The sequence below is a fragment of the Scyliorhinus torazame genome, chromosome 8 (genome assembly GCF_047496885.1).
Source record: "Scyliorhinus torazame isolate Kashiwa2021f chromosome 8, sScyTor2.1, whole genome shotgun sequence".
NCBI classification, from domain to species: domain Eukaryota; kingdom Metazoa; phylum Chordata; class Chondrichthyes; order Carcharhiniformes; family Scyliorhinidae; genus Scyliorhinus; species Scyliorhinus torazame.
The window spans coordinates 151549624-151814811 of record NC_092714.1 but is presented as its reverse complement, the minus strand read 5'-3'; the positions used below and the strand labels follow the sequence as shown (position 1 = coordinate 151814811).

Here is a 265188-nt window from a genome sequence, read left to right as displayed (position 1 = left end):
CACCACGACGATCGGCATCAACGACCACGTGATGTCATGCCTCATCGACTCCGGGAGCACGGAGAGTTTCGTCCACCCCGACACGGTAAGGCGCTGTTCTCTGGTCACCTACCCCACCCAACAAAGGATCTCCCTGGCCTCCGGGTCACACGCGGTGCAGATAAAAGGGTTCTGCCTCGCGAACCTCACCGTCCAAGGCAGGGAATTCCGCAATTTCCGCCTATACGTGCTGCCGCACCTCTGCGCAGCCACCCTTCTGGGACTGGATTTCCAGTGCCACCTAAAAAGCCTTACTTTTAAATTCGGCGGCCCTATACCCCCCCTTACTGTTTGCGGCCTCACGACCCTTAAGGTCGACCAGCCATCCCTGTTTGCGAACCTCACCCCGGATTGCAAACCCATCGCCACCAAGAGCAGACGGTACAGCGCCCAGGACCGGACCTTCATCAGGTCCGAGGTCCAAAGGCTGCTGAAGGAAGGGGTCATCGAAGCGAGCAACAGCCCCTGGCGGGCTCAAGTAGTGGTGGTAAAGACCGGGGAGAAGCATAGGATGGTCATAGACTATAGCCAGACCATCAACCGGTTTACGCAACTGGACACGTACCCCCTCCCCCGTATAGCCGACCTGGTGAACAGGATCGCGCAATACAAAGTCTTCTCCACGGTGGATCTCAAGTCTGCCTACCACCAGCTACCCCTCCGTACTAGTGACCGCCAGTACACTGCCTTCGAAGCAGATGGGCGGCTCTACCACTTTTTAAGGGTTCCCTTCGGTGTCACAAACGGGGCCTCGGTCTTCCAGCGTGAGATGGACCGAATGGTTGACCGGTGCGACTTACACGCAAAGTTCCCGTATCTTGACAACGTCACCATCTGCGGCCATGACCAGCAGAACCACGACACCAACCTCCGTAAATTTCTCCAGACCGCGCACCTCCTGAATCTGACCTACAAAAAGGAGAAGTCCGTGTTTAGCACCGACCGTCTAGCCATCCTAGGCTACGTAGTGCGAAATGGAGTCAAGGCCCCGACCCCGAACGCATGCGCCCCCTTATGGAGTTCCCACTCCCTCACTGCCCCAAGGCCCCACTGGCAAGAAGTCCTCCCAGTGGCCCTGCACTCCATTCGGTCACTGCTATGTACTACCACGAACCAGACACCTCATGAACGTCTCCTTGTTTTCCCCAGAAAGTCCTCCTCGGGGACCTCGCTCCCAACCTGGCTAGCAACACCTGGAACGGTTCTGCTGCGGAAACTTGCGAGGGCGCACAAGTCGGACCCACTGGTTAAAGGGTCCACCTGCTGTATGCCAACCCCCAGTACGCCTACATAGCATTCCCCGACGGACGCCAAGATACGGCCTCACTCCGGACCTGGCGCCCGCCGGAGCACCACGCGCGCCCGAGCCACTCCTTCCCCCCCCCCCCCCCCCCCCCCCCCCCCCCCCCCCCCCGTACCTGACCGGAGGGTCAGTACTGCCGCCAGAACCCCGATCCGGAGCCGAGCAGGCACCGACGCCCCATTCAGGCACCCCTTCCTTCTGCCCATCTTTCGACCTTACAGCGCCGCCTAGGGGTGACGAAACTGCCTGGGAGGAAGACACCACGTTCCCGGAGTCACTACTGCCGGGGCCCTCACCAGGATCGCCGCCGAAACTTAGACGCTCCAGTACGACGACCAGGCCGCCCGATCGTCTGATTGCAGCACCATGAAGAAGAATTAACTACGCAAGATCTTTCTCTGCAACCCTCGATAGCATAGTACCTGCAATACCTGGTCCTACCAGAAAAAAAAGGCGACAGCAATACAGGCCATCACCCCGCTGGCTCTTTTTTTAACAGGGGGTGAATGTGGTAATACCAGGTATTGCGGTACCAGAGAGAGGAATAACCATTGGCTAGACCGCGGGGTCTACCATTGGGCAATGTACATAGCCCCGCCCTGAGAGGCAGGGTATAAGAACCAGTGCCGTCCCCAGCAGCCTTCACTTCTGTAACTTCGCTGCTGGGTACAGTTCTATCTGATTAAAGCTGAATCGACATGACTCCGTGGACTCCGTGCATCACTCTGCTTATTCACCTTTGCTCCAGAGTGCCCGATAACCCAGCTTATCTCACAAATACCTGACATTCATGCAATGTTCAATTGATTGCCTCCATCCCCAGAGCTTTTTGGGGAGCGAGTTGTATATTTCGCCGAGATATAGTTCAATGTGGGAAAGTGGGAGATGGTCCACTTTGGACCGAAGACAGCTAGGTCAGGGCATTTTCTAAATGATCAGAAACCATGGGCTACTGAGGAGCAGCAAGGTTTAGGAGTCCATGTGCAGACATCAACAAAACCTAACGGACATGATCAAAATAATGAAAAAGGTAATGGAACCTTGGCCTTTATCTCAAAGTGGTGGAAATGGGGGGGCGCGATTCTCAGGCCTCATTGCGCTCTCGCTCGAACGAAACGAGGCCAGTGAATAGTAGAAGAGGCCAAAAACGAGAACCATGCCAGGCGGCAAACAGTTTGCGATGCAACTGGCCCGCTCCCGTAGGTGAAATTGGGATTCCGCTTCCAATTATCACCACTTAAACCCTATTCCCGTACAATTAACGGAGCGACCCCAAATCCATCGGCCTCTTGTGATTCATTGGCTTCCCCAGCAAGTGGTCACACTGGTGCCGATTAGTACTTGTTTTTGAAACTAGTCCAGAGACTCAGGATAATGCTCTGGGTCCTGAGTTCGAATCCCACCACAGCAGATGGTGCAATCTGAATTCAATAAAAGGTCTGTAATTAAAAGTCGAATGATGACTATGAAACCATTGCCGATTGTCATAAAAACCCATCTGGTTCACTAATGTCCTTCATGGAAGGAGATCTGCCCTTCTTACCCAGTCTGGCCGACATGTTACTCCAGACACAGACTCTTAACTGCACCGCTCCGAAAATGGCCTAGCAAGCCACTCAGTTCAAGGGCAATTAGGGATGGGCAACAAATGCTGGTCAGCGACCCCCCCCCCCACATCCCAAGATCAAAAAAAAAAAATCTACGCACCACCTCTTCACCCCCCTCACCCCTTCCCCCGATGCCCTCAGTGTCCTCAACGTGCTTAACCTTCCTAGCTCTACCGCTACATCTAGATGTCTCCCCGAGATGCACATCTGAGGTGGAGGCAGCCAGCTGCTTACCCTCGTCCTGTGCTCTTTGATGCACCTGGTGGGGCCCCTCTGAGGCTGGAGAGCCCCCGGCACACATGTCAACGGCACCATGCATAGCCGTGCCACCCTGGCCCGTGTGCTGACCTCGAGATGCGGTCTCATAAGAGGGGTGGAACTCTGGGATCTTGTGGCCACCATCCCCCACTCCATGGGACGTGACCAGGTTGGAGCCCAGTGCCCCCTTCTCCCACCCATAAGGCTCTGGGGTTTCACCTCGAGACAGAGGGTCAGCGGGTTTGAGCCCCGGCTGCCCCTGCATCGTCTGGCTCTGCCAGCCCTGGCAGCTCCCCATGGTCCGCACCATAGTGTCGATGCCCTCGGTGATGCTGCTCAGTGATTGGGCCATGCTCTGCAGTGCCTTCGCAATGCCCACCTGCAACTGGGGAGCAGCTCCGCAGCACCTCGGCCATTCCCATCTGAGAGAGGGACATGTTCCGCAGAACCTCATCAACATCAGCCTGGGTACTAGGTAACATCCCCCATCGATTCTGCCAAGACCCCCCAGCCATGTTCGTCACCGACTGCGCAACGCCTTGGACACCTTCATTCATGCTGCCGATGTCGTGCACCAGGCTCTCCACTGCGGTCGCCACCCTAGCAGTGTTGGCCTCGGTGCCACGCATTGTTGGCGACATCTCCTGTGCCCATACCCTCTGGGACTCCTCTGGTTGGCTATGGACTTGCTGGAGAATCGCTGACATCCCCCTCACCCTAACGCCTCCATAAGCTCCGGGGTAACCCTGTACCAGAGGCTCAGCATCAGGCTGGGACCCAGCTGGGTCCTGGGATCCAGCAGACAGATGTCTCGTCTTGGGGTCCCAGCTTCCACCTGATGTGCATCAGTAGCTGTGTGGTGCTCACCAGTTTGTGGCCCTGAAGCCTGACCACTAATCTTTACCACCTAGGTGTGTGTCTGCGCTGGCGGAGGATGGGGGATGGCAGCTGTGATGTATCGATCATGTCTTCCTTGGAGCTCTCCTCCGAGGTGTTCCCCCGGGAGGCAGGAGAGAGGGGTCATCCGGGATGGGCCGGTGTCGTCGGTTGGAGGGCCTGCGGGATAATGGACATGTGGTCATGGGTCCGTCAGAATGGCAATAAGCACTCTCGTGCCTCAGGTCCCTCCAGATGGGGCTCGGTGGGGTCTTCATCTCTGCGGCTTCCGCCAACCTCCACGTTGGTGACCGCTCTGTCCTCAACTACCCCCGTCACCTCCAGTGCCCGTACTCAAAGGTGAGGATCCATATGTTTAGCCACACCTCCAACAGTCCAGGCCCCCTCGGCGATTGTTGAGTGCTTCTCCTGCAGAGACACAGAGAGGGCATCATTAGTCACACGCGCTGTTCACAGTAGTGGGAGGGGGTTTGTGAAGGGAAGGGTTGGGGAGGGTGATGGGGAGGGTATGGGGCCGCATGGAGGGTTGGGCGGGGGGGGGGGGTGGCTGCCCACGTGGGGGCGGAATGGTCACGCGGGGGGGTGGGGGGGCGGGTGCTGGTTGGTGTCAGCTGACCTGTGCTGCTCAGTGTAGGTTCTTTGACCTTCTTGAGACACTGGAGGCCTGTCCTCCTGGTCATACTCCCCGAGCTTACGGCCACTGCCACCTCGTTCCAGGCAGCACTGTTTGCCCTGTAGCTCACCATCTGGGACCCTTGGGGGAACAGGACATCCCTCCTGGCCTCCACCGGTGTCGAGGAGCCTCCCACATCTGCATTGCCAAATCTTGGAGCCTTTCTTCTCGGCCTCCGTTCACGTCAGGAAGAATAAATTGGCCTTTTAAGTGGGTGCTGCACAGATTCGCCAGATTGATATTAGAGCTGAATGATCTCAATTATGAGGATGGTATACATAGACTATGGTGGCACTGTGGCTAGCACTGCTGCCTCACTGTGCCAGGGACATTGGTTTGATTCCAGCCTTGGGTGACTGTGTGGAGTTTGCATGTCCTCCCTGTGTCTGTGTGGCTTTCCTCCGGGTGCTCCGGTTTCCTCCCAGAGTCCAAAGATATGCAGGTTAGGTAGATTGGCCATGATCAATGTGTGGGGTTACATTGATAGGTCAGGGGAGTGGGCTTGGGTGGGCTCTTTCAGTGCAGACTCGATGGGTGAATGGCCTCCTTCTGGACTGCAGGAATTCAATGATACCGCTATGATGATGCCTCTTTATGTTACCATCAGTGTGGAAGATATGAAGTAACCTAAAGGGGTTTAGATGGTGGAGGTATTTGATAGATGCAAAAAATGCTGAAAATACTCAGCGGGCCAATGTTTCCGGCATGTTCTGTTTTTATTTCAGATATCCAGCTTTTGAACTTTTGTAAAAGGAGTTGGTAGGATAGATGGAGAGAAACTACTTCCTCTGATTGAAGAATCAAGATAAAGAGGCACACCCTTAAAATTGGAGTTAGATCATTTGGGGTAATATCATAAAGCACTCTTTCACATAAAGGTTATACCCAAAAGCACAAGACGGGTAGCATCTACCCCCAAAACTCTGAGGTTTAATTGAAGCTGAGCTTGCTAGATTTTTCTTGAGCAAGGGTATTATGGGTTATGGCACCAAGGCAGGGTAAATGGAGCTCACACACTGATCAGTTATAATCTAATTCAATAGAGGAGGAAGCTCAAAAGAGCTGAATGACATGCGTGTTTTGGGGGAGGCTACTGCGTACAGAGATAGGCTGGTCTTGTGGCCTGTCTCAGGCTTTGGCACTGTGTCCATATATTTTTGAAAAAAGAATAAAACTTGAACCATCTTTCTAGCTCTCACGGCCCCCCCCCCCCCAAATCCCCCCCCCCCCCCCCACCACCACCACCACCACCACCACCACACACACACATGTTCCATCCATGCCACCTCATGTCTCGTACCCCCAGAACCACTCATGCCAACCTATGCCCCTTTAACCACCCCTTGGCCCCTCAAACACTACATACCAACCTATGTCCCTGTACACACCCCCCATGGCCTTAGTTCCTATGCCCACTGACTGCTGACTCATGCCCCCAACCACCTTTGCCCTTACATCTACCAAGATGTAGATAAAGCCTTATAACGACAAGCATTTCATTTAAGTGCACAATCCCTTTTAATAAGCATTGAAATTCATAGTCCAATGAAACTGACATAGAAGGCACCCTACTGTGATAATAGATGGTTGTGAAATCAGACAATTAGCAGTAATCCAGAAATGGAAGCCCTCAGGTTCATATCAATAGAGTGAAATATCAAGCAATAATTGTTGTTAATACACCAGACATAATGCTGTAACAGCTTGACAGCTCCTTTAGGCAGGGTTTTGACAGTCTTGACAGTTGATATTGACAGGTCTGTTGGTAGTTCCAATAAGGTTGACCATTATTGAGTTCATGCAATTTTTACACTCATGAATGCCTATTTTTAACAGTTCTGAGGGCATCAACCTCCCCTAAAGGACACCAAAGGTGTTGCCTGGGTCCAGATACATAAAGGTACTTTACCTCTGCAAAGGTACCCTGGCTTATCAAACAAATGCAACAAGTTTGCACCTTATCTGGTCTAATGTGCACATTTTGAGCTTCACACCCCTGGGCTAAAAATCCAACTTTAGTGGAGGCAGCTGATGATTTAAATAGCACTCCACCATCATGGAAATTGTGGCCTCGCAGTCCAACATTGGGTTTCCAGGTTTTAAATAAGGACACATACGATAACAAGGCTTTGAAATGGATCATGAGTGGTGCCGGTTTACATCTGGACTACCAGCACAAGTGCAGAGCGCCAAGCAGATTATTTATGATCAGCTGAAATGGTTCAATGTAAAAAAAACACAAACCATTAATTGGGAATGAGACCCAAATAAAAGAAAGATCTACAAGAAATGGGGTGACAACTCAAAATCCTTTGAGCTAAGTAGTATTTAAAGCATTCTGTTACCAAGTAGTTTTCATAAGGTCACTTATAGCCAATGTTGTTCCTCTGTTTAAGAAGGGTAGCAAGGATAATCCAGGGAACTACAGGCCGGTGAGCCTTACTTCAGTGGTAGGGAAATTACTGGAGAGAATTCTTCGAGACAGGATCTACTCCCATTTGGAAGCAAATGGACGTATTAGTGAGAGGCAGCATGGTTTTGTGAAGGAGAGGTCGTGTCTCACTAACTTGATAGAGTTTTTCGAGGAGGTCACCAAGATGATTGATGCAGGTAGGGCAGTGGATGTTGTCTATATGGACTTCAGTAAGGCCTTGGACAGGGTCCCTCATGGTAGACTAGTACAAAAGGTGAAGTCACACGGGATCAGGGGTGAGCTGGCAAGGTGGATACAGAACTGGCTAGGTCATAGAAGGCAGAGAGTAGCAATGGAAGGATGCTTTTCTAAGTGGAGGGCTGTGACCAGTGGTGTTCCACAGGGATCAGTGCTGGGACCTTTGCTCTTTGTAGTATATATAAATGATTTGGAGGAAAATGTAACTGGTCTGATTAGTAAGTTTGCAGACGACACAAAGGTTGGTGGAATTGCGGATAGCGATGAGGACTGTCAGAGGATACAGCAGGATTTAGATTGTTTGGAGACTTGGGCGGAGAGATGGCAGATGGAGTTTCATCCGGACAAATGTGAGGTAATGCATTTTGGAAGGTCTAATGCAGGTAGGGAATATACAGTGAATGGTAGAACCCTCAAGAGTATTGAAAGTCAAAGAAATCTAGGAGTAGAGGACCACAGGTCATTGAAAGGGGCAACACAGGTGGAGAAGGTAGTCAAGAAGGCATTCGGCATGCTTGCCTTCATTGGCCGGGGCATTGAGTATAACAATTGGCAAGTCATGTTGCAGGTGTATAGAACCTTAGTTAGGCCACACTTGGAGTATAGTGTTCAATTCTGGTCGCCACACTACCAGAAGGATGTGAAGGCTTTAGAGAGGGTGCAGAAGAGATTTACCAGAATGTTGTCTGGTATGGAGGGCATTAGCTATGAGGAGCGGTTGAATAAACTCGGTTTGTTCTCACTGGAACGAAGGAGGTTGAGGGGAGACCTGATAGAGGTATACAAAATTATGAGGGGCATAGACAGAGTGGATAGTCAGAGGCTTTTCCCCAGGGTAGAGGGGTCAATTACTAGGGGGCATAGGTTTAAGGTGAGAGGGGCAAGGTTTAGAGTAGATGTACGAGGCAAGTTTTTTACGCAGAGGGTAGTGGGTGCCTGGAACTCGCTACCAGAGGAGGTTGTGGAAGCAGGGACGATAGTGACATTTAAGGGACATCTTGACAAATACATGAATAGGATGGGAATAGAGGGATACGGACCCAGGAAGTGTAGAAGATTGTAGTTTAGTCGGGCAGCATGGTCGGCACGGGCTTGGAGGGCCGAAGGGCCTGTTCCTGTGCTGTACATTTCTTTGTTCTTTGTTTTGTTCACAAGAAACAGACTAGAAGTTGGCCATTCAGCCCCTTGAACCCACTTTGTTATTTTATAGGATTATGGCTGATCTGATTGTGGCCTGAACTCCACTTTCCTTCCAATATCCAAACCTCTCGCCCTCCACACCCCGGCCCCCAGTAACCCTTGACTTGCTTGTAGATCAAAAATCTGTCTAGCTCATCCTTGTATATATTCAATGACCCAGACTCCACTGCTCGCTGTGAAAGGGAATTCCAAAGATGAAAGACAATCTGAGCGAATACATTTTTCCTCATCTCTGTCTTAAATTGGAGATCCCATATTTTTACACTGTGTCCCCTAAATTTAGGGAGACATCCTCTCAGCATCTACCCAGTCATGCCCCAAGATTCATAAGGCAACCTCTTCATTCCAGGAATCAGCCTAGTGAACCACCTCTGGACTGCTTCCAATGCAAGTCTATTCCTCCTCAAGTAAGGAGACCAAAACTGTACACACTGCTCCAGGCCGTGTCTCACCGCTGTTCTGCACAGTTGTAACAAGTCTTGCCTAATTTTATACTCTATTCCCTTGCAATGAAAGCCAACATTCCATTTGCCTTCCGAGTTACTTGCTGTGCCTGCATGCTAATTTTTTTAGTGATTGATGTATAAGATCACCCAGATCCCTCTGGATTGCAGCATTCTGCAATCTCTCACCATTTAAGTAATATTCTGCTTTTCTATTCTTCCTGCCAATATAGGCAACCTCACATTTTTCCACATTATACTCCATTTGCCAAAATTTAGCCCACATACTTCACCTATCTATAGCCCTGTGCCCTCCTCACTTGTTTTCCTGGCTATCTTTGTATCATCAGTAAACTTGGCAACAATATAGTCTGTCCCTTAATCAAAGTCATTAATAACGATGGTAAATTGTTGAGACCCCAGTGCTTCTCTCTCTGGCACTCCATTAGTTATAGATTGCTAATCCTGAAAATGGTCTATGTATCCCAACTCTCGATTTCCTGTTCATGAGCCAATCCTCTGTCCGTGCTAATATATCAACTCCCCCCCCCAAACTCCATGAACTCTTGAGTATCACCCTTTTGTGGCACCAAATTGAATGAATGCCTTTTAGAAATCCATCTACCGGTTTCCCTTTATCCACCCTGCTTGTTACATCTTCAAAGAACTCTAATAAATTTGTCACGCACAATTTTCTTTGCACAAAACCATGTTGACTCTGCCTCATCGTGTTATGATTTACTAAATGTCCTGCTACTATCTTCTTAATAATGAATTTGAGCATTTTCCCAATGTCAGATGTTAGGATAACTGCTTTAGTTAGTTTGCTGTTTTCTGTCTCCCTCCATTCTTGAATAGTGGTGTTACATTTGCCGGTTTCCAGTCTAAGTTCCTAGATCCAGTTTTGGAAGATTACAACTAACACTTCCACTGTCTCTGCAGCCACGTCTTTTAAGACCTGAGGATGCAGGCCATCTGGTCCAGGAGACTTGTCCATTAGTATTCCCATTGCTTTAAGGTCCTCCCTCCATTATGCAACTGATTTTTTCCTATTCTTGGGATGCTTTTTGCGTCGTCTACTGTGAAGACCAATATAAAATAGTTGCAGTTTCCTCATTTCCCATTGTTAATTCCCTCATCTCTCCTTCTAAGGGACTAATGCTCACTTTAGCTACTCCTTTCCATTTTCCTGTCTTTTATTGTCTGTTTTCATATTGTTAGTTTTCTCTCCTGTTCCAATTTTCTCGCTCTTTATATTTTTAGTCATCCTTTGTTGGTTTCTGGAACTTTGCCAATTTTGTGGTCTGCCACTAATCTTCTTGGCATTGTATGCTTTTTCTTTCAATTAGTTCCCACCCATAACTTTCTTAGTTAGTCACAGAATCCTTCAAAAAGAGCCTTTCTTACTCAGTGGAATCTATTTTTGTTGAGAGTTATGAACTATCTCCTTAAATATCTGCTACTGCTTCTCTACCACCTTACCGTTAACCTATTTACCCAGTTCACTTTCGCCAAATTTGTTGCCATACCCTTATAATTGCCCTTTGACCCTTTCTATCTTCTTGACCCTGTCTTTCTTCTTGCTCCACCTATATAACTTGTGTCTCCTTACAGGGCGGCACGGTAGTACAGTGGTTAGCACAGTTGCTTCACAGCTCCAGGGTCCCAGGTTCGATTCCCGGCTTGGGTCGCTGTCTGTGCATGGTCTGCACGTTCTCACCGTGTCTGTGTGGGTTTCCTCTGGGTGCTCCGGTTTCCTCCCAGTCAAACGATGTGCAGGCTAGGTGGATTGACCATGATAAATTGCCCTTAGTGTCCAAAAAAAGGTTAGGTTGGGGTACAGGGATATGGTGGAGGTGTGGGCTCAGATAGAGTGCTCTTTCCAAGGACAGGTGCAGACTCAATGGGCCGAATGGTTTCCTTCTGCACTGTAAATTCAATGATTCTATGATACTTCATGCCACTTGGAGATGCAACTCTTTGGCCGGAATTTTCCGGCCGTTCACCGCAGCGCATCTTCCGGTCTTCCCACTGCCGGTTTCCCAGCGGTGTGTGGTTCATTCAACCGGGAAACCTCATTGACAATGGCAAACCAGAAGATCCCACCACTGGCCAATGGTGGGTTGCCTCTGCCTCAAAAGACACGATGGATTGTGTGGAAAATCCTGCCCTCTATTTCTTAATTCAAATTATCACTGTTTGTGAAAAGTTGAGACTGCAGTATAGATCCTTGTGGGACACCAATTGTCAGGACCCGCCAATCAGAGAATGAACCATGTATCACTACTCTGTGCCTTCTACTTCCCGAGCATAATGACCCCATTTCACAAGGTTACCTCCAATTTTGTGCACTCTCATTTTTGATAGTCTCTTGTGCAAAATCTCACTACAAATGCCTTTGCTCATAACCAGTTGTAGCCATCAATCTTTTTGAAGACTTAATTATTTGAGCACTGTTGTTATTCAGGACAGCCAAGGCTGGGAGATCCTGCCCCAGTAGTTCGGCAGTCACAAATGAGCTGAGTTCAGACCTTGCATCCTTTCAGGCCTTTCCCTGTATGCTAAGATAGAATAGTCCTCTTGCAACTTTCAAATCATGTTCCTTTTGGTTTTCTCTGCTCAGCAAAATTGCACAGGAGGGCCAAAGTCTGATTCTCCTCCATCAGCCATTTCTCTCTGACTATAAATAAGGCCGTGGTTTCTCACCCTAACAGTAATGCTGGCCTCCTTTTTGTATATTTTGTTACCTTTTGCAGTGTCATGTCCATGAATAATTCCTTTCTTCCAATCTCTTGTGCATTTGCAGGAGTCTGTTAAACTGCAGGACCTTTGGGTTAGTTCAGTTTTTAAACATAGGATCTCACTTTCAAGCGTCTCATAGCCCATTTAGCGCTTCCTGGGATTGGAATTTTTTTAAAATTCAGTTTTAAAAGCTATCCATTGTTAGTAATCCTTCGAAGTTCACAGCATTTTTGAGTCAAATGCACACATGTCAATGCACTCACCAATCCACATTTTTTCACGATCAGTGTGATTTCAGATCCACCCTCACTCGCATTTAAACATGCTACAATTTCATCATGAAGCAGATTTTCAAGGAAAGGCTCCTGCAGGGAACCCTGATTATACAGGAGCAGAGTTCAGGGATTTGGGCTCATAACTTCATTCCAGGGCCAGCTCTGTGACCATCTAGAAAGGCCTGTCTGACCAAATATCTATTTTTTAAAATGTTTCCCATGGTGAGTGCTCAATTGAGCTGGCGTCTACAGAGCACGGGAGGAGCGACTGAAAATAAGCCTTAAATTGCAGCTTTAACAGGCGTGACATTGTCAGTTATAACAAATGTTCTCTGGCCTTGAGAGGTGCAAGGATGTCCAGTGCTCAAAGGGTTAATACAATAACAATTGTTTGCATGGAAAAGCTACCTGGTAATGGGCTAGATGAATGTAACTGTTATTGTCCTCACCCTCTTTGCCAGCACTGCTACCCCCTCTGCTCTTCCCCACTCTTGCTTACCCTTTGCTTATGAAGCATGAAAGAATTAAGGGGCTTTTGCTCTTGACTTTGGTAGTTCAAAAATGGGGCACAGATGAAGTTGCTTCTTGGCTGGAGCTGCTCAGCTTGGGAGAATACAAAGAACGCTTCATTCGTCATGACATCCGAGGCTCTGAGTTATTGCACCTGGAAAGGCGTGATCTGAAGGTACTTCCTTTAAAGACCTTTTTTCCCTTGCATTTGTCCCCTACCTCATCCCCTGCCACCCCCTCCTGTTTTCTGCTGTGCTTTGGCTTGGCTTGCTATATGTGATTGTATGATGAAGCTTAATTACTATCTGTCAAACCGTCAATGTTGTTGGATACGTGCATGTTTAGCAGTTGAAAACGGCCTCTCCACAAGGCATTTTGACATTGTATCTGAAAATACTTTTATTTTCACTCCATTATATGTATGAGGAGATACACAAAATACTCTGTTGGTCAGGGCAGGGCAGAACTGGATTTCAGAGAAGAGAAAATGTCTCCTTTTGTGCACCTATTTCTGCTTTCTGTTTTGTATGTTGTCTGTACTTCTCCCACCTTTTACCCACCTTGTATTTTATAGTTTCTCATCTCTGACTGTCTCCACGGGGCTTGCTATGTCTGGATGAATGGTCAGGAGTCGTTGATGCAGTTCCAGGTCTGAGCTATCAGGATACAATTTCCCACAGTGAGATCGATAGTGTAACTATTATTGCCTCTCGTACAATCGGCCACTATTCCTGCCGTTGGTCAAAGACTTAACAGTCACCATCATTCAATTTGAGCTATCTGATGAACCCCCCCTCCAAGTCCACAGACATAGAATTGGTTTGAATTTACAACACGGATACAGGCTATTTAGCGTAGTAGGTTTATTTTTTCAGAAAATCCCTACAATGCAGAAGGAGGCCATTTGGCCCATTGAGTCTACAACGACCTCCCAACGGAGCACCCTACCTAAGCCCACTCCCGTGCCGATCCCCAGAATCCGGTAACCCCACCTAACCTTTGGATACTAAAGGGCAATTTAGCATGGTGAATCTACCTAACCGACACATCTTTGAACTGTGGGAGGAAACCGGAGCACCCGGAGGAAACCCCCATGTACACGGGGAGAATGTGCAGACTCCGCACAGACAGTGACCCAAGGCCGGAGTCGAACCCGGGTCCCTAGCGCTGTGAGGCAGCAGTGCTAGCCCCTATGTCGTCATGCCGCTGACGTTTATTCCACCACTTAAGTCTCTTCCCACCTCACTTCATCTCATCCTAACAGCATATCCTTATATTCCTCCCACCTTCACAGGGTGGTCCAACGTCCTATTTAATAGATCAACTATTCACCTCAAGCACTCGTCATGTAACAAGTTCCATATTCTCACCACTCTGAGTAAATAAGTTTCTCTCAAATTACTTGCTGGAATTATGAGTGGCTACTTACATTTATAACCACCTGTTTTGCACTCATTTTGAAACATCTTCTCTACATCTACATTTCTTCATCATTTTAAAGATCCATGTTGTGCCTTTTTTTTTAGAGAAAAAGGCCTCAGTCTGTCTTTCTTGGTAGTTATGTTCTAGAGCCCTCCTTGTAAATATTTTTGGATTCCTCTCCATACTTTTATATCCTTTTTGCAATATGGAAACCAGAACTCTGCACAGTACTCAATGTGGTTGACGAGACTGAAGGAATGATCCCCAGTACAAAGCTAAGTTGCAGGTTCAGGATGGCCTCGTGATTGTGGGCGACAGAATCTCAGGGCAGTGGAGGTTTCAAATTTCTTAATGGGAGCCGCTCCTGTTCCTGCTGGCCCCACAGTGAAAGCAGAGGGTAAAAGTAAAAATTATTTACCTTTCGGATTTCCTTTGGAACTATAATCACTTCCCATGAGGCTGACCTGATGAAAAAGCCGCCACAGTTTCCCCAGTGCAGGCCTGTGGTCAAGAGAGCAGTGGGGCCCTAATAGCATCATCAGAGCTTGAATATATTTACGGAAAGACTCCACCAGTGACTGTACCAAATGCTTCTCAAGGGGGGGGTTAAAATCAAAACCTGGAAAATCCGCTTGCTGCACTAGCCATTGAGTGCCATCCGATACTAGATTTTCATATTGTCCAGAGATAAAATTGCCCCTGTATGGATTCCTGTCCATCAGCTAGCTTTCTATCCATACTGCTATATTCCCACTTGTATCATTTGGTTGAACCTCTTTAGCCAACCTCTTGTTCACCATATACCTGCTGAAAATTAATCAACATATTTATTCCAAAATTGCGCCGCATGGTGGTTCGCACTGCTGTCTCACAGCGTCAGGGACCCAGGTCCAATTCTGACCTTGGGTGACTGTCTGTGTGGAGTCTGCACGTTCTCCCCGTGTCTGCATGGGTTTCCTCCGGGCGCTCTGGTTTCTCCCACCGTCCAAAGATATGCAAGTTAGGTGGATTGGCCATGCTAAATTGCCCCTTAGTGACCAAAGGTTAGGTGGAGTTACTGGGATAGGGCGGGGGTGTGGGCGGAGATAGGGTGCTCTTTCAGAGGGTCGGTGCAGACTCGATGGGCCAAATGGCCTTCTGCACTGGAGGGAATCTATGATTCTATGAAGACGTTTATCATCTAAAAGAGCTCTTCAAATCTTCAAACGTAACTAGCTTTTAACCAATCTCTGCTGGCTGTTTGTGCATGGCAAATGCATTTTAAATGCCTTAAATTTTTGACTTTTACAGTTGAGTAGCTGGTGTACTTACCCAACTCTCCGATCTCAAACAAAGGTTACCTACTCCATCATACTGTCTTACCATTTGACTTTATAAGGAAGATTGAAAAAAAGTTGAAATAATTGACCGTGACGATGGGCAGGAGCTGAGGCCTGAAGCTAAACGCAGGAATTAACAGGACACTTCAGCAGCTCACCATCTAATTGAACATGAGTGAGCAGCTAGCAAGGGAGGGGTAATCGCCGCATGGAGTCATAATCAGGAGTACAGAGTTTTTAAAAAACCAAAGAGTTAGATTCCATGCTCTGGAAGTCTTTTTTTAAAACATCTTCTTTGTTACCACTCTTCTCTACCTCAAAAGCCTTCAGTCATGTACTTTGTCACCTCCCTTTATCTTATATTGAACACATTAAAGACTTTTGACAAATAGATAAGCAAGTAAAGTCATCATAGTCCCAGATGACCATAGGCCGCTTTTCCCTTTGACGGGGAGAGATGACTGGTGGTGATTTAACCTGCAAATGACCACACCTCAGGCGAGGGGCAAGGTTGAGAAGGTGGGGCCTTCATGAATAACCTCAGCTGGTACGGGAATTGATCTTGTGCTGTTGGCGTCGCTCTGCACCACGAACCATCCAACCAAACTAAAACGGCCCCGATTAAATAGATAACACTGTGGTGTCTCATACCTGATAGGAACGTGGCTGGCACCGTCAAAACTTCTTTAGTATCAGCCTTATAGCGAACAGAGTATAAATCTCCAGATTCCAAAGGTGAAACGGAAGTTTACTACCTCACAACATCAACCATACCCGTTGCTGTTTATTCTTAGATTTGTCCCTCACTGTATGAATCCCAGCTTCCTTTGCAGGAGCCAATTGCCACCAAACACACACTTTCTATGCGGTACATTGTCTTTTGTCTCCGCCATTTCCACTGAGACCACACCTTTTCAACAGCGCAATGTATTTAATGCCAGTTTCTGGTTCCTGACTCTGCTGAACAACAGACTTAGAATGGGTAGAATTTCACTGAGGAAAGCAGGATATTGAAACAAAAGTTGGGCACAGGGTCAAATCTATCACAGGGATAGTAAATGCCCCTTGTACATGGGAAAATATCTCAAAGTACTGTATAATAATACCATGACCACAGAGAAGAGGGAGGAATTTGAGAGGCTCGGAGGAACAATGGAAGGCTGAGCCAAAAGGGGAGAGTCTGAAGGAGGTGTCAAGATGGCAAAGCAAAGGGAAGAACTGGAAAAATAAACATTCACGGTGGCAGGAGCATGTGGCAACCACCAGATCCAGGATGGAGAGAGCAAAAGTCTAGCCAATGAGAAACAGGAGGTGCATCGGGGATCAAACAGCAGGATGTCACAAAAGGAGGATATATAGGAGTCGGCCAATCGTGCCACAAGGCTGCTCTGGCATTCGATTAGATCATGGCTGATTTATATACCAACTTCATTCACAGCAATGTGGTTTACTCTTAAATGCCCTCTGAAATGGCCACTCGGTTGTATAAAAAACCTTTACAAAGTCAATAAAAAAGGAAAGAAACCGGACAGACCACCTGGCATTGATCTAGGCACTGGAAATGACAATGGCAAACACAGCCCTATCGACCCTGCAAAGTCCTCCTTACTAGCATCTGGGGGGGTGTTCCAAAGTTGGGAGAGCTGTCTCACAGACTAGTCAAGCAACAGCCTGACAGTCATAATCATGGAATCATACCTTACAGACAATGTCGCAGACACCACTATTACCATCCCTGGGTATGTCCTTTCCCAGTGACAGGACAGACCCAGCAGAGGTGGCGGCACAGTGGTATACAGTCGGGAGGGGGTTGCCCTGGGAGTCATCAACATCGACTCTGGACTCCATGAAGTCTCATGGCTTCAGGTCAAACATGGGCAAGGAAGCCTGTTGATTATCACATACCGTCCACCCTCAGCTGATGAATCAGTGCTCCTCCATGTTGAACACTACTTGAAGGAAGCACCGAGGGTGGCAAGAGCACAGAATAGACTCTGGGTAGGGGACTTCAATGTCTATCACCAATCATCACTACTGACTGAGCTGGCCGAGTCCTAAAGGATATAACCGCTAGACTGGGACTGCAGCAGGTGGTGAGGGAACCAACAAGAGAGAAACACATATTCAATCTCATCCTCACCAACCTGCCTGCTACAGATGCATCTGTCCATGACCGTATCGGTAGGAGTCACCACTGCACAGTCCTTGTGGTGACGAAGTGCCGTCTTCACGGTGAGGATACCATCCATTGTGTTGTGTGGCATTCCATCGTGCTAAATAGGATAGATTTGGAACAGATCTGGCAAATAAAGACTGCACATCTATGAAGCGCTGTGGGCCATCAGCAGCAGCAGAATTATACTCAGCCGCAATCTGTAACATCATGACCCAACAGGGCCCTCACTCTACCATTACCACCAAGTGCAGGAGAGCATGCCAGGAGCAGCACCAGGCAGACCGAAAAATGAGGTATGAATCTGGTGAAGCTACAACACAGGACTACTTGTGTGCCAAACAACATAAGCAGCAAGTAATAGCAGAACTAAGCAATGCCACAACCAATGGATCAGATCTAAGTAAGCTCTGCAGTCCTGCCAAGTTCAGTCGTGAATGGTGGCGGACAATTAAACAACTCACTGGAGGTGGTGGCTCTACAAGTATCCCCATCCTCAATGACTGAGGAGCCAAGCATATCTGTTCAAAAGATAAGGCTGAAGCATTTGCAACAATCTTCATCCAGAGCTGCCGAGTGCATGATCCATCTTGGTCTTCTCCAGAGGTCCCCAGCATCACCGATGCCTGTCTCAGTCATTCTGTTGACCCCATGTGATATCAAGGAACGGCTGACTGCACTGGATACTGCAACAGAACTTGCCGCGCCCCTAGCCAAGCTGTTCCAGTACAGTTACAACACTGGCATCTACGCAGCAATGTGGAAAATTGTGCAGACAAAAAAGTAGGACCAACCAACCCAGCCAATCACTGCCCCATCAGCCTACTCTCCATCATCCGTGAAGTGATGGAAGGAGTCATCAACAGTGCTATCAAGCGGCACTTACTCAGCAATAACTTGCTCACTGATGCTCTGTTTGGGTTCCGCCAGGGTCACTGAGCTCCTGACCTCATTCCAGCCTTTTATTCAAACATGGACAAAAGAGCTGGACTCCAGAGGTGAGGTGAGAGTGACTGCCCTTAACATCAAGGCAGCATTTGACCGAGTATGGTATCAGGAGCCTTAACAAAACTTGATTCAATGGGAATTGAGGGGGAAACCCTCCGCTGGTTAGAGTCATACCTGGCAAAAGTCCCAGGACATCACTGCAGGAGTTCCTCAGGGTAGTGTCCGAGGCCTAACCATCTTCAGCTGCTTCTTCAATGACCTTCCTTCTAACATAAAGTCAGATGTGGGGATGTTCGCTGATGACTACACAATGTTCAGCACCATTCATGACTCCTCAGACAATGAAGCAGTCCATGTGCAAATGCAGCAAGACCTGGACAATACCCAGGCTTGGGCTGACATGTGGCAAGTAACATTCACGCCACACAAATGGCAGGCAATGATCATCTCCTACAAGAGAGGATCTAACCACCGCTCCTTGACGTTCAATGGCATTACCATTGCTGAAATCCCCACAATTAACATCCTGGGGGTTACCATTGATCAGAAACTGAACTGGACTAGCCATATATGTAATATGGCTACAAGATCAGGTCAGAGGCAGGAACCCTGCAGCGAGTAACATCTCCTGACTCCCCAAAGTCTGTCCCCAACCTACAAGGCACAAGTCAGGAGTGTGATGTAATATTCTCCACTTACCTGGATGAGTGTAGCTCCAACAACACTCAAGAAACTTGACCTGATCCAGGACAAAGCCCACTTGATTGGCAACCCTTCCACAAACATTCACTCCCTCCACCGCCACCGCACAGCAGCAGCAGTGTGTACCATGTACAAAGTGCACTGCAGGAACTCACCAAGGCTCCTTATGCAGTGACTTCCAAACCCACGACCACTACCATCTAGAAGGACCTGGGCGCAGATTCATGGGAAACACCACAAGCTGGAAGTCATTCACGACCTTCTCGAGGGGCAATTAGGGATGAGCAACAAATGCTGGCCAAGCCAGCGAGTCCCACACCCGTAAAAATGAATTTAAATTAAAGGTAGAAGACAGAAGTAGTGTTAAGAGAATGAATGTTAGGGCAGCACGGTGGCGCAGTGGTAGCACTGCAGTCTCACGGCACCGAGGTCCCAGGTTCGATCCCGGCTCTGGGTCACTGCCTGTGTGGAGTTTGCACATTCTCCCCGTGTTTGTGTAGGTTTCGCCCCCACAACCCAAAGATGTGCAGGGTAGGTGGATTGGCCACGCTAAATTGCCCCTTAATTGGAAAAAATGAATTGGGTACTCTAAATTTAAAAAAAAAAAAGAGAGAGTGAATGTTGGAGAGAAGGCTGAGTGAGATGACAAGGTTCTGCCTGAATTTGAGATGTCAATTAAGGAGGTTGATGTAATTGAGGCCAGAGGTGTTGCAGCGTCAGGTCTCTCCCAGATGTTGAAGAGCCTGGTCACATTCTTGCTGAGATTCACTTGGGGTTAGCTTTCTTTCATAATATTCTATGGATTTATTAATGGGGCATGGAGTGCACGAGCAAGAAAGTTATGCTTAACTTGTACAAGACAGTAGGTAAATTTTTGTGTTCCAGTCATTGAAAGTACGCATGCAGGTGCAGCAGGCGGTGAAGAAGGCAAATGGTATGTTGGCCTTCATAGTGAGAGAATTTGAGTACGGGAGCAGAAGTGTCTTGCTGCAATTATACAGGGCCTTGGTGAGGCCATATCTGGAATATTGAGTGCAGTTTTGGTTGTCTTATCTGAGGAGGGATGTTCTTCTATGTAGGGAGTGCAGAGAAGGTTTACCAGACTGATTCCTGGGATGGCGGAACTGAAGCATGAGGAGGGATTGATCAGTTAGAATTATATTCACTGGGGTTTAGAAGAATGAGGGGGGAGGATCTCATAGAAACCCAGAAAAAATTCTAACAGGTCTAGACAAGGTAGATATGGGAACGATGTTTCCGATGGCAGGGGAGTCCTGAACCAACGGCCACAGACTTGAGGATGCGGGGTGGACCATTTAGGACTGAGATGAGGAGAAAGTGGTGAGCCTGTGGAATTTGCTACCACAGAAACAGTTACGGCTAGAACATTGTGTGTTTTCAAGAATAGGTATAGCACTTGGGGCTAAAGGGATCAAAGGATATGGGGAAAGCAGGAACAGATTACTGAGTTGGATGTTCAGCCATGATATTGAATGGCGGAGCAGGCTTCAAGGGCCGAATGGCCTCTTCCTGCTCCTATTGTTTTCCATATACACTATAGGAAGAATGTGAACGCATCAGTGATTTAAACATTTTAAAAAAAAATTTAGAGTACCCAATTCATTTTTTCCAATTAAGGGGCAATTTTAGAGTGACCAATCCACCTACCCTGCACATCTTTGGGTTGTGGGGGCAAAACCCACGCAAACACGGGGAGAATATGCAAACTCCACACGGACAGTGACCCAGAGCCGGGATCGAACCTGGGACCTCGGCGCTGTGAGGCAGCAGTGCTAACCACTGTGCCGCCGTGCTGCCCTGTGAACGCATCAGAGATGACCTGGAAGAGGTTTACATGGACTTTAACCTGGTGTTGTAAGACTTCTTACCGTGCTCACCCCAGTCCAATGCCGGCATCTCCACATTAAGAGGAGATTTGACAGAGATGTTCAAAATCATGAAGGGGCTGGACAGAGCCGATAAGGGGAAACTGTTCCTGCTCATAGATGGATCAAGAATGAGAGGGCACAGATTTAAAGTGATTTTCAAAAGAAGCAAATGTGATCTGAGAAACAATGGGCTGGATTCTCCGCACCCCGATGCCAAAATCGCGGCCAGAGAATCCATTTCCCCAAACGGAATCGGGACCGCCGCCGGTTCCCCGATTCTGCAGGCCCCAAAAAGCATGGAATCGGGACCGCCGCCTAGCACCTACCTGGGGCCACTGCTGGAGGCCCTCTCTGCCATTCTTCGCCCCCGACCGGCCGAAGTCCCGACGGCGTGGATCTAATGTGATCCTGATGGTCGGGGTAGGGGCTTGGCGGTTGCGGACAGGCCGTTCAGAGGGCAAGGAGGGCCTTCAACATGGCCGGGTAATGTTTGGGCAGGCGGTCAGGGTTGCGCGCTCGACCAATCAGGGGCTCTATTTACAGTGTCCAGCTCCGCAGTCTTGAGTCCGCCATGGAGCATGGCCCGGCCGCTGGAGGCTGCTGCCATGCATATGCGCGGCCTCTGACCCAGACGTGCGGGGGACCGTATCTGGAGCATTCTCTAAATTTAGAAAATTCTCAAAAAAAATTTTTTAAAAAGGAAGCAGCTTATGCTAAGTCAAGAGCATAACAAAACAACCCACCCACCCCCGCCCATGTGGATTGTCACCCCCACACACAGGGGATTTGCCGCACACACCCCCTTGGCATTCCGTTATGGGGTAACTGAGGGCCCCATCCTCCATCCTCCTTTCATGGGCTCAGGCCCTGAACCTTGGCAGTGCCACGATGGCACTGGCACCCTGGAGTGCTCCTGCTGAATTTAAAGTGCCATCCGGGCACCCTGGCAGTGCAAGGGTAGCGGTGACAGTGCCAAGGTGCCCATGTTCGAAGGCCTATCCCTGACCACTTAGGCCTTCGATGGCCCAGGAGGCCACTCCCCCCCCCCCCGCCCACCCCCACACACACACACACACTGGTGCCATAAAGCCTGATACACATTTATGTGGATCAGTACTAATCGGCACCTAGTAACCGCTCACTCGAGAGCCAATTAGATAATGGTAGGCCTTTAGATAACGTGTTAATGGGATGGAGATTGGCCTTAATTGATGATTATTGGTTTCTCGCCATGTTGCGACGGGATCAGAAACTCGTCAACAGGAGCAGGCCGGATAAGCAGTGGCGCCCCATGTCCTTCCTTATGTTTGCGTAGGTGATAGAGTCTTGGCCATTACACTGAGGAGCTTGGAGTTGTGGAAGGGGATAGTGAGGGAGAAGCAGTGGGACACAGGGACCGGAATTCTCCGACCCCCCGCCGGGTCGGAGAATCCCCGGGGGGAGGCGCAAATCCAGTCCCGACGCCGGCCACCCTATTCTCTGGCATGGATTTTTGGGCGGCGTCAGATTTCCCGTTACGCCATCGGGGGCCGTTGGCAGCAGCCCCCCCCCCCCCCCCCCACGGCGATTCTCCAGGCCCCGATGGGCCGAGCGGCCGCCAGTCCCGCCGGTGTGAATTACGCACCTCACACATGGCGGGACCTGGCAGATGAATGTGTGGGGGCGGTCCTCTGGTGGGGGGGGGATCTGACCCCTACCAAGGGGGGGCCCCCACGATGGCCTGGCCCGTGATTGGGGCTTACCGATCTGTGGGCGGGCTTGTTCCGTGGGAGGAGAGAGGGGGATTAGAGAGATGAAGGATCTGTTTCTGGAGGGCAGTTTGCGAGCCTGGAGGTGTTGAATGAGAAGTTTGGGTTGCCACGGGAGGAGAGTTTCCAGTACATGCAGCTGCAGGACTTTGTGAGGAAGGATAACACCTGCCTCCTCCTTGCTGGAGGAAGTGCTGTCGGGGTGGGGTGGGATCGTCTCGGCAATCTACAGGAGGGTTTTGTAGGAGGATTAAGGTGTCCATGGAGGGGATTAAGGCTAAGTGGGAGGAGGAGTTGGGGTGGTGTTGGAGGAGGGATTGTGGTGTGAGGTGATGCGGAGGATGAATGCCTCGACTTCATATGCGAGGCTGGGGCTGATGTAGTTGAAGGTGGTGTACAGAGCGCACATGATGAAATCAAGGATGAGCCGGTTGTTTGAGGGGGTGGAGGACATTAGTGAGCAGTGTGGGAGGGATCCTGCTAATCGTGCATATGTTCTGGTCCTGCCCGAAGTTGGAAGGTTTTGGAGGGCAGTTTTCAACACCATTTGTGGGGTTTTGTATGTAGATGTGGAGCCTGGTCTCCTGGGGGCCGTATTCAGGGTGTCGGATCGGTCAGAGTTGCGGATTGATGTGGGGGCAGATGTCTTAGTCTTAGCCTCGCAGGTGGGTCCTGTTGGGGTGGAGGTCAGCTTCTCCACCTGTGCCTCGGTGTGGTGGGGTGACCTGCTGGAGTTCTTAGTCCTGGAGAAGGTGAAATTTGCCCTCACTGGGACGAGTGATGGGTTCCACAAGAGTTGGGGTTTGTTGATTTTGCATTTTAGAGAGTGGGTTACCGTTGACTGTTGGATTGGGGGGGGGGGGCAGCACAATATAACTGGGTCGCTCAGATTCACCGGTAATGTGGGAGAAGCTTACAAATTACAATCACATAAATGACGAGTTAATCTCTCTCTAGCTGAATCTAATCTCTCTCCACTGGAGAACTCCCTGCTCTTTTTTTTTAAAAATAACACCATTGAATCTTTGACACTCATCTCAACAAGCACCTAAGCCTTGATTTATCTGAAATAATGCACCTCCGCCCATTCACTGCTCCCAAAGAGCTGCACAGGAAAGCGGCCTTGGGCTGTCTGCTTTGAACTTGCAAAAGAGTTTGAACTCTCTGGCTTAGAGGCAAAGGGGCTACAACTGAACCAATCTGACTCTATCCAAGCTGCTAAGAAACTACTTGATAAGCAGGGTCTGGGAATTTTCCAAACCCTTCCCTAAGTTTGGTTCCAAAAGGCATGCCCAATTGAACTTTTAGATTTATGCACTACCCTTCCAATGGATCCAAATAATCTGTGAACACTGCTGGGAAAGGAAGACCAGCAGTGGTCTGGAGACATCAGCTCGCACCTTTAACATTTGTTTACCATTACTGCCTGCTAAAGTGGGAAATCCCATCCAGTAGTTTTCTGAGAAATGTAGCAATTGATTTGTTATGTTCTAGGTGTAACATAAGCGGCTTCCTTGTGGTGCACTTGACAAAGGAAGGTTTAGACGTGGAGATAACTTCAACGCGTTTATTAAACTATTTACACTTCTATTACTCGGGTTCGACACGACTGCTAATCCTACTGTAGCTACCCAGACTGACTAACCAGTTGCTGCAATCCACGTGGTGGGTGTAATATTGAATCAACCCTGTGTCTGTACTCACTGACTGTCTCCACTGGAAAGAGGCAAATCATGTGTGTGATGTCCTTTATATATGGGTTGGCGTAATGCCCTCCTGTGGTTGTGTCGCCTCTGTGTGTACCGTGAATGTCCATTGGTCATGTCCTACCTAACTGATCTATTGGTTGAGTGTGTGTGTAATGTTTCTGGTGCTCCCTCTAGTGCCTAGCTAGTCTACATGCATTTACATTGATGCACATCACCACATCCCCCCTTTTTTATATGTTCCATATTTTCTGTACACTTTGAGAAAATTGAACAAAAAACAGGTAGATAGGTTAAGGTATATACAAGTCATGGGAACAGTGATTAAACAATAAGTCCAAATCATTTGTGTGAGTCCATAAACCATCAATCATCATGGTCAAATGTCACTCTTGGTTATGAACACCATCAAAGTGCCACAGGAACCAGGAAGTAGTCAAATCACTTCGCTGTCTGATTTGGAGTCCCATTCTTTTTCGATGTTTGTGATGGTGCTGTCGGATGGCATCTTGTAGCTGATAAGGTGTTGACGTTGAAGAGGTACCATCAACAGTATCATTCAAGGTCATGGATGTGCCATATGTTGAAGTTGGATAAGACTGTACATACTGGCTCTGGCCACATGCTGTGCAGGAAGGGTGATCCTGCTGAGAACTGTTGAAGCTTGTCGAATTGGAAACAGAATTGCTGCTCACATAAATACCTGGTGATGATGTGAAACTAGAACCTTGCATCTGATAGGAATATGCCGTCTGGCCAGACTGGGGCGCAGCAAATCCTGGGCTGTAACTAAGGCATCCAGTCTGTAGTGCAGATTACGCTTGCGGTAGTCCTCCTTCGGTCTTGATTCCATTAGTGGGCAATCCATGGTGCTGGCCTATTTGAGAATATGCTGCATAGACTGCTTGCTGCTGCATGCCTGAATACTGGGTTTGTCCAGCATGAGCTGTCATTGGCTGCACTGCTGGTGTGGAAAAAATGTGTGGATATAGCTGTGGTGAATATTGGTGTATTCCTCTTGGACTGTAGCCACTGCTTGTTATTACTGACCCAGTGTAATTGTTAAGTGATCCATCTCCTGTCGTTGTGGCATCTGCTGTCACCCTGAGCGTGCCATCACTGAGGTTGCGGCACTCCCTGTCTGGAGTAAAGTCCGGCTTATGTGAATCAGAGTCGGCATTTGGTTGCTCCCCATCTGGAGTCTGGTCTGTTTTAACTGGGTCAGTGTTGGTTTGTTGATGCTCCCCGTCCGGAGTCTTAGCAGGTTCATTGGAGTCAGCTGAGATTTCTTGAAGCTGCACGTCTGGAGTCAGAACATGCAGGAATGCATTGACTTGTGGAGAGGTTTGAGCGAATGAGGGTGGAAGTATTGTGGTGTCACCGGAGTCACCAGTGGTCTTACAGTGATCATCGAGTGCCTCTGTACACACTAGCTGAGGTCTGTCACTTTGCACGTCTTGCATGGGAAGTGGGATGCTGTCGTCACTCATCTCACATACCGTGGGTCGATCCTCAGTAGCTGCTTGTTGTTCACTTGGGTTGGGTAAATTGTCAGAGTCTTCATCTTATGGCGCAAACAATGTGGGAGGACTGTCATTGTCTTGCTGTTGTCCTTCATTTGGGCTTGGACTGTCATCGTCGCTTTGTTCTTCACTGTAGCATGATAGACCGTCATGGTCGCCCTGCTGTGCACTGGAGAGTGGTAGACTGTCAAAGTCTTCTTGCTGTTTACTTGAGCATGGCAGACTTGCATCGTCTGCCGCAGTTGGTCAGAGGAGGTTGCTAGACCTTCATGGTCTTGTTCCTGCAAGGACTGTGCGTCGGAGTCTTCCATTGCTTCTATCGTGGAGTCTGTCCATGAGCTCGCTGTGGAGGCTTGTGACACTGGAGTCACTTCTTGTTCGTGCAAGGACTGCGCTCTGGAGTCTTGCGTTTCTGCAATTGTGGAGTCTGTCCATGAGCTCGCTGTGGAGGCTTGTGACACTGGAGTCACTTCTTGTTCATGCAAGGACAGCGGTGTGGAGTCTTGCGTGTCTTCTTTCGTAGAGTCGGGAACCCTGCGCGGTGCGTGGACCACGCTCTGTGTGGCAGCAGGCCGCTCTCTGGGGGCTTGTACCGCTCTCTGTCTCTTGGTTTCAGGCCGCAGCATAATCCTGCACTCACGAGTCAGGATGTCATATCTGCTGGGCTGAAGATCCTCAAATCCGAAGAACTCGTCGTCGGGGTCGTCAATGTGCAACACGTCTAGTTGCAGTTCGGATATGGTACTGGGGTAGCCTCCCAAGGTGAAAGGTTCGTCTGAGTCGTTGTCTTCTAGGACCATATCATCACTGTTTGCGTCGGAGCTGGCATTGGGCTCGCGAGGGCCAGAGAAAATGTAAAAAGTATTCAAGGTCGGAATCATCGGTTTGGCCGTAGGTAACTGCTTGTTGCAGGGTTCTTCGGAGGTTAATTTCATTTCCTGGTTCAATTTGAGGCATTGTGCTGTCATTCCAGGTGAAGGAAGGTTGCTTTACGGCTTTAAAAGATTTTTTCTTTGATTTGGGACGTTTCCCCTTTAAATGGGCATGGTCCATTGTTCATGGTCATGACTCATGTGACATCATACGTAGGAAGCGTTTGCGCATGCGCAAATCGCTGTTCCTGTACCGGGGGCCATTTTCGTGATTGCGCATGGGCGGCATCTCGCAACTGCGCAAGTGTAGTCCCTTTGGAAAGGGGGCCACCAATTAAAATTGTTCTCTGCTCCGGGATCTCAGCCTCGTGGTGAGTACTGGCGCTTCTCTTACCTTTTCTTGCTGGTTGGAGTGTGTTTTCCTCACATTATTTGCCGAATTTGTCCAGGACTGCCTGGAAGTCGCTCCTGTTTTGCCCCTTGGAGAACTTTAATTTTTAAAAGATTTCTTCTGCTCTGGCACCGGCGATGGTGAGGAGAAGCTCTGTCTTTTCAGCATCGGCCACGTCTTCTAGTTCGGCTGCTACCAGGAAGATTTCAAACATTTGCCGGAATACCTGCCAGTTTCCACGGAGATCGCCGTGGCACTGGAGCTGCTGCGGAACCCGGATCTTGAACATCTTGCCTGGGTATCGTTGCTGGTTGTCACTGTACGCTGAGGTATGGCTATATGGATTGAAACAGTTCAGTCCTGGTACCATGATTTGTTATGTTGTAGGTGTAACATAAGCGGCTTCCTTGTGGTGCACTTGACAAAGGAAGGTTCAGATGTGGAGATAACTTCAACACGTTTATTAAACTATTTACACTTCTATTACTCTGGTTCGACACTACTGCTAATCCTACTATAGCTACCCAGACTGACTAACCAGTTGCTGCAATCCACGTGGTGGGTGTAATATTGAATCAACCCGGTGACTGTACTCACTGACTGTCTCCACTGGAAAGAGGCAGATCATGTGTGTGGTGTCCTTTATATATGGGTTGGTGTAATGCCCTCCTGTGGTTGTGTCGCCTCTGTGTGTATCGTGAATGTCCATTGGTCGCGTCCTATCTAACTGATCTATTGGTTGAGTTTGTGTGATGTTTCTGGTGCTCCCTCTAGTGTCTAGCTAGCCTATATGTATTTACATTGATGCACATCACCACAGCAATCTTGCTCTCTAGCTGGGAACTTCACTCAAAAGGGGGCACAGAGTAGGATCAGCAAATGAGCGCCAATTCCCCAGCCTGTGCTCCTTTCATTAAGGCTGCCTGCTGCTGTTGTGAGCTCAGTCAATTGACCTTGTTGTTAGTTTGTGAAGTGACAGGATGATGGTGTTAACTGGTCTATAGAATCCTTATTGTGCATTGAGTCTACACCGACCCTCTGAAAGGGCACGCTTCCTCGGCCCACTCCCCCACCCTATTCCTGTACCCCACCTAACCTGCACATCTTTGGGCACTGAGGGGTAATTTTTAGCATGTTCGGTGGGAGGAAACCGGAGCGCCCAAAGGAAACCCACATAGACAGTCACCCCATGCCAGAATTAAACCCGGGTCCCTGGCGCTGTGAGGCAGCAATGCTAACCACTGTCCCACCAATTCTTAGTGATCGATTCTCACTTCTAAATTAGGAATGTAAACATTAAAATCCCACTGCAGACAATTTAGCACTAATTGCTAGGCTGACACACCAGTACAAAGAGCATGTCCTTGGTAATATTTATCCTTTTATTAACATCACAAAAACAGATTATGTAGCCATTATCACATTGCAGTTCATAGGATCTAGCTGTATGCAAAGTGGCTACTGCATTTCCTGAATTTCAGCAGTAGTTGCACTTCAACTGTTCTCCGATGGTTCGAAAGCACTTTGAACTAGCCTGATGTTGTGACTGTGGCGCTGTGGATATTTCTTCTTTCGTACACTCTCAGGATTCTGGTGGTGGAAGGGATGGTCACTTTCGAACAGGCCAATGAATAGTTGGGACTAAATGTGCAGGAAATATTGCCAATCCAGGAACCTAAAGGCTCCAAGGCCAAGGTTTTGTAGTCCCCAGAAGAATTCTGAACCGTCCAGGATTTCGAGGTCTTAGAAGGAGACCAAACCAATTGCACGTGGAAGGTGAACATGTCTGAGAGAGAGTTGAAGAACAGCAGGTCATTTTGATACTGTTCCTCAGTTCAAAGCCCTTGTTATGATCTACAATACTAATATTTTGATCTAACCGTCACAGATATGTTTCCTCATTATTGCATGGCATCAGTGTTGATTTAGGTTTATGATGGAAGAGCTAATTTCCATAAAGCTGGAATGCAAACATGTGTTTATTTCTCTTTGCTCCTTCAGGATCTGGGGATAACAAAAGTGGGCCACATGAAGCGAATTCTCCAGGGAATTAAGGACCTCGGCAAGAACACTTCCATGCCAGAAGTGTAGCGTTCTGGTGCTATCTCAGAAAATAGCGGAACATTGTTTAGACCTCCCCCATGAGTCTGGTGCCATTGGGTAGGATTTGTGACCTCGTTGCCGTCACAGGGTGCAATGTTCAGGTGTTTGCTTCAGTTAATATGTTCTTTTTCTAACCTTAAACTGTCTTGCGTTTTACTGAGGGATTTGTGCCAACCACAGTTAAACCCTCAGCAGCCATTTTAGATTCTGTTAACGTGACAAGTCCTAATATGCATCAGTAAACATGGGTTTACATTGAACTGCGTAACCCTCCTGGAAACAAGGATGCTGCAAAATGGTAAATACAGGTGCACAATATTTCAGGACTTCCTTCAGCGAGGGCTGTGGATCCAAAAATGTCTTGTTTTATCATAATTACATATCAATTTAATGCAGATTATTGCCTTTAATGCTTTAGAAGGCGGAATTGGTTTGTATCCTATACAATATTTGGAGTGGACCCATCATCAGTGTTTCGTGACCTATGAATACGGTCAGCAGAACAGATCACTCAGTGACCAAGGAATCTAATTCAGACCGATGTAGGAAGCACTACAGAGTAGCATGCATGCAGATTATACCGCATGGTGTGCCTGCTTGAACTCTTTCTAGGATTGCATGACTTATGCCTAATGCTTTTTTTAAACAAAAAACACTTGAACAAGTTTTATATCTGTTTAATCGAGGGTAACTTATTACTGCTGAATTGTTTGCTCGTGAAACATTGTTTCTGCTCCTCTTGTGTTAATTTTGCATGAGCACATTTATTTGACAAGGCCTGGTTCACAGGAGACACTGGTTCGTCCGACCCAATCCAGAGAGGTGCAGCCTACCCAGCTCGATTGAGGGCAATTTAATGGCTGTTTGGTTATTCAGAAACAGGAGGGTTCACGACAGGATAGCACTCACCATGAGGATCTCCATGATGGATGTGTGTTTTATATAAAATATGATTATGTGTGTCTGTGCATGTGTGTTGCACATGCGCACAAATTTGCTGGCAACACATGATTTTTGAATATAATAGGCAGGAAAAGCAAATATTGCATGTTTGACCACAGCAACTGATAACACAGAGAGAGCATATCTTCTACCCCCCCCCCCAACTGGAGTGTTTTTGTCCTGAAATCTGGTTGGTGAAGGAAGAAGCCACTTGTGATGGATTTATTTGCAGAGTGCAACATTACAGGTATATACCTCCCAGTTTGATTCACACCCTGCGTCAGCAAGTGTCTCTTTATATGTGTTCAAGTAACCATCCAAATCAGTGCCCTTCACCTGTATATACTTAACCTCAATTGATACAATTAACAAAAGGAGGACTGATTCTCCCAGTGCAGATTTTCAGTTCGAATCATATAAAATCATACCACTTCCTGTCCCCACTGAAAAAGCTATCCAATTAGTTTGTGCTCTTTCCCATAGCCCTGTAAGATGTTCTTTTTTATGTATATATCCAATTCCCTTTTGAAGGTTGCTATTGTACTGCTTCCACCTATCCCTACAATGCAACCCAGATCTTAGTTGGCTGAGTCAAAAAATAATTCTCCTCATCACCGCCCCTTGATTTTTTGCCAATGATCATAAATATTTTTATCTTAAATATTTTAAGTGTTTTAGATTGTCCCACTGGAACTACCTATTTTCAAGATTATTCATTATTCATAATTTATTATTGCATTTGTCAGCACTTTTATCTTCGTAACTTCACCCATATCTGCTGTGAACACAGCTGTAGAATGCTGCTGATGCCCAGCTCTACCAACGTCTTTCACAAAGCGTCCACTCCCTCTGTACTGTCCAACGTCCAATGTAGAACGGGTTGTGACTACTTTCTGATAGATATTAGGACAGCTGAAGCCATTGCCTTCATTGCTGTACCCTTACCGTTGATTCTACCCCTCTGCCTTGCTCCCCGTCTCCACCTCAGCCCCTACCACACATCTTCTGCTGAAACCTTATCACATCCAGATCTGACTACTGTTCCCCTGAGTGACCTCCCATCCTTCCCCCTTCATCAACTTCAGCTTATTCAAAATTCTGCTTCCCATAATAAATTTGACATCAAGTTTCACCAGGCTAACTCAATGTCTAAAATTTAAAATTTCCACCCTTTTGTTTAAATCCTACCATCTGCCCCCTCCCTTTTTCCTATTTCTGTAACCTCTTCCAGCCCTGCGATATATTGATTCCAATTCAGTTATATTGATTCCAGCCTTTTGCTTATCTCCCACCTTTCCCCCACCCGATTTCTCCCTTCAACCTACCTTCCCTCCCCATATCCCTCCATTTCTTTTCCCGTAAGTCTCTCCATAAAATCAAAGTCTGTGACCGAGTTAATTGGCCATGCCTCCTAAAATCTCCTCCTTTAGACCATTTTTCTTGTGCATCTTTTCAAAGCACCTTGGGTATTTTTCTGTCGCAATAATACAAGTGTTATTGCTGCTGCTTTTCACATTTTGGCAAATGTACAGTTGTACGGTCATCATGCAATATAGGCTTTGAGATTTCACTGAATTTCAATAAGGGCAGCAATTCGAGCTAGGCCTCCTGGTTCTGGGCCTGTAAGAGTCGCAGACATGGACCATGACGGCAGGTTCCAGTTTCTGGCTACCCTTGAGTCTTCAATGTGAACCTGCCCGGAGAGTGGACACTTCTTTGCAACAAGAATGACAAATGCTTATTATGATATTTGTTGATGTTTTCAGAAAGCTTGATTGCATTGTGCTATAACTTTTAAGATATGCAGTTGACCTGCATCACTATATTTAATTATATATATGTGCTGCTTTCTTGGATTGGTGTTGTATTGATAAATTTATATACAAAGGACATTAGGAAATGGAATTGGGATGAATGTTGGTCTGAATATTGAGTCATGTATCCCCATTTAAAGGCTATGTGCAAAATCTGTGGCCAACATTTAAGGGGCATCTTGACAAATACATGAATGGGATGGGAATAGAGGGATACGGACCCAGGAAGTGTAGAAGATTGTAGTTTAGTCGGACAGTATGGTCGGCATGGGCTTGGAGAAAACATGTGTCTGTCTCTCTTTCGATTCCCCAATCCACTTAAAGAACCACTTGGTCCTTGCATTCTCGTTACAACCAGCAGGCCCCTTCAGGTGCCACGGTGACGATCTTGAAATTATGTTGGGTTATCCAGCCCCAGTGGAAACTGCCCCCCCCCCCCCCCCCCCCAAATAGCTGATGAAATAGTTACGTGAAGATTTGGCCATACTTGGTGTGGTGCTGAAACTTACAGGCAGGAAGAGACCCTTTTTACAGTGCAGCCAGAGAGGTGGGGGGTGGGGATGGTTCCGTTTTTACAATAAGCCTCAGTGCCCTGTGTGGCGTGGAAATCATGTTGCCGCTTAACGAGGCAAGAGGTGTGCACGTAGGTATATAGGGTGTCTATATACTAAGGCTGCCATGGCCTCTGGTCTCAAAGCCCTACCAATATCTACAGTCTAGGTTGGCATAAATGTATGGCCTCTTGGGTAAGTTACTGGAGGCCCACAGCCATTTCTGGGGCAGTTTTTAAAGTTTGAGTTGCTGCCTTCAGGAGAGAAGGGATATGAAGGAAAACGCAATACAACAAACATGTCTGTCAAATTGCCTCTGTTGAAAGAGCTCAAGAATCTACACTTGCCTATAGAAGATATTTCTGAAATAGGATAGAGTACCTAACCTTGAAATGCATTCTACCAGGTACCTAACCCCATACAGTTAGAGCAGAACTATTTAATCAACAGCAAGAATTTAAATTTCTATAGAGAACCCGCATGAGAAGGAATGTTAGGGGCGTTTTGAGGAGGGTACGGTGAAAACTGGAATATGTTTTGACCAAGTGGGGCTTCCCACAGGAAGGCCATTTCTTCCAAAATGAAGGACATCAAAAAGATTTTGACTCACCTTTTGTAGGCATCATGATCAATTCCAGCGTTAATAAATGATCTCCAGCCGTTTATCAATATGGGCAATGTAGAATGAAACAGCACCTAGCACTCTATGATAGCAAACACCAGTGACAATTTTGGTCGTTAAAGAAATGGTTGAAAAGCTGTCATAGAAAATACAGTGGTGCCATTCACTCCCCTCTCCTTGGCAATTTCTCAATTCAAAGACCTATTCCTGACTTGGACAATAGTTGCAACAAGTGTACAGCATATTTGCGAAGAAAGAGACTCGGCAACTGAAAGGTTTTTGGAACCAAAATCGTATGAAACCTTCCAGGCCGTGAGGTTATCTTTCCAAAGTATGGAAGTGAGAAGAACTGAGCAGACAATGAGATCTAATATCCCACCTCCATCAGTCACTGGGACCTTTAGAGCTGGTGAGCTCACATGGTGTTATGTGCTTTTTCTCTCGGGAATGCGATCGAGATTAAACATGTGGTCAAAGAGCTGTGCCCATTACCTTGGATCATTATACTTAAGCTGTTATTTTATAATCATCAAGAAGTGAGGAGTTCCTGACCAATAACATATTAAAACAGGTCAAATACAGCAACAAGAATATTTAATTGTAATTCAGGCTGTGTCCAGGTTGCAGAACATTTCCATATCTCCTTAAACTGATTGAATTCCTGCTCCATACACTAAAGACAAGAGGCGGGATTCGGGAACGGCAATCGGGCGGAGGATGGCTCCCGACGCCGATTCAGGGAGGCGCCGTTTTGATGCCGGGTCGCAATGCTCCGCACCCTCCAAATCGGTGTCATTGGGACGCGCACTGCTTGCAGTAGCGACACCTTTGGTACGTCATCAGCTGGCCCACCCGCGATGTTCTGGCTCCAATGGGCCGAGTTCACGACGGCGCGGGCCACGTGTGGTCCGAGTAGTCAGGAGCCTGACATGCTGGCTGCGGGGAGAGAGAGGGCGTGCGGACAGTGCCTAGCGCTGCCACACTCGGCCGAGATCCATGCCGCTGGCCTGGCGACTTCTGCTAGGGCTGGGGGGAATGGTGGGGGGTGGCCAGGAGGTGGGCTGTGGGTTTGGGGTGGGCGAGTACATAGTCCAGCATGACTGGTGCCATTTCTTCCGGTGCGACCGGCGGTTGTGTAGGCGTGTGCGGCTGCAGCTTGTCAGCTCTGTGCATGTGCAGCACGGGACCCGCCGATTCTCTGCGCGTTCCGTGGGTGTTTGACGCGGTGCTGGTGCCAGCCCCTCACTGGTACCATCGTGAAACACCACGGATCTTCCGTTGGCAATGGCACTTAGCCTCAGGAATGGAGAATCCAGCCCAAGGTATTCAAACAGCTCAGAAATGGAGAAGTCCCCAGGTTTGGATGTGATGCATCCTCGGTGATTGAAAGAAATGGCTTTGTCCACAATATTCCAATTCTCCTTGGATATGAAAGCAATGTCAAAGGACTTGAGTATTGTAAAGACTCAAAAACTGGTAACTTGTATGGGCGGCACAGTGGTTAGCACTGCTGCCTCACAGCTCCAAGGTCCCGGGTTCAATTCCGGCCTCGGGTGACTGTGTATGTGGAGTTTGCACTTTCTCTCCATGCTTGCATGGGTTTCCTCCGGGTACTCCGGTTTCCTCCCAAAAATGTGCAGGTTAGGTAGATTGGCTATGCTAAATTGCCCCTAAGTGTCCAAAAGGTAAGGTGGGGTTACTGGGATAAGATGAAGGTGTGCGCTTAAGTAGGGTGCTCTTTCCAAGGGCTGGTGCAGAGTCAATGGGCCGAATGGCCTCCTTCTGCACTGTAAATTCTAACTACAGGCCTAATGCCATTACTAACTAAAAATAAACGTCCAATAAATGACAGCTAAAATAGATTTGTTGAAGTCAAACAGTGTCTGACAAAAAGAAAGAGTTAATGAGGGCCATGCATTTACTGTTGTGTATGTAGACTCTCCAAAGGAACTTGATGAAGTGCCACATCATAGTGTGGAATATGGGTGCAAAGTGCGCCAAGTCAGCCAAACGTACGTTAATTTCAGCAGAACCAGACAATCCCGCCATCGGACACTTGTTATTGAAATTGAAACCCATACAATTGAAGGGGTTGTGAAAGTGTAGAAACCAAACCAGCCAAAAGAAAGAAGTAGAGGGTGAACAGTTGGTTTTTAGACTGCAGGTAAGCACAGAGCATTGTCCCAGAGGTCGGTTTTAGGACCAGTCTCTTCATTAACGACCTGGACTCATCACAGTTTGCAAATATCTCAAACATTGTAAATGTAGGGTACAGTCCTGCATCATCCCCATGGTGCGTTTGGTGGTGGGGAGGCATATAATCAGGCGGGGAGGCTGGCAGGTTGGGACCCCTAGTTAAGTCTGTGGTGGGATGGCCCATGGACTGCCTTCCTGCCCCAATGCCAGTTGAGGCCCTAAAGGAGCTAACTGATGCTCACTCAAGAAACTTATCCCGCCACCACTTGGATTAACCCAACAGCTGGTGGGGAGGTGGGGAGGGGCAATTGATAGAGGCTAGCAGCTCTCTCGGCTGGCAGTGACCCCGGGAGAAAGCAAGTGCCTAATTGACACATGATGTCTTCCTGAAAAAAGGTGACACAGGACTGATTTGAAATAGAATAAAATTGGAAACCGATTCAGTAGAAACTTTCAAAAGGGATCAGATGTATAGTTAAAAAGGACACATTTGCAGGGCTGTGGGAAAAGTACAAGGAATGAAGCTAAGGGGATCCCTCATCCATAAATATGCCATGGGCTAAATTACCCCCTTCTGTGCTGTATGTGTGTGTTTTATGTGCATATATGTCTGTGTGTGTTTGTGTTGTGTGTGTATATGTGTGGGTGCGTGTTGTGTGTATTTTTTAAAAATATATTTTTATTCTCTTTTTTCACATGTTCTACGTGTTGTGTATATGTGTGTGTGTGTATGTGTGGGTGCATGTTGCATGTGTGTATATGTGTGGGTGCGTGTTGTGTGTATTTGTGTGGGTGCGTGTTGTGTGGGTGCGTAGTGTTTGTACATGTGTGGGTGTATGGTGTGTGTATATATGTAGGTGCGTGGTGTGTGTATATGTGTGGGTGTATGGTGTGTGTATATGTGTGGGTGCGTGGTGTGTGTATATGTGTGGTAGCGTGGTGTGTGTGTATATGTGTGGGTGCGTGGTGTGTGTATATGTGTGGGTGCGTGGTGTGTGGGTGCGTATTGTGTGTGTGTGTGTGTGTGCATATGTGTGGGTGCGTGTGATGTGTATATGTGTGTGCGTAGATTTCAATCATGTCTCCCCTCAGTCTCCTCTGCTCCAAGGAAAACAATCCAAGTCCATCCAATCTCTCTTCATAACTAACACTCTCCAACCCAGGCAATATCCTGGTAAATCCCCTCTGCACCCTTTCCAGTGCTATCACATCCCTCCTATAATGCAGGTTCCAGAACTGTACACAATACTCTAACTGTGTCCTAACCAACGTTTTATGTAGTTCCAGTATAACCTCCCTGCTCTTAAACTCTATGCCTCGGCTAATAAAGGCAAGCATCCCATATATCTTCTTAACCACTGTATCTACCTGCCCTGCTACCTTAAGAGACTGGTGTACATACACACCAAGGTGCCTCTGATTGTTGGTGTTTCCCAGGGTTCTGCCATTCATCATGTATTCGCTTGCCTGTTTGACTTGCCCAAATGCATCACTTTCCACTTTCTGGATTGAGTTCCATTTGCCATTGATTAGCTCATCTAACCAGCCTGTCTATATCCTGTAATCTAAGCTATTCTCCTCACTATTTACCACCCCACCAATTTAGTATCATTTGCGAATTTACCGGTCAACCCTCCTATGTCCAATCTAAATCGTTTATTTATTTAGAGTTTCCGATTTTTTTTTTCCCAGTGAAGGGCCAATTTAGCGTGGCCAATCCACCTACATCTTTTGGGTTTTGGGGTGAGACCCACGCAGACATGGGGAGAATGTGCAAACTCCACAGAGAGTGATCCAGGGCCAGGATCGAACCTGGGACCTCGGCGCTGTGAGGCAGCAGTGTACCACTGTGCCACCGTGCCACTGTCCAAATCATTTATATAAACCACAAACAGCAGGGGCCCCAATACTGATCCCTGCAGGTCCCCAATGGACACAGGATTCCAGTCAGAAAAACACCCCTCAACCATCACCCTCTGCTTCCTGCCACTCAGCCAATTCTGCATCCAATTTGCCAAATTTCCTTGGATCCCATGGACTCTTACTGTCGCTATCAGTCTCCCATATGGGACCTTATCAAAAGTCTTGCTAAAGTCCAAGTAGACTAAGTCAAATGCATTGCCCTCATCTACACACCTGGTCACCTCTTTTTAAAAATTCAATCAAGTTGGTCAGACATGTGGGATGTGTGTATATGTGTTTTGTGTGTGTGGATTGTGTATGTATGGATGCGTGTGTGGTGTGTAATATGTGTGTGGTGTGTATATGGGTGCGCACGAGGGTCTGTGCAGGGGTTCTTCAGGCGGTGGCAACCGTTCCTCGACTATCTCGCAGAGTGCTAGGAGGAGGTCAGCAGCAACAGCAACCCCGGCAGTGGGGCGGGGGGGGGGGGGGGGGAGGTGTCTCTTTCGGGGGGATATTTGGGTGGGGATATATGGGGGGGTTAATATATGTGGGAGAAACCCAATGTATAAGTAGTTTATTATTTTTGAATGTGGGGTTTGTGTTCTTTCTTTCTTTTGTTATGGGGGGGGGTTTGTTTGTTATAAAAATTTTGTTTGAAAAATTTGAATAAGCATTTTTTAATAACATGTATATGGGTGCGCACGAATATGCATGGTGCGTATATGGGTGTGCGTATTTGCGCATGGTGTGTACGTTATCCCAGTTTTTTACACTGTTGTGGAGGACGATGTTGTGAGATATGGTCGGAAAGTTCCTGTGAATGCTACACATTCACTTCCAATTGCCCTTTTCTAAAGTATTCTTGATCCAATTTAAAGACAAGGGTTAATACCGGAATTTAGCAGCAGTGATCTGAGAATGTTTAAGTGTACGTACATTAAGACTGACCATAGGTTTCAATCTTGGAGTGTACAAGAAAAATTGGAAAGAAACATGACTCCTTTCATGATCCCAGGAAGTCTCAAATCATTTCACAGCCGATGATGTACTTTTTGATAAAAGCAAAATGCTGGTATCTGAAACAAAAATAGAAAATGCTGGAAACCGTTCTGCAACATCTGTGGAGAGAGAAACAGAATTAACATTTTGAGTCCATATGACTTTTCTGCAGAGGTTTTTGAAATGTTGTTCACGGTTTTAATGTGGAAAATGTGACTGTCAGTTTGGCACAGCAAGCTCCCCCAAACAGCAATGTGAAAATGTCCAAATAATGGCCCGGATCTTCCAAGGAGCAGCAATCACTGTTGGATTGCTACTATACTGTTATTTGTCTGCATTTTTATTTCTGACCTGATCTTCCGATCCTGGCTTCTTCAGGAATGCAGAACTGTCTTCCATTGAACTGCTTCCTCATAATGCTGCATCCTCAGGGGGAAGACAATCCATGCCCCTTTTCACGGCGCGAGCTGCCATATTTTGGTAAGTGTTCACCAATATGCTGAAAAGCTTTGAGACATTTAAGCAGCTTTTCAGTGTAGGGGTGAACGAATGGGTGAATATATAGGTATGTACGTTGCTAGGGTGAATGAGGTACGTGTGCCAGGTGGGTAGGTGAATCTGGAGGTGGTCAGGAGAAGTGTCAGGTTGGGAGCTAGTGTGTAGTTGCCAGGAGTTGAACTAGGATTTTTCAGTCAAACATTTCCTGGGTAACCATTCAGGTAAGTAGATCATAACTGTCCGAAATGAGTAGGAGACCTCTTCAAAGGGGTCTATGGAGCAGGAGAACTGTTCTTTGGAAGTTCAGACTTCTTGGAAAATTCCCATGGAGTCAGTATGTTGGAACTTCTGTGGGGGTCTGAGGTGCCTTATAAGGGGTGAGGTGGGGTATGTCAGGTCTCTGACTGCCCTAAATCTGGAAGGTCCGGGCCAATACGTTTTAGTGATGTTGTTTAAATGTTAAATATTGACAAGGACACTGTCTAGATCTCCCTTGCTCGTTAAAATGAAACCGTGGGATCTTTAATACCTTCTTGAGAGAAGACAGGGCCTCGATTTAATGTCTGATCTGAAAGACCGCACCTGAGCCAGTGCAGTGCTCACTCAGTCCTGCATTGAGAGCAATAGATAATCCTTTGAATTTTTTGGAGAATAGTTTGCAAAGCACTGCTATGCCATTTTTTCCAGGACAGTAAGAAGTCTTACAACACTTACAGCAGGTTAAAGTCCAACAGGTTTGTTTCAAACACTAGCTTTCGGAGCACTGCTCCCTCACCCCAGTCCAACGCCGGCATCTCCACATGATTTTTTCCAGGGGTGGGGAGTGCCGTGGGCCGTTAGCTGGGTAACCCACACAACATTCTTCACTGATATCATAAAAGGGGAGCTTTGAATTTCACTCTCAAGTCCCAGGTTGCTAAATGTTACTCAAGGCACCAGAGCCTTCCAGACCAGCTCCCTGGAGCAAACGTGATAAATCGCTTTCCTACCTAGCTTTACTTTGGCAGCAGAATCAGATGTCTCCATTAAATCTTCTTCCTGAACAGCAAGTGGTTAAACTATTATCTGAAAGGCAATTGAATCAAAGTTGCACTTATACATGCCAATGAACTGCAATTGTTTTTTTTTTACTCTTCTATGCAGTCACTTTGAAGAATAAAGCCTTATCACTAAAACAGTTTTTACCTGGTTCTTGAGGGGCACAGTAGCAACTTTTTTGCCTCTTCAGAAAGAAATGAACAACAACAATCGATCCTTAAGTACGTTTAAACTAATCAGAAGCCACTGTACCTTTGTAGGGTGCCAAGCCAGTGCTGCAAAGATTGGGAACTGGGAACACTAAATGAAATAAGGTTTTATCATGAGGAGTTGATCATTCACTGGGGACAAACATGTTTGCAGATATTCAGAAGAGCAGTGATGATTTTTTTCCCCCTAGTGGCCAGTGTGTTGTGTCTTTGCAACATCTCGTGGCAAATAATTGACACAGCTTCTTTTCACAGTGTGTTTACAAGCAAAGTGCGCATGTAAATCAAAAGTTTTGCTTATGATCTTTAATGGGCTACATTGCACTAATGCAGTTTAACACTGTAATGACTACACATATCTGTAATTGTACCTCGAGTATTATTCTCCTGCCTGGGATGTATTTTATACAGTTTGGATTATCTATTGTGCAGTCCCCTTTGATATTTGTAAATGTATTGACGTTGTGCTGGTATTTGCGGTAGATAGCGTAACAAATTGTGAATTAGCTATTTTCTAAGACAAACAGTTTTCTAGTTCTATTTATGATTGTCCTGAAATCAAGTTTATAAGCTATCTTGCTGTTTACTTGCTAAATCATTGCTTACTTCTGCAGCAAAAGCAGCCCTACACTTCCAAGCCTCACCGTGTGAGACGGTTGTTTTATATATCACTGAACAATGTCTTTCTTATCTTGTGAAATGGTGGCAATAGAATTTTTAAAGAGGCACCTCCACAATCCTAAATGTCAAAAGGAACAGCAGAGTGAGGCTGTGACGTTGATGTAAAACATGAAAACAAATGTGTAAAAAGTGATCCGGATAGGTTGTAAAGTAACTTTAATATTCTTAGCCTGTACCCTTAGTTCCTGCCTGATCTCCCAAGCATTTGAGTTAACTACCTGATGGGAAATTTATGCAAACTTTATATAATTCCCACTTTATCAGCTTTATGAAAAAATTCCTTACTTTGCTTTGTTCAGTGGTATCTTCTTTGCCTTGGTGCTACCCTCCACCAACTATTCAACCTGGCAATGCCCTTTACAATGCCCAGGGGAAAGTACATACCATATCTGAACAAGCAGAAGGCTGCCTGTGTAAACTGCTTTGTAGCCTGGTTAGCCAGCTCTTTGATGGGTTTCCATGTGGTTCAGAAGCCTGGGTGACCAAGATAAATATTTTGCGTGAATTGTTATACCATCTATATCCTGATCGCCACACTTAGCTTCTTGCAGTTCTTTGATATTCTGATTTTCCTCAATGGTTTACTCCTTACATATCAAATCAATTTATGTGATACCAAATTTGAGGACGAATTTTGCTTCAGAAATGAGTATAGCTTTAAACTGCCTATACCCTTCCAATGTCATTTAAAAATCAACCCATAGATGACAGATTTGTCTTTATGTATTCTGATAAAGATAAGGCAAAAGTGAAACGTGTTTGTTTACATAATGTTTACAACAGCACAGTTTTATTTTTAATAAACAAAATATGGAGTATTTATTGCATACTGTTTGGGAAAAAAAGATGTTTTATGTGTTTTCACCCTTTGAATATAATGTTACATTTACTTATAGATATTTGGGTGATTTATTTATGTAGTTGATAATTCTATGACTACTAGAATGGAATTTGTTTTTTCTGTGCCTTTTCTGTTTAAACGCATGGTTGAATATTTATTGTTTAGGAAGTTACTCAGATGTGTATTTTTGTATATTGCTGGATTTGGTGGTTCATTTTTGTTGCACATTATGAGCTGCCTTGGAGAAAGGCAGTCTGTTAAGATCTTCCTAACATGCTGAAATACTTAATAAATACAAATGCATTCACTGTTCAATAGCATATTCATTTATATTAATCTCTCGTGCCCATCAGATTCCTTATTCTCATGGGAATCTTGCTGAAATAAGGACATCGCTTCTTTCATTTACAATTCACTTTCTCAGTTTTATTGATTTACAGAGTGAGTACTGACGAGTTAGGACGTGGGGGAAACAAAATTTATTTTACAGCAATGGTGTCTGTTTTACTTGGGGTGATAATTCTTGCATTAGGTTGGGTGCGAGGTACTGGGGAAGAGGCTAGGGAGGAGGACTGGAGAGGAGCAATGGGGGGGGTGCAGGAAAGAGGGGAAGTGGGTAGAAAGGTGGTGACGGTGGAACTCTGTTAGGACCTTCAGGTGGAAGTCACCATGCTAGCAAAAAATGACAGTGCACGGAAGTGAAGTTGGGGGGGGGGGTGCTGCAGTGGTTCGCAAGTTGGGAGGGGGAAGAGAGTTTGGGTGGGGGCAGTAGGGGGAGAGGAGGTGGCGTGGCAGACATGCAGGGTGAGTTTGGGCATGGATGGGGCGGGGAGCCATCATGGGTGGGCCAGATTCAGAGTGGGGATGGGGGCGGAGCCCAAGGATGATGATGGCAGACTCTAGGGGTGACATGGACTGTCCGCGGGCTGAATTGGCCGGTTAAGCGGTCCCGAGTTCGTGCACTTGAAAAGTTTGAGAGCAGAGGTGATATTCCTGCAGGAGATGTATATCTGGGGGAAAGAGGTTGGATTTGGGGCTTTTGTCAGTCAAGGAAATCTGTGGGGTGGTGACGGTGGGGATTAAGAATCATGTTGAGCTCAATCAGAATGGGGAGGTGGCGGCAGCAATGATTTGTGAGGCCTTGAAAGCAGTGGTCCGGGGGGAAATTGTCTCGTCCATGCCCAAACTGTACCCATAAGGATGGGATGGGCAGGGAGGAGAAGCGGTGATAGTTGGACAAGATAGTTGAGATAGATAGGAGGTATTCTGACCCCCAAGAAGATGATCCTGGGGGGGAGAAAGAGGCCGCAGGGCCAGTTTGACCAGTTGACGACGGGAAGGGCGGTGGGTCAGCTGTGGCAGGCGTGGGGGTGCAGAATGTGTATGGGGAGAAGGCAAACCGGATGTTGGCCCACCAGCTGTGACAACGGGCAGTGTTGAGGGAAATCCTACAGGTGAAGGTGGAAGGGAGGGAAGTGGCGTCCGATCCAGAGAGAATAAATGAGGTGTTCAAGGCCTTCTGTGAGGTGCTGTGTAGACCAAACCAGGGGTGGAGGTGAGGAGGCTGATATGGGTCACTTCCTGAGTGGGCTGGACTTCCTGAGTTGGAGGAGGGGAAGAGGCAGGCGCTGGCGGAACCATTAGGGCTAAAGGAGATGATGAAGTGTATTGGCATGAAGCAGCCGTGCAAGGCACTGGGGCCGAATGGCTTTCCGGCGGAATTTTACAAGCAGTTCATGACTGAGTTGGCGCCCCACCTTTTGTGCATGTTTAATGAAGCGGTGGAGAAGGGGGAGCTGCTGGCTACGCTGTCTCCGGTGTTGATTTTGCAGATCCTGAAAAAGGAGAAGGATCCATTGGAGTGCGGATCCCATAGGCCCACTTCGCTGCTGAATACGGATGTGAAGTATTGGCGAGTAGTTTGGAGGTGTGCGTGCCAGAGGTAGTCTCGGAGGACCAAACGGGGTTTGTGAAGGGGAGGCATCTTCCTGGTAACATTGGAAGGGTGCTAAACGTAATTATGACTCCTTCGGGGGTCAAGTGCCGGAGGTGATTGTGTCAATGGACGCGGAGAAGGCCTAGAGTAGAGGTATTTGTTTGAAATCCTGGGGAGATTTAGGTTTGGACTGAGGTTTGTGGCCTGGGTCCGGTTACTGTATGTATCCCCCATGGCAAGTGTATGAACGAATAAGACAAACACGGGGTATTTTGGGCACAGGGGAACGTGGCAGGAGTGTCCACTGTCCCCGCTGCTGTTCGCACTGGCAATTGAGCCCTTGCCGATGCCACTTTGTGCCTTGGCTGAGTGGTGGGGGATTGAGAAGGGGGCAGGGACCACTGGGTGTCATTGTATGCTGATGACCTGTTGTGTTTGTGATGGACCAGTTAGAAAGCATGAGCTGAACCATGGGCTTGCTGGAGAGGTTTGGGGCCTTTCCGGGCTTTAAATTGAATGTGGACAAAAGCGAGTTGTTCCCAGTGAACTCTTCGGGATGGGGGGCGAACCTGGGGGGGCTCTGCCATTTAAGATGGCAAGGGCGAGGTTCCGGAATGTGGGGATTCAGATAACGCATGAGTGGGCCACGATGCATAGGTGGAATTTGACAGAGTTGGTGGAGGAGGTTAAGGTGGACCTTAAATAGTGGGATACTCTGCACCTGACATTGGCAGGGAGGGTACAGCTGGTAAAGATGAACATCATGGGCGAAATTCTCCGGTATCGGAGCGATGTCTGCCGACCGGCACCAAAAACGGCGCAAATCAGTCCAACATCGCACCGCCCCAAAGGTGCGGAATCCTCCGCATCTTGGGGGGCCGTGCCCTAACCTTGAGGGGCTAGGCCCGCGCCGGACTGATTTCCGCCCCGCCAGCTGGCGGAAAAGGCCTTTGGTGACCCGCCAGCTGGCGCGGAAATGACATTGCCGAATGGCGCATGCGTGGGAGCATCAGCGGCCGCTCACGGCATCCCCGCGCATGCGCTGTGGAGGGAGTCTCTTCCGCCTCCGCCAAGGCGGAAGGAAAAGAGTGCCCCCCCGGCACAGGCCCGCCCGCGGATCGGTGGGCCCCGATCGCGAGCCAGGCCACCGTGGGGGCACCCCCCGGGGCCAGATCGCCCCACGATCCCCCCAGGACCCCGGAGCCCGCCCGCGCCGCCTTGTCCCGCCGGTAAGAGAGGTGGTTTAATCCACGCCGGCGGGACAGGCATTTTAGCGGCGGGACTTCGGCCCATCCGGGCCGGAGAATCGCGGGGGGGGGGGCCCGCCAACCGGCGCGGCGCGTTTCCCGCCCCCGCCGAATCTCTGGTGCCGGAGAATTCGGCAACCGGCGGGGGCGGGATTCACGCCAGCCCCCGGCGATTCTCCGACCCGGCGGGGGGGGTCTGAGAATCTCGCCCCTTGTTTCTGATTCAGTCCCTCCCGATTTTCCTCCCCAAGGCCATTTTTCAGAAGGTAGATGCATTAATCTCAGAGTTTGAGTGGACAGGGAGGGTGCTGAGGATTAATAGGACTCTGTTGGAAAGGCAGAGGCGCGAAGTGGGGTTGACGCTCCCAAATGTGTTGCAGTGTTATTGGGCAACAAATGTGGAAAAGGTGAGACGATGGTGGGGGTGTGTTGGAGGGGATTGCAAATTGGGTCAGGTCAGAGGAGGAGTCTTGTGAGGGGACAAGCCTGAGGGCTCTGGTGACGGCCCCGCTGCTGCCCACCCCGAGGACATACAGTGGTGGAGTCGTCCATAAAAATTTGGAACCAGCTGAAGAGACACTTTAAACTGGGGCACATGTCGGTGATGATTCCACTGTGTGGGAATCATAGGTTTGCGCCGGGGTGGATAGATGGGATGTACAGGAGATGGAGGGAGGAAGGGCTAGTCCGGGTCAGGGACCTGTTTGTGGAGAGCAAGTTTGCCGGGATAGAGGAATTGTGGGAGAAGTTTGAGCTACCGCGGGGGGGGGAGCTCAGATACTGGCAAGTGCAGGACTTTTTTTTAATTGAAAATAATTTTTATGAAAGGTTTTCATAAAATATCAATAACAAAATGAGAAAGAAAAAAGAACCCAACAGGGTTAAGTACAAAACACAATCTAAAAATGCAACCTCCCAAACCCCTACCCCGTACATAAATAATAAATTAACATTAACACCCTGACTTAACACAACAGGTGTATACACCCCCTCAGACCTTCCAGTGTAAATAACATAAACAAAAATAAAGTACCCCCCCGAGCTGCGGCTGCCATTGACCAATGTCTATCGTTCTGCCAGAAAGTCTAAGAACGGTTGCCACCGCCTAAAGAACCCTTGTACCGACCCTCTCAAGGCAAATTTCACCCTCTCCAATTTAATAAACCCCGCCATATCGCTGATCCAGGATTCCACGCTTGGGGGCCTCGCATCTTTCCACTGAAGGAGAATCCTTCGCCGGGCTACCAGGGATGAAAAGGCCAGAATTCCGGCCTCTTTCGCCTCCTGCACTCCCGGCTCCTCTGCCACCCCAAATATTGCGAGCCCCCAGCCCGGTCTGACCCTGGATCCTACCATCCTCAACACCGTCCCCGCTACGCCCTTCCAAAATTCCTCCAGCGCTGGGCATGCCCAGAACATATGGGTGTGATTTGCTGGGCTCCCTGAGCACCTAACACACCTGTCCTCACCCCCAAAGAACCGGCTCATCCTTGTCCCGGTCGTGTGTGCCCTGTGCAGCACCTTAAACTGTATGAGGCACTTCAGGGACTTCTGCGAGGAATTGTACCGATCCGAGCCCCCACGGGAGGAAGGAGGGATGGGCCGTTTCCTGGACCAATTGAGGTTTCCAAAGGTGGAAGAGGGACTGGTGGCGGGACTGGGGGCCCCGATTGGGCTGGAGGAGCTGATCAAAGGGATGGGAAGCATGCAGGCGGGGAAGGCACCGGGGCCAGACGGTTTCCCGGTCGAGTTCTATAAAAAATATATGGACCTGTTGGGCCCTCTGTTAGTTAGGACCTTCAATGAGGCAAGGGAGGGGGGGCTTTACCCCCGACGATGTCCCGGGCACTGATCTCCTTGATCCTGAAGCGGGACAAGGATCCCCTGCAATGTGGGTCTTACAGACCGATTTCCTTGCTAAATGTAGATGCCAAGGTGCTGGCGAAGGTCTTAGCCACGAGGATTGAGGATTGTGTGCCGCAGATCATCCATGAAGACCAGACGGGGTTTGTGAAGGGGAGACGGTTGAACCCGAATGTGCGGAGGCTTTTGAACGTTATCATGATGCCGGCGAGGGAGGGGGAGGCGGGGATAGTGGTGGCGATGGACGCTGAGAAAGCCTTCGATAGGGTAGAGTGGGGATACCTGTGGGAGGTCCTGAAGAGGTTCAGGTTTGGGGTGGGGTTTGTCAGATGGGTTAGGCTGTTGTATGAGGTCCCGATGGCGAGTGTGGCCACAAATAGGAGGAGGTCCGAGTACTTTCAGTTGCACCGAGGGATGAGACAGGGATGTCCCCTGTCCCCCCTGCTCTTCGCACTGGCGATTGAACCCCTGGCTATGGCACTGAGAGAGTCGAGGAACTGGAGGGGGTAGGTGCGGGGTGGGGAGGAGCATAGGGTGTCGCTTTATGCGGACGACCCGCTGCTGTATGTGGCGGACCCGGTGGGAGGAATGCCAGAGGTAATGAGGATCCTTGGGGAAATCGGGGACTTTTCGGGGTACAAGCTCAATATGGGGAAGAGCGAGCTGTTCGTAGTTCAGCTAGGGGACCAGGAGAGGGGGATTGGCGAGATCCCACTAAAAAGGGCGGAGCGGAGCTTCAGATATTTGGGGATCCAGGTGGCAGGAGCTGGGGGGCCCTGCATAGGCTTAACTTTACAAGGCTGGTGGAGCAAATGGAGTAGGAATTCAAGAGGTGGGACGCGTTGCCGCTGTCCCTGGCGGGTAGGGTGCAGTCAATCAAAAATGACGGTGCTCCCAAGGGTTTTGTTCCTGTTCCAGTGCCTCCCCGTGTTTATCCCGAAGGCTTTTTTCAGGCGGGTTAACAGGAGTATAATGGGGTTTGTGTGGGTGCGAGGGACTCCGAGGGTGAGAAGGGTGTTCCTGGAGCGGAGTAGAGATAGGGGGGGGCTGGCGCTGCCCAACCTCTGGGGTACTACTGGGCCACCATGCGACAATGGTGCGCAAGTGGGTGATGGAAGGGGAGGGGGCTGCATGGAAGAGGCTGGAGACGGCATCCTGTGTGGGTACGAGTCTGGGGGCGCTGGCAACGGCGCCGCTGCCGCTCCCTCCAAGGAGTATACCACGAGCCCGGTGGTGGTGGTGGCCCTCAAAATTTGGGGGCAGTGGAGGCGGCATAGGGGGGATGTTAGGGCCTCGGCGTGGACCCCATTACGGGGGAACCACCGGTTCGCCCCAGGAAGAACAGGTGGAGGGTTTTCGGGGTGACACAGGGCAGGGGTACGAAAGTTGGGGGACCTGTTTGTGGACGGGAAGTTCCCGAGCTTGGGTGAGCTGGAGGAGAAGTATGGGCTCCCCCCGGGAACACCTTCAGGTACTTACAGGTAAGGGCGTTTGCCAGACGGCAGGTGGTGGAATTCCCGCGGCTACTGCCACACACAGTACAGGACAGGGTGCTCTCGGGGGGGGGGGGGGTGGGGGGGGGTGGGAGTGGGGAAGATCTCGGAAACTTACCAGGTGATGCAGGAGGAGGAGGAGGCCTCGTGTGGTGGAGTTGAAAGGTAAGTGGGAGGAGGAGTTGGGAGAGGAGATCGAAGAGGGGACGTGGGCAGATGCCCTAGGGAGGGTGAACTCTTCCTCTTCATGCGCGAGGCTCAGCCTCATACAGTTTAAGGTGCTGCACAGGGCACACATGACCGGGACAAGGATGAGCAGGTTCTTTGGGGGTGAGGACAGGTGTGTTAGGTGCTCAGGGAGCCCAGCAAATCACACCCATATGTTCTGGGCATGCCCAGCGCTGGAGGAATTTTGGAAGGGCGTAGCGAGGACGTGTCGAGGGTGGTAGGATTCAGGGTGAAACCGGGCTGGGGGCTCGCAATATTTGGGGTGGCAGAGGAGCCGGGAGTGCAGGAGGCGAAAGAGGCTGGAATTCTGGCCTTTGCATCCTTGGTAGCCCGGCGAAGGATTCTCCTTCAGTGGAAAGATACGAGGCCCCCAAGCGTGGAATCCTGGATCAGCGATATGGCAGGGCTCATTAAATTGGAGAGGGTGAAATTTGCCTTGAGAGGGTCGGTACAAGGGTTCTTTAGGCGGTGGCAACCATTCTTAGACTTCCTGGCAGAACAATAGACATTGGTCAATGGCAGCAGGCAGCTCGGTGGGGTGGGGGGGAGTTACTTTATTTTTGTTTATGTTATTGACACTGGAAGGGTCTGAGGGGGTGTATCCACCTGTTGTCTTAAGTCGGGGTGTTAATGTTAATTTATTATTTAGGCACGGGGGGGAGGGGTTTGGGGGGTTGCTATTTTAGATTGTGTTTTGTACTTAACCCTGTAGGGTTCTTTTTTCTTTCTCATTTTGTTATTGATATTTTATGAAAACCTTTAATAAAATTGTTTTTGTATGAGGCTGAGCCTCGCGCACGAAGAGGAAGAATACACCCTCCCTAGGGCACCTGCCCACGTCCCCTCTTCGATCTCCTCTCCCAACTCCTCCTCCCACTTACCTTTCAATTCCACCACCGAGCCTCCTCCTCCTCCTGCATCACCTGGTAAGTTTCCGAGATCTTCCCCACTCCCACCCACCCCCCCGAGAGCACCCTGTCCTGTACTGGTGTGTGGCAGTAGCTGCGGGAATTCCACCACATGCCGTCTGGCAAACGCCCTTACCTGTAAGTACCTGAAGGTGTTCCGCGGGGGGGAGCCCGTACTTCTCCTCCAGCTCACCCAAGCTCGCGAACATCCCGTCCACAAACGGGTCCACCAACTTTCGTATCCCTGCCCTGTGCCACCCTGAAAACCCTCCACCTGTTCTTCCTGTGGCGAACCGGTGGTTCCCCCATAATGGGGTCCACGCCGAGGCCCCAACTTCCCCCCTATGCCCGCCTCCACTGCCCCCAAACTTTGAGGGCCGCCACCACCACACGGGGAGCACTGGAACAGGAACCAAAACCTTGGGAGCACGTCATTTGATTGACTGAACCCCTACCCGCCAGGGAGAGCGGCAACGCGTCCCACCTCTTGAACTCCTCCTCCATTTGCTCCACCAGCCTTGTAAAGCTAAGCTATGCAGGGCCCCCCAGCTCCTGGCCACCTGGACCCCCAAATATCTGAAGCTCCTCTCCGCCCTTTTTAGTGGGAGCTCGCCAATCCCCCTCCCTGGTCCCCTAGCTGAACTACGAACAGCTCGCTCTTCCCCATATTGAGCTTGTACCCCGAAAAGTCCCCGAATTCCCTAAGGATCCTCATTACCTCTGGCATTCCTCCCACCGGGTCCGCCACATACAGCAGCAGGTCGTCCGCATAAAGCAGCACCCTATGCTCCTCCCCACCCCACACCAACCCCTCCAGTTCCTCGACTCTCTCAGTGCCATAGCCAGGGGTTCAATTGCCAGTGCGAAGAGCAGGGGGGACAGGGGACACCCTGTCTCGTCCCTCGGTGCAACCGAAAGTACTCGGACCTCCTCCTATTTGTGGCCACACTCGCCATCGAGGACCTCATACAACAGCCTAACCCACCTGACAAACCCTCCCCAAACCCGAACCTCTTCAGCACCTCCCACAGGTACCCCCACTCTACCCTATCGAAGCTTTCTCAGCGTCCATCGCCACCACTGTCTCCGCCTCCCCCTCCCTCGCCGCATCATGATAACGTTCAAAAGCCTCCGCACATTCGCATTCATCTGCCTCCCCTTCACAAACCCCGTCTGGTCTTCATGGATGATCTGCAGCACACAATCCTCAATCCTCGTGGCTCAGACCTTCGCCAGCACCTTGGCATCTACATTTAGCAAGGAAATCGGTCTGTCAGACCCACACTGCAGGGGATCCTTGGCCAGCTTCAGGATCAAGGAGATCAGTGCCCGGGATATCGTCGGGGGCAACTCCCTTGCCTCATTAAAGATCCTAACGAATAGCGGGCCCAACAGGTCCATATATTTCTTATAGAACTCGACCGGAAACCGTCCGGCCCCGGTGCCTTCCCCACCTGCATGCTTCCTATCCCTTTGATCAGCTCCTCCAGCCCAATCGGGGCCTCCAGTCCCGCCACCAGTCCCTCTTCTACCTTTGAGAAACCTCTATTGGTCCAGGAAACGGCCCATCCCTCCCTCCTCCCGTGGGGGCTCGGATCGGTACAATTCCTCGTAAAAGTCCCTGAAGACCCCATTGATGCCAACCCCACTCCGCACCGCGCTCCCTCCCCTGTCCTTAACTCCCCCGATCTCCCTAGCTGTGTCCCGCTTCCGAAGCTGATGCGCCAGCATCCGGCTTGCCTTTTCCCCATACTCGTAGACCGCCCCCTGGGCCTTCCTGGTGGTCACCAGGTCGAATTCAGCCTGGAGGCTGCGCCTCTTCCTCAACAATCCTTCCTCGGGCACCTCCGCATACCTCCTGTCTACCCTCACCATCTCCCCAACAGCCCCTCCCTCTCCCCCCGCTCCCTCCGCTCCTTGTGGGCCCTAATGGAGATCAGCTCTCCCCTCACCACCGCCTTCAGTGCCTCCCCTACCATCCTCACTCGGACCTCCCCGTTGTCATTGGTCTCCAAGTACCTCTCTATACTTCCTCGGACCCGCTCGCTCACCTCCTCGTCCACCAACTGCCCCACCTCCGAGCGCCTGTTTTCCAGTTTTTTTTCCAAAAGTGACGTCAGAGGGAAGCTGTGATCTGATTGGTTGATAGCAAATCTGCCCCAAATTAAAAAAAAACACAGCTAAACTCGTAAACTTAAATTAAACTAATTAATTAATTAGTGATGGCTGGTCAGGTGATGTGCTTGAGCTGCTTGATGTGGGAGCTGGCAAATCCCATTGCGAGCTGCAGCGACCACATCTGCAGTAAGTGTTGGCTGCTCGAAGAGCTCCGGCTCAGAGTTGATGAGCTGGAGTCTGAGCTTCAAACACTGAGGCACATCCGGGAGGGGGAGACTTACCTGGACACTGTGTTTCAGGAGGCAGTCACACCTGTCAGAGTAAGTAGTTTAAATCCTGCCAGTGACCAGGGCCAGCAGGGTGTGACTGCAAGTCAGGCAGGTAAAGGGAACCAGCAGTCAGGAACTCAGGAGCCTCAGCCCTGTCCAACAGGTATGAGGCACTTGCTCCCTGTGGATGGCGAACAGGGCTGCAGGAAGGATGAGTCAGCTGACCAAGGCACCATGGTTCAGCAGGCCATTCAAGGGAAGGGAGTAAATAGGCAAATTGTAGTTGTAGGGGATTCTATTATCAGGGGAATAGATAGTATCCTTTGTGAGCAGGATAAAGAGTCCCGCATGGTATGTTGCCTGCCTGGTGCGAGGGTGCGGGACACCTCTGACCGGCTTGAAAGGATACTGGAGAGGGAGGGAGAGGATCCAGTTGTTGTGGTCCATGTCGGTACCAACAACATAGGCAAGTCTAGGAAAGAGGACATGTTTAGAGATTATAAAGAGCTAGGATTCAAATTAAAAAACAGGTCCTCAAGGGTCATAATCTCCGGATTACTGCCTGAGCCACGTGCAAATTGGCATAGGGAGGCACGAATAAGGGAAGTTAACATGTGGCTGAAAGAGTGGTGTGGGAAAGAGGGGTTCCTTTTCATGGGACACTGGCATCAGTTTTGGGACCGTTGGGATGGTCTCCACCTGAACCGAGCTGGGACCAGTGTTCTGGTGAAAAGAATAAATAGGGTGGTCAATAGGACTTTAAACTAAAGATTGGGGGGGAAGGGAAAGTCAGGGAACCAAGAGGTGAAGTAATCAGTGGGAAGCGTAGCTGCTTAGGAATACAAAAAAGCACGAAAAGACAGAACTCAGGAGAGGTTACGATAGTCCCCATCTCACAAAATATGACACAGTGTATGGAAAGGCTCAGTAAACCAAGGTCCACCACACTAAGAAAACAAAAAGGGACGGTCAATAGAGAATTAAAGGTGCTATATTTAAATGCGCGCAGTGTACGGAACAAGGTAGATGAGCTTGTGGCCCAGATTGTGACTGGCAGGTATGATGTGGGAGGCATCACAGAGACGTGGTTGCAGGGGGTTCAGGACTGTCATTTAAACATCCAGGGATTCACAACCTATCGAAAAGACAGAGAGGTGGGCTGAGGGGGCGGGGTTGCCTTGTTAATTAGGAATTAAATCAATGGCACTAAACGACATAGGGTCAGATGATGTGGAGTCTGTGTGGGTAGAGTTGAGGAACCACAAAGGCAAAAAAAACATAATGGGAGTTATGTACAGGCCTCCTAACAGTGGTCAGGACCAGGGGCACAAAATGCACCACGAAATAGAAAGTGCATGTCAGAAAGGCAAGGTCACGGTGATCATGGGGGACTTCAATATGCGGGTGGACTGGGTAAATAATGCTGCCAGTGGACCCAAGGAAAGGGAATTTATTGAATGTTTACAGGAGGGCTTTTTGGAACAGCTTGTGATGGAGCCCACGAGGGGACAGGCCATTCTGGACTTAGTGTTATGTAATGAGCCAGACTTGATTAAAGATCTTAAAGTAAGGGAACACTTAGGAGGCAGTGATCATAATATGGTAGAATTCAATCTCCAATTTGAAAGAAAGAAGGTAGAATCAGATGTAAAGGTGTTACAGTTAAATAAAGGTAACTACAGGGGCATGAGAGAGGAACTGACAAAAATCGACTGGGAGCAGAGCCTAGTGGGAAAGACAGCAGAACAGCAATGGCAGGAGTTTCTGGGAGTAATTGAGGACACAGTACAGAGGTTCATCCCAAAGAAAAGAAAGGTTATCAGAGGGGGGATTAGGCAGCCATGGCTTACAAAGGAAGTTAGGGAATGCATCAAAGCAAAAGAGAAAGCCTATAATGTGGCAAAGAGTAGTGGGAAGTCAGAAGATTGGGAAGGCTACAAAAACAGAGGATAACAAAGAGAGAAATAAGGAAAGAGAGGATCAATTATGAAGGTAGGTTAGCCAGTAACATTAGGAATGATCGTAAAAGTTTCTTTAAATACATTAAAAACAAACGGGAGGCAAAAGTAGACATTGGGCCGTTCCAAAATGACGCTGGTAATCTAGTGATGGGAGACAAGGAAATAACTGAGGAACTAAATAAGTACTTTGCGTCAGTCTTCACAGGAGAAGACATGAGTAATATCCCAACAATTCAGGAGAGTCAGGGGGCAGAGTTGAATATGGTAGCCATCACAAAGGAGAAAGTGCTAGAGAAACTAAGAGGTCTAAAAATTGATAAATCTCCGGGCCCAGATGGGCTACATCCTAGAGTTCTAAAGGAGATAGCTGAAGAAATACTGGAGGCGTTAGTCACTGGAGTCAGGGAAAGTCCCAGAGGATTGGAAAATCGCTGTTGTAACTCCCCTGTTCAAGAAGGGAACAAGGAAAATGATGGAAAATTATAGGCCAATTAGCCTAACCTCGGTTGTTGGCAAGATTCTAGAATCCGTTGTTAAGGATGAGATTTCTAAATTCTTGGAAGTGCAGGGTCTCCCAGATGAAGGGGGGGTGGTAGTATTGGGTACATATATGGGTAATTGGGAGAGCAGGGCACGATCTTAATGAAAAGGATTAAGCAGAATTGGGAGAAGGTGTTGGGGAGGGAGATTAGATGGGGGCTTTGGTGTGAAGTAATGCTCCGAGTGAACTCAACCTCCTTCCGTGCAAGAATGAGTTTTACATAGTTTAAGGTGGTGCACAGGGTCCACATGACTCGGGGCCCAGATGAGTAGGATTTTCCCGGAGGTTGAAAACTGGTGCGCGATATGTGGGTGGGGTCCAGCGAACCATTCCCATATGTTCTGGGGGTGTGAGGAGTTGGAGAGCCTTTGGGAGGTGGTGTTTAGGAACCTATCGAAGATTGTAGGGTCTGAGATGAAGCCAGACCCTTTGGTGGCGATCTTTGGGGTGCCACTGGAAGGGAAGGGGGTCGATGTCGTGACCTTTGCCTCTCTGATTGCCTGGCGACGGATACTTTTGATTTGGAGGTCGCTACCCTGCTGGAGGTCGCGGCATGGTTGGGAGACTTGTACAAGTTTCTCAGGTTGGAGAAAATCAAATTCGCCCTCAGATGGTCGAAGGATGGCTTTGAGGTATGGTGGAGGCTTTTCATGATTATATTTGAGGAGCTATTGTCACGGGAGGGGGGTAGCAAATGGGGAAAATGTACAACCTGTGTACTCTGTTGGATGTTAAGGTTGTGTTATTATGTTGAACATGTTTGGAATAAAATACTTTTTTTTTTTAAATGGTGTCTGTTTTCCAGGAGCAACTGTTTTTCTATTTAAACAGTCACAACAGCAAATAGAAGATGTACCTCCCAGTAAAAGCAGGATTTTTTTCCCATGTGAGAATGTAGTGAATCCTTTTTCCAATGGTTTCTAGATCCCCTGCATGGTAATGCCCTTCCCAATGGTGTCTAGTTTATTCCTCCATTGCCTCCCTGATGTGGGCAGCACGGTAACATAGTGGTTAGCATAATTGCTTCATAGCTCCAGGGTCCCAGGCTCGATTCCTGGCTTGGGTCACTGTCTGTGCGGAGTCGGCACGTTCTCCCCATGTGTGCGTGGGTTTCCTCTGGGTGCTCCGGTTTCCTCCCACAGTCCAAAGATGTGCAGGTTAGGTGGATTGGCCATGTTAAATTGCCCTTAGTGTCCAAAATTGCCCTTAGTGTTGGGTGGGGTTACTGGGTTATGGGGATAGGGTGGAGGTGTGGCCTTGGGTAGGATGCTCTTTCCAAGAGCCGGTGCAGACTCGATGGGCTGAATGGCCTCCTTCTGCACTGTAAATACTATGATTCTATGTCTGACACCCTTAACCCACAGGGGTGTCGAGACTCCCCTCCTTGCCACACCTGGGGGCTTGTTTAGCACAGTGGACTAAACAGCTGGCTTGTAATGAAGAACAATGCCAGCAGCGCAGGTTCTATTCCCGTACCGGCCTCCCCGAACAGACGCCGGAATGTGGCAACTAGGGGCTTTTCACAGTAACTTCATTGAAGCCTAGTTGTGACAAGCGATTATTATTATTCACATACTTTGCAATACCTGTTTAAGGCTGAATACACCATAAATTCTTCCCTTGTGTGTCACTCTCTGCCTTTTTGCCCTCTTTCCTGGTTCTTCTATTTCTTGGTGCCCACCAACCACCCCCACCCCCACCACTCTCCCTGTTCCCAAACAGTTCCCACAAAAACCTTTGTTGCATTTTCAAAGGCTTTTTGAAACTTCCTGGGCTGGATTCTCCGCTGTCGGGATTTTCCGTTGCGCTGGAAGCCCGGAGATGAGACGGAGAATCCCGAGGGGGTGCCGCACCAGTGCAGCAGGATGGATAATCCCACCCTCTACCTCTGCTTCTCTCCTCTATCCTGCAATTTCCTCAGGAGAAACTGGCAGAACCCGAAGGTTATCACATCACAAAGGCTCTAGGTGTTTGAGATTTTATTCAAGAGACTGTTCATTTTTTTTTTAATGTATTTTATTACAAATATTTATCTAAACAGGTTACAAAAAATAACCACCCGGGAAACATACATCGCAGAAATCAACTATACAGTCTGTACAAATGTTTTCCCCTTGTTCACCTCACTCTCTCCCTCCCCCCCCCCCCCCCCCCCCCCCCCCCCCCCGCCCCTGACCGCGACAAACAGCTTTTCAAACACGATCACAAACATCCCCCACCTTTTCTCAAACACCTCTGCAGAGCCCCTGAACTCATACTTTATCTTGTCCAACCGCAGGAAGTCGTATAGGTCACCCAACCATGCTGCTACCCCCGGTGGCGATGCCGACCGCCACGCCAGCAAAATTCGCCACCGTGCAATCAAAGAGGCGAAGGTCAAGACATCGGCCTTCCTCGTCTTATGAGCTCCGGCTTCTCTGAAAGCCTAAATATCGCCTACAAAGGGTCCAGGTCCACCTCCTCCGTCATTATCCTGGCTAAGACCGCGAACACTCCCGCCCAAAATCTTCCCAGTTTTTTGCACACCCAAAACATGTGCGTGTGATTTATTGGCTCCCACCCACACCTCTCACACTCATCTGCTACCCCTGAAAGAACCCACTCATTCTAGCCCAAGTCATATGCATCCTGTGCACCACCTTAAACTGTATCAGGCTCATCCTTGCACAAGAGGAGGTCCTGTTTACCCTACGCAGTGCCTCACTCCATACTCACCAATTGATCTCCCCTTCCCATTTCTCCTTGATCTTCATCACCCGCTCGCCTCCCTGCTTCCCCAGTCACTTGCATATATCCCCAGTTCTTCCCTCCCCTTACACACCCAGAAGCAGTAATCACTCCAGCAGGGTGTATCCTAGCAACCTAGGGAACCCCCTCCAGACCTTTCGTGCAAAGTCCATTAACACCAACATCCCCTCCACCCTAAAATGCCTCCTCAACTGATTCAATATCTTCACCGTGGATTGCACCACTGGGCTTCCTGAATACTTACTCGGAGCCATTGGCAATGCTGCCGTCACCATAGCCCTAAATCTGGACCCCTTACAAGATTCCTCCTCTATCCTAACCCACTCTACCCCTTCTGCTTTCCACCATCACCGCACCTTATCCACATTTGCTGCCCGGCAATAATGAAGCAGGTTCGGCAACGCCACCCCCCTCCCCTCCCCCTGCTGCCTCTGCCTCTGTAGCAGGTTCTCCCCACACTCGGCACCTTCCCCGTCCATATAAAGTCAGAAATGATCGTGTCCAATTTCCGAAAAAGGCCTTTGGTATAAAGATCGGGAGAGCCTGAAAGATAAACAAGAACTTTGGCAGAATATTCGTTTTCACCACTTGGACCCTCCCCGCCAACGTCAACGACAGTGTGTCCCACCTCCTGAGATCACCCCTGGCTTCCTCAACCAGCTTGGTTGAGTTCCACTTATGGAGCCCAGTCCATTTCCTCGCTACCTGAATCCCCAAATACCTAAACCTATCCCTGTTACCATTACCTAAACCTGTCCCTCGCTACGTACGGTTCATTTTCTTAGTAGTTCAGTGATGCAGTTCATTATGTAAATGCCACCATGACTCACCTTAATAGCCACAATGGACCCACGGCCATGAAAATGGTCGCAATAAAATACCGAATGAACAGAAAATGCTGCTCAATACAACAAAAGAAGAGCTATATGTGTCAACACTTGAAAAATAGTCCACTTTGAGGATAGAACTCCACTCGGTTGCAACCTTTGGCCAGAAACTTGATCTACGAGTCGCAGCCTCAGGATAAAGGGTCGGCCATTTTGGACATTTGAAAAAGAAATTTCTTCACATAGGATGCGGATCTTTGAATTCTTTACCCCAGAGAGCTATGCGCTCCGTTAATGAAAATCTACCTTCACAACAAGAAAGGAGTACAGTAAGAAGTCTTACAACACCAGGTTAAAGTCCAACAGGTTTGTTTCGATGTCACTAGCTTTCGGAGCGCTGCTCCTTCCTCAGGTGAATGAAGAGGTATGTTCTAGAAACATATATATAGACAGATTCAAAGATGCCAGACAATGCTTGCAATACGAGCATTAGCAGGTGATTAAATCTTTACAGATCCAGAAATGGGGTAACCCCAGGTTAAAGAGGCGTGAATTGTGTCAAGCCAGGACAGTTGGTAGGATTTCGCACGCCAGATGGTGGGGGATGAATGTAATGCGACATGAATCCCAGGTCCCGGTTGAGGCCGCACTAATGTGTGCGGAACTTGGCTATAAGTTTCTGCTCGGCGATTCTGCGTTGTCGCGCATCCTGAAGGCCGCCTTGGAGAACGCTTACCCGGAGATCAGAGGCTGAATACCCTTGACTGCTGAAGTACCACCCACCAGGTACGCGGTACATATTCATGCGACTCGGCCAACGTTGTCTACCTCATACGCTGCAGGAAAGGATGTCCCTGACCATGCAGACGCTGCGACAACGAATGAACGGACATCGCGCGACAATCACCAGGCAGGAATGTTCCCTTCCAGTCGAGGAACACTTCAGCAGTCAAGGGCATTCAGCCTCTGATCTCCGGGTAAGCGTTCTCCAAGGCGGCCTTCAGGACACGCGACAACGCAGAATCGCCGAGCAGAAACTTATAGCCAAGTTCCGCACACATGAGTGCGGCCTCAACCGGGACCTGGGATTCATGTCGCATTACATTCATCCCCCACCATCTGGCCTGCGAAATCCTACCAACTGTCCTGGCTTGGTACAATTCACACCTCTTTAACCTGGGGTTACCCCATCTCTGGATCTGTAAAGATTTAATCACCTGCTAATGCTCGTATTGCAAGCATTGTCTGGCATCTTTGAATCTGTCTATATATATGTTTCTGGAACAGACCTCTTCATTCACCTGAGGAAGGAGCAGTGCTCCGAAAGCTAGTGATTTGAAACAAACATGTTGGACTTTAACCTGGTGTTGTAAGACTTCTTACTGTGCTCACCCCAGTCCAACGCCGGCATCTCCACAACAAGAAAGGAGGAAGAGCTTTCTGGATGAGTAAATCAGGTAGGTAAATGTGAAGTTATTTGTTTTAAAGAAACAAAGGCTGTTCACCTCACTTTAATTCAGGCTTTCAATAAACTTGTGGATCGCGAGACTGTCCCAGGTTTCCACGTGGGCAGGAAATGTCTGCCTTCAGTCATTGAGCTAGAGTGTGAGTTACAGACACAAGGAAGAGGGAGAAACCTCTGGACTTGTTCATCCAGAACAATCATACCCCAAAGGAAACTTAGGAAAGGTTGAGAGGGAGACTCCACAAACACCAGCACAGTGGATAGGACAGTTGCCTCACAGCGTCAGAGATCCGGGTTCAATTTAGGTCTTGGTTCACTGTCTGTGTGAAGTTTTCACTCCACCCCCCCCCACCCCACCCACCCCCCCCCCCTCCCCCCCGCCCCGCCCCGCCCCCCCAGGTGCTCTGATTTCCTCCCACAGTCCAAAGATGGTTAGGTGGATTGGCTGTGCTAAATTGCCCCATAGTGTCCAGAGATGTGCAGGTTAGATGGGTTTACAGGGATAGGGCGGGGGAGTGGGCCTCAGTAGAGTGCTCTTTCAGAGGGTCGGTGCAGACTCGATGGGAAGAGTGGCCTCCTTCTGCATTGTAGGGATTCTATGGTTCAACAGGTATAATATATCCGTGAGGAAAGAAGAAATACTCCAGGGAGGATACTAATTAGGAGTCAGTTACAGACCACCTAATGAAAGGGATGTGGAGGAAAAATTTACAGACTGTGGTAAAGGACCACGGGGGATCACTATTTGATGTCCCCGGGGCTTTGTATAATACGAGTTCCCGTGGTGAGCGGGCGGAGGCCCATCCAGCTGGGTATCGTTAGCGGGACCTTTAAATGTAGCTCCCAGACCTGGGCAGGCAGTTCCTGATAGTCCTGGGCTGGGATGTTTGTTTTGTATGCCATGATAACGGCTTTATTTTCAGTTTAAAATAAACCAGTGTGGCCTTTTACTCCACGCCTCCTGGAATTATTACATTGGTGATGAGGATCAAACTTAGGATTCTGAACAGCCTTTTCAAAACTCCCCGGCAACTCCTTTAAGAAACAAAAGAAAAGAAAAACCCAGAAATGCCCTTGTTTGGGAAGCTCAAGCCTTATGATGCAGACTAGGGGACTGGTTTAGCACAGTGGGCTAAACAGCTGGCTTGTAATGCAGAATAAAGCCAGCAGCACAGGTTCAATTCCCGTACCGGCCTCCCCGAACAAGCGCTGGAATGTGACAACTAGGGGCTTTTCACAGTAATTTCAATGAAGCCTACTTGTGACAATATACGATTATTATTATTATGTGGAGGACTGGCCCCCCCGTATGCCAAACACATTCACTACTTCTTCCATGCCAACAGCAAAGGGAATGATAGCCATAAAGTGGTCCTTTTCACAGCATGTGGATCCCAGAAGTTCAGCAATAAGGGTTTAACTTATCCTGCATCTCCTGACACCAAAACATTCGACCAGCTTGAGGATTGAGTAAAGAACCATTACAACTCAAAGCCGTCCGTAATCATCCAGTGTTAATGATTCAGCACAGCTGGGAGAACCCCTGGGGAGCCTGTGACAGAATTCCTGGCTAGATTAAGGAAGCTGGCCGAATACTGCGAGTTTGGCCCGTCACTGACCGAGATGCTACGTGACCATCTAGTGTGTGGGATCAATAATGTCACAATACAAAACACATTGTTGGCAGAACCCATCCGACACCTCAAAAGGGCTATAGAATTAGCATATCCTTGGAGAATGCTGCGAAAGGGGCCCAAGAATTCCAAGGGATAACACTCTTGGTCAGCGGCTATTCCCGAGAAATTAAGGTGGATATGGGAGCTGCCACCTTCATTGTCAGGGAACAGACCTTCCAGCGTCTCTGGATGGACATCGTTCTCTAGACTTACAAGACACCAGGGCCAGGTTAGCCACAAATACAAGGGAACCTTTGAAGGTTATGGGACCACTCTGACCCTGGTTACCTCTGAGTAGCAGATGGCCTGACTCCTGCTCATTGTATTAGGACCAGGACCCTGCCTCTTGAGCAGACTGGCTACAAATTTTTTAATTAGAAACCGGTGGATTGTATGAGGTCATTGGCAAAAACTCTGAGGTATTCCAAGAAAGCCTTGAAAGAATAAAGTGAGTAAGGGCAAAGATTCACGTGTTCACTGACGCCCTACCCAAATATTTTGGGGCACTGCCAGTCCCATACGCTTCAGTTACAAAAGTAGAGACCGAACTTGATCAGTTAGAGGCCGCGGTATAATACGACCAGTGCAGTTTGCAGAATGAACTGCACCAATCGACCCCATCCTCAAGCCCGGCAAGTCGGTCCGCCTTTCCGGGGACTATAATAACGGTTAATAAAGCCTCACGTTTAGATGGGTACCTCACACCACGCTTGGAAGATTTATATACCAAACTGGTAGGAGTCAAACCTTCACCAAACTATATATGAGCCATGCCTATCTCCGGTTGGAACTCGATGAGTCAGCCAGGAAGTACATGACGATTAACACCTATGAGGGTTTATCTGAATATGCACGCCTGCCCTTCAGAGTCTTGTCGGCAAGCGCCATTTTTCAACATGTGATGGAGAACATTCTCCAAGGGCTACTGAAGGTGGCAGTATCTTAGACAATGTACTAATCACAGGAGCCACTCAAAAATGAGCACCTGGCAAACCTGGAGGAGATTTAGAAACAATTTTCTGATGGAGGTGTCCATCTCAAACGAGAAAAATGTGAGCTCCAGTCAGATGAAGTGATGTACCTAGAGTAACGAGTCGTTAAAATAGGCCTACACCCTGTGGAGGATAAAGTTAAATCCATCAAAGAGGTACCAACCCTGTGAAATACGATAGAATTAAAATCTTTCCTAGGCCTCATAAACTATTATGGGAAATGTATCCCAAACTTGCCCACGTTCTTGTCACCCCTGCACACATTGTTTAAAAAAAACACCAAAAGTGGTCTTGGCTGGGGCTGCAGGATGAAGCCTTCGTGAGGGTGAAGCAGCAGTTACTATCGTCAAACATCCTGGCTCAGTACAACACCAAGATACCTCTCCATATGGGGTCGGGGCAGTCCTTGCCCATCGATGGGACGATGGGGTAGAGAGATCAATAGCATAAGCATCCAGAAAATTGGCAGACACGGAAAGATGCTATTCTTCGATCGAAAAGGAAGAATTGGCTGTTATTTTAGGGGTGAACAAATTCCACCCATCTGTCCACAGCTGATATTTCACATTCACAACAGACCATTAACCTCTGCTGAGCCTTTTCAAAAAGGATAAAGTGATTTCCCCCATCGCCTCAACTCGGATCCAACATTGGCCATTATTATTAGCAGCCTACACATACTCAAGGAACACATATTTCCAATGTGGAAACCCTGAGTCACCTCCCGCTGCCCACAAGCTTGGCCCCTCTGCCAGCATTGGAAGAAGTCATCGTGGCCTTCAAGTTCCTTGCCAATATCTGCGAAGAAGATTCAAGCCTGAACAAAGAACAAAGAACAATACAGCACAGGAATAGGCCCTTCGGCCCTCCAAGCATGTACCATTCATGATTCCACCCTTGGCCAAAACCCTCAGCACTTCCTAGTGCATATCCCTCTATACCCATCCTTTTCATAGTAACTTGAGTGTTGATGTAAGCCTACTTGTGATACTAAAAATTAAGATTATTATTTGTCGAGATGCCTTTTAAATGCCGTTAATGTATCTGCTTCCACAACCTCCCATGGCAACGCGTTCCAGACACTTGCCACCCTCTGTGTAAAAAAACCTGCCTCGCACAGCTCCTCTAAACTTTGCCCCATGAACCTTAAATTTATGCCCCCTGACCCCTCCACCCTGGGAAAGAGTGCCTGCCCGTCCACTCTATCCATACCCTCATAATCTTGTAGACCTCCATCAGGTCACCCCTCAACCTCCGTTGTTCTAATGAAACAGCCCAAGTCTGTTCAGCCTCTCCGCATGGCTAACACCCTCCAGGCCAGGAAGCATCCTGGTCAACCTCCACCGCACCCTCTCCAAAGCCTCCAGCGAAAACAGCGCCGGAGGAGAGAGCCGGGAGATTTTAAAAGCGCGGGAGGAGAGAGCCGGGACAGTGAAAACAGCGCCGGAGGAGAGAGCCGGGAGATTTTAAAAGCGCGGGAGGAGAGAGCCGGGACAGCGAAAACAGCGCCGGAGGAGAGAGCCGGGAGACTTAAAAAGCGCGGGAGGAGAGAGTCGGGACAGCGAAAACAGCGCCAGAGGAGAGAGCCGGGAGATTTAAAAAGCGCGGGAGGAGAGAGCCGGGACAGCGAAAACAGCGCCAGAGGAGAGAGCCGGGAGATTTAAAAAGCGCGGGAGGAGAGAGCCGGGACAGCGAAAACAGCGCCAGAGGAGAGAGCCGGGAGATTTAAAAAGCGCGGGAGGAGAGAGCCGGGACAGTGCTGGGAGAGATGAGTGCACAAAAGGTGTGGCAGGAGTGCCTTTAGACACGGAGTGCTGATTGGAACAGAGTGCATCTGAGTTTAGGTGAATGACTGAGTTCGGGCGAGTGGCGAGAGAGGGCTGTGTTTTTGTTGGTGTTCGGGTTTATCCTTGAGGTTCTATAAAGAAATTTTTTTAAAAAAAATATTTAAATTAATTAACTAGTTGAATATGGCTGGACAGGTGATGTGCTGTTGCTGTATGATGATGGAACTGGTGGATCCCATTGAGACCGTCAGTGACCACATCTGCAGCAAGTGTTGGCTGCTCGAGGAATTTCGGCTCAGAATTGATGAGCTGGAGACCGAGCTGCACACACTGCGGCATATCAGGGAGGGGGAACATTACCTGGACGCTTTGTTTCAGGAGGCAGTCACACCCGGTAGAATAAGTTCTGTTAATTCGGACAATGGTCAGGGACAGAGTGGTGTGACTGCAAGGGAGGCAGGTAGGGGGATCCTGAGTTTAGGAGTTGAGGAGCCTCATCCCTTGACCTTGTCCAACAGGTATGAGGTACTTGCTCCCTGTGTGGATGAGGAAGAGGGCTGTAGGGAGGATGCGTTGACTGACCACTGCACCGTGGTACAGGAAGCCATTCAAGAGGGGGGAGCAAAAAGACAAGTGGTAGTTGTAGGGGGTTCTATAATTAGGGGGATTGATGGCATCCTTTGTAAGCCAGATCGAGAGTCCCGCATGGTATGTTGCCTGCCCGGTGCCAGGGTGAGGGACATCTCTGATCGGCTTGAAAGGATTTTGGAGAGGGAGGGGGAGGATCCAGTTGTTGTGGTCCACGTTGGGACTAACAACATAGGTAAGACTAGGAAAGAGGACCTGTTTGGGGATTATCAAACACTAGGGACTAAATTAAAGAGCAGGTCCTCCAGGGTTATAATCTCTGGATTACTACCCGAGCCACGTGCCAATTGGCATAGGGTTGAGAAAATTAGGGAAGTTAACACGTGGCTAAAGGAGTGGTGCGGGAAAGAGGGATTCCATTTCATGGGGCATTGGCATCAGTACTGGGGCAGGAGGGACCTGTACCGTTGGGACAGTCTTCACCTGAACCATTCTGCGACCAGTGTTCTAGCGAACAGGATAAATAGGTTGGTCACAAGGACTTTAAACTAGCAAGTTGGGGGGAAGGGAAGTGTAAAGCTATGGACAGTATAATGGTTAATGGAGATCAAGGCAGCAGGTTACGTGACAGGTTATTATGTAGAGATATGGGTTCAAAGACAAGGAAAATTAGGAGAAAGGGTAAGAGGAAAAATAAATTGTGAAAAGTTATTGATCAAGGTGTTAGGATTCATAACAAAGACATAAAAAACAGCATAAGTGTACTTTACCTGAATGCTCGTAGTGTACAAAATAAGGTAAATGAGTTGATGGCGCAAATCATCGTGAATGACTATGATTTAGTGGCCATTACTGAAACATGGTTAAAAGATGGTCACGACTGGGAGTTAAATATCCAAGGGTATCAGACTATACAAAAGGATATAATGGACGGTAAGGGCGGTGGTGTAGCTTTGTTGTTTAAGGATGGCATCCGGGCAATAGTAAGGGATGATATTGGTGCTATGGAGGACAAGGTTGAATCATTTTGGGTGGAAATCAGGAATAGTAAGGCGAAAAGGTCACTGATAGGAGTAGTCTATAGGCCACCAAATAGTAACAGGATGGTAGGGCAGGCAATAAGCAAAGAAATAACGGATGCATGTAGAAATGGTACAGCGGTTATCATGGGAGATTTTAATCTGCATATCGATTGGTTTAACCAGGTTGGTAAAGGCAGCCTTGAGGAGGAGTTTATAGAATGTGCCCGGGATAATTTCCTGGAACAGTATGTAATGGAACCTACAAGGGAACAAGCGGTCCTAGATCTGGTCCTGTGTAATGAGGCAGGATAGATTAATGATCTCATAGTTCGGGATCCTCTTGGAAGGAGCGACCACAATATGGTGGAATTTAAAATACAGTTGGAGGATGACAAGGTAAAATCAAACACTAGTGTTTTGTGCTTAAACAAAGGCGATTACAATGGGATGAGAGAAGAACTAGCTAAGGTAGACTGGGAGCAAAGACTTCATGGTGAAACAGTTGAGGAACAGTGGAGAACCTTCCGAGCGATCTTTGACAGTGTTCAGAAAAGGTTCAGACCGACAAAAAATAAAGACGGTAGAAAGGGGAAAAATCGACCGTGGATATCTAAGGAGGTGGGGGAGAGTATCAAATTGAAGGAAAAAACATACAAAGTGGCAAAAATTAGTGGGAGACTAGCGGACTGGGAAGTCTTTAGGGGATAACAGAAAGCTACTAAAAAAGCCATAAAGAAGAGTAAGGTAGACTATGAAAGTAAACTGGCTCAGAACATAAAAGCAGATAGTAAAAGCTTCTACAAATATATAAGACAAAAAAGAGTGGCTAAGGTAAATATTGGTCCTTTGGAAGATGAGAAGGGAGATTTAATAATAGGAGACGGGGAAATGGCTGAGGAGCTGAACAGGTTTTTTGGGTCAGTCTTCACAGTGGAGGACACAAATAACATGCCAGTGACTGATGGAAATAAGGATATGATAGGTGAGGACCTTGAGATGATTGTAATCACTAAGGAGGCAGTATTGGGCAAGCTAATGGGGCTAAAGGTAGACAAGTCTCCTGGCCCTGATGGGATGCACCCCAGAGTGTTAAAAGAGATGGCTAGGGAAATTGTAAACGCACTAGTGATAATTTATCAAAATTCACTAGACTCTGGGATGGTCCCAGAGGATTGGAAAGTAGCAAACGTGACACCACTGTTTAAAAAAGGAGGTCGGCAGAAAGCGGGTAATTTTAGGCCGGTAAGCTTAACTTCGGTTGTAGGGAAGATGCTGGAATCTATCATTAAGGAGGAAAACGCGGGGCACCTGGAGGGAAATTGTCCCATTGGGCAGACGCAGCATGGGTTCTCAAAGTGTAGGTCGTGTCTGACTAATTTGGTAGAATTCTTTGAGGACGTTACCAGTGCAGTAGATAACGGGGAGCCAATGGATATGTGTAGCGCACAATGACTTACGAGAGAGACGAGTAGTGATGAAGTCGATGAGGCTTTATTAAGCGAGACTTGTCCCCAGCAGTTCAGCAACAGAATGAAGCGGCGGGGAGAAGCTCGGGTTCTTATACTCCGCCTTCAGGGCGGAGCCAGGAGTCAACAGCCAACCAGGACCCGGGATCTGTCAGCCAATAGCATTACGGCTTCACAGTCCCACATGACCCCTAATACATACCACCACATTCACCCCTTGTTAAAAAGGAACCCGGCAGGGTGGTGGTTCGCATGGTGGTAGGGGTTTACAAGGCTGGTCCTGGGAGGAAAATTACGGGCATGTTACTACAGTTTTAGCCCTACACTGGGCTATGTACAAAGTTTGTGAAACTATTTACGATATTAGTAAGAGAAATATTTTTTTTTTTGTTACAATCCAACATTCTTGGTGTCACGTCGATGCCACGAGTCAAGCGGGCGGTCTGGTCTTCCTCGTCGATCGCCTCAGCCCCGGTGGTGGTGCAGGTGCTTGTTCAGGCGTTGTCGTCTCCGGGAGCGTTTCGGTGTTCGTTCCTGTTTCACTCCTGGGCGGGCACGGGAGGAGGACCGATCCTCCCGGGAAGGGGGCGGTCGCGGGGTGCGCCGGTGGTAGGGAGGGGATGATCGGTGTCGGGGGGGTGTGTGTGTTGCCGGCGGGCGCCAGGTCCCGCAGGGAGACCGTGTCCTGTCGGCCGTCGGGGTACGCCACGTAGGCGTACTGCGGGTTCGCGTGGAGAAGGTGAACCCTCTCGACCAACGGGTCCGATTTGTGCGCCCGCACATGTTTCGGAGCAAGATGGGTCCTGGGGCCGCCAGCCAGGTCGGCAGCGACGTTCCGGAGGAGGACTTCCTGGGGAAGACAAGGAGGCGCTCATGAGGCGTTTGGTTAGTGGTGGTACACAGCAGCGACCGGGTGGAGTGGAGAGCGTCCAGGAGGACCTCCTGCCACCGGGAAACTGGGAGATCCCTGGACCGTAGGGCCAGTAGGACGGTCTTCCAGACCGTGCCGTTCTCCCTCTCTACTTGCCCGTTCCCCCGGGGGTTGTAGCTGGTCGTCCTGCTCGAGGCTATGCCCTTGCTGAGCAGGAACTGGCGCAGCTCGTCACTCATGAAGGAGGACCCCCTGTCGCTATGGATATATGCGGGGCAACCGAACAGTGTGAATATGGTGCCAAGGGCTTTAATGACTGTGGCCGCTGTCATGTCGGGGCAGGGGATGGCGAAGGGGAAACGGGAGTACTCGTCCACCACGTTCAGGAAGTATGCGTTGCGGTCGGTGGAGGGGACGGGCCCTTTGAAATCCAGACTGAGGCGTTCAAAGGGGCGGGAAGCCTTGATCAGGTGCGCTCTATCCGGCCTGAAAAAGTGCGGTTTGCACTCCGCGCAGATGTGGCAGTTCCTTGTGACTGTACGGACCTCCTCCACAGAGTAGGGGAGGTTGCGGGACTTTATGAAATGGTAGAACCGAGTGACCCCCGGGTGGCAGAGGTCCTCGTGGAGGGCTTGGAGACGGTCTATTTGTGCGTTGGCACATGTGCCGCGGGATAGGGCATCGGACGGCTCGTTCAGCTTTCCGGGACGGTACAAGATCTCGTAGTTGAAGGTGGAGAGCTCGATCCTCCACCTTAAGATCTTGTCATTTTTAATTTTGCCCCGCTGTGCATTATCGAACATGAAGGCTACCGACCGTTGGTCGGTGAGGAGAGTGAATCTCCTGCCGGCCAGGTAATGCCTCCAATGTCGCACAGCTTCCACTATGGCTTGGACTTCCTTTTCCACTGAGGAGTGGCGGATTTCTGAGGCGTGGAGGGTTCGGGAGAAAAAGGCCACGGGTCTGCCCGCTTGGTTAAGGGTGGCCGCCAGAGCTACGTCGGATGCGTCGCTCTCGACCTGGAAGGGGAGGGACTCGTCGATGGCGCGCATCGTGGCCTTTGCGATATCCGCTTTGATGCGGCTGAAGGCCTGGCGAGCCTCTGTCGACAGGGGGAAGGTAGTGGTCTGTATTAGCGGGCGGGCCTTGTCTGCATACTGGGGGACCCACTGGGCGTAATATGAAAAGAACCCCAGGCAACGTTTCAGGGCTTTGGAGCAGTGGGGGAGGGGAAATTCCATAAGGGGGCGCATGCGTTCGGGGTCGGGGCCTATTATCCCATTGCGCACTACGTATCCCAGGATGGCCAACCGGTTTGTGCTAAAAACGCACTTTTCCTCGTTGTATGTGAGGTTCAAGGCGTTAGCGGTCTGGAGGAATTTTTGGAGGTTGGCGTCGTGGTCCTGCTGATCGTGGCCGCAGATGGTTACGTTGTCAAGATACAGGAACGTGGCCTGCAACCCGTGCTGGTCAACCATTCGGTCCAACTCCCGTTGGAAGACCGAGACCCCGTTCGTGACACCGAATGGGACCCTTAGGAAGTGGTATAGACGCCCGTCTGCCTCGAAGGCTGTGTACTTGCGGTCACCTGGGCAGATGGGGAGCTGGTGGTAGGCGGACTTGAGGTCCACGGTGGAGAAAACCTTATACTGGGCAATCCAATTTACCATGTCGGATATGCGGGGGAGAGGGTACGCATCTAGCTGTGTGTACCTGTTGATGGTCTGGCTATAGTCTATGACCATCCTTTGCTTCTCCCCGGTCTTTACTACTACCACCTGGGCTCTCCAGGGACTATTGCTGGCCTGGATTATGCCTTCCTTCAGCAACCGCTGGACTTCAGACCGAATAAATATCCGGTCCTGGGCGCTGTACCGTCTGCTCCTAGTGGCGACGGGTTTGCAATCCGGGGTGAGGTTTGCAAACAAGGACGGCGGTTCAACCTTGAGAGTTGCGAGGCCGCAGATAGTGAGTGGGGGTATTGGGCCGCCGAATTGAAATGTTAGGCTCTCCAGGTTACACTGGAAATCTAATCCCAGTAATGTGGGCGCGCAGAGTTGGGGAAGGACGTAGAGCCTGTAGTTTTTAAACTCCCTCCCTTGCACTGTTAGGTTCGCGATGCAGAACCCTTTGACCTCTACGGAGTGGGATCCTGCAGCTAGGGAAATCTTTTGCGTACTTGGATGGATGGTCAGAAAACAGCGTCTTACCATGTCTGGGTGAATGAAACTTTCGGTGCTCCCGGAGTCGATCAAGCATGATGTCTCGTGTCCGTTGATCAGCACCGTTGTCGTCGTCGTCTGGAGCGTCCGGGGCCGTGATTGATCCAGAGTTACCGAAGCCAGTCGTGGTCGTAGTGTCGCGGCGTCTTCTTCGGACCCCGTGGAGCCGTCGATGCTGGGGTCCTTTGTTGTCATCCAAGATGGCGGCGTCCATGAATCGCACGCGGCCGGGGGTGGACAAAATGGCCGCCCCCATGGATTGCACGTGGTCGGGGGTGGACAAAATGGCCGCCCCCATGAATCGCACGTGGCAGTGGGGTCACAAGATGGCGGCGCCCATCCTCCCCTCGTGGTGCCCAGGACCCAAAATGGCGGCGCCCGCGGGTCGCACATGGGGCACTGGGGGGGTTGGGGAGCATTTGGGCTATGCTGGGCTCGTTCTTCTCCGGGGATTGCGGCGACCCCCCAGGACCGGCACACAGCCGCGTAATGGCCCTTCTTGCCGCAGCTTTTACAAATAGCTGCGCGGGCCGGGCAGCGCTGCCGGGGGTGTTTCACTTGCCCGCAGAAATAGCAGCGGGCCCCCCCGGGATGGTCTGGCGCTTTAACCGCGCAAGCCTGTGAGGGAGGGGGGGGTTTGTCGCGACGGGGGTCCACGGAGCCCAAGGGGCTGCCGCGCGGTCGGGGCCATAGGCGCGGGCGTTTTGCGAGGCCACATCTAGGGAAGCTGCAATGGCCTGTGCCTCTGAGAGTCCTAGCGACTCTCTTTCTAAAAGTCTTTGGCGGATTTGAGGAGAGTTCATACCTGCCACAAACGCATTGCGAATTAGCATGTCCGTGTGTTCGATCGCATTCACCGGCGGGCAGCTGCAGCCCCGTCCCAAAATTAGCAGCGCGGCGTAGAATTCTTCTAGCGATTCTCCGGGACTTTGCTGTCTCGTTGCGAGTTGGTAGCGCGCGTAGACCTGGTTCACGGGGCGAACGTAGATGCTCTTCAGTGATGCGTGCGCCGTCGGGAAATCCTCTGCGTCTTCTATGAGAGGGTAATTTTCCGGGCTTACCCTCGAATGCAGGACCGGCATTTTCTGGTCTTCTGTGATCCGGCCGGGGGCCGTTCGGAGGTAGCCTTCAAAACATGCTTGCCAGTGTCTAAATACTGCTGCCAAGTTCGCTGCGTGGGGGCTGATCCACAGGCATTCCGGGGCGATCCGGAGCTCCATAGTCCTTTAAGCTCGCTTAATAAATTGTAGCGCACAATGACTTATGAGAGAGACGAGTAGTGATGAAGTCGATGAGGCTTTATTAAGCGAGACTTGTCCCCAGCAGTTCAGCAACAGAATGAAGCGGCGTGGAGAAGCTCGGGTTCTTATACTCCGCCTTCAGGGCGGAGCCAGGAGTCAACAGCCAACCAGGACCCGGGATCTGTCAGCCAATAGCATCACAGCTTCACAGTCCCACATGACCCCTAATACATACCACCACAATATGGTATATCTGGATTTCCAGAAAGCTTTTGACAAGGTGCCACGCCTTGGTTGTGCATAAACTAAAGATGCATGGCATTGAGGGTAAAGTAGTAGCATGGGTAGAGGATTGGTTAACTAACAGAAAGCAGAGAGTGGGGATAAATGGGTGTTTCTCTGGTTGGCAACCTGTAACTAGTGGGGTCCCTCAAGGATCAGTGTTGGGCCCGCAGTTGTTCACAATTTACATAGACGATTTGGAGTTGGGGACCAACTGCAATGTGTCAAAGTTTGCAGACGACACTAAGATGAGTGGTAAAGCAAAAGGTGCAGAGGATAACGGAAGTCTGCAGAAGGATTTGGATAGGTTAGGTGAATGGGCTAGGGTCTGGCAGATGGAATTTAATGTTGCCAAGTGTGAGGCTATCCATTTTGGGAGGAATAACAGCAGAATGGATTATTATTTAAACGGTAAGATGTTAAAACTTGCTGCTGTGCAGAGGGACCTGGGTGACCCAGAGCCGGGATCGAACCTGGGACCTCGGCACCGTGAGGCAGCTGTGCTATCCACTGCGCCACCGTGCTGCCCCTCCCCAAACAACCTTAAACTTTAAGTGTAACTAATCTACAAAGAAATTAATGGATCCTAACCACTAAACATATCCCCCTCACCTCACCCACAATTCCAAAGTCCCAGTGTCCATCTCAGTTCAGCTTCAATCTTTCCATCTTCACAAACGCCTCTTCCTCCTCCGACATCTCAAAATAATGGTCCCTGGAGTTGTGCGTTACCGTCACTGGGTAGACCACCCCGAAGCACATTCCACTCTCGAAGAGTGCTGCCTTCGCCCTGTTAAAGACCACCTGCCTTCTCGCCAATTCCACCGTGACGTCTTGATACATACGAATACCACTGCCTTCCCACCTCACCTCCCGATTCTGCTAGGCCCATCTCAATACCTGCTCCTTCCACTGGTAGCTATGAAAGCCGACAATCACAGCCCTTGGCGGCTCGTTTGCCCATGGCTTCAGCCAGACAACCGGTGGGCTTGGATTATCCAATTCGAAAAGGGAGGGGGCATCAATTTGTCTGGATTAAACTCCATTTGCCATTTCTCTGCCCAAGTCTCCAACCCATCTATGTCCTGCTGTATCCTCTGACAATCCTCAACACTATCTCCCACACCACCAACCTTGGTGTCATCCGCAAACTTACTAATCTCCATCATATATGCTGCCAAAACCTTTGCATCCCCCAACGGAGCCAAAGACCAATCCATTCTCAGGTTCAAGACTGTATTCAAGTCCCCCCCCCCGCCCAATCCCCAGAATCAACTGATAGGTGTCGATATCGGAGATGGCCACTAACATCCTCTTCATGCATCATCCTAATTCGACATTCCCGCCAAAGTACCCGTAAATATCATGTATCTGCCCCCCTGATCTGCCACCATCTCTCTTGTCAATCAGTATCTCTACCCCCTAGGCCCTGCTATCAAAGCCCAAATGAAGCACCTGACTAACCTAGCCCATGGTCTTTCACCCGAAAATGAGTCTCCTGCTGCAACACCTCATCAGCCCTCAAGCCCTTCAAGTGGGCAAAAACTCTCACCTACTTTACCAGCCCTTCCAATCCCCATATGTTCCACGTTACCATCCAAACTGGGGGCCTTACACCACCACCCCCATCAACCATGTCCACTGTGAGGGATAATCCAATCCCCCCACCTCATTCCTAAAACCAGAGCCTACCTAAGATGGCCCCCGGCCCCGCCCCACGAATGGGACCAAGAGCTACCCCCAGTCACCATCAGACAGCTATCCTTCTCCCATCCCAGAACCCCCCGACCACTTCCTCTCGAAACAGCTCCTCTCCTCACTCCCCCCTGCCTGCCCCCCATCCCCCTACTCACACCTTCTAGGTAAGCCGAAACCTGCTTATCCAGATTTGGCTGAGCACAGCCGCTCCCCCCACCTCACTCCAGTTCGCTAGCCAACTCCAGTTTGCTAGTGCAGTGGTCCCCACCCCCTGCATCCATAACAAAAGGAATTGCAAACAAACCCCCCATACCTAAACCATGTACTTGACATATCCAAACTTCCCCACCCCTAACTCTTTATGAAACCGCTCCCCTCCTCTCCCCCCACCTGCAACCCAACTCCTCTCCAACCCAAAACAACCCCTGGAGAGGAGAAAGCACTACAAAACACACCCCAAAAAACCTTTCTTTTAATGTTTAAAAAAAATTAATTTAGAGTACCCAATTCATTTTTTCCAATTAAGGGGCAATTTAGCGTGACCAATCCACCTACCCTGCACATCTTTGGGTTGTGGGGGCGAACCCCACGCACACACGGGGAGAATGTGCAAACTCCACATGGACAGTGACCCAGAGCCGGGATCGAACCTGGGACCTCGGCACCGTGAGGCAGCTGTGCTATCCACTGCGCCACCGTGCTGCCCCTCCCCAAACAACCTTAAACTTTAAGTGTAACTAATCTACAAAGAAATTAATGGATCCTAACCACTAAACATATCCCCCTCACCTCACCCACAATTCCAAAGTCCCAGTGTCCATCTCAGTTCAGCTTCAATCTTTCCATCTTCACAAACGCCTCTTCCTCCTCCGACATCTCAAAATAATGGTCCCTGGAGTTGTGCGTTACCGTCACTGGGTAGACCACCCCGAAGCACATTCCACTCTCGAAGAGTGCTGCCTTCGCCCTGTTAAAGACCACCTGCCTTCTCGCCAATTCCACCGTGACGTCTTGATACATACGAATACCACTGCCTTCCCACCTCACCTCCCGATTCTGCTAGGCCCATCTCAATACCTGCTCCTTCCACTGGTAGCTATGAAAGCCGACAATCACAGACCTTGGCGGCTCGTTTGCCCATGGCTTCAGCCAGACAACCGGTGGGCTCTATCCAATTCGAAAAGGGAGGGGGCATCATCCTCCAACTCCAACAGCTTCATGAACATCTTCGCAAAATACCCCTTCAGCCTCGGGCCCTCCAAACCTTCAGGTAACCCCACAATCCTGAGGTACTGCCGTCGTAGCCTGTTCTCAAGGTCCTCAACCGTGGCCCTCAAGCCCTTATTTCTGTCCTTCGCCTTCGGCAACCCGGCTTCCAGTGAGGCGAGCTGGTCACTATGTCGCAAAAGTATGTTCCTCCACCACATTCAGCACCTCACCATGCTTCCGCAGCATCTCCAATGTCTTTTCAAGAGCCTTCTTTATTGGGGCCAGCGTCTTGTCCACTGGGAGAAAGGGAGTGAGTGTTCATCCGCCGGCAGAGTCGACGACATTGCGGAGTGTGGCTGGAGGAAAGATGTTCCTCGCTGGAGGCAAAAATGATCAGATCTATGAATATTAGAACTGCTGCCAGTGGGTTTCTGTAAAGCACTTGCATCCACTGAACAAATTCTCCTCCCACTCTGAACTTCTGCGTCAAATAAAATAAACAATTCCATTCCATCCAGTTAAACACTTTCTCTACTATAAAGAGATCACTAACTCATCTAACACCCGTTTTTGAAAGACCTGTCTGATAGTTAATAATCTCCTGTTGCATGATGTAGATGGGTTGGTGGAGTGGGCGATAAAGTGGCAGGTGGAATTTAACACAGAGGAGTGTGAGGTCATGCATTTAAGGAGGTCAAACAGTTGTAGGGAGTGCACAATACGTGGAAGTACAGTAATTTGGGTACTTGAAGTGAGAGATCTTGGTATCCAAGTACTCTGGTCCCTGAAGGCACAGTTCAAGTAGACAAGTTTGTAAAAAAAAAAGCATATGGATTGCTCTCCTTCATTGGCAGAGGTATAGTATATAAAAGTAAGGACATAAATGTTGGAATTGTATGAAACACTGGTGAGGCCACAGCTGGAATATTGTGTGCAGTTCTGGTCACCACACTACAGGAAGGACCTTATTGCTCTGGAGAGGGTGCAGAGGAGGTTCACAAGAAGGTTGCCAGGGCTAGAAAAGTGTAGATACGAGGAGAGATTGGATAGGTTGGGGTTATTTTCCTTGGTGGGTCCGGAGTCACCGGCTGAGGAGCGGGCAGGACTGCATCAGAGTGAGCAGGATGCAGAGTAACCGGAATCTCTGCATAGTCAGGGACAACAGGAGGGCGTGGCACTGGCGGAGGATCACGTAGCGAGCACGTAACGAGACGAAGGGCAAGCCAATTACGGAGCAGAATGGAACCATCCGGTAGACAAACCAGGAACGAGCGGGGAGCCACCTGCCGAAGAACCACAGCAATTGCAGACCAGCCACCATCCAGAAGATGGATGCGGACGTTGTCATCTGGAGCCAGAGCAGGGAGATCAGCTGCACGGGCGTCATGAGCCGCCTTGTGCTGTGCATGAGACACTTGCATTCGTTGAAGGACCGGAACGTGGTCGAGGTCTGGGACGTGAATGGACGGCACCATCGTCCTCAGGGTGCGACCCATGAGCAGCTGGGCTGGCGACATGCCAGTGGACAGTGGGACCGAGCGATAGGCTAGCAGGGCGAGGTAGCAGTCTGAATCCCGCATCAGCAGCCTTGCAGAGGAGCCGTTTGACTATGTGGACGCCCTTCTCCGCTTTGCCATTGGATTGGGGGTACAGGGGACTGGATGTTACATGCACAAAGTTGTACCTCCTGGCAAAGTTGGACCATTCCTGGCTTGCGAAGCAGGGGCCATTGTCCGACATCACAGTGAGTGGGATGCCGTGACGAGCAAAGGTGTCCTTACAGGCACGGATGACTGCAGACGATGTGATGTCGTGCAAACGTACCACCTCCGGGTAGTTTGAAAAATAGTCTACAATCAGAACATAGTCCCTGCCCAGCGCGTGGAACAGGTCGATGCCGACCTTGGACCAAGGGGACGTGACCAACTCATGGGGCTGTAGGGTCTCACGTGGTTGGGCCGGTTGGAATCGCTGACAAGTGGGGCAGTTAAGCACTGTGTTGGCGATGTCGTCATTGATGCCGGGCCAGTACACTGCCTCTCGGGCCCGTCGGCGGCACTTCTCCACGCCAAGATGGCCCTCGTGTAGCTGTTCCAAGACGAGCTGTCACATGCTGTGCGGGATGACAATGCGGTCCAGCTTCAGGAGGACACCATTGACTACCGCCAGATCATCTCTGATGTTGTACAACTGCGGGCATTGGCCCTTGAGCCACCCGTCTGTTAGGTGGCGCATGACACACTGTGGCAGGGGGTCAGCCGCAGTCTCGCGATGAATTTGGACGAGGCGTTCATCCGTGGCCGGTAGATTGGAGGCCACGAAGGCCACATGGGCGTCAACATGGCAGACAAATCCCGCTAGGTCACATGGGGTGTTGACTGCCCTGGACAGAGCGTCGGCTATGATCAGGTCTTTGCCCGGGGTGTATACGAGCTGAAAGTCGTATCGCCGGAGTTTGAGCAGAATTCACTGGAGGCGAGGCGTCATGTCGTTCAAGTCTTTTTGTATTATATTGACCAGCGGGCGGTGGTCGGTCTCGACGGTGAATTGGGGAAGGCCGTACACATAATCATGACATTTGACGACACCGGTTAACAGGTCAGGCACTCCTTTTCTATCTGTGCGTAGTGCTGTTCCGTGGGGGTCATGGCGCGTGACGCATATGCAACGGGGGCCCATGATCAGGCCTCATCGCGTTGCAGGAGCACTGCCCCAATGCCAGATTGGCTGGCATCGGTCGAAATTTTTGTCTTTTTCGCTGGATCAAAAAAGGCTAATACCGGGGCCGTGGTAAGTTTGGTTTTGGGCAGGAAGCCATTGGAAGTCTGTCGTCTTCCTGACCATGTTTCTGAGAGCTGTGGTATGAGTGGCGAGGTTAGGGATGAATTTCCTAGGAAGTTGACTATGCCCAGAAATCGGAGAACCGCCTTCTTGTCCTCTGGCTTTTTCATGGCTGTGATAGCAGCCACCTTGTCCCCATCCGGCCGCACACCCAACTGGGAGATGTGGTCCCCTAGGAACTTGAGTTCCGTCTGGCCGAAGGAGCATTTGGCTCTGTTGAGGCGTAGGCCATGCTCCCGTATGCGTTTGAACACGCGCTGGATACGACTGATATGCTCATCCATGATTATGTCGTCAACATAGATGCGAACACCTTCAATGCCTTCCATCATTTGTTCCATGATCCTGTGGAATACTTCTGATGCCGATATGATCCCAAACGGCATCCTGTTGTAACAATATCTGCCAAAAGGGATGTTAAAGGTACACAGTTTCCTGCTGGATCTGTCTAGTTGAATTTGCCAGAATCCTTTCGAGGCGTCAAGTTTGGTGAAGAGCTTGGCCCGAGCCATCTCACATGTCATCTCTTCACTCTTGGGGATTGGGCAATGCTCCCTCATTATGTTGCAATTCAGATCCTTTGGATCAATGCAGATTCTGAGCTCGCCGGAAGGCTTCTTTACGCACACCATGGAACTGACCCAGTTGGTTGGTTCCGTAACTCTGGCGGTCCTTGAGGGGGGCTGGGACTCTGCGAGGTGCATGCACCACAGGCGTGGCGTTCTGTTTGAGTATGATCTTGTAAGTATATGGGAGCGTGCCCATGCCTTCGAAGACGTTGCGGTGCTGGTCGATGATGGCGTTGAGCTGCGCTCTGAAGTCAGCATCCTGGAAGGCAGTCGGGTCATCAGGAGAGAGAGAGTGAACTCTTTGAACGAGGTTGAGCAATTTGCATGCCTGTGCGCCAAGCAGAAAGTCCTTCAAGGAGCCCACGATCTCGAAAGGAAGGATGGCTTTTCGTGACTTGTGCGTCACTTCGAGTTGCCATGAGCCGGTAGCAGGAATGATGTTGCCATTGTAGTCCAATAGCTGGCAGGCCGATGGGAGAATAGTTGGTTTGACACAAAGGCTTTGGAAAGCAGACCACGCTATGAGATTGGCGGAGGCACCAGTGTCCAGGCGGAATTGTATTTGGGACCGGTTGACCGTCAGGGTGGCACACCACTCATCGTCTGGATCGATGCTGTATACCGACAGCGGCTGGTGTCTTTGCTTCGGGGACAGCCTGTTTTTCGTTACGACACCGACTCGAAACGTCGCCTTCGGGTCTTCGGTGTCACTGCTGTGTGGGAGGTCGGAATCAGACTCGGTGACCGTGGGTTGAATTGCCCGAACATTCCTGCGAGGCTGGCTGAAGCGATATGAATTGGAAGGCTGAGCTGCTCGACAGCAGGCAGCATAGTGGCCAAGTCTGCCACGTCGTAGGCATTGTCGAGATTTTGCGGGGCATTGCCGCTTTAAATGGGCGGAGCCACAATTGCCGCACGTCGTGACGTCAGCAGGTTCGCTGCGCCACTGCGCATGCGCGGTGCGGTCCTGCGTGGTGCGCGCCTGCGCATTACGTTCCTCCATGTCGCCGTCCCCTCGTTTGGTGCGTACAAGCGTGGGAGTCCACGAAAAGCGCGCAAAATGGCCGCCCTCATCCTGGCTAAGACCTGGAGGTGTTCAATCACTTGGACCCATTCCGCCTCTTGGGGACCTTGCCGCGCCGTTTCAGCCGCTTGTATATGGGAGTACCGACTGGTGGCATTTTCATGTAGGACACAGGTCTCGATGGCAGTCGATAGGGTGAGTTGCTTTACTTTGAGGAGCTGCTGACGTAGGGGGTCTGACTGAACACCAAAAACGATCTGGTCGCGTATCATGGAGTCGGAGGTGGGCCCGTAGCTGCAAGATTGTGCAAGGATGCGGAGGTGCATTAAAAAAGGATTGGAAAGGTTCGTCCTTACCCTGCAAATGCTGCTGGAACACATAGCGTTCGAAACTTTCATTCACCTCTACGCTGCAGTGAGTGTCAAATTTGAGGAGAACCGTCTTGAACTTCGTCTTGTCTTCGTCATCTGCAAAGGTGAGAGAGTTGAAAATATGGATGGCATGGTTCCCGGCTGTGGAGAGGAGAAGAGCAATCTTTCTGGTGTCCGAGGCGCCCTCCCTGTCCATGGCTTCGAGGTAGAGCTGGAAGCGCTGTTTGAAAATCTTCCAGTTTGCACCGTGGTTGCCGGCGATGCGGAGCGGCGACGGCGGGCTGATGTTGTTCATGTTGCAGAATGATGGAATGCTGGCGGAAGGCAGATCATTTGCAGGTAGGTCTAAGAAGTGCTAGTATGCAACCACTCCTGGTATCATGATGTGTTAGATGTTCTGGATCACATACAGGTCACCAACACTTGAAGTAGTGCAACACTATTTTATTAAAAGATTAACTATTTAAACATACTTGAACTGTGGGTAAATACGATACCAGCTTTAACTAAAGACCTTTGCCTTGCCCTAACCAGTTGATGCACTCAGCACATGGTGAATGTCTGTGTTGCAGGCTGTGAGCTCTGTGCTCCTAGCTAGCTGCTACTCGAATGAGCGGGAACTCTGATGTCCCCTGCCTTTATAGTGCGTGTGCTCTCACTGGTGATTGGCTGCGGTGTTGCGTATGTTGATTGGTCCCACTGTGTGTCCATCAGTGTGTGTCTACACCATGATGTACTGGTGCATATTATGACAGCGGGAGGTCGGAGAATCCCACCCCCTACCTCTGACATCTCCCCTATACCTTCCTCCTTAAAATATCGTTAAAATGATGTTCCCTCTGTCATGATATGCACTCATGCACATAATGAAATACAGACAGGCAGTGACAGACAGCCAGTACAGCCAATCAACACACAGGACAGAACACAACCAATCACCAGGCAGAACACTAGAAGGTGGTCTCCCACTAAAACACATGAGGCATCAACACTCTGCCTCTTGAAATGAAATTAAATGAAAATCGCTTATTGTCACAAGTAGGCTTCAAATGAAGTTACTGTGAAAAGCCCCTAGTTGCCACATTCTGGCGCCTGTTCGGGGAGGCTGCTACGGGAACCACTGGTGACAACTGTAGTAACAGTCAGGGTGTATATATCAGTTAGCACCTTCTACACGTGGCTCAGAGCTAGTCTGGTCTAGTTAGTTACAGTAAGCACGCTTAGATTAGTAGAGTGTAAACCTCACAGCGAACTGTGTACACTGCTTAACAAGTTCAACAAAGCATATTGAACTAACATCACAGTTTGGAGTCTACTTTCAAGTACAACTGCATCCAGTTGCAGTCCGTGTTACCCCAGGGTGATTAACACGACATGGTGCCAGTAGTCTACTATCTCTAAGTGGTTTACCTCGAGTGATTCCGTGACGACCAGCAAGTGCCTTCCAGTGGCATGGAGAAGATCCAGGCCCCTCCACAGCTACGGATCTCCGGCAATCTCGGCGCCAACTGGCGGGTCTTCAAGCAGAGGTTCCTTCTCTACATTGAGGCCTCAGACCTCGAGGATGCGTCCGATGCCAGAAAAATTGTGCTGCTCCTATCAACTGCGGGGGACCAAGCCATCCAGATTTTCAAATCGCTTAATTTTACCGACGGCCAGGACAAGACCAAATTCAAGACCGTTTTGGAGAAGTTCGACGGTCACTGTGAAGTCGAAACAAACGAGAGCTTTGAGCGCTATATCTTCCAGCAACGCCTTCAGGGTAAGGATGAACCTTTCCAATCCTTTCTAACTCATCTCCGTATATTAGCGCAGTCCTACAATTATGGTGCAATCGATGATTCCATGATCAGGGATCAGATCGTGTTTGGGGTGCACTCCGATTCCTTGCGGGAGCAACTCCTCAAAATTAAGCACATGACCCTGCCAGTTGCAATCGAGACGTGTACAGTGCATGAGCATGCGAGAAATCGGTACTCCCGTTTCAAATCGGCAGAATACGAAAAACTTGCCTCCCGCGAGGCAGAGAGTGTACAGGCCATCGCCCGGATGCAGCGCCTCAGTATCGATGAAAGCGGCCATTTTGCGCTCTTTTCCCGGGGCCCCACACAAGCGCAACACGAACGGAGAACGAAGCGGCCGAAAACCAAACTGCGCAGGTGCGAATGTCGGCTGACCGCACTGTGCATGTGCGACGATGCATGGAGCGTAACGACGTCAACGTCATGACGTGCCCGAACTGCAGCACCGCCCACTTAAAGCGGCAATGCCCTGCAAAAGACAGGGGATGTTTAAATTGCGGGAAGCCTGGACATTATGCAGCCTTGTGCAGGTCTGCACCACCAGTCAAGGGCCAGCGATCCCATTTCTAATGCAAGCGCGTTCGATGTGTACAGCAAGGTTTACTGGATTCTGATCCTGGTAGCACTACGGATCCAGAGGACGACTGCCTGGAGTCTCCCTATCGTGTGGGCATCATAACTACATGTGAGTATGCCTCCTCAAATTCAGCAAGACTCCTATCTATCCTCAATGTGGATTCCGCGGACGAATGGCGTGCTGTCATACAAGTTAATCAATGCAGCATCCAGGTCAAGCTGGACACTGGTGTTTCTGCCAATCTCAGCACTCAAGCTGATTTTGACCCCATTAAAAAGCAACTCAAAATTCTTCCGCCAGCCTGCCAGCTCCTCGATTATAATGGCAATGCCATAACTGGACTAGGATCTTGTCATCTATTCGGTTCCAACAAGACCATCAATGTCAAACTGCGATTCGAAATCGTCAAGCCTGATAAGGCATCCGTGCTTGGTGCCCAGGCATGCAAGCTACTCAACCTCGTACAGCGAGTCCATGCCATGTCTTCTTCCAATGTGGATCTTCAGGCTGACATTGATGACATCCTTGCTCAATATCCGGATTTGTTTGATGGAATGGGTACTCTGCCATACTGCTACAAGATCCTACTCAGGCCTGATGCCACGCCTGTAATCCATGCACCACGCCGGGTACCGGCTCTCTGAAGGAACGTTTAAAGGCACAGCTACAGGAGCTCCAAGACCAGGGCATCATCTCCAAAGTGACAGAACCGACTGACTGGGTCAGCTCGATGGTCTGTGTGAAGAAGCCCTCAGGAGAGTTGCGGATATGCTCCAGCTGTTGTTGTTCGACAGGCTGCTCCCAGATCGTTTGTCGTTCGTATGGCTGATAGTTCCATTGTCAGGCGCAACAGAGGGCGCTGCGCAAAGTTAGCTGCCCACCACCAGATCCTACTTTTCCAGGTGTTGTCGTGCCTCCTCCGGACACCTTGCATCACGAGGCCACCAATCTGGCAGCAATTCCGCCTGTCAAGGCACCGTCGTCCCCACCTCCACCTCTCAGGCGATCGACAAGGATCCGACGCAAGCCCCAAAGATTGGACTTATAGACGTTTATCTTGTAAATTTTGTTCTGTATGTGCACGCTAGACACCTCTTATGTATATATTCATCCACTCGCCATTTAATGTAAATACTTATACATGTAAATACAGTCGCATATGCTCCAAGCAACCAACATTTTTTTAAATAAAGGGAAGATGTCATGATATGCACTCATGCACATATTGAGATACAGACAGGCAGTGACAGACACCCAGTAAGTCAATCAACACACAGGACAGAACACAAACAATCACCAGGCAGAACACTAGAAGGTGGTCTCCCACTGTAAAACACACGAGGCATCAACACTCTGCCTCTTTCCACTGGTGACAACTGTAGTGACAGTCAGGGTGTCAGGCAGAGAAATGGGTGACCACCAGAAAGGGCAGGCAGTCAGTGCAGGAATCCCCTGTGGTTGTCCCCCTCTCGAACAGGTATACCCCTTTGGATACTGTTGGGGGGGATAGCCTATCAGGGGGAAACAGCAGCAGCCAGAGCAGTGGCACCACGGCTGGCTCTGATGTTCAGAAGGGAGGGTCAAAGCGCAGAAGAGCAATAGTAATAGGGGACTCTATAGTCAGGGGCACAGATAGGCGCTTCTGTGGATGTGAAAGAGACTCCAGGATGGTATGTTGCCTCCCTGGTGCCAGGGTCCAGGATGTCTCCGAACGGGTAGAGGGCATCCTCAAGGGGGAGGGCGAACAGGCAGAGGTCGTTGAACATATTGGTACTAACGACATAGGCAGGAAGGGGCATGAGGTCCTGCAGCAGGAGTTCAGGGAGCTAGGCAGAAAGTTAAAAGACAGGACCTCTAGGGTTGTAATCTCGGGATTACTCCCTGTGCCACGTGCCAGTGAGGCTAGAAATAGGAAGATAGAGCAGCTAAACACGTGGCTAAACAGCTGGTGTAGGAGGGAGGGTTTCCGTTATCTGGACCACTGGGAGCTCTTCCGGGGCAGGTGTGACCTATATAAGAAGGACGGGTTGCATCTAAACCGGAGAGGCATAAATATCCTGGCCGCGAGGTTTGCTAGTGTCACACGGGAGGGTTTAAACTAGTATGGCAGGGGGGTGGGCACGGGGGCAATAGGTCAGAAGGTGAGAGCATTGAGGGAGAACGAGGGAATAGGGACAGTGGGGCTCTGAGGCAGAGCAGACAGGGAGAAGTTGCTGAACACAGCGGGTCTGGTGGCCTGACGTGTATATGTTTTAATGCAAGAAGTATTACGGGTAAGGCAGATGAACTTAGAGCTTGGATTAGTACTTGGAACTATGATGTTGTTGCCATTACAGAGACCTGGTTGAGGGAAGGGCAGGATTGGCAGCTAAACGTTCCAGGATTTAGATGTTTCAGGCGGGATAGAGGGGGATGTAAAAGGGGAGGCGGCGTTGCGCTACTGGTTCGGGAGAATATCACAGCTGTACTACGGGAGGACACCTCAGAGGGCAGTGAGGCTATATGGGTAGAGATCAGGAATAAGAAGGGTGCAATCACAATGTTGGGGGTTTACTACAGGCCTCCCAACAGCCAGCGGGAGATAGAGGAGCAGATAGGTAGACAGATTTTGGAAAAGAGTAAAAACAACAAGGTTGAGGTGATGGGAGACTTCAACTTCCCCAATATTGACTGGGACTCACTTAGTGCCAGGGGCTTAGACGGGGCGGAGTTTGTAAGGAGCATCCAGGAGGGCTTCTTAAAACAATATGTTGACAGTCCAACTAGGGAAGGGGCGGTACTGGACCTGGTATTGGGGAATGAGCCCGGCCAGGTGGTAGATGTTTCAGTAGGGGAGCATTTCGGTAATAGTGACCACAATTCAGTAAGTTTTAAAGTACTGGTGGACAAGGATAAGAGTGGTCCTGGGATGAATGTGCTAAATTGGGGGAAGGCTAATTATAACAATATTAGGCGGGAACTGAAGAACATAGATTGGGGGCGGATGTTTGAGGGCAAATCAACATCTGACATGTGGGAGGCTTTCAAGTGGCAGTTGAAAGGAATTCAGGACCGGCATGTTCCTGTGAGGAAGAAGGATAAATACGGCAATTTTCGGGAACCTTGGATAACGAGAGATATTGTAGGCCTCGTCAAAAAGAAAAAGGAGGCATTTGTCAGGGCTAAAAGGCTGGGAACAGACAAAGTCTGTGTGGAATATAAGGAAAGTAGGAAGGAACTTAAGCAAGGAGTCAGGAGGGCTAGAAGGGGTCACGAAAAGTCATTGGCAAATAGGGTTAAGGAAAATCCCAAGGCTTTTTACACGTACATAAATAGCAAGAGGGTAGCCAGGGAAAGGGTTGGCCCACTGAAGGATAGGCAAGGGAATCTATGTGTGGAGCCAGAGGAAATGGGCGAGGTACTAAATGAATACTTTGCATCAGTATTCACCAAAGAGAAGAAATTGGTAGATGTTGAGTCTGGAGAAGGGTGTGTAGATAGCCTGGGTCACATTGAGATCCAAAAAGACGAGGTGTTGGGTGTCTTAAAAAATATTAAGGTAGATAAGTCCCCAGGGCCTGATGGGATCTACCCCAGAATACTGAAGGAGGCTGGAGAGGAAATTGCTGAGGCCTTGACAGAAATCTTTGGATCCTCACTGTCTTCAGGGGATGTCCCGGAGGACTGGAGAATAGCCAATGTTGTTCCTCTGTTTAAGAAGGGTAGCAAGGATAATCCAGGGAACTACAGGCCGGTGAGCCTTACTTCAGTGGTAGGGAAATTACTGGAGAGAATTCTTCGAGACAGGATCTACTCCCATTTGGAAGCAAATGGACGTACTAGTGAGAGGCAGCATGGTTTTGTGAAGGGGAGGTCATGTCTCACTAACTTGACAGAGTTTTTCGAGGAGGTCACTAAGATGAATGATGCAGGTAGGGCAGTGGATGTTGTGTATATGGACTTCAGTAAGGCCTTTGACAAGATCCCTCATGGTAGACTAGTACAAAAGGTGAAGTCACATGGGATCAGGGGTGAGCTGGCAAGGTGGATACAGAACTGGCTAGGTCATAGAAGGCAGAGAGTAGCAATGGAAGGATGCTTTTCTAATTGGAGGGCTGTGACCAGTGGTGTTCCACAGGGATCAGTGCTGGGACCTTTGCTCTTTGTAGTATATATAAATGATTTGGAGGAAAATGTAACTGGTCTGATTAGTAAGTTTGCAGACGACACAAAGGTTGGTGGAATTGCGGATAGCGATGAGGACTGTCAGAGGATACAGCAGGATTTAGATAGTTTGGAGACTTGGGCGGAGAGATGGCAGATGGAGTTTCATCCGGACAAATGTGAGGTGATGCATTTTGGAAGGTCTAATGCAGGTAGGGAATATACAGTGAATGGTAGAACCCTCAAGAGTATTGAAAGTCAAAGAGATCGAGGAGTACAGGTCCACAGGTCATTGAAAGGGGCAACACAGGTGGAGAAGGTAGTCAAGAAGGCATATGGCATGCTTGCCTTCATTGGCCGGGGCATTGAGTATAAGAATTGGCAAGTCATGTTGCAGCTGTATAGAACCTTAGTTAGGCCACACTTGGAGTATAGTGTTCAATTCTGGTCGCCACACTACAAGAAGGATGTGGAGGCTTTAGAGAGGGTGCAGAAGAGATTTACCAGAATGTTGCCTGGTATGGAGAGCATTAGCTATGAGGAGCGGTTGAATTAACTTGGTTTGTTCTCACTGGAACGAAGGAGGTTGAGGGGAGACCTGATAGAGGTCTACAAAATTATGAGGGGCATAGACAGAGTGGATAGTCAGAGGCTTTTCCCCAGGGTAGAGGGGTCAATTACTAGGGGGCATAGCTTTAAGGTGAGAGGGGCAAGATTTAGAGTAGATGTACGAGGCAAGATTTTTAGGCAGAGGGTAGTGGGTGCCTGGAACTCACTACCGGAGGAGGTGGTGGAAGCAGGGACGATGGTGACATTTAAGGGGCATCTTGACAAATACATGAATAGGATGGGAATAGAGGGATACGGACCCAGGAAGTGTAGAAGATTGTAGTTTAGTCGGGCAGCATGGTCGGCACGGGCTTGGAGGGCCGAAGGGCCTGTTCCTGTGCTGTACATTTCTTTGTTCTTTGTTCTTTGTGTATATATCAGTTAGCACCTTCTACACGTGGATCAGAGCTAGTCTGGTCTAGTTAGTTATAGCAAGCACGCTTAGATTAGTAGAGTGTCAAACCCACAGCAAACTGTGTGCACTGCTTAACAAGTTCAATAAGTGTATTGAACTAACATCACAGTTTGGAGTCTACTTTCAAGTACAACTGCATCCAGTTGCAGTCCGTGTTACGCCAGGGTGAATAACACGACACCCTCGTGACAGTCATTTCCGCCCTGGGGAAAAGTCTCTGACTAGCAACTCTATCCACGCCTCTCATCACCTTGTACACCTCTATCAAGTCACATTTCTTCCTTCTTTGCTCCAGTGAGAAAAGCCCTAGCTCCCTCAACCTTTCTTCATAAGACATGCCCTCCAGTCCAGGTAGCATCTTGGTAAATCTCCTCTGCACCCTCTCCAAAGCATCCACATTCTTCCTATAATGAGGCAACCAGAACTGGACACAATATTCCAAGTGTGGTCTAACTAGGGTTTTATAAAGCTGAAGCAAAACCTCACGGCTCTTAAAACTCAATCCCCTTGTTAATGAAAACCAACACACTTCTTAAAAACCCTATCAACCTGGGTGACAATTTTGAGGGATCTATTACGTGGATCCCAAGATCCCTCTGTTCCTTCACACTTCCAAGAATCCTGGGCGAGATTCTCTGACCCCCCGCCGGGTCGGAGAATTGCCGGGGGCTGGCGTGAATCCCGCCCCCGCCGGTTGCCGAAGTCTCCGGCACCAGAGATTCGGGGGGGGGGGCGGGAATCGCGCCGCGCCGGTTGGCGGGCACCCCCGCTCGATTCTCCGGCCCAGATGGGCCGAAGTCCCGCCGCTAAAATGCCTGTCCCGCCGGCGTAAATTAAACCACCTACCTTACCGGCGGGACAAGGCGGCGCGGGCGGGCTTCGGGGTCCTGGGGGGGGCGCGGGGCGATCTGGCCCCAGGGGGTGCCCCCACGGTGGCCTGGCCCGCGATCGGGGCCCACCGATCCGCGGGCGGGCCTGTGCCGTGGGAGCACTCTTTCCCTTCCACCTCTGCCACGGTCTCCACCATGGCAGAGGCACAGGAGACTCCCTCCACTGCGCATGCGTGGGAAGCTGTCAGCGGCCGCTGACGCTCCCGCGCATGCGCCGTCCGGAGATGTCATTTCCGTGCCAGCTGGCGGGGCACCAAAGGCCTTTTCCGCCAGCTGGTGGGGCGGAAATTCGTCCGGCACCGACCTAGCCCCTTAAAGTTGGGGCTCGGCCCCCAAAGATGCGGAGCATTCCGCACCTTTGGGGCGGCGCGATGCCCGCCTGATTTGCGCCGTTTTGGGCGCCAGTCGGCGGACATTGCGCCGTTTCCGGAGAATTTCGCCCCCTGTCTTTAACCCTATATTCAGCATTCAAATTCAACCTTTCAAAATGAATCACTTCACATTTATCTAGGTTGAACTGCATCTGCCACTTCTCGGCCCAGCTCTGCATCCTGTCAATGTCCTGTTGTAACCTGCAACAGCCCTCAACACTGTCTGCAACTCCACTAACAGTTGTGTCAATGGCAAACTTACTAGACCACCCTTCCATTTCCTCATCCAAGTCACTTATAAGAACCACAAAGAGCAGAGGTCCCAGAACAGATTCCCGTGGGACACCACTGGTCACTGACCTCCAGACGGAATACTTTCCATCCATTACCCTAGAACATAGAACATTACAGCGCAGTACAGGCCCTTCGGCCCTCGATGTTGCGCCGACCTGTGAAACCAATCTAAAGCCCATCTACACTATTCCATTATCATCCATATGTTTATCCAATGACCATTTAAATGCCCTTAATGTTGGCGAGTCCACTACTGTTGCAGGCAGGGCATTCCATGCCCTTACTACTCTCTGAGTAAAGAACCTACCTTTGACATCTGTCCTATATCTATCTCCCCTCAATTTAAAGCTATGTCCCCTCGTGCTAGACATCACCATCCGAGGAAAAAGGCTCTCACTGTCCACCCTATCTAATCCTCTGATCATCTTGTATGCCTCTATTAAGTCACCTCTTAACCTTCTTCTCTCTAACGAAAACAGCCTCAAGTCCCTCAGCCTTTCCTCGTAAGATCTTCCCTCCATACCAGGCAACATCCCGATAAATCTCCTCTGCACCCTTTCCAATGCTTCCACATCCTTCCTATAAAGTGGCGACCAGAACTGCATGCAATACTCCAAATGCGGCCGCACCAGAGTTTTGTACAGCTGCAACATGACCGTTGGCTCCGAAACTCAATCCCTCCACCAATAAAAGCTAACACACCGTACGCCTTCTTAACAACCCTCTCAACCTGGGTGGCATCTTTCAGGGATCTATGCACATGGACACCGAGATCTCTCTGCTCATCCACACTACCAAGAATCTGACCATTAGCCCAGTACTCTGTCTTCCTGTTATTCCTTCCAAAATGAATCACCTCACACTTTTCTGCATTAAACTCCATTTGCCACCTCTCAGCCCAGCGCTGCAGCTTATCTATGTCCCTCTGTAACCTGCAACATCCTTCTGCACTGTCCACAACTCCACCGACTTTAGTGTCATCCACAAATCCACAAAGCAATGGCCCCAAAACAGATCTTTGTGGTACGCCACTAGTAACTGGACTCCAGTCTGAACGTTTCCCATACACCATCACCCTCTGTCTTCTTACAGCTAGCCAATTTCTGATCCAAACCGCTAAATCACCCTCAATTCTATATTCTGTATTTTCTGCAATAGCCTACCGTAGGGAACTTTATCAAATGCTTTACTGAAATCCATATATGCCACATCAACTGCTTTACCCTCGTCCACCTGTTTGGTCATCTTCTCAAAGAACTCAATAAGGTTTGTGAGGCACGATCTACCCTTCACAAAACCGTGTTGACTATCCCTAATCAAATTATTCCTTTCTAGATGATTATAAATCCTATCTCTTATAATCCTTTCCCAGACTTTGCCCACAACGGAAGTAAGGCTCACCGGTCTATAGTTACCAGGGTTGTCTCTACTCCCCTTCTTGAACAAGGGGACAACATTTGCTATCCTCCAGTCTTCTGGCACTATTTCTGTAGACAATGACGACATAAAGATCAAAGCCAAAGGTTCTGCAATCTCCTCCCTAGCTTCCCAGAGAATCCTAGGATAAATCCCATCCGGTCCAAGGGACTTATCTATTTTCACACTTTCCAGAATTGCTAACACCTCCTCCTTATGAACCTCAAGCCCGTCTAGTCTAGTAGCCTGTATCTCAGTATTCTCCTCGACAACATTGTCTTTTTCCTGTATGAATACTGACGAAAAATATTCATTTTGCGCCTCTCCTATCTCCTCGGACTCCACGCACAACTACCCACTACTGTCCTTGACTGGCCCTACTCTTACCCTAGTCATTTTTTATTCCTGACATACCTATAGAAAGCTTTAGGGTTTTCCTTGATCCTACCTGCCAAGGACTTCTCATGTCCCCTCCTGGCTCTTCTTAACTCTTTCTTTAGGTCCTTCCTAGCTAACTTGTAACTCTCAAGCACCCTAACTGAACCTTCACGTCTCATCTTTACATAAGCTTCCTTCTTCCTCTTGACAAGTGATTCAACTACTTTAGTAAACCACGGTTCCCTCGCTCGACCACTTCCTCCCTGCCTGACAGGTACATACTTATCAAGGACATGCAGTAGCTGTTCCTTGAACAAGCTCCACATTTCAATTGAGCCCATCCCCTGCAGTTTCCTTCCCCATCCGATTCATCCTAAGTCTTGCCTAATCGCATCATAATTGCCTTTCCTCCAGCTATAACTCTTGCCCTGCGGTCTATACCTATCCCTTTCCATCGCGAAAATAAACGTAACCGAATTGTGGTCACTATCACCAAAGTGCTTACCTACCTCCAAATCTAACACTTGCCCTGGTTCATTACCCAGTACCAAATCCAATATGGCCTTGCCTCTCATTGGCCTATCTACATACTGTGTCAGGAAACCCTCCTGCACACATTGGACAAAAACTGACCCGTTTAAAGTACTGGAGCTATTGCGTTTCCAGTCAATATTTGGAAACTACCCTGTTACTTTCGCTCCTATCCAGAATCAACTTTGCAATCATTTCCTCTACATCTCTGGAACTTTTCGGAGGCCTATAAAAAAACTCTCAACAGGATGACCTCTCCTTTCCTATTTCTAACCTCAGCCCATACTACCTTAGTAGATGATTCCTCATCAAACGTCCTTTCTGCAACCGTAATACTGTCCTTGACTAACAATGCCACACCTCCCCTTCTTTTACCACCTTCCCTGAGCTTACTGAAACATCTAAACCCCGGAACCTGCAACAACCATTCCTGTCCCTGCTCTATCCATGGGCGGGATTCTCCGACCTCCCCCGCCGGGTCGGAGAATCGCCGGGGCTGGCGTGAATCTCGCCCCCGCCGGTTGCTGAATTCTCCGGCACCGGATATTCTGTGGGTGTGGGAATCGCGCCGCGCCGGTTGGCGCCCCCCCCCCCCCCCCCCCCCCCCCCCGGCGATTCTCCGGCCCGCGATGGATCGAAGTCCCGCTGCTGGAATGCCTGTCCCACCGGCAAGAATAAAACCACCTCTCTTACCGGCGGGACAAGGCGGCGCGGGCGGGCTCCGGGGTCCTGGGGGGGGTGCGCGGGGCGATCTGGCCCCGGGGGGTGCCCCCACGGTGGCCTGGCCCGCGATCGGGGCCCACCGATCCGCAGGCGGGCCTGTGCCGTGGGGGCACTCTTTTCCTTCCGCCTTCGCCATGGTCTCCACTATGGCGGAGGCGGAAGAGACCCCCTCCACTGCGCATGCGCGGGGATGCCGTGAGCGGCTGCTGATGCTCCCGCGCATGCGCCGCACGGCAAAATCATTTCCGCGCCAGCTGGCAGGGCACCAAAGGCCTTTCGCGCCAGCTGGCGGGGCGGAAATCAGTCTGGCGCGGGCCTAGCCCCTCAAGGTGAGGGCTCGGCCCCTCAAGATGCGGAGAATTCCACACCTTTGGGGCGGCGTGATGCCGGACTGATTCGCGCCGTTTTTGGCGCCGGTCGGCGGACATCGCACCGATTGCGGAGAATCCCACCCCATGTCTCCGAAATGGCCACAACATCGAAGTCCCAGGTACCAACCCATGCTGCAAATTCACCTACCTTATTGCAGATGCTCCTGGCGTTGAGGTAGACACACTTCAAATCACCTTCCTGCCTTCCAGTACGCTACTGCGACCTTGATACCTTACTCATGACCTCACTACTCTCAACCTCCCGCAACAATGGAGCTACAATTCAGGTTCCCATCCCCCTGCTGAATTACTTTAAACCCTCCCGAAGAGCATCAGCAAATTTCCCCCCCAGGATATTGGTACCCCTCTGGTTCAGGTGTAGACCATCCCATTTGTAGAGGTCCCACCTACCCCAGAATGAGCCCCAATTATCCAGGTATCTCCTGCACCATCCCTGTAGCCACGTGTTCAACTGCTCTCTCTCCCTATTCCTTGTCTCGCTAGCATGTGGCACGGGTAACAACCCAGAGATAATAACTCTGTTTGTTCTCGCTCTAAGATTCCACCCTAGCTCCCTGAATACCTGCCTTACATCCCCACCCCTTTTCCTACCTATGTCGTTGGTGCCTATATGGACCACGACTTGGGGCTGCTCCCCCCCCACCTTTAAGGATCCCGAAAACACGATCCGATTACCACTCGCTGTCTTCTTTCGGCTAGCCAATTCTGTTTCCAGACAGCCAAATTTCTCTGTGTCCCATGCCCCCTGCCTTTCTGAATGAGCCTACCATGGGGAACCGTATCAAATGCCTTACTGAAATCCATATACTCCATATCCACTGCCCGACCTTCATCAACATGTCTTGTCACATCCTCAAAGAATTCAATGAGGCTTGTAAAGCATGACCTGCCCCTGACAAAGCCATGCTGACTACCTTTAATCAAACTATGTTTTTCTAAATAATCATAAATCCTATCTCTCAGAATCCTTTCCAGTATTTTGCTCACCACAGATGTAAGACTGACTGGCCTGTAATTCCCAGGGATTTCCCTATTCCCTTTGAACAGGGGAACAACATTCGCCTCCCTCCAATCATCCGGTACTACTCCAGTGGAGAGTGAGGACGCAAAGATCATCGCCAACGGCGCAGCAACCTCCTCCCTTGCGTCCCATTGTAACCTTGGGTATATCCCATCTGGCCCAGGGGACTTATCTATCATGATGCTTTTCAAACTTTCCAGCACAACCTCCTTCTTCATATCAACCTGTTTGAGTCTAATAACCTGGTTCACGCTGTTCTCATGAGCAACAAGGTCCCTCGCTCACGTGAATACTGAAGCAAAATATTAATTTAGGGCCTCCCCTACCTCCTCAGACTCCAGGCGCAAGTTCCCTCCACTATCCCTGATCGGCCGTACTCTTACTCTGACCATCCTCTTATTTCTCACATAAGTGTAGAACGCCTTGGGGTTTTCCCTAATCCTTCCCACCAGGGCTTTTTCATGCCCCCTACTAGCTCTCCTAAGTCCATTTTGGAGTTCCTTCCTGGCTACCTTGTAACCCTCTAGAGCCGTGCCAGATCCTTACTTCCTCAACCTTATGTAAGCTTCCTTCTTCCTCTTGACTAGAAGTTCCACTTCTCTTGTCACCCAAGGCTCCTTCACCTTACCATTCTTTCCTTGTCTCAGTGGGGCAAAACCATCCAGCACACGCATCAAGTGCTTCTTAGCAACCCTCACGTTACTGTTGTGCATTTCCCTGAGAACAACTGTTCCCAATTTATACTCCTCAGCTCCTGTCTAATAGCAGTATAATTTCCCCTCCCCCAATTAAATACCTACCCATACTGTCTGTTCCTATCCCTCTCCATGACTATGGTAAAGGTCAAGGAGTTCTTGTCACTGTCACCGAAATGCTCTCCCACCAAGACATCTGACACCTGGCCTGGTTCGTTGCTGAGCACCCAATCCTATATGGCCTTCCCCCTAGCCGGCCTATCTATATATTGAGTCATATGAAGTTGAAGTCACCCATGACAACAACTCTGTTACTTCTGCACCTTTCCAAGATCTGCCACCCAATCTGTTCCTCCATATTTCTGCTGCTATTGGGGGGTTTATAGAAAACTCCCAACAAAGTGACTGCACCGTCCTTATTTCTGACTTCCACCCATACTGACTCAGTAGACAAACCCTCCTCAACTACCTCCTTTTCTGCAGCTGTGATGCGCTCCCTAATTACCCCCCTCCCTATTCTTCTTAAAACGTCTAAACCCCAGGACATCTGACAAAATTCCTGCCCTTGTGAAATCTTGTTAGTTTCTTTCTCTAGGTTAGGCCTTCAATTGGGCACCTTTTTTTCCTTCAGTTTGTAATGATCTTAACTGCAGACTCACGGAGACAGCAGGCAACCAACAGCAGAGAGAGGGAGGAATCACAGTTCCTCTTCCTGGAATGGTCTGGAAGCTTCTTCCCAGTTCTCTCCGAAAGCATCACACAGGAACGATCACTGACTGTTGTCAGGCAGAACACTGTCCCTGGCAAACCCAACTGTTTCCAGGTAGCCAATCGAACCAACTTCCTCCAAAACCGCTTCCTAAGTTTCACTCAATGCCGACAAGTCCTCTCCGAAATACAAAACCAAGGAACACATTGTCCTGGAGAACACTCCTCTGCTTAAAGGTACATTCCAATTATGGGTCCACGGCCCAAAAATAATAAAATAAAAGAAATGGGAACAAAAGAAATAAACAGGAAAGACTCTTACACCTGTTTCAAATGAGTGATACATGCAAAATCAATGGATTCATCTTTAAATTCGTCATCAAATTCACATACAAAACCATTGGGATCCAGGGCCTTACCAAATTGAAACTCCCTCAAGGCAAGCACCATTTATCGTCTCGAAATGGGGGGACTGATCTTTGATCCCCAGAGATTGATGGGAGTTCAAGGGAGGCAAAGAAATGCACCACAAGTGTTGATGCATTCCCAAACTGGTCTGTTTAATATAAATCCGCATAGAAATCTGTTTTTAAATTAATTTAAGGATGTGGGCATCCTGGTTAGGGCAGAATTTATTGCCCATCCCTGCTGCCCTTCAGAAGGTCATTGTTACGTCTGTTGGCTGTTCGCAGTTGATTTGCTCTCAACTGATGTATCTGTTGCTGCAATCTCACTTTCAGCCTCTGCACATGCCACCTTTGAGCTTTCACACTTATCATTGTCCTGTGCAAATTGGGTGCTCCTTGTGATCACCTCGTCATTACCGCCAAATAGAGTAAACAAACTTTCCTCATCACCAATGCCAAATATACTAAATACATTTTCAGGGTCTTCTTCTCCTGGCTCATCATCTGCTTCATCACCCTCCTCATCGTAATCAGCATCATCGCCTGCCGCTTCTCCTGCAAAGTATGTCATTGCTGTTGGAATAATGAGTTCATGGAAACAATAGTCAACTGCAAAGTCAGCAGCAAGTCATCCAGTTTTCCATTCTCTGGACCATCAGGAGGACTAAAAAGATTGAAGAGTAATTTGGTGCAGTTTTTGTAACTGTTCAATCAGTGCGCTGACCCTTATGCCTCTGCTTTGTTTTAATGGTCTTCATGGTAACATTTTTTCCTCCTTTCCAGTCGCTGTGGCATCCTGTAATTTGTGGTCGATCAAAGAAAGAAAAAATCTGACTGATCAGGCTGGGCCTTCATTGTGTTTGTATTGATCAATGCTCATTTGTGAAATACTCATTTGGCTCAAACCTAACTCCAGAGTAAAACTCATTGGCTGCCTGGACCTGAAAATGTCACCTCTAAGCCTTGGAAATGCTTTAGGATGGGCTCATCATGCTCCTGTATCATGTCACTGAGCAAATCCACATTCTTGAAGACTGTTAACCAGAATTTTGGAATTCCCTTTGGATCCTCTATCTCTTTATCTGGTTTATCTTCCGCCACGTTAACTTTCACTTGTATCTCAACGGATAACTGCGGCATTATATCTCATTGCCAGTCGCAATGATCCTCTGCCACAGTGTTGTCTGGAATGCACAGCTGCTCAACTCGGTTCAGGGCCTCATACGCTTCTGCTCCTATGATGGACTCACAATCCGTGACCACAATGGAAAATGGTATGATGTGACTTCTGTTGTGTACCCATGCTTCGAGTACACGTGCTCCCAGCATCGCTATCTCATTCCCATTGTAGTCTTTCAGTAGTCTTGTTTGATTGACGACTTTCAGTTTAACTCGCAGCCCTTTCAGATCAGACAAACTGAGAAGGTTGGCCCTCACTCCCGTGTCGAGCTTGCATTTCATTGATGTGGCATTCAGCATCACTGGAATTGTCCATTTGTCTTCGATGTATCAGCATCACTATTGCCGCAACTGGTCAGTAAGACTTCTTCACTCTGCATATTCGGACTCATCGTGTCCTTAGTCAAAATCAAATCAACCAAAATCAGGTCTTCAATGGACATCACATCAATAGCGTTGACTGATCCTGTTTGCTCCACTGCTGGACACAAAAAATATTGCTTTGCAAAATGATTTGCTCTGTCACACTTGGAACATACCTTCCCAAATGCTGGCTATTGCCATGGCCCATGTCGATTGCCACATCACTGACATAAAATGACGAATCTGGTCAGCTGCTTAAAATGGCCGCCTGCACTGAGACCATGTTTCTTATTCAACTGCGTCACAGTGCTGATGGTGCTGGCGTCTTCTCCCAGATTGGCGACAAAATGTTTCAGGTTGAGCGTACTAACCCACTGTGCAGCTAGCTCACTTGCACGACAAATCATGATAGCGTTTTCTAATTGAAGCTCTTCATTTTGAGTACGCTTACGAAATGTATAATGTTCAAATGTTTCATTTTTGTTCTGAGAACAATGCTGATCAAAGTACTTTATTACTTCATCGAAGCTCTTGCTTTGCTCTTCTCTGTCGAATGCAAAGGTATTGTAAATTTCTATTCGTTGAGGACCTGCTACTGTGAGCAGCAACACAATGTGCGTCTCGTTACGTTGTGCCAGCAAGCCAAGGACTGCAACATGGAGTCTGAATTCCTGCTTAAAAACATGCCAATTCTCATCTACATTACATCACATTACATCACATGACGGTGACTTGAAGCTGGTGGGGTGCCTTCAGACCTTCCATCTCTAACTTCACAGTATTTCCTTGCATTGAGTTCCAGTTGCCCGTAGTTTGCCAGGTAGGCAGAAGAAATTTAGTTTTTTATTTCTTCAGCCTGTTTTGTCCTGTCTTCTCTGTGGTTATCTTAATTGTTCTACACTATGGGTACAAAGAGGGTGAAAGAGGTCTGTGCTGTGGCTGTAGTACAGACGCACACAGAACATCTAGTTCTTTGACTGATAAGATAGTTTTATTAACAAGATGAACACGTGGAAAGATGACTAACGAATTGTAATACAAACAGTAACGAATAAATGAACTCAGTGAATTCTCCTGTCACTACTTCTAGTGTGACTATCCTCTTCTACGACATACTATCAGCTGATGGATATCTTGAGTCACATGGTAGATCTCTATTGCCACCAGCTGTTTGGAGGTCGCATCAATAACTATATACTGTTATGGGCCAGGGTTTAAAAATTCCAAAGTGTATTATGGAGTTCGCCTGACCTATAACTTTTTATGTTGAATTTGGCTAGGCTGTGCACAAGGGCCTACCCTTCAGGTGTTATTCAGTCTCCCTAGACACTTTAATCAAAAACAAGCTTTATTGTAAGAACTTAGTTTACATTTATCTATAACCAAACAGCAAGAATTTTTATCGATTACAAACATAAAGACCCCACACAGCTACATTAATCTATGTATAACCCTGAATGAATTATCCCTTAACTGTTCCAATTCAAAAACAAAATCCCATAAACCAAAAACCCCTTTTTAAGGGCGTGGTCCAGCACTCGACATTTTCACTTGAATAAGATTGGCTTTTCCTGAGATTCTGACCCCGTCTCATCAGCAGGTTTAAACCCTTCCGGAAAGCAATCTAGATCTTTTAAGTTATCAAAACAGCAGGTAGCTATAATCAATGGATTTTTCTTGGAACAATTCTTTAAAATGAAAATAGAGAGACAGGCCAAAACACTTCTGTTCTCTGTCTGAGTCCAGCGAAGCCAAAAACAACTTACAGAGCCACAGCCCAGTTCCATCCACCCAATGACATCACTGAAGCAGTGTGATAATCCAAAAACCTTTCTTAAAGGGACATTCTAGATGGTAGTGGTCGTGGGTTTTGAAGGTGCTGTATGAGGAATATTGGTTGCAGTACATCTTGTAGATGGTACACACTGCTGCCACTGTTCATCGGTGGTGGAGGGTTTGAATGTTTGTGGAAGGGGGAAGAATCAAGCGGGCTGCTTTGTCCTGGATGGTGTTGAGCTTCTTGAGTGTTGTTGGAGCTGCACTCATCCAGGCAAGTGGAGAGTATTCCATTATACTCCTGACTTGTGCCTTGTGAACAGTCTTTGGGGGGGTCAGGCGGTGAGTTACTTGCCATAGGATTCCTTGCCTTTGATCTGCTCTGGTAGCCACAGTATTAATATGGCTAGTCCAGTTCAGTTTCTGGTCAATGGGAACCCCCAGGATGTTGATTGTAGGGGATTCAGCGATGGTATTGCCATTGAATGTCAAGGCGGTGGTGGTTAGGTCCTCTCCTGTTGGAGATGGTCATTGTCTGGCATTATGTGGTGCGAATGTAACTTGTCACTTGTCAGCCCAAGTCTGGATATTGTCCAGATCTTGCTGCATTTGGACACGGACTGCTTCATTATCTGAGGAGTCGCGAATGGTGCTGAACATTGTGCAGTCATCCTCAAACATCCCCACCTTATTAATATCTTCTGTTTTAATCATTCTATTACCCTTGGAGTCTCGCACAGAGAGAATATGCCTACAGATTGCCCTCTTTCCAGAAAGAAAAGCCAGGTATCTACTCAGTTTGTTTCCAAACACATATAACTTTTGTTTGACAAATATTAAATGCCTCTCAGCTTGTGGGCGGCATAGTGGCACAGTGGGTTAGCACTGCTGCTTCACAGCGCCAGGGACCCAGGTTCAATTCCAGTCTAGGGTGACTGTGTGGGGTTTGCACGTTCCGCTCGTATCTGAGGGGGTTTCCTCCGGGTGCTCAGGAGGGAAACCCAGTCCAGGATGGGAAGGCTGTCAGAGCAATGCCCAAACTGGAGAGCTCATTGGAATTGCTACACCCCCATCCCCCTACACAACCAGGACCATTCAAAAAAAGGTAGGATTAGGTCTCCCAAAAGCCAATCTGAGTGTTCATGACACCAAAGCAGACCATCCAAGACCACCACAGCCAGGCCTCACAGGCACCAGTATAAAGAGAGAAGTAGAGTCAATGCCTAAAACCTCTCAACGTCAGAGGAAAAGTGAAGAAGAAACAAGAACTGCAAGAACTAACCCCTCAGACCCACAAACCACCTCCTAAGCCATTACGAGTAGATGAGAACCGGCCAACCGACTGCCGAGTTTGCCCCTTCCAACTACCAAGACAAAAAGAATAAGGATGATTAGTGGGCACAGTCTACAGACCCTTTTCCAAACTTCAACAGCCCGGGTGAGGATCTACCCACATCGGACTCCCCTAAGACACTCCCAAGGGAGGCACCCCTGTCCAAGGAGCAACAGGATACTGACCGTGATGCCGAGCATGGCCTAGCTCAACACCACCACAAAAAGAGAGATTAGAGAACTGGCTCCAAGGAGTCCCGTGCCACCCCAGTCCTTTCATCCCTCCCAAACTGAGCCATTTTGGTGCCGTACAGGACACGACACATAGACACATCTTTGCCTGCTCCACACATCCCTCCCACGCCAAACCATCCAATACACAAACCAACAACAGGAGATGGGAAAACAGAGGGACCACCCCACTTGACACCACCTACCACCAGATCAAGGATATTCAGACCAACTTCACCTACAAGAACTCTGGCAGCAGTTAAAACAGTCAAAGAGGGAGTACCACGCTCCTACAGAGGGAAGGCAGACAGGGGGTTTGGGTCTTCCGAACCTGATGTATTATTACAGGGCGGCAAATGTGGAGAAGGTACGAAGCTGGGTCAGATGGGTTGACTCCCAATGGGTCTGAATGGAGGAGAGTTTGTGTAGGGGGTCGGGATTGAAGGCGCTAGCAGAAGCGCCGCTCCCGACGGCCCCGGGGAGATACTCAGGGAGTCCAGTAGTAATAGCTTCGTTGAGAATTTGGAGGCAGTTCCACCAGCACTTTGGGTTGGAGGCAGGGTCAAGGGAAATGCCGATTCGGGGGAACCATTGATTTGAGCAGGGGAGTAGGATTGAAGTTTTTGGATATGGGAGGAGAAAGGAATTAGGACATTAAAAGATTTGTTCCTTGGGGTCGGTTTCCAGGATTGAAGGAGCTGGGAACGAAGTATGGGCTCGCGCAGGGGGAAATATTTAGATACATGCAGATTCGAGACTTTGCCAGAAAGGAGATACCGAGCTTCCCAGTAGAGCCGGTTTCCACATTGCTGGAGGAGGTGCTGACGACAGGGGGACTGGAAAAGGGGGTAGTGTCAGTGGTTTACGGGCTATTTTGGAAGAGGAGAAAACACCGCTAGAAGGGATCAAAGCATAGTGGGAGGAAGAGTTGTGAGAGGGTATGGAGGAGGGGTTCTGGTGTGTGGTACTCTGGAGGGTGAACGCCTCCACCTCGTGTGCGAGATTGGGGCAGTTACAGCTGTAGGTGGTATATGGAGCACACTTTACAAGGGCGAGGATGAGCTGGCTGTTTTGAGGGGGTAGAAGATGTGAACGTTGCGGGCCCCGCAAACCACTTTCATATGTTTTGGTCCTGTCTCAAGCTGCCGGATTACTGGAAGGAGGTTTTTAGGGTAATCTCTAAAGTGGTGCACGTGAAACTGGACCCGGGACCTCGGGAGGCCATATTCAGGGTGTCGGACCAGCCGGGGTTGGAAACCGGTGCGAAGGCAGATGTTGTAGCCTTCGCCTCGTTGATCGCCCAAAGGTGGATCCTGTTAGGGTGGAGATCAACCTCTCCACCCTGTGCCCTGGCATGGCGGGGGGACCTGCTGGAATTCTTGACTCTTGAGAAGGTCAAATTTGAACTGAGGAGAAGGACGGAGGGGTTCTACAATTCATGGGCGTTATTCATTATGCACTTTCGAGAATTAGATCACATCGAACATTAGGGGGGTGCTGGGAGGGTCGGGGGGAGGAGGACTGTGTGTGTTAATGGTGACTATGGGTGATTCCTGATTCCTTTTTGTCACTAGTTTATGTGAACATGCGGGCTAATGTTTGGGGGTTTGGTGGAAGGATGGGATCGTTGTTATTGATATGGGGATTGACATTGCATTTGTCACTGATTGTTGTTTATTGTTGGGTATAAATTTGGGAGAAAATGTGAAAAAGGAGGAGTACCACATTGGGAGAAATGACCGAATCCCCCGGAGAGGGGAATCCAATAAACCCCAGTCCTCAACAGGAAGCAGACCGTCTGCCTGGGCCTGAAGAAGAAAAAGGCGCAGCCAAAATATTTTTCAAAACTCTGAATATGGGGGACCTTCCTCCAATGTAGCGAGGACAAATCTAACCTTAGCACCCACACCCTTCATCCTTCCCCCTGCTCCGGCTCTGCTCATCCTCTCGCCCCACCCCCACCCCAAGGATATAAAGAACAAAGAACAATGCAGCACTGGAACAGACCTTTCGGCCCTCCAAGCCTGCGCCTACCATGGTACCTGCCTAAACTAAAACTGTCTGCACTTACGGACTCCGCATCCTTCCATTCCCACCCTATTCCTATATTTGTCTAGATGTCCCTTAAATGCTGCTATCGTACCTGCTCCCACCACCTCCTCAGGTTCCATATGTTTACCACCTGTGTAAAATAACTTGCCTCGCACATCTGTTTTAAACTTTTCTGCACGCACTTCAAACCTATGTCTCCTAGTACTTGACTCTCTGATGCACAATCAATACGCTTGAGTCCAAGTGGAGTCATATCGATTCAGCTTTAATCAGATAGAACTGTACCCAGCAGCGAAGTTACAGAAATGAAGGCTGCTGGGGACGGCACAGGTTCTTATACCCCGCCTCTCAGGGCGGGGCTATGTACATTGCCCAATGGTAGACCCCGCGGTCTAGCCAATGGTTATTCCTCTCTCTGGTACCGCAATACCTGGTATTACCACATTCACCCCCTGTTAAAAAAAAGAGCCAGCGGGGTGATGGCCAGCATTGCTGTCGCCTTTTCTGGTAGGACCAGGTATTGCAGGTACCATGCTATCGAGGGTTGCGGAGAAAGTTCTTGCGTAGTTAATTCTTCTTCATGGTGCTGCAATCAGATGATCGGGCGGCCTGGGCGTCCTACTGGAGCGTCTAAGTTTCGGCGGCGATCCTGGTGAGGGCCCCGGCAGTAGTGACTGGTGTCTTCCTCCCAGGCAGTTTCGTCACCCCTAGTCGGCGCTGTAAGGCCGAAGGATGGGCAGAAGGAAGGGGTGCCTGAAGGGGGCGCGGTGCCTGTCTGGCTCCGGGTCGGGGTTCTGGCGGCAGTACTGACCCTCCGGTCAGGTACGGGGGATGGGGGGAGGGCAATGGCTCGGGCCCACGTGGTGCTCCGGCGGGCGCCAGGTCCCGGAGGGAGACGGTATCTTGGCGTCCGTCGGGGAATGCTATGTAGGCGTACTGGGGGTTGGCATGCAGCAGGTGGACCCTTTCGACCAGCGGGTCTGACTTGTGCGCCCTCGCATGTTTCCGCAGCAGAACCGTTCCAGGTGTTGCTAGCCAGGTTGGGAGCGAGGTCCCCGAGGAGGACTTTCTGGGGGAAACAAGGAGACGTTCATGAGGTGTCTGTAGCTGGTCGTCCTGCTCGAGGCGATGCCTTTGCTCAGCAGGAACTGGCACAGCTCGTCGCTCATAAAGGAGGACCCCCTATCACTGTGGATGAATGCGGGGAAACCGAACAGTTTAAAAATAGTTTGGAGTGCCTTGATGACGGTGGTTGTGGTCATATCCGGGCAGGGGATGGCGAATGGGAACCGGGCGTACTCATCAATCACGTTAAGGAAGTACGTGTTGCGGTCGGTGGAGGGGAGGGGGCCTTTGAAGTCCATGCTGAGGCGTTCAAAGGGACGGGAAGCCTTTATCAGATGCGCCCTCTCTGGTCGGTAGAAGTGCGGTTTGCACTCCGCGCAGATTTGGCAGTCCCTGGTGACAGTCGTGACCTCCTCGATGGAGTAAGGCAGGTTCCGGGACTTAACGAAATGGAGGAACCGGGTGACTCCCGGGTGGCAGAGGACCTCGTGGAGGGCTCGGAGGCGGTCTACTTGCGCGGTGGCACAAGTGCCGCGGGATAGGGCATCAGGAGGCTCGTTCAGCTTCCCGGGACGATACAAAATCTCGTAATTGAAGGTGGAGAGTTCGATGCTCCACCGCAAGATCTTGTCGTTCTTGATCTTGCCCCGCTGTGCATTATCGAACATGAAGGCCTACCGACCGTTGGTCCGTGAGGAGAGTGAATCTCCTGCCGGCCAGATAATGCCTCCAGTGCCGCACAGCTTCCACTATGGCCTGGGCCTCCTTTTCGACCGAGGAGTTGCGAATTTCGGTAGCATGGAGAGTGCGGGAGAAGAAAGCCATGGGCCTGCCTGCTTGGTTGAGGGTGGCGGCCAGAGCTACGTCAGACGCGTCGCTCTCGACCTGGAAGGGGAGGGACACGTCGATGGCGCGCATCGTGGCATTTGCGATGTCCGCTTTGATGCGGCAGAAGGCATGGCGGGCCTCCGTCGACAGGGGGAAGGTCGGGGATTGGATTAGGGGTCGGCCTTGTCGGCGTAATTGGGGACCCATTGTGCATAGTAGCTAAAGAAGCCGAGGCAGTGCTTTAGGGCCTTGGGGCAGTGAGGGAGTGGGAACTCCATAAGGGGGCGCATGCGTTCGGGGTCGGGGCCTTGACTCCATTTCGAACTACGTAGCCTAGTATGGCTAGACGGTCGGTGCTAAACACGCACATCTCCTTATTGTAGGTCAGATTCAGGAGGTGCGCGGTCTGGAGAAATTTACGGAGGTTGGTGTCGTGGTCCTGCTGGTCATGGCCGCAGATGGTGACGTTGTCAAGATACGGGAACATTGCGTGTAAGCCATATCGGTCAACAATTCAGTCCATCTCACGTTGGAAGACCGAGACCCCGTTTGTGACACCGAAGGGAACCCTTGAAAAGTGGTAGAGCCGCCCATCTGCTTTGAAGGCAGTGTACTGGCGGTCACTAGTACGGAGAGGTAGCTAGTGGTAGGCAGACTTGAGATCCACCGTGGAGAAGACTTTGTATTGCGCAATCCTGTTCACCAGGTCGGCTATACGGGGGAGGGGGTACGCGTCCAGTTGCGTAAACCGGTTGATGGTCTGGCTATAGTCTATGACCATCCTATGCTTCTCCCCGGCCTTTAAAGTCCAGGGACTCCGAGGATGGCAGCGAGGAGAAACAAAATGGAGGCGGGGAGGGACAAAATGGCGGCGCACTCTGCTCCCACGAGGCGGAGGCCAGCTGCAACAACGGGTTTTGGGCGGGCAGCGTGTAGCCACCCGCGCTGGGGGCTTGAGGCCCCATCCAAGATGGCGCGGCCATGGATCGCACGTGGAGTCCGGGGACTCGGAAGATGGCGGCGGGGAGGAACAAACTGGTGGAGGTGGGCCTTGGACGGCCGGGACCCGCCAGAAAGACTGCGCCCGTGGGTCGGCCGTGGCCCTAGGGCAGGGGGGTGGAGGTGAGCGCTGGAGCGGGGCGTGCCGAGGCGTTTTGGGTGGTGGGCGCTGGCCGGTCGGGGCCCGGAGCGGGGCGTGCTGCGTCGTTCCGGGTGCGCAGAAGACCGCGGCCACGGCGCGGGGCGGCGAGGGGTGGGTGGTCGGGGCCTGGAGCGGGGGTGTTTTGGGCGGGGAGGAGTAAACTAGCGGCGCATGTTACTCCAGTGTGACGGAGGCCATCTGCAGCGAGGGGTTTTGGCCCGGCAGCGCGTAGCCAGTCGCGCCGGGGGCTTGAGGCCCCGTCCAGGATGGCGCCGGCCAGGGGTCGCCCGTGGAGTTCGGGGACGGAGACCCCGACGATTGGGTCGGCGAGGGACCAAATGGCTGCGCGTACTCCTCCAGCGTGGTTGCCGTGGAGAAGAAAGGCTGTGGCAGCGACGCTGCCTGGCGGGGCAAAAACTGCGGTGCGCGTTGGGCCGGCGGGGCTGGGAAAAGGGAGTGCGGCGGTGGGCCTGGAACGGTCGGGGCGTGGAGGAACGGCTGTGGTTGCGCAGCGGGCGGCTGGAGGAATGGCTGAGGGTAGTCACTGGACACCGCGTTCACCGCGCGGGCGAGGCAGACCGCGGCACAGTGGCCTTTCTTGCCGCACCCTTTGCAGGTGACGGTGCGGGCCAGGCAGCGCGCGCGTGGGTGATTCGCCTGGCCGCAGAAGAAGCAGCGTTGGCCGGCGACGATAGCGGGGCGCCTTGCCGCGCAGGCCTGCGGAGTTTGCGGGTAAGTCTGGGGGTTAGGCGGGTAAGTCGGGGGGGCTGGCCCGGCGGGGTGCCACGCAGCCCAGGGGGGCGCGATGTGCGCGGGGGCGTACGCCAGGGCGTTTCTGTACGCCACGTCCATAGACCCTGCCAAGGCCCGGGCCTCGGCGAGGCCCAGCGTCTCCATTTCGAGCAGCCTTCGGAGAATATCGGGGGATATCATACCTGCCACGAAGGCATCTCAAATTAAAAGTCCGGAGTGCTCGTTCGCCGTCACCGCTGGGCAGCCGCAGTTTTGGCCCAGCACGATCAGCGCCCTGTAGAAATCTTCTAGCGTCTCATCTGGGCTCTGCCGTCTCGTTGCCAGCAGGTGACGGGCGTAGACCTGATCAAGTGGAGGAATGTAGTGTCCTTCCAGCAGTTCCATGGCTTTATCATAGTTCGCCGCCCCTTCGATCAGGGGGTAGATCGCCGGGCCGACCCGCGAGTGTAGGAGGTGCATTTTCTGCCTTTCCGTGGGGGTGTCGGCAGCCGTCTCGAGGTAGCTCTGGAAGCATGCCAGCCAATGCTTAAAAATCTCGGTGTAGTTTTCTGCGTGCGTGCTGAGCTGAAGGCACGCCGGCTTGATGTGGAGATCCATCCTTCAAAAGTACTTATCTGATTAAATTGATGCACAATCAATACGCTTGAGTCCACTTGGAGTCATATCGATTCAGCTTTAATAAGATAGAACTGTACCCAGCAGCGAAGTTACAGAAGTGAAGGCTGCTGGGGACGGCACAGGTTCTTATACCCCGCCTCTCAGGGCGGGGCTATGTACATTGCCCAATGGTAGACCCCGTGGTCTAGCCAATGGTTATTCCTCTCTCTGGTACCGCAAAACCTGGTATTACCACACTCTCTTACCCTCGGAAAGAACGCCGCTAGTCACAGCCTTCCATTCAGAAAAGCACCCTTCTACTGCTGCACTGTCTTCTGTGCCCAAGTCAGTTCTGTATCCAACTTGCCAGCTCTCCTCTGATCCCATGTGACTTTTGTACCAGTCTACCATGAGGCTTTACTGAAGTCCATGTATACAACATCTACTGCCTTTCCCTCATCTATCATCTTTATCACTTCCTCGAAAAACTCGATCAGATTAGTGAGGCACGACCTCCTCTTCACAAAACCATCACTAATCAGTCCATTTGTTTCCAAATGTGAGTAAATCCTATCTCTAAGAATCTTTTCCAATGATTTCCCTATCACTGAATATGGCTCACCGGCCGATAATTTCCTGGATTATCCCCGCTGCCCTTCTTAAACAATGTAACAACATTGGCTACTCTCCAGTCCTCTGGAACTTCACCTGGAGCCAATGAGAATACAAAGATCACTGTCAAGGCCCCAGCAATTTCCTCCCTTGCCTCCCTCAGTATTCTGGGGTAGATCCAATCAGGCCCTGGGACTTATCTACTTTAGTGCTTTTTAAGATGCCCAAAACCTCCTCTTTAATAATATCAACATGACTCAGGATATCTACACACTCTATCCTATACTCCTCATTCACCAGGACCTTCTCTTTGGTGAATACCGAGGCAAAGTATTCATTTAGTATCTCTCCACATTTCCTCTGGTTCCATACAGAGATTCCTTGCAATATCCTTGAATGGACCAACCCTTTCTCTGGCTACCCCCTTGCTCTTTACATATGTGTAAAACGCCGTAGAATTTTTCTTAATTCTGTTTGCTAATGATATTCCATTACCCCTTTTAACCTTCCTAACTCCTACCTTAAGTTCCTTCCTACTTGCTTTATATCTTCAAGGGCTTCATCTGTCCTACTGAAACTTCGATCACCTGGCTGGGTTCATTTCCCTAGCACCAGGTCTAATATGGCCCCTTCTCGAGTTGGGCTATTTACATATTGTTTCAAGAAACTCTCCTGAATGCTCCTTACAATTTCTGCTCCATCCATGTCTCCAGCAGCAAGTCCCAGTCAATATAGGGAAAGTTAAAATCATCCACCACAACAACCCTATTGTTTATGTATCTTTCCAAGATCTGTCTGCATATCTGCTCCTCTATCTCCCGCTGGCTGTAGTACACCCCCAACATTGTGACAGCACCCTTCCCATTCCTGAGCTCTACCCAGATTGCCTCGCTGCCTAAACCCTCCAAGGTATCCTCCCTCAGCACAGCTATGATATTCTCCTTAACCAATAATTCAACTCTCCCACCCCTTTTTCATCCCCCTCTATCCTGCCTGAAGCATCTAAATCCTGGAATGTTTAGTTGCCAATCCTGTCCCTCTTTCAACCAAGTTTCTGTAATAGCAATAACATCATAATTCCACATACTAATCCAAGCTCTAAGTTCATCTGTCTTATCTGAAATACTCCTCGCATTGAAATTAATGCACTTAAGCCCACCAGCCCCGCTGCATTGACAAACCATTCCCTGCCTGCTCTTCCTCTTAGTCTTACTGGCCTTAGTATACAGCTCTCCCTCAGTTATTTCTCCCACTGACCTACTGCTCTGGTTCCCACCCCCCGCCATACTCGGCAGTTCAATCTGTTTCTCTGCCTTCCACTTTTCTCCTGACTAGCTTTTGTTTCTGTCCCCTCTTTACTACCCTCTGACTTCCCATCCCCCTGCCACATTAGTTTAAACACTCCCCAACAGCACTAGCAAACAACCCCCATTGGACATTGGTTCCAGTCCTGCCCAGGTGTAGACTTTCCGATTTGTAATGGTCCCACCTCTCCTAAAACCGGCTCCGATGTCCCAGAAATCTGAATCCCTCCCTGCTGCACCATCTCTCAAGCCACGCATTCATCCTGTCATTCCGACTCTGACTAGCATGTGGCACTGGTAGCAATCCTGAGATTACTACCTTTGAGGCCCTACTTTTTAGTTTATCTCCTAACTCCCTAAATTCAGCATGTAGGACCTCATCCTGTTTTTTACCTATATAGTTGGTGCCTATCTGCACCATGGCAGCTGGCTGTTCACCCTCGCCCCTTAGAATGTCCTGCAGCCGCTCGGAGACATCCAGGATGCTTGCACCCGAGAGGCAACAAACCTTCCTGGAGTCTTGTTTTTGTCCGCAGAAATGCCTGTCTACTCTCCTTACAATCAAATCCCCTATCACTATAGCTCTACCACTCTTTTTCCTGCCCTCCTGTGCAGTAGAGCCAGCCACGGTGCCATGAACCTGGCTACTGCTGCTTTCCCCTGGTGAGCCATCTCCCTCAACAGTATCCAAAATGATATACCTGTTTTGTGGGGAGATGTTCGCAGGGGACCCCTGCACTGCCTTCCTACTCTTCCTCTGTCTGGTGGTCACCCACTTCCTGGGCGCAATTCTCCGAAATGGAGACAGAGTGTTCGCGCCGTCATGAACGCCGTCGCGTTTCACGGTGCCGCGAAATGGGCGCGAGCACTACCGATTCTGGCCCCCACAGGGGGCCAGCACGACGCTGGAGCGGTTCACGCCGCTCCAGCCTCCCTTCCCAGCGCCAAATGGGCGCCGCGACGACCCATGCATGCGCAGTTGGGCAGCGCCAACCCGTGCATGCACAGTTGGGCCACGCCAACCCGCGCATGCACGGGGGACTTCCTCAGCACGCCGGGGTTGACGCAACATGGCGTGGCGATTCAGGGGCCGGCCGCGTAATAAAATAGGGCCGGGGCTGGAGAGGCCGGCCTGCCGACCGGTGGGCCCCGATCGCGGGCCAGACCCCATTGGAGGCACCCCTGGTGAAGGAGCGCTTTCCCCCGGCCCACAGGCCGCCCCCCGACTGTCCACGCAGAGTCCCGCCGGCTGCGAGCAGGTGTGAATGGCGCCGGCGGGACTCTGCCGTTTCCGCTCGGCCGCTCGGCCCATCAAGGCCGGAGAATCGGCGGCCCGGCCACGGACAGCGGCCCGCGACAAGCGCCGCGCCAAACGCACCGGCGCAAATGGCGCCGATTCTCCGCTCCTCGGAGAATCGCCTGCTGGCATCGGACCGGCAGCGCGGGATAAAATGGCGTGAACGATGATTCTCCCATACGGCGCGGCATAGGAGAATCGCCCCCTATCTCCATCAGTACTCTTTGTCTGCAGTGTAATCAACTCGCTAAACGTGCTATCCACGACATCCTCAGCATCGTGGATGCTCCAAACTGAGTCCAACCGCAGCGCCAGAGCCGTCAAGCGATCGAACAGGAGCTGCAGCTGGACATACGTCTTGCACGTGAAGGAGCCAGGGACAGTGGACATCTCCCTGAACTTCCACATCGTGAAATGGGTCTGGGATCTCCTGCCATGTCTAAACCCTTAAGTTTAAAAAAAAAACATTTTTATTCTCCTCCTTTTTCACATTTTCTCCCAAATTTACACCCATATATATCAATCTCCTTAGCTCCAACCCATTACGTGGATAATGGCTGTGTAGCCTGGGTCATAGAATATACTCAAGGCTGAGTTAGACAGAATTTTGATCTACATGACATGGGAGTTCAAGGTTTATGGAGGTTGGTGGAATGAGGAGTTGAGGCCACAATCAGATTAGTCGTGATCTTATTGAATGCTGAAGCATGCTCGAGGGCCAAATGGCCAACTCCTGCTCCTAATTCTTGTGTTCTTGTAAGCTCAGGTAGAGCAGAAGGGGAGATTAGAGAACAACGAGAAAGTGCCCGATGAGTAAGGAGATAGACCAATTGAGAACTGCCTTTCAGAGCCACTCTGCCATCACAGTGGTCTTTGATGGTGGCAAGTGATGAAGATATAGCCAGGTTAGGAGGCTTCAATAAAGTGTCATCAACCCCTCAGCCATGGTGTCAATGCACAATACGATTATGGGTATCAAGGACCTTGATCATAAGTGAATAGGCATTCTGTGAGGAAATGGGGATAAGGGTGACTGGGAAATGGCAGACATGGTTAACACTAGCATAGAATCATAGAATCACTACAGTGGAGGAGGCCATTCAGCCCATCAAGTCTGCACCGACCCTTTGAAAGAGCACCCTGCCTGTCATAATATCTACTCATGTATATAATGAGATGCAGACAGGCAGTGATTGACACATAGGATGACCAGTACGTATACAACACAGCACAGCCAATCACCAGACAGGACACTACCACTATAAAGTCAGAGGGCACTAGGTTTCCCGCTCTCTCGGGACCCAGCTACTGAGACAGTCAGAGTTCACGAGCTAGCACAGTGCAAACACCATGCGGTAGCTAGTAAGTCTGGTCAGGCTACTGCAAGGTCACTAGTCAGATCAGTATAGTGTCGACCCACAGCAGAATATGTACAGCAGTTCATCTAGTTGAATAAAACAGTGTTGGATCTTCTCCCGTGTTAGACGTCTCTTTCTAACTTCCCTGCCATCGAGTGCAGTCCACATCGAACCTACCTGCCTAACACATCATGGTACCAGAGTGATATTGATCTTGACGGACCTACCTCGAGTGAATCAGCATCGACCAGCAAGCAGCCATCCAGTGAAATGGAAAACATCCAGCCTCCTCCGCAACTCCGCAACTTCGCATCTCCGGCAACTTCGACGCCAACTGGAAAATCTTCAAGCAAAAGTTCCTCTTATACATCGAGACCTCCGACCTCGAGGCAGCATCAGATGCCAGAAGATCGTGCTATTTCTCTCCACTGCGGGGGACCACGCCATCCATATCTACAATTCGTTTACGTTCGCCGATGGCGAAGACAAAACAAAATTCTAAACAGTCCTGCTGCAGTTCGACAGCCACTGCGACATTGAGGTGAATGAGAGCTTTGAACGGTACATCTTCCAGCAGGGGCTTCAGGGTAAGGATGAACCGTTTCAGTCCTTCTTGACCCATCTCCGCATCCTAGCGCAGTCATGTAACTATGACTCGACGGCTGATTCCATGATCCGGGATCAGATTGTTTTCGGGGTCCTCTCCGACTCCCTGCGGCAGCAGCTCCTTAAAATCAAACAGTTGACCCTCTCTGTCACCAGTGAGACGTGCGCTGTCCATGAGCATGCCAAGAATTGTTACTCCCACATCAGGGCGGCAGAAACTGCAAAGCTGGCCTCCCACGAGGCAGAAAGGGTGCAGGCCATTGCACAGATGTAGGGCCTGAGCATCGAGGAGAGTGGCCGTTTTGCGCGCTTTTCTCGGATCCCTGCGCATGCGTGCCACGCCCGAGTGGACGACGAGACCGAAAACCCGACTGTGCAGGTGCGTACATCGGCCGACCGCACTGCGCATACGGGATGGCGCACGGATCGCGCTGACGTCAGCGTCATGACGTGGCCGAATTGTGGCTCCGCCCACTTAAAGCGGCAATGTCCGGCAAGAGGACGCCGATGTCTCCAGTGTGGCAAGCTTGGCCTCTACGCAGCCCTCTGCAGATCCGCTCCACCACTCAGCAGCGATCCCAGCTGCGGCGCAGAAGTATCCGCTCAATACAACAAGGCATGCCAGATTTTGATCCCGACAGCCTAACGGACCCTGATGCTGACTGCCTCAAGTCTCCATATCGGGTGGGCATCATAACCACACATGAGCTGGACTCCACCACACCTGCGCAATGCCTCTCGATCCTCAGTGTGGATCCCGACGATGAGTGGTGTGCTGTCCTTACAGTTAACCAGGCTCGCATCCGATTTAAACTGGACACCGGCACGTCTGCGAACCTCATCTCACAATCCGACCTCGACACCATCCGGGCCCGACCAAGCATTCTTCCACTGGCCTACCAGCTCCTTGAATACAATGACAATGCCATAGCTGCCAGTGGCTTGTGTCAACTAGGGGTATCCAACAAGGCGATCAAGGCAACGTTACGATTTGAAATCGTCAGGCCTGACAGGATGTCCCTGCTCGGTGCTCGCGCCTGCAAGCTCCTGAACCTCAGTGGGTCCACACCATGGGCGCGATTCTCCGACCCCCCGCCGGGTCGGAGAATCGCCGGGGGCTGGCGTGAATCCCGCCCCCGCCGTGTCCCGAATTCTCCGCCACTAGAGAATCGACGGGGGCGGGAATCGCGCCGCGCCGGTCGGCGGGCTCCCCCCGGCAATTCTCTGGCCCGCGATAGGCCAAAGTCCCGCCGCTGCCAACCCTCGCCAGCCGGCGTGGATTGAACCACCTACCATACCGGTGGGAGCAGACGGCGCGGGCGGGCTCCGGGGTCCTGGGGGAGGCGCGGGGCGATCTGGCCCAGGGGGGTGCCCCCACGGTGGCCTGGCCCGCGGGCCTGTGCCGTGGGGGCACTCTTTTTCTTCCACCTTCGCCATGGTCTCCACTATGGTGGAGGCGGAAGAGACCCCCTCCACTGCGCATGCGCGGGGATGCCGTGAACGTCCGCTGACGCTCCCGCGCATGCGTCGCCTGGCAAAGTCCTTTCGGCGCCGGTGGCGTGACGCCAAAGGCCTTTCCCGCCAGCCGGCGGGGCGGAAATTACTCCGGCGCGGGCCTAGCCCCTCAAGGTGAGGGCTTGGCCCCTAAAGGTGCGGAGACTTCCGGACCTTTGGGGCGGCCCGACGCTGGGGTAGTTCCCGCCACTCCATTACGCCGGATTCCCCCGCCCCGCCGGGTAGTGGAGAATCCGGGCTCATGTCATCGTCAACGGCAACGGCCTTGCCCGATGGAAATTTGCAAGCTGACATAGATGACATTATCACGCAGTACCACAGTGTATTCGATGGAATGGGCACGATCCCGTACCGATACAAAATACTGTTCAAGCCGAACGCCACCCCTGTAATCCATGCACCATGCCGGGTGCCGGTACCCCTCAAGGATCGTCTGAAAAAGCAACTACAGGACCTCTAAGACTAGGGCATCATCGCGAAGGTCATGGAGCCAACAGATTGGGTCAGCTCCATGCGTAAAGAAGCAATCAGGGGAGCTCCGCATTTGCATTGATCCCAAGGATCTAAACCGCAACATCATGCGAGCACTACCCGATCCCGAAGCGTGAAGAGTTAACCAGTGAGATGGCTCATGCCAAATTCTTCACTAAGCTGGACGCCTCCTGGGGTTTTTGGCAAATATAGCTGGACGCCTCCAGTCACAAGCTGTGCACGTTCAACACCCCGTTTGGCCGCTACGGTTACAACCGCATGCCTTTCGGTATCATATCTGCCTCCGAAGTGTTGCATCGCATCATGGAGCAGATGATGGAGGGCATCGAGGGGGTACGAGTATACGTGGACGACGTGATCATCTGGTCCACAACGCCCCAGGAACACATCGCTCGCCTCAAGCAGGTCTTCCAGTGAATTCATGAACATGGTCTCCAACTCAACAGGGCCAAGTGCTCATTTGGTCAATCTGATATAAAGTTTCTAGGCGACCACATCTCGCGGCAGGTTGTGCGGCCAGACGCCGACAAGGTCTTGACGATCAACACCATGAAGACCCCGGAGGACAAGAAGGCGGTCCTCCGCTTACTTGGGATGGTCAACCTTCTTGGGAAATTCATTCCCAATATGGCATCCCACACCACGGCCCTCCGCCATCTCATCAAGAAGTCAACGGAATTCCAGTGGCTGCCCACCCAAGAAGCGGAATGACGTGAGCTGAAGGCAAAGCTCACCACAGCCCCAGTTCTAGCGTTCTTCGACCCAACCAAGGAAACCAAGATATCAACTGATGCAAGCCAGGACGGCATTGGGGTGGTGCTCCTCCCGCGCGATGACTCCTCGTCCTGGGCTCCCGTGGCATATGCCTCGCAGTACCACATGACGCCCACTGAGCAACGGTATGCCCAGATCGAAAAGGAGTGTCTGGGTCTCCTGACAGGAATAGTCAAGTTACATGACTACCTTTAAGGCCTGCCAAAATTCACGGTGGAAACGGACCACAGGCCTCTAGTCCACATAATCCAGAAGGATTTAAATGACATGACACCTTGGTTACAGCGAATTCTTCTTTGACTCCGCCGCTATGACTTCAAACTTGTCTATACGCCAGGCAAAGAGCTGATCATTGCATCATTGCAGATGCCCTATCCCAGTCCATCGCCACACCGTGTGAACAAGGTGACTTCATCTGCCACATAGAAGCGCAAGTGCAATTGTGTGCCACCAACCTCCCAGCCTCTGACGAACGGGTGGTCCAAATTCGTGAGGAAACAGCCAAGGATCCTTTTCTGCAGCGTGTGATGCAGCACCTTACCCATGGCTGACAGAAGGGACAATGTCCCCAATTCTTTAATGTTAAAGACGAGCTGACGGTTGTGGAGGGAATCCTTCTGAAACTCGACAGGATCGTTATTCCTCAAAGCATGCAGGCTATGGTGCTGGGTTAACTCCATGAGGGTCACCTTGGAGTCGAGAAATGCCGACGCAGAGCTCGGGAGGCGGTTTACTGGCTGGGCATTAACCAGGATATTGCCAACACGGTCCTCAACTGCCCCACCTGTCAGAAGTTTCAACTGGCTCAACCCAAGGAAACACTGCAATAGCACGAGATCGTGACCTCTCCGTGGTCCAAACTTGGTGTCGACCTTTTTCACGCCAAGGGGTGCGACTACGTACTCCTGGCTGACTACTTCTCCAGTTACCCAGAAGTGGTGAAACTGTCCGACCTCACGTCGAAGGCGGTCATCAAAGCCTGCAAAGAAACGTTCGCCAGGCACAGGATACCGCTCACGGTAATGAGCGACAACGGTCCATGCTTTTACAGCCAAGAATGGTCTGATTTTGCACAGTCCTACAGCATCCGTCACGCTATCTCCAGTCCCCACTACCCGCAATCAAATGGGAAGGCCGAGAAAGGGGTCCATATTGTCAAACGGTTGCTGTGCAAAGCTGCAGCCTCAGGCTCCGACTTCAACCTGGCAATGCAGGCATACAGGGCAACCCCACTGCCCACTGGGTTGTCTCCAGCGCAGATGCTCATGAATCGCACTCTGAGGACCACAGTTCCAGCCATCCATGTTCCAGACCTTGACCACCTCACGGTACTACAAAAATGCAGCAGTCCCGGGCTCAACAGAAGGCCACATATGAAGCTCATGCCACGGATTTACCTGAGCTGGCTCCAGCCGATCATGTTCGCGTCCAGCTGCCTGAGGGTGGTTGGTCAGCCATAGCTGTTGTTGTCAAACAAGTTGCCCCGAGGTCTTTCATTGTTCACATGGCTGATGGCTCCCTGCTACGGTGCAATAGACAGGCATTGCGAAGAGTTCCACGCCCACCACCTGACCGCAGTGCTCCGCCGGCTATCATGCTTCCTCCGAGCGTACCCTGCCACGAGGCCACCGATCTGCCAGCGATCCTGCCGGCCCACGCGACCAGCGCAATGGCAGCGATCCCGCCTATCCACGTGTAGGCGGCTCCTGATCCACTTCTGCGGCGATCGACAAGAATTCGTCGTCCGCCACAAAGACTGAATCTGTAGACTTAACTTTTGTAAATTTTTGTGACTGAATCCATCGACTTAACTCTTGTAAATATTGCTTAGTTTGTCATGTATCTGCACTATCGACACCTTCCCATGTATATACGCTTGTTCAATCACCGTTTGTATATAGTCAGGCTATATATATATATATATATATATACACACCTCAGTATTTATTTAACTCAAAAAAAAAAGGGGGGGGCGATGTCATAATATCCACTCATGTATATAATGATATGCAGACAGGCAGTGATTGGCACATAGGATGACCAGTAAGTATACAACACAGCACAGCCAATCACCAGACAGGACACTACCACTATAAAGCCAGAGGGCACTAGGTTTCCCGCTCTTTCGGGACTCAGCTACTGAGACAGTCCACGAGCTAGCAAGCACAAACACCATGCGGTAGCTAGTAAGTCTGGTCAGGCTACTGCAAGGTCACTAGTAGAGCGTTGACCCACAGCTGAATATGTACAGCAGTTCATCTAGTTGAATAAAACGTGTTGGATCTTTTCCTGTGTTAGACGTCTGTTTCTAACCTCCCTGCATCGAGTGCAGTCCACATCGAACCAACCTGCCGAACACATCACTACCTAGGCACAATACCCCGTCCTATTCCTGCAACCCCACCCTAAGGAGCGATTTATCATGACCAATCGACTAAATCTGCAAAATGTTGGTCTGTGGGAGAAAACCGGAGCACCCAGAGGAAACCTACACAGACATTGGGAGTACGTACAAACTCCACACCTCACCTGAGGTTGGAATCGGACCCGGGTCACTGGCGCTGTGAGGCAGCTGTGCTAACCACTGTGCTACTATGCCAGCCCAATAAGTTTCCTTTTCCTTGTTTATTGGTTTAATTAGACTTGATATTTAAACTTTCCTAGCGGCATTTCTTCAAAACAGAAGAATGGGATAGATTTTAAACAGATGTAGCAACTCAAGACTGCACATCATTGAGGCGCTGTGGGCCATCAACAGCAGCAGAATTGTTTTCAACCACAATTTGTTACTCTGGTCTGGCATCGGCCCCACTGTACCATTGCATCAAGCCAGGGGACCAGCTCAGCCACAGGTATAAATAAAAATGAGGCATCAACAATGATACCAGGAATGAGGAATTTTAGATACAAGGAAAGATTGGAGAAATGCGGCTTGTTCTCCTTGAGCGGAGAAGATTAAGAGGCAACCTTATTGAGGTGATCAAAATTCTGAACAATTTTGACAGGGTAAAGAAGGATATTCTGTTTCCACTAGTTAATAAGTCAGTGACTAGGGGGTCATGATTTCAAGATGGTCAGCAAGAAAGCTAGGTGAGATCCCAGCGGACTGGAGAATAGCTATTGTGGTACCGCTGTTTAAGAAAGGTAGCAGGGATAATCCTGGAAACTATCGGCCGGTGAGCCTCACGTCGGTAGTAGGTAAATTATTGGTGAGAATTCTCAGGGCAGGATTTATACCCATTTGGAAACATAAGCGATAGACAGCATGATTTTGTGAAGGGGAGTTCGTGCCTCACTAACTTGATTGAGTTTTTTGAGGCGGTGACAAAGATGATTGATGAGGAGAGGGTGGTGGATGTTGTTTACATGGACTTCAGTAAAGCCTTTGACAAGGTACCTCATGGCAGACTGGTACAAAAGGTGAAGTCACACGGGATCAGAGGTGAGGTGGTAAGATGTATGCAGAACTGCCTCGGTCACAGAAGGCAAAGGGTGGCAGTAGAAGGGTGTTTTTCTGAATGGAAGGTTGTGACTAGTAGTGTTCCACACGGATCGGTGCTTGGGCCTCTGTTGTTTGTGGTGTACATAAATGATTTGGAAGAAAATGTAGCCGGTCTGATTAGTAAGTTCACGGATGACACCAAGGTTGGTGGAGTGGCAGATAGTGTTGAGGTTGTCAGAAGATACAGCAGGACATAGATAGGTTGGAGATTTGGGCAGAGAAATGGCAAATGACGTTTAATCTATACAAATGTGAGGTAATGCATTTTGGTAGGTTTAACATAGAGGAGAAATATACCGTAAATGGTAAAACTCTTTGGAATATAGAAAGTCAGAGAGATCTGGGCGTACAGATCCTCAGATCTTTGAAGGTAGCAACACAAGTCGACAAGGTAGTCAAAAAAGCATACAGAATGCTTGCCTTCGATTGGACGGGGCATAAAGTATATAAACTGGCAAGTCATGCTACAGTTGTATAGAACCTTGGTAAGGCCGCACTTGGAATATTGCGCACAATTCTGGTTGCCACACTCCCAGAAGGATGTGGAGGCTTTGGAAAGGGTGCGGAGGAGGTTTACCAGGATGTTGCCTTGTCTGGAGGGTGTTAGCTATGTGGAGAGGCTGAATAGACTCGGACTGTTTTCATTAGAAAGACGGAGGTTGAGGGGTGACCTGATAGAGGTCTACAAGGTTATGAGTGGATGGGCAGGCATTCTTTCCCAGGGTAGAGGGGTCAGTCGCCAGGGGGCATAATTTCAAGGTCCGTGGGGAAAAGTTTAGAGGAGCTGTGCAAGGCAGGTTTTTTACGCAGATGGTGTTGAGTGCCAGGAACCTGTTGCCAGGCGAGGTTGTGGAAGCAGATACATTAATGGCATTCAAAAGGCATCTTGACAAATACATGGATAGGATGGGTACAGAGGGATACGGCACAAGGAGGTGCTGAGGGTTTTGGCAAAGGTTGGTATCATGACCATTACAGGCGTGGCAGGCCGAAGGGCCTGCCCTCTGCTGTATTGTTCTTTGAAATGAGGAGAAACGTCTATACTCAGAGTTGTTGGGGTGTGGAATGCATTGGTATTTATAGACTGGTATTTTCAATCTGATTGGTCAACTCCGGTGCATCCTGATTGGCTGTTTCAGTCAGGGCCTCACTCTGATTGGCTAATGCAGCCTCATCCTGAATGGCCAACAGAATCACAGCCCTGGCTGCGATTGGCCAACGAAGCCTAACTCCGATTGGCCAGTCACAGCCTCGTCGTGATAGGCCAATGCAATCTCTTTCTGATTGGTCATTCCGCAATCGTGATGCTTGCCTGTGACCTTTGCCCTGACCTACAGCGCCCCTTCTGGCAGATTGATGTTTCATCGACAGCTCGATTCTGGCGGACTGATCGACCGCGATCGTGACTCGGCGCTCGACTGTGGCGGCTGCCGACTCTCTCCCGACGGCCGAGAGCGAGACCGAATGGGACTAGGATTGGGAATGGTGAGGAACCAGGAAACCTGGACTGGGAGAGGCTGCTGGAACCGAGACTGAAATTATAACGACGGCGAGTGAGGCCCCGGGATTTCCCGTGAGGGTTAACAGGCTGTGGGGAGGGGGTAGGTGATGAGGGGGAGGGCACAGGGGTAGGGGTAGGAGACTGGGCAGAGGGGGAAGACTGGGCGGAGAGGGAGAAGACTGGGCGGAGAGGGGTGACTGGGCGGAGGGGGAGGCGATGGGAGACTGGGCAGAGGGAGAGGGGGAGACTGGGCAGAGGGAGAGGGGGAGACTGGGCAGAGGGAGAGGGGGGAGACTGGGCAGAGGGAGAGGGGGGAGACTGGGCAGAGGGAGAGGGGGGAGACTGGGGAGAGGGGGGAGACTGGGCAGAGGGGGAGGCGGTGGGATACTGGATGGAGGGGGTGGGAGATGAGGGGGAGGGGGTGGGAGTGGAGGGGGTGGGAGATGAGGGGGAGGGGGTGGGAGATGAGGGGGAGGGGGTGGGAGTGGAGGGGGAGGGGGGGAGATTGGGCGGAGGGGGTGGGAGACGAAGGGGAGGGCGATTGGGGGGAGGGGGAGATTGGGCAGATGGGGTGGGAGATGGGTCGGGAGACTGGGCAGAGGGGGAGGGTCTAGGACACTGGGCAGAGGGGGTAAGAGTTTTGGGAAGGAGGAGGGGGTAACAAACTGGGGAGGTGGAGGGGTGGTCGAGGTGTGGGTGTGGAGAGGCATCAGGCAGAGAAGGTGGGAGATTAAAATGGAGGGAGCAGGAAAACAGATTGTATCAGGACGGGGAAGGTTGCCTAACAGGCCATCAGTGACTGAGGGCATATCAGAGAAAGATAGTAAAAAGTTAATATTAAAGTTGTGATAACATTCAGATCCTTGCTGAAACCGTGGCATAAATAGAGTAAATTGGATTTGATCTGGTAGCGATTACAGAAAGATGTTTGTAGGGTGACTCCAGTTGGGAACAAAACATTACGGGGTGCTGTAGGTTTAAAAATACAGGCGGAGAGGAAAAGGAGGAAGGTTAACTTTGATAAGGCATGACATAAAGACAGTAGTGAGAAGATATAGAATCAGTGTGGGTGGAGCAACGCCACAACACAAAGCAGAAAACACTGGTGGGTGAACTTCTTGGGCCTCTGAGAGTAATCATAGAGTTGAATGAAATATGCGAGGGGGAATGCAATAATTATGGGACACTTTAATCTTCTTATAGATTGAACATGCCAAATTCATTGAAAGATTTTTGATACAGTTTTGTAGAAATATATGCTGAGGAACCAACCAAGCAATTTTAGAGATTAGAACATAGAACAGTCCAGCACAGTACAGGCCCTTCAGCCCACAATGTTGTGCCGACCATTTATCCTAATTTAAGATCAACCTAACCTACACCCCTTCAATTTACTGCTGTCCATGTGCCTGTCTAAGAGTCGCTTAAATGTCCCTAATGACTCTGACTCCACCACCTCTGCTGGCAGTGATTGTGCAATAAACTGGGGTTAATTCAATATCATGCTGTAAATTGTCCTTTGGGAAACGCAATAATAATATTGAATGTTTTATATTGAATTTGATGTGGTTAAGTCTGAAACCAGGTACTTAAATTTAAACAACCCCAATTCCACAGATAAGAGATTGGCTAAACTGGATTGGCAAATGAAGCTAAAAGATAGGACAGGTCAGCAACAGGAAGCATTGAAATGAATAATTCATATTTATCAATGAACATACATTTCCGTAAGGGATAAAGACTTCACTGGACAAGTGGCGCAATCAAAAATAATAGGATGCTTGAGGTAGCAATTTATTTATGGGCGGCATGGAGGCACAGTGGTTAGCACTGTGGCTTCATAGCACCGGGGACCCGGGTTTGATTCCCGGCTTAGGACACTATCTGTGTGGAGGACACAATCAAGTTCAATTCCAACCTTGGGTCACTGTCTGTGATGTTTGTACGTTCTCCCAGTGTCTGCATGGGTTTCCTGCGGGTGCTCTGGTTTCCTCCCATAAATCCCAAAAGACGTGCTTGTGAGGTGAATTGGACATTCTGAATTCTCCCTCATCGTATCCAAACAGTCGCCGTAGTGGGCGACTAGGGGCTTTTCACAGTAACTTCATTGCAGTGTTAATGTAAGCCTAATTCATAAGAACTAGGAGCAGGAGTAGGCCATCTGGCCCCTCGAGCCTGCTCCGCCATTCAATGAGATCATGGCTGATCTTTTGTGGACCCAGCTCCACTTTCCGGCCCGAACACAATAACCCTTAATCCCTTTATTCTTTAAATAACTATCTATCTTTATCTTAAAAACATTTAATGAAGGAGCCGCTACTGTTTCACTGGGCAAGGAATTCCATAGATTCACAACCCTTTGGGTGAAGAAGTTCCTCCTACACTCCGTCCTAAATCTACCTCTCCTTATTTTGAGGCTATGCCCACTAGTTCTGCTTTCCCCGACCAGTGGAAACAACCTGCCCGCATCTATCCTATCTATTCCCTTCATAATTTTATATGTTTCTATAAGATCCCCCCTCATGCTTTGAAATTCCAACGAGTACAGTCCCAGTCTACTCAACCTCTCCTCGTAATCCAACTCCTTCAGCTCTGGGACTAACCCAGTGAATCTCCTCTGCACACCCTCCAGTGCCAGTACGTCCTTTCTCAGGTAAGGAGACCAATACTGAACACAATACTCCAGGTGTGGCCTCACTAACACCGTATACAATTGCAGCATAACCACCCGAGTCTTACATTCCATCCCTCTAGCAATGAAGGACAAAATTCCATTTGCCTTCTTAATCACCTGTAAACCAACTTTTTGCGACTCATGCACTAGCACACCCAGGTCTCTCTGCACAGCAGCATTTTTTAATATTTTATCATTTAAATAATAATCCCTTTTGCTGTTATTCCTACCAAAATGGATAACCTCACATTTGTCACCATTGCATTCCATCTGCCAGACCCGAGCCCATTCACTTAGCCTATCCAAATCCCTCTGCAGACTTCCAGTATCCTCTGCACTTTTTGCTTTACCACTCATCTTAGACACAGTGTTGGACACATTGCCCTTGGTCCCCAACTCCAAATCATCTATGTAAAATTGTGAACAATTGTGAGCCCAACACTGATCCCTGAGGGACACCACTTGCTACTGATTGCCAACCAGAGAAACAGCCATTAATCCCCACTCTTTGCTTTCTATTAATTAACCAATCCTCTATCCATGCTACTACTTTCCCCTTAATGCCATGTATCTTTATCTTATGCAGCAACCTTTTGTGTGGCACCCTGTCAAAGGCTTTCTGGAAATCCAGATATACCACATCCATTGGCTCCCCGTTATCTACCGCACTGGTAATGTCCTCAAAAAATTCCACTAAATTAGTTAGGCACGACCTGCCCTTTATGAACCCATGCTGAGTCTGCCCAATGGGACAATTTCCATCCAGATGCCTTGCTATTTCTTCCTTGATGATAGATTCCAGCATCTTCCCTACTACCGAAGTTAAGCTCACTGGCCTATAATTACCCGCTTTCTGCCTACCTCCTTTTTTAAACCGTGGTGTCATGTTTGCTAATTTCCAATCCGCCGGGACCATCCCAGAGTCTAGTGAATTTGGGTAAATTATCACTAATTGTGACACAAATTAAGATTATTATCAATAGGACTGGAAAGTTAATTAGTGTCATTGGGGAAGGTTTAAACTAAACTGGCAGGGTTTGGGCACCAGCTTTAAGAAGTAGGAAAGAAGAAAAAGGTGCATAAAGGGAGTGTTGGACAGTATTGTGAATAGAATCAGTCTAAGAAGGATTATGAGGAATACAAAAGATAGGTTTGGAAAGTATGTTTTAAAAATTATTTCACAGGCTGTGGGCACCACTGGCTAGGCCAGCATTTATTGCCCATCCATTGTGCATGTGTGTAATAAGATTAGTGGCAATAATGGAAACATGGCTGAAATATGGCTCTTAAGAGAAGGATATAAAGCGTTCATAAAAGATAGGGAAGGAAAGAATAGAAGGGAGGTGGGGATGCAGTACTGATTAGGGAAGACATTGTAATGTTGGGATGCACGGTGGCACAGTGGTTAGCACTGCTGCCTAACAGTGCCAATGACTGGGGTTGGATTCCAGCCTTGAGTGACTGCGTAGAGTTTGGACTTTCTCCCTGTGTCTTTGTGGGTTTCCTCCAGGTGCTCAGGTTTCCTCCCACATTCCAAAGATGTGCAGGTTAGGTGGGGTTACGGAGATAGGGTGGGAATGTGGGCCTCTGTAGGGTTCTCTTTGAGAGGTTATGTGTAGACTCGATAGGCCGAATGGACCCCTTCTGCACTTTTGGGATCCTATGGGAAGAGAGGATGCTCTTGAGGGACCACAGGCAGATCCATTTGGTTACAGTTGCAAATACAAAAGTGTAATACTGCACTGCTGGGGGTATTTTATAATGAGAGATGGAGGAACAAATTCAGAGAAATCACAGAAATGTGCATAACTATAGTGTGATGATACTGAGGGACTTTAATTAATTAAATATTGGTTGGGAGAATGTTAGAGTGAAGAGCAAGTAGGGGCAAGAATCTCTGAAATCTGTTCAGGAGAACAGATTGATATGTCCTCGGTCCAACTAGGAAGGAAGCATTGCTGAATCTGATGCTGAGAAATGAGGCAGACCAAGTGCCTGTGGGGGGAGAATTTGGGTAAGAGTGATCATCATATAAGGTTTAGGTTGGTAACAATCTAAAGTAGAAGTTTAAATTGGAAGAGGACAGACTTCAAATGCGATACAAAGGGGTCTCACCAGAGTAATGGAACCAAAGACTGTAAGGAAAATATGGGGGATTTTTAAGGAGAGGATAAATTTGGTACAGACTAAGTACTGTGGGCAGCACGGTAGCATAATGGTTAGCGCAATGTGGCTTCACAGCTCCAAGGTCCCAGATTCGATTCCCGGCTTGGGTCACTGTCTGTGTGGAGTCTGCACGTTCTCCCCGTGTGTGCGTGGGTTTCTGCCGGGTGCTCCAGTTTCCTCCCACAGTCCAAAGATGTGCAGGTTAAGTGGATTGGCCGTGCTAAATTGCCCTTAGTGACCAAAATTGCCCTTAGTGTTGGGTGGGGTTACTGGGTTATGGGGATGAGGTGGGCTGGAGGTGTGGGTAGGGTGCTCTTTCCAAGAGCCGGTGCGGACTCGATGGGCCGAATGGCCTCCTTCTGCACAGTAAATTCTATAAGTACATTCCTACAAAAGGGAAAGATAAGGAACCAAAGTGAGGGCTACTTTGATGATGATGAAGATAGAGGGCTGGATTCTCCGCCACGCCACTTTTCTGCCCCGACATGCCGGCGGGATTCTCCGTTATGCCGGCCGGTCAATGGGGTTTCTCATTGTGGGGCAGCCCCACGCCGTCGGGAAACCCCCGGGCGCCGGCAAAACAGAGAATCCCACAGGCGGAGAATCCCACCCAGAGAATATGATGAAACACCATAAGAGGGTTTATGATACATGTCAGGTGAATTATTCCTGCACGAAACAGTTCTAATAGAGCAAGTTGAGGGGTGAGGTGAAGAGGGAAATAAGATGGATAAAGAGTGAAAGTGAGAACAGAACGGCAGTGAGCAAAAATGGGAACCCAGAAATCTACTGGCATGTAAATAGTAAGTTGGTAGTCAGAGTGGAGTTGGTTCTATTTTGGGCAAGGAGTGATATACCGTTAGAGGCTGCAGTACGTGATGCGAGCATTGTAAGGATGTTTACTAAGGAAGAGGGTGGCACAATGGTTAGTACTGCTGCCTCACAGCGTCAGGGACCCAAGTTCAATTCCAACCTCGGGTAACTGTCTGTGTGGAGTTTAGACAAAGATAGACAACACCAATTTGTAAAAGGCACATTGTGCTTGACTAATCTAAATTAAATTTTGGATGAAGTAACAGAGAAAGTTGATGCAGGGAATGTGGTGGATGTTGTGTACATGGATTTTAAGAAAGCGTTTGACAACGTACCAAATAAAAGCCTGGGTAACAAAATTGAGGGTCATGAAATAGGGTTAGTGTCAGCTTGGATAAAAATTTGGCTTGGGGACAGAAAGCAGTGAATTGTGGTGAATTTTTCAGCCTGGAGGATGATGGTGTTCCCTATGGGTCAGTGTTTTGATCATCAAAATCTGATGAGGATACCAAACATGGAGGTGTGACAAGCAGTGTGGACAATATCAATTATACAATTGCTAATGTAGCGTTCCTAAAAAGTGCAACTTTAAATAAAACAATGTTAAATCAGATTTTCCCTCATAACCGATGTAAAATCTGCAGTTTGGTTCTGCAGGGCCTTCCGCCTCAGAATAAAAAAACAAATGGTTAAGCCATGTAGGTTGAAATACTTTACATTGTAAAATTCCAATGTTCATAAATGAAGCAACTTTTGAAATAATTTAAAAAATATCAAAGAAATATACTGGCTGTTCCTACGAGCTTCCCCCTTGCTGCAGAGCTTTCTGCCTCACCCACATGCCATTTCTTGAACCCTTGCTGTGAGCGAGGGTTTGGGAGATGAACAGCAGGTGGCAGGGAGAGCTGCTATTCGGTTAGAGCAACTTTGAGTTGCAGAGGTAACCCACTAGTGGGAGGGTTGGCAAGTGAGAGAGGCCACACCAAAATGATGCCAATCTGGCCACACAACCCTACCATAGAGCCCGCGTAACACAACTATAAAATGAAACTCCCGATGTTAATTAAGCATGAATATCAGCCCCATTAACTGCCTGATGTTGAAAGTGGAATGACCTGAAATGGGGCTGATATTCGCGTGATAGGATGTAGATTGGCGAGTGCAATGGACAGACAAGTGGCAGAATTTAATACTGAGGAGTGTGAGATGATGCATTTTGAAGAGGAAGAGCAAATGCAGTATGGAATAAATGGTACAGTTTGAAAGAATGTGTACAATTGGAGACCCTGGGGGGGGGGTTCATGTGAAGCGGGTAGAACGTATTGAGAGTGTAGTTCGCAAAGTAAATAGAAGGGTTGGTTTGCGAAGCTGGAGTTCTCGGAGCAAAAGAGTTTGAGGGTAATTTGATAGAGGGGTACCAGATGATGTTGGCACAGTTAAGGTCGACAGAGAAAAGGCTGTTCCGTTAGCTGATTGAACAAGGCTAAGGGGACACAGAGTGAAAGTATTAGGCGAGAGACATAGATGGATCTGTAAGGGAGAAATTTTTGACAAGTGGGAATGTTCTGGAACATGCTGGCAACGGGGCTGCTGGAAGTGGAGACAGGTCAATAATTTGAAAAGGTGTTTGGACGGATACTGGAACAAAGTAAATTTGCAGAGAATAGAGCAGGGCAATGGGGCTGACTCTGTTACTCTGGGTATTTCACTCCTTTTCATCTCCGTACTTTAATGATGTATTGCCAGCGTTTTTCTATATTTGTTGTTCAGTGACTGTGTCACTGCTGACACCAATGCGGTGTCATTATTAATTGTAATCGGTGGTTTCATTCTTTTGAACTCTTCACATTTCCTTCCAAAAGCATACATATTTTACTTGCTTTGGGGATTTGTGAGGGAGGGGGTGAAATTTGCTTGATCGTTGATGGCGTTCACGCCAATAATTCTCAAACTATAGGATGACGAAGACTGTGTCCTGAATATTCAAGGGTATGTGACATTTGGAAAGGTCAGGAAGCTAGGAAAAGGAGAGGGGGTACAATGGAGAGAGATGACCTTAGTTCTGAAGATCAAGGTATCGAATCAATTTTGATAGAAATGAGAAATAGTAAAGGTAAGAAGTCACTTGAGGAAGTGGTTTATAGGCCTCCAAACAGGAACCAAACTGTAGAACAGGGTACATAGGAAGATTTAAGGGGGGATTGTGAGAAAGGCATGCAATAATCATGGGTGATTTCAATCGACAACTTGATTGGGTGAATCAGACTGACAAAGGTCACCTGGATGATGAGTTCATAGTGTTTTTGGGACAGTTTCTTGGAGCAGTATGTTCTAGCACCAACCAGAGAGGAGGCTATATTAGATTTGGTAATGTGCAAGGAGACGGGATTAATTAATGACCTCCTAGTGCAGGCGCCCCTAGATAGCGGTGATCTTCATATGATTAAATTTCACATTTGGTTTCGGGGAGAGGGGAATAGCCATAAGATTGTGTTTTAAACTTAGTGTATAATCATGTAAAGATAAGTGGCAGGTCAGAAGATTGGACGGAATATGAAGAACAGCAAAGAATGACTAAACCATTAATTTAAAAAAAAAAAAAAATAATTTTTATTAAAGGTTTTCATAAAATATCAATAACAAAATGAAAGGAACCCAACAGGGTTAAGTACAAAACACAGTCCAAAAAAACACCCCACCATTACCCCCCCCGTACATAAATAACAAATTAACATTAACACCCCGACTTAATACAACAAGTATATACACCCCCTCAGACCCTCCAGTGTAAATAACAAAAAATAAAAATAAAGTGACCCCCCCCCCCCCCCCCCCCCGAGTTGCTGCTGCCATTGACCAATGTCTACCGCTCTGCCAGGAAGTCTAAAAACGGTTGCCACCGCCTAAAGAACCCTTGTACCGACCCTCTCGAGGCGAATTTCACCCTCTCCAACTTAATAAACCCCGCCATATCATTAATCCAGGATTCCACGCTTGGGGGCCTAGCATCCTTCCAATGAAGAAGAATCCTTCGCCGGGCTACCAGGGACGCAAAGGCCAGAATTCCGGCCTCTTTCGCCTCCTGCATTCCCGACTCCTCTGCCACCCCAAGTATTGCGAGCCCCCAGCCCGGCTTGACCCTGGATCCTACCACCCTCGACACCGTCTTTGCTACGCCCTTCCAAAATTCCTCCAGCGCTGGGCATGCCCAGAACATATGGGTGTGATTTGCTGGGCTCCCAGAGCACCTAACACACCTGTCCTCACCCCCAAAAAACCGACTCATCCTTGTCCAGGTCATGTGTGCCCTGTGCAGCACCTTAAACTGTATGAGGCTGAGCCTCGCGCACGATGAGGAAGAGTTCACCCTCCCCAGGGCATCTGCCCACGTCCCTTCCTCAATTTCCGCTCCCAACTCCTCCTCCCACTTACCTTTTACCCCCACCACCGAGGTCTCCTGCTCCTCCTGCATCACCTGGTAAGTTTCCGAGATCCACCACCACTGGGCTCGTGGTATACCTCCTTGGAGGCAGAGGTGCCGTTGCCAGCGCCCCCAGACTCGTACCCACACAAGGCGCCGTCTCCAGCCTCTTCCATGCAGCCTCCTCCCCCTCTATCACCCACTTGCGCACCATCGTCCCATTGGCGGCCCAGTAGTATCTCTACTCCGCTCCAGTCTCTCGCACCCACACAAACCCCATTATACTCCTGTTAACCCGCCTGAAAAAAGCCTTCGGGATAGACACAGGGAGGCACTGGAACAGGAACAAAAACCTTGGGAGCACCGTCATTTTGATTGACTGCACCCTACCCGCCAAGGACAGCGGCAACGCGTCCCACCTCTTGAAGTCCTCCTCCATTTGCTCCACCAGCCTTGTAAAATTAAGCCTATGCAGGGCCCCCCAGCTCCTGGCCACCTGGACTCCCAGATACCTGAAGCTCCTCTCCGCCTTTTTTAGTGGGAGCTTGCCAATCCCCCTCTCCTGGTCCCCTGGATGAACCACGAACAGCTCGCTCTTCCCCATGTTGAGCTTGTACCCCGAAAAGTCCCCGAATTCCCTAAGAATCCTCATTACCTCCGGCATTCCTCCCACCGGGTCCGCCACATACAGCAACAGATCGTCCGCATAAAGTGACATCCTATGCTCCTCCCCACCACGCACCAACCCCCTCCAGTTCCTTGACTCCCTCAGTGCCATAGCCAGGGGTTCAATCGCCAGTGCGAAGAGCAGGGGGGACAAGGGACACCCCTATCTCATCCCTCGGTGCAGCCAAAAGTACTTGGACCTCCTCCTGTTTGTGGCCACACTCGCCAGCAGGACCTCATACAACAGCCTAACCCACCTGACAAGCCCCACCCTAAACCCAAACCTCTTCAGCACCTCCCACAGGTAGCCCCACTCTACCCTATCGAAGGCTTTCTCAGCGTCCATCGCCACCACTATCTCCGCCTCCCCCCTCCCTCGCCGGCATCATGATAACATTCAAAAGCCTCCTCACATTCGCATTCAACTGCCTCCCCTTCACAAACCCTGTCTGGTCTTCATGGATGATCTGCGGCACACAATCCTCAATCCTCGTGGCTAAGACCTTCGCCAGCACCTTGGCATTTACATTTAGCAAGGAAATTGGTCTGTAAGACCCACACTGCAGGGGATCCTTGTTCCGCTTCAGGATCCAGGAGATCAGTGCCCGGGACATCGTCAGGGGCAAACGCCCCCCTCCCTTGCCTCATTGAAGGTCCTAACTAACAGCGGGCCCAACAGGTCCATATACCTTTTATAGAATTCGACCGGGAAACCGTCCGGCCCCGGTACCTTCCCCGCCTGCATGCTTCCTATCCCTTTGATCAGCTCCTCCAGCCCAATCGGGGCCCCCAATCCCGCCACCAGTGCCTCTTCCACCTTTGGTAACCTCAATTGGTCCAGGAAGCGGCCCATCCCTCCCTCCTCCCGTGGGGGCTCGGATCGGTACAATTCCTCGTAGAAGTCCCTGAAGACCCCATTGATGCCAACTCCACTCCGCACCACACTCCCTCCCCTGTCCTTAACTCCCCCGATCTCCCTAGCTGCGTCCCGCTTCCGAAGCTGATGCGCCAACATCCGGCTTGCCTTTTCCCCATACTCGTAAATCGCCCCCTGGGCCTTCCTCCACAGCACCTCCGCCTTCCTGGTGGTTACCAGGTCGAATTCGGCCTGGAGGCTACGCCTCTTCCTCAACAATCCTTCCTCGGGTTCCTCCGCGTTCCTCCTGTCTACCCTCACCATCTCCCCCACCAGCCTCTCCCTCTCCCTCGGCTCCTTGTGGGCCCTAATAGAGATCAGCTCTCCCCTCACCACCGCCTTCAGTGCCTCCCATACCATCCCCACTCGGACCTCCCCGTTGTCATTGGTCTCCAGGTACCTCTCTATACTTCCTTGGACCCGCTCGCTCACCTCGTCCGCCAACAGCTCCACATCCAAGCGCCACAGCGGGCGCTGGTCCCTCTCCTCCCCCATCTCCAAGTGCACCCAATGCGGGGGGTGGTCCGAAATGGCGATTGCCGAATACTCAGTATCCTCTACTCTCGCTATCAGCGCCCTACTCAAGGTGAAAAAGTCGATTCGGGAATCAGCCTTATGGACATGTGAGAAGAATGAAAATTCCCTAGCCCCTGACTTTGCAAATCTCCAAGGATCAACCCCTCCCATCTGGTCCATACACCCCCTCAGCACTCTAGCCGCCGCCGGCTTCCTACCCGTCCTAGACCTGGAGCGATCCAGTGCCGGATCCAGCACCGTGTTAAAATCTCCCACCATTATCAGGCCCCCCACTTCCAAGTCTGGGATCCGACCCAACATACGCCGCATAAAACCCGCATCGTCCCAGTTTGGGGCATACACATTGACCAGTACCACCCTCTCTCCCTGCAACTTACCATTATGTACCTGCCGCCATTATCTGCCACAATGCTCGACGCCTCAAACGACACCTTCCCACCAAGATCGCCACCCCTCGATTTTTGGCATCCAGCCCCGAGTGAAACACCTGACCTACCCAACCTTTCCTCAATCTTACCTGGTCTGCCACCTTCAGGTGTGTCTCCTGGAGCATAACCACATCCGCCTTGAGGCCCTTCAGGTGCGCGAACATGCGGGCCCGCTTAACCGGCCCATTCAGTCCCCTTACATTCCAGGTTATCAGCCGGATCAGGGGGCTACCCGTCCCCCTCCTCCGCCGACTAGCCATGACCCCGCCTCGGCCAGCCACGCGCCCGCAACCCACACCCGGCCCGTTCCCCACAGCGGCATACCCCCGTCTCAACCCCCCCCACTCGCTCCAGCTCCTCCTTGACCATAGCAGCAGCAACTCGATTCCCAACCAAAACAGTACCCAACACGCCCCAGCCACCCTCACTGACCCAAAAGAGAAAAAACACAAAGAAAAAGAAACCCGGAGCAATGCAAAGGCCCTCCCCTCGAAACAAAAATAAACATAGCATATCAACTGCAGTCCCCAATCGCCCATCCCGACCCTCAATCTGTGTCCAACTTCTCGGCCTGAACAAAGGCCCACGCCTTCTCCGGAGACTCAAAATAATGGTGCCGGTCCTTGTTGGTAACCCACAGTCGCGCCGGCTGCAACATGCCAAACTTCACCCCCTTCCTGTGCAGCACGGCCTTCGCTCGATTGTACCCGGCCCCCCTCTTCGCCACCTCCGCACTCCAGTCCTGATATATCTGAACCACCGCATTCTCCCACCTGCTGCTCCTCTCCTCTTGGCCCACCTGAGCACTCACTCCCGATCGACCAACCGATGGAACCTCACCAGCACTGCCCGCGGAGGCTCGTTAGTTTTGGGCCTCCTCGCCAGCACTCTATGGGCCCCTTCCAGCTCCAGGGGCCCCTGGAAGGACCCCGCTCCCATCAGCGAGTTCAACATGGTGACCACATAGGCCCCCACGTCCGGCCCCTCCAGCCCCTCTGGGAGGCCCAGAATCCCCAGATTCTTCCGCCTCGACCGATTCTCCATCTCCTCGAACCGCTCCTGCCATTTCTTGTGGAGCACCTTTACCGCCAGGCCTAAGATCTCGTCCTCATTGTCAGAGATCTTTTGTCGAGCCTCGCGGATCGCCACCCCCTGGGCCATCTGTGTCTCCAGCAGCTTATCAATAGAAACCTTCATCGGCTTTAGCAGGCCCGTTTTAATCTCTTTGAAGCAGCGCTGGATACCCTCCTGCTGCTCTTCCGCCCACTGCATCCACGCTGCCTGGTCTCCGCCCGCCACCATTTTGTCCTTCTTCCCTCGCACCTTCTTCGGGTCTACCACCACCTTTTTTGTTGCCCCGCTCCTAGTTGAAGCCATATACTGATGGGGAGCTGTTGTAGACTCCTTCCCACACCGGGAAATGTCGAAAAAGTGCCGTTGGGGGCCCTGAAAAGAGCCCAAAAGTCCGTTTTTGCGGGAGCCGTCGAATGTACGACTTAGCCGCAACTGGAAGTCCGACTAAACCATTAATAAGGTGGGAGTAGGAAAGAAAACTATCTAGAAATATAATAAAGTTTCTGTAGGTATTTAAAAGAGGAAAGAAGTAAAGTGAGCATTCACAGATTCATAGAATTTACAGTGCATAAGGAGGCCATTCGGCCCACGGAGTCTGCACCAGCTCTTGGAAAGAGCACCCCACTGAAGCCTATGCCTCCACTCTATCCCCCTAACCCAGTAACCCCACCTAACCTTTTTTTTTGGACACTAAGGGCAATTTATCATGGCCTATCCACCTAACCTGCACATCTTTGGACTGTGGGAGGAAGCCGGAATGCCTGGAGGAAACCCACGCAGACACGAGAACGTGCAGACTCCACAGGCAGTGACTCAAGCCGGGAATCGAACCTGGGACCCTGGAGCTGTGCTACCGCGGTGCCCTCATTCAACCTCTAGACAGTGAGAATGGGGAACTAATGATGGAAAGTAAGGAATTGGTGGATGAATTCAACAGATATATTGTCTTCACTGTAGAGGACAGAAGTAACATCCCAGAATTAATTGTGTATTAGGAGGTGGAAAGGAGGGAGGAACTTAAACAAATGCGCCCTATCCCCGTAACCTCACCTAACCTGCACATCTTTGGACTGTGGGAGGCAACTGGAGCACCTGGAGGAAACCCACGTAGACATGGAAAGAAAGTGCAAACTCCACATGGTCACCCAAGGCCAGAATTGAACCTGGGTTCCTGGTGCTGAGGCAGCAGTGCTAACCACTGTGCCACCGTGCCAAAAGTAATCTGGGTCTTTGGTACATACAGGTTAATATGCAGGTACAGCAAGTGATTAGGAACGCAGGTGGAATGTTATTTATTGCAAGGGGAATGCTTTTGCTACAGGTGTACTGGGTGTTGGTGAGACCACATCTCGAGTACAGTCTACAGTTGTGGTTTCCTTATCTAAGAAAGGGCATAAATTCATTAGAAGCTTTATTGATATTTCACCCTCCCTCTTTGCCAAAGGCCCTTCTATATTGTACACAGAATTAAAGAGATATTGTACAGTTTTAAAAAAAAATCATTTGAAGCTGTTCAGAGAAGGTTTATTTGACTGGTACCTGTGAGGAATTGAACAAACGAATGTGATATAAAATAGTTAGTTCAAATATTAGTTACAATAATGTAGATGTGAGCCAGTCTGACAGTAGTGAGTTCACAAACAAAGGACAAAGGGATTCAGAAAGCATGGCAAGGATGGGGAAAAGGATGCTGGGTAACAAGAGGCCCAGGGTTAAGGAATGCGAAGTGAGCCAATCAGGATTTATGGCCGGGTCAGGAGGTGTATAGGATGACCTATGAGAATCTTGTCTGTGAAACCTGTTGCCATTTGAATGAGATTTGTAAAGATTTCTTTGTCTCCGATCTCACTCGGTTCTGGAGCTCTAGGAGACCACTTGTGTGTTCTGAATCTCTGTAGAGCGAGTCAGCCTTGCAAGTTGGTTATAAATAAATAATACTAGACCTATAAATCCCTCTCGAGTTTATTGAGGCAAGACTGACGGGTAAAGAATTCAATATTGTCACCTGGGATGGGGGAGGTTATTTTTTGAGTAAAAGTTGGCCAGGCTGGGCGTGTATCCACTGGAGTTTAGAAGAATGAGAGATGATCTTATTGAAACAAATAATATCCTGAGGGGATTTGGCAGGGTGGATGCTGAAAGGATGTTTCCTTTGTGGGAGAGACTAGAACTAGGGGGATACAGTTTAAAAATAAGAGGTCCCCTGTTTAAGATGGAGATGAGAAGAAAGTCTTTCTCTGAACGTTAAGAGTCCTTGGAACTCTCTCCCACAGAGAGTGGTGGAGGCAGGGTCATTTAATATTTTTAAGGCAGCGGTAGACAGATTCTTGATTAACAAGAGGGTCAAATGTTATTGGGGCAAGCGGAATGTGGAGTTGAGGCCACAATCAGATCAGTTATGATCCTATTGAATAGTGGAGCAGGCTCAAGGGGCAAAATGGCCTGCTCCTCCTAATTTGTATGTTTGTAGATTAGCTGTTTTTATCCTTGTCTCCTCCGCTTGGCAGAAGAATCTTAGCGTTCTGAAAGACTGGGATAAAGGAATTTGGACTTGCTAAGCTATTGAACTCTCGGGCGCGTCAGTCAAAATGCTTGGAGAATACGCAAGACATACTGCTTTCACTATGCCTAGCCTGAGACTGACATCTTGACTAGCTTGCAGACCCCTTGCTATTTATTTGTGCCTCTGCCACTCTGAATACTGAGTTTGCAGATTGAGCGCAGACTGATGGAATGAGGGATAGCCTGCATACATTGCTGCTGCAGTGTTTCTGAATGGGAACTACTTAAAATAGAAACATGACAGTGGCAGCAGAAGTACTCTTCGTGGATCAGTCTATGACAAATTTTATCGAAGGCTATTTGTACGTTGCAAATTGTATGTCAACACATCACATGATTCCTGGTGTATGTCAGTTTAAAGTATCCTGATTAGTTAACATCTGCCCATCTATTCAATGTTGGTCTACAGTGGAAGTGCTTTATCGTGGGCAGAGTAGAAGGGCGACACGGTAACAGTGGTTAGAGCTGCTGCCTCACAGCACCAGGGACCTGGGTTTGATTCCGACCTCGGTGACTGGCTGTATGGAGTTTGCACGTTCCCCCCGCCGTGTCTGCGTGGGTTTCCTCTGGGTGCTCCAGTTTCCTCCCACAGTCCAAAGATGTGCAGGTTAGGTGGATTGGCCATGGTCAATGCGTGGGGATCTTCGGCACTGTAGGGTTTCTATGGATTTGCAGTAAGCTGGTGACTCCGAAATGCCCAGGATGATGGGTTTAAGCAGATGTTGCTTGTCATAAGATGGTCTGATTTAAGAATGTGGCTTGGACCTGGCTGGATTGTGTAAACGTCATGAAGAGGATCTAGTCAGAGTGGAACCAACAAGTGGGAATGTTCGAAATGGGAAGTGAAAACTCAAGAGTCGGCAATCCTCCGTAACAAACACTGAATGATTTGGATGGCGGCTATTAGTCAGAGCTCGTATGGTGCAAGTAAGACTGGTCTTTCTGAGGAGGGAACAGTGGACATTACATGTACAAACCTCCACAAACTGTCCAGTAATATGTTTTTCTAAAAATTCAAGTGCCCAATTATTTTTTTTCCAATTAAGGGGCAATTTGGCGTGGCCAATCCCCTGCACATCTTTGGGTTGTGGGGGTGAAACACACGCAGACATGGAGAAAATGTCCAAACTCCACAGACAGTGACCCAGGGCCGTCCAGTAATGTTTAATGCCAATTTAGAAGGTTTGGCAAGCTGGAAAGAGATGAAAACTGATGGATGCGTGAAGGTTGTCTCAATTAAGCTTTGTAAAACAATAAGGGAAAAAGTACTTCATAATGGAAACTAGACATCCACATCTGTTAAGGTTAAACTGAATTCTGAAGAGATTAACAACACAAATGTGGAATTTGAAACACGAACAGATCAGCCATAATTTTATTGAATGGTGGAGGAGGCTCGAGGGGCAGAGTTGCCGTCTCTTTGTTCATTTGTCCAGATTTGGGCCAGGTAACAGTATTTAATGAGGAGGGTTGATGAATTCCCCCTTGGATGATCTTCGGACCTGCTGAGTCTGCTTCTTGCTCTCCAGATCCATCTGCAGAGTAACTAATGCCCTTGGGAGGCCTCTCGGGTCAGCACTGATTATTCCAGGTTTCTGCCTTGTTGTTAGGTGCTAGACCCAATTAAGAGGCAGACCTATATGTCCTGTAAAAAGTGGAGGTCTGTCCTTGCAACAACTTCTGATTGCTTTTCCTTCTGATATAGTGTTAAATATACTTATCCTGCACTGAAACAGGCTCTGTTTCTGTTACATTCTACTTGAGCCCCATCCTATCTTCATCTCACCATGTATCTATTGTTCATTTATTTCCAATGACACCACTGCAAAGTGTGTGATCTTTTTCTGTGTTAAAATTGCTGTAGAAAATTGAGTTGTTGGAACATAAAGAGATGGACAGGTGGGCGCATTGACAGATAGATTGATTGAGTTTTACAGCACGGATAGATAGATTGGTTGGGTTTCAGTTTCTGATGATCAGTCTGCGAAGCTCACAATGTTAGTGAATGCTGCTCCAGCTCTTCCCCATCAATGAGTTAGCGAGGCCGTTGAGTGCACTTCTCAGCACAGACTTTTCAATTCTGGACCTCCATGTCTGACCCCCAGCCGCAACTGAGTGCTTGAATTTGAGTTTGTGTTATTCGAAGAAGCCCATCATTGTTCACAGCTAGAACCTTGTGTCGAAGTTGTTGTGTTAGATGCATGAAAAGAGATGACGCATTTTGATCCCAGTGAGAGCTGTTCTGAGTTTTCAAATGAGTTGACCCTCCTGTGTCCTTCTTTAGGAAGCATTGAAAACGATACACTTACAGATTTATTACGGTGCAGAAGGAGGCCATTCAGCCATTATATTTGTACCAGCTTTCCGAATGAGCAACTCACCTAGTACCATCTTAACGCCTTCTCCTCATAGCTCTGCAGATAGCAGTGTCAATGGGACATGTTTCCAAAAATATCTATAATCTGGTTGCTCCTGGCATATAGACGAGTTAATTGGGAACAATGGGTTTATCTATAAAAGGGATAAAGTAGCAGCAATTGGAATAGAGCTTTGCAGAATACGATCAATGATGAAATTGCATTCAATCATTTCTTCCCCACCCACCTCCCCAAAGATTTCATCTTCCTTGTGTGGAATGGATGGGAGGTTTTTCATGTACAACTATTCATCATCAGGCTTCCCTCACTGTGTCATGGTAAAACCCACTGAAGGGCACTTTGATTTTCAGTTGTGTGCAGGCTGTAATTAGCACCAGTGAGATAGCTCAGATTCATATATTATCCAGTCTCGGATTTCAGGTTGAGAGCATCTTGAGCTCCTCAATAAGCTAGTGATAATGGCTGCTGTTTAATGTTTGCAAGCATTGGAGCAGGTGGACTTTAGTTCAGTCACAACTGCAGAGCTACTGGTTAAAGTTGATCATATGTCAGCTGTTTTGGGTTTTAATGCAATGGCAAGGAGTCAATTTGTCATTTTTATTGTTTTCTAAACGGGCATAAACAGTTTTGTGTCGTTTGCAGTCAGATCTTTGCCCACTCGCCTAACCTATCTACGTCCTTTTGTAGACTCCTTATGTCATCTTCACAATTTACTTTCCTCGCTATCTTTGTGTCATCAGCAAATTTAGCAACCATTCCGTCAGTGCCTTCATCCAAGTTATTTTAATGTATCATTTAAAAAAAAATTTAGAGTACCCAATTCAATTTTTCAAATTAAGGGGCAATTTAGCGTGGCCAATCCACCTACCCTGCACATCTTTGGGTTGTGGGGGCGAAACCCACGCAAACACGGGGAGAATGTGCAAACTCCACACGGACAGTAACCCAGAGCCGGGATCGAACCTGGGACCTCAGCGCTGTGAGGCAGCAATGTTAACCACTGTGCCACTGTGCTGCCCTAAATTAATGTATTTTAAAGAGATTTATGCGGATGTTGCCAGGACTGGAAAATTGCAGCTATGAGATAGGCTGGGGTTTTTCGCTTTGGAATAGAGGAGGTTGAGGGGAGATTTGATTGAAATGTACAACATTGAGTGTGGATGGAAAGAGCCTATTTACTTTAGCATAGAGGCTAGTGATGAGAAGACATAAATTTAAAGTGATTGGTAGATAGCTTAGAGGGCAGATAAGGGGCTGGTTCTCCACCGTGGGGTGCTCTGTTTTGCCGGCAGCCCGGGGGTTTCCCGGAAGCGTGGGGTTGCCCCACAATGGGAAACCCCATTGACCAGCCGGCATAACGGGCATCCTGCCGGCGGGGTGAACCTGAAATGCGGCGGGGCGGAGAATCCAGCCCAAGGATTTTTATTTTTCATTCCGAGGGCGTGGGAGTCTGGAACTCGCAACCTAAAAGTATAGTCGAGTCAGAACCCTCATTTAAAAGGTGTCTGGATATACGCCTTGAGCACCGTAATCTGCAGGGCTACGGAACAAATGATGGAAGTGGGATTAGATAGGGCGGCTTGTTTTTCGGCTGGTGCAGACACGATGGGCCGAGTGGCCACTTTCTGTGTTTTAAACGTTTTATGATTCTGTATAGATGTGTGATTTCAAAAAGATCTTGGTCTTTTATAGCGTACACTACTTGTTGCTTTAAAAAGCAGTGTTTTTCAATTGTAATGTATCTAATAAAAAATTTTTTACAGCTTGATATTGTGGTTGGAACAGTAGATCACCTTTACAGCGTTACATAGTGCAGTGGCAAATATGAATGGTTTAATGTTGAAATCTTTTAACTTCAGAATTTTGAAATATTTCATTCTGACTTCATTTTCATTTTAGAAAGGACAGACTTGAATTTCTATGGTGTCTTTCCACGACCTCAATATCTTTTACAGCCAATGAAGTACTTTTAAAGACGCTGTAATGTAGTAAATACAGCAACCTATTTGCTTGCAGCAAGCTTCCCCACGCAACAGTGTCATCATGAATCTGTTTTAGCTGTGTTTTTTGGGAGCTAAATATTGGCCAGGACACCGAGGAGATCTCTCCTGCTGTTCTGTGAATAGTGGCATAGGATCATTTACTTGGGCGGACAAGGTCTTGGTTTAATGTCTTATCCGAAAGGCAGTGCTGTGCCTATGTCAGTGCAGAACTCCCCTCACTGGAGTGTGAGCCTAGAATTATGCTCGGCTCCCTGGAGTGGGACTTGAACCCACAACCTCCTGCTCAGAAACTAGAGTGTTACCCATGGAGCCACAGCTGACACTGTGTTGCAATGTTTTAAAATGTTTTTCATGCATCTTGTGAGCAGCACCCCTCCCACCCCACTTCACTCCACCTCTGTCAGTACTATATCAGTTGTATTCTTTGCAAATGATGAACCGTTTGCTGAGAATGGTGGTCACAGTGGCATGAATATGTGCAGCACTGACTCTTGGCTTCTGTTGTGAAAGTAAAATGGCAGCTGTGCTGTTGAGGACAATGATTGTTGAAGTTGTTACTTGTTGAGCCTGGCCCTATGTCACCCGTCGGATAGAAATGCAATTAGATTTCATGTTCTAGTCTCCAATTATCCGTTCTCCATTTCCCTTTGCTAACATTTTTGTAATTTGAAGGCTTGGATTTTTGCTCCGGGTGCACTGTGTTCCTGCACGGGGGAAATAACATCCACCCATGGCTTCGGGGTGACATTCCATTACCAAAGATTTAGTCAAATTCGAATGATTGTATGAAAGTTTCAGACGTTTAATTTTGACATTGACTGTGACTCTTACTATTTAGCATGGGGGGGGGGGGGGGGAGGGAATCTGCGCATTATCTAATACGTAAATCTGATTGACATTATAGCTGTAATTCTATTTAAGGGTTCTGATTACAATTCCAAATGCACAGTCGCAGTGTGCGGTGGAGGCAGCTTCAACTGAGGCAGTTTAAGAGGGAATCGGATTATCGTTTGAAAAGGACGAACATGCAGGTTTATGGGGAGAAGGCCGAGGGATTTAACACTAGATTGCTCACTCTTTTGGAGAGCAAGCACAGACATGATGGGTGAATTACCTCTTGCGCTGTTAATCATTCTATGGTTCAAATTGAATCTCACATTTTGCAAGGCGGAAACACTTCACTGCGTTTTACAGATGTTAAAATAAAACATTTTATGAAATGTGCAAACCGAGTTGCACATTGTCTAATGAACAGAACCTCTTTTCTGAAGTCTACATTAGTTGAATAGTGCCTCAACTTTGAAATTCTTGTCTTTGTTTTCAAATGAACGGGGGAGTGGGCCTAGGTGGGGTGCTCTTTCAGAGGGTCGGTGCAGACTCAATGGGCTGAATAGCCTCCTTTTGCACTGTAGGGATTCTATGGACATCCATAACTCGGTCTCTGTTTTAATCACTTTGTCATTTTGAATATGATGCTTTAAATTGATATTCTCATTTATAGTTAAGTGAAATAACTATTGGGATAGTCTAAGAGTAGACTCCAGAAATGTTGAGACTAAGATGTGACCTGATACGGTTCTTTTAATGTTGAAAGAGTTTGATAGGATAGGAGTAGAAAAGAACATTACCACATGAGGGGGAGTCCAAAACAAGGGTCCATAATTATAAGATAGTAGCTAATGAATCCAGCAGGAAATTCAAAAGAAATGTCTTCATGCAGAGAGTGTTGAGATTATGGACTTGTAACATGGAGTATTTGAGGTGAATAGCATAGATCCATTCACAGGGAAGCCAGGTAAATGAGGAAGAAAGGGGTGAAAGTATTGGCATGTCAGTAGGGCTCGATGAAGTAAGATGGGATGATAATCTTTATTAGTGTCACAAGTAGGCTTGTAATGAAGTTACTGTGAAAATCTCCTAATCGACAAACTCTGGCGCCTGTACGGGTACACTGAGGGAGAATTCATGATGTCCAATTCACCTAACAAGCAAGTCTTTCGGGACTTGTGGGAGGAAACTGGAGCACCCGAGAGGAAATCCATGCAGACACAGGGAGAATGTGCAGATTCTGCACAGACAGTGACCCAAGCGGGAATCGAACCCGGGACCCAGGTGCTATGAAGCAATAGTGCTAACCACTGTGCTACCGTGCCGCCCTGGGAGAGTTGGTTGGAGTGTAGGAGATTCTCTACTGTGGAGTTCAGACACTGAAGATTACAGCAGAAAAGTGTAATTACGTTTTATTGAATTTTTTTTCCCTAACAACAATTTTTCCCCTCTTACAAAGCAAACGCAACAATAACAATACAGAAATTTTTAACAATACACAAGTAACAAAACCCCTTTATCTTTGACCTAAACTAAACTAACCCCCCCCCCCCCCCCCCCCTTCCCCCTGGGTTGCTGCTGCTGGTCATCTGTCTTCCCTCTAACGTTCCCCTAGGTAGTCGAGAAATGGCTGCCACCGCCTGGTGAACCCTTGAGCCGATCCTCTCCGGGCAAACTTTATCTGCTCCAGTTTAATGAACCCCGCCATATCATTTACCCAGGCCTCCAGTCCGGGGGGGTTTCGCCTCCTTCCACATGAGTAGGATCCTGCGCCGGGCTACTAGGGACGCAAAGGCCACAACGTCGGCCTCTTTCGCCTCCTGCACTCCCGGCTCTTCCGCAACTCCAAATAGAGCTAACCCCCAGCCTGGTTTGACCCGGGCCTTCACCACCCGAAAAGTGTAATTACAATGTGGTATGATCCCATTATAAATGGGGCCATATGAATTTATATTGGGGGGACATATTGTTCCAAAACTTACACAAAAGACATTAGGAAGTACAGCTTTGTGAAGAAGGAATGCACAAAAAAACAAGGTTTCTCAATAGGGGCACATCTAACATCCCAAACTGCACAGTACGTGATATATCCTCCATGGATGGGAAAGGCAAGGTATCAATGTGACTAGATCTAATTCCTGGTTTTGGTTTTAAAATATTTACTAAATTGCTGTTTGTTCGCTCAGCAACAGTGAACATCAGTGACTGTAATCGTGACCACTCCCTAGTTCTAACTGCCCTCCGGTTTCTTGGGGTGATGGTGGTACAAAACAAACTTCCTGATCTATCCAGGTAACCGCATTGAAAAGATAGACAACCTGTGACCAGGGTCACTGATGCATGGAAACACTGAGTGACCTGTGACCCACATCACCTTTCTGCTCCTACTCTGCAGCCCTTTCTCATTGCTTACAGATCCCAATAGATGCCCCTGGTAATGTTCCTGTACACCACAGCCCGCATTGATAAGCTGGGAACTCACAATGAGAAATGTGTGTATAACTTGTAAATTGAGCTGATGAAATTCAGTTGGGAGAAATACCAAGTCCTTCATGCGCTCAAGTGGGCTGGCACTGGAGGAACAGAAGCATTGTGGCTTCACTGAAATTACAGAAGAGGAGACTGGCCCATTAAGTCTGTGCTTGTGTAGGTTTGTTAGATAATATCTACTTCCATTCCATTTCCTGTATCCTTTTGTATTCCTTAATTTCACTAAGGGAAGGAAATTTGGCTTTACCCTGGTCTGGCCTATAATGGACCCAAACCGCTCAGTTGTATGATTGGATGGACAATAAATGCTGCCTTGGCAGCAATGCCTACATCCTGTGAATTAATAAAAAAAGATAAGAAATACTGAAATGGAAAGAAAGCACAGAAAATGAGAGAAATCTGATATTTCTGACCAACAGTAAATTGAAACAATTGCAACAATGCTCAGTGGCATTGAGTAAATTAAGTCAGCTGTGGAATGTATTAAAAGATCAAAAGCTGCAATAATGAGGTAGTTATGCCACTTCATAAGTCACTGGGTACACCTTTGGGTCCCCACAGTTAGAAAAAACTCACTGCAGCTCTTGAAATGATAAGACAGTTATCCAAATGATTGAGGAGATGGTGGGATTGAATTATGAAGATTACGTTGGCTTTGTTTCTATTGGAAAAGAGAAGGTTGAGGTGATTTTTCAGGATTTCAAAGGGACCCGAGTACAGAACGTGACAAGTTATTTCAGGTCGTCCACTGCAGTGGATACAGAGGACCCCATGAAGGGAAATAAATCCAAAATTAATCAGTGGAATCATCATTATTTCAGTGAGCGAATGGTCAATCTATTGACCATTTGGTATTGATTCTTTCAAATGCAAATTACGTTTCCTACAGAAATTATATTTTGGGATCTTCTCCACCATGATGGCACAGTGGTTAGGCCTGCTACCTCACAGCGCAAGGGACCCGGGTTCAATTCCAGCCTTGGGTGACTGTAGAGTTTGGACTTTCTCCCCGTGCCTGGGTGGGTTTCCTCCGGGTGCCCTGGTTTCCGCCCACAGTCTAAAGATGTGCCGGTTAGGTGGATTGACCATGGTAAATTGCTCCTTAGTGTCCAGGGATGTGCAGGTCAGGTTATGGGGTTACAGAGATAGGGGAGGGTGGGCACGGGTAGAGTGCTCTTTCGAAGGGTTGGTGCAGACTCAATGGGCTGAATGGCCTCCTGCACTTTAGGGATTCTATGATTTTAAGTCAAAAAATAAAACACCTGAACAACATTTGGGTTAGTATTTAATTTACTAAGTTCAAAACCTTATAGGTTAACTAAAGGTTCTAATTAGTGAAGATATTGGTGTCTGATGTTTTGTTTCTGCAACAAAGATTGTCCAATGTTAGTTTACAGCTTCAGAATTTAACTGCCATCTGCATGTCACAAGTTAGAATTTTTACACTTGCCCCAGCTTGGACCTTTGTCTTAAAAAGATGCCGTGAAGACTTGAGCAATGGGATGCAGACTACCCCTCACTCCAAATCAATGGAACAGTTGAGAGTTGGTTTCTTTTTCAGCTTTGAGGTGAACTGCACTTTTTTTCCCCCTTGCCAGTTCTTCTACATCAGCATCCTTCAAAAAATGACCATTTTCTTTGTTTATATTCTTTGTTTGCAGTGGTCTCTGCTATGATTATCAATGTCAGATCCTGCATCAGTCATCCTATTATGGATAACAGGATGGGAAGTGGCAGTTCGAAGTCCAGACTGTCTCTGAAGAAAGAGGTGACTATTAATATGCCAACTTAATAATTACAATATGGGTGTAAGAGTTGCTAATTTTAGGACGAGCTTTAACTTTACTTTCTATATGTACTTCACTGTTATCAAGTGATGGGTTGTATGAACCATTTAAGACTTGGATCCTATTTTGTCGCATTTCTTTATTGCAAAACTTCAGCATAACCCACTGTGTACAATGTTGCCTTGCAAGATCAGACAGCAACCAGGCAAAGATGCAATGATTTGACATATCCTTCAATACCTAAACGTAGGAACAAGAACCTTTAAGTGAAGATGTTGAAAGCAAAAAAATATCGAGAAATTAGTTATTCCTTGGTGACAGAACTTAGTGACCTTCAGATTGTCCTAGGTAACAGACTGCTGATTGAGAGAACCTCGAGAGATATTTGACTGGTGCTGCCAGCAATAACTCTTCTTGCTGTGTATAAACTGAGGTTGTTATTTTTCTTGTTGCTGTAGTGGGAACCTTATTTACAGTTTGTTAAATGTCAAACGCTCACATGTCACTTACAGCAACAATGTAATCTTTGTTTTTGTGAGCTCTGTTTTTTTTATCTCCATAATGTTTCACACTATTGGGTCATTCCTGATTCTCAAATATTAGCGTCCTATCTCGAGGTTTATTTGTCTTTTTTTATTCATGCGCAGGATGTACAAGGGGGCATAACTATAAGGTTCGGAGTGGGAGATATAGGAGGGATGTCCGAGGTAGGTTCTTTACTCAAGAGTGGTTAGGGTGTGGAATGGACTGCCTGCTGTGATAGTGGAGTCGGACACTTTAGGAACTTTCAAGCGGTTATTGGATCGGCACATAGAGCACACCAGAGTGACCGGGAGTGGGATAGCTTGATCTTGGTTTTAGACAAAGCTCGGCACAACATCGAGGGCCGAAGGGCCTGTTCTGTGCTGTACTGTTCTATGTGGGCGGCGCTGGCTAGACCAGCATTTATTGCCCATTCCTAGTTATCTTTGAGAAGGTGGTAGTGAGCCGTCTTCTTAAACCCTGCATCCCTGTGGTGTAGGCACATCCACAGTGTTGTAAGGGAGGAAATTCCAGGATTTTGATCCAGCGACAGTGAAGGAGTGGTGTAACAATCCCAGTTGATATTATAACTGAATGGGAAGATCCTAGAATGGAACCCTGGATCAAAAGACCATAACTTGTATTTGTTTTTATAAAACGTGAGTCACAGGACCGCTAATTAGTTTTAACAACCAGAAACATTTTTTGGGGGACTGCCGGTGGAGTAATGTAGGGGGAAGACATGCATGCGGTGGCTTGCGCTGGTGTACTGTACTTTTTGCCCCTTTTCCTAGTAGCCCTGAGTGTTTACTCTTGAAAATCCACATAGCTATTGTAATAAAGGTATTGTAATAAAAAATGCCCAACAAAGAACAAAAAAAGTACAGCACAGCAACAGGCCCTTCGGCCCTCCAAGCCTGCGCCGACCATGCTGCCCTAAAACCTTTTACACTTCCGGGGTCCGCATCCCTCTATTCCCCCCCCCCCCCCGGCTGACAGCTTAATTTTTTCCCAAAGAATTTGATAAACGGCTGCCACCTCCGAGCAAATCCTTGCACCGAGCCCTTCAGGGTGAACTTAATTTTCTCAAACCTGAGAACCTCGCCAGGTCACTCACTCACACCGCCGTCTTCAGGGGGACCGAGTCCCTCCATTCTAGCCAGATCCGTCTCCGGGCTACCAGGGAGGCAAAGGCCAAGCTATCGGCCTCTCTCTCGCTCCCTGGATTCCTGGGCCTTCTGACACACCAAAAATCACTACCTCTGGTCTCGGGACCACCCTAACTCTCAGAACCTCCTACATAACGTCAGCAAACCTCTGCCAGAATCCCTCAAGCTTCGAACAAGCCCAAAACACCCGCACACCACCCACACCTATTCTCCACCCTTTCAAAAAACCTGCTCATCCGGGCCACAGTCATATGTGCCCTGTGGACCACCTTAAATTGTATAAAGCTAAGCCTGGTGCACGACGAGAATGCATTAACTCCTCAGGGCATCCTCCCACAGCCCAGCTTCCAACTCCCTACCCAACTCTGCCACTCACTTCCGCTTCACCTCCCCTATCTGTGCTCTCTCCCAGTCCATCAGCTTCTTATAAGTTTCCGATATCTTCCCCTCTTCTACTCCCGTTTTGAACAATTTTTCCTGTAGCCCCTGGGGCCGCAGGTGCGGTAAGGTCGATACCTACCTCCGCACAAAGTCCGTCACCTGCAAATAATGGAACCCATTTCTGCCGGCCAGCTCAAATTCCTCCTCCAACACTTCCAAGCGCGGAAAGCCGCCGTGCCCCCCCCCCCCCTCCCAGAACAAACCAGTGATTGCCACATATTGGTGCCTAAACCGAAGCCAACTCCAAACCCATGTGCTGCCGTCACTGTCCCCACACCCTTAGGACCGCCACCATTATCAGGTTTGTGGAGCACCTGGCCGGCAAGAACAGCAGAGCAGTGCCCCTAAACTCGTGTCCTTGCATGAGGCTGCGTCCATCCTCTCCCATACCAACCCCGCCCCCATTACCCATTTCCTGACCATCACAATAATTGCCGCCCAGTAGTAATTCATAAAGTTCGGGAGAGCCCCCACCTCGGCCCCACGCCAGCAGCACCTCCTTCACCTGCGAGGTTTTACCCGCCCACACACATCCTGAAATCACCGCGTTCACCTTCCTAAAAAACGCCTTGGTAATGTAAATCGGGAGGCTCTGAAACAGGAACAAAAACCTCGGGAGGACCATCGTCTTTACCATCTGAACCCTTCCCGCCAATGACAACGGGAGCGCATCCCACCTCCTAAAGAACCCCATCTGAGAAAATTTGGCATGTCAGCTATGACTCTCACCAACTTAAAGCATTCTTTCTGGTTGTATCGCAGTTTGGTATGGATCCTGCTCTGCCCAAGGCCGCAGGAAACTACAAAAAGTCGTGAATGTAGTGCAGCACATCACGCAAACCAGCCTCCCATCCATTGACTCTACCTATAATTCCCGCTGCCTCAGAAAGGCAGCCAGCATAATTTAGGACCCCACGCACCCCGGACATACTCTCTTCCACCTTCTTCCGTCAGGAAAAAGATACCAAAGTTTGAGGTCACATACCAACCGACTCAAGAACAGCTTCTGCCCTACTGCCATCAGACTTTTGAATGGACCTACCTCATATTAAGTTGATCTTTTCTCTACACCTTACTATAACTGTAACATTATATTCTGCAGTGTCTCCTTCCTTCCCTAGGTACGGTATGCATTGTTTGCACAGCATGCAAGTAACAATACTTTTCACTGTACACAAATACATGTGACAATAATAAATAAATCAAATCAAATTCATCTGCTCGACCAACCGAACCAAATTTAACTTATGCAGCTGCTCACCCACCCACCTGAATGCTCAAGAACCGAAAGCTCCCACCCCAATCCCTTCTCCTGCTCCCTCGCCTGGATCGGAAAGACCTCGCTCTTCCCCATGTTCAATTTTTACCCTGAAAACCAGCATTATTTCCTTTTTTAAGGAGTTAGTCACCATCAGCTGTTAGGGGGTTTAGGTTAGTTTTTGTGTAAAAGTTAATAGGTGTGTATGTTTTTGATTTTTTTTTCTCTTCTATTGTGCATATCTGTTTGATTGTGTTTTTGGTTGTTTTTTTTTAATAAACATTTTTTAAAAAAGAAATATTTTTTTTATGAAACATGAACAAATTGGATTATGATACAATACGCCTTTACTCCCCCTTAGCTTAACAATTCCAGGTTTTATGATTAACACAGATTACAAAGTTCTTATTAACCTTCAATGGTCTCATTAGCACAAAGTCCTTTTTAAACACGCTAGATGACTGTGGTCAAGTACACTGACCACTTTGAACCCAAGTTAGTGTCTGTGGATTTCTCCTCCAAATCCGCCCCCCAGATGATCAGATGAGAGTTTGCAAACTCCACTCTCAAAAATAGACTTTCTCTCAAAATAATGCTTTCCACGAGCGATTTGTATTCCGAAATCCAGACAAGGTTTTCCAATTGACACTTTTAAACAAAACCTCCATTCCATTTTTAACAGTGAATCCAGTCCAGGATTTTACACCAACCCCGTTAGGATTTCTTTGCCTTGACTGCTGTGCAAACTGCTCACAATTGCTTTAACTCTCGATTCCCAGGCTGTATTAAAATGGCATCAGACGTTTGATTTACCTTTTGAGGGCTACTGCCCCACTTTAAACTGGCTTACTGCAATTGTGTCTTTAACTCAGAACACTTTGCTTACTCTTGAAATTCTTCTGAACCATATCTTGATCTCTGTTCACTTAATTCCAGATTTCTTGGACACTTCATTTCTCTAGTTTCCTTAACTAGCTGAGCTTTAGATTTTTGGCATCAGTTTTCTTAACCATTATTCTTTTTGTCTAGCAAGGCTGGGAGAGACATTCTTTAGCCTTCTAAAACAAACTGCTTCTAGCAGAGCTGTGAGAGCTGCCTTCTCTCTTACTATCTATCTTCAACATTTAAACTAATGTGCCAGGGGGATGGGAACCGATGTAGGAAGTCAGTGGGGACAGAAACAAAAGGCAGGAAGGGAGAGTGTGTAAAGCATGACCAGAGAAAGCAGGGCAGAGAGCAAGGAAGGTCTACATTAAACTGCATTTATTTCAATGCAAGGGGCCTGACGGGCAAAGCGGATGAACTCAGGGCATGGACGGGCACATGGGACTGGGATATTATAGCTATGACTGAAACATGGCTAAGGGAGGGGCAGGACTGGCAGCTCAATGTTCCGGGGTACAGATGCTATAGAAAGGATAGAACAGGAGGTAAGAGAGGAGGGGGAGTGGCGTTTTTGATTAGGGAGAACATCACAGCAGTACTTAGAGGGGATATATCCGAGGGTTCGCCCACTGAGTCTATATGGGTGGAACTGAAAAATAAGAAGGGAGAGATCACCTTGGTAGGACTGTACTACAGGCCCCCAAATAGTCAGCGGGAAATTGAGGAGCAAATATGTAAGGAGATTACAGATAGCTGCAAGAATAATAGGGTGGTAGTAGTAGGGGACTTTAACTTTCCCAACATTGACTGGGACAGCCATAGCATTAGGGGCTTGGATGGAGGGAAATTTGTTGAGTGTATTCAGGAGGAATTTCTCATTCAGTATGTGGATGGACCGACTAGAGAGGGGGCAAAACTTGACCTCGTCTTGGGAAATAAGGAAGGGCAAGTGACAGAAGTGCTAGTGAGGGATCACTTTGGGACAAGTGACCATAATTCCATTAGTTTTAAGATAGCTATGGAGAATGATAGGTCTGGCCCAAGAGTTAAAATTCTTAATTGGGGCAAGGCCAATTTTGATGGTATCAGACAGGAACTTGCAGAGGTAGATTGGGGGAGACTATTGGCAGACAAAGGGACGGCTGGTAAATGGGAGGCTTTTAAAAAGGTGTTAACCAGGGTGCAGGGTAAGCACATTCCCTTTAGAGTGAAGGGCAAGGCTGGTAGAAGTAGGGAACCCTGGATGACTCGAGATATTGAGACTCTGGTCAAAAAGAAGAAGGAGGCATATGACGTCCATAAGCAACTGGGATCAAGTAGATCCCTTGAAGAGTATAGAGATTGTCGAAATAGAGTTAAGAGGGAAATCAGGAGGGCAAAAAGGGGACATGAAATTGCTTTGGCAAATAATGCAAGGGAGAATCCAAAGAGATTCTACAGATACATAAAGGGGAAAAGAGTAACTAGGGACAGAGTAGGGCCTCTTAAGGATCAACAAGGGCATCTATGTGCAGAGCCACAAGAGTTGGGTGAGATCCTGAATGAATATTTCTCATCGGTATTCACGGTGGAGAAAGGCATGGATGTTAGGAAACTAAGGGAAATAAATAGTGATGTCTTGAGAAGTGTGCATATTACAGAGGAGGAGGTGCTGGAAGTCTTAAAGCGCATCAAGGTAGATAAATCCCCGGGACCTGATGAAATGTATCCCAGGATGTTGTGGGAGGCTAGGGAGGAAATTGCGGGTCCCCTAACCGAGATATTTGAATCATCGGCAGCCACAGGTGAGGTGCCTGAAGATTGGAGAGTGGCGAATGTTGTGCCCTTGTTTAAGAAGGGCAGCAGGGAAAAGCCTGGGAACTACAGACCGGTGAGCCTAACGTCTGTAGTAGGTAGGTTGCTAGAAGGTATTCTGAGAGACAGGATCTACAAGAATTTAGAGAGGCAAGGACTGATTTGGGGCAGTCAGCATGGCTTTGTGCGTGGAAAATCATGTCTCACAAATTTGATTGAGTTTTTTGAGGGAGTGACCAAGAAGGTAGATGAGGGCAGTGCAGTAGACGTTGTCTAAATGGACTTTAGCAAAGCCTTTGACAAGGTACCGCATGGTAGGTTGTTGCAGAAGGTTAAAGCTCACGGGATCCAGGGTGAGGTTGCCAATTGGATTCAAAATTGGCTGGACGACAGAAGGCAGAGGGTGGTTGTAGAGGGTTGTTTTTCAAACTGGAGGCCTGTGACCAGTGGTGTGCCTCAGGGATCGGTGCTGGGTCCACTGTTATTTGTGATTTATATTAATGATTTGGATGAGAATTTAGGAGGCATGGTTAGTAAGTTTGCAGATGACACCAAGATTGGTGGCACAGTGGATAGTGAAGAAGGTTATCTAGGATTGCAACGGGATCTTGATCAATTAGGCCAGTGGGCCGACGAATGGCAGATGGAGTTTAATTTAGATAAATGTGAGGTGATGCATTTTGGCAGATCGAATCAGGCCAGGACCTACTCAGTTAATGGTATGGCGTTGGGGAGAGTTATAGAACAAAGAGATCTAGGAGTACAGGTTCATAGCTCCTTGAAGGTGGAGTCGCAGGTGGACAGGGTGGTGAAGAAGGCATTCGGCATGCTTGGTTTCATTGGTCAGAACATTGAATATAGGAGTTGGGACGTCTTGTTGAAGTTGTACAAGACATTGGTACGGCCACACTTGGAATACTGTGTGCAGTTCTGGTCACCCTATTATAGAAAGGATATTATTAAATTAGAAAGAGTGCAGAAAAGATTTACTAGGATGTTGCCGGGACTTGATGGTTTGAGTTATAAGGAGAGGCTGGATAGACTGGGACTTTTTTCCCTGGAGCGTAGGAGGCTTAGGGGTGATCTTATAGAGGTCTATAAAATAATGAGGGGCATAGATAAGGTAGATAGTCAACATCTTTTCCCAAAGGTAGGGGAGTCTAAAACTAGAGGGCATAGGTTTAAGGTGAGAGGGGAGAGATTCAGAAGGGCCCAGAGGGGCAATTTCTTTACTCAGAGGGTAGTGAGTGTCTGGAATGGGCTGCCAGAGGTAGTAGTAGAGGCGGGTACAATTGTGTCTTTCAAAAAGCATTTAGATAGTTACATGGGTAAGATGGGTATAGAGGGTTATGGGCCAAGTGCGGGCAACTGGGACTAGCTTAATGGTAAAAACTGGGCGGCATGGACTGGTTGGGCCGAAGGGCCTGTTTCCATGCTGTAAACTTCTATGATTCTATGAATTGCAATCAAATTAGCTAAACTAAAATTTAAAAGCTTATCTACCTTACAAGGCCCCAGTTGCTGAGCAACCATTGCTGGTTTATTTATTCTTCATGCTGTAGCCCTCTCTAAGCACAATAGAAGCATAGTTGGAACTTAACACACCCCCCAAACATACAAACACTTTTATCCAGCATGAACCTAACTATATGTTTTAGGGCAGCATGGTGGCGCAGTGGTTAGCATTGCTGCTTCACGGCGCGAGGTCCCAGGTTCGATCCTGGCTCTGGGTCACTGTCCGTGTGGAGTTTGCAGATTCTTCCCGTGTTTGCGTGGGTTTCGCCCCCACAACCTAAAAGATGTGCAGGGTTGGTGGATTGGCCACGCTAAATTTCCCCTTAATTTGAAAAATTCATTAGAATCTCTAAATTTATTAAAAAATAGAAAAAAAAAACTATAGGTTTTACCCTTCCAGGCGCCGAAACATTATATTAAATGCACTTAAAACTATACCTTATTTCTAATGTTTGCCAACACAAATCTGAATCTCTTTAAACTACCTTTATTTCCCTAACAATGGCAATTTATTTTCATGATGTGGAGATGCCGGCGTTGGACTGGGGTGAGCACAGTACGAAGTCTTACAACACCAGGTTAAAGTCTAACAGGTTTGTTTCGATGTCACTAGCTTTCGGAGCGCTGCTCCTTCCTCAGGTGAATGAAGAGGTCTGAATTTATTTTCAAGTCTGGATGTTGGTGGCTTGGAGGAGAACTTCCAACTGGTGGTGTTTCAGGTATCTGGTGCTCTTGGCTTTCCAGGTGGTGATGGTTCTGGTTGTGGGTTTGGATGGTGTTGCATAAGGAGCCTTGGTTAGTTCCAACTGTGCATCTTGTAGATGGTACACACTGCTACCACTGTACGGCGGTGGTGGAGGGATTGAATGGGGATATAATCAAGTGGGCTGCTTTGTCCTGGATGGTGTTGAGCTTCTTGCGTGTTGCCTGCTCTTATAGCCACAGTATTCATATGGCTAGTCAAGTGTTCAGTGGATACATCAAAGGTATTGACCGAGATGGTATCTGTGCCATTTTGCCAATTTGGTAGATCAATCCTTTCACTGTTCAACTACTTCAATCAAATTATTGTAAAGTTTGCAGTTTGTGTTTAGCTCGTGCTCAGTCATTGTGCGCAGTTGGGAGTACGTATCAACTTTGGCTTGGTAGTGGACTTCCGGTGGCGGCGGGTAGGAGGAAGCCACCCGTTGGAAGGCTGCCGCCCGAGAATAGATTTTTTGGACTTTTGATGCCCGTCCCAGGAGCAACTTTTGATTAAACAAGGGTGGGAAGGCATAGAGAAGAGAGATGTCCAAATCTCAAAGAAAAACAGCTGTGAAAAAGGGGGCTAATGAAGGTCCGCCGGTGGGTGGTGTAGCCACCTAAAATGGCCGATTCCCGATTAGAATGGTCAAACCCCGATCTAAAATGGCGAACGAAAGAGGCTGATGGGAAAATCAGCCAACAGGACTCAAACGGACAGCTGCAGGTAAAACAGTGTATCCGCCTCTGGGGAAGTCGGTCCAGACCGATACCTGCAGCCATCAACATCACAACAACCCAGCCATCTGCATATTAAGCAGCCATCCCTGGGAACAATTGCTACAAATTAGCAATTGAAAGCCGACCCAGACCTTTCGGCGCCAGCAGGGGCTGAGACAAAGAAAGGTAAACGACCACCCCCCGATCAAGGAATCGCCCCATTATTGGAGCATATCGAACCAAGTGATTGGGACCAAGTCCAATCACTTGGAACCAGGTACGAGGTCCGCCTCGAGAGGCGGGAAGACAATGGGGACTATAAGAATAGGGGCCAAGTTCAACTCGACCCTTCTCTTCCTGCTCGCAACCTTTGAGACCCTTCGACAAAGAAAACAATAAGTCTTACTCCAGCGATCGCTACCAGATAGGTGCTCCTGACTATCGACTTGTACCAGCTTTGAATCCCGCAGGCTGAGACCCAATTCGAAAGACCATTTGTTTCCCTGACCTGGTGGGCCATTTCCAAAGTTAAGTATTGGCCTTTAGTGGTAGATAGTAGTCTAGAAGTAGGATTATTGTATAAGTATTTATTGCTGTATATAATAAATGATCGTTGATTTAACTCTTACTAAGCGGTGTGTTGCATTATTAATCATTACTTGGACTTGAACCACGTGGCGGTATCAGAAAGATACCTGGCGACTCATGAGCAAAGGTGACAGAATAAGAATAAACTAAACTAAGGCTAAAACAAGCAACAGTGGAAAGGTCGGCTCAGGAACTGGAAGGAAGGCGGGGGTGCCGGGTGAGGCTGCACTGCTCATGGCAGAAAGGATGACCGTGGCGATGGTCGTGGAACTTTAAAAACAGTTCACAAAAACGCATGGAAGCGATGAGGAAGGAGATGGGGGTGGTATTGGTAGTGCTGGTGGAGGAGGTGATTGCCCTGGTGAGGGCGGCGGTACCAAGTGCAGCGGCTGAGGTGCGGGAGCAGGGTGAGACACTGAAGGAAGTGGAAGAGGCATTATTGCGGCACAGTGATCAACCTCGATGGGAAGGAGCTGCAGAGGGTAATAGAGACCAACAAGAGTCTGCGAGCCAAAATGGAAGACCTGGAAAACAGATCCAGGCGGCAGAATCAGAGGATCGTGGGTCTGCCCGAAGGGGTGGAAGGCTGGAGGCCAATGGAGTATTTTGCCATGATGTTAGCGGAGCTATTGGGGGAGAGGGAAGATCCCTCAATACGAACTGGATCGGGCTCATAGGTCGTGGACGAGTGAGCCGTCAAGAGTGGTGACTGTTTGTTTCCGTAGGTACCGCGTGAAGGAGAAGGTCCTGTGCTGGGCAGAGCAGAAGCAGGAGGTGCAGTGGGCTGGTGTTACACATATACCAGGACTTTACGGTGGAGTTGGTGAGGAGGCAGGCGGCCTTTGGCCGAGTGAGGACGGCACTGTACATCGGGCGGGGGCCTCCACACTGGCTGGTTTAAGCCGGCTGGTGAACGGGAGTGAGGTGGGGGGAGGGGCTGCGGCCATCAGAGCATGATAGAACCGGTTTCGATGAGCCTAGCCGGGGTGAAAAGTTGGGGGAAGGGACTGATACTGGGTGAGGTGTTTTTGAGCGGAAGTGGAGGAGAGGAGCCTGGGAGGGGGGTTACAATTCGTGGGCGTCATTCGTTGTACACTTTCGAGGATTGGATGGCCTTGAATATTAGTGTGTGGGGGGGGGGGGGGTGGACTCTATGTTATTGGTGACCATGGGCGATTCCTGATTCCTTTTTAAAAATTTGATGCTTATATTGTCATGCGGGCTGTTGTGTAGGGGTTGGTGGGAGGATGGGATTGTTGTTAATAAGGGATTTGACATTATATCTGTTACTGTTTACAATTTATTGGTGGGGATAAATTTTGAAGAAAATGTGAAAAAGGAGAAAAAAAACATTAAAAAAAAAAACTTTGGCTTGGTAGTAACAATTTTTCTTTTGAGTCTGAAGTCGTGGATTTGAACGCCATAATCTCGGCTGACCTTTTAGTGTTGTACTGAAGGAATGCTGTATAGTTGGCGATACTGTCTTTCAGATGAGATGTTACATCTAGGCCCGGTCTATCACCTCAGGCAAGAGGATGTATGGCACTATTCAAACACTGACACCACTAAAGAGATGAGATGTGTTGTTTTGTGGAACCTTGTTTGGAATAAATTGGCTGCTGCATTTTCCAATAGCCGTGATTACATTTCACAATGTTCTGAAGCTCATGTCGACATTCTGAGGGAGTGAATGGTGATTGACAGATGTAAGCTTGTTCAATGGAAGGCAGCGCTGTTAGACATCTATGGATGCTTCAGCACTGAAACTGGATCATCCAATGATACTTGAAGTAAACACTGCCCATTCCGACAGATGGAGTGTGTGCAAAATGGGATTCTTGTGCAACCAGATGGATTGTGAAGAAAGTTTTTGCCAGCTACAGGGTGGAGTTCTTACACCTCTGAGGTTATTGTTTCACCTTCTGAGGTCTGGTTTTTTGTTCCTATTTCACAAATGGAAATTATTTTTAACCACTGAACCAGAGGAAGTGAGAAGTTAGTTTCCATGTCATCATGTGAAGGTGGGGGGGGGGGGGGGGGGGGGGGGTGCGGTACAGCAGACGATACTCCATTGATGCATCCTCTCTTATTCTTACAGGGCCATTGTTCTTTTCTCCAGCCATTATCACTGACCCTGACCCACCCATGAACACTGACCCTGGCCCACCCATGAACACTGACCCTGGCCCACCCATGAACACTGACCCTGACCCACCCATGAACACTGACCCTGACCCACCCATGAACACTGTCCCTGACCCACCCATGAACACTGTCCCTGACCCACCCATGAACACTGACCCTGTCCCACCCATGAACACTGACCCTGACCCACCCGTGAACACTGACCGACCCTGACCCACCCATGAACGCTGGCCCTGACCCACCCATGAACACTGGCCCTGACCCACCAATGAACACTGACCCTGATCCACTCATGCACACTGACCCTGACCCACCCATGAACACTGACCCTGTCCCACCCATGAACACTGACCCTGTCCCACCCATGAACACTGGCCCTGACCCACCCATGAACACGGACCCTGTCCCACCCATGAACACTGACCACCCTGACCCACCCATGAACACTGACCCTGACCCACCCATGAACACGGACCCTGTCCCACCCATGAACACTGGCCCTGACCCACCCATGAACACTGGCCTTGACCCACCCATGAACACTGGCCCTGACCCACCCATGAACACTGGCCCTGACCCACCCATGAACACTGACCCTGACCCACCCATGAACACTGACCCTGACCCACCCATGAACACTGACCCTGACCCACCCATGAACACTGGCCCTGACCCACCCATGAACACTGGCCCTGACCCACCCATGAACACTGACCGGCCCTGACCCGTCCATGAACCACACTGACCGGCCCTGACCGTCAATGGATACTGACCTTGTCCCACCCATGAACATTGACCGACCCTGATCTACCCATGAACACTGACCGACCCTGACCCACCCATGAACACGGACCGGCCCTGACCCGTCCATGAACAACACTGACCGGCCCTGACCGTCCATGAATACTGACCGACCCTGTCCCGCCCATGAACACTGGCCCTGTCCCACCCATGAACACTGACCTACCCTGACCCACCCATGAACACTGACCCTGTCCCAACCATGAACACTGACGTCACAGCCATGAACATTGACCGACCCTGACCCACCCATGAACACTGAACCCACCAATGAACACTGACCCTGTCCCACCCACGGACACTGACCCTGACCCACCCATGAACACTGACCCACCAATGAACACTGACCCACCTATGAACACTGACCCTGCCCCACCCATGAACACGGACCAACCCTGACCTACCCATGAACACTGACCAACCCTGACCCACCCATGAACACTGACCGTCCCTGACCCACCCATGATCACTGACCGACCCTGTCCCACCCATTAACACTGACCCTGTCCCACCCATGAACACTGACCGACCCTGTCCCACCCATTAACACTGACCCAGTCCCACCCATGAACACTGACCGACCCTGTCCCACCCATTAACACTGACCCTGTCCCACCCATGAACACTGACCGATCCTGTCCCACCCATTAACACTGACCCTGTCCCACCCATGAACACTGACCGACCCTGACCAACCCATGAACACTGACCAACCCTGACCCATTTTATCTATGCTACAAATACATTTGATCTCCTCCCAGCTGCTGAATCAGTATCCTGTACCCCTGCCCCTGTCCTCACTCTTCAATGCTTCCACTCCATTGCTCCTAACTAAAATCTCCGAAATGGCACAGTGTTTGTCCATTCCGTAAGCACTTCTGGACTCTCATATAATGTTCTAACATCAAAAGAACATCTCCATGGTTCCAGACTCCAGAGCCCATCTTACTCCGCCCAGACCTGAAGATTGCTTTCAGTAATACCACATCTGAAATTCTCTCCCCCATTCCTTTAAACAATTTTAATGAGGTATTTTTGGCATTACAAACAGCAACCGTGATTAATTCTCCATGAAGAAGTCGATGAATGGTTGCCACCTTCGGGCGAACCCGAACAATGACCCTCTCAAGGCGAACTTAATCTTCTCTAGGCCGAGAAACCTTGCCATGTTGGTTATTCAGGTCTCCGACTTCGGGGGCTTTGAGTCCCTCCAAGCTAATAATATCTGTCTCCGGGCTACCAGGGAGGCAAAGGCCAGAACAGCTGCCTCTCGCTCCTCCTGGACTCCCGGATCTTCCGACACCCCAAGAATCGCCACCTCTGGACTCATTGCCACCCTTGTTTTCAATACTCTGGACATAACGTCCGCAAACCCCTGCCAATATCCCCTAAGTTTTGGACAAGCCCAGAACATGTGGACATGGTTCGCTGGTCCGCCCGCACATTTTACACACCTGTCCTCTATCCCAAAGAATCGATTTATTCGGGCCACTGTCATGTGGGCCCGGTGGACCACCTTGAATTGATCAAGCTGAGCCTTGCGCTTGCAGCGGTTGCTTTGACTCTGCTCAACGCGTCCGCCCATAAGCCATCCTCCACCTCACCCCCAAGCTCCTCCTCCCACTTATGCTTCCGCTCCTCGGTCTGCGTCTCCTCCGCCCCCATAAATTCTTTGTAAATGCCCGAGACGCTCCCCTCTCCCACCCATCCCCTGGACACTACCCTATCCTGGATCCCCCTTAGTGGCAGGAGTGGGAAGGATGACACCTGCCTGCGCAGGAAGTCCCGCATCAGTAAATATCTGAATTCATTCCCTCTTGCCAACCCGAACTTCTCCTCCAGCGCCCTCAAGCTAGGGAAGCTCCCTTCCAGGAACAGGTCCCCCACCCTCTCAATTCCCGCCCTTCACCATACTCTAAACCCCCCATCCAAGCTTCCTGGAGCAAACCGGTGGTTGTCACATATTGGGGACCAAACCGATGCTCCCACTGCTCCAACGTACCTCCTCCACTGACCCCAGATCCTCAAGGCCGCCACCACCACGGGGCTGGTGGAGTATCTCACCGGCGGGAACGGCAGAGGTGCCGTTATCAACGCCCCCCCCAAGCTGGTGCCCCTACATGAAGCTGCCTCCATCCGCTCCCAAACCGACCCTGCCCCCACCACCCACTTCCTTATCATAGCGATGTTGGCCGCCCAGTAGTAATTACTGAAATTTGGCAGGGCAAGCCCCGATTCCTCTCGAGCATCACCTTCTTCACTCGCGGGGACTTACCCGCCCAGACAAAGCCCAGAATGATTTTGTTAACCCTCTTAAAAAAGGACATCGGGATGAAAATTGGGAGGCATTAGAATGCAAATAAAAATCTCGGTAGAACCGTCATCTTAACCACCTGCACCCTCCCAGCCAGCAACAGCGGTAGCGCATCCCATCTCCGAAACTCGCCCCGCATCTGCTCAACCAACCGGGACAAGTTCAACTTGTGTAACCAGCCCCAGTCGCGTGCCACTTGTATCCCTAAGTACCTAAAACTGTCCCCCACTAACCTAAATGATAACTCCCCCAGCTGACACTCATGACCCCTTGCCTGGACTACAAACATCTCGCTCTTTGTCGTATTCAGTTTATATCCCGAAAACCGGCCAATTTCCCCCAAAGTCGCCATGATTTCACCCATCCCTGCCCCTGGATCTGCTACATATAAGAGCAGGTCGTCGCGTACAGCGAGACCCTATGTCGTCGTCTCCCCCCCCCCCCCCCCCCCCCCCTCCAGAACCAGCCCTTTCCAGCCCCTTGAAGCTCTCAGAGCAATTGCCAGCGGCTCTATAGCTAACGTAAACAGCAGTGGGGAGAGGGGGCATCCCTGTCTTGTTCCCTGGTGCAGTCTAAAATCGTCCTATTCGTCCTTACACTAGCCTCCGGGGCCTGGTACAACAGCCTAACCCAGTCGATAAAGCCCCTACCGAACCCAAATCACCCCAACACCTCCCATAGATAATCCCACTCCACCCGGTCGAACGCCTTCTCCGCATCAATGGCCACAACTACCTCAACCTCCCTGCTCTCCGGGGGCATCATAATCACGTTGAGCAGCCTTCTTATATTGGCAACCAACTGCCTGCCCTTGACAAACCCGGTTTGATCCTCCATAATCACATCCGGCACACAATCTTCAATCCTGGAGGCCAAAACTTTGGCCAGCAGCTTGGCGCCCACATTAAGCAGTGAGATCGGCCTATATGACCCACATAGCTCCGAGTTCATGTCCCGCTTCAATATTAACGAAATAGTGGCCTGTGACATTGTCGGGGGCAGCACCCCTCTATCCCTCGCCTCATTAAAAACATTGACCAGCAACGGCCCGAATATCCCCGAGAATGTCTTGTAGAATTCCACCGGATACCCGTCCGGCCCCGGGGCTTTACCTGACAGCATTGCCTTCAAGCCCTCAACTATTTCTTCGGCCCTAGTCGGGGTCCCCAGCTCATCCACCAGCTCCCTGCCCACCCTTGGGAAGGTCAGTCCGTCCAAAAAGCGTCTCATCCCCTCGGGCCCCGTGGGGGGTTCCGAGCGATAGAGTCTACTGTAAAAGTCCCTGAACGCCCTGTTTAGCCCCGCCGAGTCCCTGACCAAATTCCCCCCTCCCCCATTCCTGCCATGACCTGGTAGCTGCTTCCGGGTTCTCTTACACGTGAATTTTCCACTTGAATGTAGGACCACATCCCAGTATTCAGTCACTGTTATTCCTAGGTCATACTTCATCACTACTGTTGCAGCACTGTCATAACCCAAAAAACAAATGCTGCTAACACCCAAGCATCTCACCCCCACCCACCTGGTCCTTCAGTGCTTCTCTATTGTTCTACCTCTCTTTCCCCGCCCCCCCCCCCCAACTCATTCTCCATGATCCAATGATCCAGACTACAGTATTACCCTCCAAACAGTAGCAAACCGCATGGGCCCTGAAGTTCTGATGTAACTCATCCTTAAACATTCTCTGCTCCTTGAACCTTTCTCAGTGCTGCAACAGCCGAGGATTTCTCCCCTACCTCCCTGTAGCATTTCATCCCTATTCCCAGCACAAGTAGACCAAAGAATCACCCACTGAATCAAGTGCTTCCGTTTGACTACTTTTGCTGACACTCTGGCTAGTGCACTGTTGATTCCAACCCCACAGAACCTGGAGTCCTAATACAAGTGAATTAACCCAATAGTTTGTATATCATTTGCAGAATCTTTGGCCCCATGACTGCTCAATACGTTACAGCCACCAGGTTCGTAAATTAAACACATTAACTTTATTTATAACAGGAAAATAGTTGAAACATGCAGTAATTATAACAGAACATCAGCCAGCTAATCGACTACCCCTCCATCCCTTACACATAATCGCAAACAAGGCAGACCCATACGGAGGGAAGAGAGGGATAAAATAATAGAAATGAAATGAAAGATGAGTGCCCTTTCAATGTTGCATCTTTGGACTGTGAGGGGAAACCGGAGCACCCGGAGGAAGCCCACGCACACATGGGGAGGATGTGCAGACTCCGCACAGACAGTGACCCAAGCCGGAATTGAACCTGGGACCCTGGAGCTGTGAAGCAATTGTGCTAACCACAATGCTACCGTGCTGCATCCAGGACAAAGCCTACTTGTTTGACACCCCTTCCACAAACATTCACTCCCTCCACCACTGATGCACAGTGGCAGCAGTGTGTACCATCTACTAGATGCAGTGCAGGAACTCACCAAGACTCCTTAGGCAACACCTTCCAAGTTCTGCCATCTAGAAGAACAAGATGTGGAGATGCCGGCATTGGACTGGGGTGGGCATAGTAAGAAATCTTTCAACACCATAGAACATAGAACATTACAGCGCAGTACAGGCTCTTCGGCCCTCGATGTTGCGCCGACCTGTGAAACCACTCTAAAGCCCATCTACACTATTCCCTTATCGTCCATATGTCTATCCAATGACCATTTGAATGCCCTTCGTGTTGTAGAGGGTTCCATCTCTGCTACTCCACTACTGGGCCGATATCTGGGGTTTGAGTATCTGTGTGTGTCTCTCTCCAGCTGGCACTGAAACTTCAGAGACCAGGGGATGCCGCACTGGGACACCTCCACGGAAGAGAGCACTGAATCAAGCCTGCCGTTTATCCCTAACCGGAAGCCTGAGGCTTATATCACACAGATATCCAGACCCCCACCAATGCCCAGGTGATTCTCTCTCTTGCCGGTGGTGCAACACCCACCCGGTTCCTACTTCGCTGGAGTAGCTTTCCCAAGAGAGAGAATAGGACACTGCTGTTTATTACCTAACCAGCAGCCTGTCCTGAGTGAACGGGTTCGAATCGTTCAAGATGACCCTAGATTCTCGACCCCGGAATTAAGGTGAGGAATATCTTAACAATGACTTGGACCATACCTTCTCTGCCTGACAGGGCACATCTGCCCTACCTGGGGTTCCTGCTCCTCCGCCTCCCCGGCATCCAGCTCTCCTGCCCCGTTGGGTAGCCCCCCTGTCCCCGGGCTAACTACCCATATAGGAGACGCCGCTATCTGGGGATACACCACTGACCCCCCTTGGACCTGCCCCTGACCGGGCGGTCCGAACCCTACCTGCTGACCCGGCCCCATCACCGGCACCCCAGGCAGCGGTCTGTCCCCATCCCATGGGGACCCACATACGAAACCAGGCGGGCACGCTGCCAGCTGGGGGTACCCTGCTGACCCCCCCTGGACTTGCCCCTGAACGTGCAGTCCGATCCCCCCCCCCTGCCGACCCAGACACAATCCCGGCGCCTCAGGAGGCGGTCTATTCCCCTTGGCCTTTGGGGAATCATCCGCTGCGAGGAGCACCTTGCCCCTTGGGAACCCCCCTGGACCTACCAGGTGTACCTGTCCCCTGACCTTGGACAAGGTCTCCTCCAACTCCGTTATCCCTGGCACGGCCCGAGAGCACAGTCCCCTACTTCCTCGCGAGCCACTCGGTACGCTGCCTGGATGTCCCGGCACTTCCCCTCCAGCTTCCTACACTGCTCTGTACTCTGAGCATAGAGTTCCTGGAGCCTCCATTCCTTTGCCTTACCCTCCACTATCTGGCAGTGGAGATATTCCTTCTCGCACCGGTTAGACTCGCTTTCCTGTAGGCTGCCCTGTTTAATTTCTGCCAATTTCTCCCGCAGTCGTTCCGCTGCGCTAGCGCTAGCGCTGTCCCCTGCGCTGGCCCTAACTTCTCCCAACTCCTGCTCTAATTCTTCCACCCTTCGCTCTGTTTTGGCTACCTGCTGGGACAAGCAGACCAGCCACACTGCCTTCTCCAAGTGCCTTTTGTGCGCCTTACTTTCTGTCCATGCGGCCGCCGCCATTACTGGTCGCTCCGCATTGATTAATTCTGAGACCCAAGGTTTGGTGAGGTTGACCTTTTGCCACATATACGAGGAGATTCTCTCCTCCATTTTACTTCGTTCCCTCACCCCCTCTGCCAAGTCACATACTCCAAACCACCGGGGTCCTGCCGTGGTCGCCATTGTAGAGGGTTCCATCTCTGCTACTCCACTACTGGGCCGATATCTGGGGTTTGAGTATCTGTGTGTGTCTCTCTCCAGCTGGCACTGAAACTTCAGAGACCAGGGGATGCCGCACTGGGACACCTCCACGGAAGAGAGCACTGAATCAAGCCTGCCATTTATCCCTAACCGGAAGCCTGAGGCTTATATCTCACAGATATCCAGACCCCCACCAATGCCCAGGTGATTCTCTCTCTTGCCGGTGGAGCAACACCCACCCGGTTCCTACTTCGCTGGAGTAGCTTTCCCAAGAGAGAGAATAGGACACTGCTGTTTATTACCTAACCAGCAGCCTGTCCTGAGTGAACGGGTTCGAATCGTTCAAGATGACCCTAGATTCTCGACCCCGGAATTAAGGTGAGGAATATCTTAACAATGACTTGGTCAGAGATCACTGGTGAGAGATTGAAGAATTGAAAGGACTCCAATTATCAGCAAATCGAGGTTTATTGCAAAGCCAAGGTCAAAATCATCAAACAGAAGAAATTATAATAAAATCTTAAACTCTAACACAAACTAAGTCTATTCAGGAAGTACTATAACGGACACAACGTTAAAATCTTATTGTTACACAGTTTTAGCAATGGCACAAAACACAAATCAAGTCCCCTTCCCCAAAGCCTCAACCACGGTCAAGGGAGTTTCGCAAGCTGCTGCAGGGTACTTACGGACACAGGCTGCAGGAGGTCAAGTCAAAGGTGGAGAGGTCAAGCCAAGAGACCCTCAATCGCAACACAGCCCCTTTTATATCCGTTTAACCTGGCTTTTTCCTGTGTTCAGCCAGCCCCTTTTGCATTGAATTGGTAAGGTTTAAAGTTCCCGCTGGTCCCACCCCCTTTGAGCCGGTCAGACCTGTTGACGTCCGGGTTCTCCTCGCAGTTCCGCTCCTGCCAGCCAGGCAGACCTGTCCCGATTTGAATTTGGCGCCGACTCCGCCCCCTCTGACCAGTGAGTTCCTGCCGGTGGCTTCTGTCAAGATTGGAGTACCTCCCCCAGGTCCGCCTCCAACTTGTTTTTTTCTACCGTTTATCTTCAAGGGGCTTTTCCAGCGCAATATACTGAGCCCAGACAGTCTGCTTTTTGGGATAACAAGGTTAAGCTCTCTTGTGAAGATTTTCAAAGTCTTCCATCTGCTCCGGAGATCGCTGCTATTCTCACCTTGCTATGTTGATGGGGTGTTGATTGGATTCTGCTCTGGTGGAGGCCAAGTCATTTACATCTGCATGGGGCTATGACCATCCCATTGTCCTGCTTGCAGGCAGGCCCCCTGTGTATTCCCGTGCCCCTTTGTCTGTGTTTTAATCTTATCTAGTTGTCTGGCTCCTTCCTTGTAGCTCCTGGGGGGGGGTTTGTAAATACCTATGCCCCTACTCAGCTCAGCGGACCAAGCCTGCTGGGAAATTTGGTTACGTTCCCTTGGCTGAAAAGTGTCCAATTTACAGTCTCTGGGTTTTATTCTTGGGCAGTCCAAAAAGGGCCGAATTGCCCGAAAACCTTACAGTGTTGGCGAGTCCACTACTGTTGCAGGCAGGGCATTACTACTCTCTGAGTAAAGAACCTACCTCTGACATCTGTCCTATATCTATCTCCCCTCAATTTAAAGCTATGTCCCCTCGTGCTAGACATCACCATCCGAGGAAAAAGGCTCGCACTGTCCACTCTATCTAATCCTCTGATCATCTTGTATGCCTCAATTAAGTCACCTCTTAATCTTCTCTCTAACAAAAACAGCCTCAAGTCCCTCAGCCTTCCCTCATAAAATCTTCCCTCCATACCAGGCAACCTTCTGGTAAATCTCCTCTGCACCCTTTCCAATGCTTCCACATCCTTCCTATAATGTGGCGACCAGAATTGCATGCAATACTCCAAATGCGGCCGCACCAGAGTTTTGTACAGCTGCAACATGACCTCATGACTCCAAACTCAATCCCTCTACCAATAAAAGCTAACACACCGTACGCCTTCTTAACAACTCTCTCAACTTGGGTGGCAACTTTCAGGGATCTATGTACATGGACACCGAGATCTCTCTGCTCATCCACACTACCAAGAATCTTACCATTAGCCTAATACTCTGTCTTCCTGTTATTCCTTCCAAAATGAATCACCTCACACTTTTCTGCATTCAACTCCATTTGCCACCTCTCAGCCCAGCGTTGCAGCTTATCTATGCCTCTCTGTAACTTGTAACATCCTTCTGCACTGTCCACAACTCCACCGACTTTAGTGTCATCTGCAAATGTACTCACCCATCCTTCTACGCCCTCCTCCAGGTCATTTATAAAAATGACAAACAGCAATGGCCCCAAAACAGATCCTTGTGGTACAGCACTGGTAACTGGACTCCAGTCTGAACATTTCCCATCAACCACCACTCTTTGTCCTCTTCCAGCTAGCCAATTTCTGATCCAAACTGCGAAATCACCCTGAATCCCGTACCTCCGTATTTTCTGCAGTAGCCTACCGTGGGGAACCTTATCAAATGCTTTACTGAAATCCATATACACCACATCAACTGCTTTATCCTCATCCACCTGTTTGGTCACCTTCTCAAAGAACTCAATAAGGTTTGTGAGGCACGACCTACCCTTCACAAAACCGTGTTGACTATCTCTAATCAAATTATTCCTTTCCAGATGATTATTCATCCTATCTCTTATAAACCTTTCCAAGACTTTGCCCACAACAGAAGTAAGGCTCACTGGTCTATAGTTACCGGGGTTGTCTCTACTCCCCTTCTTGAACAAGGGGACAACATTTGCTATACTCCAGTCTTCTGGCACTATTCCTGTAGACAAAGATGACTTAAAGATCCAAGCCAAAGGCTCAGCAATCTCCTCCCTAGCTTCCCAGAGAATCCTAGGATAAATCCCATCCGGCCCAGGGGACTTAACTATTTTCACACTTTCCAGAATTGCTAACACCTCCTCCTTATGAACCTCAAGCCATTCTAGTCTAGTTAAAGTCCAACAGGTTTGTTTCGAATCACTAGCTTTCGGAGAATAGATCCTTTGTCAGGTGCAAGGGCAGTAGATACTTGGGAATACCACCACATGGATATTTCCCTCCAAGTCACTCAACACCCTGACTTGGAAATATATTGTCGTTCCTTCACTGTCAGAATCAAAATCCTGGTACTCTCTTCCTAACAGCACTGTGGCTGTACCTACACATCAGGGACTGCAGCGGTTCAAGAAGGCAGAGCACCACCTTCTCAAGGGTAATTGGGGATGGGAATAGCCAGCGAAGCTCGCATCCCATGATTTAATAAAAATAAGTATGAAAAACAACACACTCCAGATTTTTTCCAGATATGGAATCTGTCTTAAAACGCTGGCTATTTGTCAACAGCAGCCTGTAATGGGCTGATACCTCTAGCATTAAAGTGATTGATCAATTTAAACATAGTCCACCACAGCAGAATAATACATTGTAATTTTTAGCTTTTTGTTATGAAATGACCGAGGGTGAACAACGCCATAGCAGGAAACCTTCGCCTGGAGTTATGTGCAGCCCTCATGCCTGCCATTCCTGGGAGGAGGACTGTCTATTCCCTGGGATGCACCTACAGTGAAGTTAATGGGAAAAGAGGGTGATGTCAATTGACATGTTGTAATTTAAACTACTTAAATGGCTGCTGGGTGTGAGTGCAAAATACATGATGTAGCTTTGCATAGTAATTTCGGTTGTCACTTTGCAAAAGGCTGTTTTTCTGCCTAGCTTGGAAGCCGTGTCATGCAAGGGCCAAAGGATCTGCTTGAAATTGGTAAGTGATCCAAATGGTCAACAAACTGGATTTTGAGTTGCGCTGCAGCTCCCCGACCATCTCTGTTTTGGATAAGAAATAAAGGCACTTAGGGGACTTTTCAATATCTGCTACAATTTAAGGAGCGTCAGTCGCATGGCTTATGCCAGAAATCTTGATGACAATTTTTTAATGATGCATCATTTTTAGTTACCTGGTCTTGTGGAAGCTGCTTCGATTCAACAGAAGCACCAACCAAAGGTTTTTGGGTAATTCAGCTTTGCATAGCCCTTTTCAATGTTTCTTTTTTCCATCTGTAAACTGTTGTCATGAATGTGTTGAACAAACTGAATCCTGGGACCCAAAAAGGGAACCAGTAATTCCCTCAAAATGTAAGTACTTTCCGAATTCTGTTTTCTTCCCCTGCCTCTGAACTGGTAATCTCCCTGAACCACTTCTTCCTGTGCCCTTTTGGCTTTATTAGTATTTTCTTGAGAAATTGGGGATTATTGCTTTGTTGTTTGTCTAGATTTTGAGCGGCCAACAGCAATTTTCAATGAAGACCCTGTTGCAGAGCACAAGACAGCTGTGTAATGTTACACTCGGCCAGCATTGGAATGGAGATGACAATCCAAAGGAGGTATGGTACCGAGTATGTTGAGCTTTTCAGGTCTGTGTATTTAGGGTTATTTCCACAGGCACAGGGACTGCAGTATATCATGTATATTTTGTGCAGAGCCTGTGTGCTTTATAAATGGGGTAAGTAATACATTCTTACACTGTGAATCCACTTTTCTTTTGTGCCAACGATTTCTTAAATAAGAATTGATTATCCTTTGGATAGTTTGTAGGGCAACAGAAATATTAAATTCATAACATGAACTAACAATAGCATTAACTTAGAAAGGTTAAGGGTGGCCGGCACGGTGGCACAGTAGTTGGCACTTCTGCCTACGGTGCTGAGGACCTAGGTTCGATCCCGGCCCCGGATCACTGTCCGTGTGAAGTTTGCACATTCTCCCCGTGCCTGTGGGTTTCACCCCCACAACCAAAAGATGTGCAGGGTAGGTGGATTGGCCACGCTAAATTGCCCTTTAATTTCAAAAAAAATAATTGGGTAATCTAAATTTAAAAAAAAAAAAGGAAGGTTAAGTTAAGAAAAATGTCCAGAATCGGGTTGCAGGAAGCATATTCAGCAATATCAAGAGTGACCAGAAGAAAACTGAGTTGAATTGTCCAAATGGCAACACTGACAAGCAGCTTATGTTGGTGTTCATCCGACACACGTGAGGTATCCTACTCTGATGTGCACACCCTGTTTCCTTATCCCTTTAGTTCACCTTCCTTGAACCGTCATCTATCTACCCTATTCCTACATATTGACCTGGTCTCTGCTTCAGTCATTAGCTCGGCTTGTGTGTCCTCTAACTTCACAACTCTCCATGTGAAAAAACAGGAATTTAGGGAACTAGGGTGGAAGCTGAGAGCCAGGACAAACCATGTTGTCATCTCTGGTTTGTTGCCGGTGCCACGTGCTCGTGAGGTGAGGAACAGGGAGAGAGTGCAGATAAACACGTGGCTGCAGGGATGGTGTAGGAGGGAGGGTTTCAGTTATGTTGATAATTGGAGCACATTCTGGGGAAGGTGGGACCTGTACAGACAGGACGGTTTGCACATGAACCAGAGGGGCACTAAATCTTGGGAGGGAAATTTGCTACGGCTCTTCGGGGGGGTTTAAACTAATTTGTCAGGGGGATGGGAAAATGAGCTGTAGTCCAGAATCCAGTGTTGAGAGTAGTGAGGTACTGAGGAGGGTATCAAGGTCGCAGGAGTGTACCGACAGACAGAAAGGTGGGTTGAAGTGTGTCTACTTCAATGCAAGGAGCATTCGGAATAAGGTAGGTGAACTTGGAGCATGGATTGGTACTTGGGACTACGATGTTGTGGCCATTACGGAGACATGGTTAGAACAGGGACAGGAATGGTTGTTGGAAGTTCCGAGGTATAGATGTTTCAGTAAGAGTAGGGAAGGTGGTAAAAGAGGTGAAGGAGTTACGTTGTTTTTTTTTATCAAACAATTTTATTGAGATATCTTTTGGCATTGTAAACAGTTACAGATAACAGAAATGTGCAAACATCAATATAAAACCAATACTTCAATCAAACCATACTGCACATGCCCGCTCCTCCTCCCCCAGACACTACCCGCCTATTTATCCCTCCTACTCTACTCTAATCTACCCCCCCCCCCCCCCCAACTGACGTTCACTCTACTGTGAAGAAGTCGATGAATGGTTGCCACCTTCGGGCGAACCCCAGTACAGATCCCCTCAAGGCGAACTTAATTTTTTCCATACCCAGAAAACTTGACAGGTCTGAAAGCCATAGTTCGGTCTTTGGGGGTTTTGAGTCCCTACATGACAGCAGTATTCACCGCCGGGCTATTAGGGAAGCAAAGGCCAGAACATCTGCCTCTTTCTCCCCTGGACTCCCGGGTCTTCCGAAACCCCGAAAATTGCCATCCCTGGACTCATCACCACCCTTGTTTTCAGCATCCGGGACATGACCCCCGCAAATCCCTCCCAATACCCTCTAAGCTTAGTGCATGCCCAAAACATGTGAACGTGGTTCGCTGGTCCTCCCCGCGCATCTAGCGCACTTGTCCCTTGTCCTCTACCCCAAAGAATTTGGTCATCCGAGCTACCGTCATGTGGGCCCGGTGAACGACCTTAAATTGAATCAGGCTGAGCCTGGCACATGTTGCGGTTGAGTTTACCCTACTCAGTGCTTCCGCCCACAGCCCGTCCTCCATCTCCCCGCCAAGCTCTTCCTCCCATTTGAGTTTCAGTTCCTCCGTCTGGGATTCTTCCCCCTTCATGAGCACCTTGTAGATATCCGAGACTCTACCCTCTCCTCCTCCTTCTCTCGAGAATATTCTGTCCTGGATTCCTATTGGCGGGAGGCGTGGGAAGGATGGGACCTGTCTGCGTAGAAAGTCCCGCTTCTGTAAGTACCTAAAGTCATTACCTCTTATCAGCCCAAATTTCTCCTCCAAGCCCCTCAAACTCGCAAAGTTCCCCTCCAGGAACATATCGTCCACCCTACCCACCCCCGCCCGCCGCCATGTTCGAAACCCTCCATCCATGTTCCCGGGGGCGAATCGATGGTTATCACATATTGGAGCCCAGACAGACGCACCCACCCCCCCATCATGCCTCCTCCACTGGTCCCATATCCGCAGGGCCGCCCCCACTACTGGGCTGGTGGAGTACCTGGCCGGCGACAGCGGTAGGGGAGCCGTGACCAGGGCTGCCAAACTGGTGTCCCTGCACGAAGCCGCCTCCACTCGCTCCCAGATAGACCCCGTACCCACCATCCACTTCCTTATCATGGCTATGTTAGCCGCCCAGTAGTAGTTGATCAGACTCGGCAATGCCAATCCCCCCTCTCTGCGGCTCCTTTCAAGCATCACCTTCTTCACCCGCGGGGATTTCCCCGCCCAGACCAGTCCTTTTGAAGAAGGACCGTGGGATAAAGATCGGGAGGCACTGGAAGATGAACAGAAATCAAGGGAGGATTGTCATCCTTACAGTCTGCACCCTCCCCACCAGTGACAGCGGGAATGCATCCCCATCTCCAAAACTCCCTCTTCATTTGTTCCACCACTCTAGTCAAATTTAACTTATGCAACCTGCCGCAGTCTCGTGCCACCTGTATCCCCAAGTACCGGAAACTTTCCCCAACCATCCTAAATGGCAGCTCCTTCAGTCTATTCTCCTGGCCCCTTGTCTGCACCACAAACATCTCACTCTTGGCCATATTTAATTTGTACCCTGAAAACCGGCCGAACTTCCTCAATGTTTCCAGTATATTTTCCATCCCGGCCAGTGGGTCCAAGAGGAGTAGCATTGTTAATCAAGGATAGTTTCATTGCTAGAAAGGCAGTTCGAAGGGGATCTGCCTACTGAGGTAATATGGGCTGAAGTTAGAAATAGGAAAGGCGCGGTCATGTTGTTAGGAGTTTTCTATAGGCCCCCAAATAGTAATAGAGATGTGGAGGAAGAAATTGCAAAACAGATTATGGATTAGTGTGGAGGTCTCAGGGTAGCTGTCATGGGTGACTTTAACTTTCCAAATATTGATTGGAACCTCTGTAGGTCGAACAGTTCGGATGGGGCAGTTTTTGTACAGTGTGTGCAGGAGGGTTTCCTGACACAATATGTGGATAGACCGACAAGAGGGGGGGCCACATTGGATTTGGTACTGGATAATGAACCGGGCCAAGTGTTAGATTTGTTTGTGGGCGAGCACTTTGGAAATAGTGACCACAATTCGGTGTCTTTCACTATTGCAATGGAGAGGGATAGGGCCATACGGCAGGGCAAGGTTTATAATTGGGGCAGGGGTAATTATGATGCGATTAGGGAGCATAAGATGGGAACAGAAACTGTCAGGGAAAGGCACAAATGAAAAGTGGAGCTTGTTCAAGGAACAAATACTGCGTGTCCTTGATAGGTATGTCCCTGTCAGGCAGGGAGGAAATGGCCGTGTGAGGGAACCATGGTTCACAAAAGAGGTTGAATGTTTTGTGAAGAGGAAAAGGGAAGCGTAAGTAAGGATGGGAAAACAAGGTTCAGTTGGGTCGCTTGAGGGTTCAAGGTAGCAAGGAATGAGCTAAAAAAAAGGGCTTAGGAGAGCTAGGAGGGGGCATGAGAAGTCCTTGGAGGGTCGGATCAAGGAAAACCCCAAGGCTTTTTACTCTTATGTGAGAAATAAAAGAATGACCAGGGTGAGGTTAGGGCCGGTCAAGGACAGTAGTTGGAACTTGTGCATGGAGTCAGAAGAAATAGGAGAGGCGTTGAATGAATACTTTTCTAAAGTGTTCACCAAGGAGAGGGGCCATGTTTTTGAGGATGAGAGTGTGATACAGGCGGGTAGGCTGGAGGAGGTAGATGTTCTGAGGAAGGATGTATTAGCAATTTTGAAAAATCTTAGGGTCGCCAAGTCCCCTGGGCCAGATGGGATATATCCAAGGATTCTTTGGGAGGCAAGGGATGAGATTGCAGAACCTTTGGCTTTGATCTTTGGGTCCTCACTGTCCACGGGGATAGTGCCAGAGGACTGGAGAATGGCGAATGTTGTTCCTCTGTTCAAGAAAGGAAATAGGAATGACCCTGGTAATTATAGGCCGGTTAGTCTTATTTCGGTGGTCGGTAAATTAATGGACAAGGTCCTGAAGGGTAGGATTTATGACCATTTGGAAAGATGCAGCTTAATCCGGGATAGTCAACACGGATTTGTGAAGGGTAAGTCTTGCCTCACAAATTTGATTGAATTATTTGAGGAGGTAACTAAGTGTGTAGATGAAGGTAGAGCAGTTGATGTCGTATACATGGATTTTAGTAAGGCGTTTGATAAAGTTCCCCATTGTCGGCTCATGAAGAAAGTAAGGATGTGTGGGATAGAGGGAAATTTGGCCAATTGGATAAGTAACTGGCTATCACATAGAAGACAGAGGGTGGTGGTGGATGGAACATTTTCAGACTGGAGACCAGTTACCAGCGGTGTACCACAGGGGTCAGTGCTGGGTCCTCTGCTATTTGTGATTTTTATCAATGACTTGGAGGAGGGGGCTGAAGGGTGGGGTCAGTAAATTTGCTGATGACACCAAGATTGGTGGAGTAGTGGATGAGGTGGAGGGCTGTTGTTGGCTGCAAATAGACATTGATAGGATGCAGAGTTGGGCCGAAAAATGGCAGATGGAGTTTGACCCTGATAAGTGCGAGGTGATTCATTTTGGTAGAAAAAAATTTGAATGCGGATTACAGGGTCAACGGCAGGGTTCTGAGGAATGTGGAGTAACAGAGAGATCTTGGGGTTCATGTCCACAGATCTCTGAAGGTTGCCACTCAAGTGGATAGAGCCGTGAAGAAGGCTTATAGTATGTTAGTGTTTATTAACAGGGGGCTTGAGTTTATGAGCCGCGGAGTTATGCTGCAACTTTGATTTTTATGTCATCATTGGCTACAGGAATAGTGCCAGAGGACTGGAGGACAGCAAATGTGGTCCCTTTGTTCAAAAAGGGGAGCAGAGACAACCCCGGCAACTATAGACCGGTGAGCCTCACGTCTGTAGTGGGTAAAGTCTTGGAGGGGATTATAAGAGACAAGATTTATAATCATCTAGATAGGAATAATATGATCAGGGATAGTCAGCATGGCTTTGTGAAGGGTAGGTCATGCCTCACAAACCTGATTGAGTTCTTTGAGAAGGTGACTGAACAGGTAGACGAGGGTAGAGCAGTTGATGTGGTGTATATGGATTTCAGCAAAGCGTTTGATAAGGTTCCCCACGGTAGGCTATTGCAAAAAATACTGAGGCTGGGGATTGAGGGTGATTTAGAGATGTGGATCAGAAATTGGCTAGCTGAAAGAAGACAGAGGGTGGTGGTTGATGGGAAATGTTCAGAATGGAGTACAGTCACAAGTGGAGTACCACAAGGATCTGTTCTGGGGCCGTTGCTGTTTGTCATTTTTATCAATGACCTAGAGGAAGGCGCAGTAGGGTGGGTGAGTAAATTTGCAGACGATACTAAAGTCGGTGGTGTTGTCGATAGTGTGGAAGGATGTAGCAGGTTACAGAGGGATATAGATAAGCTGCAGAGCTGGGCTGAGAGGTGGCAAATGGAGTTTAATGTAGAGAAGTGTGAGGTGATTCACTTTGGAAGGAATAACAGGAATGCGGAATATTTGGCTAATGGTAAAGTTCTTGAAAGTGTGGATGAGCAGAGGGATCTAGGTGTCCATGTACATAGATCCCTGAAAGTTGCCACCCAGGTGGATAGGGTTGTGAAGAAGGCCTATGGAGTGTTGGCCTTTATTGGTAGAGGGATTGAGTTCCGGTGTAGGGAGATCATGTTGCAGCTGTACAGAACTCTGATACGGCCGCATTTGGAGTATTGCGTACAGTTCTGGTCACCGCATTATAGGAAGGACGTGGAGGCTTTGGAGCGGGTGCAGAGGAGATTTACCAGGATGTTGCCTGGTATGGAGGGAAAATCTTATGAGGAAAGGCTGATGGACTTGAGGTTGTTTTCGTTGGAGAGAAGAAGGTTAAGGGGAGACTTAATAGAGGCATACAAAATGATCAGGGGGTTGGATAGGGTGGACAGTGAGAGCCTTCTCCCGCAGATGGATATGGCTGGCACGAGGGGACATAACTTTAAACTGAGGGGTAATAGATATAGGACAGAGGTCAGAGGTAGGTTCTTTACGCAAAGAGTAGTGAGGCCGTGGAATGCCCTACCTGCTTCAGTAGTGAACTCGCCAACATTGAGGGCATTTAAAAGTTTATTGGATAAACATATGGATGATAATGGCATAGTGTAGGTTAGATGGCTTTTGTTTCGGTGCAACATCGTGGGCCGAAGGGCCTGTACTGCGCTGTATTGTTCTATGTTCTATGTACATGACCCTGGTGAGACCACATTTGGAGTATTGTGTGCAGTTCTGGTCACCTCACTATAGGAAGGATGTGGAAGCATTGGAAAGGGTGCAAAGGAGATTTACCAGGATGCTGCCTGGTTTGCAGGATAGGTCTTATGAGGAAAGGTTGAGGGAGCTAGGGCTTTTGTCTTTGGAGCAGAGGAGGATGAGAGGCGACTTAATAGAGGTTTATAAGATGGTGAGGGGGTAGATAGAGTGGACGCTCAGAGACTATTTCCTCGGCTGGATGTAGCTATTACAAGGGGGCATAACTATCAGGTTCAGGGTGGGAGATATAGGAGGGATGTCCGAGGTAGGTTCTTTACTCAGAGAGTGGTTAAGGTGTGGAATGGACTGCCTGCTGTGATACTGGAGTCGGACACTTTAGGAACTTTCAAGCAGTTATTAGATAGGCACATGGAGCAGACCAGAATGACAGGGGGTGGGATAGCTTGATCTTGGTTTCGGACAATGCTCGGCACAACATCGAGGGCCGAAGGGCCTGTTCTGTGCTGTACTGTTCTATGTTCTATGTTCTACATCTTAGATTTAGATTTCATCTTTGTTCGACATCACTCAACCACTGATTAAATTTACAACCTTTCATTCCTTCATAATTTTACATCCTCCTCAATCAACACACCGGGCGGGATTCTCCGGCCGCGCCCGTCCAGCGACTGGAAATTCCCGCCCAAGGTCAATGGACCTTTACATGGTCCGCGTCCTGCCCGTGGTGATCTTGCGGCGGGCGGAGCCGAAGAATCCAGCCCATAATCTCTGTTTTAATAAAACAGCCATTTAGTCCATCTTATCTGAGCTTGTTCTTCACTGGAACAAATCCCACTAAACTTTGCTCTCCCTATAGCCGTGTATCTCACTGCACTTGGTCTGGTCTACCCAGCTTCCCGTCACAAAACCTTCATGCTCCCTAAAACCCTATTCATCTACACGCTTCTCTTTGCCTCTCTCTGCACTTGTGTACAATTTTAAATTAATGACCCACTCAGATTCGCTTTCTCACTGAAGGAAATGGTTTCTCTTTCACCTCTTCGAAGCTCTTCATAATTTTAAGGAGAAATAATTGTTACCTCCTCCTTTCCTGCTTTGATAAAGTCGTCCACAGAAATGCAAATATTTCCGGTGTGCAGAGCATGAAAGAAATGAAGGCACCTAATATCTAATAGCTTTCTAGACTGCGAGATTTTCGAACACACTCTCTTGCGTTTGGTAAATCGAGTGCTCTGGCAACTTGGTAAATAAAATAATCTGACAACTTGCAGCCCTGAAGAGCTAATCATCTCTAACCATTCTCTGCTAGTTACTTTGAGGGTGGCATAATGGTTAGCACTGTTGCTTCACAGCTCCAGGGTCCCAGGTTCGATTCCCGGCTTGGGTGACTGGCTCTGTGCAGTTTGCACGTTCTCCACATGTCTGTGTGGTTTCCTCGGGGTGCTCTGGTTTCCTCCCACAGTCCAAAGATGTGCAGGTTAGGTAGAATAGCCATGCTAAATTGCCCTTAGTGTCCAAAAGGTTAGGTGGGGTTACTGGGTTACAGGATAGTGTGGAGGCATGGGATTAAGTAGGATGTTCTTTCCAAGGGCTGGTGCGGACTCGATGGGCCGAATGGCATCCTTCTGCACAGTAAATTCTATGATTCTTCATCTCCGCGTTTCTGCTTTGGCACTTTCATCTCTGAAACAGAAAATCATAGATTCAAGCCCTGTCCAAAAAACGTGAACACATTATGTAGATTGACCATTTCAATGCAGTACCATGGGGGTTGCTGCATTTTCAGAAATGCTAATCCTTTGGATGAAATATTGTCCACTAAAAGCAGAAATGGATGTTTGTGTCAGGTGGAGGATAGCATGTCACCAGACTGACGATTGTTTTTTTATTTCTTGTATATCGTATTGGTGATCCCATGGAATCTTGTCATAGTCTTTCGAACTAAACTAAAGAGCCAGGGCAAAGGATCAAATTTGGGAAGATGTGGTAAAGCAAGAGTAGAGACAAGTCAAGAGAGAAAGGTATTAATACTAGGCTCATCCACACACAAGTAGAAGTAGCATTCACCCTATGCATAGCCTCGCACCACAGACCCCAATCTATTACGAGCGAGATTGTGATAGGAAGGGATAGAGAGTATAAATCTAAGAACAGATCAGCAAGATAAGGCTCGAGGTTACAAAAATAATAAAAGAACAAAACTAAAGGCTCTGTATCTGAATGCACGTAGCATTAAAAAATAAATAGACTGACTGATAGCCCAAATAGAATTAAATAAGTACAATTTGTTAGCCATACAGAGGCATGGCGGCAGGGTGATATAAATTGGGACCTGAATATTAAAAGGTACATGAATTTTGAAAGGACGGGAAGCTAGGAGAAGGTGGAGGGGTGGCTCTGTTAATTAATGATGGTATTAGCATAACAGATAGAGATGACTTGTGTATTTTTATTACCACTTTTCTTAGAAATCTCCCCCTAAACCAAAAAGGGTCAAAAAGTTTCTTTAAATGGTGTACAAGGATTTTCACTCCTTGACTCAATGGAGACTTAGGAAGGTGCTATTCAGGTCAAACTAATATTTCAAGTTATTCCCGGTATAACCTATATCTGCAGAGAAGATTTTATCTACTTACCACTCAGTAGCTTCGATCCTGGGTCCTGCTTTGCTGAGGTAATAGTACAGTAGACTTTTTGATATTTTGTAATAACCACTATTTCAGGTTCGAGTAAATTTTTAGTTTACTTTATTTGTTTCAAAAGATAAAATTACTGTTTTTACAACAACTAAAAAGATGTTGCTTCTGGAGAGCGTCGAGTTGCTCAGACCTTCTTGGCCACCTTGACAATCTCTTCCTCTTGGTGTTATCAGCAGTCGCGGTTCGCTGTTTGGCTTCTGAGTCCGGCTGCTCCCATGTACCGAAGTAGCTACAAAGAGTTCATGATGGCAACTAGCGATTCAGGGTATTTATTACCCTTCGAGCAGCCTTACTGATTACATGGCCTTCTCCTAAAGTGATACCTTCTGCTTATTGATGTATATATTTTTTTTAAAATATTTTTTATTCTCCTTTTTCACATTTTTTCCCAAATTTACACCCACCAACAATAAACAATAATCAGTAACAAATATGTCAATCCCCATATCAATAACAACAATCCCATCCTCCCACCAAACCCAAACATTGACCCGCATGTTCGCACAAACAAATGACAAAAAGGAATTAGGGATCACCCATAGTCGCCATTAACACACACAGCCCCCCCTCCCCCCAACCCTCCCACCCGCACGCCCCAACTAATGTTCAATGTTATCCAGTTCTTGAAAGTGCATAATGAATAATGCCCATGAATTGTAGAACCCTTCCATCCTTCCCCTCAGTTCAAACTTCTCAAGAGTCAAGAATTCCAACAGGTTCCCCCACCACGCCAGGGCACAGGATGGAGAGGTTGCTCTCTAACCTAAATCGCTGGCTTTGAAAGCAGACCAAGGTAGGCCAGCAGCACGGTTCGATTCCCGTAACAGCCTCCCCGAACAGGCGCCGGAATGTGGCGACTAGGGGCTTTTCAAAGTAACTTCATTTGAAGCTTACAATAAGCGATTTTCATTTCATTTCATTTCATATCAGGATCCGCCTTCGGGCGATCACCGAGGTGAAGGCTACAACATCTGCCTCCGCACCCGTTTCCAACCCTGGCTGGTCCGACACCCCGAACATGGCCTCCCGGAAGCCCGGGTCCAGTTTCACGTGCACCACTTTAGAAATTACCCTAAAAACCTCATTCCAGTAATTCTCTAGCGTTGGACAGGACCAAAACATATGAACGTGATTAGCGCTCCCCCCCCGGAACGTTCACACACATCTTCTACTCCTTCAAAAAATCGGCTCATCCTCTCCCTCCTTCAGCTGTATCAGCCCCAACCTTGCGCACGAGGTGGAGGCATTCACTCTCTGGAGCACCTCACACCAGAACCCCTCCTCCATATCCTCTCCCAACTCTTCCTCCCACTTTGCTTTGATCCCTTCCAGTGGTGCCTTCTCTTCAAAAATAGCTCCATAAACCGCTGACACTACCCCCTTCTCCAATCCCCCTGTCGTCAGCACCTCCCCCAGCAATGTTGAGGCCAGTTCCACCAAGAAGCTCTGTATCTCGTTTCTGGCAAAATCTCGAACCTGCATGTATCTAAACATTTCCCCCTGCTCCAGCCCATACTTCGCTTCCAGCTCCTTCAATCCTGCAAACCAACCCCTAAGAAACAAATCTTTTAGTGTCTTAATCCCCTTCTCCTCCCATTTCCGAAAATTTCCATCCCACTTCCTTGGGGAGGGGGGTGGGAGACAGGAGGGGGGGGACAAGGGGGGGGGGAACAAGGGGGGGAGGGGGGACGACGACATAGGACATCCCTGCCTAGCCCCACGGTGGAGAGAAAAGTATCTCGAGCTGATGTTGTTTGTGCGGACACTCTACCTCGGCTCCTTATATAGTAGCTTTACCCAGTTCACAAATCTTGGTCCAATCCCAAACCGTTTGATGTATATATTTTGTCCACTTGGGAAACCAGAATATAGAAACGGTTTGGATAGAGCTGAGAAATGATAAAGGCAAGAAGTCACTTGTGGGAGTGGTGCACAGGCCCCCTAACATTAACTGCATGGAAGGATGGGATACAAAGGAATAAATAATGGGAGTTTGTTAGAAAGGTACAGTGATAATCATAGGGGATTTTAATCGACAGAGACTTAAAAAAATAAGATGGGCAACGATAGCTTGATCTGGAATTCATAGAATGTTTTTAGGATAGGTGGGTGGGGCTAGGTGGGCTTACAGAGATGGGGCAGGGGAGTGGGTCTGGGTGAGGTCCTCCTTTGGAGGGTCGGTGCAGACTCGATGGGCCGAATTGCCTCCTCCTGCACTGTCAGGATTCTATGATTCAATGGTAGTTTGTGAGGACAGCATGTTCTGGTGCCAACCCGAGTTCAGGCTGTGCCTGACCTGGTATTGTGGCATGTGATAGGAATAATTAATGAACCTTGGGCAACAGCAATCATGGTATGTTTGAATTTAATGTTCAGTTTGAGGGAAAGAAGAGTGGATCTCAGACTAGTATTTTAAATTTAAGTAACGGTAATTACGAGGGCATGAAAGTAGAGCTAGTTAAAGTGAACTGGCAAATCAAGTTAGGCTAATGGAGATGCAATGGCAAACCATTTTTTTAAATGTATTTTATTCCAAACACGTACAAGCAAGAACAGTAACAAATATAGCAATACAATCAACAACCTACAGTTTGTACAGTTTTATCCCATTTCACCCCTTACCCTCCCCCACCCGCGAACAATTCTTCAAACATTGTCATGAACAATCCCCACCATGCCTCGAATCCCTCCTCCGACCCCTTCAACTCAAATTTGATTGTTTCCAAATGTAGAAAATTATACAAGTCCCCCAGACAGATCGCCACTCCTGGTGACATGTCCTCCCTCCAATTTAACAAAATCCTCCACTGGGCAATTAGAGAAGCGAAAGCAATGGGAAATTGGCCTTTTTTCCCTCCACCAGCTCCAGCGCCTCTGAGACCCCAAAGATCACCACTTTCCGTCTGGCCTGACCTCTACCCCAATAATTTTGGTTAACGTCCCAAACATTGCTTCCCACACCACCAGAACATGTGCACATGGTTCGCCGGACCTCGCCCACACTTTTCACACACGTCAGCCCTCTGCTCCCTCCTCCCCCCACCACCGCCTCAACCTCTCTACTTTTACTGCCCAGTAGTAGTGAAACAGGTTCGGGAGTGCCATCCCCCCTTTCTGTCTCTGCCTGTGTAGCAGGGCCCTCTTTACCTTCGGCATCTTCCCCGCCTACACAAACTCTGAGATTATTCCCTCTAATTTCCGAAAGCAAGCCTTTAGGAGAAAGATCGGTAGGGCTTGGAAGACAAACAAGAACCTTGGTAACACATTCATTTTTACGACCTGCACTCTTCCTGCCAATGTCAGATGCAATGTGTCCCATCTCTTAAAGTCCCCTTTAATCTCTTCCACTAGAGTTGTTTAATTCCACTTGTGCATCGCGGGCCATTCCCTTGTCACCTGAATTCCTAAGTGCCGAAACCCTTCCCTATCCACCTTAAATGGTAGCACCTTTAATTTGGCCTTCAGCCCCACCTCTTTCACCGGAAATATCTCGCTCTTCCCTACGTTCAACCCATACCCCGAGAAGGCCCGCAAACCTTCCAGTATTCCCATGATCCTACCCATACTCTCCAGCGGATCCGATACAAACAACAACAGGTCGTTCACATACAGCGATACGTGATGTTCCCTAATCACCCTCACAATCCCCGCCACTCCGTAGACTCCCTAAGAGCCATTGCCAAGGGTTCAATCTCCAACGCAAATAGCAATGACGATAGTGGCCATCCCTGTCTCATACCTCTGTACAGCTCAAAACTTCATGAGCTCATTCCTTTCCTGGTTAGACGTGCCACTGGAGCTATATATAACAAGCACACCACGAACTTTGGTCCAAATGCAAACTTATCGAAAATTTGAAGTAAATGCCTCCATTCCACTCGGTTGACGGCATTCTCTGCATCCGTAGAGAGATACAAAGGATTTTCATGAACACGATTGATTCATCATGACTGGCCGATGCCATCCAGCTGCTTCTCAGTGGGTATCCTGACGTCTTTTGTGGCATGGGTACGTTACCCGACAAGTACAAAGTCCTGCTCAAAGACAATGCAACACCGGTCATTCATGCACCAAGGAGGGTACCAGCTCCGTTGCGGGACAGGCTAAAAGCAGAACTCCCAACACCTCCAATCTCAAGGCATCATATCACAGGTCACACAGCCGACTGACTGGGTCAGCTCATTGATATGCGTCAAGAAGCCGTCCAGTGAACTCCAAATCTGTTTAGTGCCCAAAGACTTGAACAAAAACATTCGCAGGGAGCACTACCCTATCCCCAAGCGAGAGGAGATAACGAGCGAAATGGCGAAGGCTCACATATTCACCAAACTTGATGCCTCACAAGGCTTCTGGCAGATGCAGCTCGATCATTCCAGCCGACTGCTGTGTACCTTCAACACACCGTTTGGACGATACTGTTATAATTGTATGCCATTCGGGATTATCTGCATCCAAAATATTTCACAGAATTATGGAGCAGATGACGGAGGGCATTGAAGGCGTCAGTGTATATGTTGATGACATCATAATATGGTCAACGACAGAGGAAGACCACGTTGCTCGGTTAAAACAAGTCTTCCAAAGAATCCACCAATTTGGGCTGAAGCTCAACCAAGCCAAGTGCACGTTCATCTTTGACCTTCCTGGGTGACACGATATCAGAGCACGGGGTGAAGCTGGACGCTCAGAAGATCGTGGCAATTCAGACCATGCAGCAGCCACGTGACAAGAAAACGGTGCTCAGGTTTCTTGGATTCATCAACTTCCAAGGCAAGTTCATATCGAACCTAGCAGCACGGACAACGGCGTTACGACAAGTGATAAGGAAGGACACGGTATTTGACTGGACTCCACGCCACCAAGACGAGTGGGTGGATCTGATGCACCAATTGATGGCAGCTCCAACGCTGGCATTCTTTGACCTGGCAAAACCCACAAAGATCTCCACTGACGCCAGTCAACATGGAATTGGTGTGGTGCTACTTCAACAGAATGACCAGTCGGACTCGAGCGATGACCGCCACGGAGTGCGGGTATGCACAGATAGAGGAGTGCCTGGGATTCATCACAGGTTTAACATAATTCCACCACTGTGTATGGTCTTCCCACATTTCTAGTGGAGACTGATCAACATTATCAACGAAGATCTCAATGACATGACGCCGCGCCTACAACGCATGATGATGAAGTTGCGGAGGTACGACTTCACGCTGGTCTACACTCCTGGGAAGGACCTAATAATAGCTGACACCTTACCCCGAGCCATTGATGCTGACAGTCCACCTCCGGCTTCCATTAATAATGTAGAAGCTCATGCACAGTGGTGCAGGGAGAAACTCCCGGCAACAGATGAGAGGCTGCAGCAAATTCGTCAGGCGACACGAGAAGATGCGACCCTGCTCCAGGTCATGCACAACCTTCAGCATGGCTGGCCAAGAGGGCGGTGCCCACAGTTCCAAAATGTCAAAACTGAACTGTCCGTGGTGGATGGCACGAAATGACAGAATCGTCATTCCTCTGGCACTCCGGGCGGACATGCTCTGCAGGATTCATGAGGGGCATCTTGGTGTCGAGAAGTGCAAAAGAAGAGCGAGGCAATCTGTGTACTGGCCTGGGATAAACAAGGACATAACAAACATGGTGCTCACATGTGACACGTGCCAAAAACATCGACCGGCACAATGCAAGGAGCCACTCCAGCAGCATGAGATGGCTACGTCACCGTGGGACAAAGTTGGCATTGACTTGTTTCATTCCATGGGTCGACACTATGTTCTTCTCATAGATTATTACTCCAACTTTCCGGAGGCAATGAAACTCCCGGATCTCACATCGGCGTCAGTTATCAAAGCCTGCAAGGAAACCTTCTCCAGGCATGGCATCCCATAGACGGTCATGTCCAACAATGGTCCTTGCTTTGCAAGCTGGGAGTGGTTGGAATTCTCAAAAAAATACAACTTCAAGCACGTGACATCGAGTCCACACTTTCCTCAATCGAATGGCAGGGTGGAGAAAGGTGTCCACATTATTAAGCAACTGATCAGCAAGGCTATTGACTCGAACTCCGACATACACTTAGCTCTATTGTCATATCGTTCATCGCCTTTGAGCTCTGGGCTGTCACTGGCTCAAATGCTCTTCAATCGAGATGTGAGGACAACGCTACAGGCGTTACATTTCGCCAATCCAGATCACTCGCCAGTCCTGGACAAGATGCCTCACCAACGTCACGGACAAAAGCAGCACTATGACCGGCATGCGAAAGTGCTGCATCCGTTAGCGATCAACGACATGGTTAGATTGCGACACCCTGGTGGAGGTTGGTCTAACAATGGTGCTCCGCCAAGTATCGCCACGATCTTACGTTGTGAAGTCTGATGATGGAATACTGTTTCGACGCATTGGCAAGACCTGAAGGTTCCACCTCATTAACCTGTATTTCCGACGTTAGATCTGCAGGACGCTATCATGCGACATCTCTGGACACCAGTTGGTGCCCAAATGGACATAAAAACCTCTGGGTCTCCTTGCGCACACAGGAGGTCTACCCGAATCAGACGTGCACCCAACCATCTGAACTTGTGAACAATGTCCAAACTGAACTGTCTGTGGTGGATGGCATCAAACTGTGTTTGATTTTTTTTAGTTCCAGCTCTGCAACTATGAAAAAAAAAGTGAAAAAGGGGATGTAGTAATCTTTACATGGGTTTGTACAGAAGGGGCTGATGGGTAATGGAAAGACCACTAGGGGGCAGCTCTGGCGTGTATAAAAGGGGGAAGCAAGCAGCCCTCTGGGCTGTGGGGTGGATTAGACTGTGAGGAGGACAGAGGCAGAGATTTAGCTCAGGGTTTCTATTGAGGTCAGGCCGAGTTGTGTATAGAAAAGTTGTAACCTTTCTACGAGTACAGTTCTTAAAGTAAGAACTCACGCAGTGATTTAAGTTGTGTTGCTCAATAAACCTATAAAACTTCTGGACGACTTTGAGCCTTCTTCCAAAGCCTCTACTGTAACTGAGTTGAGTAGCACAGATTACCTGCCTTACAGGTAACAAAACAGCGATTTCACCCCCCCCCCTGCTCCCCCAATCTCACCTCTGTTCACTAGCATTGCCTGCCAGCGTGGCGGCTCCCGCTTGAAGGCCACACAGGACCCCCCCCCGGCAGCGAGAGGAAATAGAAACCTTGAAACCAAAGGTACAATCTGCCTCTTCCAAAAGAAAAACACATCACAGACTATGCGTGTGGGCGCGCGTGTCCCAGCAATACACCTGTACGACCTGATGAGCCTGTAACTTGGAAAAAACAAAACCTGAAGCACTCAACAACAAACAGGATCAAATGAACTCTACCACCCTCTGACAACAAACAACAACTCTATCCTCCAACCTTTACATATGCAGCTCCTTTTTACACCAACTCTCAGATCTCCCCCAGCTTATGGTCTTTATAAATTTGTTCGCCTCTTCTGGCATTTCCAAGTAATATTCCCACCCTTCCAAAGTGACCCACAGCTTCGGTGGGTATAAAATCCTGAACTGAATTTTCTTTCTCTATACTACCACCTTGGCTTTGTTGAAGTCTGCATGTCTCTTCACCAGTTCTGTTCCGATACCCTGGTGTATGTGAACCCAGTTCCCTTTCCATTCGCAATCTCGCTTCCCCCTGGCTCATTGCAAGATTTTTTCCTTTTCCAGGACTTTGCACATCCGCTCAATCACTGCCCGCGGCAGCGGCCCTGCTCTCGGCCTTTCCCTTAAGGATCTGTGTGCCCAATCCACCTCTGGGGCCTTATCCATCATTTCCTGCTCCACCAGCCTGGCCAACATTTTTGTCACACATTTTGTGGCGCTCATCCCTCCACTATTTCTGGCAGCCCCTTTGCTCCTCAAACTTCACCTTGAGCGATTTACATAGGCCCCCTAAGGCTCCCACTACTGCTTCCAGGGATCCGATTCAGTTGCTTTGATCGGAGACCATCTCCTTCACCTTTATCAGCTTTGCTCCTTGTACCTCGAGGCACTTTTCCACGTGGTCCATTGTTACTCGTTGAGGTACAACTGCACACTTGATGGCCCTCGAACAGTCCCTTGCATTTCTCTTCTCTGTTGCCGGCGTTCGTCCTTGATATAGGCCATTAATTGCTCTATTTGAGCCTTTCCGGCAGGCGGTGTCCCTTCCCCTTCCGGTGCCATTTTTTTGATCGTTGAGTTCCCTCCACTTTTTTGGTTGGATGTTTTAGCGATTTCTGTCGGGTTCGATAGTTTACCGGCATAACAGTCCCAGCGAGTACTCTATCCTCTTCAACCTTTGCATCTTTTTCCCATTGAAGATGTCCCGTTATCGGGGTTTAAAGCCATTGCTTCCGAGCCGGAACCGCACTATGTACGGCCACTTACACCATGGCCGTCACCGGACCTCCGTGCATTGGCAAACATTTAAGGGGATATTTCAGAATACACAATATATACATTCCAACGAGAAATAGAAATTACAACGGGAGGGCCAACCGTCTGTGGTTAACTAAAAAAGTTAAAGATTGTATCAAACTTAAGGTAAAATCATGAAATTGTGCAAAGGTGGGTGGCAAGCCCGAAGATTGGATAGAATGTAAAAAACAGCAAAGAATGTCTAAAAGATTAATAAAGAGAGAAAAATTAGATATGCGAGAAAGCAAGCTAGAAATATAAAGATAGGTAGTCAGAGTTTCAATAGATATTTGAAAGGAAGTTAACAAAATAAGCATTGGTCCTGTACAAAATTAATCTGGGGCAAACAAGGAGATGGCAGATGAATTGAACACATATTTTGCATCAGTCTTCATGATGGAGGATGCAAGTAACATCCCAGAAATATATGTAACTCAGGAATTGGAAGGAAGGGGGGAACTTGGAAAATGACAAATATCACCAGGGAAATGGTACTAAGAAAATTGTTGGAGCTTCGGGCTGACAAATCCCTGGATGCTGATGGGTCTTAAAAGACGTGGCTAGTGAGATATTTGATGCATTAGCTTTAATTTTCCAAAGATCTCAAGATTTGGGGAAGGTTCCATTTAGTTTGGAAAATAACAAATGTAACTCCTTTATTCAAAATGGGAGGGAACAGAAAGCAGGAAATTAAAAGGCAGTTAGTGTAACGTGTCATAGGGAAAATGTTAGAATCTATTATTAAAGACATTAAAGCGCATTTAAATAAATTCAAGCAATCGAGCAGAATCAACATGGTTTTGTGAGAAGGAAATGATGTTTACCCAATTTATTATAGTTCTTTGAAGAAGTAATGTGCTGTGGATAAGGGGAGCGGGTGGATGTACTGCGCTTGGGTTTCCAGAAGGCAGTGACACATCAAAGGTTGTTGCAGAAAATACATGGTGAAATGGGTAACAAATTGGCATGGATAGAAGATTGGCTAGTTAGTAAGAAACAGTTGGCATAAATTGATACTTTTCTGCTTTGCAGGATGTAATGAGTGATTTTCCACTGGGGTCAGCGCTGGGACCACAATTTTTTACAATTTATATACATGACTTGGATGAAGGGATTGATAGGAAAGTAACTTGTGAAGTGGACATGAGGCTACAAAAAGATGTAGATAGGTTAAGTGGGTGGACAAAGATCTGGCAAATGGAGTATAACGTGGGAAAATTAGACTTTCTCCATTTTGGCAAGAAGAATACAAAACGCATATAATCTAAATGGTGAGAGGTGCAGAGCTCTGAGATACAGAGGGATCTGGGTGTCTTAGTGAATGAATCGCCAAAAGTCAGTGTGCTATTATGGGAAACAATTAGGAAAGCTAATAGAATGTTATTGTTTATTTCAAGGGGAATTGAATACAAAAATACATATAAACACACATATTAAGAACAGAAGTAGTCCACTCGGCCCCTCGAACCTGCTATGCCATTCAATAAGACCATGGCTGGTCTGGTTGTAACCCCAATCCCACGTTCCTGCCCACCCCCTGTTTACCTTTCACCCCCTTGTTAATCAGCCTTAAAAATATTCAAAGATTCTGCTTACACTGTCTTTTGAGGAAGAGCGTTCCAAAGACTCAAAACCCTCCGAGAGAAGATATTTCTCCTCATCTCTGCCTTAAAAGAGCAACCCCATATTTTTCAACAGTGACCCCTAGTTCTAGATTCTAGAGATGGGGCGATGGATCCAATTTCAAGTTGCATTTTTAGTTATGAAAAGAGGGAAAGTGGCTGGAGAGGGATAATGTCAGGTAACATTGGGTGTTTGAGGAAGGGAAGTTGAGTAGCCAGCAGTTTTGGGGGATTACCTACCAGAAATTTGAGATCATATGAAACTCTGCTGCTGTGTCTTAACTCACAGAAAGCCCTATTCCACAATACATCATCAACTCCTGGTCAGGCACTGTCTTGACTTGGGAATTCTCATGTATGTTTTCAGCTCCCTCCATTTCCTCACCCCTTCCAATCTTTGTATTTTTTTTCAGCCCCACAACCCTCTGAGATATCTACACTCCTCTAATTCTGGCTGTTTATGCATTCACAATCATAATTGCTCCATCATTACAGCTATGCTCTCAATTGCTCAAGTTACCCTCATTACACCTTCCATTTCTCTTTAACATAGGGACATATGAATTAGGAGCAGCCCCTGCCATTCAATAAGATCTTGGTTGATCTGATTGTGGCCTCAATTCCACATTCTGCTTACTCCCCAATAATCTTTGACCCTCTTGTTAATCAAGAATCTATATATCCTTGCCTTAAAAATATATTTTTTTTAAAAATTTTTTATTAAGGTATTTGAAAATTTTAATAAAAGTAACATTAACAATGATCAACATGGTATAATAAACATTTCTCCCCCCATCCCAATCTTCACACACCCCAACCATAAAACAACAATCCAGCCCTCTTTCCCCCCCCCCCCCTTGGAATATTGCATCTGCTGACATTTTAATTTTCTCCGAGAAAGTCGACGAACGGCTGTGGCCTCCGGGTGAACCCGACCATTGACCCTCTTAAGGTGAACTTTATCTTCTCGAGACTGAGAAACCCAGCCATGTCACTAACACAGGTCTCTACACTCGGGGGCTTCGAGTCCCTCCACATTAACAAGATCCGTCTCCGGGCTACCAGGGAGGCAAAGGCCAAGACGTCTGCCTCTTTCGCCCCCTGAACTCCCGACTCTTCTGACACTCCAAAGATCGCTACCTCCGGACTCGGCATCACCCGTGTTTTTAGCAAAGTGGACGTTGCCTTCGCAAAACCCTGCCAAAATCCTCTAAGCTTTGGACATGCCCAAAACATGTGGACATGATTTGCTGGGCTTCCCGCGCACGTCGCACACCTATCCTCTACCCCGAAAAACTTACTCATCCTAGCCGCTGTCATGTGTGCCCGGTGGGCTACCTTAAATTGTATTAGACTAAGCCTGGCACATGATGAGGAGGTATTAACCCTGCTCAGGGCATCCGCCCATAGACCTGCTTCTATCTCTCCTCCTAGCTCGTCCTCCCACTTGCCCTTAAGCTCCACCGGGGTTTCCTCCGTCTCCGAAAGCTCCTGGTAAACATCCGATACCTTCCCCTCTCCCACCCAGGTACTGGAAACTACTCTATCCTGTATCCCCCGTGGCGGCAGCAGCGGAAAGGCCGGCACCTGTTTTCTCAGGAAGCCTCGCATCTGCAAATACCGAAACCCGTTTCCTGCTGGCAATTCAAATTTGTCCTCCAAGGCTTTCAAGCTGGGAAAGCTCCCATCTATAAATAGATGCCCCATCCTTCTAATTCCTCCCCTTTGGCATCTCCGGAACCCACCATCTAGCCTACCCGGTACAAACTGATGATTATTATAAATCGGAGTCCAAACCGATGCTCCCTCCACTCTCTCATATCTCCTCCAATGCCCCCAGATTCTCCGAGCCGCCACCACCACCGGACTTGTGGAGTATCGGGCCGGAGAGAACGGAAGAGGTGCCGTTATCAGTGCTCCCAAACTGGCGTCTTTGCATGACGCCCCCTCCATCCATTCCCATACCGACCCCTCCCCCACGACCCACTTCCTAATCATGGCTTTATTAGCCACCCAGTAGTAATTGCAGAAGTTCAGCAGCGCCAACCCACCCTCCCCCCGACTGCGCTCCAGTAACACTTTCTTCACTCACGGGGTTTTACTCACCCACACAAAGCCTGAAATAACCTTATTCACACGCTTGAAAAAGGCCTTTGGGCTGAAGATGGGGAGGCACTGAAAGACAAACAGAAATATGTGGAAGACCATCATTTTCACGGTCTGTACCCTCCCCGCCAGTGATAGCGGGAGCATGTCCCATCTCTTAAAGTCCCCTTCCATTTGTTCTACCAGCCGGGATAGGTTTAACTTGTGCAGTGCCTCCCATTCCCGGGCCACCTGGATTCCCAGATACCGAAAGCTCTTCCCTACCATTCTAAGCGGCAGCTCTCCCAGTCTCTTCTCCTGCCCTCTTGCCTGGATCGCGAACATCTCGCTTTTCCCCATGTTCAATTTATACCCCGAAAAATTGCCAAATTCCCCCAGGATTCGCATTACTTTCCCCATCCCCTCCAACGGGTCTGAAATATACAAGAGCAGGTCATCTGCGTAAAACGAGACCCGGTGCTCCGTGCGCCCCCCCTCCCCCTGAACCAGCCCTTTCCAGTTCCTAGAGGCTCTTAATGCCATGGCCAATGGCTCTATGGCCAGAGGAAACCGTAACGGGGAGGGGGGGGGGGGGACCCTTGCCTCGTCCCTCGGTGTAGTTTAAAATAACCCGACCTCAGCCGGTTCGTACGCATACTCGCTACTGGTGCCTGATAGTGCAACTGCACCCAGTCAATAAAGCCCTCACCAAACCCAAACCTTCCCAGCGCCTCCCACAGGTAATTCCACTCCACCCGAACAAAAGCCTTCTCCGCATCCATCGCTACCACCACCTCCACCTCCCCTCCTTCTGAGGGCATCATAACATTCAAAAGCCTTCGAACATTGGCCTTGAGTTGCCTGCCGTTTACATATCCCGTCAGGCCTTCCCCTATCACCCCTGGGACACAGTCCTCTATCCTTGTGGCCAGTATCTTAGCCAGCAGTTTGGCGTCCACATTCAGTAGTGAAATCGGCCTGTATGCCCCGCATTGCTCCGGGTCCTTCTCCCGTTTCAGGATCAATGAAATCGAGGCCTGCGACATTGTTGGGGGGAGGACTCCCTTCTCTCTTGCTTCATTAAATGTCCTCACCAGCAGTGGGCTCAATATCTCTGAAAACGTCTTATAGAATTACACCGGGTAGCCGTCAGGCCCCGGGGTCTTGCCCGACTGCATACCCTCCAGCCCCTTGATTATTTCTTCAATCTTAATTGGGGCTCCCAACCCTTCCACCAAATCCTCATCTACCCACGGAAACCTTAACTGATCCAAAAACTGCCTCATCCCCTCCACCCCAGCTGGGGGTTCCGACTCATATAAATTACTATAGAAGTCCTTAAACACCTCCTTCACCCCCGCTGGCTCCAGGACAGTATTCCCACCTCTACTCTTTACTTTACCTATCTCCGTGGCCGCCTCCCTTTTCCTGAGCTGGTGCGCCAACATTCTGCTTGCCTTTTCTCCATACTCTTAAATCGCCCCACTTGCCTTCCTCAACTGCTCAGACCAAACACGTTGATGCGAGAGTATACCTTGTGGACATGTGAGAAAAAGTAAAACTCCTTCGCCCTTGGCCGTGCAAACCTCCATGGGTCCCCCCCCCCCCCCAATCTGTTCCATAAACCCCTTCAATTCCTTTGCCGCAGCCGGCCTCCTTCCTGTCCTGGATTTTGACCGGTCCAATTCCGGATCAGTGACTGTGTTAAAGTCTTCTCCCATGACCAGGTTATGTGACTCTAAGTCTGGGATCTTACCTAAAACCCGCCTCATAAATTCCACATCGTCCCAATTCGGAGCATATACGTTCACGAGTACCACCCGCACCCCCTTCAGCTTCACACTCACCATTATTTACCTACCCCCCTTGTCAGACACGATTCTCCCTGCCTCGAAATGCCATTCATTTATTGATCAAGATCGCTACCCCCCTGGTTTTTGAGTCCAGCCCTGAGTGGAATACTTGGCTAACCCACCCCTTCCTCAATCTCGTCTGGTCTGTAACCTTTAGGTGTGTCTCTTGTAGCATTGCCACGTCCGCCTTCAGCCCCCTCAAATGCACAAACACGCGAGCCCTCTTGACCGGCCCATTCAGCCCTCTGATGTTCCATATAATCAGCCTGGTTGGGGGGCTTCCAGCCCCCCCACCCCTCCCCCATCGACTAGCCATCACCCTTTTTAGGCCAGCCTCTAGCTCGCGCCCTCTGCCTCCTCGGGCCCCCCCTCGGGCATTCACCGTTCCCGACCTCCCATTTGTCCCCTAGTAAGAGTTCCTTCCCTGTCAGCAAAGCAGCTGCCCCCCCCCCCCCCCCCCGCCCTAGCAACATCACTGCAAACCCAACCCCCCAAGTCAAGCTCCAGCTTAACACCTGCTCACCCCCCACTGCTTCCGAGAGTCAGCTGACCCATGCTGACTAGATAGCGCCCGCCCCTGGCACTAAGCAGTCTGTCTCCCCATTGTTCTCTCCCCCCACTTGGACAAACCTATTAAAAACATCACATGCCCCAGTAAACAAACATCAGAAAAAAAACAGTGAAGAAACAGCCACTTTAGAAAAAAAAACTCCATAAGTAGAACCAACCCCAAAGACCATCCCCCCTCTAAACAGCTCCTTGCAAGGCAAAGTTACCGTTAGCCATCCAAACAGCCCTTATTACACATAGCACTACTTATATTTATACAGCCCAGCACAACAAATTGCTGCCACAGTACTTCTCCAAGGCTTCATTGTCTTTTAATTTGCCTCCAGCCTCTTTTCTTTAATAAAAGTCCATACGTTGTCTGCTGTTTCGAAGTAGAAGTCCCGTTCCTCATGTGTGACCCACAGACGGGCTGGGTACAGCATCCCAAACTTCACCCCCTTCTTAAAGAGGGCCGTTTTTGCCCGATTAAACCCAGCTCGCCTCTTGGCCAGATCCGCACCCAGGTCCTGATAAATGCGCATTTCACAATTCTCCCACTTGCTCCTCCATTCCTTCTTGGCCCACCGCAGAACGTGTTCCTTTTCCAGGAATCGGTGAAAGCGTACCACCATCGCCCTCAGCGGCTTGTTCGCTCGGGGCTTCTTCGTGAGGGCTCTGCACGCTCTATCTACTTCCAGGGGCTGAAGGAACACCTCAGCCCCCATCAACTTCTCCAACATGTCCGTCACATAAGTCCTCGCATCCAATCCCTCACTGCCTTCAGGGAGGTCAACAATTCTAAGATTCTGCCTCCTGGACCTGTTCTCCAGATCCTCCAGCTTCTCCTACATTCTTTTCTGGCGGTCGGTCATCATCTCCACCTTGGTCTCCAGCACGGTTATGTGCTCCTCGTGCTTGGACACCTTTTTCTCCACCTCCTGGATCGCTCTCCCGTGGGTCTCTTGATTCTGCACAAATTGATCGATCGAAGCCTTAATCGGGTCCAGCGTGTCCTTCTTCAGCTTGGCGAAGCAATCTTCAAAAATCTCCACCAGCTGCCCCGTCGACCACTGTGCCGTCTCCCCGTGGCCCTTGCTCGCCGCCATTCTTTCCCACGTTGCCGTCTCTCGCATCTTCCTTATAGGACTTTGTCTTCTCACACGGCCACTTCTGGTCCAAAGGAGGGGTATTTCTCCTCACTGTCTCACTCTTCACCGATTTATCCCATAAAATCCGGGAAAAAACGGGGGAAAAAGGTCCAAAAGTCCGTTACAGGCGGGAACTATCAAATGTGCGACCTACTCTTCCATGGCCGCCACCGGAAGTAACCTGCCTTAAAAATATTAATTGACCTTGTCTCCACCAGGAACTGTATATTTCAATAAGATCACACCTCATTCTTATGTTTCTCAGTTTTCTTGCCAAGTGCCTTGGGTCTTTTATTATGTTAAGTCATTTATTAGTATTCTGAAGTGAGGAAGTTTGTACAGAGAGAGCCTTGATCGGACCCCACTTTGGAGAACTGCGGTCACTTCTGGACACTGACCCTCAGGGAAGATATATTGTCCTTAGCAGTGGTACGGAACAGATTCAATCGAATAATACTGGACTTGTAAAGTCAATTGATCCTGCCCATTGTCAATCCTAGTTCCTGAAGTGTTCTGACCCCTGAACTCACATGGGCTTTGTTTGCAGCTCAAGTGATTGAATTTCAAAAAGTGAAGACTCTTGATTGGATTTAACACTGCTTCTGATTTATTAGGCAAGAAGCTATGTTGAAGATTGAATAATGAAAGCAAAATAATGTGATACAAAATGTTTGATTGTACAAGGGAATTCTGAGCAAGTTAAAATCCTTTGAGGTGTCACTATTCAAAACCACAGTTGGAAAGAATGGAGGTCACCAGCAGACTAAATAAAATAAGGAAAACATTGAATCTCATTTACTCACAATGACATAGGACCGCCAGCAGAGGCTGCTAAAGTTCACAGTTCTGTCTGAACCAGTTAGCCTGAAGTTACGAGGAAAGAATTTTGATGTTGTTTCACTTCCTAATGGCGCACAAGGCAGACTTTCATCTGTTTCCCATAGTGAGTTTTTTTTCCTGAAACTGGTCACCTGAGGCAGATAGCTTGAAGGGTGCCACTAAACATCAAGCATGGCTGACCAGGAATCTCTCCCACTCTTACCACCAGCCATCGGCGTGTTTGAAGGGTTTTGCAGGTTGATACTCAACCTGTTTGACCGGATTAGGGACACATCTTCCTTGGGCATCAAGCCCTGAGATAGGACTCGAACTCAGAGCTTCTGGTTCAGAGGCGAGGACACTACCCACTGCACCATGAGATCTCCCTCGGGAAGAATGTACTTGTGTTTATACGCTATGGCCTCGGGATGTTTCAGCTATTGAACTACTTTTAAAGTAATTGTGAGGCTGAGAAACACAACAGGCAACTTGCACACAGCAAGGTCCCATAAACATCATCGGTATAAGGGACAAGATAATCTGGGTTAGTAGTGTTGGTTGAGGTGTAAGTATTAGCCAGGATCCTGGGGAGAATCTGCATGCGATCTTTTGCTTTAATTTCAATCAGCAAACCTGGCAGCACTCATTCAGCACTAGATCATAGAATCTCTACAATGTGGGAGGCCACTCGGCCCATCGAGTCTGCACCGACCCTCAGAAAGCCCACCCTATTCAGTCTCCCGCCCTATCCCCATGAGCCCACCTAACCTTTTGAATAATAAGGGACAATTTAGCATGGCCAATGCGCCTAACCTTGACATCTTTGGGAGGAAACCGGAGCACCTGGAAGAAATCCACGCAGGCGAGGGTGCAAGCTCCACTCAGTCACCCAAGGTGAACCCGGGTCACTGACGCTGTGAGGCAGCAGTGCTAACCACTGTGCCGCCGTGCCGCCCCACTGCCTGGATTTTGTGCTCAAGCCTCTGGTGCTGAGGCTCAAACTCACAAGCTTCTGACTAGGATGTCATGGTGATGCCACCAAGTCACGGATGAAGCAAACTATACTTGTAAGTAGCTAGTCATTGTAATCTGTCTCCTGCCGCTCACCGCTTTGATGCTTTTTTTTTCTCCTTCCTATATCACTTGTGCATTAACCATAATAAACAGTTCAAAAGTATTATTCCTTAGATATTCAATGCTGAGAGAAAATTGCCTGAATAATCCTTTCTGTGGTTCTGCAGATCATCTTTGTGGGGTTTTCCAGTTTAACTGAAGATACCGATTCTGTTGAGAAGCAGGTATGGTAACTTCAGAGTGTATGAAAATAAGAACTTATTCACTATGACTAAAATTGTGTAGTGTTGTCAGTCTCGTCAACAAACAAAAGTCCCTTTGATGTTTTTTGTTTTCTGTTAAGTGTCATCTCCATTGAGGCAATGTGCGTCATTATCATTTCATGATTTGAGCTCCACGAACTATGTTTGATTATTCTGTCCCGGGGCACAGATTTATAAAAGCAAATTACTGCAGATGCTGGAATCTGAAACAGAAAATACTGGACAATCTCAGCAGGTCTGACAGCATCTGTGGAGAGAGAATGGAGCTAACCGATTTGTGTTTGGAAGAGCGAGCAAATATTAGAAAAAATTAGAAAATGAATCATTTCAAATTTCTACGGCCTACTTAATGGACAAGAAGACAGTACAGGTACATTGAGTAATTACAATTATTGCTGGCTGTACTTTAAATAAAGTTAACATTGGAGTTTTCTTGGGCATTCTAACATCCATAGAATCCCTGCAGTGCAGAAGGTCCATTAAGTGTACCGACCCTCTGGCAAGAGCACCCTAACTAGGCCCACACCCCTACCCTATTAATTCATGATTATTGCTATTCTGTTGTAACGGTTATAGTGTCATAAAGCACAGAAAAGGCCCTTCGGCCCATCATGTCTGCGCCAGTCAGAAACAACCACATCAGTATTTTAATACCATTTTCCAGCACTTGGCCCATAGCCTTGTATGCCTTGTAAGCAAGTGCACATCTCAATACTTCTTAAATATTATGAGGGTCTCTGCCTCCACCACCCTTTCAGGCAGCGACATCTAAACTCCATCCTCTGGGTAAAAAAAGTTTTGCCTCACATCCCCTCTAATCCGCCTGCCCCTTACCTTAAATCTATGCCCCCTGGTCATTGATCCCGCCACAAGGGGAAAGGTTTCTTCCTGCCTACTCTTATCTATGACCCTCATAATTTGATACATTTATCAATTTTGTACCCCCTCAGTCTACTTTGCTTCAAGGAAAACAATCCAAGTCTATCCAATCTCTCTTTGTAAAACTCTCCAACCCAGACTATATCATGGTAAATCTCCTCTGCGTCCTTTCCAGTGCTATCATATCCCTCCTAAAATGTGGATTCCAGAACTTCACACAATACTCTAGCTGTGGCCTAACCAACATTTTATACAATTCCAGCATAACCTCCCTGCTCTTAAACTCTATGCCTCGGCTAATAAAGGCAAGTATACCAGATGCCTTCTTAAACATTGTATCCACCTGCTCTGCTACCTTAAGAGACTGGTGCACATGCACATCAATGTCCCTCTGATCCTTCCGTTTATCATGTATTCCCTCGCTTTATTTGTCCTGTCCAAGTGCATCACCTCACACTTATTTCCCCTTCCTCTAGGCATATCTTTTTCTTTATTTGTCACATTGCCACCATCGTCATTTCTTTTATCATTTACTATCTTCTGCCGTCCATCCAGTTCGAGACCTTTCCTTTTGTTCTGTCCTCGTCTATCTCCTTTTTCCTGCCTCTGTATTTGTTTAAAAGCTGTTCACCTCCATAATATATTCCAGTTCCGATTGAATGTTCTAGACCTGAAGCGGTCAGTCTGTTTCTCTCTCTCTCCACCGATGCTGCCTGATCTGCTGACTATTTCAGATCTCTGGTTTTATTTCAGATTTTAAATATTGAGTATTTTGCTTTTGTTTATTTTCATTATACATTGTTCCTGGTAGCAACAATTCCCGGTTGCTTGCTGGCTAAATCCTTGACTGGGAATGAAGAAGTGAGATGGTTGTTAATAAAAATGACCAGTGGAACATCCTTGGATGGATCAGTGGCGTGCAGCAAGCAAAACACCACAGATTAGAATTGAAAAGAAAACAACGCCGGTCATGCCCAGCAGATGGGCAACTTTGAGAGGGCAAATTAAATAACCACTGAAATGTCACTTAAAAAAAGCCAGCAAGGCCAGCATTTATTGCTGATCCCTAATTGCCCTTGAGTTGAGTGACTTGTTCCTGCATTTCAGAGGTCAATTAAGGGTCAACCACATTGCTGTGGATCTGAAGAAACATCTATGCCAGACCAGGTGGGTGGTGAAGGGCATGAGTGAACCAGATGGGTTTTTATAACAGTCAATGGTGGTTTCATTTTTTTTCATTTTCATTACACCAATGCCATTCCTGTTCAACGGTGCTACCCTTTCACCTTTACCCTGCTTCCTATTTATACCAAGAGTGAACATACTTGTGGGTGATCACCTTTAGATGTCAGAGGGCAGAAATATTGGAATTGTCTTGGAGCTCACCCTCTGACGTCTTTTCCCGGCATTGTGATTCTGTCCTGATATCAAAAAATGAAGATGATCCTTTGATGACGTTTTTATGCCGTTCGCCTGGAAAAATCTCAACTTGATCATTTACAATATTATCGTTTCCTTTTTGTGTTCGGTTACAAAAATTCCTTGCGTACCCTGACTGCTGGGATATTGCTGGGCTGTACAGTTCAAGTGCTCAATTCTAAAATGTTGGATCTTGGTAGATTACCTGCTCCTGAAATTAATCATCGTGGTTGTCATATTTGGAGCTCTAGATTTCAGTTATTTGTGCAGTTCAGAACATGAATATTATTGACAGAGAGACTTGTTCTGAAGCCTGTTGTGCTAGTCTTAAGAGTTCTAGAGTCATACAGAACATAAACATGCCCTTCGGCCACGATGTCTCTGCCGACCGTCAAAAACCAATACCAATCTATCCTAATTTCACTCACCAGCACTTGGTTCATAGCCCACTATGCTTTGGCGATTTAAGTGCTCATCCAGATGCTTCATAAATGTTATGAGAGTACCTGCCTCCACAACCATGTCAGGCAGTGCATTCGATATTTCCACCACCCTCTGAGTGAAAAAGTGTTTCCTTAGGTCCCCTCTAACCACCTACTCCTCACCTTAAACCCATGCCACCCGGACCTTGACACCCCTACTATGGGGAAAAGATTTTTACAATCTATCCTATCAATGTCTCTCATAATTTTGTACATCATCTCCCCTCAGCCTGTGAAGCTATATATTTACATTATTAGGCATTCTTCTATTTGATCTGATGAGTGCAGGACAAAAAACTTTGGTAGCATTTAAAAAAAAATTTAGAGTCACCCATTTTTTTCCAATTAAGAGGCAATTTAGAGTGGCCAATCCACCTTTCCTGTGCATCTTTGGGTTGTGGGGGCGAAACCCACGGAGAATGTGCAAACTCCACATGGACCCAGAGCCGGGATCGAACCTGGGACCTTGGCGCTGTGAGGCAGCAGTGTAACCACTGCCACCGTGCTGCCCCAAAAACTTTGGTAGCATGTCTCCCTTTTCAGCTTTAGATTTGGCCAGTTGTTTGAACTGGAATCTTTTTGCTCTTGCGTTGACGCAGGAAATAACCAGGTATCAGCAGCTGCCTTGAGCCATTAAATGCTGGGAATAGATTTTATAATGGTCAAGCTCTTGTGGCCACCTCTGATGACTGAGGTCTTTCTCATACCCAAGAATTCTGCCCCAGGAACAGATGGACTGTAACATCAACTGGGAGCTGTTCCAAATTGTGTGACTGGTGCTAAAGTGGATTGGAGATAGACACGTCCAGTGGCCTTCACTGAAGCACGAGAGACATTCAGACAGTGCAGTGAAAAGCTGTGCCCTTGTGTTTGGGTGGATGCATTAAACAAATGAACTTCCACATTTGTGAGTCTGTTGTGAAAGGTTATTACATTTAATTATAACAGCTACTGTCAGGACAGAGGATCGGTTTTTAGAAGCAAAGTTTTGTGAAGACTGTTGATTGGCCGAAATAGAAACCTATTGCCTAAAATAGCAAAGAATGTTACCAAATGTTGCAATGGATGTTTATTTTGCGTGTTCCAAAACCAAGATTGAATTAATTTGACTTGGGTTTCTTCAATGCCAGAATACACAGAACACACATTCCACACTCTTCCCTTGCTCGAACACCACAAGCTGTGGCGGATGCCTTCCATAGAGTCCCCAAGGTGCAGAAGGAGGTCATTCTGCGCATCGAGTCTGCACCGACCTTCTGAAAGAGCCTGTATCTAGAACCACTCCCCTTCCTTATTCCTGTAATCCCACCCAATCTGCAAATTTTTGGACACCCAAGGACCAAGTTAGAATGGCCAATCCACCTAACCTGCACATCTTTGGACTGCAGGAGGAAACCGGAGCACCCGGAGGAAACCCACGCAGACATGGGGAGAAAAGCAAATCACTGCGGATGCTGGAATCTGCAACGAAAGAGAAAATGCTGGTAAATCTCAGCAGGTCTGGCAGCATCTGTAGGGAGAGAAAAGAGCTAACGTTTCGAGTCCGATGACTCTTTGTCAAAGCTGACACGGGGAGAACCATGCAGACTCCACACGGAGATCGGAATTGAACCCGGGTCCCTGGCGCTGTGAGGCAGCAGTGGTAACCCACTGGACCTTGAATAGTGATGCTCTATAACCATGTGAATCTGCCCACCAGTCTGATACCGTTGACATCACAGGAGTTGACTAAAGATTGGTCTATTGATCATTCTTCTAATCGGGATGAAGTATTATTTCTGTTCCATTATTCAAGACTATAAAACTAATTTCCAGAGTGTCTGTCCCTGAAGGAATGTTATTCTGTGAATTCCATGTGTTCTCTTCATTTTATCTTCATTCACAAACCTGATGGGAGTAAGCAGTCAGCTTCTTGGTAGCACCTTCATATTTGAAATGGATTTGAGTTTGATGCTGTCTCGCAGGCTTATTCTGTTGTACCAGGTCATCCAGAGCTGACAGTTTCTTGTGGACATTGTGGCATAATCTGTGAACCTACAGGCCTCCTAGTGAGTACACTATCTAGGATAAGGATGGGGTTTCAGTGTTCGGCATCCACAGAACCGGTGTTTAACACCTCTACAATCTTAGTTTTACATCTGGCACCCTGTGTGTCAGAAATGGCATTGTCAAAATGTGTATAGACTCCCTCTTCACGCCATTTGCAGACACATTGTGGCATTTCCTGCATTATACCAGTAACTACACTTTGAAAGTACTTTATTGTCTATAAAGTGCCTTGGGCCGTCTTTCAGTTTTAAAAGTGCTGTTAAAATAATGTCTTTCTTACTAACTGCAAGGAGCAGAAGGTGACCTTGGTTGATGAATGTAATAAAAGGACTTGTTAAGACCAGGAGAAGACAATGGCCTGGATCTCTGCCGCCCACCACCAGTAGTGGGGTCCACTTTGTGGCGGAGAATCAAGAAATCGGGATAGCTTTGTGCCCTTGCACAAGGGGGGGGGTGACAAGTGAGTCTTAATGAGCCATTTGCATCCACTTAGCGGGCCCGGCACTCTATTACCCAGCCCTTCATGATTCTCCGCTGGCCAGGAATCTCGAGGGTGGGGATTACTACAGGTTTCACCAGACTTCAGCCTGATGTGATGATCCTCGCAGTGGGCAAAGGAAGTAACTCCTGAAGGGAATTTCCCCTAAAGTCCACCTGAGGGCCATCCCACTCCCCACAATGCACTACCTGCCCATTCCTCCTCGACCAGACTCTCCCAAAGGGACCCCCACTAACAAAGGGACCCCCACGGAGACCCCCTAACAAAGGGACCATCACAAAGGCTCCCTATTTGAAGCCCCCCCCCCCCCCCCAGAGATCCCCTAACTAAAGGAATCCTCCATAGAGACCCCAGACTGAAACCCCCCCCCCGCCCCACCTTCACAGATGAGACCCCTGTCTAGTCTGGAAACTAGAGAGCAGTCCAGGCAGGAGCAGTGAAAAGAATTACGGCTGTAACACTTACCTGGAAGCTGTGTCCATTCCTGGAAGAAGAACAGTTGTAGCCTGCGTTTAAACCCCTCAGATCCATTAGCTGCAAGCCATTCATTCATTTTTAGTCCTGGGCTGTGATTGACAGCTTCAACAAAACAGCTGCAGCCTTGATTCATTCATGTCCCTTCATGGATGAGTAACTCTCCTGAAACCCCAATGTTTACAAACATTAACCACATCAAAGAGCGGTAAATGCATTGCAATCATACACTTCAGTGATTGGAATGCACGTACTGATTGGGATGAGACGGAGAGTCTCACCCAATGCCTCAGCGACAATAATTTCCTTCATCAGTTAGAATACCAGCAGTGAACGGTGGTGTCATTAAACTAATTCAACCCAAGTATTGGCCACTTAAGGCTCATGTTGAGAGGAATACGTTGGACGTTAGTTGCCTATTGTCAAGTGCTGCTGATCAGGTTTCTCCAGAAGACGATGCTTTTCAATGATGATCTTCTCAGGCAAATGAATCATGTTTTCTGATTTATTGAGGCAGAATCTGCTGTATTCAGAAGCCAAAGCATGCAGAGGGATGTTTATTGCCTCTGATATAGTGCTCCGTGTTCTTTATAGCCCTACTCACACCACCGTAGTCCTCTAGCCTGTACTCTGCTTTTGAGCATTATTAACCTATGTTGGTAAACTGCAGGGTCCCAAAGATATAGTGGGCGGGATTGAACGAAATGGGAACAAAGTCCCATAGCGTGCACGTTTAGTTGCGTGTTTCCCGGCGCTCGCAGCACTGAGAAACACAACGCTATAAAAGGGTACCCCGGTTAGAAAGGGGGCCTCAGCAGGGAACGCCCAGCCGAGGCCACACATATCCCTGTTCTGTGCATTAAGAGCGCCGCTGCCTGGAACTCCTCAGCGTAGCGAGAGAAAGGAATGCCATTTTTAAATGGCGCCCTGTAACCCCCCCCAAAAGCCCTAACGCACTATGGGATAATGCTGTCTCACTTTAATATGCAGATTTGTCTAAAGTCACATCACAACGTCTAGCGAGATCGCGAGGTGTTGCGAGCTGGGTAGATCCGAGGAGTGGGGTCTCCCGCTTTAATCGGCCCCGCTGCGCCGCTTTTCGGGCTCAGCATGGCTATTCGATTGCACCCAATGTTTCTTATATTTTTTGGATATAGGTGCTGGGAGGGGAGAGAATTGTGGTGTGTGGAGTTGTCCACAATACCTCTCAAGGATTTGTATGTGCACTATTCACATGGTGAGTAAAAGTCATGAAGGATGTATCGAGGATCTACCAAGTGGACAGTCTCGCTTGTCATTCTGGAGAGTGTGCTTTTCATTTTGATTGTCCTGACCTACTTAAAACCCATATCAGATGGCGTGACTCACCATGAACACTTTGATTCCTTGCACAGGCCCTGGCTGCTATAGACCCAGAGCTTCCTGGTTTGCTGAATTCACTACAGCTCTACAACTTAAAGAACACTGAAATTGCTCTTTTAACAGATTTGAAGAAACATGCCAGGACAAAAGAGAATGCTCATAGTCAGGTAATAATACCACACCTAATGGGGAGAAACTGCGACGTTACTTACTTGCTGTACAGTTAAATATAATGCTGTGTCCTAGGACAGTACACAAGCTGCTGTATCCATTTTATGGTACAGAGTAAAATACATTCTAATAATTGCAGTTTCAGAACCACTCCAATTAAGCTCATCGTTGTAAGTCGTGCATTAGCATCAGGGTATTAGCTTCAATTATTTCCCATTTCATGATTTTGAATGTGATGAAATTTGTCATTACACCATCTGCCATGGAGCCTTATGTAAGCACATGGATAACCATGCAATTAACTTGCACCGTCAACAGGAAACTGTCAAGACTTGCTGCAATATTGAAGTGGTACATTTTTAAGTAATTTACTCTTTATGTTCTACTTATTACATCCTATTTCTGAACCCATTTCACGAAGAACCTGATTAAATTGCCTCAAAAATACAACTTGGTTCTGGTGGTTCTTCCTGCAAGGGTTCTGCGTATGCAATCATTATTTCTGTTCTGTACCGGCCATGTGGTAATGTATTCCAGTTCAACCTTTACTTTGCAGACAACCTTTACCCTCTTGCCACCTCCCCATATGTGAAGGTCCCCATTCACCTCTCCTTCCATAAGGAATATTCTATCCCCTTGGAGTTGAGGCTTGGGTGAGATCAGAGAGTTATGTCCATTATAATTAGGATGCACACTGCCGTTGGAAAGTTGACATTTAGCTTATTTATTAATGCTCATTGACCTTATTGGGAATTGAAAGATTCTGGGCCCTTCCAAACTTTATTCAAATGCCTTAAATTGATTATTTGATGTTCAACAGCAACATGGAATCAAATGTGCTTTGCATATCTCTAGGGGGAAGGATTCTTTATATATAAAGAAGTGTATAGTGTCAGTCATCGTTCCGTTGGCAGCAACTTCACCCTGAGTGGAAATGTTTTGGGTTCAAGTCCTGAGCCAGAAAAGTCTAGGTTGACACTCCTATGCAGTACTGACAGGATATGCTATCCTTTAGATGACATGTTAACCTCAGGCTTTGTCTTTTCTGTAAGGTGGAAGTAAAATATTCCATGATGCTATTTTGAAGAAGAGCTGGGGATTTTTTTCCCGTGTCCTGGCCATTTTTATCCCATGGCCAACATCAGGAACACCGATCATCAGGCCATAATCACATTGCTGTTTGCAGGGGCTTGCTGTGTGCATATTGCCTGTTGTGTTTCCTATGTTACACTAGTGGCTATGCTTCAAAATGCTCTTCATTGACTGTAAAGTTCTTTGGGCTGTCATGCGGTTGTGAAAGACACTATTAATACAAATCTGTCTTTTAACAAGAACCTCATCAATCTTCATGCACTCTAACCAGAGTGGGCCATCTTTGTCCGGAATGTGGATTTTTTTTTTCTTTATTTCGTGGGAAGTGGCCGTTACTGGCAAGGGTAATATTTATTGCCCATCCCTAAGTGCCTTTCAACCAAGAGTCTTGCTCGGCCATTTTAGAGGACAGTTATAGTCAACCACATTATTGTGGATGTACTGTGGATCACATGTAGGCCAGACTAATATGGACGGCAGATTTCCTTCCATAAACACATAGGTGAATCAAATGGGTTTTTGACCACCATTATTGAGATAAGCTTTCAATTCCAGATTTATCAATTGAATTTGGATTCCACCAGCAGTTGTGATTGGATTTGAACCCATGACCCCAGAGTATTTGCCTGGGCCTCTGGATTACCAGTCAAGTGAAATTACCACAACTCCACCGTCTCTTCCTATTGTCATGGAGAAAATGGCTAAATTCCAGGCTAAATGGTTAAGTTCGCAGATGACACCAAGGTTGGTGGAGTGACAGATAGTGTTGAGGATTTCCAGAAGATACAACAGGACATAGATAGGTTGGAGACTTGGGCAGAGAAATGGCAAATGGAGTTTAATCTGGACAAATGTGAGATAATGCATTTTGGTAGGTCTAACTTAGAGGGGAAATATACCATAAATGGTAAAACTTTTAGAAATATAAAAAGTCAGAGAGATCAGGGCGTGCAGCTCCACAGATCTTTGAAAGTGGCAACACAAGTAGGCAAGGTAGTCGAGAAAGCATACAGAATGCTTGCCTTGGACGGGGCATCGAGTATAAAAACTGGCAAGTCATGCTACAGCTGTGACTAGTGGTGTTCCGCAGGGATCCGTGCTGGGACCTTTGCTGTTCGTAGTATATATAAATGATTTGCATGGGACTTGTGTGGGCGAATAAGACCCCGAGGGTGAAGAGAGTGTTTCTGGAGCGTAGCAGGGACGGGGACGGGGGGGGGCTGGCGCTGCCAAATTTGTGTGGCTATTATTGGGCAGCCAATGTGGCGATGATCCGTAAGTGGGTAATGGAGGGCGAGGGGGCGTCGTGGAAGTGGCTAGAGATGGCGTCCTGTGTGGGCACGAGCCTGAGGGCGCTGGTGACGGCACCTCTGCTGCTCTCGCCGACAAGGTACACCACGGGTCCGGTGGTGGCGGCGACACTGAAGATCTGGGGGCAGTGGAGGCGACACGGGCGAGGTGGGAGCTTCGGTTTGGTCCCCGATTCGGGAGAATCATCGGTTCGTTCCGGGAAGGATGGATGGGGGGTTTCGGAGCTGGCACGGTCAGGGATTAGAAGAATGAGGGACCTGTTCATCGATGGGACGTTTGCGAGCCTAGGGATGCTGGAGGAGAAGTTTGGGCTACCCCCGGGAAATGCTTTCAGGTACATGCAAGTGAGGGCGTTTGTGAGGCGGCAGGTGAGGGAATTCCCGCTTCTTCCGGCAGGTGGGATTAAGGACAGGGTGATTTCGGGTGTATGGGTTGGAGAAGGCAAGGTTTCGCCGATTTACCAGGAGCTGAAGGAAGAGGAAGAGGCCTCGGTGGAGGAGTTTAAGGGCAAGTGGGAGGAGGAGTTTGGGGAGGAGATAGATGAGGGTCTGTGGGCTGATGCCCTGAGTAGGGGCTAATAAAGCCTAATAAAGTTCAAAGTTACTCACAGAGTGCATATGACATGGGTGAGGTTGAGTAGGTTCTTTGGGGTGGAGGACAGATGTGGGAGGTGCTCGGGGAGCCCGGCAAATCATGTCCATATGTTCTGGTCGTGCCCGGCACTGGATGGGTTTTGGAGGGGTTTTGCGAGGACTATGTCCAAGGTGGTGAACGCCCGGGTCAAGCCGAGCTGGGGATTGGCATTATTTGGGGTATCGGACGAACCGGGAGTGCATGAGGCGAAAGAGGCCGGTATTCTGGCCTTTGCGTCCCTGGTAGCCCGGTGGAGGATTTTGCTACTATGGAAAGATGCAAAGCCCCCTAGTGTGGAAGCTTGGATCAATGACATGGCAGGGTTCATCAAGCTGGAGAGGATAAAGTTTGCCTTGCGAGGGTCTGTGCAAGGGTTCCTCAGGCGGTGGCAACTGTTCCTCGACTATCTCGCGGAGCGTTAGGAGGAGGTCAGCAGCAGCAGCAGCAGCCCAAGGGTGGGGCGGAAGTGAGGGGGGTTTCTTTTGGGGTGGCGTTTGGGTGGAGGTGGGGGGGGGGGGGGGGGTTCCCTATTTGTGTTTTTAAATGTTATAAGGGGGGGTTATTGTATATGGGGGAAATCCAATGTATAATTTCTGATTGTTGTGTTCTTGTTTCTTTTTGTTGGGGGGGGGGGGGTTTGTTGAAAAATTTGAATAAATATATATATATTTTTTTTTTAATGATTTGGAGGAAAATGTAACTGGTCTGATTAGTAAGTTTGCTGATGACACAAAGGTTGGTGGAATTGTGGATAGTGACGAGAACTGTCAGAGGATACAGCAGGATTTAGATTGTTTGGAGACTTGGGCGGAGAGATGGCAGATGGAGAATAATCCGGACAAAGATGAGGTCATGCATTTTGGAAGGCCTAATACAGGTCGGGAATATACGGTGAATGATAGAACCCTCAAGAGTATTGACAATCGGAGAGATCTAGTGTTTCGGTCCACAGGTCACTGAAAATGGCAACACAGGTGGAAAAGGTAGTCAAGAAGGCATACGGCATGCTTGCCTTCATTGGCCGGGGCATTGAGTATAAAAATTGGCAAGTCATGTTGCAGCTGTATAGAACCTTAGTTAGGTCACACTTGGAGTATAGTGTTCAATTCTGAGAAGGATGTGGAGGCTTTGGAGAGGGTGCAGAAGAGATTTACCAGAATGTTACCTGGTATGGAGGACATTAGCTATGAGGAGAGGTTGAATAAACTCGGTTTGTTTTTACTGGAACATCGGAGGTTGAGGGTCGACTTGATAGAGCTTTACAAAATTATGAGGGGCATAGACAGAGTGGATAGTCAGAGGCTTTTACCCAGGGTGAAGGGGTCAATTACTAGGGGGCATAGCTTTAAGGTGCGAGGGGCAAGGTTTAGAGGAGATGTATGAGGCAAGCTTTTTTACACCGAGGGTAGTGGGCGCCTGGAACTCGCTGCCGGAGGGGGTGGTGGAAGCAGGGACGATAGTGACGTTTAAAGGGCATCTTGACAAATACATGAATAGGGTGGGAATAGAGGGATACGGACCCCGGAAGTGTAGAAGATTTTAGTTTAGATGGGCAGCGTGGTCGGCGCAGGCTTGGAGGGCCGACGGGCCTGTTCCTGTGCTGTACTTTTCTTTGCTCTTTTTTCTTTGTATAGAACCTTGGGAAGGCTGCACTTGGAATATTGCGCACAATTCTGGTTGCCACACTACCAGAAGGATGTTGGAGGCTTTGGAGAGGGTGCAGAGGAGGTTTACCAGGATGTTGCCTAGTCTGGAGGGTGTTAGCTATGTGGAGAGGCTGAATAGACTCGGACTGTTTTCATTAGAAAGACGGAGGTTGAGGGGTGACCTGATAGTGGTCTACAAGATTATGAGGGGCATGGATAGAGTGGATGGGCAGGCACTCTTTCCCAGGCTGGAAGGGGGTCAGTCACCAGGGCGCATAGGTTTAAGGTCCGTGGGATAAAGTTTAGAGGAGATGTGCGAGGCAGGTTTTTTTACACAGGGTGGTGAGTGCCTGGAACGTGTTGCCAGGGGAGGTTGAGGAAGCAGATACATTAACGGCAATCAAAAGGCATCTTGACAAACACATGGATAGGATGGGTATGGAGGGATACGGCACAAGGGAGTGCTGAGGGTTTTGGCAAAGGTTGGTATCATGACCAGTACAGGCTTGGAGGGTCGAAGGGCCTGTTCCAGTGCTGTTTGTTCTTTGTTTTATCCTGGCAAGTCCTTGCACAGAGCATTGATTAAACATGGAAATTTTATCATCAGACGCCCGGTCAGAGTTTCTTTCCTGGAATGTGAACCGGATCCTGGTTATGAAAGAGCTCCTCTTAGATTAGCTGATATTTGTGTCTTGCACTTTTAAGCTTTGTTATTCTGCTTGATTTACACAGGGTTGTTGCTGTTAGTTGTTTCAGATTTTGAACTAAGATTTCTGAATTCGCCTTTCAGACTGATCTGCAGTTCGGGTAGTTAGCTGCTGGAGATGTGTCAAGGATGCTAGTAAAACCAAGAGGATAACTCTCAGTTAAATGCCATGACACCAAGAACTAACCACATTGCTTAATGAAAGCAAATTGAGATCAAATTGAGGTATACAAGATGATAAACGGTGTGGATAAAGTAGACATGAAAATAGATGCTTTCTCTTGTGGGGCATTCTAGACGAGAGGTCATGGTCTTTGGATAAGAAGTAGCAAATTTAAAAAGAGTTGAGAAACTACTTCTTCCAAAGGGTTGTGAATCTGTGGAATTCGCTACCCCAGAGTGCGATGGATGCTGGAACAGTGAGTAAATGTAAGGATAAGTTGGACAGATTTTTAATTGTTAATGGGTTGAAGGGTTATTGAGGACGGGCAGAATGGTGGCGTTAAGGCCAGAATGAGATCGGCCATGATCGATTGGCGGAGCAGACTTGATGGGCCAAATAGCCTAATTTTGGTCCTGTATCTTATGAACCTATAACGCCTCACTCCCAAGTATCCAACAGCAAATGCAGAAATATTGTTTTCAGCTTCCTTCTGATGTAAGAAGGACCCAGGCAGTGAGGCGGGGGACGACGACAGAAGGCTTCCACTCTCCCAACCATGGCATGGCAACACTGTGATTAGCACTGCTGCCCCACAGCTCCAGGGACCCAGGCTTAATTCCAGTTCTGGTGGCTGTGTGGAGTTTGCACTTTCTCCCGTGTCTGCGTAGGTTTCCTCTGGGTGCTCCAGTTTCCTCCCACAGTCCAAAGATGCACAAGTTAGGTGGATTGAACATGATAAACTGTCCCTCCGTGTCCAACAGTCAGATGTGGTTATGGGATAGAGTGGGCCGAGGTGGGGAGCTCTTTTGGAGGGTCAGTGCAGACACGATGGGCCTCCTTCTGCACTGTCGGGATTCTATGAATCAAGGAAGGGAATGCCTTGACTGGAATCCTGGTTCAAAAAAGTTTTCCAGTGGGGCTTTGCTTCCATTTCAAATCAAGATTCCTTATTTTCAGTGTCACCTTGGAGTTTCCAAGTGTATTCTTTGTTCAGGTGATGACATCGGGATCATCTTACCTGTTTTTCCTGGCAGATCGGGAATTCAACCTACTTACTTAATCTTTATTATAGTCACAAGTAGGCTTACATTAACACTGCAATGAAGTTACTGTAAAAAGCCCCTTGTTGCCTGTTCGGGTATACAGAGGGAGGATCCAGAATGCCCAATTCACCTTGCAGCATGTCTTTTGGGACATGTGGGAGGAAACCGGAGCACCTGGAGGAAATCCATGCAGACACTGGGAGAACATGCAGACTCCACACAGAGAGTGACCCAAGCCGGGAATCGAACCTGGGACCCTGGCGCTGTGAAGCAACAGTGCTAACCACTGTGCTACCGTGCCGCCCTGGGAATCCTGTGAAGTAAATGGCTCGAGCCACCATTGAGTCACCATGTAGACTGTAGTGGTTCAAAGTGAAACCCCCTCAGGGCAACAGGGATGGGTAATAAATGTGGCTTTGCCGGTGTTGGGGTCCTCACAGTGCCATGCCTGATAAGATAACAGAAATGAATATATTTGAATCTAGCTTGGAGAGACCTTTTCAACAAAAGACCAATTGACTAATGAATATTGTTAACTTATTTAGGAACATGTTTTAAGAGCAATTTTCAGCCTTGTGTGTGCTGCTGTTTTAATATTAACGATCAATATTGCATGAAAAAGACGATTCTTTATTTCTGTTGTGCTGATGAATATCTCTTAGCAGCATTATGATGTCTTAAAAAAATGTGTTTTTACCTGTTTGCAGTGTTCCCTGTCCTCAGTGGTCTGTGTGATGAGGCACCCACCAGCATTCCTAAAGTACAGTGACAACTCTGTATTGTCTATGCTTGGCAAATATACAAGAGCAATTCAGTTTACTCTGGATGGGCAATTAGAACCAAACCATCAAACTGACACATACCACACGGAGGAGGATGACACTAATCAGTCAGTATCGTCCATCGAGGATGACTTTGTGACTGCTTTTGAACACTTGGAAGAAGAAGAAGCAGTAACTGCACATGGGGCCACAGGTAAATATGGACTCAACCATTAGCTTGATTAGAAAAGATAATTAAACACCCATTAGAACAGTTGAGCTGCGCCATTCTTGCTGAGTGCAGGAGCTGAACATGATTCATTGAGCTAAGTCATTGTCAGACAGTGGGCCAATCGACCTATCTAAATCTCCGTGTTGGAGTGTGCTGATCATGGTGCAAAATTAGAAACCCAGAATCAGTGTGTTCAACACCCAGCACTGGGAAGGTGAGAAATTGAAATCTCTCTATCATGATGTGGAGATGCTGGCGTTGGACTGCGGTGGGTACAGTAAGAAGTCTCACAACACCAGGTTAAAAGCCAACAGGTTTGTTTCGAGTCACCAGCTTTCGGAGCGCTGCTCCTTCATCAGGTGAAAGAGGTATGCTCCGAAAGGTAGTGATTCGAAACAAATCTGTTGGACTTTAACCTGGTGTTGTAAGACTTCTTACTCTCTCGATCAGTCTCTCTCTTCCCTACTCCCTTTCTCATTATCACAGTCTCTCTCTTTCATGCTCTCTTTCGTGCTCTCTCTCCTTTTCATGCTCTCTCTAACTCTCTTTAGTGCTTACTCTCTCATCACTCCATCTTTTGTGTGCTATTTTGTACGCTCCCACTCTTGCACTTACTCTCATGTGCTTTTTGTCCCTTACAGGTACTCACTCACTTGTGGGTGCTCTACTCTCCCATGCGCGGGTGCAGTCTCCCTTGCGCGGGTGCAGTCTCCTTTGCGCGGGTGCAGTCTCCCTTGCCCGGGCGGAGTCTCCCTTGCCCGGGCGCAGTCTCCCTTGCCCGGGCGCAGTCTCCCTTTCCCGGGCGCAGTCTCCCTTTCCGGGGCGCAGTCTCCCTTTCCGGGGCGCAGTCTCCCTTTCCGGGACGCAGTCTCCCTTTCCGGGGCGCAGTCTCCCTTTCCGGGACGCAGTCTCCCTTTCCCGGGCGCAGTCTCCCTTTCCCGGGCGCAGTCTCCCTTTCCCGGGCGCAGTCTCCCTTTCCCGGGCGCAGTCTCCCTGTCCCGGGCGCAGTCTCCCTGTCCCGGGCGCAGTCTCCCTGTCCCGGGCGCAGTCTCCCTGTCCCGGGCGCAGTCTCCCTGTCCCGGGCGCAGTCTCCCTGTCCCGGGCGCAGTCTCCCTGTCCCGGGCGCAGTCCCCCTGTCCCGGGCGCAGTCCCCCTGTCCCGGGCGCAGTCCCCCTGTCCCGGGCGCAGTCCCCCTGTCCCGGGCGCAGTCCCCCTAGCCCGGGCGCAGTCTCCCTTGTCCCGGGCGGCGTCTCCCTTGTCCCGGGCGGCGTCTCCCTTGTCCCGGGCGGCGTCTCCCTTGTCCCGGGCGGCGTCTCCCTTGTCCCGGGCGGCGTCTCCCTTGTCCCGGGCGGCGTCTCCCTTGTCCCGGGCGGCGTCTCCCTTGTCCCGGGCGGCGTCTCCCTTGTCCCGGGCGGCGTCTCCCTTGTCCCGGGCGGCGTCTCCCTTGTCCCGGGCGGCGTCTCCCTTGTCCCGGGCGGCGTCTCCCTTGTCCCGGGCGGCGTCTCCCTTGTCCCGGGCGGCGTCTCCCTTGTCCCGGGCGGCGTCTCCCTTGTCCCGGGCGGCGTCTCCCTTGTCCCGGGCGGCGTCTCCCTTGTCCCGGGCGGCGTCTCCCTTGTCCCGGGCGGCGTCTCCCTTGTCCCGGGCGGCGTCTCCCTTGTCCCGGGCGGCGTCTCCCTTGTCCCGGGCGGCGTCTCCCTTGTCCCGGGCGGCGTCTCCCTTGTCCCGGGCGGCGTCTCCCTTGTCCCGGGCGCCGCCTCCCTTGTCCCGGGCGCCGCCTCCCTTGTCCCGGGCGCCGCCTCCCTTGTCCCGGGCGCCGCCTCCCTTGTCCCGGGCGCCGCCTCCCTTGTCCCGGGCGCCGCCTCCCTTGTCCCGGGCGCCGCCTCCCTTGTCCCGGGCGCCGCCTCCCTTGTCCCGGGCGCCGCCTCCCTTGTCCCGGGCGCCGCCTCCCTTGTCCCGGGCGCCGCCTCCCTTGTCCCGGGCGCCGCCTCCCTTGTCCCGGGCGCCGCCTCCCTTGTCCCGGGCGCCGCCTCCCTTGTCCCGGGCGCCGCCTCCCTTGTCCCGGGCGCCGCCTCCCTTGTCCCGGGCGCCGCCTCCCTTGTCCCGGGCGCCGCCTCCCTTGTCCCGGGCGCCGCCTCCCTTGTCCCGGGCGCCGCCTCCCTTGTCCCGGGCGCCGCCTCCCTTGTCCCGGTCGCCGCCTCCCTTGTCCCGGTCGCCGCCTCCCTTGTCCCGGTCGCCGCCTCCCTTGCCCCGGGCGCCGCCTCCCTTGCCCCGGGCGCCGTCTCCCTTGCCCCGGGCGCCGTCTCCCTTGCCCCGGGCGCCGTCTCCCTTGCCCCGGGCGCCGTCTCCCTTGCCCCGGGCGCCGTCTCCCTTGCCCCGGGCGCCGTCTCCCTTGCCCCGGGCGCCGTCTCCCTTGCCCCGGGCGCCGTCTCCCTTGCCCCGGGCGCCGTCTCCCTTGCCCCGGGCGCCGTCTCCCTTGCCCCGGGCGCCGTCTCCCTTGCCCCGGGCGCCGTCTCCCTTGCCCCGGGCGCCGTCTCCCTTGCCCCGGGCGCCGTCTCCCTTGCCCCGGGCGCCGTCTCCCTTGCCCCGGGCGCCGTCTCCCTTGCCCCGGGCGCCGTCTCCCTTGCCCCGGGCGCCGTCTCCCTTGCCCCGGGCGCCGTCTCCCTTGCCCCGGGCGCCGTCTCCCTTGCCCCGGGCGCCGTCTCCCTTGCCCCGGGCGCCGTCTCCCTTGCCCCGGGCGCCGTCTCCCTTGCCCCGGGCGCCGTCTCCCTTGCCCCGGGCGCCGTCTCCCTTGCCCCGGGCGCCGTCTCCCTTGCCCCGGGCGCCGTCTCCCTTGCCCCGGGCGCCGTCTCCCTTGCCCCGGGCGCCGTCTCCCTTGCCCCGGGCGCCGTCTCCCTTGCCCCGGGCGCCGTCTCCCTTGCCCCGGGCGCCGTCTCCCTTGCCCCGGGCGCCGTCTCCCTTGCCCCGGGCGCCGTCTCCCTTGCCCCGGGCGCCGTCTCCCTTGCCCCGGGCGCCGTCTCCCTTGCCCCGGGCGCCGTCTCCCTTGCCCCGGGCGCCGTCTCCCTTGCCCCGGGCGCCGTCTCCCTTGCCCCGGGCGCCGACTCCCTTGCCCCGGGCGCCGTCTCCCTTGCCCCGGGCGCCGTCTCCCTTGCCCCGGGCGCCGTCCCCCTTGCCCCGGGCGCCGTCCCCCTTGCCCCGGGCGCCGTCCCCCTTGCCCCGGGCGCCGTCCCCCTTGCCCCGGGCGCCGTCCCCCTTGCCCCGGGCGCCGTCCCCCTTGCCCCGGGCGCCGTCCCCCTTGCGCGGGTAATCTCCCAACTTTGCGTGGGGCCTCTACCCCCTCCGCACCCACCTTTACTATATCTCTCTCTCCCCCCCCCCCCCCCCCTCAACCTGCGCGCGGTGGCTCTATCCCCCCAACCACCCTCGTGGGGGTCTTCTCTCCCCACCCTCGCTCGGTGCTCTTTCCCCCCACTCCCCTCTCACGCGGGGCTCTTTTTTCTGCCCCCATCCTCGGGCAGGGGCTCTGTCTCCTCCCCCCACCCTCGTGGGGGGGCTCTCTTTCCCCCCCCCCCTCGCATGTGGGCTCTCTTTCCCCCCCCCCCCAACACACTCTTTGCCCCCCTCCCGCTCACTCCCCCTCTTTGCACGCTCGCTTTCTCTTTGATGGTCCATATCCAGAGGGCATACTTCAAGGGTAAGAAACAGGCGGTTTAGAGGGAATTCAAGGGGAAATGTCTCCCAGAGGGTGATGTGAATCTGGAACTCTGCCTGAAAGAGTGGTAGAGGCATAATCCCACAATAGTTAGAAAGTCCTTGGAAATGCATTTGAAGTTCTGATGGATCAAGAGCTGGAAGTGGGTTAGGGTGGATGGCTCTTTGACCTGATGACCCAAATGGCCTCTTTCTGTACTGTAAATTTCTATCATTCCATGATTGTGTGTATTTCTCCCTCACCCCTCTGTCTATCTGTGTACTAGTCAGAAGAGTGAAGGATAAACTATTTATGCTCTGATCACAATATGAGTCACCTCATAATCTGCTGATCTCCTTGGCAGATAGACTGATAGTCCTGACTGTGCACACACTGTGGTTTTGATGCTTTCTGGCAGTAGCTGCAGTCAACTTTAAAAACTCTCTATAATTATATAAAATGTCTTGTTTTTGATCTGTCAACTACAGGCTATGATCCCAGTACTGCCAAACAGCAGCGAGAAGCAGCTCGACGCACCTTCGCACTAGACGTTGATGAGAGACCAATTCCTGCGGATTCCTCACAAAGTTGGATCGCCAGCCAGCCAGCTCCCTCATTACCTAGTAACTTGCTGCATAAAGGACCACCACCATATGTGAAAAGCTCAGTTATAACATTAAGCTCAGATCCTGGGAAGCAAAGAAGTTTTTATAGACCATGCAATGCTCCCCTGTCAAGATCCAGCATTGGGCATAAGTCTGTTTCCCCATCTGAGTCTGAAGATTCAGAAGGTTCAAGTCCAAGTCCTGTCATCTTCTTGGATGAGGAAGGATACCAGAAGAGTCTAAAGGCCAAACTAGAAATACCCCAGATCCCAATACTCAAAGATGACATTGAGGACTCGGACTCTGAAGTGAGCGAATTCTTCGATAGTTTTGACCAGTTTGATGAGCTGGACGACATGTTGGTGAGCACAGCTGCCAGCCTGCATGTTGGTGCCAGCCCTCAAAGTCTATCTCTGAACAAGAAGGCTGCAGTAAAGCTGGCTTCAGTCTTCTCCCTGGAACAATGCACTACTGCAGCTGCTGCTATGAATCCGCAGAGGTTTGACCAGCCAGTCCTTCCTGCCAATGTGAAAAAGCCAACTGCTCGCAAGGCAGAATCCCCGTACAACAGCCTGTCTGATATCCCAGATTCGCCTCGACCGGTAAACGCCTCAGGCGAAGAGAATGGATCGCTCTTCAGCCCTATCAGTTCCTCTGCATTCAGCCCCCTTGGGATTTGTGGTAATTCTGAATGTTTTGGAAGAACGGAGGCTGCCAGCACTGAAATCATAAATGCACCAAACCTCCGAGGACTTTCTAACACTTATTCAAATTACGCAGACAATGTTTCACACAACATTATTGGCTCTGTTTTCAGGTACCCACAGATTGTTGGATTTGAACCTCAGGATGTACACCGGTCAGATGGAGTCAAACATTTTGAAGGGCCAGCTTCCGCTGAAAACCCTGACTTGAAACGACCCGCAGTTTATACTCCTGCCCCGCAGAAATGTTCAAACATGCTCAAAGATGGCATTCAGCGAATTGCTACAGAATTAGTGGAAAGAAGTCTTAGTGGTGCTTTTAAGGATTTACAGAAGGGTGTTTCATCATGCACTAGTACCCTTTACCATCTAGCTACGAGACTGACATCCTCTGTGATCCACACAGCCCTGCAGGAGATTGGGGCAAGGCAAGCATTTGCACGGAAGCGGAGTGCGATTAATAATTTGGCGGACTATCTGGTTGGTGACTCGATCTCTGGAGCACTACGAGAGCTGAAGTTTGTGAAGAAGCAAATATTTAACAATGCCGTTGGGCGATTTGCAACTGACCTGGCCGAGGAACTTATTTTTGAGGGCATCATGGAAGTTTGTCAATTCTCCCACCCACCAACGCCAACATCCATCACAAGCTGGTCACTTGATGATGAAGAGAAGATTGTGAGCTCGTATGCGAGAGATTTGTCTGAGTCTGTCCTACAGGAAGCCTTTATTGAATTATCTCAAGTGGATGTGATTTTCACAGCACAAGCAGCAATTAGTATTTCCCTGGATAATGTAAAAGGTTTTGGTGGGGACGGTATAACCCAGGCACTAAAAATTGTGAATGACCCTGCTGAGAAAGAGAAAACGCAGCTTAGAGAGGCTGGATGGTGCGCAAATGCTGTGCCAAACAATGCAAGTGATGATTTGTGCTTGACAGAGGAAGAGTACACAATAGAAAAAGCTTTACTTCGTGTCTCAGGTGTTGTGAGCTGTGTATCAGTTCCTAGTGCTGTCAAGACACTTTCTTGCAATTCTTCAGATTCCCCTCTGAACTCATGCCACCATTCTATAGCACCAGAAGTGAAATCAGAGCAAGCACCAAAGATTGGTCTAGCTGGATCGTGTTCAGGAAGCAGACAAATTGATGAAGTGATGCCTGCCAGCTATGTGAATCAGCCAATGGATCCTGCAAGTCGTGTCACCCGTAGTGGGTATGTTCCCACTGACAACATGTATCGATGTACTGAGGTTACTGACACTGATGTCTGCGAAACATTAAGGAAAAGTGAAGACTTGGACACTAATGATGCTGCTGCCATTGCAGCACAGAAAAATTGGTCAAGAGCAGCAATGATTGATATTGTGGTAAATAATGCTTTTGATTTGGTAACTGAATCTAAAGCAGAGTACAAGGTAGAGGATTATGCTTCTCAACTAAGTAAAAAAATACTCTTTGAGCCTGCATCAGAGAGCCAGCAAGTTCACGAGAACTGCTTTGCTGCACAGTTGGCGGAAGCAATTGTGAAGAATTCAGTGGACGGAGTGAAAATAAAAGTCGCAAAGTTTCACAAGGCACAAGACAGTGGTTTGCAGACAGGTGCTGTTGAAATTTGCAAAGAAAATCCTGAGGGACTCACGGACATTCCGGAGGGCCAAATACAGGAGCAGTTAGCAGTTGGGAAAATTGTTTTAGGTGGACTATGTAAAGATGTGTACTCTCAGTCACCAGACCTGCTGCGAACACCTCCCGTATCGCCCACTGAATGTATTCCCGGCAAAGGTTTGACCCTCCCTCGGCACTTTGCACAGGAGCTAAAGGGTCACTTAGCTGAAGAGTTTCCTCCATGTACTCCCCCACCTAGTCCTACTGTTGGTCTCAAGAATTCAGATGTGGAAAGTGCAGAGGGTGTTGGTGGTCCTGAGCTTGCAGATACCCTTAAGTCATTGACTGAACATCTTCAAGGTCAAGTCTTAATACCAACTTTCCAAACTCCCTCAGCAGAAGTAATTGAACCAAATCAAGAACCAGCTGTAGGGCTGCTTGCAAAGTCAAGGATTGGACTGAACAAAGATGGGTTATTTTCAGAGGAACACCTTCACCCTGTTGAAGGAAGTAGGTCTCCTGGAACACCACCCCCAACACCACAGCAATCATTCCATGAAAAGAGTCTGAAGAGTTTCAGTAGGAAGCTTAAAGGAGAGCTGGCTAAAGAATTCATGCCAGTAACCCCACCATCCACTCCCCATAACCGTTCTATCCCAAGCTTGACAGGGATCTCCCAGGACACTGAAGAAAAGGCTGAGTTTGTGCTGAAGTTAATGAGATCACTGTCTGAAGAGGTTCTGGACATCGAGGATGACGGAAACTTTGATTTTGCTGTGAGACATATGGAGCTGAGGGAGCAAACCAGCCCCATTTTGAGACGGGAAGCAAAGGTTTTGGAAAAAGAAGAATTAAAGTCGGACATTAAGAGGCATGCCCTGCACTATGCAAATCAACTGGCATCCAGCATAGTTTCCATGGCAACTGAAATTGCTGCTATATGTGTCGAAGATGCTGACAAGTGCGATGGCGGAGAAATGAAATGCTTCAAGGCTCCCCCGAGCAACCTGTGGAAATCGGCTGCTCGAAGTGAGCTGCACACTTGGACCACCGCTGCTGAAAGGAAACTTCCAGACGATGTGGGCTCCTTATGGAACTACGCAGGCAAGGTGGCAGGAGAGGTCATTCGGGATGCCAAAAAAATTCTCAGCTCAAAGAAGCGCAAGGTCAGAAAATTCAAGAAGGATGGCTGGCAAGTTGAAAGCAGCGAATCCAGCTTTGGAGAGCAAGAAACTGTTGGACTTGATGGATTAAATAGTGCGGCCGATCAGTGGTCCCGGGAGCTAGTAGATTCTGTGCTTCACTCGCCACAAGGTAACGCTCCTGGGCTCATGTCTAAGCATTCAAGCTGCGAGAGTGTGACTGATGAATATGCAGAATACATTATGAGAATGATTGGTAGAGAAGGTGGAAATGGCGAGATAATAGTGGATCATTATGCCAGTAAGCTTGCCTTCAGAACTGTGAAAGTAGGCCTGGAACAGGCAGCCAGGCGCATCAAGCAGAAGTACAAGAGGAGACTGCTGTCCTCACAACAGTCAAGAGGAGACAATGGGGCTAAAGACCTTTTCAGATTTCTGACCAGGGAGGACAACCAAGATGGGGATCTCTGCAGGAAAGGCCACGATCATAGGATGATCAGAAAGGATTCCAGAGATTTGACCAGGTTCGCAGAATCGGTCACTCAAACTATCACTTATGAAGTGACACAGAAATTGAAGACTGCATCTGGCACACATGGCTTGCCCAAATCTTTAACAGATTCTTGCCTTTACGAAAGGTCTCAGCTGGAACAGATGGCAGAGGAGCTCATCAAGAAGACATGGACTTGCTCAATCCAACCTATTGTCCAGGGGAGCAAACGCTACCACAGTACAGGAAGTTTAAATGATTACAGATGTAACCACGAGAGCATAAATCTAGCACTTGAACATTACATGGGGAAAAGTGGCGATGAAGCTGTTCAGCTAAACGTGACTGAGGGTGGTGTTCGCAGTCCAGAGAGCAGGAAGCAGAAAGAATGTTTAGAGTATGCTGAAAAATTGACAGAAATGGTTTTAAAATGCTCAATAACAGATAAAGAATCAAGAAGTTGCATTAACCAGTTAAGCTGCCAGACTGCTGGTTTCTGCAACAAAGGGACCACAAGAGCACCATGGCATAGCAGTAAACCGCTTACCAAGGCAGAATGCTGTGTCCATAGGACACTTGGAGCTTGTCAGCTCGATGTGCCGAGGATTCATATTGAATTGGAACAGAGAGGACTTTTTCCGGAGGATTTGATGTCTTTGACCATTGAGAAAACCAAGCGTGATCTCAGTAATACCAGCCTGGCAGCAGATAGTGGTATTGGACATGATGGCGCAAGCTTCACTGAAAGTCTCGCTGCAGAAATAATGACTTCAGCCATGATTAGTGCAAGCCAGTCAATTGTAAGGTAAGTGAAAGTTGATCTCCTGTATTTTACATTAACTGAAATGAAAATCTTTTCATTGTTCCTTCAATGTGCTAACTATAAGATTGCCTTGCTCTCTGGGGAGGTTGTTGGAAGGAAATTAACAGTCAGCTGATCTTGCCACCCTCCCCAACACCCGCCAACAATGCCACTGATTGTTAACTGTTGATCACCTTTGTCTCCTGAACCTGACAAAGTTTGTCATCACCATTTATTGGTTGCTGGTAGAAACCGTTTATCTTCTGCTAATATTGGGACAGAAGATGCCGGAAACACACCTTGGGTTAGTCAGCATCCATCAAGTGCTGCAAATGTGAGCCTTTTTAAGAGTTATGTTTTAAAATGTTTCCCTTAATTTGAAATGAGATAGAATGATCTGAATAGGATGTGGTGAGATCATATTAAACTCTGCTTGGAGACAGGCCCATGTAATCTGGTTGATGTGGGGGAAAAAGACCCAAGCCAAAAGCAAGAGAAAATCACGTGACTGTTTTTCACACCCTGACACAAAAGAAGGGCAGCTGATTTTGTGGACGCAGACGTGGAGACTGAGACTGAGACGGAGACAGTTGCTGCTGTGAAAAGTCTGATGTGTTCAAAATGAACCTGTGCACTGTCTCTTCAACCAGTGCACTATTGGTTTGAACTGTTGGTTCAATAGCATCACAGTGCTGATACTTCTCTTGATGGAGTTAGGAGTACTTGTTTAGTCAGACCCACATGTTCAAAGTTTAATGCAAGTGCCACATTTCCTGTCAACCTTCAGGCACCACCCCTTGAGTGTATGTGACTGACTGCGAGTAACCTTGTGAGATATTTGGAAATCGTAAATAAAAATGTCAAACCGTTATTGTATAGAATGGGCTAGGGGGGGGAGAGGGGGATCATTTGATGACTGTAATCCCTTTGATGTAGCTAGCAGATGTACAGCTATATATGTTTCCGGGTAAATGTCAACAATGTATTTCTGTCTGCCCACTTTCACTCAATTTCTTGAATTAAGTTGTCGAGTTTTGGCCAATTGTCCAATCTCATCACTTGTATTTTTTTTAAAAATTTGATGTTGTCATAGTCTGACATCAAAAGCAAGTGGGAATCAAACAAAGTGATCATTTGGCGACTGAAGAGAGCCTCTGCTAGACCCTGGCCAAAGGAAGATTTCAAGAAACGCAAAGCTCTGATCTGTCTCTTGATATTTCATGTGCCAAGGTTTGAGAATCGAGGCCGTAGAACTTTCAATATCTAATTTACAACGATTATCCGATGTCTCATTCTGCAAAAGTGGATCAAGCAAGCTGGAACATATGGTGGATACGATAGCATAATCTTAATATTGCTGGACGAATAGTCCATGGCCTGGACTAATGATCTGGTGAAATCAGTTCAAACCCCACCTCAGCAGTTGAAGAATTCAAATTTAATCTGGAATACAATTCAATTGGTAACCGTCACAATGGCGTTGTTAGATTGTTGTAGAAACCCAACAGGTTTGCTCATGTTCTTTAGGGAAGGAAATGTGCCGCCTTTAACCAGTGTGGACTCCATGTGACTCTAAACCCACAGCAGTGTGGTTGGTTGACACTGCTCTGAAATGACTTTGAGAGCCATTCAGTTGTCAAGAAGACAGCTCACTTTCATCCTCTCGAGGATTATTAAGGATGGCCAATAAATGGTAACTATGAAGGAATAAAAATGTAAGTTACATTTCCTCTTATGGGAATGACTGAGGGAAAAATTATATTTTGAAACACAGACCATATGAACCGGTTTCAGTGAGGTGGCTGATTCCAGCCACATCAGTGGGGTGTTTGCAAGTTGAGAGTTGCAAGTTGGTCAACAAGACAGAAAGACGGCCCATGGAGAACAATGCCAGGAACCCAGCTCATATTGAAAGAGAAGAAAGAGGGTTGAAACTCATTTAGTACACCTCAAATGGGAGGTTATTTGACCCATCGAGTCCGAGCTGACTTATTCGGAGAACAATCCAGCCTCCACCCTATCTTATGTTACTGGATGTTTTTCTATGGTTGATGTGTGCAGACTGGAGGCAGAATTGGGCACTTGAATGTGTGTAGCCAAATGGAAAACAGCATCTGAATGTGCAGGAACTGAAGGAGTAGGAGGAAGCCTCAATGGCAGCACCGACTGGGAATGTGGGTTCAGAATTGCACAAATGAAAAGCGACAGGTTATGAGTGGGAAGCTGAGGAAAGAAAGCAATAGCAGAAACATTGGGCGGGATTCTCCGGCCGAGTTCGCCTGGTAACCGGAGAATCCTGCCCGAGGTCAATGGAGTTCTCCATTGTACGGGGCTCGCCCGTGCTGTCCTTGCGGCGGGCAGGGTGGGAGAATGAGATGTTGTTATTAAGCTTTTTGCTTTTTTTATGACTGATACTTTTAAAGTTTAAATTTTAATATTTTAAACTTATTGTGTTCAGTTTTCAAATAATAATGGGAGATAATATTTAATCCACTCCTCACATCTTTTCATTCAATTAATTGGGCTGGGATGTCACCCATGCCAAGGGTACCTTTGTATCCAAAAGAGAAAGCTCTAAATCTTGAAGAACTGTCAATTAATTCAACTGTGGATTAAACCCCAATAATCAATTTTTAAAGTTCATTCTTGATGTGAACATTGCTGGCAAAGCCAGCATTTGTTGCCCATCCCTAATTGCCCTTGAGTCAATAATGGTGAACACTGTTGAAAAGCTATCTTCTATTTTATTAATAAACATTTTATTGAAGTATTTCTTTGGCATTGTAACAACAACAAAATCAACACTGTACATAACAAGGAAAATATAAACATAGTGCAAATACCACCTCCCTCTCCCACAGGTCCTACCATTGCTTACCCCCCTAATCTACGCTATCCTAATACTAACGATTAATTTTCTGCGAGGAAGTCGACGAATGGTTGCCACCTCCAGGCGAACCCTAACAGAGACCCTCTCATGGCAAACTTAATTTTCTCCAGGCAGAGGAAGCCAGCCGTGTCCGAAAGCCAGGGCTCCGATTTCGGGGGCTTTGAGTCCCTCCATGCTAGCAGCATGCGCCTCCGGGCTACCAGGGAAGCAAAGGCCAGAATGTCCGCCTCTTTCTCCTCCCGGATTCCCGGATCCTGCGACACCCCAAAAATCGCCACCTCTGGACTCATTGCCACCCTCGTGTTTAATACCATGGACATGGCGTCGGCAAACCCCTGCCAAAACCCCCTCAGTTTTGGACATGCCCAAAACATATGGACATGGTTCGCTGGCCCCCCCCGCACACTTCGCACACCTACCCTCCACCGCAAAGAATCTGCTCATCCGGGCCACTGTCATGTGAGCCTGGTGAACGACCTTAAATTGGATCAGGCTGAGCCTGGCACATGTCGCGATCACGTTGACCCTACCCAACGCGTCCGCCCAGAGACCCTCCTCTGTCTCTCCCCCAAGCTCCTCCTCCCACTTTTGCTTCAGCTCCTTGGTCTGCACCTCCTCCAAACCCATAAGCTCTCTATATATATATATATATATATATATATATATATATATATATATGCCCGAGACGCTCCCCTCTCCTATCCATCCTCTAGAGACCACCCTATCCTGAATCCCCCTTAGCGGCAGGAGTGGGAAGGTTGGTACCTGCCTCCGCAAAAAGTCCCGGACCTGTAAATATCGGAATTCATTTCCCCCCACTAATGCAAACTTCTCCTCCAGCGCCCTCATACTCGGGAAGCTTCCTTCTATGAAAAAGTCCCCCATCCTCTCAATCCCCGCTCGCCGCCAAATTCAGAACCTGCCGTCCATTCTCCCCGGGGCAAACTGATGATTATCGCAAATTGGGGACCATACCGATGCCCCCTCTGCTCCCACATGTCTCCTCCACTGCCCCCAGACTCTCAGGGCCGCCACCACCACTGGACTGGTGGAGTACCGCGCCGGCGGGAACGGCAGAGGCGCCGTTACCAACACCTCCATACTTGTGCCCTTACAAGAAGCCGCCTCCATGCGCACCCACGCTGGCCCATCCCCCACCAGCCACCTCCTCACCATGGCTATGTTAGCCGCCCAGTAGTAGTTGATGAAATTCGACAGTGCTAGCCCTCCATCCCCCCCGACACCGCTCGAGCATTGCCCTCTTCACCCGTGGGGACTTGCCCCCCCCCCCCCCACACAAAGCCCACAATAATCTTATTGATCCGCTTAAAAAAGGACCGCGGGATGAAGATGGGGAGGCATTGGAAGACGAATGGGAATCTCGGAAGGACCGTCATTTTTACCATCTGCACTCTGCCCGCCAGAGACAACGGGAGCGCATCCCATCTCCGGAAATCCTCCTTCATCTGATCCACCAACCGGGCCAAGTTCAATTAATGTAGCCTGTCCCAATCCCTCGCCACTTGGATGCCCAGGTACCTGAAACTGCCCCATGCCATTCTGAACGGCAGTTCCCCCAGTCGCCTCTCCTGACCTCTCGCCTGGACCACAAACATCTCGCTCTTCCCCCTATTGAGCTTATACCCTGAAAACCGGCCGAATGCCCCTAAAATTCCCATAATTTCTTCCATCCCCCTCCATTGGGTCTGAGACAAAAGAACTAGAAGCAGGAGTAGGCCATCTGGCCCCTCGAGCCTGCTCCACCATTCAATGAGATCATGGCTGATCTTTTGTGGACTCAGCTCCACTTTCCGGCCCGAACACCATAACCCTTAATCCCTTTATTCTTCAAAAAACTATCTATCTTTATCTTAAAAACATTTAATGAAGGAGTCTCTACTGCTTCACTGGGCAAGGAATTCCATAGATTTACAACCCTTTGTGTGAAGAAGTTCCTCCTAAACTCAGTCCTAAATCTATTTCCCCTTATTTTGAGGCTATGCCCCCTAGTTCTGCTTTCACCCGCCAGTGGAAACAAACTGCCCGCATCTATGCTATCTATTTCCTTCATAATTTCATATGTTTCTATAAGATCCCCCCTCATCCTTCTAAATTCCAACGAGTACAGTCCCAGTCTACTCAACCTCTCCTCGTAATCCAACCCTATCAGCTCTGGGATTTACCTCGTTAATCTCTGCACACCCTCCAGTGCCAGTACGTCCTTTCTCAAGTAAGGAGACCAAAACTGAACACAATACTCCAGGTGTGGCCTCATTAACACCTTATACAATTGCAGCATAACCTCCCTAGTCTTAAACTCCATCCCTCTAGCAATGAAGGAGAAAATTCCATTTGTCTTCTTAATCACCTGTTGCACCTGTAAACCAACTTTTTGCGACTCATGCACTAGTACACCCAGGTCTCTCTGCACAGTGGCATGTTTTAATATTTTATTATTTAGATAATCCCTTTTGCTATTATTCCTACCAAAATGGTAACCTCACATTTGTCAACATTGTATTCCATCTGCCAGACCCTAGCCCATTCACTTAGCCTATCCAAATCCCTCTGCAGACTTCAAGTATCCTCTGCACTTTTTGCTTTACCACTCATCTTAGTGTTGTCTGCAAACTTGGACACATTGTCCTTGGTCCCCAACTCCAAATCATCTATGTAAATTGTGAACAATTGTGGGCCCAACACTGAACCCTGAGGGACACCACTTGCTACTGATTGCCAACCAGAGAAAAACCATTAATCCCCACTCTTTGCTTTCTATTGATTAACCGATCCTCTATCCATGCTACTACTTTCCCCTTAATGCCATGTATCTTTATCTTATGCAGCAACCTTTTGTGTGGCACCTTGTCATAGGTTTTCTGGAAATCCAGATATACCACATCCATTGGCTCCCCGTTATCTACCGCTCTGGTAATGTCCTCAAAAGATTCCACTAAATTTGTTAGGCACGACCTGCCCTTTATGAACCCATGCTGTGTCTGCCCAATGGGACAATTTCCATCCAGATGCCTTGCTATTTCTTCCTTGATGATAGATTCCAGCATCTTCCCTACTACCGAAGTTAAGCTCACTGGCCGAGACAGACAGCAGTAGGCCATCGTATACAGCGAGACTCTGTGCCCCTCCCCCCCCCCCCCCCCCCCCCCCCCGGGGACCAACCCCTTCCAGCCCCTTGAGGCTCTCAGAGCAATTGCCAGTGGCTCTATTGCCAGCGCAGACAGCAGTGGGGAGAGGGGGCATCCCTGTCTTGTCTCCCGGTGCAGCCTGAAATAGTCCGAAGTCGGAAAAGCTATCTTCTATATTTGTCACTGTCTCTGACAGTTCAGTGACTATTATACTGTTTGCAACCTCCTTTACAAAGTATCTTGTGATGCTCATTGGATTAAAGACATTGTATCGAGAGCAAGCTGTGTTAGTATATGCACATGCATGTGCAGCATGCAGCAAAATCAAATATTCAAAAAGCTGATTCTTTGGAAAGTAGATGAGTAATTATCCCAGCAATGTGGTTTTATACATTATTGTTTTCAAAAAAAACTAAGGCTTTTTGCACTCTGCATGTAGTGGCAGTCTCAAGGATGGATTGCGGTCAACTGATTCTACCACAACCAGTCAACAGCTTAGCCTCAGTGTAGGTGATGACAGTACTGGCAGCTGGTCCAACCTGAGTTTTGAAGATGAACATCCAGATGAAACCAGCAGCTTCCTGCACCTCAGTGACAGGTAAACGTCAACTATAAAATTACAGCTCGGGGTTTCATTCCAGTTACACCATTTTAAGTGACATGTACCGTGTGTCTTCTCTGTAATTAACAAGCAGTTTGGAATTCTGAAACATGCGGGGTTTGAACAGTTTGCTTCCAAAGAAATGTTCTTCATGAAACCGGCTGAATTGATCAAATTGCCCTTCATTTCAAGCCCTCCAGTATTGGAGAGTATCGTTCACATCCTGTGTCTTGATTGTTTTTATGCAAACAGACACTATTTGACATTAGTTTTAGCTTCACGGAAAGAACACGTGCAGGGTCTGTAACCTGCTGAATTTGCCCCATGAGATTTAAAGTTGGTGATGCATTCAAAATTGCCAAATCGATTCCTGCTTTCCTGTTACAGATATTTAAACAATCTAATCTGTTTCCCATTTTCCAATGTATTTTGCAATTTTTACAAAGAAAGAAACTTTGTTCAGTGGGAGTTGGAAGGTTTGGAATGATTAAAATGACAGAAGCTTTATTAATTTGAAACCCAAAAGGTTTTGATCAACTTTCAAGCCCATTTTGTTTCATACTTACTGAACTTTTAACATTCTTTGTTCAGGTCCATTTAAGATAAATGGAGATGAACAAAACCAGCTGATTTCACGTTCTTGTCCATTTTGTTTAAAGTGGGGCAGGTAAAGCAATCGTTAGCTGTACTGCGTTAAGCCACTTCCAAAGCACTTTTGTTTTTTATTTTCATAGTGTGGTGACAGCTCTGTAAAGGTGATATTGCGTTGATAGGTGTTTGAGAAGGCAGCATTTTGTCCCCACCTGAGCTGAATGGATATCTCTTTTAACATGCTGTGAGTGGGTTAAATGTTTAAAGGTTACAAATGAAACCTTTTCATTTCACAATTCATACGCATTGAGGATGGGGAGGTAGGCGTGGAGATGACTAAAATGAGTTACTTGTGAGGCTGTATGCCCCCTGCCTATTTTTAGGTAGGTCGTTAGAATAAGGTCACATATCCCCCTCACACCTGTTCTGTCATTCGGTTAGACCGTGGCTGATCTGTATCTTAACTGCATCTACCTACTTTGTTCCATAACACTTAATACCCTTGAGTTTCTCTCCATCCTCCCTATCAGTTCCTCAATCATCATAAATACATTCTTCCTGTATCTGTGTGGGTCTCACCCCCACAACCCAAAGATGTACAGGATAGGTGGATTGGCTATGCTAAATTGCCCTTTAATTGGAAAAATATCAAAAACCTTTGTTCCCATGTTTCAACCTGACCAAGGGAGTAGATGCTTGTGGTATGATTCACCCTGTGGTGGAGTACAGCAGTGTGCCAATCAAAGTAAATGCCTAACATTGATCATTACGATTAATAGGCAATCGTAAGTGTGCAGAGAAATATCTGTACATGATTATGTTCTTTTTTGTGCTAAAAGAAATAGACTACTGTTTTTTTATTCATGACAATGGAAAGCAGTTTAGTTTGGTGATTCAATTTTAAACTATTGCCAAAAATGAGGGCGAGTAGATATTTAAAATATATTAATTACATAACCTTGAAAAGCATTCATGAAATTAATTTTATAAACAAATCAACATAGAAAATTGTTCATGTGTATCTGTTGCACTCATTGTAACAAGTTCCATTAAGTGCATGTTTTCAATCTGTTTAAAATGAAATGGAAAATTAATTTTGTCTCAATATCTTTTTATACTCTCTAAAGAATCGAAGTAGTCAATATTTTTTGTCTAAATGGCATAACGTTAAATCTGTGGTTACTATTTTTAATCCAGCTTAGAAAGACATGCCAGTTCTGTTCCAATTGCTTATTCTATTTTTGGAACTCCCAAGGTTGGTGCAAGAAGTAGGTCATCAAAAGAAAAGGGTTAAAATTGACCCAAAAAATGTAATACAAAACTTACTAAATTTAGCATCAAGGTACCAGAGAAGTGGGTTCAGGAGGCTCATAAAACAGCTGAATTAGGCTATTCGGCCTATTGAGTCTGCTCATCCCCATTCTCCTGCCTTCTCTCCATAACCCCTGATACCCTTATTAATCAAGGCTCAGCAGATGGTGATCAGGATTAGAGTGTTGTAGCTTAATTTTCTCCCTCTATCCATTAGCACTCACTGGGGGGGGGGGGGTTGCCCATTTTTTCTCTTTAGGTGGCAAAATTAGCCAGAGCTATCTGTCTGCTCTTAAAAACAATTCCAAAGATCTGTTTTTGAATTCTTAGCACAGAAGAGAGCTACTGAATTGCATGCGGGTTCAGGATCAACAACCTGAAATGTACCATCTCTGTTCTCTGGTAGCTGTATGTGTGTAGTTTGACCAAGCAATGGTGATGGGAGAGGGAGTGTGAAATTATCGTCAGTTACTCAATGTCCACTGCCTTTCTTTTCCTTTCTGGCAGTAATGGCAACAGCAGTAGCTGGAGCAGTCTGGGGTTAGAAGGTGATGTATATGAGGAGAATATATCCTTTCCACCATCCGACAGGTTGGTCTAGTCTAGGATTTATTAAAATTGTTTGGAGTTAGGAAGTTTCATTGATTGCATGAGAGCATGGCTTTGGATGTGAAGCACTTAAGTTGCATGTGTGTACGATGAAAGGCCTTTAAACATATCTGTAAAATACAAATAACCCCCAAAGAAATCATTGCTTTCTTTCTCATTGCTTGTGCTCATTTGATTATTTGAAGAATCTTATGGTATTTTGCACATTCTGATTTCTCATTTAGCTTACTTCTCATGGTATTTCATATTTAATGGCTCGACGTTCAATTAGCACATTATAATATACACCATGCAGGAATGATAATTGTGTATTGTTGATAAAGAGAAATTTTCACTCATCAGGATAGCTCGCAAGAAAGTACGAATAGTAATGTTGGAACAACAATTTGTACTGCATGAGAAGAGAGTGCTGATCGGTTGGCAACTGGACCGATTGGTAGAGGCATGGCCATGGACTCGAGACCTAGTGTCCAACTTTATATGTGATTCCGCAATTGTGATTCTTCGCACTTAACAATCCTGTTTGTGCGAAGAGTTATACGGAGAACCAATTTAAGATTGTCAGTTGGGTTTGCAGTGTGATTCACTTGGATATGCTAAAAGCCACGTATATTCACACACAGGGCCCAGCCCTTTGGAGACAGAAGAAGCACGTCCATATTTTGTGCCCTATTCAACTTAACACAAGCTTGGGCAACAGTCATGCCCTGGTCCATTGCCTTGATCAATCAGCTCGGCCTGCCCAGTTTGAATTTAAACAAAGGGCAGTTTACTGTTCCATGCTGCATTCTCCATGATAACACCTCCACAAATCAAATTCCACTTGCCGACTAATAAGCACTCTCATACAATATAAATTGTTGTTCCCCTTAATACTGTTGGCGTTTCTTGTGAGTTATCCTGAAGACAGAAGAGAGAACACTTAGTTAGCATGTCATTTTTCAGCATGTCATGTCATTTTCAGCATGTCATTGGGCAGCACGGTAGCATTGTGGATAGCACAATTGCTTCACAGCTCCAGGGTCCCAGGTTCGATTCCGGCTTGGGTCACTATCTGTGCGGAGTCTGCACATCCTCCCCGTGTGTGTGTGTGTTTCCTCCGGGTGCTCCGGTTTCCTCCCACAGTCCAAAGATGTGCAGGTGAGGTGGATTGGCCATGATAAATTGCCCTTAGTGTCCAAAATTGCCCTTAGTGTTGGGTGGGGTTACTGGGTTATGGGGATAGGGTGGAGGTGTTGACCTTGGGTAGGGTGCTCTTTCCAAGAGCCGGTGCAGACTCGATGGGCCGAATGGCCTCCTTCTGCACTGTAAATTCTATGAATTCTTGTACTACCAAATAACAACTTGAATAGATTATACTAAATTGGATTTATTCACAACAAGCCTGCACTCTGGCTGGGTACCTAGGGCAAACGATCCAAGACTAGACTATAAACTAGTCTCTGACCCCAGGGAGAGCCCAAGGTGGGTGAAATTACTGAGATAGGATGCAGAGAAAATTCCCTTTCAAACATCCTGCTTTCAGAGTATTGTAGTATACTGAACAAGAATGATAATGTGCAGTGATCTGCCATTTTCTTGTGTCATTCCTTACGCAGGGTTTTTGCATTCGCATTTGTGAAATATTTTACATTCCTTCATGGAGTCATTTACTGTGATTGAGAAATCCAAAAAATAATATTTGTTGCAAGAGTAACAACCAAAATGAACATTTCTGTGATGCCTTCAGGCTAAATATTCAAAACAAGGTGGCACTGATAATCCATAATGGTCACACTGTTTTATCTGAATCACAGGCAAATATTCCCCGCCTTACTTCCTCCCTCAGCAGATTTCCTTGACATTGAATTTTTAAAGTTCCCAAGTTGGAAGTCACATGGTGGTTCCCCTCTGGATTTAAGCACCATCTCTTTTATCTGGGGAATATACTTTGAATGCAGCCCTAGTCAATGTATTTAAAAGTCTTCGGCTGGCTATGTGACATGAATCCATATAATCTAATGCATTAAAGCACAAAACCGTTTGAATTTGGTGCATTGTTATAAATTGGTAATAATTTTGCACTTACCAATAAACGGCCAGCTCTCGCCTTTCATCTTGCTGACAACTGCCCACAGTTGTTGTGGGCTTTGCTGGGTAGATTAACTCTAATTCAATGTCTTCCTAATGCGGAGCCTCTGTCGCTAATCTGTGTCAACTGTGATTTGGACAAGGGATGATGTGATGTTTCGACCAATCGGATTGAAGATTCTTGACTGAGCCATACAGAGTTCGAGGCAAGAAATATAAATTGGATTTAGAGTGAGGTAAAAGAGACAGTTTTATAAAAAAAAAAAGATTTTTAAATCTCCCACAGTAATTTTCTTCTGAAGGGATGGATTCCACATTTATAAAGTCAATTTTTGAGGGTCAGAGAGGATGTGCAGTAGTTTTTTAAAATTTGAATATATATTTTGAGAGACACAGATTTACAGGACTCTTAAGTCTTGAGAAGTGAATCTATGGAAGTTGCAGGAGGTGAAAAGTAATTCTAGACTATATAGTTAAGTAATTTCTCCAGAATTGTTTAACCTGTGGTTCTTTGTGCACGCACAGCTCTGAAAAGTAATTGTGTGAGGCTTTGGACCCGGCACCTGCCTTGCTAGAATCAAATATGGGTCACAGCAAAGGCTGCAGACATCAGATACTGTTAACTGTGGAATAGCATGAGAAGTATTCAGATTCTAATTGCTTGCTAGTTGGAATGCATGTGTGTGTTCAGCTTTTTCACGGATTTTTAATATTCAGCAATTAGTTTTACCTCTCATTTATTTTTAATTCTGAGCACTGTTTGCACTATTTCAAAGTGACCACTGAGTGGGAGTGAGCACTAAATGGCCAATTTCTTTCCTGCGAATATAGCGATAATAGTGAAGACAAAGAAGAAGAGGTGCAAGAAGATTCTGAGGGTACAGTATGAAGTTACATTTTTGTCCCAAAATATTGCTGCTAGCCAAGTACCAGAGAAAATCTTAACAAGACTGAGATGTGTGCAAACCTTACAGAGGCCATCCACCTAGATCAAAGGCATCGATTAAATACCTAGCATTAGCAGCTCTTCGATGTAAACCACACACAACATATTTATCACAGACTCTTCAAGCACAGAAGGAAGCCATTGAGTCCATCCTGCAGCTTTGAAAGAACTATCCAATTGGTCTCGCTGTTTCTTCGCAACCCTGCAAATATTTTTCTTTTCACTTAAATAAGGCGCATGGTTGCAAGCCAGAGCCAAATTGAATAGTACCATGTTTGTTAACACAACAAACAAAATCTTTATTTCAAAGAGAACTAAGAATTTCGAGATGATGGAATTGGTCAATCAGAGCTTTCCTTCCTGATTTGGTGTCCATCCCAGAATACATGTGGATAACTGTCTAGAAAAACCACACAAAGGAAGCTGACTCCTCAGGGACATTACTGATGCCAGTGCATGTTGTCAGATGAAACTAATATTCTCTTACTTGGTAAGGTAATGAAAGATTCCTCTTATCTCTTACTCAGGATAAGGCATTCAGTCCGATTGAGGAGGTATACAAAGCACTCTTTATTTTTTTTAAATGTATTTAATACAAAATTAAATCGGAAAAAACTTGACCGTACATTGGAAAAAGTGAAAGCAAAAAACTTCAAGATAAAAGTGACTCCAGATTTACAAAATAAAAGTCATTTCAACAAAAGGCCTTTCTAAAAGTAATTTTCACGAATGCTTCAAGAATCTTGGAAGGCTAAAATTCTTCTCTCTAATCAATCATACGCATCACATTCTTAAGGGAATCGTTATCCGGGTTCAGCCCCTTACTAACTTTCATTGGTTCTAATTCTCAGCTGAGACCCCTTGATTCGTTCAGGAAAGTGTCAGTTACTTAACAGGATATTGGTTAATTCGACATTAATCAATTACTCTAAAGTAATTGTACTTCCCACAGCTCTTGTCCCACGTTCAAACTCCCTCTCAGTTATGAGATTGTTTTAAATTCGTTGAATGTACCCTCCTATCGCTTTCCCACAGTACATCTTTTGCAACATTTGAGACAGTCACGATTCAAAATTTTAGCCAATTTTATAACTTAATCATATTTCTACAAATTCAATAATTTTCAAGAAGCATTTTATTTTGCAGTATATTTTAGCTAATATTTTAAAGGACCCCCTCTATAATTTCTATTGCATATTTTTTTTTTTTTAAATATTTTTATTCTCCTTTTTCACATTTTCTCCCACATTTACACCCATCAACAATAATCAGCAAGATATGTCAATCCCCATAATAACAACGATCCCATCCCCCCACCAACCCCCAAACCTCAGCCCACATGTTTACATAAACAAATGACAAAAAGAAATCGGGGATTACCCATAGTCACCCTTAATCTACACAGCTACTACCCCAACTAATGTTCGATGTTATCCAGTTCTTGAAAGTGCATAATAAATAGTGCCCATGACTTGTAGAACCCCTCCAAGCTTCCCCTCAGTTCGAACTTAACCTTCTCAAGGGTCAAGTATTCCAACAGGACCCCTGCCACGCCAGGGCACTGGGTGGAGAGGCTGCTCTCCATCCCAGCAGGATCCGCCTTCGAGCGATCAATGAGGCGAAGGCTATGATATCTGCCTCCGTTCCCGTTTCCAACCCTGGCTGGTCCGACACCCCGAATATGGCCTCCTGGGGACCCGGGTCCAGTTTCACACGCACCACCTTGGAAATTACCCGAAACACCCCCTTCCAGTACTCCCCTAGCTTTGGACAGGACCAAAACATATGAACGTGATTCGCAGCCCCCCCCCCGCAACGCTCACACACATCCTCTACTCCTTCAAAAAATCGGCTCATCCTCGCCCTCGTGAGGTGCGCTCTATATACCACCTTCAGCTGTATCAGCCCCAACCTCGCACATGAGGTGGAGGCATTCACTCTCCGGAGCACCTCACACCAGACCCCCTCCTCTATAACCTCTCCCAGCTCTTCCTCCCACTTTGCTTTGGTCCCTTCCAGTGGTGCCTTATCCTCTTCCAGAATAGCTCCATACACCGCTGACACTGCCCCCTTCTCCAGTCCCCTTGTCGTCAACACCTCCTCCAGCAATGTGGAGGCCGGTTCCTCTGGGAAGCTCTGTATCTCCTTCCTGGCAAAATCCCGAACCTGCATGTACCTAAACCCTTCTCCCTGCTCTAGCCCATACTTCGCTTCCAGCTCCCTCAATCCTGCGAACCGACCCCGAAGAAACAAATCTTTTAGCGTCTTAATCCCCTTCTCTTCCCATTTCCGAAAACTTCCATCCCACCTCCCTGGCTCAAATCTGTGGTTCCCCCGAATCGGCATTTCCCTTGACCCTAAACCCAACCCGAAGTGTTGGCGAAACTGCCTCCAGATTTTCAATGAAGCTATTATTACCGGACTCGCTGAATATTTCCCCGGAGCTATCGGGAGCGGCGCTGTTGCAAGTGCCTTCAGCCCCGACCCCCTGCACAAACTCTCCTCCATTCTGACCCACTGAGAATCCGACCCTCTGACCCAGCTCCGCACTTTCTCCACATTCGCCGCCCAGTAGTAGTACAACAAGTTCGGGAGACGCAAACCCCCTGCCTGCCTTCCCCTCTGTAGCAGCACCTTTCTCACTCTGGCCACCTTCCCTCCCCATATGAATGAGGTAATCCTTCCCTCAATCTCCCTGAAAAAAGTCTTTGGCAGGAAAATCGGTAGGCATTGAAAAATAAACAGGAATCGCGGCAACACATTCATTTTAACCGCCTGTACCCGACCTGCCAGTGACAGAGGAAGGCCGTCCCACCTTGCCAGATCGGATTTCACTCTCCCCACCAAACTAGTGATGTTGTACCTACGAAGCCTCCCCCACTCCCGGGCAACCTGCACCCCCAGATACCTAAAATGAGTCCCTGCTCTACGGAATGGCAGCCCCCCCCACCCCCGGCCGAGACACCACAAAGTACTCACTCTTGTCCAGGTTCAACTTGTACCCCGAGAAAGACCCAAATACCCGCAGTAGCTCCAATATTCCTCCTATCGACGCACTCGGCTCCGACACATAAAGCAGCAAGTCGGCAGCATATAAGGACACCCTAATCTCTATCCCCCCCCCCGCACTATTCCTTTCCATGCTCCCGAACTTCTCAATGCGATGGCCAACGACTCAATCGCAAGTGCAAACAGCAGGGGGGGCATAGGACATCCCTGTCTAGTCCCACGGTGGAGGGAGAAATATCTCAAGCTGATATTATTTGTGCGGACACTCGCCTTCAGTTCCTTATATAATAGCTTTACCCAGTTCACAAACCTTGGTCCAATCCCAAACCGCTCCAGCACTGCCATCAGGTACCCCCATTCTACCCGATCAAACGCCTTCTCGGCGTCCAATGCCACAAGTACCTCTGTTTCCTTTCTTTCCGCCGGTGTCATAACAACGTTCAAAACCCTCCTAATGTTCGAAAACAGCTACCTCCCTTTCACGAACCCCGTCTGATCCTCCCCTATTACCTTCGGAAGGCACTCCTCCAGCCTACCCGCCAGTACATTCGCCAACACTTTTACGTCCACATTCAGAAGTGATATGGGCCGATACGACCCACACTCCGTCGGATCCTTATCTTTTTTTAGTAACAGGGAAATCGATGCCTGCCCCAAGGTTTGCGGCAACACCCCTTCCCTATCGCCTCCTCAAACATTCCCACCATCAGGGGTGCCAACCTATCCTTAAATTTTTTATAATATTCCACCGGAAACGCATCCGGCCCTGCCACCTTCCCCGACTGCATCCTCCCAATCGCATCCTTTATCTCCTGCTCCACTATTGCTCCTTCTAATGTAGCCCTGTCCCCCTCCCCTAGCCTCGGGTACTCCAACCCATCGAGAAATTCCTGCATCTCACGGTCTCCTCCGAGTGGCTCTGACTTGTACAACCTCTCATAAAACTCCTCAAAAACCTTGTTAATCAGCACTCTCATGTTCCACGTGATTATCCTTACTGGGGGTCCCTCACCCCCCCCCACCTTTCTTATCCACCATCACCATACCACCGGGCCCTGCCCCATAAGCCTGACCCGCCCCTGTCCATTGTTAACATCGAACCCCTTCCCCCCCCCCCCCCTCCCAAGAACCCCCCCTACAAAAACATCCCCCAACGTCCCTCCCTCCACCCCCTCTTGTTCGCCTCGTAGGCCCATTGAAGCCTGCTACAAAAACATCCTCCAACGTCCGCAGTCCTCCTCTCACCTCACCCCCGTTCACTAACTGACTCTAGTTAGCTAGCGCGGGTGGCTCCCCCCCGCCAATACCTCTCGCCCCCTTCCGCCCAGTCCCAGAGAAAGAAACACCAAAACAAACCCAACAATCCAACCCCTACAATTCACTAACATAACATTTAACCGTCGCATCACAGAACGCCATTAACTTGAACTCTGCAACAATGCAAAGAGAAGTAAATTTCAAATTTCAATACAAATCAGTAAAAAGAAAGTTGTAACATTTGTACATTTTCCAGCCGCTCAAACACAGTCCACAGTCTTTCTTCCAGTTCCGCTCTTCACGTCTGTCCCAAGCCTTCTGCCCTCAACAACGCCTCAGCTGCCTCCGCTGTCTCAAAATGAAAGTCTTTGGCTTTATATGTTACTCTCAACTTCGCCGGGTACACCACACCAAATTGCACCCCCTTCTTGTACAAAGCCGATGCCTTCACTCGCCCAAACGCCGCTCGTCTTTTTGCCAACTCCACCGTCCAGTCCTGGTAGATCCGAACCGCAGTACCATCCCACAGCACCTCACGCTTCTGCTTCGCCCAGCTTAATACTTTCTCCTTCATGCAAAACTTATGGAAGCAGATAATTACTGCCCTTGGCGGCTCGTTCACTTTGGGCTTCGGCCTTAATGACCGATGAGCTCGGTCTAGCTCGTACAGGGTGGGGTTCTCACCCTCCCCCATCAGCTCCGCCAACTTCTTAGCGAAGTATTGCGTTGGCCTTGGGCCCTCTGTCCCTTCGGGCAAGCCCACAATTCTCAAATTGTGCCGCCTTGAGCGGTTTTCCAAGTCTTCCAGCTTTGCTCGGAGCCCTCTGTTAACCTCCACCACCCTCCGCAGCTCGTCTCCCATCGAGGTGACCTGGTCGCTGTGTCGTGTCACGGCCTCCTCCACCTCCTTCATCTTCTCGCCCTGCTCTCTCACTTCGGCCGATGCCTTTGCCACCTCCACCCTGATCGGGCCGATTGCCTCCTCCAACAATGACCTCACCACGACCACCATCTCTTTCCTCAGGATCTCCATGTGCCTCACCAAACATTTTTCCAGCTCCACCACCACCACCTCGGTCATCTTCTCCACCGTAAGTAGTGCGGTCCCGCCTTGCAGTTTGGCTTCCGCCATCCTGTCAACACTTTTGCTTTTGCTCGTCTTCTCCTTCGGCGGCGAACCTGCGTTTCCTCCTTTCTTTGACGCTGCTTTTCGCATCTTTTAGCGGCTTATTGTTTTTTATCTTCTTTCCTTTCTCCTCTCTCCCCCTTCACCCTCCTGCCCTTCATCAATCTGACATTCTTCTTTTTTGAGAAAAAAAAACTTTTACCAAACTTCCATGAATCTTCTTTCTTTCTCCTCTACATTCACCTGGGACCAGGCTTCAAACCTTCTTCTTCCTAGGTGGGAGCCATCCAACGTGGAGCACCCTCCCTACATGGCGCTCGGGCCTGCCGCCACGACCTCCTCGTAGCTCCGCCCCCGCTGCTCCGACCTGCCGGGCCCTCCGCCTCCGCCGCCCGACACCCGCGCGGGGTTCTTCGACAGTTTTTAAACCGACCCCGCTGGCTGCTCGTGGCGGCCCCAAAGGCTGACGATAGTCGGGGAGTGCGTGGGGTCTCGGGGATTTCCCCGAAATCGCCGCGAATCGCGGCCACCGGCGAGAGCTCTTTTTTTTGCGGCCGCCCTGCTCGCCCACCCCACCGGAAGCCAATTTCTATTGCATATTTAGTTATATTTTTAAATCTCAATTGCCATTCAACAGTGCACCAATTGACTCTTTGCAGATGTTTTGTTAATTACTGTTGATCTAACCATGCCCCATCTTGTCAGGCACCCTTCGAAGTTCTGGCCTTCAAATTTAGGCAGTCACCACAACATGGTGCCTTTGTTTTCATAGGATTTACAGAGGCTGTACAGCGCAGAAATAGGCCTTTTGGCCCATCCATCTCATGTCAGTGTTTATGCTCCACTTGAACCTCCTCCCGTCTTTTTTTAACCAAATCCAGCAGTGTTCCTGCTTTTCCCTTCTCCCTCATACACTTGTCTGGCTTTCCCTTGAATATTTCTGGACGATTCTCTTCAACCATTCCCTGTATTAGCGAGTTCCACATTCTCCCCACTCTCTGGGTGGAGATGTTTCCTATGAATTCCCTATTGGATTTCTTGGTGACCATCTCATATGGATGGCCTCTAGGTATGTCCTTTCCCGCAAGAGGAAACATTCTCACTCTTAGATTACCCCTCGGCCTTCTGTTTTCAAGACAAAAGAGACCCAGTCTGATAAATCCCTTTTTGAAATGAAAGTCCATGGATATCTAGTATCATCACTACCTGATATATCCTCGATTGGCATTGAATATTGAGATATCTGCTGCTAATCACTATCAGAATTGTAGTTGGACCTTCATGGCGACAAACCAATACCAGAATTATTTACCATTTTGTACCATTCTATCCGTTACCCTGGGCCACATTTCGCCCACTGCTGCAGTAAGGGAGATGGCCCAATGCTGTCAATACCTTTAACTCCCAGAGAGGGATCTGCACAATTACTAAACGGTTCATCAGTAACTCGGAGCAAGACCAGCTTGCTAATGTCATTTTCCAGCCTGTCTCTAACCTTCCGTGGCAAACCAGGGCATATGATTTTGATACTGATGTGTCCTGCCAATCTGACATCAGTTTGGAATATAATAATAATCTTTACTAGTGTCACAAGTAAGCTTACATTAACACTGCAATGAAGTAACTGTGAAAATCCCTTAGTCGCCATACTCCGTAACCTGTTTGTACCACTGAGGGAGAATCCAGAATGTCTAATTCACCTAACAGCACATCTTTCGGGACTTGTGGGAGGAAACTGGAGCACCCGGAGGAAACTCACGCAAACACGGGGAGCATGTGCAGACTCCGCACAGTGACCCAAGCCGGTAATCGAACCCGGGACCCTGGTGCTGTGAAGAAACTGTGCTACCATTGCCACCCTTTATACCCTAAGTTTTGAGATTGGCCAGTTGCATATTCGGTGGTTATTAGTAATTTCATTGCAGTGTTAATGTAAGCCTATTTGTGACAATAATAAAGATTATGATTATGCGATAGTTTATGATGGACCAAGTGGCCTCTTTCTGTGCTATAAACTTTGTTATTCTATAATACCATAAATACATCCTGATCCTACCACCAGACAGATGGATCTTTACCTCATTGGCACACCAGCGTTGCCTATTGAAGTCCCAATTTCCAGAATTTGGACACTTGTCCCAGAATTTCCAACACATTTAGTTGGATGCAGTATGTGCCTGAAATGTTGATGTGTGTCCAGTGCCTGGAGTTTTGTGCCGACAATAGGATGTCACATCTTACCACTAAAGTCTCCCAAGATCTGAGTGCAAATTCTCCTTCTATGTTACCAAATCACACGCTGTCTTGCTCCAACTGCTGACTACCTCATAGCAGTAGGAATCGGTGCATGATCTGTGGCCCAGGAATCTTGCTCCACCCACTGACTTGGCTGCATTTTGGGAAGTGGGGATGGAGGGAACTGTTGAAGCCATCAACTGGTCCATCAGGCAATTTCAGGCTTAGCGTGAGACCTCAAACAAACTCAATACATGAGTTACCCTCCGCCCTCGTGAGATTCATTTCATTAATTGCCCACTTTGTGCTCCCTTGTCCCTCTCGAGCCATCTGCTGGGAATCCACTCCAACACTGAACAAGCAGTTATAAGTGATACCTCCATTCAACAGCCCTCTGTACAGCAGTTTTCTGATCTGCCCAGACAAAGTTGTAGAAACACAGGAAGCGCGAAGAGGCCATTGAGCCCGTCAAACGTGTTCACTATTCAGTAGCTGATCTTCCACTTGGCCTGATCTTTTCACTTAACCATCCAGAATCTGGCGATTATATCTGATTTGCTCATTGCTCTCTCCTCTGAAATAGCTCTCTGATTTGTCCATTCACCTCTCCTGTATACAGTAATTCTACTTAATTTGTCCTTCCCCTTCCTCGGTTTGCAGTAATTCCATCTAACTTGTCCATTCTGATCTTCCTTTTCTGGGCTGAACAACTCCAAAGAGTTTTCGCTACTTTGGCACTGATATTCTGATTAATAGGTTGGATGTGCCTGTCTCGCTTTTGTGTCGACAGTGACCTTTCCAACTGAAAGTGAGAGATGAACTGTCTTTCATGCTCTTGGCTGTGACAACAGACTATCTCCACAGACTATATTCTTTTCTCAGTGAAATTGAATGATATCAGTGAAGAGGTTATATAATGGAGGTAAAATGCTAATGTACAGATGAATATCTTGACAATTTGTATTTTTTTTTTTTTGGAGTATGAACAAGGTCAGCATGTATTACTCATCTCTAATTTCCCTTACAAAGGTGATCATAAGCTATCTTTTGAGAAGACGTCCGGTGGCGGTCTTGTAGGTGTAAGTTGCACATTGGGTAGCTCCTGCTCGAGGCTCTGGTTATTGGAATTTAATGCCCGGTGCAGGAAGACTTAGAAAAAAGTTGCTGGGAAGAAAGGGGCGAGCGATGGTTCGATGGTGAGTGAACAGGTCAGCCCGGCAGCAGGAAAGATGGAGGAGGCTGGATCGCTGGGTGGGGCTGCACCCTTCACGGTGGAGACTCTGACCAAGGTGATGGCTGGAGAATTTGAGAGGTAGTTCGCCAAGCACATGGAGGTGATGCAAAAGGAGGTGGTGGCTGCGATGAAGGAACTGATGGAGGAGATGCTGGCCCCAGTAAAGGCGGCGGTGTGAAGGCGTCGACTGAGGTGCGGGAGCAAACCGAGAAGTTGAAGGGTCTGTCGCAACATAGTGACCAGTTCACCTCGATGGGTGAGGAGCTGTGGAGGGTGGTGGAGGCCAACAAGGGACTCGGAGCCCAGGTGGAGGATCTGGAGAACAGGTCGAGGAGGCAGAATTTGAGAATTGTGGGCCTGCCTGGGGGGCTGGAGGGCCCGAGGCCGACTGAGTACTTCACAAAAATGTTGGTGGAGTTGTTGGCGGAGGGGGAAGAAACCTTCCAGTATGAGCTGGACAGGGCTCATCGGTCGCTCAGGCCCAAGCCAAAGGTAAATGGCCAAATGTGGTCAAAATTTGTTTCCACAAGTTCCATGTGAAGGAGAAGGCCCTGAGTTGGGCGAAGCAAAGGCGTGAGATGAAGTTGGAAGGAACTGGTATTCGTATATACCAGGTCTGAAGTGTGGAGCTGGCAAGAAGGTGGGTGGCGTTCAGTCGGGTGAAGGCGGCACTCTTCAGCAACGGTGTGACATTTGGCGTGGTCTACCCAGCGAAGCTGAGGGTGACCTATAACTCAAGGGACTTCAACTTTGAGACGGTGAAGGCATGTATGAAGGCCGAAGAACTGGGGTTTAAATAAGAGATGGGACTGGGGTTTGGTTTTGACTGAAGGGAGGGGTTAAATGTTTTGTACAGACTTTTCTCTTGTTTCATGATTATTTGTTCTGTTTTGGGGGGGGGAACAGTTGAGGGTTTGGTTTTTGGATTGGTTGATGGGGAAGGGTGGTTACCTTTGGTATGGGCTACAGTGGGTATGAGGATATTGGGCTTTGGGGTTATGGCGGTTTTCTGCGGCGCAGTTTTTGTGCACTAGTTATGTTTGAGTGCCTTTGTTTGCAGGGACTGGGAGGAGGGGGGCTTGGGCAGTGGCCTTCACACTGGCAAGCGGAGGTTGGCTAGTGAATGGGAGTGTGGTGGGGGAGGGGCCACAGTCATTGGAACCAGGTCGAACAGGTTTCGATGGGCCTGTGAGGTGTGAAAGGTGAGGAAAGGAACTTGATATTGGGAGAGGTGTTTTCAAGAGGAGGAAGTTGATGGGGGGGATTTTGGGAGGGGGGGGGGGGGCGGGGAGAGGGGTTCGTCAGCAACAAAGGGACTGCGGCAGGTCAGGCCCGATCGGCAAGGTCCGGGGTTACGAAGTTGGCGGATAGGAGGGGATGTAGGAGGGTGGTGAGAGGCCCCCGGTCAGAATAGTAACATGGAATGTGAGGGGTTGGGGGGACCAGTGAAGAGGTCGAGGGTTTTTACACATTGAAGGAACTTGAAAGCCGATGTGACGCAGCAGGAGACCCATCTGAGGGTGAGGCTCAGGAAGGGTTGGGTGAGTCAGGTTTTCCATTCTGGGTTTGATAGTAGGGCTTGGGGCGTAGCGGTATTGGCAGGCAAGAGGGTGCGGTTTCAGATGGAGAAGGTGGTGGCGGACCAGGGGGCAGGTACCTGATATTGATGGGGTCGTCAGAGGGGAGGTTGGTGGCGCTGGTGAGCGTTATATGGCCCCAACTGAGACGGTGCGGGGGTTTGTGAAGAGGGTGCTGGGTGCCATTCCAGATTTGGATAACCACAAATTAATAGTGGGGGGCTGGGGGGGTTTTGAATATGGTGCAAGAGCCAAAGGTGGATAGGTCTCAACCACACTGGCTGGACTCATGAGAGAGATGGGAGGAGTGGATCCGTGGGAACGTGAGTATTCATTTTTCTCCCGGTACATAAAGTAATATTCGAGAATAGACATTTTCATGGTGGGGAAGGCGTTATTGGCCGGGGTCAAAAGGTCGGAGTATTCAGCGATATTGATTTCTGACCATGCACAGCATTGGGTGGATGTGGTTCTGGAGAAGGAAATGGCACAAAGGCCGGGGTAGAGAATGGACGTGGGGTTGTTAGTGGATCGGACTTTTTGTAATAAGATTGGGAAGGTAATCAAAGAATATGTGTGCTTCAATTGCATGGGGTATGTTTCGCCAGTAGGTGGTTTGGGAGGCTCTGAAGGCAATGGTGAAAGGGAAGGTGATTTCATTCAAGGCTAAGTTGGACAAGAAGGGGAGAGAGGAGCACCAAAAATTGATAGAGGAGATGCTGGAGGTGGATAGGAGGTACGCGGGCAACCTGGACCTGGCCCTCTTGGCCAAAGGAAGGAGCTTCGGGAGAAGTTCGGCCAGTTGTCCAAAGGGAAAGCCGTGTGCCAATTGAGAAGTATGAGGGAGGTGGTCTATGAGCATGGGGAGAAGGCAGGGAGTATGTTGGCCTGCCAGCTCTGGAGGGAGACGCGACGAGGGAGATAGTTCAGGTGCGGGATAAGATGGAGAAGTTGGTGGTGGCCCCGGAGCAGATCAATAAAGTATTTGAAGAGTTCTATGAGACATTATATGGGTCAGGGCCACCGGGAGAGGAGCGAGAGATGAGCAAGTTCCTGGACGAGTTGGAGTACCCGAGGTTGGGTGAAGTGGATAGAGCAGGCTTGGAGGGGCCAGTAGGGGAGCAGGAGGTGATTAGAAGGACGCAGGCAGGTAAGGCAGCAGAACCTGATGGGTTCCCAGTGGCATACTATAAGAAATTTAAAGATAAGTTGGCGCCGCTGATGGTGGGAATGTTCGAGGATGCGATAGGCAAGGGTGTCTTGCCACAGACGATGGGGCAGGCTTTGAATTCCCTGCTGTTAAAGAAGGATAAGGACCTGGTGGAGTGTAGGTCGTATAGGCCCAGCTCCCTATTGAAAGTAGATGCCAAGATTTTGACTGCAAGGCTGGAGCGTGGTTCCCGAAGGTGATAGGAAAGGATCAGACTGGGTTTGTGAAGGGAACGCAGCTGTTTTCGAATGTGAGGAGGTTGCTAAATGTGATCCTGTCTCTGGCGGAGGGAAAGGAGACAGAGTGGTGGTGGCAGCGGCACTGGACGCAGCGAAGGCGTTTGATCGGGTAGAGTGGGGTTATTTGATGGTGGCATTGGAGAGATTTGTAATTAGTGCATTAATAATATGAATTCCGAGTACTTTGCTCTGCACTGGGGTACAAGGCAGGGGGTCCAGTGTCCCCCCCCCTGTTGTTTGCACTGGCTATAGAGCCTTTGGCCATCGTGCTCAGAAGCTTGGGGTTGTGGAAGGGAATATCGAGGGGGGTTGTGGAGCACAGTGTATCCTTATATGCCGATGATCTGGTGTTCTACATCCTGGAACCGAGCATGTCGGTCGGGAGTATAATGGAGCTGCTTCAAAGATTCAGGACGTTCTCGGGGTATAAATTGAAGGTAAGCAAGAACAACCATTTCAGGGTCTCCCAGCCGGGAGTGGGGCGGGGGGGGGGCATTTTGTCTGGCGGCAACCCATTTTAGGTACTTGGAGGTGCAGGTGGCTAGGGACTGGGGTGGGCTCGGAAGGTATAATTTTACTAGTTTGGTGCAAGATGGGACAACCTCCCTCTGTCGTTGGGCTGGGTGCAGGCAGTTAAAATGAATGTGTTACCGAGATTTTCGTTCCTATTCCGGTGCCTATCCGTCTTTTTACCAAAATCCTTCTTCAAGGGGGTGGACAAATTGATCTTGTTTATTTTTGGGGGGTGGGAAGGTGGCCAGGATGAGGAGGGTGGTCTTGCAAAGGGGGCGACAGGTGGAGGGGCTAGATGTCCCAATCTTACTGTACTACGATTGAGCAGTGAATGTGGAGAAGTGCGGGGCTGGAACAAGGAGGGGGAGACCCCAATGGGTTAAGTTGGACGGGGGCTCGTGTAGGGGGTGGGGCTGCGGGCGCTGACAACTGCGCCGCTCCCGGTGGCTCCAGAAAAGTACTCGGTGAGTTAGCCGTGGTCGCCACTTTGGAGACCTGGAGGCAGTTTAGGCAGCATTTTAAGCTTGGGGTCGCTGAGTAGGGGGAATCATGGATTCGAGTCGGGGGTATCGATGCGAGGTTTCGGTGATGGGACGAGAGGGGGCATCAAGGAAATGATGGACTTGTTCTTTGGGGGGGGGGGGGGGGGGCGTTGGAGAGGGGGGTTGTTTCAGTGATCTATGGGGGGATCCTGGAGGAGGACAGGGTGTCTATAGAGGGGATTATGGCAAAGTTGAAGGAGGAGCTGGGGGAGGTGTTGGAAGAGGGATTGTGGTACGAGGGACTGTGGACGGTGAATGCCTCAACCTCATTTGTGAGGCTGGGACTGATACAGTTGAAAGTCATGCATCGGGCGAACTTCACAAAATCAATGATGAGCCGGCTGTTGGATGGGGTGGAGGATGTCTGTGAGTGATGTGGGAGGCCCCACAAACCAAGTTCACGTGTTTTGGTCCTGCCCGAAACTGGAAAGGTTTTGGAGGGCGGTATTTAGCACAATCTCGTGGGTCTTGCACATGGATGTGGAGCCCGGTCACCTAAAGCCATTTTCGGGGTGTCGGACCGACCCTAGTTGCAGGTGGGTGTGGGGGCAGATGTTTTATTCTGTGGCGATGTTCCCATGTATCTGCTGCCCTTGTCCTTCTAGATGGTAGTGGTCTTGGGTTTGAAAGGTCTGCTAGAGGAGTCTTGGTGAGTTCCTGCAGTGCATCTTGTAGATGGTACACACTGTTGCCACTGTTCGTCAGTGGTGAAGAGTGACTGCTGTAGTTGCTGGAGGGGTGCCAATCAAGTGGGCTGTTTTGTTCTGCGTGACGTTGAATTTCCTGAGTGTTGTTGGAGCTGCACTCATCCAGGCAAGTGGAGAGTATTCTATCACACTCCTGATTTAGAACCTTAGAAAGATTACGGTCCAGAAAGATGCCAACGTATCTGCCCCGGCTTAAAAAAAAAAGAAACTAGCCACTTATTTTTCATCCCACTTTCCAGCACCTGGCCGTAGCCTTGCAGGTTCCAGCGCTTTAGATGCTGTTCCAGGTACGTATGAAATGAATTGACATTTCAACCTCAACCACCAACTTAGGCAGTGAATTCCTCTAACACAAATGTAGTTACACTTCGGACGAAGGTGAGGAACAAACTGGCCTTATCAATGGTATAGCAGCTGTTGAAACTTGAGACAAGACACTGAAATGGTCTAAAGAGATTTGACACCTCCCTGTGCATGTGGATCCTTGACTTCCTCACCAACACACCGCAATCTGTCAGGATAGCTAACAGCACCTCCTCCACAATAGTCCTCAACACCTGGGCCCCGCAAGGATGTTTGCTCAGTCCTCTGCTGTACTCCCTATACACATACGACTGTGTGGCAAGATTCAGTTCCAATTCGATGTATAAGTTTGCAGATGATATGGCTAGTGGGTCGTATCTCAAACAACAACAAATCAGGCTACAGAAGAGAGATAGATCACTTGGTTGCATGGTGTACCGAAAACAACCTCTCTCTAAATGTTGGAAAGACCAAGGAACTGATCATCGACTTCAGGAAGCGTAGCACGACACACACACACCCGTCTACATCAATGGCTCCGAAGTGGAGATGGTCGATAGTTTTATGTTCCTGGGGGTCACCATCACCAACAGTCTGTCCTGGTCCACTCACATTGATGCAACAGTCAAGAAATCCCAACGACATCTATACTTCCTACGGAAGTTAAAGAAATTCGGCATGTCTGCATCGACTCCCTCAAACTTCTACAGATGTGCCATAGAGAGCTTCCTATCCGGCTGCATTACAGCTTGGTATGGCAACTGCTCGGCCCAAGGTCGCAAGAAGCTGCAGAGTGTAGTGAACTTAGTCCAACGCTTCACACAAGCTTGCCATCCTCCCATTGATTCTGTCTACACCTCCTGCTGCCTCAGGAAGGCAGACAGCATTGTCAGAGGCCCCTCACACCCAAGCTTTGCCCTCTTCCAGACCCTTCCATCAGGCAGAAGATACAGAAGTCTGAAGACATGGGAACACCTTCTTCCCCACAGCTACTAGACTCTCCCTCGGACTGAGCTGTTCCCTGTAAGAACACTATTCATGACGCCCTATGCTGCTCTTGCTCATGTATTGCTTGCTTGGCTCTTGTTCCGCACTGTAACTAATCACTATTTGTTGATGTACCATTTGTCAATGTACTCTGTTGATTATTCTTTTGTCTACTATGTACGTACTGTGTACATTCCCTTGGCTGCAGAAAAATAGTTTCTCTGTACTTCGATACCATGTGACAAAAATTAATCAATCGATCAAATCAATAAATTGCTCCTGCTTCAACATCAAAGGTGGAAAACGTGGGGATGACAGTCTTATAAATGTACAAAGGCAACAGTAAAGTCTGAAGCCTTCTAGCACACACTTTCCACTGTTGACTCCAATAAGAGTAACAGAAATTAGGTTGAGGCCAGATTTATCCTTGGAGTTTTTGATTGGTCTGTTTAAGAGCAGAGTGACTGCCTGCTATAAATGGGTGCATTGTAGACCCCTAATACCAAAATACTTCCAGCCTCTCACATGGTCCATATGGGTACCAATGACATAGGGAGGGCTAAATTTAAAAGCAGAATCACAAACTTAATCATTTCCGGATTACAAACTGAGCCACTAGAAAACAGGGCAACTCCGATTAGAGAATTGAATGCGTGAGTCATGGGGTACTTGCACAGTACAGGGGAAAGAGGAAGCTCAATCGTTTGGGCATTCTTCACCTGAACTGTGCTGGGACATGTGTCCTGGCAAATTGTATAACTTTAAGCTAAATAGTGGGCCAGGGAGGAAAGGGAGGAATCACATGAAGGGATAGTTGGAACGTTTAAGAAAAAGGACAAGGCAATAGAATTCCTTCAGTGCAGAAGGAGGCCAATAGGCCCACGAGTCTGCACTGACCCTCCAAAAGAGCACCCTACCCAGGCTTACTCCCCTGTAACTCCATTCCCATAACCCCATCTAACCTGCTCATCCTTGGGCACTAAGGAGCAATTTAGCATGGCCAATCCACCTAACCTACACATCTTTGGACTGTGGGACCAGAGCACCTGGGGGAAACTCCACGTCGACAGTTACCCAAGGCCGGACTTGAACCCGGGTCCCTAGTGCTGTGAGGCAGCAATGCTAACCACTGTGCCACCGTGCTGCCCCGGCAGGGTAATTATAGGAATAATGATAACCAGAGTGTGACTGGAAAGGACAGTGTACACAAGTATAAAAATGCAGCAGCAAATAAGGTCAAAGTTTTTTTTAAAGATTGTAAAAAGACAGAATTGAAGGCACCTTATCTAAATGTTCACATTGTTTGTAACGAGATGGATGAATCAATAGCACAAATAGAAATAACTGAGTATGATATAATAGCTACGTTGCAAGAAGGCCAAGGCTGGGACCAAGGTATGTGTCATTTCGGAAGGACAGGAGAGAAAAATAGATTGGGTAGCTCTGTTAATAAAGGATGAAATCAATAGTGAGAAATGATCTTGATAGAAATAATTTGTATAATTGGCTTGAGAAGAGATAAGAAATAGCAAAGGAAAAGATTCACTGGTGTGAGTAGTTTTTTGGGCCCCCTAACAGTAACTACACAGGACACGGAATACATTGAGGAATACTTGGGGCCTGTGAGAAAGGCACTGCAGTAATTCTAGGTGATTTTAATCTTCACATCGATTGGAGAAATCAAATTGACAAAAGTAGCCTAGATGATTTTATTGAGAGTATTTGGACAATTCTTAGAACAGTACACCCTGAAACCTACGGGGCCAGGCTATTTTGAACTTGTTAATGAGACAGGAGTAATAAAAACCTCATAATAAAGGATCCTTTCGGCAAGAGTGATCACAACATGATATAACTTCACATTTGGTTTGAGAGTGAAATATATGAGTCCAGAACTAGTGTCTTAAATTTAAATTAAGGTAATTGTAAAGATATGAAGACAGAGTTGGGTAGATAGGTTCAAAGGTAAGATGGTAGAGAAACGGGCAGAAATGTAAGGAGATATTCCATGACTCTCAACAAAGATGGATTTTATTGAGAAAGAAAGACTGAGAAGAATGTGGCATCTGTAATTAACTAAGGAAGTAATGGATGGCATCAAATTTAAAGAAAAGGCGTGCAGTACTGTGAAGATTAGTGGTAGGCCAGACTCTTGGGAATGTTTTAAAAGGGAAATAAAATCAGCAAATGTTGTAAATGCGCAGGACAAAACATTTGACACTCTTCTTAACAGCAGTTTTTAATTTATGTTTTTCACCTTCTAACCACCATTTTATTCTTATTAAATTAGTGCAAGTCTCTCAACAATCAACTCAAATCTGTTTTGCACTTTTTCCCCCTCCATTTATAGATCTGATGCAGGCAAAAGAAACATTATTAATTTTAAATGTTGACCTCAAACCCAGCAGTGTCAATCCTCAGGTGAAAATGGTGTTGCAGTGGATAGCAGCCTCACAGTTTCAGGTGTCTGTGGTCTACTTCAAGGAATCTTTTGAAGATGACCTGTTGCCTGTGAGTATGAGGTTAAATTGTGCTTGCTTACGAGGTGTTCTGTGATTCTGTGTTCAATTGCTTCATACAAAATTAAATCTTGTTTAAATTTTCTCTGTACCTCGTGCCAACCAAGGTGTCAGGATAATGTCCCAGACACCGCCATCATCATCCCTGGGTATGCCCTGTCTCACCAGCAGAGGTGGCGGCACAGTGGTACACAGTCGGCCAGGAGTAGCCCTGGGAGTCCTCAACATTGACTCTGGAACTCATGGAGTCTCATGGCACTAGGTCAAACATGGGAAAGGAAACCTTCTGCTGATTACCACAAACCGATCCTCCTCAGCTGATGAATCAGTACTCCTCTACATTGTACATCACTTGGTGGAAGGACAGAGAGTAGAAGGGCGCAGAATGTACTCTGGATGGGGTGGCTCGGTAGGACAACCACAGATGCAGCTGGTCAAGTCCTAAAGGACATAACTCCTGGGTTGGGATTGCAGTAGATGGTGAGGGAGCCAACAAGAGGGAAAAACATACTTGACATCATCCTCACCAACCTGCCTGCTGCAAATGCATCTGTCCATGATAGTATCGGTAGGAGTGGCAAAGTCTCCATATTTAGGGCACACTCCATTGTGTTGTGTGGCACTACCAATGTGCTGAATGGGATAGACTTCGAACAGATCTAGCAACTCCATTGGGCATCCATGAGGCGCTGTAGGCCACCAGCAGCAGCAGAAGTGCATTCAACCACAGTCTGTAACCTCATGGCCTGGCATATCCCCCACTCTACCATTATCACCAAGCTAGGGGATCATAGAAACATAGGAAATAGGAGCAGGAGGAGGCCATTTACTCCCTGACCTGCTGAGTATTTCCAGCATTGTCTCTTATTATTTCAGATTGCCAGAACCCACAGTATTCTGTTTTCCGGTCGGTATTTCATCACACCCCTAACCTGTGCCTTGTAGGTGGTGGACATATAATATATATATAGCTAGTCCAGTTCAGTTTCTGGTCAATGGCAGCCCCCAGGATGTTGATAGTGAGGGATTCAGGATTTATTCTTGTCAGTGATGCTAAATTTTACATGTTAAACTGATAGAAGTATGAAACGGTTTTGGACAGGTGGAATGCTATTTTCTGGCCTGCACGGAATTTTCCCGCTTTCCTCGAGTTGGGAACTCTGGGCATTTTTACTGGCGATTTCATCAGAGATTACCTCCAATCAATCTGCCAGCTTTTGTCCCCAACTTCCACATTATTATCACTAAAAAGAAAACCTTGAAAGAAAATTTAAAAAGGACACCAATTTTAACGCTCCAATTATTTATTTTCTCCTGATGTTGCCCACAGCAGTGAAGGGAGATCGATCTTCAATCCTTGGATACTGTGGGGCAATCTGGAGGTTTGGAACCCTAATCCTACTTTCCAACTCTGTCTCCACACCCTCTTTATATATTTATTAAGTAATTATTCTGCTCTTGAATGCAACACTCGCGTCAGAGCACTCTACATTGTAATGGCTTTGAGTCTGCGGCTTCACCCATCAATTTGTTTTATCAATTCACAGGATGTAGGCATCGCTGGCTGGGCCAGCATTTATTGCCCATTCCTAATTGTCCTTGAAATGAGGCCATTTCAGAGGGCATTTAAGAGTCAACAACATTGCTATGGGTCTGGAGTCAGACCGCTAAGGACAGCAGATTTCCTTCCCTAAATGATGGATTTTATGGCAATTGACAATGGTTTCATGCTCATCATTAGATTTTTAATTCCAGACTTTTAGCGAATTCAAATTTCACCATCTACCATGATGGGATTCGAACTGGGGTCCCCAGTGTGTTACCCTGGGTCTCTGAATTACTAGCCTAGTGACAATACCACTATGCCACCGCATTCCCTAATGCTGATATGCTGTTATCTCCCTAGTTTTCTGCAGTGGTGAAAAGGGCAGAAGCGAGGGGCTGGAAGATCTGTGATCTGCTGCGGGCAGTCCTGAGATACTGCGACACCAGGGAACAAGACCCTACTGGAGCTCACTGCACTCGCATACCCCTTTTTGACTGGCTGCTGGAGAATACATAGAACATGTAGCCACGTATGAAGAGCACTGAAAATACATTTGTAGAGAGTTGTCAGGTACCCACCAGCCAAGTATTGCTAAGTCTGCAGCTTACCGAGCAGGGAGCTGAACCAGAAGGCTTGTGTTTTTTATGACAGAAAACATAATTGGCGGTAAACTCTCACGTACTATAAAGATGGAAAGGATTTTGGTGCGAGGGCAAGTTGAGATTTAAATTAAACACAATACTAGGCTGGAAAGTTCCTCAATGCTGCTCCTGCTTCACCGCTGTTACTTAACCAGAAGTGTTACTCAGTGCAGCTCTGTGGATATTCCCGCCTATTTCTTCCTCGCTCAATTTTCAAGTATAAGGAATCTGTGATCCCTCCCACGAGAAATAATTGGAGACATATCAGTTCTTGCAGCTCCTAAAAACCTGCCGTTTTGCAACCACTCAATCATTCAGTTGGTGGAAATGTGCATTGTGCTAGTGGCAGAGGTTCTGACCTCCTTTCAGCCCTGGAAGATAACACCATGACATTAGCTCTGGCCAAGGAACTGGCCGAAATTGAACTTGTAAACTCCTTCCCCCTCTGGGTGGCTTCTGGGTCCTGCACTTCACGACCACTATGCATTCTAAGGGGAATCTGAGGTTTTGCTGCACTTTCTGACCACAAATTATGGAAATTACATTTCAACGATCATCTGCAAGGTGTGCACTTCAACAAAAACACACATTGATTTGTACTAATCTAAATTATAATACTCTCAAGTTTTAACAGCCTGCAGGATAGAAAGAATGATGACTTGGTTTGTGATAGTGGAAGGTTGCCAATGTTTTTGTACCACCAGCCTCAGCAAAGGGGAGAGAAAATTGTAACCATGGAAATGGGGCGGTGAAGAGTACTTAATTTAGCAAATGCTTCGTAACCTACACTTAGTTTAGTGCTGAAACTCTTCACAAACCAGGAGAAAACTGGTGTTGCTAATGTTGTGCAGTGCAGCTTGTGGTAAGTGGAGGCAAAAAGCAAATTGCAGTATCGACCCAAGTATGGTTGTTTGTCGCTGCTGATTTATTAATGCCCCAGCTGCTGGTCCCAGGCCACTGACTGACCTGGTTAGCCACAGTCTCTGAACAGTTCTTAGTTTCCCAGTCAGTTCTGTGCAATAGTCCTGCAAGAGGATGGGAGATTCACTTTGGGCTATCGGCACGTCCAATTCACAGCACTTTCCATTTACTAAAGTGCAGTCTTGCAAAATGAACCCTTTTAACGTTTCCAACTTGGTATTCTGTTTCCTCATTTATTTAATTAGTGTGCAACTGACCACTTCTCCTATCACCTGGTTAAAACATTTTAATGCAAGGCATTCAAATATTGCAAAATTTGAGGATTAGTGCAATGAGAAATACAGGGGAGACTTTCTGGGGTCTGTTCTAGCAAATATGGGAAAGTCAGGCAGATTCCTTTACCAGCAAGTGCTGCAATCCATTTGATTTTCCAGTGATCACAGTGTGGGTTGCAAATCTCTCCTATACTACCGAATGTAGAGTTCTGGAAGATGAGGCGATATATCTTATCATCTGTGATCACAAACAGATTACAAAATTCAAACATTCTGAAATGGCAGCAGACCATTTTAATATAGGCCCACAGATCTGACAACTCTTGGTTTTTTAACTATTAGCTTCTATACGTGGAGCAGATGGATCTTTGAGAGTAATATTTGCCACTATGTGCTGCCAGTTGTGCTACATAGGAATTACATTCCCACAAGCTGATCTCTCTGAGGGAGCAAATGATTCTGTACAGTACAGCTCTGAAATTATGGCCTGCGTGTTATGTGCTGAATTAAAAATCCTGCTCTGATTAGAATGGAAGGATTTGGATGTCAGGATAATAACAATTCCCTTTGTGAGAATGAGGTAATGTTTAGCTACTGCACAGCGAGACTCAAGTTGTGATTTATGAGTTACAAAAGCGTAGTCTTTCAAGGAAATTTTAACAGACATTCCTGTACTCGAGTCAGTCTGATGTACATAAACAAACACACTTGATCATATTGTGACAATAATTTGTGTTTTTCTGCCAACACTTCAAAGCCACTTAGCACTGATTTGTTATATTTCCAGCAAATTTAACATTGGGATTAGTTGTGTCAATCTATCAGCTCCCTGCACTGTCTGCACAGTGATATCCCAGCTGCTTTCACTTTGCCATGTGCTAAAATTTTGAATGCCATTGTGAATTCTATTGGTGTTCATACTCCCATGAACACATGATGGGCTGTGTGCATGTAACCTTATGAGCTGCCAGAATATCTCACTATTGCCAGCAGTAATAAAATTCATTGCAGATTAAATTTAATCCTTTGCTTATATAAAATTCACAAGATACCACCTGAGATTTCCCACTTCGGAGATCAGTTATATAATTTTTTTTTCTATCTGGTAGTGGGTCAGGATCAGGAATCTGGAATGTGTTTTCCCCAACTACTTTGAATTCAACGTAGCACCTTTTAACCGAGTGATATCAATACCGCCATGCGACTAACTGGGTGGAAAGTCTATTCCTGGTTTACTTAGTCACTTTATTTTTTTGTGTGTGTTCCTCTGTCTCTGCTCTATTCTCAGCTGTACTTCGTGATGCCATTTTGATGAAAATGTGAAGCATTAAAATTGAACCTGATTCTGATAGTACTTATTTTGTTACTGGGTGCAGTGTTAATTCCATTGTAATTCACATGCTAGAGGTAAATATGAAGTGTGTGATGTCTGTTGTAATCCCAATATGAATTATGCCAAAAATAGAGCAGTGAAATTCATTTAACTTATGATGATTTTTATGTGTCAGCTATTAATCCAAGTGTACATTCTGTTCTCCGATTATAAGCTACCAGTTGCACTATGTTGATGTCTTGGTTTATTTCTCCAGCAATGACTAAAAACAATAAACTGTAGATCATCTACTGTGTCTACATGTGTGCTCTGCTTTGTATAATAGGGTTAAATTATTGGGGAACCCGTGCTGGAGTCTCACGATGGAATTCAGAGAAATGGAGTGTTTTCTAAATATATAGGGTGTATGTGCCCACCCCCCAGTATTTGGCCAATTCCACTGAAATTGGGTTGAGATTGTCAGATCAAAGTGGGTGCAAGTCTCGTGCTGGATTTTAACTAACTTAAAGCTCAGACATGGCCCATCAACACAGAGGACTAATCAGCTTCAATTAATTCAGGCAATGGTCCACAAGGTTATCTTGAGGCAAGCGAAAAGAAACCTCAGTTCCCAGTGACAGTTCTAACCCTGACAGGAAAGTTGATGAGGTAGGCTGGCTGGTCATTGCAATGGAGTACTGCACAGCCCTGGCGCTGAAATACTGATTCGACTAGAGGATTCATTCTGCTCAGACACATCATCTTGGAAAAGGATTGATGTCAGACAGATTTGAGCTCTTGAAAGGGAGTTTATCCCTCATGTGGGCACACTCTGAATTAATGCCTCTCCAGAATAAAGTCTCTGATTTGATTTGCAGGTGAAAGGAGCTGTTGCAGCTAATTGAGCAATGCATATTCCTAACATTTCGGCGCTAACATTTTTAATCAGGTGAAGAAGTTCTCATTTATTTGTACGGTGCAGAAGATAGTATAAATACAAAATACTGAAGACCCTGGAAAGAAGTTTAAACAGTCACATCTTTTAAATATAAACTTGGTCTGGAGCTGATTTCAGAACTGATTTTATCTGGCTTCATCAATAACTGAAGGTCAACTCTCTTTCTGGTCAAACATAAAGTGTTCTGTCCTGGTAGCATTTTCTAACAGCAAGGCTGCAACAGCAGACAGTTTCATTAAAGGAAAAAGCAATGACCTTTTCCTGAGTTGTGGAAGGCAGTTAGAAAACCTCTTGTTTAAACTAAATAAGAAACACACTGATATGGGGAAAGGTGACATGTTCTTTATTTTGTGTCATTGCATCAATAGGAGTTGTACTGCTTGAAATGAGTGCTTCGCAGAGCATTTGCTTCAAACCAAGCCTCAACCCATCTGGTAGCAACTAGATCTGCCTTAAAATAAAGAAATATATGTGCAGAGGACATGGCTAGTCAGATAATTTCACTCTGAGTTGCCACTGTTGCAGCTGCAGATTGTCACTATTGTACAAGTAGATATGTGAAGTGAGAGAAAGTTGTTCTGGCCACTTACAGGAATGGCCAACACCACTGGTGTCAAGAAGTTAGCAATTACAAGTCCAATTTGCAATGTGTTTGTAATTCGACACAGTAATTCCTTGCTTAATGTTGTAGTTATGTTCCTGTCAAATGTAACTTTAAATGAAAAACTAACCAAATCAGATTTTCCTATCATTATCAATGTAAACTTTGTTGCAGCTTTCTCATCCGAATTAAAAACCCTTATACCATGTTAGTTGAAATATCCTACATTGCTAAATTCTTTGTAAACAAAATAACTTCGATATTTTTTTATTTATTTTAAAAGAAATATTAATGATTTCCCATTGTCTACTGCAAGGCTAACGTCACTGGTAAATAGACGTGTTGGGAATCCTACAGTTCAATGTGCTATAAGATTGGCCATATCGGTGACCTTGTAAATAGGGCTCAAGCCATTTGCTCTCGTGCGTGCTTGATGCCAAATTAAACCCCATCAAAGACATCTTTGGACTGTCACTGAGGTAAAAATAATACGGATGAAGGTCAAAAGATGGTGGTTCTTTAGCACGCTTTCCTCACAGCGCGCTGGTTGATCAAAGTCTCTGGTTTACAGCTGGCCTTCCTTGCTGAGTCATTCATTCAATATGGCACTTACAGGCAGCAGGCTTGCTGGAGAGGTGCTTTATTTCTTATCAAATGGCCTTCAGTTCGAGGTTCACATCCAAGCCTATATCTTTCTGTATAGACACATTATTTCACAACAAACCTTGCTCTTGGTTTGTGATTTGACTTCAAGCCTTTGCAGTCTCGAGAGAATGACACCCAGCCGTGCTGGAGAGAGAGGCAGCCCTCACAATGGCCTTATGGAGAGGATTAATTAGATCTTTTTGGAGAGAGTTGGATAAATTCCTCCATCCAGGCTGCAGAATCAAAAGTGCAACCAAACTGGAACCTCATGACTTTGAAAACATTCCAGTGAGAACAGATCCAATCACCGCCTGTTACCGAGCAGAGCACAACACTTTGGGCCAATTCATTGGTCACCAGCCAAATCAATCAAGCTGAATTATCACTGATGTCAACCAGTCTAAAACAGCACAGCCTTCTGGATCCTTCTGTTTGAATTAAAGATGCAGGCTGCCTTAAAGATATGTCCACAAATCATCCATGGATCAAAAATGCTACGCCAGAAGTATAAAAGGTGGTGAGCTTCTGGATTTTGACTGCCTGAATTGGTTGAGACTCAAATGCTCAACTCATTTAAGAGGTACCTGGATCTGCATTTAAAGTGCTCGAACCTACAAAGCTATGAGCCAGGTGCTGGAAAGTGGGATTAAAATGAGCGACTAGTTAAATTTTTCTCCTTTTTGGCCAGCGCAGATACGATGGGCTGAATGGCCTCTTTCTGTATTGTAACTTTTCTATGGTTCTAATGGATAGCCACTAAGGGAAAGGTGGAAATGGACAGTCACCGAGTTGAAAGATGAAAATGCTCGCAAATCCTTATTGAAAATTTCCCCAGGCATCATTTCTTGAGTCTGCTTAAGCGCACACGAACAAAAAAAATTCAATTCAGCACATCAAAACATGACAAAATAAATAACGTGGAAAAAATTCTGCTCACTTATAAATCATATTCCACTTTGTTGGAACCAGGCCAGAATTACCCGTTAATTAGTATGTGGGTAATGCTGGGTGGGTTTCCTTGTGATATTACGGAATGTTGGAATTAATGACTAATTGAACCAATTAAGGGGACACTCAACTGCAATGTTGAGAGGCCCGTCCATTTTCTGGTCAGCACACTGGACAAACTGGCTGGCAGGCATCTCACATTTCTCACTTTCTACTTCCTGGCTGAAATATAAGGATCAGGACAAATGGAAAAATGAGGAGGTAGGAGTTCAAAAATTAGTCTAAAGTCTGAAATGTTTTGATTCATTGGCGAAGGAACCTGTCGCACCCTATTTAGGTCAGGAAGCTTCACCTCTATTTTGCTGAGAAAAGGATTTAAAATCTGCAGAGCAGATCTTTTTTTTTTAAAAAAAAGGAATTGTTCATTCAACTGGAGGGACGTTCTCAGCTGAAAGGGAGAGGAGGCTAGTTTTCCGCAGACAACATCTTAGAATCTAACTGCGAGGCCAAGGAACGCAACCGGAAAGGGTTGAAGATTAGTAAGCTTTGCAAGGGAGAAGGGGCAGGAGGAGGTGCCAAAACTGTCAGAAGAGTCTACAGGCTGAGAGCCAGCTATCGTGAGGTGACCGAGGTGCAGCGCAGAATAAGGAAAGACAGTGACCTCACTATGTGAGATGTAAGGCCCCGAGAGAGCTCCCAACAGGCTAGTTCTCCATCCAGCAGTCAGACAGACCAGTTCCATCTGCGATCCAAGCCACAGAGGCCTGTTTCAGCTAACATTTCGAGCTATGGCAGATTGCGGATATTCTCCCTTAAAGGACGCAGAACCAGAAAGATGTTTTCCCAGAATTGGTCATTTAAGCGGTATCGTGTGGTAACTATTAACTGGATTTGACCCATAGAATTATTGAAAATGGATGTTGTTTTTGGTATATTTTGGGAACAAGAAGTAACTTCAGAAAAATGGTGTGTATTTATTCACATACGTCGGTGTCATAGTGTATTTTGTCATGTGTTTTTTCCTTTACTTTTAATAAATATTCTTTATTAATTGTTTACACAATGACTGGACTGGTTCCTCACTGGGTTGGACATTGTTCCTCCCATTATTCCAAACAAAAATACACCACCAAGAACCAGTGTTTCAAGTTACCCTTCGGGGTTTTGAGACACTCGCAGGTAACATCAGAGGGGTTCTTCTCAAAAATGGGGCTCTTGGCTGGGATTTTGTTAAAGCATAATTCCTTTTGGGTGTAGGTGATTTGTGACTTTTTAAACATAACGAGAGTGAGGAAACGTGGAACCAAGTGAAAACATGTTATTTAAAATAAGGACACTGCAAAGATGGCTCTTGCTCCATCACAGGCTTATTTGGAAGTAGATAATACAAGCTAAGCAAATTTGAAACGAGGACCTCAAGCTAAATTGATGTAATTGACAGATAAATTGGAATTAGGATTACCTACAGGGACTAAGAAAGCTGAAGTAGGACTTCCAGTGGCGATCATGGAGTGAGTGGTCGCACACGACAGCTCCGGCTCGAAGGCATTTTTTACCCATTAGCAGGATATGTGTGGTGGAAAGGTGGTGTCCGACCAGAGTGACCGTATTGTGTCTTTAGAGGCGGAGGTGGGATCCTGGGGGATCTACGCAAATCGCTGTGGGTGAAGGTGGAGGAGCAGGAGAACGGTTCCAGACGGTAGAATTTGCGGATTGTCGATCTGCCAAAGAACGCGGAGGGAACCAGCGCCACAAAGTAAGTTTCGAGGATGCAGGCCGGTTTGGTGGAGAGTAAGGTGCTGGACAAGTCCCCGGAGGTGGATCGGGCCCACAGGTCCTTGAGGCAGAAGCCAAGAGCGGGAGAGCCGCCACGAGCGGTAATTGTGCAATTGCACAAGTTCGTGGAGAAAGAAGATTCTGAGGCGGGCCAAGGAGAAGCGAGACTGAATGGGAGGGGAGTAGTGTTCAGACATATCAGGACATTGGCACAGAGCTGGTGAAGAGGCGTGGGGGATTCTACCGGGTTAAGGCTGTGTTGTATCGACGGAAGATTTGGTTTGGGATGCTGTACTCGGCCAGACTCTGGGTAACTTATGACGACTAGGAGTACTATTTTGAGACGAGGAGGAAAATGAATTTATAAGGGGCCGTAAACGGGGAGAACTGAGTTGGTGTGTGATGGAGGAGCTAAATCCGTGAAAGGTGGGTGTTATGGCTGCTTTGTGTTGTCGGAGGTGGTAATATTTTCATGGAGTTGTAAGGTTGGTAGGGGGTGGACTCTGGAATTGATTTCTTTGAGATGAGTCAGGCAGTGCTGATGGGGGCAGTGGGGGTGGAATATGCGGGAATTGTGATTTCAGATGATGTGCCACATTGGCTGGCGGTGAGGCGTATCTCGGGGCAGGGCCATCGGCTGGGGAGGAGGCTAGATTTGGGTCTCTTGGCAGATAAGGGGTTTTGGGAAAAGGTGAGGCTGACGATTGGGAATTATGTACAGCTTAATCAGAACGAGGAGGTGTCGGCGGCCATGTTTTTGGAGGTGGTGGTCCGAGGGGAGATTATCTTGTTCAAGGTGCATAGGAACAGGAGGAGGAGGGAGCAGCATGGGCGGCTTCTGGACGAGATAGGTGCAATTTGCAACATAAGTGGAGGAGATTAAGAGAGATTTTAAGAAATGGGATACGTTGCACCTGACATTAGCAGGGAGGGAGCAGGTGGTAAAGATGAATGTGCTGCCAAGGTTCCTGTTTGTTTTCCAGACCCTTCTGATCTTTCTCCTTCAGGCATTGTTCCAGAGGCTGGAGACCGTGATCTCAGAGTTAATATGGGTAAGGAGGGTGCTGAGGGTAAAGAGGGCTCTGTTGCAGAGGCAGAGACAGAAAGGGGAGTTTCCGCTCCCAAACGTGCTGCACTATTATTGGGGGTGAATGTGGAGAAGGTGAGGCGATGATTGGGGGGGCGGGGGGGGGGAAGGAGTGGGTCAGGAGGAATAGGAGTCCTGTAGGGGATCCAATCTGAGGGCAATGCTGACGCTCTGCTGCAGTTAGCTCCGGGGAAGTGTACGGGGAGCCTGGTGTGCAGCCGATGGTTAGGGTGTGGAATCAGCTGAGGAGACATCTTAAGTTGGAGTGTATGTCGGTGTTGACGCCACTGTGTGGGAACCACAGGTTCAAGTTGGGTGAGATGGATGGGAAATGGGGGGAGGTAGGGCTGGAGAGGGTTAGGGACTTTTACTCAGAAGGGAAGTTTTCGGGTCTGGATGAGTTGTGCGAGAGGTTTGAGCTACCAAGGGGTAGTGAGTTTAGATATATGCAGGTGCGGGATCTTGTGCGGAAAGTGTGGAGGGCATTTGCCTGAGTACACACTGTTGGAGCAACTACAGCTCCCGGATGAGTTGGAGGAGGGTAGGATTGGAGATATATACGGGTGCTTGGGGAAGCAGGGGAGGCGCAGGTGGTGAGGATCAAAAACACGTGAGAGGAGGAGGATAGGCTGGGGATTGTGGTGTGAAACGATGAGAAGGGTGAACTTAACCTCCTTGTGCGTGAGGATGAGCTTGATTCAGTTCAAGGTGATGCACAGGGTATATATGACCCGGGCGAGGATGACTGGGTTCTTCCAAGGGGTAGCCAATGAGTGCGAGAAGTGTGGGCGAGGACTGGCGAATCATGTGCACATGTTCTCGAGTTACAACAAGCTGGAGAGATAGTGGGGAACGATGTTGGGGACGTTTTCCAAGACAGTGGGGGTGGAGGTCAGGCCGGATACAATGGTGGTGATCTTTGGGGTATCAGAAGTACCGGGGCTGCTGGAGGGAAGAGGAGCTGATGTTGTGGCCTTTGCCTCTCTAATTGCCCGGCAAAGGATCTTGCTAAATTGGAGGTCGGATACGCCGCCAGGGGTGGCAGCCAGGCTGGGGGACTTGTACGACTTTCTCCAGCTGGATAAGATTAAGTTCGAGTTAAGGGGGCCAGCGGATCGCTTTGAGATGCGATAGGGGTTGTTTATGACGCTATTTGATGAATTATTCGTCGCAGGGAGTAGTGGAGGAGAGGATAAAAGGCGAAAAACTGTACCAATTGTGGACTGTGATTGAATGTTGAATGGTAGGGTGGCACTACGGGGATAGGGTGGAGATGTGGAGATAGGGTGTGGGCTTAGGTAGGTGCTCTTTCCAGGGGCTGGTGCAGACTCGATGGGCCGAATGGCCTCCTTCTGCACTGTAAATTCTGTGATGGAGTGTGTATTTAATATTTTGCTTTTACACATTTTTGGGAAAAAGTAAATTTTTTTAAAATGGCACTCCCGAACCTATTGTATTATTACTGGGCTGCAAATGTGGAGAAGGTTCAACAGGACATTGACAGGATGCAGAGCTTGGCTGAGAAATACCAGATGGAGTTCAACCTCGATAAATGTGAAGTGATTCATTTTGGAAGGTCGAATTTGAATGCTGAATACAGGGTTAAAGGCAGGAATATTGTGTCCAGTTCTGGTCCCCTCATTATAGGAAGGATGTGGATGCTTTGGAGAGGGTTTAGAGGAGATTTACCAGGATGCTGCCTGGACTGGAGGGCATGTCTTATGAAGAAAGGTTGAGGGAGCTAGGGCTGTTCTCACTGGAGCGAAGAAGGAAGGGAGGTGACTTGATAGAGGTGTACAAGGTGATGAGAGGCATGGATAGAGTGGATAGCCAGAGACTTTTCCCCAGGGCGGAAATGGCTGTCACGAGGTGACATAATTTTAAGGTGATTGGAGGAAGGTATAGGGGAGATGTCAGAGGTAGGTTCTTTACACAAAGAGTGGCGGGTGCGTGGAATGCACCGCCAGCGGAGATGGTGGAGTCAGAGTCATTAGGGACATTTAAGTGACTCTTGGACAGGCACATGGACAGCAGTAAATTGAAGGAGTGTAGGTTAGGTTGATCTTACATTAGGATAAATGGTCGGCACAACATCGTGGGCCGAAGGGCCTGTACTGTGCTGTACTGTTCTATGTTCTAAGGTGAGGCGATGGTGGGGGCAGAGTAGGTCAGGTTGGAAGAGGAGTCCTGTAGGGAATCCAGTCTGAGGGCCCTGGTGATGGCCCAATTGCCTTTGGCTCTGGGGAAGTATACGGGGAGCCTGTTGGTGCAGCCGACGATCAAGATATGGAACCAGTTGAGGCATTTTAAGCTGGAAAGAATGTCGGTGTTGACACCCCTGTGTGGGAACCATAGGTTTAAGCTGGGGGGATGAACAGGATGTATGGGAAATGGAGGGAGGCAGGGCTAGAGTGGGTTAGGGATATGTTCTTGGAGGGTACGTTTGTGGGACTGGACGAGCTGCTGGAGAGGTTTGGGCTGCCGAGGAGGAGTAAGTTTAGGTATATGCAGGTGCAGGACTTTGCGTGAAAGGAGTGGAGGGTGTTCCCTAAGGTTCCAGAGTACACGCTGCTGGAGCAACTGCTGCTTCCTGACGACTTGGGGAGGACAGGATTGGAGATTTAATCGGGTGGTTGAGGGAGCAGGGCAGGGCACAGGTGGTGATGATGAGCTGGGGAAAGAAATAGATTGAGGGCTGTGATGCGGAGTATTGTGGCGAGTGAACTCAACCACCACCTGCGCGAGGATAAGCTTGATTCAGTTCAAGGTGGTGAAAAGTGTAATGTTCATGTCGGTTGGTCGGGGGGGGGCGGGAAGTGCCTGAGGTTGTCGCCTCTGTGGATGCGGAGAAGGCCTTCGACCGGATGGAGTGGAGGTATTCACTTGAAATTTTGGGTAGGTTTGACTTTGGGCCGAAGTTCATGGTGTGGATGCGCTTGTATCCAACTCCGGTGGCACGTGTAGCCACGAACGGAACAAGCTCACAAAGTTTTGGGCTGTACAGAGGTATGAGACAGGGATGTCCACTGTCACTGTTGCTATTTGCTTTGGTGATTGAACCCTTGGCGATAGCCCTTAGGGTGTCAGCAAAGTGGCAGGAGATTGTGAGGGTGATTAGGGAACATCAGGTATCGCTGTATGTGAACGACCTGTTGTAGTTTGTATCGGATCCGCTGGAGAGTATGGGTAGGATCATGGGAATACTGGAAAGATTTGGGGGCCTTCTCGGGGTATAGGTTGAATGGAGGGAAGAGCGAGATATTTCCGGTGAAAGGTGGAGCTGAAGGTCAACTTAAATGTGCTACCATTTAAGGTGGCTGGGAAGGGTTTCGGTATTTATGGATTCGGGTGACAAGGGAATGGGCCACGATGCACAAGTGGAATTTGACAATGTTGGTGGAGGAGATTAAAGGGAACCTGAAGAGATGGGACACACTGCATCCGACGTTGGCAGGGAGGGTGTAGGTCGTGAAAATGAATGTACTATCAAGGTTCTTGTTTGTCTTCCATGCCCTCCCGATCTTTCGCCTGAAGACTTTCTTTTAGGAAATTGGAGGCAATAATCTCAGAGTTTGTATGAGCCGGGAAGGTGCCGTAGGTAAACAGGGCCCTGCTACAGACGCAGAGATGAAAGGGGGGTTGGCACTCCTGAACCTGCTACATTATTACTGGGCAGTAAAAGTGGAGAAGTTGAGGCGGTGGTGGGGGGAGGAGAGAGCAGAGTGAGTTAGGATGGAAGAGGAGTTCTGTATGGGGATCTCGCCTGAGAACCACGGTGACGGCCCCTCAATGGTGAGGGACCTGTACTTGGAAGGGCAATTTGCGGGTTTGGATGAGCTGCAGGAAAGGTTTGAGCTATCAAGGGGGAGTGAGTTTAGGTACATGCAGGTACGGGACTTCAAAGAAAAGAGTGGAGGGCATTTCCCAAGTTGCCAGGGTATACTCTGCTGAAACATAGAATCATAGAATTTACAGTGCAGAAGGAGGCCATTCGGCCCATCGAGTCTCCACCGGCCCTTGGAAGGAGCACACACATCCACTCTATCGCCACACCTCCACCTGTAGAACATAATGGAAAGAATGTAATTTGAAACATGGATCTGGTGATAACCCAAAGGAACATGAGAAAAAGCGAAGTAAGAGAACTAGAAAAAGATCCTATAAACACAAATGCAATAAAATGCTTTAAAATTATAAAGATTAAAAGGCTGAAATACAGCACAGTAATCAGCAGGTGGTTTCCCTGCCAGTGTTCCGACAAGCCTCCTTGCCTATGTTCAGACAAGCCTCATGTTAACACCACAGCAACAAGATGTATTACTCTTTTAGTTTAAAGTCTGGCATACAGCCCTTATGTTAAAACCACATCAAGAAGAGGTGTACTTACGCTTTAGAAGCTTTTAGCTTAAAGTGACAGAAATAACTGTCAAGCAATTATATGATGCATGAATAATAAAGCAAAACTAAACATCAAGCCTTTATGATGTTAACAAATGGACAAAATGTATACATGGATAAGCAGAAGATATTAACTTAGGAAAAGATAATGTAATCAATAAGGCTTCTAGAACGGAATTAAAAAGTATAAAACCCCTGAATCGCTCGTTGCCTGTCGGGAGGTCTCGGCAGCTGGACCATGGGAACAGCTGGACTCAGAAGCCGAACAGAGAACCACGACTACTGAGAACACCGAGAGGAAGAGAGATTGTCAAGGAGGCCACGAAGGTCTGATCAACTCGACAGGACTCCAGAAGTAAGATCTTTTTACTTGTTGTAAAACAGTAATATTATCTTTTGAAACAAATAAAGTAAACTAAAAATTTACTCTAACCTGAAATAGTGGTTATTACAAAATATCAAAAAGTCTACTTTACTATTACCTCAGCAAAGCAGGACCCAGGATCGAAGCTACTGAGTGGTAAATAGATAAAATCTTCTTTGTAGATATAGGTTATACCAGGAATAACTTGAAATATTAGTTTGACCCTGAATAGCTACTTAAGTCTGCATTAAGGAGTTGAGGAGTAAATCCTTGCATCATATAGAGTCTTTTTGACCCTTAGGCTTAGGGGGAGATTTCAAAAAGAAGTTGGTGATAAAAATACATGGCGTCCAAAATCTAAACCTGAAATAGTGGTTTACCCAAAAAACTCACCTATACACCCTCAACAGATCCAGACCCTTAAAGGACATTGAGTGGTAAGTGAGTTAAAATTCTTCCTTGTAGATTTGGTGATCCGATAATAACTTGAAATATAGTTTGAAATAGATTAGTTCCCATCTGGTTTCAGCAAGGGAGTCTAAGGGATAGAAGACCTCAGAGTAGCCAACTGGTTAAGAAGGTAGATGATATGGTAATCCAGAAAGGATTAATATCTTTAGTCTTAAAAATGTTGAGCACAAAAATACACACCCTATCACCACATCTCCATCCTATCCTGTAACACCACCTAACCTTTTTTGGACACTAAGGGGCAATTTTGCAAAGCCAATCCACCTAATTTATACATGTTTGGATTGTGGGAGGAAACCGAAGAACCCGGAGGAAACCCACGTAGATACGGGGAGAATGTGCAGACTCGGCACAGACAGTGACCCAAGCTGGGAATCAAACCTGGGATCCTGGAGCTGTGAAGCAACAGTGCTGACCACTATGCAGCCATGCCGCCAATTTTTTAATTTCACCATGTGTCATGTTGGGATTTGAACCTGGATCCGTTAATGGGTTACCCTGAGTCTCTGATTGCTAATCCAGTGATAATACCACAAAGCAACTGCCTCTGATATGAGATTCTGATTGAAGGTGAACACCCACTCTCGACTGCAGGTAATACAGAGAGAAACAATCTTCCTTCACAGTTTTCTTCAAAGACACACATTGAGTTTAACCAGAACTTTTCCCAGTCCAGGTGTTTTGCAGCCAATCAGCAGAGCCTAAAGCCTGGCAACAGCAGTTTTATTATTTTTTAAATTGCAGTACACAAAATAATCTCCCCAGATGGTCATTTGGTTGACGTCATGTGATTGCTTGGGAAAAAAACAGCTTGTTCACAGACAAAAGTGAACTTGTAACCATTTTTTAAAAAACTCAAAAGTGTCCAAATCATTCAATGTCCTTTGCCACCCTGGGCTAGTGCAGGACCAATTCCAGCCCCGCCTGACCCGGAGTCACAACACAAGTGAATTAACCAATAATTCTCAGAAAAGTACCTGAAATCTTTGGCCCCTGGATGCCCAATAATTACAGCCACCAGGTTTGTAAGTTTAAACACAGTCACTGTTTATTTATAACAAGAACTATTTTGAAATATGATGTGGAGATGCCGGCGTTGGACTGGGGTGAGCACAGTACGAAGCCTTATAACACCAGTCTTACAAGTCTTACAACTTTTGAAATATGCAG

General features: G+C 48.4%; 2 protein-coding genes across 10 annotated transcripts in view; both read left to right on the top strand.

The window, feature by feature from the left end:
• The window catches only part of dgkh (diacylglycerol kinase, eta), an 857220-nt gene extending 819307 nt beyond the window's left edge, over positions 1–37913 (top strand). For 5 of the 6 annotated variants that reach the window (XM_072514377.1, XM_072514378.1, XM_072514376.1 and 2 more), the window contains 2 exons: positions 12663–12793; positions 29313–37913. In XM_072514377.1, coding sequence (XP_072370478.1) covers positions 12663–12793; positions 29313–29402 — 221 coding nt within the window. In that variant the 3' untranslated portion in view covers positions 29403–37913. The remainder of the gene's footprint in view (positions 1–12662; positions 12794–29312) is intronic. The other variant, XM_072514379.1, reaches the window with a different exon arrangement.
• Positions 37914–118665: 80752 nt separating this feature from the next.
• akap11 (A kinase (PRKA) anchor protein 11) lies at positions 118666–253086 on the top strand. Of its 4 annotated transcripts, none has more exons than XM_072514372.1 (12): positions 118666–118807; positions 143441–143547; positions 166993–167103; positions 194399–194455; positions 201691–201825; positions 209131–209398; positions 213593–218456; positions 224929–225087; positions 227500–227583; positions 230503–230549; positions 247907–248067; positions 249982–253086. In XM_072514372.1, the coding sequence occupies exons 2-12, from the start codon at positions 143452–143454 to the stop codon at positions 250135–250137; spliced, it is 6138 nt and encodes a 2045-aa protein (XP_072370473.1). In that variant the 5' UTR covers positions 118666–118807; positions 143441–143451; the 3' UTR covers positions 250138–253086. The 4 variants fall into 4 exon arrangements, with proteins under 4 accessions (XP_072370473.1, XP_072370475.1, XP_072370476.1 ...); XM_072514373.1 differs by lacking the exon at positions 118666–118807 and adding an exon at positions 119532–119928; XM_072514374.1 differs by lacking the exon at positions 194399–194455.
• The last annotated feature ends 12102 nt before the right edge of the window (positions 253087–265188 follow it).

What these genes read in the sequence shown, in the direction of transcription:
- akap11 (XM_072514372.1), top strand. Translation starts at nt 143,452, where the DNA reads ATGATTATCAATGTCAGATCCTGCATCAGTCATCCTATTATGGATAAC. An exon ending in GACTGTCTCTGAAGAAAGAG is followed by an intron (nt 143,548 to 166,992) that starts GTGACTATTAAT and finishes TTGTTTGTCTAG; the next exon opens with ATTTTGAGCGGCCAACAGCA. An exon ending in TTGAAGATGACCTGTTGCCT is followed by an intron (nt 248,068 to 249,981) that starts GTGAGTATGAGG and finishes TTATCTCCCTAG; the next exon opens with TTTTCTGCAGTGGTGAAAAG.